The sequence below is a fragment of the Phocoena sinus genome, chromosome 21, assembly GCF_008692025.1.
Source record: "Phocoena sinus isolate mPhoSin1 chromosome 21, mPhoSin1.pri, whole genome shotgun sequence".
Classification (NCBI taxonomy): Eukaryota; Metazoa; Chordata; class Mammalia; order Artiodactyla; family Phocoenidae; genus Phocoena; species Phocoena sinus.
Window position 1 is genome coordinate 11,728,289 of NC_045783.1, and position 249,649 is coordinate 11,977,937.

A 249,649-nucleotide genomic window follows, 5' to 3' on the forward strand; every position below is an offset into this window, starting at 1 on the left:
TTGTGTGTCTTTGGAGACTCATCCATTCAAATGCCTCCCTAATTTTTAATTGGGTTATTTGTCTTATTGTTGAGTTGTCAGAGTTCTTTATATATTTTGGATACCAGTCCCTCATCAGATACATGATTTGCAAAAATCTTCTCCAATTCTGTGAGTCATCTTCTTTCTTTGTTGATGGTGTCATTCACAACAACAAAGGTTTTCATTTTAATGTCATCTAATTTATCTATTTTTTGGTTGCTTGTGCTTTTGGCGTCATATCTAAGAAACCATTGCCACATCCAAGGTCATGTGAATTTACTCCTATGTTTTCTTCTGAGAGTTTTTGGCCCTTACAATTAGGTATGTGGTCCCTTTTTACTCGATTTTGGGTATAATGTGAGGAAGGGATCCAACTTAATTTTTTACATGTGAATATCCACTTGTGCTGGTACCATTTGTTTAAAAGACCATTCTTTCCCCTTTGAATTGTCTTGGCACCCTTGTCAAAAATCAGCTGACCATAAATATAAGGGTCAGGCTGAGGAAGTCTTCTTCTACTCCTGGTTTGGTAAGTGTTCTCTAATTGTCAAAGGATGTTGGATTTTGTCAAATGTTTTTTCTGCATCTATTGAAATGCTCACGGGGTTTTGTCCTTAGTCTATGAATTATATGGTGTATTACATTGATCACTATTAAACCAATCTTGCATTCCTGGGGTAAATCCCATTTAGTCATATTGCATAATCCTCTTTGTATGTTGCTTTAATCTGTTAACTAGTGTTTGGTTAAGGACTTCTGCATCTATACTAATAAGGGACATTAGTCTGTAGTTTTCTTTTCTTGTGGTGTCTTTGCCTGGGTTTGGTATCAGGATAAAACTGTCCTATGGAATGAGTTGGGAAGTGTTCACTCCTCTCCAATGTTTTGGTAGAATTTGTAAAGCATTGGTATTAATACTTCTTTAAATGATTGATAGAATTTTCCAGTGAAGCTCTCTGGTCTAGACTTTGGTGGAAAGTTTGTACATTGTTAATTTAATCATTTTACTTACTTTAAATCTATTCAGATTTTCTATTTCTATTTGAGTCAGTTTTGGTAGTTTGTGTTTTTCTGGGAATTTGACACTTTATTAAATTTCGTTGACATATAATTGTGGATAATGTTCACTTATAATTCTTTTCTATTTTTATAGTATCATTATTTTTATAAGATGTTACCTCTTTCATTTCTGGTTTTGGTAATTTAGTCTTTCTTTTTTATTCCCTTAGTTAGGCTAGCTAAAGGATTGAATTTTTTTTAAATCTTTTCAAAGCAGCAACTTCTAGTTTTGTTGATTTCCCTAATGTTTTTCTACTCTCTATTTCATTTATTTCTGCTCTAATCTAACTTATTTCCTTCCTTCTGCTGTATCTGGGCTTAGTTTGCTCTTCTTTTTCTGTTTTTTTAAGGTGAAAATGTTAGGTTATTAATTTGAGATCTTTTTTAATATAGGCATTTATAGCTATAAAATTTCCGCTGAGCACTGCTTTAGCTGCATTCCATAAATTTTGTGTTTTCATTTTCATTCATTGCAAGGCTTTTTAAATTTCCCTTGTGATTTATTCTTTGTCCCATTGATTATTTTGGATCGTGTTGTTTAATTTCCACATGTTTATGAATTTCCCAAATTTCCTTCTATTATTGATATCTAATTTAATTCCATTGTGCTCAGACAACATATTATGTATTTCAGTCTCTTCAAATGTACTGAAATTTATTTTGTGGTGCATCATATGGTCAATCCTGGAGAATGTTTCATGTATACTTGAGAAGAATGTATATTCTGCCATTTTGGGTGGAGTTCTGTAGGTATCAGTTAAGTCTAGTTGGTTTAAAGTGTTATTCAAGTCTTCCATTTCCTTCTTGACCTTCTGCATATTTGTTCTATTAATTATTGAATGTGGAGTTCTGGATTCTCTAACAATTATTGTTGAATTGTCTGTTTCTCCCTTCAATTCTGTCTGTTTGTTTCATGTATTTTGAGGTTCCACTGTTAAGTGTATATAGGTTGATAATTGTTTTATCTTCCTTATGAATTGACCCTTTTATCGTTACAGAATGTCCCTCCTTATCTCTAGTAACATTTCTGTTTTAAAGTCTATTTTTTTCCCTGATGTTAATATAGTCTCTCCAGCTCTCTCATGGTTTGTTTCCATGGTACATCTTTTTTCACTCTGTTACTTTCAGGCAATTTGTACTTTTTGAATCTATACTGGATCTCCTAGAGATATAGTATATATTTATGTAACCCAGCATACAGTGTAGATTCATATAAATATATGTAAATATGTCTTTATCATATTTTTTGTTTCCCGTCTGATAATATCTGAAAATAAATCTTTTATTATTTTCAAATTGTATTGAGATATTATTGACACTCTGACTCTTGATTGAATTATTCAGTTGATTCACATTTAATGTTATTATTGGTATAAGTGGATTTACATCTGCCATTATGCTCATCGTTTTCTATATGTCTTTTTTGTTCCTTCATTTCTCCTTTACTGCCTTCTTTTGTCTTAAGTAGATATTTCACAGTACAACAGGTTTTTTGTCTGTTTGTTTTGTTTTGTTTTACTATATTTTGGAGTTATTTTCTTGGTGGTTGTTCTACAGCTTATAATACACATCTTAACGTCAAAATCTGCTTCATATTTATACTAACCTAGTACCACTGAAATACAGAAATGTTACCCCAATAACATTATAGCTCCATTCCGTAGACTTCTTTTTTGTGCTATTATTACCTCTATGTCACAAGCCCAACAATATAGTATTAAAATTATTATTTTATATAAACTTAATTTCTTAAAGAAGCTGAGAGAAGAAAAGAAAGCATATATAAATAAATGGAGTGTGTTATATTAAACTTCTTACTCACCATTTCTGATTCTCTTTATTTCCTCCCGTGGTTGTGGGCATGGGTTACCACCTCTGTCACGCCCTTTCTCTGATGCACCTTTGTCCCTACCCACCTGCCGTGTACTGCTGTTTCCAAATATGTTACATTTCTATATGTTAAAATCCAAATAATACAATTCTTCACATACTGTTTTATGCAGTTATTTTCTCAATTAGTTACAAGATGAAAGGGGGAGAACTATGCCATTCTACCATCCTTTATAATTACCTCTACTGGCCTCTTTGTTTCGTCGTGTGGATTGGAACTACTGTCTGGTGTCACCAGCTCTCAGCTTGAAGAACTTCCTCATACACCTCGGAACCTGATTCTGCCAGCAACAAGTTCTCTTACTTTCGTTTATCTGGGAACGTCTCCACTTTGCCTTCATTTTGCTTGCCGCAAAATCCTTGACTGACAGCTTCTGCTCTCTGCATGTTTCATGGGTCATCCCACTGCCTCTGGCCTCCGTTGTTTTTGTAGCTCTGCCATTAATCTTACTGGGGCTCCCTTGTGCGTGATGTCATTGTTCCCTTGCTGCTTTCAGGAGTTTTCTCTTCTTTGGCTTTCGACATTTTAACTGTGATGTGCCCTGGCTCTCAGTCTCTTTGCTTTTATCCTGCTTAGTTTCTTGGATGTGTAGATTAATCTTTTTAATAACATTTGGGAAGTTTTCAGCCATTATTTTTTCAAATGTTTTTTCTGCCCCCTTTTCTCTCTTCTATCCAGGTAGTACAATTACGTGTTTCTTGGGGGGCTTAAATGGTGTCCCACATTTCTCTGAGGCTCTGTTCATTTTCCTCCATCTTTTCTCTCTGCTTCAGCTTGGATGATCTCTCTTGCTCTGTCTTCCACCATCCCACATCTACTGTTGAGCCCATCTAGTGAATTTCCACTTCAATTAATGTACCTTTTAACCCTATAATTTCCATTTTTATGATTTCTGTCCCTTGATTGATATTCTCTATTTGATGAGGTGCTTCCTTTAATTCTTCAGACATGGTCTCCTTCAGTTCATTGAACATACTTATGGCAGCTTCTTTGAAGTCTTTGTGTGCAAAGTCCAACACCTCAGCCCCTTCCAAAGCTTTTTCTGTGGCCTGCTTTCCTGTGTATGGACCGCACTTTTCTGCTTCATCAGATCTTGACATTTTCTTGTTGAAAGCTGGACATTTACATATATATTGTAGCAACTCTCAATACTAAGCCCCGCCCCCTCACCTGCCCTAGTGGTTGTTGTCGGTGTGTTTGTTGATTTATTTGTCTAGTGACTTGGCTGGACTAGCTCTCTGAATTCTATTCCCCTGTGGTGAGCAGCCTCCAATGTCCCTGCTCAGTCTTCTTTTTCTTGTTTTCACCTTTTAGACTGGCTACCTAGGGGTCACCCTGGGCCAGGATAAGTGACTTATCTGTCAAAGGTTATGCTTAAGGCCCTGTGGCCAATGAGATTTTTGTTCTTTACCTTTAGACGTCTGTGCGACATGAAGGCTGCTGTCCCAGTTTACATTTTTTTGCCCCACGTGAGGGAGACCAGTAATGTGAATTCCCTGTCGACCCCCTAGTCTGCACCTTTAGGGAAACAACCGTCAAGTCGTCTGGAAAACCTTAGCTTGGTCATTTGAGAGGATCATTTTCATGAAGGCGCACGTGGAGCCCTGCACCTGCCCACACAGATGCACATGGGTTGCAGTAAGTCTGTGGTCGCGAGAATGGGATGTGCATGTCGACAGGTCCCCGACTGAAGAGAGAAATACCCGCAAACAGGAAACCCCAGCGGGCGGCGATGCTTAGGGAAGATGGGCGTCCGTGCTCCACTTTTCACTTCTGAGAGGCCTGGGCCCGAGTCCCAGCAGACAGCGGACCCTTGAACAACACGGGTTTGAGCTGCCGGGTCCACTTAAATGCGGGTTTTCCTCCCGAGTAAATTCTGCAGGACTGCACGCTCTGCGGATGTGGAACCGCGGATACTGAGGGCCGACTGTAAAGTCACTCGTGAACTTTCGACTGCGGTGGGGAGGGGTGCTAGGTGCCCCAACCCCGCGTTGTCCAAGGGCCACTGGCATCCAGATCCCAGAGTCTGAGCCTCGGGCGTCCCCCCTCGTCCCTCTGGTCAACCGGGAGGCCGTGTGCAGGTCAGGGCATCCGGTCACCACAGGGAAACACAGGATCCCGTCCTCGGGTTTCCAAGTAAGCAGCCTGTTGTTTTCAGGTGACTTGGATGCAGGGATGAACTGGTTTTCAAAATTGACTGCGCAGCCTGGAAAGGTTTCGGTGCTGTCACTTCAGTTACTGTCGTGCTCATTCGGTTCCCTGTGTTAGGGTAACACCGGTGCCACCTGGAAACCCGCTTGAGTCTGTTGGGCTTGATGGTTCTGGAGGGGATGCCCTTCCTCCGAGGATACACCTGCTACCCCCTCATTAGCCTGAACTTCTGCCTTTGACTTAGGCCTGCAGCCCACAGCTGACCCAAAACTAACACCGCAGGGAACCAGGAGCCAGTGAAGGAGACCCAAAATTCTCCTCTGTGATGCGACCCAGAGTAAAAATTCTAAGTTTAACACCTCTAGGTGTTTGAGAACTTGGAGGAGAGATGGCCTCTCTGGGCCTTGTTTCCATCTGCAAATGGAAATGGCAATTCAGTTGTTCTAGATTCCTGGGGAACATAGGAGAAAAATAAACATGGTTTGGCATGTAGGATCGGGCTTTAGTGCATTGGTCATTTAGCCCCCACCATGAGTAACAAGGCTTTGAAAGGGAGCCCTGATTGACTATCTTATCATCAGAGGAAAGGAAGTGAACAAATAAGTGGATTTGGGCATCACAAAATCAAATACCATAAGCATCTTTATAACCAACATTGTGTATGCAGTAATATACTTGATAACTATTTCCCAAAAGAACGAATAACGAATAAATCAACTCAATATAAATAAAAAATTTTTTAAAACAGTTGGGGCTTTAGTCCGCTTTGATGGCCTCTCACAGTTAAAGAAACAAAGGCCCAGAGAAATGAAGGCATTCGAGGATTTTGGAGATATTACTGGCCAAATATTTTATGATTTTTTTATTCATCAGTTTTAACTAGGATTTTATCATTTAACTTTGTATATTTTTTCCTTTTTTATGCATTTCCTAGATTGAGTCTTATGAATGTTTAATTTCTGTTTAAAAAATTTGTTGTATCTACATATATAAAATTCAACAAATTAGGCATTCTTGCAACTTAAACAAATTTTCTCACATAAGAAGACAAATACATTTAAAATACACCTTTGGTGCAACATTTTGGCTTTACCTAATGAAAAATGCTCTATTTCACATTTGGAATATTTTCAGTTTCCTGGATATTTTATCTGTATAATGAAATTCATAATTTGTTCTTTTATAATTAACAGTTTCATTTTGTGCATTCTATAGATTTTATGCAAGCAAACATGCAAACCTTTATTGGTCCACAGATTCCATTCACTGTCATCTCATTTTAAATAAAAATTGGAAATTATATGAATATAAATCTTTTGACTTAGGTGAGTGAACATTAATAAAAGGTACAACAAACTTGCAAAGATTTTAATCATCCATGGAACTAGGCCCTGAATAGCTGGGTCACATCTTTCAAACTCTGCAGTTATTTTGTTAGACAAACAGCTGATTCAAGTTCAAGTACCTTGTACTCTCAGTGCCTCCACCCGCACGTCTTAGGGGTGAGCATTGGATTGTGCTGCTTTGTGCTGTTAAGTCTATATTAAAAGTACCTTTGAAAGTACCTTGGAGCCCTTTTGTTTAGAACAAAAAGCTTGTACTTAACACTGACTGGAAACATCAAACCTGGCTTATCCACATGATCTCCACTGACTTTAATGTTTTCATTCTTCCCTCTTCTGATTGTAAGAAACTGAGTTGAAAGAGAAAAAGTAATGATAAAACAAAAGCATTTTCTTCTGTTTTTTGAGAGTGAATGTCTTTGTGCTGCAGATAAAATTATTCATTTTGTACACCTATTGGGATTAACTATTTAAATGGAGCAGGAAAGTTTCATTCCCATGACTTTCAGTCACAGAATGGAAGTTTGTGGGTGTAGACGGCTTTACTCCTGACCATCCCTGCGGTCAGCTGGAACCCTTCATGCCCTCAACAGCAAACTTCACCCAGGCTGCTTAGAGGAAAAATCTTCCCCCAACTTCTCACCCAGCAAGTGAGTGCCTACCCTACACTCAGCCCCTCGGAGTTCTGTGGGACCACTTGGGTTTTACGGCTGTATCTTAGTCCCTTCTGGCTGCTATGACAAGAATCCCGTGGCCTGGGTGCCTATAAACCACAGGCATCTATGTCCCACAGCTCTGGAGGCTGGATGTCCAGGATCAAGGCACCGGCAGATTCAGTGTCGGGTGAGGCCCCTTCCTGGTTCACAGACGGTGTCTTCTCCCTGTGTCCTCAGTCGGGGAAGGGCTAGGGACACTCTGGGTCTCTGTTTTAAGGGCACTAATTCCATCACAGGAGCCCCACATGACCTACTCACTTCCCAAAGGCCATTGGGGTTAGGTTTTGTCAACTGAAAAAAAAATTGTACAACCTAAAAGTTGAGAGTTATGTTTTATTTGGTGGACAAACTGAGGACTTCAAGCCTAGAAGGCAGCATCTCAAGTGGCCCTGAGAAACTGCTCCAAGGAGGCCAGGGTATATAGGAGTTTTTGCAACAAAAGACAGGTAGTCGGAAAGTCAAAAGATTATTGTTAATTAAAGAAAACCAGGTATTCAAGTTAAGGAATTTAGTGCTTTTCTATGTATGAGAAGAGGCAAGAGTCTGGCTGGGCTCACTGAAGTCATTCCTTTGATGTGTACCTCAGCTATCTGGGGCCAGTGTCCTGTGCTTCTCATCTGGAGTCTCCTCAGGGCTCACTGTCAGGGTGCCTGCAGTCTGATGGCTGCTAGATGGCGGGCATTCCTTGTTTCCATCCTGAGTTCGCTCAGGACTCACCGTCGGGGTGGGAGGGGCTGCATTCGCTGATGACTGCGACATCCTTCATTTTCTGAAAGGGCAGCAACATTCTTAGTTCACAGTTTCAACCTGTGGATTTGGGGGGGACACACACATTCAGTCCCTGGTCCAGGACTGTGGCATGAGGAGGCCGGACGGGGGTCCCTGGTGTGGTGGCCTCGCGGTTACTCTGTCCGTTCAGGAGGAGCAGTGGCCGGGAGCCCTCGGTCTGTGGCTCCAGAGGTTGAGGTCAGTCAGGCAGGAGCTGGACTGCTGTCACCTTCAAAGTTGCCCTATGGGCTGTGGCTGATTTTCCACACTTTGCAGATGAGAAAATTTGTCAGCCGATTTGAATCATCATCATTTTCTTTTCCTTCTTCTTCCTTTTTTAACAAACTGGAAGGAATAAGTAAAGAAGGAAGCTGGTGGGAAATGTGAAAATCTAGAGGCAAAACCACACATTTCCTGATCTCCCCCTGGGTCGTGACTCTCAGGTCATCCAGGGCTGGTGACAGGGTCTTGCTCAAGGCAGCCGTTACTTGGGACCCTTGTGCTGAAAAAATAGAGTCCCTAGAATAACATTTGTGCAGAAAGTCTGAGACTCTCCCCACAGGCTGTCTCCCCCGGGCCCTGCAGTAATTGCCTATGTTTCTCTGGCAATGTGCTTGTCTACCAGAAACTGCATTTTGGAATAAAGGAGGTAGGGTAATTCGTAGCATTATTCTAGTCTCCAAATGGTCATTCTTAGGTCTGAGTTATATAAAAAGAAATTCAAATAAAATAAATAGCAATTGAAACGTAGTCTAGCTGGCCCACAGAAGACAAACAAATCATTTGTCCCTCAGGTTAATGTAAGTCTGTGTCACCCTAGCAGAACTCTATTATTCTCACTTTCTCTATGTCCTCAACTTAAGATTCATTTTCTTGTGACTTTTTGACTCAAACCAAAATGTCTTTTGTAACATTTGTACACAATGTCTAGAATTTTGCAGTTAGCTGGGATCAATCTTCATAAATGAGAGAGTCAAACACACAGACATCCCTCAGTCAGAAGAGAGAATGCCAGTGGCTTTTCAAATTAGGAACAAAAGGGCAGAAAGATAGTATCCAGAGGTTAATGCGTGGAATATAATGACACATTGTTCCCAGGTGAATTAGCATATTAACTTTCTTTTCAAAATTCATTTGAAGGTAAAATAAATGGAATTGGTTTTCAGAACAGTTAATCAACTCCAATCTATTTGGACTCTCAACATGAAAATCTAATCGCAATAGTTGAATATATACTTAATTGCAAGGCCTTTTATTTTAGGAAGTGAAAGCCATGCTTAGCTCTTTGCTATTGAGAAAAAAAGAGACGTTATGATATTTTGGTAGTTGGATAATTTTTGGACAAAGGTTTTACATTATTTTTAAAGCATTTTCCAAAAAGATGCTAATTTTACCCAAAGACAAATCAACCAGGAAGTTAAATAAATTAGATGATCAACTTCTGTTTTGTTGACGGGAACTGACCTCTTAATTTGCCATCTACAGACAGATGTGATTCTGAGTATTTGTTGCATCCCATTAGATATCAAATCATTAGTTAAGCTGAGATGGCACAAATAAATTTCAATACGATTATCTCCTGGTGCAGCCTCTTTCACCTACTCATGGATTTACATGTTCTGGAAACCAGGCCGCTCTACAGTCAAGGAATTCAAAAAACATAACTTGAAAGACGGGCCTTCCCCCTTGACCGCCCGCCACGCTGGACTCTTGGCTCTGTTTAAGGGGCTACAGTGAATCTCCATGAGCACCCGGTGGAGGAGCAGCGCCGTCGCCGCCAGGGACATGGGTGCTGAACGCACGGGTCCGCGTGACATCGAGGGCAGAGGGCGGGTGCACGGCCCAGCCTCTAACCACAGCTCAAGGCTCTGGCCAAACCCACCAGCCTTTGACGCCAACCTGCTTTGGATGCTCAAGTCCCTCCCCTGAGATTTTACCTGAACCACCAGTTTCCATATCTCTAAGGACAGACGATGATGAATCTTTACACGAGCCATTCATACAGCCTCTCCGTGTGACTTTGTGCTGCAGGTTTTCCCCAGCGAGGTGACCCATATTAATATTTTACTGACTTTACAAAGAGCTTGGTTTCCTGCTGCTGTTTCATTGGACAAGCAACAGAAGCCCCTTCTGGCTGATATAAGCGAAAAAAGGACTTAGTGGAAAGATACTGGGAGGATGTGTGTAGCGGCCAGAACCCAAACCACACCGAGGGGGCCACAGGAGGCACTGGTGAGCACTGGAGTCCTGACGCTGGGCGACAGCCAGGGCAGGAGTGTCGCCGTGCCCTCTGCCTCACTGGCCGGGACCCCCCCCAGGCCCTCCATGTCACTCACTGCAGATCAAGCCCCAGAGGGGCCCGGTCACGCCTAAGCCACCTGCACACACCCCACTGGGGGTCAGCGCTGTCGCAGGTGCAGGTGTGTTGGATGTGGGGATTCTGCTGCTCTGAGTTAAAGCACAAGTGAGTGTCGGTGCTCTGTGCCCAAGAGAACCAGGCAACCAGGATGTCTGCAGTCAGTGATTATTTTTATATTGAAAGGCACCAGAAAAAGTGAAGGCTCTAGTACTTATTTTGTATTTGCCGTGTACCAGATGTGATAAACAAGCCACTTCAGAAGATCCTCAGAACAACCACGTAAACAGATCACAGGGAGAGTTGTACAACCAGGTCTGTGGGCCCCCAGAACTTGTGTCCCCATTGGCAAATTTATGGGAATTTGCTCACGTGTGGGAGCTGGAACATGTGTGTTTAAGTCCACGTCTTCAGAAACTCCACTAAAACCAGTCACAGAATTGTCTGCACAGAGGTGTGACGGGGGGAGGGGGTGGGGGAGGACTTACAGTTTCTGGTCCAGCCTATAAGGAGCTCGAAAGTCATTACTCCTGTCCTGAAAACAACACAAGAGCTGAGCAAGCTGAAAATTGGAGAGACAGCAGCGGATAGACTTAAAACGTGCTTGAGAACTGCTGGAAACGCAGCGTGGATAAGTTTGAGAGTTTAAAACTCCAGGGGGGACCAGTCTAGGGGCCCCCATACTCTTTTTCATGAGCTCTACCACCAGGAGCCCTACCAGGTTCTCACAGTAAAGATCAGAGAAAAATCCCCTCCTGCTTCCAGCAGGGGGAAGAGAAAGTAGCCCTGTTGAAATATACCCAGAACATTGTTTCATTTGGGGTTTTTTGTGTTTTGTTTTTAAAGGAAATTATTTTACCAGAACCTAACCAACCTAACCCACTCCAGCCGCTTCTAGCCTTCCACCAAATTCCAACCCCTCTAGCCATTCTGTCTTATCTGAATTGGAGAGGGAACTGAATGCGTTTGTCACAGCCCAAGGCACAGGCTCACTGAAAGACAGACCTAATCACAGGACTAGAGAAGATTCCCATCCCCCCACACACCTTACCTCCACATCAGTAGGGCTCCTGTGTAATAGCAGGAATAAAACTGAAAGAATTAAATGTCTCAGCACTTACATAAGAAGTGTCTAGGGAAACCCAAAGACGACGGGGAGATGAAAACAAGGACACACAGATGAAAACAGAACACAAGGACACAAACAGCTACAGCAAACGGTAAACACAGCCCAGCCCCTGGCAGATAAAAAGAAAACCTCACATGAAAGAGCTATTTACTTCAGTTCCTTTACCCAGTGCATCATGTCTGATGTGCAACAAGAAATTACAAGGCATACTAAAAGTCAAAACAAAACACAGTTTGAAGAGACAGAGCTAGACTCAGATATGGCAGAGATGTTGGAATTATCAGACCAGGAATTTAAGACTATGATGAACATGCTCAGAGCCTGAATGAAGAAAGAGGACAACATGCACAAACAGATGGTAATGTAAGCAGAGAAGGAAACACTAAGAAAGAATGAAAAAGAAATGCTGAAATCAAAATCACCATAGCAAAAATGAAGAGTGCCTTTGATGGGCTCAGCAAGAGACTGGACACAGCTGAGGAAAGAATCAGTGAGCTTGAAGAAATGTCAGTAGAAACTTCCAAAACTAAAGTGCAAAAAACTTACCAAAAAAACCCCTGAAAACTGAAAATCAGTTAATGTAATCCATCACATCAACAGGCTAAAGAAGAAAAATCATATAATCATATCAGTAGATGCAGAAAGAGCGTTAACAAAACCCAACATTCATGCTAAAACCCCTCAGAAAACTAGGAATAGAGGGGAACTTTCTCTACCTACAAAATGTTTACAGCTGCCATCACACTTTTTTTAAAATAAATTTATTTATTTATTTTTGGCTGCATTGGGTCTTCGTTGCTGTGCACGGGCTTTCTCTAGTTGCTGCGAGCTGGGGCTTCTCTTCGTTGCAGTGAGCAGGCTTCTCACTGAGGTGGCTTCTCTTGTTGCAGAGCACAGGCTCTTGGTGCTTGGGCTTCAATAGTTGTGGCACGTGGGCTCAGTAGTTGTGGCTCGTGGGCTCTAGAGCACAGGCTCAGTAGTTGTGGCGCATGGGCTTAGTTGCTCTGCAGCATGTGAGATCTTCACGGACCAGGGCTTGAACCTGTGTCCCCTGCATTGGCAGGTGGATTCTTAACCATTGCGCCACCGGGGAAGTCCCTGCCATCACACTTAATGGTGAGAAACTGGATGTCCTTCAGCTAAGATCAAGAGCAAGGCAAGGATGCCCCATCTTGCCACTGCTTTTCAACATCATGCTGGAAGTCCTAGCCAATGCAATAAGAAAAGAAAAGGAAATAAGCCATATGCAGATAGGGAGGGAAGACATAACACTGTCTGTTCACAGATGAAATGATCATCTATGTAGAAAAATCCCAAAGAATAATTTTTAAAAACTCATGGAACTAATAAATGATTATAGCAAGGTTGCAGGATGCAAAGTTAACATAAAAAACTAAATTGTTTTTCATATATCAGCAATGAGCAAGTAGAATTTGAAATTAAATACACAATACAATTCATGTACATTTTCACCCCCAAAATGAAATGCTTAAGGAATAAATCTAACTAAATATGTGCAAGATGTATATGAGGAAAAGTACAAAATTCTAATGAAAGAAATCAAAGAAAAAATAAATGGAGAGATAATTTATGTACGTGGATAGGAAGATTCAATAGTGTCAAGATGTCAGTTCTTCAGAACTTGATCTATAGATTCAATGCAATCCCAGTCAAAATCCTGTTATTTTGAGGATATTGATGGACTGGTTCTAAAGTTTATAGAGAGAAGCAAACAAACAAAAACCCAGCCAAACAGACAAAAAATAGACAGAATCCAGAACAGCCAACACAACATTGAAGGAGAAGAACAAAATTAAACGACTAACACTCCCCGAATTCAAGACTTCCTATAGCACTACAGTAATCACAACAGAGTAGGCAAATAGATCAATGGGACAGAATAATATCCCAGAAATGCAACCACACAAATACAGTCAAGAGATTTTTGACAAAGAAGAAAAACAATTCAATGGAGAAAGGATAGTCATTTCAACAAATGGTGCTGACACAACTGGACTTCCACATGCATAAAAAGTAATCTGGACACAGACTTTACACCCTTTACAAAAATTAACTCAAAATAGATCAGAGATCTAAATGTAAAGAGCAAAACTGTAAAACTCCTAGAAGATAACATAGGAGATAATCCAGGTGACCCTGGGTTTGGTGGTGACTATTTAGATATACCAAAAGCATGATCCATGAAAGAAGAATTTGACAAGTTTAATTTCATTAAAATTAAAAACTGCTCTATGAAATATACTGTTAAGGGAATGAAAAGACAAGCCACAGACTGGAAGAATATCTTTGCAAAAGACATATCTGATAAAGGGCTTGTATCTAAGATGTACAAAGAACTCTTAAAACTCTACAATAAGAAAACAAGCAAGCCAATTAAAAAAATGAACAAAAGATCTGAACAGACACCTCATCAAAGAAGATATTCAGATGGAAAATGAGCATGTGAAAAGATGTCTACCCATCCTAAATCATTAGGGAATGGCAAATTGAAAAAAAAAGAGCTACCATTACACACCTATCAGCCTGGCTAAAATTGAAAACACTGACAACACCAAATGCTGGTGAGGATGTGGAGCAACAGGAACTCTCATCATCGCTGGTGGGGATGCAAATGGTGCAGCCACTTTGGGAGATAGTTTTGTTTTTTACAAAACTAAACATACTCTTACCCTATCATTCAGTAATCACATTTCCTGGTTTTTACTCAAAAGAATTGAAAACTTATGTCCAACACAAAACCCTGCACACAGATGTTTAAAGCAGCTTTATCCATAATTGCCAAAACTTGGAAGCAACCAAGATGTCCTTCAGTAGATGACTGAATAAATAAACTGTGGTGCAGCCAGACAATGGACTATTATCCGGCTAAAAAGAAATGAGCCTTCAAGCCATGAAAAGACACGGAAGAAACTTAAATGCATATTACTAAGGGAAGGAAGCCAATCTTAAAAGGCTACAGACTGTGTGATTCCAACTATAAGACATTCTGGAAAACGCAAAAGTATGGAGACAGGAAAAAGATCAGTGGCTTCCAGGGGCTGGGGAGAAGGAGGGATGAATAAGTGGAGCACAGAGGATTCTTAGGGCAGTGAAACTACTCTGTATGATATTGTAATTATGGCTACATGTCATTATATGTTTGTCCAGACCCACATAATGTACAACACCAAGAGGGAGCCCTAATGTAAACTATGCGCTTTAGTCAATAATGATGCATCAGTATTGGTTCATCAATAGCAACAAATAACCAACCATACTAATAAAAGATGTCGATTATAGGGAAAACTGGAGGGAGAGAGGGAGTATGTGGGAACTTTCTGGTCCATTTTTCTGTGAACCTGATCTAAAAAATAAAGTCTATTAAAATTTAAACAAACTATTAAACACACTATTTAAACAAAAAACTATTGCATACATACAGTATGACTCCAATTATATGTATAAACGTTGGAAAAATATACCGAAATGTTAATTATGGTTGCCTCTGAATAGTGGCTTATGGATTGTTTTGATTTTCTTCTTTATTTATACTTTATTGAATTTTCTTATTTTTATGCAATGAGAATATGACTCTTTAATCATTAAAAAACAATAAAAGTGGTTCATTATGTTTTATTTAAATAAGATACATAGTTTCACAAGTATAACTGTACTTTGGGGACAATAGAAAGGAATGTTTGAAGTTGTTACTGTCCCAGAAAATCAAGGGACCGTGTTTCCTGTTATTACACAGAATACCAAGACACATGCCCCAAAGAGCTGACACTAAAATGAGAACAGATGTTGGACAGACTCATGTGTGTGTCTCTAGTTCAAGGGAGTCATTACACAGGTAACAGTGTGGTGTTACCTGAGAAAAGGACACAAGAAAGCACCCCGTTGTTTTGACTCCACTGCTGTGGAATAAGCTCCAGGGAACCAGCCATGAGGACACGCTTGACTCTCTTGGATTCTGTGGACCGCGGGGTGTGTTTCCAGGTAGAGAATCGCTGCTCGTCCACCTGCAAGTTCACAGGTTCTCTTGTCTGCACGGAGCAGTGTTCTGTGCACTCACTTCTTCTCAGCACTTTGAGAGGGTTAAGTGGTTGTTTTTTTTCATTGTTTTGAGTGAGGTTGGAGGGTCTTAGGCAATAGTCGTCTTTTGTTTTTTGCTTTGGGGCTTATGTCCTTTGTTTTCCCAAGTCCGTCACATCTGCTTCAGAAGCCTTGACATGAGGGCGAGAGGGGCTGCTGCTCTGAGCCCCCAGGGCTCTGAAATTGCGTGACTGTCACTGCCAGGTGACCATGCTGCGTGGGTGGGGAGCTCTTGTCTTAGGACGGTTGGAGTTCAGGATGACATCGGGTAGCAAGCAGGCCCTCACAGCGATCCAGGTGGACCGATTTTAGGTATACACTGTGTTAGGTGGAGTGAGTGATGGTGGAGCTGGGGTAGGGGGGAATCCACATGGCATCTAAGGTCCAATCATAGCGGGGGCACCGGTACAGGGACAGCTGTGGCACGAGGTTAACCACTTCATCAACTAGTCCTGGCCCCACCAGACCCCTCCCTCTGTGACCTTGAGTAAACCACTTCCCCTTTTGCATTCTCAAGCAAAATGAGGGGTTGGATTAGCTCAGTGGTTTTCAAATTATTTTTGGCCCACAGACCCCTATGTTTAAATGAAACTTAATTATACAGAAACCAGCCTAGAAAGGAGATAAAGGAGGAACAGCTCTGTTCTAAGCAGGAGTAGTGACATGGTCACCCGCAGCCCCTCAAGGGCACACGGAGAACAGAGGTTAAGCTCGTGGGATCACATGATGGCTAATCTCCTTGAAGCCGTAACACAGCATGTGGGAGGATGTCTTGTCATATGTCAGTCTGGTGTCTCCTGAATCTAGCCGACCACACACTACTCTTTTCAAACCCACCAGATACTAAGAGAAGCAGCTAGAATGGAGATGAAATGGTACCTAGGGTCAAAGCAGGTGGGTTAGTCCTACCCCACCCTGACTTGGCCCTGATGTGGGACAGAGCCCCAGCTCTCTGGCTCTGTGAAGAGCACACAGTGTCTTGCTGACCTTACAGAGGGTGGAGGGGTGCAAATCAACGGCCAAATTGGTGGTGTTTGCAAATCAACTCAGCATCAGTGGGGCATCGGTTATGAGAGGTACAGAAGAGAATGCAGAAATAATTAAGAGATGGTCTGACCTGATGTCACCATTACAAAATCTATACAGATGTAAGGTACTGTCTTTATTTACAAATCAAAATGCACAATGAAAGAAACTTTTTTTTATTAACCACTCTTACCATGGTGTACATTACACCCCATGGTTTATTTATTTTATAACTGGAAGTTTGTACTTTTTGACCCCCTTCACCCATCCCCCCAGCCCCCCAACTCCCACCTCTGGCAACTGCCAATCTGTTCTCTGTATACATGAGCTCAGGTTTTTTGTTGTTTGTTTTGTTTGTTTTTTTTTTTTTGCAGCATGCGGGCCTCTCACTGTTGTGGCCTCTCCTGTTGCGGAGCACAGGCTCCAGACATGCAGGCCCAGCGGCCGTGGCTCACGGGCCTAGCCGCTCCGCAGCATGTGGGATCCTCCCGGACCGGGTCACGAACCCCTGTCCCCTGCATCGGCAGGCGAACTCTCAACCACTGCGCCACCAGGGAAGCCCTGTTTGTTTTTATTTTTGTTTTATCATCTTTATTGGGGTATGTTTTGTTTTTAATTTCACATATGAAATCCTACAGTATTTGTCTTTCTCTGTCTGACTTATTTAATTTAGCATGACACCCTCAAGGTCATCCATGTTGTTGCAAATGGCCAGATTTCCCTCTTTATTATGACTGAATAATATTCCATTGTGTATATATACCACATCTTCTTTATCCATTCATCCTCAATGGACGCTTTGGTTATTTCCATATCTTGGCTGTTGTAAAAATGCTGCAATGAACATGGGGGTACAGATATCTGAGTTAGTGTTTTCATTTTCTTTGGATAAAGGCCCAGAAGTGGAATTGATGGATTATATGATAGTTCTAGTTTTAATTTTTTGAGGATAAACCTAATTGTGTGAGTTTAAACTGAAATCTTAGGGAGCATAGAAGAAAAGTTCAGGAACATTTGTAAAGCTGCTTCCTGGAAAAGATCTCGTCCAAGATAAAAATTATAATGCAGGGCTTCCCTAGTGGCACAGTGGTTGAGAGTCCGCCTGCCGATGCAGGGGACACGGGTTCGTGCCCCGGTCCGGGAAGATCCCACATGCCGCGGAGCAGCTAGGCCCGTGAGCCGTGGCCGCTGAGCCTGCGCGTCCGGAGCCTGTGCTCCGCAACGGGAGAGGCCACAACAGTGAGAGGCTGCATACCGCAAAAAAAAAAAAAAAGATTATAATGCAAAAAAACCAAAAATGAAATATTTACCATTCCTGAAAGATTTAACTGTCCTTTATCCTTATTTGTGAATAAGGGGACACAGCTCTAATTTCTTTCCTCAGAAATGATTTACTAGGACTTCTGCTCATGGGAATATGTACTTTTTCCTATTCCTCGCAATAAGTTCAACTAAAAACCCTACACTGTGTATAAAGGAAACAAAAGACAACTCTGAAAGACGGAGAGAAGAGACGGAATAGGGACTCCAGGAGTTGAGGAATGTCAACTAGGTTGTCTCATAGGCCCCAGAAAAAGCCAGAGGCCTGGAGACACCAAGAGTGCAGACTGTAAATGCCCAACAAAGGCTGCTCTCCTAACCGAAGATCCAGGGTGGGGGGCTAGAAAGACAGAGAACTTTAGACAGTGACTCTCAAACACCACAGAAAAAACTGTGGCCACAGCCCCACCCACGCCCACGCCCAGCAAGGCCTGGAAGAGCAGAGACGCCCACCCTTGGAAATCCGCTAGGTGGTGCCGTAACCTCTCCTCAGATGTGATAAAGCTGGTGACCTCTACAAAGAACCAGAGAAAAGACACAAGTGATGAACATTAGGAAGAAACAGGGACATCACTACAGACCCCACAGACATCGAAAGGACAGTAAGGGAACACTGTGAACAACTGCAGACACATGAATTTGACAACTTCGATGAGAGGGACCAATTCTTCTAAAAACGTAAACTACCACAATTCATCCAATATGAAATAAATAATTTGAGTAGCCCTATAACTATTAAGGAAATTGAATTCATAATTTTAAAGCTCCCCTAAAAGAAGTCTCCAGGCCAGATGGTTTCACTGGAGAATTCTACCAAATATTTATAAAAAAATTAACACAGATCCTACAAAATCTCTTTCAGAAAATAGAAGAGGGAATACTTCCTAATTCATTTTATGAAGCTAGTATTACCCTGATGCAAAAATCAGACAGACAGTACACAGAAAGAAAACTACAGGCCAACATCCCTCATGAATATAGATGAAAAATTCTTAACAAAATATTAGCAAATAGAAGTCAGCAATATATTAAAAGAATTATAAACTAATGACCAAGTAAGGTTCATTTCAAGATAAACATACAAAAATCAATTGTAGGGAATTCCCTGGCGGTCTGGTGGTTAGGACTCAGTGCTTCCACTGCTGAGGGCCTGGGTTCGATCCCTGGTCAGGGAACTAAGATCCCACAAGCGGCACGGTGCAGGAAAAAAAAAAAAATCAATTGTATTCCTGTATACTAGCAATGAACACCAAAATTAAAATACAATACCATTTATAATAATTTAAAAATTGTGTGTAAACGTAACACATCATCTATAGGACTTGTATGCTGAAAACTACACAACACTGATAAAAGAAATCAAAGAAGATCTAAATAAACAGAGATGTTATTAATGGATTGGAAGACTGAACTTAGTTAAGATGTCAGTTCTCCCCAAATTGATATACAGTTTTAACAAAATTTCTATCAAAATCCCAACAAGATTTTTTTGAGATATAGACAAGATTATTCTCAAATTTATATGGAAAGGCAAACTAGAATAGCTAAGACAATTTTGAAAAAAAAAAGAGAATAAAGTGAGAGGAATCATTCTATCCAGTCTCAAGAACTTATTCGGTAACTACAGTAATCAGGACTGTGATATTTGCTGAGGGACAGACCCATGGATCAAGGGACCAGGACAGAGAACCCAGAAATAAACCCACACAAATACACCCAATTGATTTTTGACAGGGATGCAAAGATGGCCTTTTCAACAAAAGCTACTGGAACAACTGGACATGTACAGGCAAGAAAATGAACTTCAACCCAAGTGTCCCACCTCATTCAACAATTAACTCAAAGTGGATCATGGACTAAAATGTAAAACATGAAACTATAAAAATTTTGGAAAAAAATACAGGACAAAATCTTTGGGATCTAGGATTAGGCAAAGAGTTCTTACACTTGACACCAAAAGTATAGAGGAAACAATTTACAAATTGGATTTCATCAACGTTTTAAAACTTTTGCTCTGTGAAAGCTCTTTCTAAGAAGATGGAAAAACAAGTTGCAGAATGAGAGAAAATATTCCCAAACCATAGATCCAACAGAAGACTGATACCTAGAATATATAAAAATGCTCAAAGTTCAACAGAAAAAAAAAAAAAAGTCCATAGAAAATGAGCAAAAGATCTGAAGAGACATTTCGCCACAGAGGATCTGCAGATGTCAAGTCAGCCTGTGGGAAGATGTTCACCCTCGTTAGCCAGGAAGGAAATGCAAGGTGGAACCAGAGCAAGAAATCGCTACACACCCCTCAGAGGTGCTAAGTGAGCAGCGACAGCCCTGCACACATGGGCCTGGGGGACCTGGCTCACACTCATGCTGGTGGGGGTGTGACATGCTGCAGCCACTGTGGAATCATCCTGGCAAATCCTTTAAAAACTAAACTTGTGATTACCCTAGATGCAGCGGCCACGGTCCTGGGCACTCATCCCAGAGAAATGGAGGCTGGCGACTTCACAGAGCCTGCACACAGCAGTTTATAGCAGCTTCACTCACAGGGGCCGGGCACTGGGGACAACCCAGGAGCCCTTCAGTGGCTGAAGGGCTAACCAGAGTGTGCCACGTCCTTCCACGGATTCCACGCACAGCAGAGGGGACGGACGTGGTACCCACGACAACCTGGCGCGTCTCCAGGGAGTCCTGCTGTTGGAAAGCGTTAGCCCAAGACGCAGGACTCCACTCCGTCATGTTCTTGAGGTGACGAAACTGTGGAAATGGATGCCGGGGCGGGGGTGAGGGCAGCGCAGAGGTCTGCCCCTCCCGGGGTGGCCGCTCCAGATCCATCGTGGATGGAGGCCCATGTCTGGGTGGACGGTGGGCTGTGGTTTCACGATGTGCCTGCTGGAAGAAGCCAGGCAGAGCGTACCTGGCCTCCCTGCATTCTTATGACCACCTGTGAATGTACTATTACCTCCAAAATCAAAAATTTAATTTAAAAGATAAATTGCTAAATTCCTATCTACGTAGCCTTCTCTCATCTAATTTTGAAAGGTATTAGATACAATGAAAATATTACATATATTTCCTCTAAAGCACATTAAGTGTTTCTTTAATCTGGAGATTCTAAAGTGCTCTCAAGAGTCATCTCTGGAACATCCGCTGTGGTTGCACCAGAAAAAAAAGAAATCCTTTGAGTTTTGTGGAGCCTCAGCTGTGTGTAGGAAGTCCTGTTCCCACTTCCACAGAAGCCAGGAGAGACTGGTTTGTTTTTTCTGTGGTGTCATTTTTGCTGCCGTGAATCATAATGCATTGAAGTCTCATTAAACCCATGACGCGTGATGGCCTAGAATTTGGTGGAAGGCAGATCCATCTCAGAAGGGACATGACTGTCGCAAGTTCCTGGGGGGCTGTCACAGGAAAGAGGGGTGCCTTCCTCGAGCCTCAGAGGGCAGAGCTGGCCTGGGGGTGGTTGTCTTCTTCCCCAAACAAGGAAATTTCCCGAGGCCAGAGCAGCAGGAAGGAGGTCAGCTCACAGGACGTTTGCAATGGGCCAGCCCTGGGGCTGGAAGCTGGGGGCTCTCTGCAGCCCTGACCTCCCTCCATCCTCTGACCTGCACTGAGCCATCGGGTCTGGAGGCTGGGCCGCGTGCCCACTGCCCGCCTGGAGCTGTCACCAGAGCCGTGAGGGGACAAAGCCCCAGCCCCCCAGCCCCACTGACATCTGAGTCGAGTTTCTCAGCTTCAGGACCCCGGTTTCCCAGTCCTTCCGCTGGGCCCTGGGTTCCAAGGATCCTGACTCTGGGGCCTGGGTGATGCCTCAGGGCGGCGGGGACACTGGTCCCCTGATCCTAAGGGACACTTCTTGTCAGAAACCACTGGTCTGTGTGCAGCCTTGAGAGGATGGGGGCGGGAGAGAGATAGGGAGACAGAGACAGAGGCAGAGAGACAGAGACAGACAGAGACAGAGGCAAAGAACACGATGTTTGTGGGTGGCCTAGACTGTCAGCAAAAGCACTCCGGTCTCTTGTGTCCATCTCTGTCTCCCGTCTCCTCTCCCTCCTGCCCTCCCTGCAAGCCTCCTCTAAGATGCCCGTAACTATCTCTGAATCACTAATCATGGGTTTGACTCTGTGTGGAACTTCCCCGCAGCAAATGCTTGCAGTTGCTGCCCTAGAGAAACAGAATGAACAAAGGTGCAGGGACCCCCTCCAGGGCTGAGGTTCATTCCTGGGGCAGAGCTGTCTGGCCGAGGCCGCTTCCCAGCCCTGTGCTGGATGCCTGCGTGTGCTGCTCTGGCCGGGGGGACAGGACAGCAGGGGAGAGGGGAGAGAGTCGGCTTAGGCCCGAGGTGGCGTCCACATGGTTGCCCTGGAAAGAGTTCTGGGAGCTGGACAGTGTCTGCGGTCAATGTGGGAAGGCCCAGGACGTCTGATGATACTGGAGGGTTAGGGGCCATCAGAAGCCCCACTGGGGCCAGACTTGGGAAACGTGGGGCCCCTGTGAGGGACAACTTGGTGCTGGTTGATGCAGGCAGACCCTCCTCTCTGCCCACCCCCCTGCTCCTCCCCTGGCCCCCACCCCCACCCCTGGAACTCCCTGAGTCCCCTCCCCTCCCCCTGTCCCCAGGGCCTCCCTGAGTCCCCTCCCCTCCCCCTGTCCCCAGGGCCTCCCTGAGTCCCCTCCCCTCCCCCTGTCCCCAGAGCCTCCCTGCGTCCCCTCCCTCCCCCTGTCCCCAGGGCCTCCCTGAGTCCCCTCCCCTCCCCCTGTCCCCAGGGCCTCCCTGAGTCCCCTCCCCTCCCCCTGTCCCCAGGCCTCCCTGAGTCTGTTCATCCCCGCTGAGGCTTTGCGGGTCTTGTGCTGTGTGGTGACCTGTGTTCTGGGAAGAGTCTGGATCTAGCAGAGGAGAGTTCGGTGTGAGGACCCACCGTGACCACAGTTTGCTGGGGGCCCAGAATTAATCTCTTTATTTATTTATTTTTGGCTGCATTGGGTCTTTGTTTCTGCGCGTGGGCTTTCTCTAGTTGTGGCGAGCAGGGGCTGCTCTTCATTGCGGTGTGCGGGCTTCTCATCGTGGTGGCTTCTCTTGTTGCGGAGCATGGGCTCTAGGTGTGCGGGCTTCAGTAGTTGTGGCTCGTGGGCTCTAGAGCGCAGGCTCAGTAGTTGTGGCCCGCGGGCTTAGTTGCTCCACGGCATGTGGGATCTTCCCGGACCAGGGCTCAAACCTGTGTCCCCTGCATTGGCAGGCAGATTCTTTTCCACAGGGAAGTCCCAGAATTAATCTTTAAGATGCCCTGAGATTCAGTCTGTTGACCCACAAGGTGGACAAATGCCCATCATGTCATCATGTGAAGATAATATTTATGACAGTACTTTGTGAACTGTGAAAAGTACAAGCTTTAAAAAATTAATATTTAAAACCTTTTTACACAATCCTCGTGAGTCTGTAGCGTCAGCACACTTTTCTAAAGCTCTTGTGTATTTGGCATCTTTTATCACGTCTGTGTTTCCACAAGTTTCTCTGCACCCCTCATATGGACGCAGGAAGTACCAGGGTGAAGAGTGAGCTCCTGGGAATAACGGATTTCATGCCCTGTCCACCCGACGTCGGACGACACCCTGGCACCCTTTGTGCTGGGTTTTCTGGCCGACGCTGGTTGGATGAGATGGAGGTGGTGAGCAAGCTCCCCCCCCGCGGGTCCTGAGCCGGAAGAGACACAGTAATGCTCATCTCATGAGCTGCTGCTTCACCTGAGCACCAGCTTCTCACTCTGAACACAGAGGCTTCACTCTGTTCCTGGAGCATGGTGCTCAGAGCAGGACACAAACCACCCCTCAGCCCCCACGGTCCCTCCTCCGCCTGATCGCACCTGTGCCCCCACTTCTTCCCCTCATCCCCGCCCCCGCCCCCTCCCCATTTCCCTGGATGAACAATGGGGCCTCATTCCCTCTGCTCCCCACCCTCCTGGGGCAGCAGTCACCAGCTCAGGTTATGCCAGGTTGGGCGTTCCGTGTCCACCTGGCCATGGTCGTGGCCGTGGTCCTGCAGGGCTGCATCCGCTGAGCCACAGAGAGCACCGTGCGCCCCTTCATGTGCATCCTGTTGCCCTTTGGAGCTCGTAACTGTTGCATTTTTGTTGTTATTTGCTCAGATTTCTATGAAGCCACCACCACGTTAGCCACACGCTTTCTGACTTGCTGTCAAGTCGAGAGCGTCGGGTGACCCAGCGGTTCTGGCCCGCCCCCCCCAACCCCGACTCCGCTGCGTGGCTGTCACCACCCAGTTCCACCCTTCCTTCCTTCCTTCCTTCGTCTCCTCCTTCCCTGGTGGGTATCCTGGTGTCCCGGCGCCATCTGATTACTACTCTTCTTTCCACATCAGATGTTCTGGCACCCTAACGAGAATCCAGATATACAATTTTAGAGTCTGTAGATAATTTTATCTCCTCCTTCCTGATTTTTATACTGTGTTTTCTTTCTTTTATATCCAATTGCATGGACTGGTACCTCCAGTATAATGTTATACAATAGTGCTAGTACTGGGTATGTTTGCTTTTTCTTGATTTCAGTGGAAGGACTCTCCTATTAAGCATGAGACTGTATTTTATACTTGATATATTTCTTAATGGTAAGGAAATATTCCTCTATTTCATTTTGTTCGTTTTTTTTGTTGTTGTTGTTATACACAGGCCTCGCACTGTCGTGGCCTCTCCCGTTGCGGAGCACAGGCTCCGGACGCGCAGGCTCAGCGGCCATGGCTCACGGGCCCAGCCGCTCCGCCGCATGTGGGATCTTCCCGGACCGGGGCACGAACCCGCGTCCCCTGCATCGGCAGGTGGACCCTCAACCACTGTGCCATCAAGGAAGCCCTATTTGGTGTTATTTTAAAGAATGTTTTTAGAAATACTTTTTTAGCAATTCTGAAGATGGCCATAGAATTTCTTCTTCGGATTATTAATACAATGGATTATATGAATAGATAACTGTTATAGACCCATCCTAGCATTCCTTGATCACCTTGCATTATTACTAATGTGCTATTAACTTTGTTTCTATATTTTATTTACATTTTTATATATTGATGTTTATAGGTGGGTTGTTGAAAACCTGTATTTTCATTTGGTGCAGACTTTAGGTTTTAATCACTAATGTTATACGCACTTTGTAGAAAACGTTGGAAGTTTACATCCCTTCCCAGTGCTCTGGAAACGATTTCAAGTTGTTGGAGACGGGTCTGTTCTGTCACAGGAACAGAGCCATGAAAAGACAGTTTGTCACCTGATTCCAGGATGAAACTTCTCTGTACATTTAAACTGTAATCTAGGGGGAAATTTTACTGATAAGCCAAGGCTACACCAGGATGGGAATTTATGACTTTTTGATTCCCCAAAAAGGTTGAAGTAAAAATGGAAATTCTTCTTGTCCAAACGGGAGTCAAGGTTAAGGATACATGGGAAACACAACTTATGACCCACAGTCATTAGAAATGTGGTTCATTCTCATCCCCCTGTGGTCCCTGCGTCCACCTGTGGCAGCTGCTTCTGTTCGGGCCACCGGCCAGTGGTGCCCGTGGACTTGACAGGCTTCAAGGACCACAGGCAAGTTGTGTGTGAGCTGGGGGCACACCTAGCGTGTATGGTTTACCCATCAGGTCAGTGGGTAACGTTGTGTGGACTCAGGCACCTGGGCTGTGCACATGGGTGTGTCCGCCCAAGGAGGGATTTGGGCTCCTGTGTCCTGAGATCCGGGAGGAGTGTGGTCATGGCTTGAAGCAGACACCAAGGCTGTTTGGTTGTCTGTGGGGACTGGGTCAGCCTGCAGGAGGCCGATGCACATGCACGGTCTGCCATCAGGCCTGGGAAACGCCAGCAGTGCAGGGGCGGGAACCCCTGCTCAGACACCGCCGGAGGGTGGGGTTCCCTCGGGCTCCAGGCTGTGTATTTTCTACCCTCATTTGTTCGTCTAGTCTCCGGAGCAGAGGGCTGCGCACAGCGTTTCTGCCACTGTCCCGGCTTCTCCCTCCCATGTTTCTGGATTCGTCCCCTTCACTCGAGGCCCCTGTCCATCTCCACTCATCACGGCTCTGCCTGCTGTGCGCTTGAAATCCACCCTCAAACGTGCGTGTGGAGTGTGAGCTCCCAGGGGTGGGGATTTCCATCTGCCCCGTCGCTGGTGTCCTGAACACACTGTGCACCCCAGGAAATGTTTGCCGAGTGGCTCTGGGGCGCTCCGTGTGTGTGTGTTAATTTCATTGATGGCCGGAATGGTTGACACCGTTCTTCTTTGACTCGTTTTTTGTCTCCACGTTTTAAACATCTGTCCATGCACTGTGTGAACACCTGGGTTCCCTCCAGTGAGTCCGACCTGCAGGTGATATGTGTCCTTGGACGCGTCCCCTCTTGCACCTGGGCCGGCTGCCCTTGAGTTACCGCTGATGGCTGTGCCAGAACTTCCTCCGCCCCTACTGTTGTCACCAGCATCCGACGGGGTCCCACTTCCCAAGCTTTTCAGAACCACTGGGTGTAGCATGGTGTCTGGTTGGTAGTTAGTGCTGCGTTTCTCTTACCTCCGGGGACTTAGAGGAATTCTGCCCACGGAGCGTCCATGTTCCCGCTTCTGTGCACATGGTAGCAGTTTCCTGTGGCGCCACGACAAGTTCCCACAGGCACAGCACGCTTATTCTGCTGCAGGTCTGAGGGTGGAGCCTAAAAATGGGTTTCCCCTGGGGGTTACGGGGAGAATCAGCTTCTCTGGCTTTTCCAGCTTCTAGAGGCGCCCACGTTCCTGGACGGTGGCCCTGAGCCTCTCTGCCCGTTCCGTCCTCACGGCTCCTTTCTGACCTCCACCCCCCGTTAGAAGGACCCTCATGATTACACTGGACCCACCCAGACGATCCGGGTGAATAACATCTGCAGCGTCCCTCTCACGTGGTGACATACTCGTAGATTCTGGGCGTTGGGACCTGAACTCCTTTGAGTGGGGAGCTGTGCTCATTGTGCCCACCACAACTGCCATTCCAAATCACTTGCACATTTTTCTGTGGAGTTTTTTGTCTTTTTCTGGATGATTTGCGGGAGCTCCTTGTATATTTTAATATAATATTATCCTGGTTGTGTGAAATACGCATGGCATGAGTCTAGGGTAAACTTCACTGAATATAAGTTGCTGAGGCTGACGTAAGTTCTATCTTTCTTTCAACTTTATGGATTGTGTTTTGGGATTCTTGTTTAAAAGGCTTTCCCCACCTGTAAAGACCCTTTCTATGATCGTCCTACTTTCACTTTTCACGTTTGAGAATTAGTCTGTCTGGAGCCTACCTTTGCATCAAGGTTGTAATGAGGCACTCGTGCTACTTTTACCCATGCAGTCATTTTCTTCTCACACAGACTAAATGACCCACTATTCCCCACTTGCTTTGTGATGTCTCCTGGATCGTTTTTCTGGGTCAGTGTTTAAACTCTCCTTGTTCCATTCGTCTGTGAAAATGTTCCTGTGTCAGTACAATACTGAATTTTAAAACAAGAGTTTCATCATTGAAAATTTAAAACAATTACTAGAGGAGAGGGCAGTACAAATACCCCCATAGTCCCTGCCCAGCTTCCACAATGATGGGTCCTTGCTATTTGCATTGTGACTTATCATCTTCCCTCCTTTGTCCCCTTTTAATAGAAATCACATTTACTAACAGGCATTTCTGCTTTCATATTAGTTTAGAATAAATTGTTGAGGTCAACAGAAAATCCAGCCAGAAGAGGAAAATTCATAGCTTCAGACACTTGTAATAATAAAAAAGAATGACTGAGAATAGATTAATTAAGCATGTGACTCAAAAAGCTGGGGAAAGAACAAAAAGTAATCTGAAGGGACGCAGAGGGAAGGAATTACTAAAGATAAAAACAGAGTTTAATGAGAGGGAAAGGGGGTGACAAACATTCTTTGGAAAATAGAGTAGATAAATCATTAGATGGCATCATCCAGGCAACGTGGGGAGGCACAAATACACAAACAGCAAAGGCTGCGGTGAGAGTGACAACACAGACACGAAGTTTAAAGCATCCTAATGGGTCAGGTGCTCCGTGCGGCTCAGATCTGCTTGGAACCCGCGCGGCTGCTCACACACAGAGGCGGGGGCTGGGATTCTGTTCCTGCTGAGGCCTCTTCCTGGCCTGAGGACAGCGCCTGACCTCTGCCTCTTCTTACAAGAGCACTGATCCCACCTCGGGCGCCCCCCTCCTCACTCCCACCCGGGGGTGCCCTTGAAGGACATTAGGTCCAGAGCACCAGGGTTCCTGCGCCCTCCACCTCCTCTCTGGGGTCCTGTCTGCGGAGGGGATGTGAGGGGCCAGCACTGCAGCCGGCAGCCCACTTGGGGACCCCGGAGCCAGGGGACCCGTGAGGGTTTCTGAGCCGCCCACGGCCTCGGGGGAGGATGCTCCCGCACTGTGTGCCGCGTACGCCCCGTCGGGACACGCGGCACTTATGTGATCATCTCTGGGCCAGGGGCTACAGTCCATCCATCTCCCTGCTGACCCTGTTTTGTGGGAAAACGTCTGAGCTTGGGCCGTCTGCCCACCAGACTGGGCGCCGAGGCCCTGCAGGGGCGGGGGCTGCGGCCCCTCAGCGTCTGTCACAGCCGGAGCCTCGCGGGGCTGGGTCCCTGCCGAGGTCGCATGTGGATAAATGCGCTGGCCTGAGGGAGGGCCCGCGTTCCAGCACTGAGGTCTGCACGACACAGCTTTCCCTCGAGAAGAGCGACAGGGAGGGGTGGAACGTTAGTAACCACAAGCCAGACAGTCGGGTTCATCAACTTTCCGGCTGCATGTCACTGTCTTAGCTGCTTGGGGGACACAGGTCCCAGCGGTGCCTGGAAAAGCCTTCTTCTGTGCCTGGACAAAGAAACACCGTTTGAGGAGGCCAGCCGGGACAGAGCATGGCGACAGCCACCTCCCTGTGCCCCGGGTCACCATCTGTCCATCTGCGGGGTGTCCAGGATGGGCTCTGGGCTGGCTGGGCATTTTAGGTGACTTTTGCTGCAGATTATTTTCTACAAACAAGTAAAAGGCTGTCTCTGGCTGGTCCTCAGGGGGAAGCAGAGACAGACTCAGGGCAGCGGTCATTGACAATCCAGTCCTGGCTGCTTGGTCGACTGTCGTGGGCTTGGTGTTGGGCTTCCTGGACTGTTTGCTGAAGACACAGCTTGACCTCAGCAGGGCCCTGGGCAGGTGAGTGCAGAGGACGGGATGGGCCCTGGGCAGGTGAGTGCAGAGGGCGGGCTGGTCTCAGGGCAGGTGAGTGCAGAGGATGGGCTGGGCCCTGGGCAGGTGAGTGCAGAGGATGGGCTGGGCCCTGGGCAGGTGAGTGCAGAGGGCAGGCTGGGCCCTGGGCAGGTGAGTGCAGCGGGTGGGCTGGTCTCAGGGCAGGTGACCACTGGTGAGTGCAGAGTGCAGGCTATGGGTCAGGGTTCCACTTTTGCCCCTGGTCTGGCCGTGTCCATGCGCACGGTCAGTCTCTCGTTCTGAAGTGACGAGAGCTCCCTGTCTCAGACTTGGCTGTAGCACAGACCCCGGACCCACCCTCGGAGCCCAGCTTTGTTTCCGAGCGCCCTTCCTGGGTGATGCACGGGGCTCAGCCCCGCCCAGGAGTGACTGCTGGCCTTTCTGGCTGTTTTGTTCTCCTCTGAGTGACCACTTTATCCGAGGGCTCGGCCCCACCCGGCCAGCACTCCGACGTGGTCTTCATGGGGGGGGGGTGCTTCAAACCTGCAAAAGGAGGGCCGTGTGAGAAGAGGCCCTCTGGTTTCTCCCGCGAGGTTGGCCCCCATCCTCTAACCAGGGGGAACGGGCCTGAGAAGACGCCAGTGCCTTGGAGCTAAAACGCGGAAAGAGAGCAACAGTGTCCTTCCTTGAGAACCTTGAGAACACCCGCCTCCAGGCTTTGTGACAGGAGAGAAACACCCCTGCTCTTTGGGGCAAAGAGAGTCCGAAGGCTCCGCCCTACAGGGACTGCGTGGTCCTCTTAGAAATGTCGGACGCTGGGTACTTACTGATGGGAATTTGTACCGAGTCCATCCTGGGGAAATGTTCAAGCCCAACGCTGGAGCGGAAGATGTTCCAGGGAAGCTTGCTGTCACCACCTGGGGGGTGTGTGGGGGTATCAGGGCCCCAGACGAGGCCCTGACGTTTCAGCCTTTGACTTCAGAGAGCTGAACGCCGGCTGTATTCCCACGTAACTACTGCACTTGGAGGAAAGTAAGAGCAATTGGGTTTGCAGTTTACAGCTGTTATTCTAAACGTTCCCTTTGTGAGTAAAAAATCCACCCATACGTTTGTAAAACAACCACCGTCCTGTTACAGGGCAAACAGCCCTGCTTCCTGTAACCTGAAGGGAAAACACGCCAGGAATTTTCCTTGAGGAGCCGCCGGGGGGAAGGGCCGGGTGGGACCAGAGGGGGACTCAGGGTCCCGAGCGCCTCCGCAGCGGAATGTCCCTCAGGAGTTGATGTTCTGTGTCCTCTGCCCAGAGAAACGTCTCATTCGTTTTGGTTGTAAAGCAGACCATTTGAAAACTTTTTTAAAGCACTAATGTTTCACACTAAGTCAGCAATTCAGATAATTGTTTAAAACTCTTCAAAATGATGCCCATAGATTTTACACTCACTCTGAGGACACAGAAATGTTTTCCAAAGGCTCAGAGCTCACCGTGCTGTGGAGGCCATTCACACAAGGCAACAAAAGTCAGATCAGCGCCAGGGGAGGCGGACGGGGCCTGGCCCGGAGGAGGGGCGCACAGGCCCTCCCGGGGGCCATCCCCAACGGGTGGACCGTCCATGCGGGAGCCTGAGGGGAGGGACAGGCAGGGCAGGGCCGCGGCCGCTCTGCCCAGTGTTCCCCGAGAGTACAAGAGGCGTGGGTCCTCCAAGACCCCTCAGAGGCACGTCCTAGGGAAAAGCTGTCCAAGACACAAAATCAAGGAAAGCTTGTATGCTGCCATTACAAGGACCTTTTCACCTGCGGGCACTCACCCCTAAGAGACTCTGCCATTTCTTCAAGCTGTCACGTGTCACCGGGAGAGATGCGTGAAAGCATCAAATGACAGCAAACCTGTGACAACGTTTGAAATCTCCTGCCTCAGAGGAGGGCAGGCAGCAGCTGGCGAGGTGATTTTGGCCCATCTATGCACAAAAGACCCCTTCCTCATGTTTTGCTACATAATGTATAAAATATTGATTATTGCCACAGACTATCTTTTTTAAAGGAAAAGATCGCCGGTGTGTTTGTATTTGCGTGTTTAGGATTTGCAGTCTAATTAACCCTAAAATGGGTCTGTGAGTTCACACAATTAAAACAACACACAGCAAAACCAAGTGAAGCGAGCAGAGCATCAGATTCCACCCCGGGGCACCTGCCACTGCACACGATGGTCTCCTTCTGAATTAGGTGTGGCTCTCGCCTTGGAAGCTGGGCAGGGACACCGAACGGCCGGCTTCTGGAACTGGGGCAAAGCACCTTAATTTCCGGCGAAAATTATTAAAACCAAGTGTGTTTAGCTGTTTAACTCATTTACGTGAGAGGAACTGAAAGAAGGAGTTCTCAGGAAAAGGTAGAAACTTTCCACATTCACGGGATGCGCCAGGAGCTGCAGGAAGGAAGACGCCTCAGGAGCCTCCGTGTGTGACCATGACGGAGTCTCGGGCTGGAAACGGCTCACGCTGCTCCCAAGCTGGCAACGTTGGACGCCAAGTAGAAAAACAGAGGAATTCCGAGCATTTAGAGGCAAACTGGTAACTGGGGAGAGCGACAGGGACCCCAGGTGCTGGCTCTCCTGTGTCCGGGTGGGTCCTGGGTCTTCCTTCCTCAGGGAATTGGGACGATTCCATTTGGGGAAGGGCCAGGTGGCAAGTTTCCAGTTGAAGGAAATGCAGTTATTACTGAACTCTTTGATGCCTAGAATCCCCAGTCAAAATGCTCTAGAGGAAGGAGACAGAAGGAGAAGGAGAAGGAGAAGAGGAGGAGGGAGAAGACGGTTCACTCTCTGTACACAGAGAATCTTTGCCCGGAAACAGCAACATTCTGAGAGTCCTTGTACTGAGAACCAGAGGGCAGGGGTCCTCTCAGGCCGTCTGTTTCCTCATCTGAGGGCAACTGGGTTCTCCTTACAGGGCTCCATCAGCTCCTACTTCCTGAATGAACACTCCTCTCAGCCCAGGCTGGGTCGCGGGGTCTGTGAAAAACAGCTGAACTCTAGCAACTTGTTTAAAGACAGGAGCAGAGATTTAGGGAAAATTCAGGTACGGCTCAGGAGGCTCAGTCACCTATTCTCTGGAGGAAAAGGGTACTTTTACAGGACAGACAGCAAAGATGAATCTGTTAAAGCTTGATAGTTCGTTGCCCACGTGGTATCCCTGCAAAGACTGATTTATTTTCAAATAGGAACGTCTTCTGCATCACCGCCAGATGTTTCTCTTTTACCTCAATAGGTAACTTTTACCTCCAAAAGGTCAAATATTGTTTCTACTTCCTGTCTTCGTGTAAAAATCAAGAACCCTTTCTAACACGTTTCTAATTATACTTCAGGCTCATCTTCCTCTAATCGTTTCTAATTATACTTCAGGCTCATCTTCCTCTAATCACGTTCAGTATACAATTGTGACAAAAGTGACATTTTTTCCCCTTTTTCTTGGGCCAGGGATGCTGCCACAGAAAAATAATTCCTGCCTATTTTGAACTCTGTGGCGCCAATTTGAAATAATGGCTAATCACTGAGCTCATCACTTGGAACCGCTGGGTAATCCACCCAGCAGTGTGGGAGCAGGGCTACAGCTGCCCCGAGGAAGGTCCTGCAGGATGACCCAGGAAAATGGGGGCAGAGATGAGAGAGAGGAGAGGGAGACAGACAGAGCGCAGGAGCTACTGCCTCTGATTAGAAATTGCTTTAAAATTACATATAAACGGTGACAGCCAAGTGGTCTGCCTGTTCCGTGATGTACTCTCTGAGTCAATTGACTCATTTTCTCCCAGGACATTGATAAGACTTTCTCAAGGCTTTTTTTAAATCTAGGAAATATTAAGTACCTCTTAATGCTCTTTGTAGAACAGAGCCCTTTCTACCAACTTATGTCTCTATAATAGGAAGGGAAAAGTTATGTTCTCATCTTACCCACTAGAGCTGCCTATAGGTAAAGAAATCTCAGAATCTTGTCCCACTGGGGAGATGAGTTTGAATATTATTTTGAAAGAAATTGTACCCAAGTTAGACCCCGTGAATATGGGACTGAAAAGTGGGAATTCGTGTGGTCCCTACTGAAACATGAAGCATGCAGGTCTGCAGCGCCATCAGTTCAAAACCCAGTTTTTAAGGGTTAGGTTCTTAACACATATGATCGTCCCCCGGATCCTCGGGGAAGTGTTCCAGGACCCCCAGTGGATGCCTGAGACCGCAGAGAGCACCGGCCCCTACATACACGATGTGTTTCCTGTCCACACAGCCCTGTGACAGAGTTTAATTTATAAGCTAGACACAGCGTGCTGAGCTCCCAGCATCACTCCTCCTGAGCTTTGGGGTCATTACTAAGTAAAGTAAAGGTCGCTTGAAAACACGCTGTGACACCTCGGCAGTTGATCTGATAACCAAGACGGCTACTGAGTGACTGACAAGCAGGAGGTGCTGGGCGAAGGGGTGATTCATGCCCCGGGCAGGACGGAACAAGATTTCATCACCATGCTCAGACGGTGCACAACTTAAAATTTATGAAGTGTTTTTTCCTTCTGGAATTTTCCATTTAATATTTTCAGGTCACAGTTGACCACAGGTAATTGAAATTGCGGAAAGAGAAACCGTGGATGGGTGAGGGCTACCGTATTTCAACGAACGATGGCCAGAACACACAAAAAGTAGAGCCTGGCCCACACGTGCAGCAGGCAGCCCAGGGCCCAGCCTGCGGAGGTCACATGTGGTCCTGCAGCCAGTCCAGGAAGCCCAACAACAACCCGGTGACAGTCGACCAAGCGGCCAGGACTGGATCGTCACTGACGGCTGCCCTGAGTCTGTCCCCGCTTCCCCCGAGGACCAGCCAGAGACACCAGTCCTGAGGAAGCCCTTCTAGAGGGCACACGGCACCTGCCCCACCTCAGCCTCCATGAGGGCCCCCAAATACCCACCCTTCTCCCCCTGGACAGCTGCCCCATGGCCCTGCCTGCCTTTCAGCCTCTCCCAAAGGCTCCTGACCAAGGCCAGCCTCCCTCCCCAGCAGGCTCTGTGTGAACGGCCTCTGCCCACTCTCATCTGGGCGGTTTTCATTTATTTCCGCAAGATTGATTGGCTTTTCATGGTGTCCTGACATCTGCAGTCCTTAGGCGCTGGTGTAGATCTGTTTGTTTTCCCTTCTCAAAGTATCGTATATTCTTGGTATCAGTAATCTGTAACATCTACGGATGAACTGATCTGACCAGCATATACTACGTGCAGCTTTGAGGAAAGCCCCTTAATCCGTCAACCCATGGAAACACTGACTAGCTTGTAGCATTTCCATTATTTGAGGTGCAGTTTCAAATCCTGCAGCAACATGCCATCAGATTACTCTGTGGGAAAGGATGGAAGGGGTACAATTCTGCCGTTACGTTCTCCTTAACCTCCTTCCCATGTGCTGCGTTTCAGATGGGACGTAGTTTTCTCTGCTCCTAGACCCCACTCATCTTCACCGAAGACGTTCATTCCCTTTGCAGAATGAATAGGACCTGTCTTCCCTAAAGCCCTTCTTATCAGCAAAATTACTGTCTATCTGTGTCAGCCATGCCTTTCTCCTGCAAGGGAACTCCACAGGTGGCGCACCCGTGAATGCCACTTCCTTGATGAGTTCCAGACACTGGATTTTCCAGGAGAATCTCATTTTTAATGAACAAGGATCCTTCAGAAAGATTTAGGCAAGTGACAGGCAGAATTGCTTTGTGGGTCGATTCATTTAAATTTATTCAATCAACCAGTAGTGATTAAGTACCTATTCTGTGCGAGGCTCTGAATGCACGTGAGACGGCGCGCGCTGCCCCCAGGGGTTCTCGGTCCAGCTGGGCACACGGTCACGAGGCCACAGCCGTGGTGAGAGGTGTAGTCAGGCTCTCCCAGCACAGATAAGCACTTACCTCTCTGGACGTTTTATTTCTCGTGGCTCACGTACCGTATTTCATTCTTAGGAAGACAGTGGAAACACTGCGCAAAGCTCACTCACTCCTATTTCTCACATCTCAGCATCTGGTACTTACGCCCAATACATGTTTGTTGAATGAGTGAATGAAGGAATGAATGAAGGCTAGCTTGAGGAGTCCAGCCGTGCCGCCAAGTCCCTCTCTGTCCCTGCGGGGCCAGGACTCAGGCCCAACAGTGGAGGCCGAGCAGACGTGGAGACTGACGCCTCACCGCTTGGCGCCCCGGACGCCCCTGCACCGGCATGTCCGCGAGATGTTATGTTTATGCCGAAGCTACCAGGGCCGACTGGCGCCTTCAGTGGAGCTACTCCCGGTCCACGGGTAACCCGACCCCGCAGAATCCTATCTGGAGATTTTTATTGTGTTTAGAGATTTGGCTGGGAACATTCCCGCAGAGATAGACAGATTCACATTCTTGAGAATTTTTCATGTCATTGGAAAATTCTTACTACATGACATTTAACGAAAAAGGATGGATGAAGAATTTGAATCGAGGGTATAATTTTTTTTAAAGGCAGAGAAAAGATTGAACGGAAAAATGCTTACACACTTAAACAGAAATTCAAAATGGGGCTTCCCCAAACGCAGTGAATGTTTTTTGTGTGTGTCGGTTTCCTATCGCCTCTGTGACAAATTACCACAAGCAGTGTCTTACAAGGACACAGTTATCTTACCGTCTGGAGTCAGGGGTCTGGAGTGGGTCTCCCTGGCCTAAAATCAAGGCATTCGCAGGGCTGTGTTCCTTCAGGAGGCCAGGGTGGGGTCTGTTCCTGCCTTTCCCAGCTTCCAGAGCTGCTGCCCGGTCCGGCCCCGGCCCCTCTGTCTTCAGCCTGTGCTACCCTCTCTCTGGTTTAAGGCCCCTTGTGATCACGCTGGGCCCACCCACATTATCCAGAATAATCGTCTCATTTTAAGGTCAGCTGTTAACAAGTGCAATTTTGGGGACTTCCCTGGTGGTCCAGAGGTAAAGAATCTGCCTTACAATGCAGGGGACGCGGGTTCGATCCCTTGTCAGGGAACGTACTGCGGGGCAACGCCATAACTACTGAGCTTGTGTGCACCCCAACTAGAGAGCCCGTGTGCCGTGCCGCAAACTACAGAGCCCACGTGCTCTGGAACCTGCGCGCCACAACTAGAGAGAAGTCCGAGCGCTGCAATGAAAGATCCTGCATGCCTCAGTGAAGGTCCTGCCTGCCGCAACTAAGAAGCAACGCAGCCAAAAGTAAATAAATTAAATAATAAATACGTCTTAAAAAACAAACAAACAAAAAAACCCCCGCAATTTCAACTGCAACCTGAATTCTTCTTTGACCTAACACATTCGTAGGTTCTGGGGATCAGAATGTGGACATCTTTGGGGGCCATCATTCTGCTGACCACATGGCGAGTGTTGGGACTCAATATTAGTTTTACTCTATTTTGGTTTTTCCCAGTGTTGCTTAGATTCTTCTTTTTTTTAATGAACTTATATAATTTTTAGAATAAAGATGTTTGTTTTACTTTTCTTATAATTTTTGGAGAAAAATCTTTGTATGAACTGGATTTAAATGTCTGCATCACGTTTCAGTGTACAGATGTCCATTTGAGGATTTTATGAATGGTATTCAGGTAGGAAGTGTCGGGGTGTGTATGTGTGTGTGGTGTGTGTGTGTGGTGTGTCTGTATGTGTATTTGGTGTGTATAGTGTGTGATATGTGTAGTGTGGTGTATGTGTGGTGTGTTTGTATATGTGTGTGGTGTGTGTGGTGTGTGTGTATATGTATGTGTAGTGTATAGTGTGTGGTGTGTGTGTGGTGTGTGTATGGTGTGCGGGGTGTGTATGTGTGTGTGGTGTGTGTGTGTATGTGTAGTGTATAGTGTGTGGTGTGTGTAGTATGGTGTGTGTGTGGTGTGTGTATGTGTGTGTGTATGGTGTGCAGGGTGTGTGTGGTGTGTGTGTGTGGTGTGTGTGGTGTGTCTGTATGTGTATTCACGTGTGTAGTTCAGCCTTGTCCCTGCAGTGAGGTTCTGGAGAAGGACGTTGATGTCACTACTCAGCTCTGCACCGGCCCACAAAACAGCACGGTGGATCATGGCCCCTTAGGGGCACCTTGTCACTTCCACACCTGCTGTTGTTAAGAGGGGGGGAGGGGGTCTCGCTAAGTCCCAACTCTCAACTTTCTCATCAAGACACTGAACTGGGTGCCGTGCACCCCGCAAACGTTTGGCCTCTGCCTTGGAGGGGTCCCCGCTGGGGTTGTGACGTGGACTAGATTTAGGGGCTGGGGGTGAGCACAAGCCCGCCCCCCCAGTTGTCTGGCCTCTGGACCGTCCTCAGCCTCTTCAGGCTGCCCTTCGGCCTCGGTGAGCACCGGGCTGGGCCGCCATGTGACACGCCCTGCTCTCCGCTCACGTGCTGGTCTCTGTGGTCCCTGGGTCTCCATGAAGGGTTCAGAACACGCCCCCCCCCCCCGCTCCACCAAACACACCGCGTTGGCATCTTGATTGCTCTGGGCCCAGGCAGCTGAGAAGCAGCAGTCTGGCCTCTCTACCTGAAAACAGGGCATGAACCTCCCCGTGAGGAAGGAGCCCCACCCTGCACCAGGGAGAGCAGAACATTCTTACCACTGGAGAAGGGGTTCGATGCAGAAAGGGGTCTGGGCAAGCCCAGTAACATGACCCTGATCTCCTGTTGGGGCCTGTATGTTTCCTAGTCTCTGTGCCATAGTTTACCTCGTCACAGCGCCAGGACTTATCATGTCTTTGTTTAAGAAGTGTACAAGCTCTGGATCCTAACTGCTTCTTCAGTCTTCATTTTCCTTATGAGGACTCCTCTGTGTACACAAAAATATTAAATAAAATCTATATGTGCTTTTCTCCTGCTAATCTTTCTTATGTTGGTTTAATTCTCAGGCCCCATCACAGAGCCTAAGAGGGTGGAGGGAAGTTTTTCCTCCCTACAAAACCTTGAGACCTAATTTGTGCAATGGAAACTGTGATTGGCTTAGTTAGGATGGGTTATCCTCCTGTCCACTGAGTAAAATCTGCCATGAGCAGGGGCCTGCGGTGCCAGGGACACCCCGTCATCAGCAGTGGAGGTGGATGGAGAGTTCTCGGGGAAGGGGCTGACCCGGAGAGGCCTCGTTGAGGGTGTCTGCCTGGCCTTTGCTGGGAACCCATATACACCAGGCCCTAGGGGGCAGCTGAGTATAAGCTGGGCCGATCCAGTTCACTTCTTGGGAAGGAAGACGGATCACAATTCATCGCACCACAGCACACTGCCAGCTCTGCCATGGTTCCTCCTGGTCTGAGGAGGGACGAGAAAGAAGGGAGTGGAAGGAGGCCGACATTTGGGAGGTGAGAGAGTTCCAGGACTTTGAGGGTCTCGTCAGCTCAGCCTGGTCCAGGACGACTCCTGCGGCCAGTGAGCTGTGTAGCTGGGGGTTGGCCCCAGGGTCACGTTACAGCTTTAAACCCTAAAGCCCTGCGTGAGGACAGCACTGCGTGTTCCATGCGTTTGGTGAAGGCGCCAGGCTGCTTGTCTGGAGGATGAAGTTATTGCAAATTGGATAATTCCTAGTTTCATTCTGCTCGTCATTATTTACCGCGTGGCCCATTGTGAATGTGCATTATCCTTGTAGCAGAGAAACACACAGTGAACATTTGAAAGATATTGACTATTTTAACACCAGCATAAGGGATACGCTGCTATTAACCGGAACGAAAAGGGACAGGCATACTGCATAAGCAAAAGCCTTTTGCATAAGCAAAAAGCCTCACACATCCAATTATTGAACAGAAAGGAGGAGGAGGAAAGAAGAGGGAAAGGTGGCTGCATCCCGGCAGAGCGGAGGGTGCCAACACCGGGATCCTGTGCTGCCTAGGCACTGGGCTCACTGGGCTCACTGGGTCCGCTCCGCTCCTCCAGGTCTGCAGCCCCTGCGTGTGAATGCTGTGCAGTCGTTGACGTGCTGTGTTGCTTTTTTTTCCATTTGGCACCTTAAAAAAGGACTGATTCAATGGTGAGATGGAATTTACTGTGGGTCCGTGAAAGCCTGTGATTCTGCACAGCTGGCGGCCACTGAAGGTCAGTGTGCTGGGCTCTCCCCTGCGGCGCTGGAGTCTGTGCGTGCGTGTGTGTGTGTGGTGTGTATGTGTGTGGTTTGTGTGTATAGGTGTGTTGTGTCATGTGTATATGTGTGTGGTGTGTGTGTGGGGGGGTGAGGGGTATGTTGGGTGTGTGTGTGTGTGGTGTGTGTATAGGTGTGGTGTGTCGTGTATACGTGTGGTGTGTGTGTGTGTGGTGTGTCTGTATGTGTATTTCGTGTGTATAGTGTGTAGTGTGTGTGTATGTGGTGTGTATAGTGTGTGGTGTGTGTAGTATGGTGTGTGTGTATGTGTGTGTGCATGGTGTGCAGGGTGTGTATGTGGTGTGTATGTGGTGTGTATAGTGTGGTGTGTGTGTAGTGTGGTGTGTGTGTAGTGTGTGTGGTGTGTGTGGTGTGTGGTGTGTGTGTGTGTGTGTGGTGTGTATGTGGTTTGTGTAGTGTGTGGTGTGTGTGTGGGTGTATGTGGTGTGTATAGTGTGTGGTGTGTGTAGTGTGGTGTGTGTGGTGTGTGTATGTGGTGTGTGTGTGTATGTGGTGTGTATAGTGTGTGGTGTGTGTAGTATGGTGTGTGTGGTGTGTGTAGTATGGTGTGTGTGGTGTGTGTGTATGTGTGGTGTGTATGTGTGTGTGCATGGTGTGCAGGGTGTGTATGTGGTGTGTGTGTATGTGGTGTGTGTGTAGTGTGGTGTGTGTGTAGTGTGTGTGTGGTGTGTGTGTGGTGTGTATAGTGTGTGGTGTGCGTGGTGTGCGTAATGTGTATGTGTGTGTGGTTTGTGTAGTGTGTGGTGTGTGTAGTGTGGTGTGTGTGGTGTGTGTGTAGTGTGTGGTGTGTATAGTGTGTGGTGTGCGTGGTGTGCGTAGTGTGTATGTGTGTGTGGTTTGTGTAGTGTGTGGTGTGTGTAGTGTGTGTGGTGTATGTGTGCGTGGTGTGTGTGGTTGTGTAGTGTGTGGTGTGTGTGGTGTGTGGTGTGTGTATGTGTGCATGGTGTGCATGTGTGGTGTGTATAGTGTGTAGTGTGTGTGTGTGGTGTGTGTGTATGTGGTGTGTATAGTGTGTGGTGTGTGTGGTGTGTGTAGTGTGTGGTGTATGTGTGCGTGGTGTGTGTGGTTGTGTAGTGTGTGGTGTGTGTAGTGTGTGGTGTGTGTGGTGTGTGTATGTGTGCATGGTGTGTGTGGTGTGTAGTGTGTGGTGTGTGTAGTGTGTGGTGTGTGTGTGGTGTGTGTGTGTGGTGTGGTGTGTGTATGTGTGCATGGTGTGTGTGGTGTGTAGTGTGTAGTGTGTGGTGTGTGTGGTGTGTGTATGTGTGCGTGGTGTGTGTGGTGTGTAGTGTGTGTGGTTGTGTAATGTGTGGTGTGTGTAGTGTGTGTGGTATATGTATGTGTGTGCGTAGTGTGCATGTGTGGTGTGTATAGTGTGTAGTGTGTGTAGTGTGTGTGTGTGGTGTGTGTGTATGTGGTGTGTATAGTATGTGGTGTGTGTGGTGTGTGTAGTGTGTGGTGTGTGTGTGTGTGGTGTATGCAGTGTGTATAGGCGGTATGTGTGTGGCGCATGTGCTGAATGCAGGGCGGGGGTGGGAGGTGTATATGGACACGGGCAGACGGCTCCCCCCTCCCCCGCTCCCCCCCCCCCCCCCCCCCGTAAGTGCAGAGGCCGCGCATCCCGGGGTGCGGGGCGCCCTGCAGGACCAAGGCCCACCAAATCCTGTACACACCCCCCGCAGCGCCTCCCACACATGACCCAGGGCTCGGCGGCTCCGCCCGTGCCCTGGAGGATGGACAGGCTCGCCCAGGGCCTGCCCCATGCGCAGACCCCAGAGTTGGAAAGAAAGTCAAATGGGGAAGCCACGGGGCTCCCCTCCCTCTGGCGGACCCCCCCATCTCCACGCTCCTGGGAAGGAGGGGCCGCCCGCTGAGAAGGCAGGCGGCGCAGCTGTGAGGCTCCTGGCTGGGGGGAGGGTCAGATGCCGAGTGGGTTCTGGGTGGGCTGGGACAAGGTGGCACCTCCGGCGCGCCGCCCGGCCCCATTTAGTCCGACCTGGCTGTCGGGTTGCCCAGCAGATCCACTGGGCTCGGGTCCCCTGACCCTCCTCCCCTCGGGCAAACATCACAGGAGGGGAGGAGCGGGGGAGAAGTCACAGAGCTCGCAGCTGGTGGGGCCTGCGTCCCGGAGGGTGGGGGGGCCTCAGGTCTGCTGAGCGGCCTGTGATCACGACTTACAGGTTTTAAAAATGCACGTTTATTACTTTGCGTTTCCACATTTCTTAAGCATGTAAAATAACTATTTAAATACAGTACAACCTCTTAACATGATTATAATTTTAAAAAGAAATAAACTTGTATACAGAAAATAGATAAGCTACAAGGATTTACTGTAGAGCACAGGGAATTATACCCAACGTCTTGTAGTAACCTCTAGTGGAACATAATCTGCAGAAAACCGAATCACTATGATGTACACCTGCCTGAAACCAACAGTGTTGTAAATCTGCTACACTTCAATACAAAACAAACAAAAAAAAGGGAATAAATATTATGCTTGTTTATTAAGACGTTGGGAATGATTCAGACGCGACAGCAGATACAAAAGTGCTTTAAAAATAAAAGTGCTGGGGGTGGGCAGCAAGTGTATTCATTGTTTCTCTCAGTATTTTATCGTATTACTTACCCTATTATTTCCTTGGAGAAAACAGGTTTCATTAAAAGGCACAGGCCTTTAGTTTGGTGACAAAGAGGATGTCTAGTAACTGGTGACCACCAGCCCTCAGAAACTGAGCGTCCTGGATGGAGATGGCTGAGGGGGGACTCCGGTGGGAGGGTTTTGATTCTTCTGTGCTTTCATCGTTTCAGAGTGTGAGGGGGATGAAGGCTGAGTCCTGATCCCTGGGCGGCCACAGCACCTCTAAGAAAGGTATCGGGACAGTCGCTAAAGATGGTCCGGCTTTACTCCAGCGGGGCTCTCCCTGGGGCGCTGCAGCTGGGCCTGGGCGGGCGGGGCTGCCAGCCCAGGAGCGGGGCGGGGTCATGATGGAAAACATTTGGGGCCAGGGGATTCTTTCTGGAGGCAGGCTACGGGGTCAGGCTCCCCTGGGTGGTCAGCACGAGCTCCGGCTAAGCCGACCCATCAGGGGTCTTGCTGAGACTGGGCGACGCAGGCCAGCTGGACTGATGCTGACGGTCAGACACTGGAGGTCGAGCCTGGTGGCGCTGAGTTTGGGCCCGGAGGGTTTGTACGCCTCACAGAGGGCTTGTTGTGGAAGGGGGAAGGGAGCTTGGACCCAGGTCACGGAAGCAGGTGCTTCACACACGGCGTTTATCCAGAGATGCGGCCTGGCTGTGGTTAGAAGCCGTGCTGGTCCGGCTCTACAAGTGGAAGAGGAATCCCTCTCAGGTTAGACCCGGAACACCGAGGCTCAGAGAGGGCAAGGAACTCTTGCAAAGCTTCACAGTGAATGCACATTTCGTCTTTATGCTGAAGACGAGCCCTACCATCCTCACCTCGTTGTGAAGCCTTCCCATCACTAGCTGACCAGAGAATAATAGCTCAAGATGCTAAAATGACTTTCCAGAGTCACAGAGTTAGTAAGTCAAAGAGCTGAATTATTTATATTCCCCAAGGAACCTTTTAATTAGAAAAATATAGAAGAGTACAAAAACAGAAAACAAAGTTCCCATAAACAGACATGTGATTGTTAGTAACATGCTGTATATTATGTTTAATTGCAGGAATGTGAGCTTTTATGTTTTCACCATCATTATGTAGACATTTGGATATAGTCACTGAGGTTATCATAGGGTTTTAACATGCAAAATAAGATAAATTAGAACAAATCAATCATTTAAGTTTGTTGTAAATTCCCTATCAGTTGCAATGTGTAGATTGTTTATATTTTATAGAGTAGCAACTTTCTTAAAAATTCAAAACAGCAAATACTTTTTGATCATCATGCTTACATACTAGATACATAATATATATGACCTATACATAATTTGTTGTCTGATGTGTCAAAATTCATATATATAACTACATAAACCAAAGTGGAATTTTCTTACTCTGATTCTCAAGCTTACTTCCCACAGGTAACCAGTACTGAAGTTTGGTATAAATCCTTTCAGGCTCTATTTTTTTTTACAAGTAGAGCTAAAATTGTAATCCAGGTCAATGTGCTCCAAATTCTGTGTTCTTTCCATTAAGTGAGATAATGTGTGTAAAGTACCAGCAAATGCCTAGTGTGTAGTAAGCACTCAGTAAGCTGTAGTTTTGTTTCACTTCTGTCAACACTGCTGAATGGAATTAGTGATCAAATCAGTGAATTCTTGGTGCAAGTTTTGCTCTCAGTACCACACTGGGTATAGGATGTACTTGAGAAGGTGTGAAGGGTACAGAATGTCATTTTAATAATACCTACAGGTAAGGGAGTCCAGACAGAAGCCTGGTCGGGAGGATACTAGGTAACCTGGTAACAGAGCAGGGCGTGAAGGCTGACCTTCAAGGCCACAGTGATCTTACCCCTTAATCCTCCAGGTGTTGTCAATGACAGTTCCCTCGCTTTTGATAAAAACGCATTGCAGGCGTATGGCAGTTTCCACGTGGGCCTTCGATGTGGCGAATGGAACTGCAAGCAGATAGGTTAGGGGGTCCCCAGAGAGAGAGAACTAGGAATGGCTTTCTTGACATAAGAGAACCCACTTTGTGATCTAAGCCTGGCCACAGTGCTTGCCCTTGAACGGGTCTCAGTCATTACTCTTAAGGGAACAAAGGAATGCAGGAACAGAGAAGAGGCAGTCAAAAGTAGTATAGTGATGGGCTTCCCTGGTGGCGCAGTGGTTGAGAGTCCGCTTGCCGATGCAGGGGACACGAGTTCGTGCCCCGGTCTGGGAAGATCCCACATGCCGCGGAGCGGCTGGGCCCGTGAGCCATGGCCGCTGAGCCTGCGCGTCTGGAGCCTGTGCTCCGCAACGGGAGAGGCCACGACAGTGAGAGGGCTGTGTACCACAAAAACAATAAAAAATAAAAAAGTAGTGCAGTGATAAGCAGAGTCCTAGCTCCCCTTCGAGGGATAGGCCTAAAAATACATCCTTGGGAACTAAGGCCCCCTCCCCAGTGGAGGTTGGAACAATGAAGGTGACCCTCCTGACTTCAATCAACTAGAGCTTGGACTCTGTTGACCTTTGCCCCAATTCTATGCTGAGTTCTCCTCTGCTCAAACCCCTCATGAATATGCATGTACCCTAGCTTAAAACTTCCTCAGTTTTTCTGTCGGGGAGACACTGCCTTAAGATTCCCGGTGTTCTCCTTACTTGCTGCAAGTAATAGTAAACCCCTCCTTCTCTCCATCTTTGGCTTGGTTGTGTCTATTGGCTCGCCAACCACCAAGAGGCGAGCCCAGTTTTTGGATAACAAAACCACCAGCCTGTGGAGGCTTGAACTCCATCGGATATGCCTGGCTTCATGGCCCACGTAACTTTAATAACATGACTTCAAATCCAGCTGCCTTTGCTGCTCAGATCCGCCTCTGCACCATCCCCTCCCGGGGTGTGGACCCATCTCTGGAGGCCACCTCTGGAGTAAAATCTCACTAAGTTGAGCCTTCAAACAGGGATGGCACACTTGATCTTTGTTAACAGAGTTCCTACACCAGTGAATTTTCAGGACTCTATTAGCCAATAAGAGCAATTCAGGCTAAAATTAGTATCTTCCTCCAAGGAGAGCTCAGTAAATGAAAGGTTCTGTAACCATGTCTTCTTAGATCTAGAAATGGATTCTTATGTGTAAGCGTTGTATTTTTAAAAAATTAATTAATTTTTGGCTGCGTTAGGTCTTTGTTGCTGCGTGTGGGCTTTCTCTAGTTGCAGCGAGCGGGGGTTACTCTTCATTGCGGTGCGCGGGCTTCTCATTGCAGTGGCTTCTCTTGTTGCGAAGCACGGGCTCTAGGCACGCGGGCTTCGGTAGTTGTGGCATGTGGGCTCAGTAGTTGTGGCGCACGGGCTTAGTTGCTCCATGGCATGTGGGATCTTCGCAGACAAGGGCTTGAACCCGTGTCCCCTGCATTGATTGGCAGGTGGATTCTCAATCACTGCGCCACCAGGGAAGCCCCGTAAGCGTTGTATTTTTGTGACACCGAATAGTGTCAAGCACACCTCTTACAGAACTTTAACAATAGCATGACTTAATTTTATAAAACTCATAAATGAGTAAATGAATGACTAGGGCCAAATTCCTAGAACTCCTGAGAAGTGCTCAGAATTCCAGGATGCCTGAAGCTCAGTCACCAGCCCCCTCCTGCTTGCCTCAGGCGCTGTGCTTTGGGTTGCAGGTCTTCCCTCCTGAGCTCTCCTAGAAATAATGCAAAACATTGTTTAAATATACTGGAATTTAGCTTTTTAATTTAGTTAGCCTGGCCTTCTTATTCCAGATCGGACTGGATTTGCAGGAGGTTACAGATTAATTTATAAAGAAAAATTTCAAAGCAGAGAAATGCGGATATGCTAGACAAAGAAAGCCAGTGGTCCGGCCCAGGCCCTGTGCTCTCTTGGTGAGAATAAAGGCATCCGTGTTATTTGTTGAAGTGTTCTGAGTTAGTGTTCTGTTTTGTTTGTAGTGACCTTGAAGGGGCTGTGTTTAGATCCTGGCTTTGTTTTGTAACCTCTACTTTATTGTTTCTGATTTTTATCAATGTTTGTGCTTGCAGTATGTTTATTTTGACAGAACCCTGTGGGCCCCAGGTACAAATTCATCCTGTGTAGGTAGCACATCTTAGAACCATCACCATGTCTACGTTCAGTATTTCCATCCTGAAGTCTTTCCAGTCCAGAAGACCAAGCTTATTTGACCTGGTTTGAAAAGGTGTGTAGATACATAATTTTATCATTCTTATATATTCCCATGAAGAAGGAGTTCTTTAATTTCTACTGGGTAGATTATTCTTCAGTGGGTGTTCTGGGGTTTCACATCAGTTTGTAATATTTGTGCCTGGTGGGCCCGGAGATATTTGTGTGTCTGTGTGTTTATCTCCTGACCCTTGCGACTCACTGAGAAGGGAAGGTGGGGACCACTGGGCTCTTGCCACGGCCTTGCTTTCCAGGTAGCTGGTTGGTATGTAAAAGTCGTCTTTCCCCCTCCATGCCCTAACCACTAACCCTGACAGGGCCCCTGTGCCCTGGGTCTATTCTCGGGGCTCCTGCAGGCCTCTTCCAAAGACAGACTCAGAGCCTCTTTTCATTTTAAAAATTTTGCTGCTAATCATTTCTGGAAAAACCCAACAGGTACAGTTAATTTTTTTTTTCTTTCAGAGTAGTAAAGATACAAAGCTTAAGAAAATGTTTATAGAAGCCTAGAGTTCTGGATTCTTTTTATAAAATGTACTTTTAAATCCCGCAATACACGTTTGGTGTGAAAACATAAGCAATACTGACGTATACCGAGTTTCTCTATGGATGGTAATTTGCTGGGCAGAACGTTTGCACATTAAAATTGTGATAGATACTAACAAATGGATGCCTTCCAAAAGCGTTGTACTGTTTACACGCCACCAGCAGCTTATTTCCCTGCACAGCTACCAGTTTCCCTAGGTGCTTCCCAACACTGGGTACAGCTTTGCAAATGTTTACCACTTTGATAGGCAGGAAAAGGGCATTTCATGTTTATTTGCATTTCCCTCATTACAATGGAGTTGAATATCTTTTTATATTTTATTGTTTGGCTCTTTTGTGAGACATGAAATCAAAGTCATCTTGTACTTGGGAATGTGTGAGGTACCTCTCCTGCTTCTGAGTTTTGGTGAGAGGCCAGAGGACACTTCGGGCCGGTCCTCTTCTGCCCCAGGCTGCGGTTCGGGCGGGGGCCCTGCCACGTTCGCCGTGACTGTAACCTATCTTACCTAGAAAAAGTAACAATTTTCAGCTGTCATAATTAGCTGTCAAAGTCCCTTCAACTGCCTGTGAACTACACCACGTGTGCCACATCTTACTTGCTCGTCAACGTCAGGCTTCCCGAATGCGAGGGACCAGCAAGCACCACGGCGGGTTCCAAGGCGGCCTGGCCAGCGCAGCTGCCCACTTTTCCCTCGGACCCTGGGCTCCTAACGTGGAGACGTTGGAAGCTCGCGTCCCTCCCCCTGCCTATGGCTGAACACTGTCCCTGCACCCGCCCCGCCGAGCCCACCGCCTGCTGCCCATCCTGGGGCTCGGCCGCACCCTCCCCCAGGCAGGTCCACGTGCCCAGCGCCTCCGCCCTCGGGGTTCCCGGCCACCATTCGCGCAGTTTCCCACCCGAACGGCTGGACTGCTGCGCAGCCCCGGGACCACCAGGCGCGGGGGCGGAGCGCCCTGGCGGGAACTGGAACCGCTTCCAGTCCCGCCCACCGCGCCCTCGAGCCACGGACCCAGGGATGTGCGCATGCGCACTATGCCCGCTCCGCGTCCGGCGGCTGTCGCCATGGTGACCGGAGCCCCGGCCGCCCCGCCCCCAGCGCCAATGCCCCGCAGACCTGGCCGCGCCCCCCCCGCAGGGTGAGGGGTTAGGGGGTCAGCTCGGGTTGGGGGGGATCCCGGGCTGAGGGGTGAGGAGGTCCGCCCGGGTTGCGGGGGCCTCGGACTGAGGGGTGAGCGGGGGCGGTCCGAGATGAGTGGGGGCCAGGTTAAGGGGGCCCGGGTGAGAGGTGATCCCGGGTGGAGGGTGAGGGGGTCGGCCGGGGGGTTCGGGGATCATCCCGAGGTGTTGAGGGGCCCGTGGTGGGGGGTGAGGTGTGAGGGGGTCAGCTTGGGGTGGGGACCCGAGGTAAGGACCTCGTGGAGTGATGTGGGGGGCGGGGACCTCGCTGAGAGGAGGAGGAGCCTCGTTGGAGGTGTGGGAGGGTCGGTCGGGGTCAGGGCCTGGCCGGAGGGGCGGTGACTTGGGGTGGGGGGACCGCGAGCCGGGGAAATGGGGGTCCGGGGGGTGTGGCCCGGCCTGGAGGTGGGCCCGGTCCCGGGCGTACGGTGGGTCTCGCTGGGTGCGGGGACCGGGTCCGGTCCGGGAGGGGCCGGGGCGGGGTGGGGGTGGGGAGGGCCCGGTCCTGGAGGTGGGCCCGCCCCACAGCCCGGCCCCGCCCGGCCCCACTGGCCGCGTCCGGTCCTGCAGGAGCCGCAGCCGGTGCGTCCGCGCTGCGGGCCGGCCGAGGAGGGGCGCGCACGGACGCACGGACGCACGGACGCCGGCGCCCGCCCGGGAGCATGTGGAAGCTGGGCCGGAGCCGGGTGCTCCTGGACGAGCCCCCCGAGGAGGAGGATGGCCTGCGGGCGGGGCCGCCGCCCTCCGTCGCCCCTGCCGCCGCCGCCGCCGCCGCCGCCGCCGCGCAGGTGAGGGGGCGCGGGTCGGGGAGGGCGTGGGTCGGGGAGGGCGCAGGTGAGGCCTGCGCTGCGTGGTTGGAGAGGCTCACAGGTGGGGTGCGCAGGTGAGGCCCGCGCCGCGCGGCCCGTTAGGATCCTGAGGTTGGTCCGGGAGCCACCGCGTGGCTCGTGGTGACCCCCCACGTTAGGAGTGACTGAACCCCGCGCCCCGCCACCCCCTTCGCGCGTGTTCGGGACCGCGGGCGCAGTCCCCGGAGGTGGTAGGGCACAGGGCGCGCACCCAGGAACCTCGGGCCGTGGCCTTGCCGCGGACGGGGACCGCGCCACGCCGGGGCGGACTCACGGGCAAGGCCTGGACCGGTGGGGGCCAAAGCAGCGCGCTAAGTGTGCTAAATACTTGTTTGTTTAAGCAACAGACCTTCACCTATGTTTAAACCTCTGGCTGGAGGAAGAAGGCAGATGTCCTTTATACAGAAAGGCACTGGCCTTACAAGTTCAGAGGTGTGCCTGGAATGTTTAGAATTTTTTAATTAAAAAGGATCCCAGGTGGATCCTGTCTGCGCTACAAATGCTTGCCTCCACCTCATCCCCAACGCAGCGTTCCTTTCCATGTGCAGTGAAATTCAGCTCTTTATTTTATTTTTAAAATGACGGTGGTCATACAGTTTCTTGTTTGTTAAATGTTTGGAAACTCTCCTGTTGCTGGTGGCCTGCAACGGAAGTTAATGGGGATTGGTATCTTTCTTCTCAGGACTTGTAAATAGTTCACCAGATTGTTTCTTTCCCAGTTGGTTCTAAATAACTTCCCTTGGAACTGAAGTTGTCTCGTCTTGATAAGACTTTTTTTTATAGGAGTTAAATGCCCTTGATTAAGCATTTAAATATGGTCCCTATCTGAAGTGTCTTTCAGAAATCAAGTTTTGGTGGTATTAGTGCTCACCTTACTCTTTATTTTTTAAATCTCAAAATGTTATGGTTACTTCATTTTTATAAATTTATTTATTTATTTTTGGCTGCGTTGGGTCTTCATTGATGCACGCGGATGTTCTCTAGTTGTGGCGAGCGGGGGCTATTCTTCGTTGCGGTGAGTGGGCTTCTCATCGCGGTGGCCTCTCTTGTTGCGGAGCATGGGCTCTAGGCACGCGGGCTCAGTAGTTGTGGCTCGCGGGCTCTAGGGCGCAGGCTCAGTAGTTGTGGCGCACGGGCTTAGCTGCTCCGTAGCATGTGGGATCTTCCTGGACCAGCACTGCAACCCGTGTCCCCTGCATTGGCAGATGGATTCTTAACCACTGTGCCATCAGGGAAGCCCTTTATGGTTACTTTAAACAGCAGCTCTCTTAAATATAATGTTGAGAATTTATATGCAGTTTAAGTGTTGTTATAGAGTTATTTAATTTTGTAAATAACTATTATTGGTCAAAGATAAGCAATATTTGTTGTTTCTGAACGAACTATTAAAATTTTTAAATTGATTCTTCCTATGTTCTGCTTGTATTTCTCCTAATGAATTCTAAAACACGTTTTTTCCTCTTAAGTTAAATTACTTACAGGGAAAAGTTGGAAGGATAGGAGATTGAACACCCACATAGATACTTTCTAGACTCAACCATTAGTGATACATTTATTAAAACTTTTTTCCCAATCTTCAAGTTTACAGAATTACAATCTATACCTTTTTTTCTCACTGTGTATTTGTGTGTGTGTTTTAATAGTCTTTATTTTTAGGTACCCAGCAATTGAGTGGAAAATGCAGAGTTCCCATATACCCCCTGTCCCCATACAGACACAGCCTCCCCCTGATACTAGCAAAATCCCATTTGTTAAAACCAGTGAACCTCTATGGACACATCATTATCGCCCAGAGTCCACAATTTACATGAGGGTTCTCTCTTGGTGGTGTTCGTTCTGTGGGTCTGAACAAATGTGTAATGACATGAACTCACCATTATAGTGCCATACAGAGGAGGTTCACTGCCCGAAAAACCCTCTGTGCTCTGCCTGGTCACCCCTTCCTACAGCCCCACAACCACTGATCTTTTTAGCCTCCGTAGTTTTGTCTTCTCCAGAATGTCAGAGTTGAATCATAAAATATGCAGCTTTTATAGATTGGTTTCTCTTACTCACTGAGTAGTATATTTAAGGGTCCTCCCTGTCTTTTCACGGCTTGGTAATTCATTTCTTTTTAACGCTGAATAATATTCCATCGTCTGCAGGTACCAGTTTACCTGTTCACCTACAGAAGGGCATCTTGGTTGCTTCCACGTTTTGGCAGTTGTATATAAAGCTGCTGTAAAACATCATGTGCAGGGTTTTGTGTGGACATTAGTTTTTAACTCACTTGGATAAAACCAAGGAGTGTGATTCCTAGATCATAGGCTAAGAGTATGTTTTGTTTTGTAAGAAACCAGACTGTCTCCACAGTCACTGTACGAATCTGCATGCCCACCAGCAATAAATGAGGGTTCCTCTTGCGTCCTGTCCTTGCATTCTAATAGGTGTGTAGTGGCATCTCGTTTAATTTGCATTTCCCTGATGACACGTGATGTGGACCATCTCTTTATGTTGCTCATTTGCCATCTGTATGTCTTCTTTGGTGAGACGTCTGGTCCGATTTTTTTGCCCCATTTTTTGAGCTGCTTCTTCTCCTTATTGTTGAGTTTTAAGAGTTCTTCGTGTATTTTGGACAACAGTCCTTTATCAGATGTCTTTTCCAAATATTTTCTCCCAGTCTGTGGCTTGTCTTTTCATTTTCTTAACATTATGTTTCACAGAGCAGAAGTTTTTAATTTTAATGGAGTCCAGGTTATCAGTTATTTCTTTCATAGATCATGTCTTTGGTGGTGTTTCCCCAAAGCCATCAGCACACCCAAAGTCATCCGGATTTTATCCTGTATTATCTTCTAGGAGTGAGATCTGACTGCAGCATCTGTGTTACTTTATTAAGGGTATCTATAGTTTGATGTGTTGAAAACTTTGCTATAGAAAAGCAGACTTTTTGTGGCAAGTCAGTCATACTCTAAATTGAGTTCATCAGGTAGATTGATCTTTATCCCAAAGCCAGCTTCTCTTAGCATTAAACTTTAAAATTCGTGACAAGTCTACCATAAAACTTCTGCTGGCAAAATTTTATTTTAAAGTTGAAAGAGGTAGGAATTCATACGAGAAGAATTTAATGGATCTGTTAAATTGTGTCTCATTAGAAAGACGATCTCATCTGTTTCATTTTCAGTCTCCGGCGGCCCGCCACCACCCCTCCACCCCTGTCAGCCTGCTCATATTAAACATGTAGGCTCAGAGTACACTTTGTCTTATTCTAGAAAGGCATTTAGTTTGTATTCAAATCTGGTCTGTTCGACCTACTTGAAAATCAGGTCACATGGCTGTAATCTGTGTTGTTTTTTTAAAAAGAAAAAAATAGCTTAATGTTAGGTTCTAATAAGTTTGAAATGTGAGGCATTCAGTTATTACTTGGATTTAAGGAACACTTGACTGTACTAAAATAGCTTTAACATTATAGAAAATAAATTTCTCTGAGCATTTCTTTAGGCAGTTGGCCTTTTTTGTCATGAATACACATCTATTTTGTAACAGTGGGGTTTTTAAGGTGAATCATTTATTGTAATCATTTAAAAAAGAGAGACTTACAAGTTTTAATGAGTCCAATTAAAAAGAAATCTGCTATGCATGTGGTAAAAGATTTCTGGATATTAAATGCCGGGTCTTAACTTCTTCCTCTTTCCAGTGGGAAGTATTGTTACCTTTTTTTATATAGCTATCCATGAAACATTTATGCATATACATAAATGTATGTTTAAAATCGTACATTTGTTTTCCCACTACAAACATTTTTCTGCATTTTGAATTGTTCCCTCGACAAATAATATGTGTACCATGGAACACTTCCTGTCTTAGCACTGCAGCTGAAAAAAATCATCCTTAAGCCTGTGTATTATTAAATCTAATTGGGCTCCTTCTGGTGGATATGGAGTTGCTGAGTCTTCTTTAGGCCCTGCTCCGGGGTCTGTGAGCGGTGAGAAGGAAATGGGGGTCTGCGATGAGATCCGCGTGCTGAGGTTTGGGCCGGCCTTCACTTGCTTTGAGCTGCACTGCACTGGGACTTAGTTAGCTGTACTTTAATGTCCTTAAAAACAAAACTCATGGTGTTTTTGGCATATTTTCATGTTAAAATTTTAAAAGACTTAGACATATTCTGTAGGCATTCCAAAAAAAAAAAATCAGGGAACATTTCAGGTGCTTTTTACTCTGCTCTGAAGATAGGAAGAACCAAGGGGTAGTAAGTCTTAGTTGAGATGATAGCGAATCTTTCTTGCGGGGTACTGTGAGAGCTCTGTTTAAGTTTGCTTTATGGTGATGGGAAGAAAGGAGTGAAGTAGATGCTTGGAGGTTTATGGGAGCGCTTTAGTTGAGAAAGTAAATGCTCTAAGGCCTCACACTCTTTCTTGGGGGTGATATACTGGGAGGAGCATGGGCTTTGAGGATAGACTGGGCTTTAATTAACAACTTTAAGACACTTACCCCTTGCTTTTTCCACTTAGCAATACGTTTTGGATCCGATTGTTATGTGAAGAGCTTCTTTATTCCTTCAGTGTTTGTGTGTGTTTTGGTGTTGTATGGTATTTCCTGGTATGGATATATAGACTTTAAATGCCAGACCTCTATTGGTGACCTTTAGGAGGTTATTTCTAGTCTCTTTCTATTACAAACATGAGCATAAATCATTTCACATATCTGACGACAGATGTCTAGAAGTGGAGCTGCTGAGTCCAAGGAGACCTCCCTTTGTAATTTTTTTTAATCAAACATTTATCATTTATTAGTTTCTTTTTCTTTTTTCTTATTAGTTATCTATTTTATACATATTAGTGTGTACATGTCAATCCCAATCTCCCAATTCATACCCGCCCCCCCCCCCCCCCCACTTTCCCCCCTTGCTGTCCATGCATTTGTTCTCTACATGTATGTCTCTATTTCTGCCTTGCAAACTGGTTCATCTGTACCATTTTTCTAGATTCCACATATATGTGTTAATATACGATATTTGTTTTTCTCTTTCTGACTTATCTGACTCTTTACGACAGCCTCTAGGTCCATCCGTGTCTCTACAAATGACCCAATTTCGTTCCCTTTTATGGCTGAGTAATATTCCATTGTATATATGTACCATATCTTCTTCATCCATTCATCTGTCGATGGGCATTTCTGTTGCTTCCATGACCTGGATATTGTAAATAGTGCTGCAGTGAACATTGGGGTACATGTGTCTTTTATTTTCTTTTAAAGCTTTTTTTTTGTTAATTAATTTTATTTTATTTATTTTTGGCTGTGTTGGGTCTTTGTTGCTGTGCGGGGGCTTTCTCTAGTTGCAGTGAGTGGGGACTACTCTTCATTGCGGTATATGGGCTTCAGTAGTTGTGGCTTGTGGGCTTTAGAGTGCAGGCTCCGTAGTTGTGGCACACAGGCTTAGTTGCTCCGTGGCATGTGGGATCTTCCCGGACCAGGGCTCGAACCCATGTCCCTGCATTGGCAGGCAGATTCTTAACCACTGTGCCACCAGGGAAGCCCCATGTGTCTTTTTGAATTACGGTTTTCTCTGGGTATATGCCCAGTAGTGGGATTGCTGGGTCATACAGTAATTCTATTTTTAGTTTCTTAAGGAACCTCCATACTGTTCTCCATAGTGGCTGTATCAATTTACATTCCCACCAACAGTGCAAGAGGGTTCCCTTTTCTCCACACCATCTCCAGCATTTGTATGGAGACACAAAAGACCCCGAATAGCCAAAGCAGTTTTGAGAAAAAAAAAAAATGGAGCTGGAAGAATCAGACTCCCTGACTTCAGACTATACTACAAAGCTACAGTAATCAAGACAATATGGTACTGGCACAAAAACAGAAATATAGATCAATGGAACAGGATAGAAAGCCCAGAGATAAACCCACACACCTATGGTCACCTAATCTATGACAAAGGAGGCAAGGATATACAATGGAGAAAAGACAGTCTCTTCAATAAGTGGTGCTGGGACAACTGGACAGGTATGTGTAAAAGAATGAAATTAGAACACTCCCTAACACCATACACGAAAATAAACTCAAAATGAGTGAAAGACCTAAATGTAAGACCAATTATAAAACTCTTGGAGGGAAACATAGGAAAAACAGTCTTTGACATAAATCACAACAAGATCTCTTTTGACCTACCTCCTAGAGTAATGGAAATAAAAACAAAAATAATCAAATGGGATCTAATGAAACTTAAGAGCTTTTGTACAGCAAAGGAAACTATAAACAAGACGAAAAGACAACCCTCAGAATGGGAGAAAATATTTGCAAACAAATCAATGGACAAAGGATTAATCTCCAAAATATATAAACAGCTCATACAGCTCAATATCAAAAACACAAACAACCCAATCAAAAAATGGGTGGAAGACCTAAATAGACATTTCTCCAAAGAAGACCTACAGTTGGCCAAGAGGCACATGAAAAGCTACTCAACATCACTAATTACTAGGGAAATGCAAATCAAAACTACAATGAGGTATCACCTCACACTGGTTAGAATAGGCATCATCAGAAAATCTCCCTTTGTAATTTTGATAGATGTCTCGAAACTGCCCTCCCAAAGAGGTTGCATGAATGTATGCGTCAACCAGCCATGTATGCAACTGGCTTTCAGGATGGGCTGGCCAATATGATACAATGCAGTATGTCTGCAGAGTTTTAGATCTGATGGGTGAAAAATACTACCTTAATGTGATTTTAATTTGTGTTTCCCTCGTGGATGATATTAAATAACTTTTCCTATGTTTATAAGCCTAAACGAAGACTTCTAAAGTCTTCCCCATCAGTCCTGTTACCATGTCACTAGATGGATTAAACTGGAGTCAAAATAACTGCATTTATGTGCAGATACAGCCTGGTGGTTCAGATATGGACGTTGTCACTGGTGTCCATATCCATATGCCTTGGTGGAGTCCCACTCCTGCTGCTTGTTAGCCAGATGCCCTTGTGCAGGCCCCCCATCCAGACAAGCTTCCGGTTTGTTTTTCATCTGTGAAATTGGGATAAGGTGAAGCTACTCTACCGTGTATTGTCTGTTGTCCTTAGACGCTGCTAAAAGCCCTTGACTGGGTTAGTGCCACCATTTGCCAGATGTGTAAGCCAGTCACAAAGCAGGAGGGTGACAGCTACTACTAGGTGGTGACAGAGACTCTCTACTTGACCAGAATGGAGTCAGGCTCCCTTGTGCCCTGTTTCTGATCAATGTCAATGAGTCTTGACCCTGAGAATCTTTGTCAGCAGCTCTGGAATCTTCTTGCTGCCCATGTGGCCCAGCCGGGGAAGGGGTGGGGAGGCTACAGATGGACAGGAGCTTTGAGGGTGGCAGTGACAGTGACCCCAGTGTCAGCCCAGCTGCACTCCTACCAGTGACACCGACCTCCTGCATCTCACTGATTTGATAGCATTCAGAGAGCACTTAACTGTCTTCTTAAGAGTCATCTACATTCTAGTCCAAAGGCTCCACAGAGAAGGATTTTATGTCCACTGCCGTGACCCTAATGCCAAGAAAGGGCTGGGGGCGCAGCTGTGCACACCTGTCCGTGCTTGTGGAGTGAAGGGGCTGGGTGCAGGACTGTCGGCACCACCAGATGTGGGAACTGGGGTTGTGTGTAGAGTGCTGAGGGGGGTTAAATGGGTCATCAGGGAAGGAATCGCAGCGTCGGTTTACTTTTCATCGGCCTGGAAGGATGAGTGGGAGTCACCTAGCCTAGAAGATCTGATTTCTTCCTGGATACAGGTTCATTTGGGACTAGGCAGATACTTCTTTGTGAGGCTGGTCTTATGGACATTCCCATGATAAATCTGACGTTTAGTCCGCAAAACTCCTTCCATCAAATAAAAGCAGACGGTTAGCTGAGGGAAGGGGAGGAAGAGGAGGAGAAGATAAAAGACCAGAGGTAAAATACTCCTTCCTTCTAGCTTCACTTAAGGCGTCTCAAAGGAGGCCTGAAGTTTCTCCTGTTTATGAGACAGAGTAGCACAGTCCAATAGAAATACAGTGCAAAAATTTTCTGGTAGCCACGCTAAAAGTGTTTTTTAAAAGTGAAATTAATTTCAATGCAATATTTTAAATATATCCAAAATATTAATTATATCAATATGTAGCCAATATAAAAATTTGTTAAGGAGTCACTTTACTTTCACTTTTTTTCATACTAAGTCTTTGAAATCTAGTGTGTATTTTACATTTACTAGCACATCTCAATTTGTATACTCACTTTTCCTCAGAAATACGTGGTCAATATTTAGATTTTATAAAATTTGCAGTTGAAAAAGTAGATTGTTTTATCCAAGTTGTTCCGAACATACATAAAAGTTTTCTAATAACTGAATTGAGTGTCTTTTTTTGAATTGGTACATAAATAATTTAAAATGCGTTTCCTCAGTCGTGCTTGCCCTGTTCCAGCTCCCTGGCAACTGTGTTTAGCTGCTGGTTAGTGAATTGGATGGCATAGTTCCGGACTTTTCCCCCAGATTCAGATCAGCTCATCTCAGGTTTGTGGATGCTTGTACGTGCCTGGGCCTGTGAACCTCTCTAGGCATGAGCTGGTTGAATCCCAAGGTCCCCCGCCCTGTCCTGTTAGCACAGTGGCCCCTTGAGGATGGAAGTGGTTAAGGCTTGGTGTCTGTCTCAGGCCCCAGGCCCCAGCACGTTACTCTGTGTGATGTTCACCTGTCAATGCTAATATTAAGCATTTAGATTGAAATTGTTATTCCTGTGAGTTTAAAATCCTAGTTCATAAGGTTCACTCTTACTGATTTTACTAGAACTTAAGGTCGTACGACTTAGAATATTCTTTAAAAATTGCTACTCATTAAAAATTTCATCACAGAAGATTGTGATGTACCTTAAGGAGAAGATGCATGTTAGATGAGCTCTGTTCAGGCGTGAGGTCAACGTTAATGGCTGTACAATACATATTAAATAAAGTGTCTTTATACAGAAACACACACAAAACAAGGCTATGTATTGAATGATTGACGAAAATGTGACAGAGGCTCACAGGAACCTGACCCCGTATTTCCTGTAAGAGCAGTGATTCCGTATTTGCTGATTCATTGTCTGTGGCAGCTTTTACAGCGCAGCTGCCTTGAATAAGGAGAATCAACTCTATTTTACATTTGAGGAACTTAAGGAAGCTAAAAAACTTGTGCAGAGTTATGTAGCCACTAATAGGAATTTGAATCCGGGTTTCTCTTGAGGTTTTTTTTTTTTTGCTACCCTCTTTCTCTTACCTTACAGGTTATCATAAATTCGTGATATTTTTCTTCACTTTCCAGACATTCATATTTTATATTCAAAAAATTCTAGGGCTTCAACAATTAGTGCCTTAAAAAGCATTGATAAAATTGTGTCTTGGCTCAAATTTCAACAAAAAAACACCCTAGGATACTTTTACTTTTTGCTATGCTTAAGTATTGTAATAATGAGTGTATTTATCGAAGTCTTACTATGGGAGATAGATGGTTCTCTGGTGAATTAGTAAGTGAAAAGTACTAGAACATTGTGAGAAAAGCAGAGCTGTCACACATACACGCACCCTTTTCTTTATTCACCTCCTTCTCAACTTAATTATTGGAGGAAGCCGGTTCTTGAGGAAAGACAGTGAGAAAGGGGGGAAATGGCGTAGCTTTGGATCCAAAAGAGGTTTGGGGGATAGAGAACAAACCAATTTAACTGGCACGGGAGGTTGGGAAGCCCCATTAAGGGTTTCAGACTTCACCTTTGAGACAAATATTGAGGGCCTTTGAGTCAGGGCTTCATGCTATTTGACGGGAAATACTTGTCTGAGGAGGAGGGATTTAGAGGCAAGGTGCATTTGAAACAGGATTCTGGTGTAGGAGTTGGGACGTGAAATGAGAGCCTGAATTCTAGATGGATCAGTATCAGGACAAGAGGGAAGAAGTGAGCTTGCCAAAGCCAGTGGAAGAGAGCTGTTGCCTTTTGAGGTGAAGGTCAAAGGCTGAAGGGCAGTCGGAGTGATCAGGACGAAGATGTCACCTCTGAGCAACAGGGAAGCCCAGGGCGCTGTGGCTTTGGGAGCAGCTTAACGAGTTGACTGTGGACCTGTGACTTGGGGACGGCGTCGCACATCCTGACGGACGAGCTGCACAGGTGCGGTGCTGGGGGGAGGAGCTGAAGGGCTCATCATTTGTGAAAAACTGCAAGGACCTGGCTCTCCATTTCAGAACTTACACTGCAGCTGATGAATGAACTGGGACCAGGGGAAAGGGAGTAGGTAGCCCGGTGTCAGCAGGCAGACCTGGGCCCACCTGTCACTAATTGTGTGAGTAGGGGCAGATGAGTCAGTTATTCCCTCTCCAGAATCCCTGTTCTCAGTGAGAGGTTTACAGCAGGAATTGGGCTGTGCGCACTGTACAGTCTCCATCACAGCTGCTCAACTTTGCAGCTGTCCTGTGCAAACAGCTAGGACGTGTGTAAGTGAACAGGTGTGGCTGAGTTCCAACAGAACTGTATTTATGCAAACTGGGCTGGGCCATGCTTTGCTGGCCCCTGGTTTAGACTAAAGGATCTTTGAAGTCTCTTCTAATTCTAAGGCATCTTGATTCATTAGAGGTTTGCAGTGTAGAATTTGTTGTGATTTCAGGTACAAGTAGGGAGTCTTTTTTTTTTTTTTTTTGCGGTATGCGGGCCTCTCACTGTTGTGGTCTCTCCCATTGCGGAGCACAGGCTCCGGACGCGCAGGCCCAGCGGCCATGGTTCACGGGCCCAGCCACTCCGTGGCATGCGGGATCCTCCCAGACCGGGGCACGAACCGGTATCCCCTGCATCGGCAGGCGGACTCTCAACCACTGCGCCACCAGGGAAGCCCACAAGTAGGGAGTCTTAATTGCTAAACTTGGAAATAAATGGCAGGGTGCTAGAGCTCATTTATATTCTTCCTGGGCTTACATTTTGTTAATTAACAAGTGTGCATTTGTATAGCTTTCCATGCTTTCACATAAATTAATTGTCTAGTTTGGTCCTTTATCTCATTCCATGATGAGATGAGTCATGCTTTTATGGTCAAGGAGACGACATTAAGAACAGCATGTGATTGTCCGCATCATCTTAACCCAGATGGAGCGTGGAGGCAAAAGGAACTGGGCGGTGTTTTGAGACAGTAAGAACTGTGTGTGTGATGGTGTTCATCTTAGTTCTGCGGAGCCTGGGGCCAGCAGGTGCCCTTCTGGGGAGACTGCTGACTTTCCCCCAGTAGCAAGTGTTCATTGGGTGTACAGTTCCCTAACCAGAGAGCATTGTTTGCACGAGCAGGGGCTCTGTGTCCAGGTTCTGGCCTGTCATGTGAGAGGAAGCCGTGTGTGCACCTGCCTTGCTTCCTCTCTTTCCCTCGTCACATAGGTCAGTGGTGGCGGGCTGTCTTCCACCCCAGAGGTGGTGTTGTGTGGTGGTGTGCTGTGTTACAGCAGCAAATTTTATTACAACCAAGAGGCTTTATTACACAATTCCCTCCAGTGACCTACTGTAAGTCACGTACCAGTTACTTCATTCTCCCTCTTCTGTATCAGTTAAACTTTAAAATAATACCTGATGTGATTTAGTGCTTCCTTGTAACTATTTATGTCTCTTTTTAGATCTTCTTTGCCAGGTATTTGGCTATAGCTAAATACTAAGCTTGTTGACTGAAGACCAATAATACTTTTTAAAAACAAAGTTTTATAGTGATGGTGTTTTAAACAATAAATGGACAAGTTTTGCCCCAAGATGTAATTATAGACATTGATCGATGTGACAAGAAAGTGTGCTAAGAAATTTTACAGAGAAAAGACAGTCTGTAACTATAATTAAGACTGATCATCTCCACACCTTTCCATTTTTATCACAAGGAATATATATATCTCCGTGTTGTTTTTTCCTGATACCAAGCAGTTCTCCAATTTTCTGACACCAAGTGGGTGTTCTGCGATTCATTTCAGTTCTGACACTACCTGAAGTTAGCACAGACCCCACAAGTGAAGGGCTCAGTCCCACAGGACTGCCGCCATGTCAGAAGTCAGCCACAAATGGGGTGCCCAGGCAAGCATAAGAGGAGTGATGCCAGCAGGATGGTGGAAAGGAAGCCCCAAGCCTGTTTCCCCTCGGAGATACTGCCTTAACAATATATGGTCCAAAAAAGCCTTTATGACTCCAGAAACCAGTTAAGAAGTTGCAGTAAACCAGGCAGGCACAAAGCTGAGAACAGCTGCATTGAAATGGGTAAGGAGGTTGCTTCGCTTCACTCACAATAGCCATTCGCACAAGTGTCCCTTAGCACAATTGGCAGTAAACGCCAAACTCAAGACTTCTCCGTCAGGAAGGTAATAGAAGAGTGGAGCATGTGTCCTCCGTTCTGGCTTTTTGAGAAGCTGCCCAAGGGACTAGCTTGTCTCACCTGACTGGCATACTTGGCACACCTGGGGCCACTGAGAACATATGAGAGTTCAGCTGCTTGTTGCAGTGCCAGAGAACCTACAGACAGATGCCAGAGGGAAAAAGAGGTTACAAGCTCTGGAAAGAGAAACTGAGAAAACTCTCTAATTGGGAAATTACATGCACAACCTCAGAGGAGACACATCCCCAGAAAAGATTTAGAGGCTCCCAGAATCTCTAGCCAGCATGCTTGGTGAAGGTCTTTCCCTGTACGAAGCCAGTCCATAAAGACTGGGAGAGGTGGCAGTTTTTTCAAATGCCCAAATCTCAGCAAAAAATAATGAGGCATCTGAAGAAACAGGGAAATATGGCCTAGTCATAGGAACAAAATAAATATCCAGAAACTGACCCTAAAGAAGCTGAGATCTGTGAATTACCTACAAATTCAAATTAATTGTCTTAAACACAGTATGCTACGAGAGAGCATAGAGAACTAACTGCAATTGTGGAAATGATGCATGAATGAAATGTAAATATCAACACAGAGGAAGCATAAAAAAGGACCAAACTGTGGAGCTGAGAATACAATAGCCAAATTGAAAATTTCTCTAGGGGGTTCAACAACAGAATCGACCAAGTAGAAGAAAGCATCAGTGAGTTTGAAGACAAGTCACTTGAAATTACCGAGTCAGGAACAAAAAGAAAAAAGAATGACAAAGAGTGTAGAAGGCCTAAGAGACTTATGGGACACGAATAAGTGGACCAATACATGCAGTGCCAGAGAACTAGGAGAAAAGGGCAGGAAGCTTCCCAAACCTGAGGAAGGAGATACATATCCAAATTCAAGTTGCTCAAAAGAGGACCAAACCAAGACACATTATAATAAAACTGTCACAAGGCAAAGCCAAAGAGAGAATCTTAAAAACAGCAAGAAAAAAGCGAGTTGTCACATACAAGGGAGCACCCATAAGATTCTCAGTGAATATCTTAGCAGTAACGTTACAGGCCAGGAGGAAGTGGGATGATATAGTCAAAGTGCTGAAAGAAAATAAAAATGCCAACCAGGAAAACTATCTGGCAAAACCGTCCTTCAAAAATGAAGGAGAGAAAAAAAAAAAAAAAAATGAAGGAGAAATAAGACCTTCCCAGAGAAATAAAAGCTGAGGGAGTAATTACCTTGTCACTAGAGTTGCTTTAGCAGAAGAACTAAAGGGAGTTCCTTCACATTGAAATGAAAGGATGCTTGATGTAACATAAAAGCACATGAAAACATAATGCTTTTTGTTAAAGGTGAACATATAGACAGGTATAAAGTCTGTAATACTGTGATGGTGTTACGTAGATCACTTTTAATTTGGGTATAGAACTTAAACGATAAAAACATAAATATAGTAACTATAAATAAATGTAAAAAGATGTAATTTGTGATATTGATAACAAGTGGAGGGGAGATATAAAGGAGTAGAGTTTCTGTATGTGATTGAAGTTATTAGTTTAAAAGATTGTTGTAACTATAAAATATATTATGTAGCCCCCACAAAAAAATACCCGTAGAATATACACAAAAGAAAATGAGAAAGGGATCGAAGCATGTCCCTACAGAAAACCAATGCAACAAAGGAAGGAAGCAAGAACAGAAAAGAGGAACAAATAAACTGTAACACATACAAAAAACAATCAACAAAATGGAAATAGTAAGTGCTTCCCTATCAGTAATTACTTTCAGTGTAAATATATTAAACTCCCCAATCAAAAGATACAGAGTAGCTGAATAGATTTTTAAAAATAAGTATGCAAGGGCTTCCCTGGTGGCGCAGTGGTTGAGAGTCCGCCTGCCGATGCAGGGGACATGGGTTCGTGCCCCGGTCCGGGAAGATCCCATATGCCGTGGAGCGGCTGGGCCCATGAGCCATGGCCGCTGAGCCTGTGCGTCCAGAGCCTGTGCTCCGCAACGGGAGAAGCCACAACAGTGAGAGGCCCGCGTACCGCAAAAAAAAAAAAAAAAAAAGTATGCAAGTACATCAGACAAAAAAATAAGTCAAAAATTTGTCACAGGAGACAAGGAGGGTCATCATATAATTATATATGTTACATATATATTATACATATAATACATATATCACCGCTCCCAAATATATGAAACATTGACAGAATTAAGGACAGAAATAGACAACAACATAATAATAGTAGGAAACTTGAATACCCCACTTCCAGTAATGAGTAAAACAACATACAGAAGATCAGTAAGCAAACAGCAGATTTGAACAATACTATAGACCAAATGGACCTAACCAGACTATATAGAACATTCCAAACAACAGCAGAATACATGTTCTTCTCAGATTAACAAAGAACATTCTCCAAGGGAAATCATGTTAGGCCACAAAGCAAGTCTTAATAAATTTAGTAAGATTGAAATCATACTGAGGATCTTTTGAACCACAATGGAATGAAACTAGAAACCAATAGCTAAGGGAAAACTGGAAATTCATAGGTATGTAGAAAGTAAGGCACTCTTGAACAACCAGTGGGCTAAAATCACCAGAGAAATTAGAAAATATCTTGAGGCAAATGAAAACAAAAACGCAAGACACCCAAATTTATGGGATGTAGCAAAGCAGTACCAAGAAGGAGTTTATAGTGGCAGATGCTTACATTAAAAATTAGACCTCTTGGGCTTCCCTGGTGGCTCAGTGGTTGAGGGTCCGCCTGTCGGTGCAGGGGACACGGGTTCTGTGAGCCATGGCGTGGCTGCTGAGCCTGCGCATCCGGAGCCTGTGCTCCGCAATGGGAGAGGCCACAACAGTGAGAGGCCTGTGTACCGCAAAAAAAAAAAAATTAGACCTCAAGTCAATATATTTACACTTTAAGGAACTAGAAAAAGAACAAACTAAACTGAAAGTTAGCAGAAAGAAGGAAATCATAAAGAATAGAGCAGAGAGAAATGATTAGATAGTAGAAGAACAATAGAAAAAAAGTCAGTGAAACTAAAAGTTGGTTTTTTGAAAAGATTAACAAAGTTGACAAACTCTCAGAGGAAAAAAAAGAAAAATCAGAAATGACAGGTGGTATTAAAACTGATGTCACAGAAATAAAAAGGATTACAAGAGATTGCTATGAACAATTATACACTAACAAATTTGATAAACTGGAAGATAGGAATAGATTTCTAGAAGCATACAACCAACCAAGACTGAACATGAAGAAATAAAAATCTGCACAGATACATAACTAGTAAGGAGTTTGAATCAGTAATCAAAAACCTCCCAACAAAGAAAAACTGTGGACCAGATGGCTTCACTGGAAAATTCTTTTGAACACTTAAAGAAAATTAACACCAGTCCTTCTTAAACTCTTCCCAAAAATTGAAGAGGAAGAAACATTTCCAAACTCATTTTATGAGGCCAGCATTACTCTAATAGCAAAACCAGAAAAAGATACTACAAGCAGACTTCCCTGGCGGTCCCGTGGTTGAGACTTCGTGCTCCCACTGCAGGGGGTGTGGGTTTGATCCCTGGTCAGGCAACTAAGATCCCACATGCTGCGTGGCGTGGCCAAAAAAAAGAAAAAATGCTACAAGAAAAGTATAGAACAGTATCTTTGATGAATATTGATACAAAAATCCTCAACAAAATACTAGCAAACCAAATTCAGCAACACATTAAAAGGATGATACACTATGACCAAGTGGGATTTATTCTTGGAACCCAAGGATGGTTCAAGATTTGAAAATCTATGTGTAACATGCCACATTCACATATTGAAGGAGAAAAACCACATAATTATCTCAATTGATACAGAAAAAGCATTTCATAAAATTCAGCACCTTATCATGACAAAGCATTTAACTGATTATAAACAGAGGGAAAATACCACAACATAATTAAGACCATATATGAAAAGCCCACAGCTAACATCCTACTCAGTGGTGAAAATTTGAAAGCTTTTAATCGAAGATCAGTAATAAAGCAAGGATGCCCATTCTTGCCACTTCTGTTCCATGTAGTACTGGAAGTCCTAGCCAGAGCACATTAGGCAAGAAAAAGAAATAGAAGGCATACAAATTGGAAAGAAAGAAGTAAAATTGTCTCTTTTTGCAGATGACATGATCTTATACATAGAAAACTTAGAGATTCCACAAAAAAAGCTTGTTATAACTAATGAGCAAATTTAGAAAAGTTGCTGGATACATAATCAGGTTTGTTTCTATACACTACAGTGAAAATTCCAAAAAGGAGATTAAGAAAAAAATCCCATTTACAGTAGCATCAAAAGAATAAAAAACTTGGAATAAATTTAACCACGGGGACAAAAATGCAATGCACTGAAACTAGAAAACGTTGCTGAAAGAAATTAAAGAAGACACAAATAAGTAGAAAGACATCCTATGTTCATGGAGTGGAAGACTTGATATTCTTAAAATATCCACACTACCCAAAGTGATCTATGGATTCACTGCAATCCCTACCAGATCCAGTGGCAGTTTTTGCAGAAATAGAAAAATCCATCTTAAAATTCATATGGAATCCTAAAGAACTATGAATAGCCAAAATACTTTTTGACTAGCCCCCAGTTTTTTTCTTGAGAAAGAAAAAGCTGGAGACCTCACACTTTCTGACCTCAAAACATATTACAGACTACAGTAACATAAACAGTATGGCACTGGCCTAAAGACAGACATACAGACCTGTGAAACAGACTAGAGAGCCCAGAAATAAACTCTCACTTATGTGGTCAAATGGTCTATGACAAGGGTGACAAGAACACATGATGGGGAAAGAACAGTCTGTCCAGCCGATGAAATGTAGAAAACTAGTTATCCACGTGCAAAAAAATGAAGTTGAACCCTGGCATTATACCATGTACAAAAGATAACTTAAAATGAATTAAAGACCTAAACATAAGATCTGAAACCATAAGACTCCTAGAAGAAAACAGGCAAAAATCTTCTTCGTATTGGTCTTGGCAGTGATTTCTTGGATATGCCACCAGAACACAGCCAATAAAACCAAAAATTGACAAGTGAGGCTACATGAAACTTAAAAACTTCTGTGCAGCGAAGGAAACAACAGTAAAAAGGGCAGCCTGTGGAATGTGAGAAAATATTTGCAAACCTCACACCTGAGGTTTGGGGTTAATATGCAGAATATAGAAATGAACTACAGCTCAACACCAAAAACAAACAAGGAAACAAACCTGATTTTTAAAATGGGCAAAGAACTTGAGTATACATTTTTCTAAAGAACTATGCAAATTTACTATATTCTGTTTGCATGGAAATGCAAATCAAAACCACAATATCAGCTCACACATGTTAGGCCATCCTAGGCCACTATCAAAAAAACCCCAGAAAATAACAAGTGTTGGTAAAGATGAAATTGAAATTGAAGAAATTGCAACCGTGTGCACTGTTGGTGGGAATGTAAAATGGTGCAGCCACTATGGAAAACAGCCTGGAGTTTCCGAAAATGTTTTAAATATAGAGAAGTACCATATGATTCAGTAGTCCCACTCCTTCCTTCCATAAAGAAAATGTGGTCCATGCGCAGAATGGAATAATGCTTAGCCTTTAAAAAGAGGGGAATCCTGTCATGCTCCAACATTGATGAACCTTGGGGATATTATGCTAAGTGAAACAAGGTCACCACGAAAAGATAAATGTGTATGATTCCACTTATATGAGGTCTTGAAATAATCAAAGTCTGAGACACAGGACATAGAATTGGAGTGCCCAGGGCTAGGGAAGGCAGAAAACAGGGAGCTACTGTTTGGTGGTTAGGAGTTTCAGTTTTGCAGGATGAAAAAAAGTCCTAGAGCTCTCTTGCACAGCAATGTGCATATAGTTAATACTGTACTTGCTATAGACCGAATGTTTGTGTCTCCCCGCAAATTCACACGTTGAAACCTAACCCCCAAGGTGATGGTGTTAGGAGGTGGGGCCTTTGGGAGGTCATAGGTCATGAGGATGGAACCCTCATGAATGGGATTAGTGCCCTGAGAAAGGAAACACCAGAGAGCTCCCTTCCCTCTTCTGCCATCTGAGGACATAGGGGAAAAAGTGCCATTGTGAACCAGGAAATGGGCCTCACCATACACTGAATCTGCAGGCCCCTTCATCTTGTATTTTCAGCCTCCAGAACTATAAGACATAAATTTCTGTTGTTTATAAGACACCTAGTCTGTTGTATTGTGTATGGTAATCCCAAACTGACTAAGACAGTACTATATACTTAGAAATGGTTAAAATGGTACATTTTGTGTTATGTGTTTTTTACCATAATAAAAAAGTGGGGTGCCCAGGCTACCCACACTTCTCTCTAGCTGACTACAAGTAAGGGGTTCCATGATCTCCCATTGGTTTCAGTAATTAACTAGGAAAGCTTACAGAAATTCAAGAAAGCACTTTACTTAAAATTAGAGGTATATTGTAAAGGATAAAACGCAGGAACAACCAGATGGAAGAGATGCATGGAGCCAGGTGTGTGGGGAGGGGCCTCCTCGACCTCTGTGGACCTGCTGTCTTCCCCGTGCACGTGCCCTCACCAGCCTGGAGGCTCCTGAACCTGTTATCTGGAGGTTCTGTTTCCTCCTATCAGGCAGGATAGATGAAATCACTGGCATTGGTCACTGAGTCAGTTTTAGCCTTTCCCAAAGGTCAAGGGAGGGGGCGGTGGTGGGATGCAGGACGGACAGACGGAAAGTTCTAACTATAGGAGTTTGCTTTTCTGGTGGCCAGCCCCCATCCTGAAGTTCTCTAGCCCCCCCCCCCCCACCAAGACCCCCATGCGTCATCATATTAGCATACAAAAGACTATAAATTCCAAGTCTTTAGGGGGCTTTGTGCCAGGAAGCAGAGACAAAGACCAAATATTTATCTTTACCAAATCCCCAATATTTGATTTGTTGTAAATGTATGTGGATTTCAAACTAGACCTTTTTATTAAAATACGTAAATGTTTTCTTAAAAAAACTTTTAAAAATGATAAAATCTCTCAGTTTTTCCTCTTGCTTTTATGCTGAGAAAGGCATTTCCTTCCTTGAGATCAGATTCTCCTTAGTTCCTTTATGGCTTCATTTAAAAGGAAAAACTCTTTCATCTGTGTGGAATTTATTTTGCTGTCTGTTGTGAAAATAAGAACTTAAGTTTTTTTCTCTAAAAGTAGATAAACAGTTCTAAATCTTTTTTTTTTGTTTAAATCATTGTTCTTTTACCCTCTTTGACACATCACTCTTATTAAAATTGCTGTGTGTTATGGTTTGTTGGGTTTTTCCATTCTGTTCTCTTGAATTCTGCCTATTCTTGTTACATTTCCACAGTTGCTGAAGTTTTATAATATGTTTAATAACTGTGGCACAAATTGCCTTTTATTAGACTTTTTTAAATGTCTTCCTTTTTGTGAATGAAAAATGTTGCCTGCCACATCCTGAAAAAAGGGTGTTGCTGCCATCAAACCACTACAGCCCCTCCTGATGGTGCGCCCTGAGGGGACTCAGGCTGGAGACAGATGGGCTGACTCAGACACTGCAGCTCCCCCGCTCCCCCCAAACTGTGCACCCTGAGGGAACTTAGGGTGGGAAAGCACAGGATGCTGGCCCCAGAGAGCTGAGGTGCATAGCGAAGGAATGATTTCAGAGTCCAGACTCCTGCATCTCGCCATGCACAGAAAAGCACGAAATTCCTTAACTTGGTTTTCTTTAATTAACAGTACTCTTTGGATGTTCCCACTACCTGGTCTTAGTTGGAAAAACTTCTGTGTATCCTAGCCCCTCCCTTACCTCTTCAGAGCAGTCCCTCAGAGCCATCTAAGAGGCTGCATCCCAGGCTTGAAGTCCGCAGAAAGAAAACAATTGTTGGCTTTTAGGTTGTGCTTTTTTTTTTTTCAGTCGACACTTTCCTGTTTACTTTTTGTATGTATGTGTCTTATTGAGCTAGGTTATTATCTTCTTTTTTTGTTTTTAATACGACTTTATGTTTTAGAGCAGTTTTAGGTTCACAGCAAAATTGAGGGTGGGGCACAGAGATTTCCCATGTACCCCTCCCCCCACCCCTCCCCCAGCCCACTGTCACCATCCCCACCAGATGGGAGATTCGTTACAATCCATGAACCTGCACTGATACATCATCACCACCCAGAGTCCCTGGCTTACATCAGGGCTCACTCTTGGCGTTGAACATTCTGTGGGTTTGACAAATGTATAATGACAGGTATCCACCATGAGAGTGTCATAGAGAGTAGTTTCACTGCCCTAAAAATCCTCTGTGCTCCACCTGTTCCTCCCTCCCCCAAACCCTGATCTTTTTACTGTCCCCACAGTTTTGCCTTTTCCAGAATGTCATAGAGTTGAATCACACAGTCTGTAGCCTTCTCAGATGGGCTTCTTTCACTCAGTTGAATGCATTTAATGTTTTGTCATGTCTTTTCATGACTTGATAGCTCATTTCTTTTTAGCTGAATAATATCCCCATTGTCTGGATGGACCAAGTTTATTTACCCATTCAACTGCTGAAGGACATCTTGGTTGCTTCCAAGATTTGGATATTATGAATGACGCTTCTGTATAAACATCCACATGCAGGTTGATGTGTGATCATAGCTTTTTGACTCCTTTGGGTAAATACTAAGGCATGTGATTGCTGGACCTTCTGGTTAGAGTATGTTTATTTGTATAAGAAACTGCCAACCTGTCCTCCAAAGTGACTTTTCCATTTTGCATTCCTGCCGGTAATGATGAGAGTTCCTGTTGCTCCACATCCTCACCGGCACTTGGTGTTGTCAGTGTTTTGCATTTTGGCCATTTTCATAGTTGCATAGTGGTATCTAACTGTTGTTTTAATTTGCAATTTCCTGATGACATATGTTGTTTGTCACCTTTTCATATGCTTAGTCACTGTCTGTCTATACATGTTTTAGTTAATGCTTAATTGTTTTCCGTGAAATAAATGTGCTGTGGACCCCCTGATATTTAATGGGTTCACTCTGGCTGGGACACCAGTTACAGCTGACATCTTTGATTATTCACTTTTGCATGTGAAAGTGGAAAACAGGTTTGTTTTTGTATGAGAAAATAGGAATTCACCTTTTTGGTTTCACCCTGTATATCTTCTTTGGTGAGGGGTATGTTCAGGTCTTTTGCCCATTTTTATATTGGGTTTTCATTTTCTTGTTGTTGAGGTTTAAGAGTTCTTTGTGTGTTTTGGACAATAGTCAAATACCTGATAGGTATGTCTTTTGCAAATATTTTCTTCAGGTCTGTGGATTTTCTTCTCACTCTCTTGAATTTTCACCTTTTCTTGTTGTATTCCACATTTCTGAGGACCATGATTTGATGCCGATGGGGGCAGCAGCTCACTGTCTGGAGGGACTTGGGAGAAGCAAGGGGCTTAGACCTGCATCTTCTGAGGCCCATAGGACTTAGAGCTGCCACATATTCTACCCCCATCCCAGGTAGAAATCATAACTACCAGACCAGTAATTTGAGAAGAAATTATACTTCCTAATATTTATTCTTGTCATTCAGGTAATGATTTTTTTATCTTCATTTATTCAAGTTATTTTTTAAATGTAATTTGTCAAGGTAACGTGTAACTTTTCTGAACATCTTAAATGTTCTTGTCTTGAATAGCATTTTTTCTATTGTCTTTAACTGCAATAAACCTATTTAGTTTTATACATTTATATTTAGTCATTTCATTAGGTCTAATGGTTCTTCACTTGATGCTTTTCCATTTTCTAGTTATATGGTCTTTGCCTAAATTATAATAATTGTATTTTCCTTTCCAGTTGTTTTAACTCATTTCTGTTTTATGCCTTGTACTGATTAGAACTTATAGAATAATACTGAGTAATAATGTGGGAGGGCTGCCGTATCTTTTTTCTGACTTTATTTTGGGTTATGCCGGCTAGAATATCAGGTATTTTGACAGTACTTGAAGCATGCTCACGTACACAATATTTTGAATGCCTGTATTTGTAGTTGTAATCAGAGAGGGAGATGTCATAGTTTCATAGATATAGCTTTTTTGGCTGGCCAAGAGATTAGTGAGCATTTAAAAATCATAGAAAATGTAGAGCAGAAAATATATTTAAAGTGAGGGTGGAGGAGGAACCTGTCAGATTCAGTCCCATGGCTGTCTCAGTACGCGGAGGCCAGTGTTGTCCAAATTTAACGAAGTTCAGGCTGAGTAGGCACTAGGTCATTTCCACTAGGTTGCAGATGGTAAGTGGGGACCTGACCTGACCTGCATTCCCAGTATACGTGGTATCTTTATTCAGAGATATTAGCTGAAGTGTAATAAAGTCTGAATCGTAAAACTTTTCCTTTTCTAGATTTTTTTTCAGGATAAATTCCATCAATATCCAGTTCCTTCGACATACAAAATGAGAATCTTTATTTTAGGTAGCCCTTCAAGGCCAGAAGCAAATACTCTCCACCTGTTGGTGCCAGCCTCTGGGGGCGAGGGATGGCATGTGAGAGCTGCAGATCGGCTCATTCAGCATGTGTCCCCACGGTCTTTGGGTGGGACTCCTTCCCCGGAGCTGGAAAGCTGATTTTGCCGTTTCCCAGTGTCAGTGGGGACTACCCTTCCCTGTAGCCACATACAGGAAACAGTCCACTGTGCCGATGTGGACCTTCTGGTCACCAAGGGGCTTTGTAACCAAAGGGTTTCTTGTATTTACACGTGTGAGCTAAGGAGCAGCAGGTCGGACCGAGGCATCCTGGACCCTGGATTGTTGCAGAGAATGTTGATCCAGAGAAGCGTGGGGGACGGCGGCCTCCCTGCTCCCGTGTTGTGGTTGTGAATCCATGGCTGTTCCCTGGCAGGTCAGCTCTGGTCCCGTTTTCTGGGGGTCATTCCTGCAGGCTCAGTGTGGAGCCCCATCCTTCAGTCTTTCAGCAGCTGGACGTGCAGCTGTATTTTTCTGTATTACATCTCTGTGTGTGAGTTAAATAGTGGCTGCTGTTAACTGTCTGTACCAAGCTCTGTAGGCCCTGGGTGTGCTGCTCCCAGGACTGGAACATGTGAAGATCAGTCATGGCAGTTGGCATCTGCGCTCAGCCATCTTTACACACAGGAGTGAAAAGGGTAGTGCATACCATGCCTTTGCTATGAACTGTTTCAGCCGTAAAACTACTATTAAGAGGCTACTTTCGTGATGTGACCACATATTTCAGGCATTTTCCTCCACTGCTGGGCCAAGGCTGGTAAGAGGTGGTAGGAATAAGCTCTCTCTGGGCTTCTGAGTGTGATCTGCACCCCTCCCACAGTACTTTCACATACGACCACCTGCCTTTTTCTCTTTAAACAGCTTTACTGAGACGTCATTCATGTAACAGTGAATTCATTCACTGAAATGGTACAATTAAATGCTTTTCAGTGTATTCACAGTTACGTGCAACTGCCGATTTTAGGACATTTTCAGGACCTCAGAAAGAAACGCTGTGCCCTGTAGCTCTCCACCCCCCGTATTTTCCCTCCCCAAGCAACTGCTCGTCTACTTTGTATTACTACAGATTTCACTGTTTTGGACTTTCACAGATCATGTAATGTGTGGACTTTTGTGACTGGCCGCTTTCACTGAGCATAATGTTTTAAAAGGTTCACCTGTGTTATAGCATGTTTCAGTATTTTGTTACTTTTTATGGCTGAATAATATTCCATTTTATCAATTTACCACAAACGTTTGGGTTGTTTCCACTTTTTGGCGATTATGAATGCTGCTATAAACAGTTGTGGCAAAGATTTTGTGTGGACCTGTTTTTCACTTCCGATGGGTATATATCTAGGATTGGAATTTCTAGGTGCCTGAGACTGAATGTTTATGCCCCCCAAATTCATATGTTAAATCCTAACCCCCAGTGTGAATTAGGTCGGGTGCCAGAAACCTAATGAGTGGGATTAGTGCTCTTATAAAAGGGACCCCCGAGAGTTCACTGCCTCTTCCATCACATGGGAGTGCACTGAGCTTAGCCATCAGTGAGCCAAGAAGTGGGCCCTCATCAGACACCCACTCTGCTGGCACCTTGGTCTTGAACTTCCCACCCCCCAGACTGTGAGGAATAAATTTCCATTGTTTATAAACCACCCAGTCCGTGGTGTTCTGTTATAGCAGCTCAAATGGAGAAGACACTGGATCACATGGTTTCTGTATGTGAAATCGTTTTACAAACCTGCTGACTGTTTCCTACAAGTGACATCGTTTTTCATTCCCACCAGTAGTGTTTGAGGGATCTCTACAATTCCGCACATACACGTATTATTACCTGACTTTTTGATTCTAGCCATCCTTGTGGGAGTGAAGTAGTATTTCATTGTGGTTTTGATTTGTATCAATATTTCTCTGATGACTGATGTATTGAGCATCTTTTCGTGTACTTATTGGCTATTTGTATCACTTTCTTGACAGTGTACTTTGAAGCACAAAAGTTTTAAATTTTGATGAAGTTCAGTTGCTTCATGGTTTGATAAGACATCAACTTATCAATGTCTACAAAGAAGTCAGATGGGATTACATTGCATTGAATCTGTAACCATGTTATGTATTCTGATCCATGAACATTGTATGATTTTTTCCATTTATCCAGATATTTTAAAAGTCTATTTCAACAATATTTTGTGGTTTTCAGAGAAGAAGTTTTGAACTTTTGTAAACTGTATCCCTAAGTATTCTTTTTGATGTGTTTGTACGTGGCATTGTTTTCTTTTTTGATTGCTCATTGCTGGTGTATAGGAACTGTTTGTACGTGGCATTGTTTTCTTTTTTGATTGCTCATTGCTGGTGTATAGGAACACAGCTGATTTTTGTATATTGATCATGTATTGTGTCACCACATTGAACTGGTTTATTCCAATAGGCTTTTAGGGGATTCCTTAGGATTTTCTATGTAAAATACGATGTCATCTGCAAATAGAAGTATTGTACTTTTTCCTCTCCAATCTGGATGCTTTTTATTTCTTTTTCTTGTCTGATTGCCTGGCTGGCACCTCAACACAGTGTTGAATGGCGATAGGCATCCTTGACTCATTCCTGATCTTAGGGGGAAAGCTTTCAGTATTTTACCATTTAGTCTGATGTTAGCTGTGAGTTTTTCATAGATGCTCATTATCAGATTGAGGAAGTTCTCTTTTTAAAAAAAAAATAATCATTGATTTTAAAAAATAGTATAACAAGCAAAACAAACATTTAAAACTTATTGCTACCATGCTGAGAACATACAGTGACAGTTCTATTATAACTATACAATATATGTAAATTATACTTGAAACCTGAATGTTGTGTCTTGACTTTAATTCATTTCAAACTATTTCTGATTCCCCTTTTGAGTGCTTGTTTGATTCATTGGTTATTTAGGCATGCTTTGTTTAATTTCCACCTCGTTGTGAGTTTTTCCTGGTATGGATTTTTAATTTCATTCCTCTGTTGTCAGAGGCTCTACTGTGAATCATTTTATCTTTTTCACGTGTTGTTTATTTTCTGTCTAGTTCTGTCCATTATTGATAGTGGCATACTGAAGTCTCTTTTATTGTTGGATTGTCTAGTTCTCTCTTTATTTCTCTACATTCTTGCTTCTTCTTCTTGTATTTTTTTCTGTTATTATGTGCCTATATGTTTTTAATTGTTATATCTTCCTGATGGTGAGCCATTTATCATTATGAAATAATCGTTATCTTTAGTAACTTTAAAATTTTTAATGTTTATTTTATTAATTAATATAGCCACTCCAGCTATTTTTGTGGTTACTGTTTGCACGATTTATCTTTTCCCTTCCTTTTACTTTCAGTCTGTTTTTATCTTTGAATCTAAAGTATGTCTCCTGTAGGCAGCATTTAGTTGGATCACTTTTTAAAATCCAGTATGACAATCTCTGCCTTTGATTGGATTGTTTAATCAGTTTACATTTAATAGTTGAATTTACATCTGCCATTTTTTGTTTTCTTCATGTCTTTTTTGTTCTGCTATTCCTCCTTTACTACTTTCTTTTGTGTTAAGTGTATACTTTCTAATGTAACATCTTAATATCTTATTATTTTACTGTCTGTAATCATCTTCACAGTCCAGTACAGTTTTACCTGCACCTGCCTCTTTTATGCTATTATTGGCAAATGTATTACACTTGTGTTACATAAGCCCAACATTACATTAGATACATGTTATTGTATATGCTTTTTAAGTTAGTTATAAGAAGTAAAAAATTAAGCATTTATACTGTGTTTTATAATTACATAATTACTTCTACCAGTGCTCTTTGTGTTTTCATGTGGATTTGAATTACCATTTGGAGTTACTTTTAGTCCGAAGACCTTCCTTTAGTGTTTCTTGTAAGACAGATCTGCTAGCAACAAATTCTTTCAGATTTGCTTATCTGGGGAAGTCTTTATTTCATCTTTATTTATGAGAGATAGCTTTGTTGGATACAGGTTTTGTGTTTGTCAGTTTTTTCATGGAGTACTTTGAGTATGTTATTCCACTGCTTCTGGCCTTCATTGTTTCTTCTGAGAGCCAGCTCCTAATCTTACTTGGCCGGGGGTGGGGGGGGGGGGGGTCCCTTGGTAAGTGACTGGTTGTTTTTCCCTTCTAGTTTTCAAGAACTTCCTCCTTGTCTTTGTGTGGTGTAATAAAGAAAATGTCTGGTCTTTCCCACCGCCACCCCCCCATTCCTAGCACAGGGGTTCCAAACCCTTGGGATTCCTGAGGGTCAGGAGTCATTGTTATGCTAAGACATGAACTCACAGTGTGCCCCTCCACAGCATCAGGATGGGGCTTGGTTACCAGAAAGACCAGGCATAGGAAGAGAGGTTTGGGATCCCCCAGGGAATGGAGAGGGCTAGAGACTGAGTTCTATCACATGGTCAATGATTTAATCAATGAATCATGCCAACAGAATGAAATTCCAGTAAAGACAGTGGAGCTTCATGGTTGGTAAACACATTGTGTGTGTGTGTGTGTGTGTGTGTGTGTGTGTGTGTGTGTTTGAGAGAGAGAGAGAGAGAAGCTGGTTCTGAATCCACAGGCAGAGGGCAGGGAAGCTCTGCGTTCCCCCCAGCCTCTGAACTTATACCTATTGATTGCCTGGGGCCACTGAAATGAGGCTGGTGTCTTCAGTAAAGACAGTCTTGAGGAGGACTGAGCCGTGAACTTTTTGAGTCTGAGAGTAGCTCCAGGTAGTTAGCCTCAGAATTGTATTACAGTAAAACAGCTGATGTTGACTCTGACTTTGTTTAACTATGATGTATGTGTTTGTGGGTCTCTGTGTTCATCCTACTTCGAGTTTCTAGAGCTTCCTGAATGTATGGATTTTTGTTTTTCAATGAATTTGGGAAACGTTCTGTTATTTCTTTGATTTTTTTTTTTTTTTTTTTTTTTTGCTGTACATGGACCTCTCACTGCTGTGGCCTCTGCCGTTGCGGAGCACAGGCTCCGGACGCGCAGGCTCAGCGGCCATGGCTCACGGGCCCAGCCGCTCCGCGGCATGTGGGATCTTCCCGGACCAGGGCCCGAACCCGTGTCCCCTGCATCGGCAGGCGGACTCTCAACCACTGTGCCACCAGGGAAGCCCTTGTTTTGTTTTTGACTCTACATATAAGTGAGATCATACAGTATTTGTCTTTCTCTGTCTGACTTATTTCACTGAGCATAATGTCCCCAAGGTCCATCCATGTTGTTGCAAACGGCAAGATTTCATTCTTTTTTATGGCTGAATAATAGTCTGGTGTGTGAGTGTGTGTGTGTGTGTGTAGGTTGTTTCTATGTCTTAGCTATTGTGAATAGTGCTGCACTGAACATGGGGTACATATATCTTTTTGAGTTAGTGTTTTCACAGAAGTAGAATTGCTGGATCATATGGTAGTTCTATTTAATTTTTTTGTGGAATCTCTATACTGTTTTCCATAGTGGCTGCGCCAGTTTACATTCCCACCAACCGTGCAACACTTGTTATTGATATTTTTTGTCTTTTGGTAATAGCCATTCTCATAGGTGTGAGGTGATATCTTACTGTGGTTTTAATTTGCGTTTCCCTGATGATAAGTGATGTTGAGTATCTTTTCACATACCTGTTGGCCATCTGTATGTCTTCTTTGAAAAAGTGTTGAGATCCTCTGCCCATTTTTTAATTGGATCGTTTGTTTTTTTCTATTGAGTTGTATGAGTTTTTTATATATTTTGGATATTAGCCCTTTATCAGATATATGATTTGCGAATATTTTCACCCATTCAGTAGATTACCTTTTTGTTTTGTTGATGGTTTCCTTTGCTGTGCAGAAGCTTTTCTGTTTGATTTAGTCTGGCTTGTTTATTTTTGCTTTTGTTGTCTGTGCTTTTGGTAGAAAATCCAATAAGTCATCACTAAGACTGATGTCAAGGTGCTTATTACCCAGCTGTGTTTTCTTCTATGGTTTCCAGTCTCACACTCAAGTCTTTAATCCATTTTTAGTTAATTTTTGTGTACGGTGTAAGGTAGTAGTCCAGTTTCATTCTTTTGCATGTATATGCTGTCCAGTTTTCCTAACACCATTTATGGAAGAGACTGTCCTATCCCCATTGTATATTCTTGGCTCCTTTGTTGTAAATTAACTGATCTTGCATGCATGGATTTATTTTTGCCTTTTCTATTCTGTTCCATTGACCCACCTGTCTGTTTTTATGTCAGTAACAGGCTATTTTAATTACTGTAGCTTTATAACATAGTCTGAAATCAGGGAGCATGTTGCCTTCAGCTTTGTTGTTCTTCTCAAGATTGTTTTGGCTATTTGGGATCTTTTGTGGTTCCATACAAATTTTAGGATTGTTTGTTCTATATGTAAGTAAATCTGGGCACTACCCCCCCCCCCACCATTCCTGTTGCCAACTTCATAACTTACTTATCTCCTCCTTGTTTCGTGTCCCGCTGGGTTATCTTTATGAGGTCTGCCCTGTGCCCCACAATGTTGAGTGTTGGGCTTTGCCCCTCAGGGAAGCCCTCCTCTGGGTGCACCCGCATCGCCTGGGCTGCGGTGGGTTTGGCAGGCCGGCCTTCCTCTTGCCCTGACAGCATCCAGCCGTTAAACTCCACTGACTGCCAGCTGGTTACTCTATTATTTCCAGCAATACTCGGGGGCATAAATTGCTCTGCAGATGCATGCATTCTGACTGGCTCCTTTGAGGGAAGCATTTCTGAGGCCCCTGTTGATCATTGCTCTGACCTCAAGGGGCCCCTTCTGGCTTCTCCTCCCTGCTTCTCTCCTGCAAGCTTGCTGCTCAGCTTAGCTGCACCTCAAGTCTGCTCTTTTTTTTTTTGCGGTACGCGGGCCCCTCACTGTTGTGGCCTCTCCCGTTGCGGAGCACAGGCTCCGGACGCGCAGGCTCAGCGGCCATGGCTCACGGGCCCAGCCGCTCTGCGGCATGTGGGATCCTCCCGGACTGGGGCACGAACCCGTGTCCCCTGCATCGGCAAGCGGACTCTCAACCACTGCACCACCAGGGAAGCCCTCAAGTCTTTTCTTGATTACCTTTCTCCACCTCCCCCTGCTCTTGAGAGCACCCTCCCCTGTGCTGTGTCACAAATGAAGTTGGTGCCTTTGGGAGGAGCCCTTCCATGGCTCCAAAGCTCTTGCTGGCTCACAGCATCTCGTGTCCTGCTTTCCCCTGGCAGGGTCTCTGAGCCAGGGCTCTGGAGCTGGGGTGGAGACCACGACAAGCTTCTCTGAGTGGCACCCCACTCTAGGAGCTGAGTGCTAGTGGGGGTGGGGAGCAGCCTGGGGTCTCCTGGTGTGTAGTAGCTGCCACTGTGTGAGCTGGACCCAGAGACCAGGGTCCAGGGTTTGCAGTGTTCCATACCCAGGGTGAGCCTCTGTCTACTGAGTGGGGGCTGGATGGAAGGAGGGAGCCCTCACCTCGGGAGCCTCGGGATGAGAAATGCAGAAGCCCTGAACCCTGCCTGGGGCCTGGGGGAGAGCAGGCTCAGTGCTGCCGGCTGCAGCTGGGGGCCCAGGGGCCGTGGTCAGGTTCAAATGCCACCAATGCCTGCTTGCCTTTTGTACATTTTCTTAATTTCTGGATTTTCAAATATTCGTCGATTTTCTTGAGTAGATATTTCTTCATTTACTCTTCACCCTAAGGAGCATTTCCAGAGGCTTTTAATGGTTGTGGTTTTGTTTGTTTACACATTTCAGTAGTTTCACTGGGGAGTGGGTCCTGGTCTCTTCAGGCCGTCGTGGTGGAGGCTGATACTTGCTTTAATTTGTAAAGCCCGCCTAAGTGGGTGTTGCTCATGCGGGGGCAGGGGCAGCGTGACCCCCCCCTTGTGTGGGGGCCGGGGCAGCATGCCCCCCCCACCCCCGCGTGCTGGCTCCGTTTCTCGTTTTGCTCATCTCTTGGCGGAAGTCAGATCCTCCACTCTTCTTCCTTCTCATGGGAAGTGTTTGGTACAGAAGTGAATGGAGGGTGGGAGTGCACGAGGTGAAAGTCCTGTGTTACTTTTGCTGTTTCTGGCGTTCTCCAGGCCTGTGCCGAGAGGACACAGCAGCCGCCACGCTACAGCAACGGTGATTGCAGGCGCAGCTCTGCTCCGAGGCTGGACCCGTCGTTTACCGTCAGTTCAGGAGCCACTGTTTAAAATCAGTGTTTAGGATCAGTGCCATTTAGTGAGTTATATGTCTCAAATAATTTTCAAAAGGAATGAGGGATTGAGTTAAGATGAGAGTTTTTTTCTTTTATCTATTGATTCTTATCTCTGGCTCTTACATATACTCGTCTACCTTTAAGTTTATTTTTGCGGTAGTAACTTAGAATACTGCCGTGACTTATAAACACTAGCTACCTTTGGTCTGATATTTACATGTGTTTATTGGCATCTTTATGCAATTTGTAATTACTCTGTTTTGACACTTAGAACAAGTTAGGTTCTTACTGCTGTTTTTAGTAGTATGACTGCAAATACCTAAGATTTTAGAATGCCTGATGATTATGTGATTGTTATATGGTTAATGATGATTAGCTTCTCTTCCCGCTGTGGGAGTGGAGAACTGAATCTAAATTTCTGGTAGGATTATGGGTTGTTCTGTCACTTCTGCCCTGGAAACCATGCATGTAACCCACATGGGAGCCTGGGAGGAAGACGGGAACCGGGCCCTCCATCAGCCTTCCCTTCCTGCCGTGCCCGCTGCTGGTGGCTCACTGGCACCCCTCTCTGGCGGAGAGAGCTGAATGGCCTCGAGGAGGTGGCCAAGCTGGCCTTTCTTAGGACAGAGGCCCGCAGCGGCAGAGCAGGAAGGGCCGGGACAGTGGCGGTGGTGGTGCTATCAGGGGCCGGAGGGAAGTGCAAATAGCCTGGTGCCCGCCTGTGAAGGTGGGGCAGCGGCCTCGCCACACGAGGGTGAAGCGTGGGAACGGCTACCCTCCGGGCCAAGGAGACCTGGAGCTGAGACCACGTGCGTTGGAGCGTGCCCCTCCTCCTGGGACCGTAGGCAGGGGGAGGGGGCTGGCGGGAAGGCCAGCTGCAGAGTGAGCGGGAGGGCAGCATCCCCACTTGGGGCCTGGGATCAGGTTTCTAGCTCTCCTGGCCCCGCTGCTCCCTGGCGAGGCCTCCTTCTTCCAGGCCTCTGCACTGGAGGGTGTGCACACTTCCTTGCATGATTTCTGTGCTGCTATGCAGAAGGCTGGGCTTTGGGAATAATCACTTTTATTTTTTCTCAACCTAAGCCTCGTTGATGTACTGGTCATCTGATGATACTGGATTTTGGCAGCTCTTTATTCCCATTGCTGTGAATGAAGAGGATATTCGAAGGTTGGAAGTGGGTGGGAGTAGATGGAATTTTCCTTTGGCCTCTGGCAACAGGTTAAGTTCATCCGTCTGAAATATTTCTAGCAAAAAAAATCCCCATATTTTGGATCTTGGTTGGCAAAGTGGTGGATTATGTTTCTTCACTGGGATTGCTTTTTCCAGTTTCTTTTAAGCGTCTTTGTCTTAGTGTGATCAGGCTGCTATAACTAGACACCACAGACTAGGTGGCTTAAACAACAGAAATTCGTTTCTCGCAGCTCTGGTGAGGACCCCTTCCTGGCTGTAGGCTTCTTGCTGTGGAGGAAGGGCTGAGGAAGCTCTCGTGGTCTCTTTTCTAAGGGCACTAATCCCAGCACGAGGGCTCCACCCTCAGGACCTGGTCACCTCCCAAAGACCCCCCTCCTAACACCATCACATCAGGGTTTAGGATTCCAACATGTGAATTTTGGGGGGGAAACATACATTTAGACCATGGCCTTCTATGTGCTGACGAATAGCATTTCTCCCTCCTGAAGGCCCTTCGGCCCTGGAGTCTTACCAGAGGGCCTGCATAATGAGCCTGTTATTAAAGCTGATTAGCACTTAGCGCCTGGGGTGCATGGATTTGTATGGAACAGTTAACGCTCCTACTGGATTAGTCCCTTTCAGCACTTGGCAAACCTGTTGCACAGTTTGTACCAAGGAAGGTTGTAGTGGGCAGTGTGTATGGGTTTGAATTTTCCAGTTACATAAGTACTCCACATGTATTAATTAATGTTTGTTTTCATCAGGCCTACAAGATTATATGAAGGTTGTAATTTATATTTGTTACATAAATTGAGTATTTAAGTAATCATTTAAGGTTAAGTTTTATTTTGGGTAAACACTGTTAAAAAATTTGGTGTGGGAAGGAAAAATTCCCTTTTCCCCACTCTCTAAATTCTGCTCTAAATAAGTAATTACCACTATTAATATACAATTAGCCAGTTAGTTTTCAAATAGCTCTTTTAAAAAGGACATAAGGTGGAAGTTTTTCAGAATGGGAAATGATTAAAAATGCAGCTTAAAAGGTCTGAATGCATTTATTACGTTTGGTTCCGAAATGTGCAAAAGCCAAGAGCAGAGTTCTTTTGTCTGAACCATTGTCTGTGTTTGAATAGTTTTTGGTGTGTTAGAATTTAAACATTCCAAGATCTCTGTGTTCACTTCCTGAGATAGTAGAGCACAAAGAAGTCAGTGAACCGGGAGTGTGAACGGGTCGTGTTTGCGGGAGGGCCGAGTACTGAGCTTCTCCTCCTGAGACGCTTGGGTGATAATAAGGTAGTGGCCAAGGGTGTGCAGATCCAGGGCAGGCGCAGAGACCCGGGCCACCTCTGTGGGGACAGCGTCCACAGTCCTGTGCCTCCTGAAGAGATCTCATTTCGCACCTCATTTGGGGACTTGTTTCTAGCTTCAGGACTTCTAATAACACTTCACGGCTGCACCCCAAGGCTAGACGAGCGAAAGAAAACTGAAGGAAAAGAAGGGCATGTTATGCAGAAGACAGCATCTCGGGCATCAGGAAAGGCCAAGGGCTGCTGGCAGGGCGGGGTGGGGACACAGAGCTGCTGGGAGCTGTTTAATGACAGAAGATCCGAGTCATTTCAGGCCACGAGTCCTCCCCTTCTCTCTGGCTGTAGAACAGAAGGCTCGCCTGACCGGGTCCTGTGTCTCCTGAGCTGAAGACCTGGTCACATGACCAAGCTTCTCCCATATACTCGGCCTTCCCTAGTCAGAGAAGATCCTGTTTTCTTTCGTTTTGCCCATTTTCCTACTAGGTTGTTTTGATTTTTTAAAAATTGTTTTATAAAACTCTTTATATTGAAGACTTTGGATTTTTATCATTAAAAATCAAAAAACTTCTGCAATCTTACATAGAAAAATAGCTTGTTTTTTTGTTTTTCAAATTCGGAAAGAACTGTAAAGTTTATAATTAAATAAAAGAAGCAGTACCCATTTCTCCCCTCCTCACCATGAGTTCTGGTCTCAGAAGTTACCCTTCTTAATGTTGAAGCTATCTCTCAAGATACCTGCCTGCAGGTTTCCAAGCTCAGTGCTTATCCTGTGTTGCAGAGAGAGAATCTGTAGAATGCGGCCTCTGTAGAGACTGGCCCCTGTGTGTATAAACTGTTTGCTCTTTGCTTCTGGCTTTCAGAGGGAAGCACTTTTCAGAGCAGTCTTTTCTGCAGCATTAGGGAGACGTTTCCCACGGGCACGGGGTTGAGATGTGTTTTATTTGACCTGTTACCTACGGGGCAGAATCCCACGTGCCCTCAGTGGCCTCTGCTGTGGATCAGACGTTTTCCGACACCTGAGAATGCACTGCTGCACGTGTTCCTTTCCACAGCATCTGGGAGGCATGGTCCCCCCAGCGGGGAGCTCTGTTCTGAACTGGGGGCTGCTGCTGTGGCCACTGCACGTCTGTTTTTGATGCTGGAAAACCCTCAGCCATGCTCTTGCTTTTCCTCATGAAACCCATCTTAGCTGGGTTGCACCCTGACTCTGGCTGAGCTCTGCCCTGCGTCAGTTTCTATCTGGCAACTTGCTCTGTCGCACTGAGGTCTCCTCCTGCCAGAAGACTCAGTATCTGCTTGGTAACACCTCGTACTCTTTCTGTCCACCGTCTGCCTTTTAGTTTCCTGGGGCCTCCTCCCGCCTCGGCCCCTGCCAGCCAGCTCTTCAGGGATGCCCTGTTCCCTGCTCTCTCCGACTAGGACACATGGTCTGCAACTGTAGCTGTACTAAAGGGGACACGTTGAGTCTCGTGTCTGCCTGCCACCCAGTTCTCCAGTTCACAGTTTTTGCTCTTTCCTCTAGAGATCCTGTCTGCATGTAACACATCTAAACACAGAAGGACGTCAGTACATATATGCATGCCCAGATGTCCTAAGTACAAAGAGTGTGTGTGTCCCGAGATCTGTACGGGCAGCTGGTAGCACCGCTGGCATCTTGCTGGGGGGTCGGTGTTAGTCCCTGCGGCCCCTTCTGCCCCCAGGTGTGGATGCACCACATCTGCCTAATGAGGCCTCGGCAGACAGGCGTTCGGGTCGCCCCCTCGGGACTCGGCAGTGTATTTTCCTGCTCATGCTTTCGGCACAAAGATGCACTTTGCTCTGAATCACGAACCTGTCTCTTTTCTTCCATTAGCATGAATAATTTATTTGACTGTCAAATGATTAGGGTATTTAAAAGATTTAAACATTGTTGAACAAGTGACCAAACAAACCAAGTAACCAAAGTTTAATTGGTGGTTGATCGGGAACATTTTTCATATTTTAGAAACTACTACATGTGTTTGTTACTATCGGCGAACGCAGCTGTAACACTGCACACTCCAGAACAAGTGCATGTCCCCACCAAGGAGCATTTCCACGGCGGACCGTTGTACAGAATGTAGTTTCCACAGCAAGCCACGTGAAGCCTTAGCTGTTTCTCTACTTGGTCCAAGGAGTTTATGTACAGTTCTTTGGTGAGTGCCATCCCGACAGATTAAAACTGTCAGCCGGATGGATACAGAGCCCCCGGCTGCGGAATGGCTGCTTCTGGTCGGGTTCAGTCCAGGGAATGGAAGGCCCTCAGCTCACCCCAGCCGTCCCTAAAGCTCAGTGCACCAGTGGAGGAACCGCTGTGTCCCTGCACTGGGCAGAGCGAAAGCACAGGGACACAGTCCAGCCAGCAGGCCTGCCTCACTCTACCCGGGACGGGGACGGGGAGGGCGCCGGTGCCTCTGTTACCCACAGGTCCTTAGCAGGTGTCGTCCTGCCTCAGGTCTGAAGACTGTGCCTGAAGTGTGTGTGTGTCATCTGAAGGGCTTTTTAAATTGAGATACAGGTGATGTACGATATTATATGAGTTACAGGTGTGCACATAGTGATCCAGTTTTTAAAGGTTGTACTCCATGTATAGTCGTCATCAAATACTGGCTACATTCCCTGTGCTACAGTGTCTGATGGGCAGGGCTGAGGGCCGGGTGTCTCCTTGGCCTCACGCCGGCCCCGGTCCCCCTGGTCCCCCTTCACACCTGTGGCTGCTCCCACACCCTCCCTCCCGTTTCTGTCTCTGCCATCAGCGGCGGGACCGCCTTCTTCTCAGACCTCTTCACCTCGTGCGTCTGCGAGCCTGTGAAGGCCCCGTAGCAATTCTCCCGGAGCCGGAGAGCTCTAGTCCCGCGACGGGGCTTTTGGTTTCACAGCTTGACCTAGAGGCCTGGACTGGGTTGTGAAATCAGTTTCCTCCAGGATTACCAGTTTCTCAATGAATTCAGTGTTTAAACATAAAGTGGTTGTGAGTTCTAAAATTTAGAAGGGTTAGGAAATTAGGCTTTTAAAATTACATTTTATTCAGAACCTTGGCCGTCGCTGTCCTTTGGGACACACCAGACTGAGCCCCTTCCCGTGCGGGGTACTGAGGGCAGGGCCTCGGCCCTGGTTTGTGGCTTGGAAGTCATGCCCACAGCACCCACTGCCTCCAGAGTCCCCGGGCAGAGTTGTGGTGCCGAGGGGGGGGCTCTGGGGAGGCTCCCGCCCGGCCCCAAGCCACCCCACGCTGCCCAACCTCAGTACTTTTCACTCCAAAGCAGCTTCCCGACACGGATCCGAGCCCTTCCTGGGGCAGAGTGATGGCCCTTAGCCCGCCGACAGGATGACTCTGGAGTTGGGCTCTGCCCTGACACAGCGCATGGCCTCCGGCTTCAGGCGGCTGGAGCTATGTGTTGACCTCTTTGATCCACGCAAGGAAGCGCACTCCCGGGCGGATGACTGTGGGGTGACAGCACTGCAGTAACGTCACTTGGTGCAGACGACCATGACACTGAAGCTGAACTCCACCCCTGTGGGGTGACAGCAGTGTTTTCCTGCTGAAAGACTGGGATGCCTGACCTAAGGAAGAGTAACATTTTTCTCCTGATGTTTGACCTTAAATAACTTTAAAAAATAATTGCTTTTATTAAAGCATTCATATGCCATGGGATCTGGACTGGACCAGTACCCTCAGGTTATGTGGCATCCACAGAACCCAACAGAGCACTAGGTTGTATTCTTCCTCCTCATCCCTTGCATTTGTTTCTGATTTTCAGAGATATCTTGGCATAATATTTCCTTTGCCCCCGTCACTGAAATGGCGCATCTCATTTATCACCATGCAGTTTTCATGTAATTTTTCTTGCTCGGGTAAAATTTGTGTTTTGATCCTCTTTTGGACCAAGAGTTGCCCTGGCAGCTTGGGGGCAGGTAGCTAATGCTTTCTCACAGTGCACGTATAATCAGATACTTCTAATAACTCGGTTACACACTTTGCCAGAAAAATCTGAGATGAGAAACTTGCATCTGTCACATTTGGATAATTAAAGCACTTAAAGCTCTATATTTGAGGAAAAACAAGAGTAAATGCAAATGGTACTATATTTTGGTCTTTAACTTTGGGACATTTTGTTCAGTTGTTTTGTTTGTGTTTTTTTTTTTTTTTTTTTAGGTAATGAAGTTTTGTACTTGGTTTTTTCTCAGCTTGTGTTTTGGGGAAGTCTTTTTTTGTTTGTTTTTTGCGGTACGCGGTCCTCTCACTGCTGTGGCCTCTCCCATTGCGGAGCACAGGCTCCGGACGCGCAGGCTCAGCGGCCATGGCCCACGGGCCCAGCCGCTCCGCGGCATGTGGGATCCTCCCGGACCGGGGCACGAACCCGCATCCCCTGCATCAGCAGGCGGACTCCCAACCACTGCGCCACCAGCGAAGCCCCTTTTTCAGTATTTTAAGATTACAAACTGTGAGACCGAGTTGGAGGGATGGCAGCTTAGAGTGTTTAACTTGGTCAGATAAGGTTCTATTTTCCAGATCCAAAGAGACGAAGTTCACAGGTCTAGTTAGTTTGCTTTTTTCCAGTTTTAGGAGATATAACTGACACACAGCACTGTTCACTTTCAGATGTACAGCATAGTGACGACTTATATATATTTCGAAAGGGGGACAACAATAAATTTAGCTAACATCCATGGTCTCATAGATACAAAAAAAGGAGACATTATTTTCCTCGTGATGAGCTCTTAACAGCCTTCTCTTAACAGCTTTCGAATGCACATGACAGCATTGCCATCCGTGTCATCACGCACACGGCCATACTTGTTTACCTTATAACTGTAAGTTTGTGCCATTTGACCACCTTCCCCCAATTCCACCCACTCTCCTTTGGTAACCACAAATTAATTTTTTTTCAAGATTCCATTGATAACTGAGATCATATGGCATTTATCTTTCTCTGTCTCACTTATTTTCCATAGCATAATGTCCTCAGGTCCATCCATGCTGTCACAAAAGGCAGGATTTTATTTTATTTTTTTTATGGCTGAGTAATGTTCCATTGTATATATGCTGCATCTTTTTTGTTTGTTTGTTTTTGTGGTATGCGGGCCTCTCACTGCTGTGGCCTCTCCTGTTGAGGAGCACAGGCTCTGGACGTGCAGGCTCAGCAGCCATGGCTCACGGGCCCAGCCGCTCCACGGCATGTGGGATCTTCCTGGACTGGGGCACGAACCCCTGTCCCCTGCATCGGCAGGCGGACTCTCAACCACTGCGCCACCAGGGAAGCCCTATATGCCACATTTTATCTATTCATCTGCCAACGGACACTTAGGTTGTTTCCATATCTTGGCTGTTGTAAATAGTGCTGCTGTGAACATGGGGGTACATATATCTTTTTGAGTTAGTATTTTTGTTTCCTTTAGATCAATATCCAGAAGTGGAACTGCTGGGTCATATGGTAGTTTTTATTTTTAATATTTTTGAGGAACCTCCACGCTGTTCTCCACAGTGGCTACACCAATCTACATTCCCACCAACAGTGCACGAGGGCTCCCTTTTCTCCACACCCTCACCAACACTTGTTACTTCTTGTCTGTCTGATGATGGCTATTCTGACAGGTGTGAGGTGATATCTCCTTATGGTTCTGATTTGCATTTCCCTGATGATTAGAGATGTTGAGGACCTTTTCGTTTACCTGTTGGCGACCTGTATGTCTTCTTTTGAAAATTTTCTAGTCAGATCCTCTGCCTATTTCTACACCATATTGTTTGCTTTTTGTTGTTATTGAGTCCTATGAGTTCTTCAAATATTTTGGATATTATCTGGTATATAGTTTGCAAATATTTTTTCTCATTCTGTAGGTTGTCTTTTCACTTTGTTGATGGTTTCTTTTGTTGTGCAGAAGCTTATTTGTCTGTTGTCATCCCACTTGTTTATTTTTTATTTTGTTGCTTGTGCTTTAGTGGTGATTTTCCCAAAAAATCATTGCCAAGACCTATGTCAAAGAGCTTTATTTTCTTATGTTTTCTTTAGGAGTTTTATGGTTTGCAGTCTTACATTTACGTCTTTAATCCAATTCAAGTTAATTTCTGTGAATGGTGTAAGATAGGGGTCCAATTTCATTCTTCTGCATGTATGTGGCTGTCTGGCTTTCCCATGACCATTTATTGAAGAGAGACTGTCTTTTCTCCATTGAATATTCTTGGCTCCCTTGTCAAGTATTAGTTGACTGTATATGCATGGGTATATTTCTGGGCTCTCAGTTCTGTTCCATTGATCTATGTGTCAGTTTTTATGCCAGTACCATACTGTTTTGATGACTATAGCTTTATAGTATAGCTTGAAATCAAAGACGTGTGATGCCTTTTGCTTTGTTCTTCTTTCTTAGGATTACTTTAGCTATTCAAGGTCTATTATGGTTCCATACACATTTTAGGATTGTTTCTGTTTTTTCCACTTCTGTAAAAAAATGCCATTAGAATCTCAATAGGGATTGCATTGAATCTAGAGATGGCTTTGGGTAGTATGGACATTTTAACAATATTAATTCTTCCAACCCATGAACATGGGATATCTGTATCTTTTTCATCAATGTCTTGTAGTTTTCAGTGTAGAGATCTTTGACTTCCTTGGTTAAATTTATTCTTAAGTATTTTATGTTTTAGATGCCATTGTAAATGGTATCATTTTATTTCTTTTTCACATAATTTATTGTTAGCTTGTAGAAGTGGTACCAATTTTTGAATGTTAATGTTTTAAATTTATTTATTTCTGCTTTGGGCTGTGTTGGGTCTTTGTTGCTGTGCGCAGGTGTTCTCTAGTTGAGGTGAGTGGGGGCTACTCTTTGCTGCGGTGTGTGGGCTTCTCATTGCAGTGGCTTCTCTTGTTGCAGAGCACGGGCTCTAGGCATGTGGGCTTCGGTAGTTGTGGCACAAGGGCTCAGTAGTTATAGCTCGCGGGCTCTAGAGTGCAGGCTCAGTAGTTGTGGCACATGGGCTTAGTTGCTCTGTGGCATGTGGAATCTTCCCGGAACAGGGCTCAAACCCGTGTCCCCTGCACTGGCAGGCGGATTATTAACCACTGCACCACCAGGGAAGTCCTGAATGTTAATTTTGTAACCTGCAGCTTTATTGACTTTATTGATTAGTTCTAACAGTTTTTTTCTGGTGGAGTCATTAGGATTTTCTGTATATAAAATCATGGATTCTGCAAATAGAAACAGTTTTCCTTCTTCCTTTCCAATTCTGATACTCTCTGTTTATTTCTCTGGCCTGACTGCTCTGGCTAGGACTTTCAGTAAGTACTGTGTTGAATAGGAGTGGTGAGAGTGGACATCCTTGTCTTGTTCCTGATCTTAGGGGAGAAGTTTTTGACCTTTCATCATTGAGTATGACGTTAGCTGTGGACTTTTCATCTGTAGTCTTTATTATGCTGAGGTATGTTCCTTCCATACTTAAGAGTTTTTATCATGAATGTTGAAAATTTTGTCAAATGCCTTTTCTGCATCTACTGAGATGGTATTTCTTTTCTTTCGTTCTATTAATGTGATGTATCACACTTACTTGATTTGTGTGTTTCAACCATCTTTGCATCCCAGGGAAACCCCACTCGATCATGGTGAATGATCCTTTTAATGTGCTGCTGAATTTGGTTTGCTAGTATTGAGAATTTTTGCATCTGTGTTCATCAGGAAAATTGGCCTGCCTGTAATTTTTCTTTTCTTGCACTGTTCTTTTCTGACTTTGGTATCGGTAATTCTGGCCTTGAAAAATGAGTTTACAAGTGTTCCTTCCTCTCCGATTTTCTGGAAGAGTTTGAGAAGAATTAATGTTAATTCTTCTTTAAATGTTTGATAAAATTCACCAGTGAAGCTATCTGGTCCAGGACTTCTCTTCATTGGGAGATTTTTTAAATTACTGATTCAATTTCCTTACTAGTAAATGGTCTGTTCAGATTTTATATTTCTTCTTATTCAGTCTCAGTAGGTTATATGTTTCTGAGAATCTTTCCATTTCATCTTGGTAGTCCAGTTTGTTGGCATGTAACTGTTCACAGTATTCTCTTATGGTGGTTTGTTTCTCTGTGATATGAGTTGTAATTTCATAGTAGCTTCTTTTGATCCTTATATTTATGTGGTATTAGTTGTAATGTTTCTTTCATTTATGGTTTTGTTGATTTTGGTTCTGTTTTCCCTGGGGAGTCTAGCTAAAGGTTCGTCAATTTTGTTTATGTTTTTAAAGAACCAACTCTTAGTTTTGTAAATCTGTCATTTTCTTGTTCTGTATTTCATTTATTTCTTCTCTTTATCATTTTCTTTATTCTACTAACTCTGGGCTCAGTTTGTTCTTTTTTTCCTACTTCCCTGAAGCACAGAGTTATGTTATTTGGGATCTTCCTTGTTTCTGTGTGAACTTGTCTCTTAGAACTGCCTTCATTGCATCTGTAAGTTTTAGTATGCTGTGTTTCCATTTTTGTTTGTCTCAAGATAACAGTTTTATTTCCCCTTTAATATCTTCTTTGACCTGTGGGTTGTTCAGGAGAGCCTTGTTTAGTTTCCATGTATTCATGCAGTTTCCAGTTTTCCTCCTCTTACTGATGGTATATGTTATGGTCAGAGAAGATACTTACCATGCTTTCAGCCTTCTTGAATTTGCTCAGACTTGTTTTGTGGCCTAACATATGGTCTGTCATAGAAAACATTCCATGTGTGCTTGAAAGAATGTGTATTTTGCCATCATGCTATACAGAATGTTCTGCATTTGTCTGTTAGGTTCATTTCATCTATAGTGTTGTTCAGACTGTTTCCATACTCATTCTCTGGATGATCTATATCCATTGTTGAGAGTGGGGTATTAAATTCCCCAGCTATTACTGTATTGCAGTTTACTTCTCTTTTTAGCTCTGTTAGTTTTGTTTTGCTTTTTTGGCCACACTGCGTGACTTGTGGGGTCTTAGTTCCCCAACCAGGGATCAGACCCAGGCCCTTAGCAGTGAAAGAGCTGAGTCCTAACCACTGGACTGCCAGGGAATTCCCTTAGATCTGTTAGTTTTTACTTCATACATTTATGCACTCCAGTGTTGGGTACCTAAATATTAATTGTATCTTCTTGATGGATTGACCCCTTTATCATTATATAATGGCCTTCTTTGTCCCTCTTTACCATTTGTAAAGTCTATTTTGTCTTGAAGTATCTTTTCCCATCATCCATTCACTCTCAGCCTATGTGTGTCTTTAAGGCTAAAGTGAGTCTCTTCGTAGGAAGCATATTGTTTTTTTTTAATCCATTCAGTCATTTTGTGTCTTTTGATTGGAAACTTTAGTGCATTTAAATTTAATTATTGATAGGCAAGACATTTCGTTAATTTATTTCTGGCTATGTCATAGATCCATTGTTCCTTGCTTTTTATCCTGCTCTTTTATTGTGGTTTTTGTTTGTTTTTTGGCTTCCTTGGGTCTTTGTTGCTGCGTGCGGGCTTTCTCTAGTTGTGGTGAGTGGGGACTGCTCTTCATTGTGGTACGCGGGCTTCTCATTGCGGTGGCTTCTCTTGTTGCGGAGCATGGGCTCTAGGCACACGGGCTTCAGTAGTTGTGGCACGTAGGCCCTAAAGCGTGCAGCATTCAGTAGTTGTGGCACATGGGCTTCAGCAGTTGTGGCTCGTGGGCTCTAGAGCGCAGTAGTTGTGGCACACGGGCTTAGTTGCTCCGTGCCATGTGGGATCTTCCCAGACCAGGGATCGAACCTATGTCCCCTGCATTGCAAGCGGTATTTAACTTCTATTTCTTCTCCCCCTCACATTTTAGGTACTGATATTATAGTTTACATATGTTTTATGTTGTATATCCAAGGACAGAGTATTGTAGCTATGATTATTTTTTGTACTTTTTTAAACTAGAGTTGTGATTTATGCACCACCATTACTACCATATTACAGACTCTAACTCTGACCATAAATTTACCTGTCCTAGTGAGTTTTGCACTACCTTCATGTCTTTATGATGCTAATTAGAGTCCTTTTATTTTGCTGATGAGCTCCCTCAGCTTTTGTTTGTTTGGCAGAGTCTTTATCTCTCCTTATTTCTGAAGGACGGTTTTGCTGGTATAGAAATCTTAGTTGACAGTTTTTTCTTCTAATATTTTATAATATTGTACGTTAATTATAATTCAATAAATAAAGTAAAAATTTTAATAATTAAAAAAAATTTTTTTTTTTTTTAAAGACACATTTTTCGTTTTCGCCAAGAACTACATTGAACAACGTATTCACCCTTTTCCACTACCTTATGCCTTTTTTTTTTTTTTTTTAAATTTTTTTTATTTTTTGCGGTATGCGGGCCTCTCACTGTTGTGGCCTCTCCCGTTGCGGAGCACAGGCTCCGGACGCGCAGGCTCAGTGGCCATGGCTCACGGGCCCAGCCGCTCCGCGGCACGTGGGATCCTCCCGGACCGGGGCATGAACCCGGGTCCCCTGCATCGGAAGGCGGACTCTCAACCACTGCGCCACCAGGGAAGCCCTAAAAAAATATTTTGAATATATCATCCCATCCTCTCCTGGCCTGAAAAGTTTCTCTTAGAAATCTCTCCATAGTTTTATTGGGGGAGGGTAGCCGGTTCCCTTGTATGTAACTTGTCTCTTTTCTCTTGTTGCTTTCAAAATTGTTTCTTTGTCTTTGACTTTTAACAGTTGTGTGTCTCAATGTAGATGTATTTGGGTTCAACCTATTTGGGGTCCTTTGGGTTTCATAGATCTGGATATCCATTTCTCTCCCCAGGCTTGAGACATTTTCAGCCATTATTGCTTTAAATATACTTTCTGTCCCTTTATCTTCTCCTGGAATTGCTGTAATGTGGATATTGTTGTTTCTGACTATGTTCCCCAAGTCCCTCTGGCTTTCCCCATTCTTTCTTTTTTTTTGCTCCTCTGACTGGATAATTTCAGCTGTCCTGTCTTCCAGGTCAGTGATCGTTTCAATTGTTTCTCTGTATTGTGAAGGCTAGTTTTGAAGCTGTCAATTGAAATTTTTCAGTTCAGTGACTGTGTTTTTCAGTTCCAAGATTTCTGGTGTGTGGTTTTCTTTGTTTTTGTTTTTGATGGTGTCTGCTTCTTTTTTGAACTCCTGTTTTGTTCATGTGTTGTTTTCCTAATTTCATTTAGTTGTGTGTGTTATTGTGGTTCACTAAACTTCTTTAACAGGGTTACTCTGAATTCTTTGATAGTTCATAGATATCACATTTCTTTTGGGTTATTGGAGCTTTATTAGTTCCCTTTGGTGGTGTGACATTTACCCGCCGTCGTGATGCTTGACTCCTTACGTTGTCTTCTGCGCTTTTGAGTGAGTGGGTTCCTCTTCCAGGCCTTATAGATTCTTTGCTAGAGACAGTTCTTGAGCAGCTTAGTTTGGGTTTCTGGACCTGTCAGCTGCTAACGTGCTGAGGCAGATGGGGCTTGCTATGCGTGTTTACTCTGGGGCAAGGCCACTGTCTGAGCCCTGGGCCCTGAGGTCCTGTTGGGTCGGGGGGTTGCTGCTGGCTGACAGTGTTCAGACAGGTTGGCTGGCTTGGTTCTCTGCCCACGTTGAGACTGTAAGAGGGACCGCAGGGGCCTGGGTTCTCTGGTTAGGCTCCACAAACAGCCAGGATGGGATGCTATCCTCAGCAGTAGAGGGGGCTGTGCATTAGCTTCCGTGCCTGGTGGGGCAGCAGCGTGGGCCTCAGGGTCTGCCCAGCTTAATGTCTGGGACCCCAAATCTGGCTGCACTGTGCCTGGATTCCCTGGCTACATGGGGCCACCGGTTTTGCTCTGCAGAAGGGAAAACCTCGGGCTGTGCCCTCCACTCAGCTGCCACCGTAAGCAGGGCTGCTGGATAGACAGCACGGCCTCCTGTGTGCTCTGCTCAGGGCCCCTGGTTAGGCGGGCTGAAGGCTGTACTCAGCCGTGGGCGGGCCGTGGGTTAGTCTCCCCTCCCAGGGGCAGCAGATGGTAAGGCTCTTTGTGGTCTTGACTCAAGCTGACCCGCGCCCCAAGTTCCTGTGTCGGATGGTGCTGCTGGCTTTGCTTTGTGGGTGATCAGCTCTGCCTGTTGGACTCTGGTGGCAAGGTCGGGAGCTTTACTCAGCCGTGGGCGGTGCTGTGAATTCACTTTGCCCAGGCAGAGCGGGAGGCCCGGAGAACCCAGTCGGGCTTTGTGCTCACGCGGGGCAGTAGACGAGGTGTGACAGGACCCTCCTGCTAAACTGCTCCAACAGAACGAGTTTTGGTAAGTTATGGATGACAGCTTTCTTTCTAGGATTCCATAGATTTTCCTCCCATGGGATGTGAAGTACTTTTTTTTTTAACGGAGTTATGGGCACAGGGAAAAGTAATTCTTCCTTGTTCGGAGCTGAAATTCATTTTCTCATCTCTTTTGGACAGCTTCTTGGGTACTGCTCAGTTTCAGAGCGTATCATGTGTGTCTTCATTTTGGGGCCGTCCCTTTCTCCCTGGCTCTCGTCTCACTTATAAAGAATTTTTTTACCCCTGGCCCTTCTGACTGCAAGACGCATTTGAGTTTGTCACCTCTGCCCTCTGAGGATGGAAACTTCCTCACCCCACACCGCGAATGGCACTTGCCCTCCACACAGCCCACCTTTCCAGGTGAGCTCAGGAGCGCTTCCATGTCCACGGGCACCCTTCATATGGTGCTTGTGGAGGGCAGCCTCCCTGAGATCAGGGGCAGAGCCCTTGGGCTGGGACATGCTGGGTGGCTGCAGTCGTGTCTGTGCGTGACATCCCCGTGTCCCTCTCGGGGTGCGGTTCAGGTGTAAACGTGGGCACTGCAGGCAGAGCAGGTCTGTCAGTGAAGGAGCGGTCTGACTTTGACACATTCTTTTGGGATCGTTAAGCCCAGCGTGACGGCCGCACCCCTGTAGGATGTGCCTGGCCCAGGGTGGGCCTCCCTCAGGCTGCCGGCGGGCCGTTTGCCCCACACTGTACGTGAGCGCTTACCACTCAGAACTCCTACTGCTCTGTCTGTAGATGTGCCATCACTTGTCACTTAGTAGTTATCTGCCAGCAGAGAGAGGTTTTCGCATCTGGTCTGATTTCTTCCAGGTGCTGTGTCAGCTGTGACCTGGGACATCTGCTTGTTGGGGACGTGGAGCCTCGCTCTTACGTCACCTGGCAGGTGTTGCCAGCCCTTGAGTGACGTGTGGCAGTGGGAGAGGTGTCCTGAGTCCCCACAACCAGAGGCCTGGATTCACACGCCGGGGACAGATTTGGCATCCAAGGGGGTGGGGTCACCTACAGGTTCTGAGCCTGGCCGGACTAGGGGCACCAAGGCCAGCCCATGGAGGGAGAGGCGGGAAGAAGGCTGCCCTTCTTGAGGGGCAGCAAGGTGGAGGAAAGCCTGGTGGGCAGTGTCCAGTGGGAGGTGTGGGTGAGGTTAGAGCTCAGGGTCTGACATGGGCCCTTATGCTCTCCACAGAAAGGTGGTGGGTGACAACCAGAGAGCTCTTCGCCTCACATACATCCCTGCACCTGCCCAGAGGGCGAGCGCATCTGTGTTTCCCAATTACACGTGAGAAGAAGCTGGGAAGGGAGGATTTAGAGGCAAAGGAGTAGGGAGAAGGGGGAGAATGCCCTAAGCCGGTGACACGTTCCTGCAGTGTGGGCCTCCCGGACTGAACGGCACAGGTGGTTTGTGTTGAGGTTTTTATTATTTTAAACGTTTTTAGACGCTCCTTTCGGTGGTGGTTTTATCTCTAGTTTCCCCCAAGCTCTGGGGCCCACATCTAAGACTTACCATCTCATTTAGATCATCTCAGCGATTTGTAGTAAGTTTCTCCTATAGGCTACAGAGTGGTTGCCCTAGAACTCTTCCCCCCCCCCCCCCGCCCCAGTTTTATTGAGAAGTAACTGACACGCGTCACTGTATAAATTCCACACGTGTTGTATGACGCTGTGACTGACATACGTCAGGAAGTGATGACCACGCTAGGGTTAGTGACCACCCGTCATCTCGTGTAGATACCGGAAAAAGAAGGAAATAGGTTTTTCTCCTTGTGATGACAACATCGGATGTACTCTGTTAACCTTGCTGCACAGGCAGAGAGTGGGTTCCGTCCAGATCACTGCAATAAAGCAAGTCATGCCAAGTTTTTGATTTCCCAGCGTGTATAAAAGTCGTGTTTATGCTAGATTGTAGTCTGTTAAATGTGCAGTAGTGTTATGTCTTTAAAAACGTAGACACCTTAATTAAAAAATGCTTAATTGCTAAAAAGCATGCCAACCATCATCTGAGCCCTCAGTGACACCTAATCAGCCCTGGAGGGGCGAGCGCGGCAGGGTCGCAAGCTGTTTGTTTCCTGTTCTGTGGATAGTCTCACGCCACTGCTCGCTTGTGGCCTCCTGGTTCAGGTTTCAGTGCTGCTGCATTTTTAACATTTCGGAGCATTTAAAGCCAGGTCTGCCCTATGGGAGATGCCCTCCTCCATCCCCTTCAAAGAAAACCAGCTGCAGTTGGTGTGATTTTGGGCTCCAGGGACATGAGAGTGGCTCACGGTAAAGGCAGCTGATACGAGACTTCTGGAGATGTACTTCCTTTTCTCCATTCCTCCCTTATTACTTTATCTCTCTGAATCTGAGATGCCAGGCGTTAATTACATCCTGATTTCAGAAATGAAAAAGTACAAAATCATTTGTCTTAGAATAAACAAAAATGCGTGGTTTCTTCTCAAAGTCCACCTGGAGGTTGGTGCAGCCCCCCACCTCTTGTCAGGGGCCCCACCGTCCCAACCTGGCTTGGCTGCAGTGTGGCCACTGGTGGTCTCTTATTAAGCGTGGGTGGGTTTACCCACTGTGCTCACTGGGGAACGGAGGTTACCTGCAACCGATGGGAAGAGTCGCTGTGCGGATGCGGCAGGGAAGGAAATTGGTACCAGCTTCTGTGCTGAATGGCAGCCCCGCAGTTACTGCATAATACAGCTGTGACCTGTCTATTCACTCTGTCAGATGTGATCTTTTTTTAACCTTTTATTAGGTTCAGGGAGCGAGTTTCCGAGGCTGGAAAGAAGTGACTTCGCTGTTTAACAAGGATGACGAGCAGCACCTGCTGGAAAGATGTAAATCCCCCAAGTCCAGAGGGTGAGTAGCTGCTGTCTGGACAGCAGCCATTCCAGCGGCGGTGGGGAGCAGGGCAGTGCGCAGGGACGCTGAGGGCTTCCTTCCCCGTGTGAGGAGACAGAAATGAGTCGTACTGATTTTGACAGTAAGCACTTAGAAAGATTATGGAAAAGTGGAAAAAAAGCTTCTCTGACCAGCTCTCAAACTTAACAGTAAATAGAACTTATGGGCCTTAAAGCAGCTTGTAGCCATGCTTAAGGTGTGTAGTAGTTTCAGAAAATCAAGAAAAAAACCCAGTTAAAAATGCAAAGATTGGGCTTCCCTGGTGGCGCAGTGGTTGAGAGTCCGCCTGCCGATGCAGGGGACTCGGGTTCGTGCCCCGGTGCGGGAAGATCCCACATGCCGCAGAGCCGCTAGGCCCGTGAGCCATGGCCGCTGGGCCTGCGCGTCCGGAGCCTGTGCTCCGCAACGGGAGAGGCCACAACAGTGAGAGGCCCACGTACAGCAAAAAAAAAAAATGCAAAGATTAATTGTAAACCGTAAAAGATTTTAGAAAATTGGGGCTTCCCTGGTGGCGCAGTGGTTAAGAATCCGCCTGCCAAGGGTAGGGGACATGGGTTCGAGCCCTGGTCCGGGAAGATCCCACATGCTGCAGAGCAACTAAGCCTGTGCGCCACAACTACTGAGCCTGTGCTCTAGAGCCCGCAAGCCACAACTACTGGGCCCATGTGCCCCAACTACCGAAGCCCATGCACCTAGAGCCTGTGCTCTGCAACAAGAGAAGCCACCGTAATGAGAAGCCTGCATGCCACAACAAGAGAAAGCCTGTGGACAGCAACAAAAACCCAACACAGCCAAAAATAAATAAATTTTAAAAACCAGATTTTAGAAAACAATATATTTAAGCTGACAGTGCTGCTAATTTATTATAAATATTTTGAAAGTTTAAAAAATGTATTTAGGGAGTTCCCTGGCAGTCCACTGGTTAGGACTCTGCGCTTTCACTGCCGTGGGCCTGGATTTGATCCCTGGTTGGGGAACTAAGATTCCCACAAGCCATACGGCATGGCCAACAACAAAAAAATGTTTTTAAAGATGAAAATATAAGTTCAGTGACGACCAAGTGGAATTGCCAGTGGCAGGTGACTCCTGGTGAGTCTGACCGTAGAGAGGCCTCTCTTCCGAGGACCGGGTGCCTCGGCAGCACCCATGACCCACCAGCACTGTCTGGCCCTCCCCTGCCTCTGACCCCGTGGTCGTGACCTCATGCGCCCTCTCTGCAGGGACTACACGTGTAAGTCGGTCCTCTTGGATGTCAGGGTGGCAGCTCACAGGGGGCCTGAAAACACGCCTGTGTCCTGGCCCCTCGGTCCAATTAAATGAGACTCTGAAGGGGTCGGGCCTGGACGCCGGCGTTTTTACCCGTGTCCTGAGGATGCTCCCGGCCGCCAGGCTGGGGGATTGCGGCCAGAGCCCTGAGTCGTGTGTGAGCATTCGCCTCCACAGTCGGCCGTATTTTCCTCAGAGCGCACAGCGCTCTGAGCGCTGAACGTCTGAGGCTGCAGCTCTGAATAAACCTGTGGAAAACTGAACCTGTGGTAAATGGAGTAACCCCCCGTTTCTGAATCTGGACCTGGGGCTTCTTTTCTCAGGTTGGTTCAGAGACGAGCTCGGCCTTCCGTGTGGCCTTGAGACAGTCTGCTTTTTTCTCTTCTGTTTGAGAGTGACTTTGCATTTTGCCAAGTGTGGTACCTTAAATACTGCATTCACAAGTTTCCCTAATCATGTGTAGTGACTGCTTTTTCCTTATTAATATTTCAAGTTTTACGTATAAATCTGTGTGAGCTTTCCAAATAAGACTTTTTTAAAAAAGAACCTTCTATTTTATAGAATAAACACAACTTGAGGCTCTGAGATGATTGATCACCAACACTTAACTCTTTCGTCTCCTGTAGAACTAACTTACGATTAAAAGAAGACTTGAAGACGGAGAAGAAGTCTGGATTTTGGGACAATTTGGTTTTGAAACAGAGTACACAGTCTAAGAAACCAGATGAGATCGAAGGTTGGGAGCCACCAAAACTTGTTCTTGAAGACGTGGCAGCCAACTCGGGCGACCCCATGAGTGACCGTCTGTCCGGGCCAGGCTGGGAGGAGGACGCCAGGGGCTCCACCAAGTACACCAGCCTGGCCGGCGCCGGGAACAGCTCGCGCTGGAGCCTCAGGTCAGCGGGGAAGCTGGTCAGCATCCGTCGGCAGAGCAGAGGCCACCTGACGGACGACTGGGAGGAGCTGGAGTGACAGCCCCACTCCTGCGAGTTCACAAACCCAGATCTGCCTGATTTTGCACCTTTGTTCTCATTTCATTCAGATTCCTAGAGTTTGCTGTATCACAGTGTGTTTTTAGTAGAGTATCAAGTTTGGTCTTTCTTTCCCAGATGAAAACTGCAGAGAATCTGCCCTGTGCCGTTTTATTTGGACTCTCCTCTTCAAATGCTTACTTAGGAAATTCCTCAGTGGACACGAACAGGGACCGCACATCGACTGCCTTATGTGGAAACGTCCTCCTGTCGTCCACGTGTTGCTGAGACTGGAGACGTGAGGTTTGCTGCTGTCCGGGAGGAGCGCAGTGGTAATTTGCATTTTGCCACAAAACCGTCTTCCTGTGTCCTCGGTTGCAGTTCTTTGTTCTGTGTCTTGATCCCTTTCTCTGCATGTAGCACATACGTGTAGTCTATGACACAAGAATGTAGCAGCTGCGCACTTCTCTTCTGTTGCCAGAAACCTGCAATCCAGGTGTAAAATGAATCTTCCAAAGGTCGTGTTACATTGTGTTAACTCTTCTTTTGAACTAAATTTTAAAATACGCAAGCAGAATGAGCCCTGGAGAGGCGCACCGCTGAGTGCACTGTCAGCAAGCGCGCCCTCATCCCCAGCCTCCTGTGCGCGCAGTAGATGGTGACAGTGGTTCTAACCTCCTCCTGTACGCGCAGTAGATGGTGACAGTGGTTCTAACCTCCTCCTGTGCGCGCAGTAGATGGTGACAGTGGTTCTTACCTCGAGGTTTTATTTTTATTTCTCCTGAACTTTTAAATATTGATCTTATTTTCTTCTAAAACTTTGTTCTCTGCTTTTGATTGCAGATTAAAGAATGCTATACATAAAGCATGGATCAGTTTTAGTAACTTGACAGTTAATTTTGTTTGGAAAATAATAACTCGCTTGTTGAGTTAAAACTGTATGTAAAATGATGAAAAGTGCCTCTCTTCTCTAACACCCAGGGTTTTGTTTTTCCAAATGAGAGACTGGCTGGTTTGGGCACGTCACTGAGGCATCTCGTGTGTCTCCAGACTTGCTTTCTGCCTCCCTGATAGACTGGCCCCTTGGTCAGGTACCCGTGCACGTGTGTCCTTAGCAGGACAGCTCTGATCCACGGGAGTACGTGTCTATCTCAGGTCACGGTGGCTTCACAGAGAAGGTATAGGGGTTTTTTGGTTAAAAACAAAAACCTCCAGTTACACTGTGCATTCCTCTCTTTAAAAGCCACTGTCCTCAGTGTTCAGTTCTGTGCTGTTCGACATAAAGGAGTGTCATTTAGCATTTCTGTGGACTCCGGGGGGTGACAGTGTCTGCCTGTCATCTGTCATTTCTCAATCAGTCATCTGTCTACACTCTGTCATCTCCAGCCATCTATGTACAATGTATACCTGTCCTCTAACCATCTCTCTCTCTCTGTCTGTGTAGCGTCCATCAGTCATCTATGTCCATCTTTTTCTAAGAGACAAGAAGTTTACTTCACTGAGCCTTGAAAGGGGGACATGTAAGTGGTGGTAAAATCCAGTTTGCATTAGAACCTTGAAATGGTTAATACCGGAACTGAAAACCGCGTTTCCTCGGGTAGACAGTTCAGTACATAGACTGTAGTCCTTCTCCCTAAAGAGACGCTTGCTGTGGCTGCAGACGAGCTTACGCGAGGATTTTAAAGCAGGAGCCGCGGGCTTGTCTTGGGCTAATCCTGTGTTGAGGTGCAGGGAGGCAGACCTCGTGTCCGAGGCTCTAGGCAGGGAGCTCAGCGCGGTGGTGGGGACAGCGTCCTCACTGGGGAGCCTGTGCCCGTGTGCTGCGACGCTCAGTGCCTGTGACACACCCGTGGTGCACAGCCGGCAGAACAGCTCTTCATACCACTGTTCCTTAAAACCAGACCGGGGCTGGAATATGCACAGAAATCACACTTATGTACAAAGGTTAACGTAAAAATGAATTTTTCTTCTGTTGTATCTGATTAAACAAAAATATTTGTGGGTTTTAATATAAATATTTATTGGTATGCTTTGGGGAAAAGATATTTTTTCTTCATAGAATTTACCGAAGCATCTTTGTTTTGTTCACTGGCTGATGAGAGAAGAGGTTTGTTTGAATTCTGTAAAAACATAGCTTCTCTGTGTGAAGAGTGAAGTGTCTGCTCTTTCAGCTGTCGTTTTTAACAGAAAAGTGATTGGCTTCAAAGAAGGTTGAATTCTTAATGCTGAGGTTTTTTAAAATAAAACATGCTTTATGTACTCTGACTGTTAGTTTGCACGGTTACTGGCATCCGCTTCCGGTGACTCAGTCACTCAGAGCTGATGGTACCCGTCTCGACACCTTCAACCTCATTTAAGATGCCGACAAAATGCGTAGACTCATAAATAAACGACCGACTTCAACCTCAGCTGTCAGGATGTATCTTTTGTGTATTTGAATGGACGCTCTTTGGGAACAGCAGGCGCTGCGCCTGCCCTGCCCTGGGCCCCGCTTCCGATTTACTGCAGTGACTTCACGAGTTAGAGCCTGAAGCAAGCCTCCCCTCAGCACCCAGCTGACAGGAGTACGTTCTTCACTTAATCATCTTCATCCTGTAAAAAGTTTCCATCTGTTTTTCCCAAACAGTGGCCTCTTCCGGAGAGAAACCCTGACCTCCCTTAGGGACTGGATGACCACGATGCCGTCTCAAGCCAGGTGACACGTCCGAGTCCCACCACCTTCCTTTCCCGTGGTGTGCGTGTTTCTGCCTTTCCCTCGCTGGTCTCCTGGCCTGTCCCTGCCCTCGTCCCCTCTCCCTCCCCTCCCCACTACCTCACCCACTCCTGCTCCCGTCCTGCTCTACACCTGCCTCTGGGGGCGTGTGGTTCCACTGGTGGTTTCAGACCCTGAACCTCACATACGTCACCAGATATTTTCTGACTGCTGTCACAGGCCAGGGGATTTTCTCTTCTTTCTCCCCATTTACTTCTAGCCATTTATATACTTTCTAGTTTTTATGGTTCTCGGTTGATATTTGAACAAAAGAAGAGCAGAACACTATTTTATAAGCTTTAAAGAAATGAATTGGCTAAAAAGTTTTTAACTTTGTGATAAAATAGTCCAAAGGGGGGTACAGACGGTGCTGAATGACTGACCAAGGGACCTGCTGCTGCCACTGCTTTCATTTGGCGGAAGAGCGGTTCTGGGTGATGGATGCGGGGCAGGAACGCCCTCCGAGGGGGTTTCCCAACGCCTGTGCCCTGAGGACAGGCACCGTCACTTCCTAGTAGTTGCCGCTTCACCACAAGGGTCTGATGGGTCTGTGACCCACACGTGATGCTGTCGTGGTGAGTGCATGTCCTCACGGCTGTGTTCTGTAGTTTGTAATCGTGAATACAGGACCCAGCCTGGTCCAGAACTGTCTGCAGGGCACCTCCTAGGTCGCAGGGTCCCTTGGGGCTCCTTGGGGCAGGGGGGTGGGGTAGGGTGGTGGATGGCCACATCCTGTCCCAGCCTGGTCCACTCGGTGCTGGCCAGCTGTTACGTTCAGCCAGCTGAATGCACCTGCTTTCAGAAAAAGCACTACTTCGTAACCTAAATGGCCTTCGATTCATGTTGTGAAGAGTCACGTTGCAATGAACAATTACCCATCTTCACCAATAGCAGAACAAAGTGATGAACTGTTGATAGATTTTGGCCGCTGTTGAAAAATGTAAAATTTCTACTGAAAGAAAGAAGCCGTCTCAGGATTTGGAAAATATTTGAGCTGTGTCTTTTAGTAACAGGGTGATGAACGCAAAGGTGACCCCCAGGGTGTGAGGTGTCACAGTGGGTCTAGAAGGAAAGCCCCGCATAGCTGGGTAGCACCCCGGATTTGGTGCCCCTGATGAGGTCATTGTGTTACCCTGGAGACAGTGGCCCAGCACCCGACTTTCCTCAAACCCACGGGGAGAATGACGTGGCAGACGAGACCTTTTAACGGTTGCATTCGGATGAGGGATTGCAGGTGACTTTCACCTCTATGTTTTTCACGCCTTCTGGGGTATTTTGAAAAATCAGTTAGACAAGCGTACTGACCACGTTAACAAGCAAACCAGCTCCGCTCTGGGTTTTTCTAACCATGTTGTCTCCCCGCTGTGTTCGCACAAGGACAGGTCAGGGCGTTGCGGCTGGTCCTGAGGTTGTGGGAAGGTGAGGTGTGGCCGGGCCAGCCCCGCAGGGGGCCCTGACCCGCTCCGTTGTTGGGGCTGCGCCCAAGGCTACCATGACCCGGGCACGGCTCCCGAGTCCTCCTGAGAGTGGGGATGTGGCCTGGAGGGACGACCTGCCCGGGCCTGCGGCCCCCGAGTCTCCCCACGTGCACAGATGAGACGGGGACTTGGCAGTGAAGCCATGGGGGGAATAAACCGAAAATTGGCTTCTTCCCTGTGAGGAAGAGGCCGTCTTTTCTGACCGGGTGTCTGTGTTCCAGTTCCCAAGTGGCGACTCTAGCCTTCACGCAGGAATTCTGAATTTAGAAATGGTGCCTTTAAACAGAACAGCAAGGGAGAGATGACACGTGGCTGTGGCACGTGTATCTGCCTCGCGGGGGGAGGGCAGTGAGGAGACCTCAGACTCTGGCGTCGGGCTCCCTGGTGCCGCCCGGACTCCTGCGGGGCACCTGGCCCATCGGGGCTCCCAGAGGCAGTGCCACTGCGCCCGTTTCACAGATGATCAGAGTGTGCTCCGAGGCACTCGTTGGACCAGGAGCTGAGATCCAGGTGGGGAAGCCGGAGGCACCTGCTGTTCTGAGGGGTCTGACGTGTCCCCAGGACTGGTTGGGGGTGCAGGGCCTGGCTTCAGACTCACAGGGACGGGGGTCTAAATGCTGGCTTAGACCCCGGGAGGCCACACAGTTTGTCCCTCGTCCCAGAAGGCGTGGCTGGATAGGGTGTGGCTGGCGTGGAATGCGGTGGTGAGGGCCAGGCGAGGCTGCGGGGCGTCTGGGCAGGTGTCCCCACCTGGCGGTCCCTCCTGGACGGGTGGAGCCCCCTGCCCGTGTGCACCGGGCAAATGTTTTCATGAAGCGGACGGAGCATGGGATTCAGTGGGGTGAGGAGGCCGTGTAGCTGGTGGACGGGAAGCTGAGAGGCTGGCAGAGTTTGGGAGACGTTCCTGGGGCAGCAGGGGTGCCAGGGCCTCGGAGCGGGAAGTTACTCCGGATCTGCAGGCTCTGCGAGGCTGGTTCAAGGAAAGGGGCTCCTCCTGGACTAAGCTTTTCGCACCTGTCAGCCACCCAGGGTCCCGATGGTGAAGCAGCCAGCGCCCAGCTTCTGTGCATTCACAGCTCATCCATCCCCAGTGAAACAGTCATTCTCCTTTTAACAACAGGAAAGGCCACACTCGGCTGTGAACAAGAGTCCCCACACCTCGGTCACTCTGTGGGTCCTGAGGAATTGGGGGCCCCCGGGTCTCAGTGTGTGTGGGAGTGTTAAGAGTTGTGCTTTTTCTGTACAGCGTGTGCCACTCCTGAGCCCGGTAGCAGCAGGCATGTGCAAGGGAGGCCAGATTACACCTAAACCTCTAAGTGGTGGTTATTTTTCATAATTAACCTGGCACATTTCAATTTGGAAGTGACAAGCATTTCAGTTTTTAAAAACTGTATTATGGAAAATATCTATGCAAAGGTGAAAACAGTGCAGTGGGCAACTCAGCCACTGAGATTCCACAGTTGCTGAACGTGTCATATTTGCTTCACGTGTGTGTTTACCTGATAAACGATTTCAAGGCTGAGATATATGTAAGTAAAGTACAGACATCATGACGTTTCACCCCTGAATGCGTACAGCATGCATTTCTAAGAACGAAGCTATTCCCCCAGCATAACTAACTACTACGTCAATGGCACACCTCACAAAATTAACCATTCCCTAACATCATCCAATACCCATAGATACAGTCAGGTTTTCCCAATTGTCTGGAAAATGTCTTTTTAGCTGCTTTTAATTTTGTCCTCAAGACCACGACATGGTGTATGGATTGTGCCTGGCCTGCTGCAGGGGCTCAGCCGATACTAAGGTAGGTGTGAAATGTGGGCATGGGGATGACAAGTTCCCTCCCTCCTCACCTGCCTGCAGTTGCCTCTCTCCGCCTGCAGGAATGTGTGTCTGGGGACTTGCTTCTGTACAAATCCACCGCTTTGTGCTGGGGTCTGATACTCAAGAGTCCTTTCTCTGGGTATCGGCCAAGTTTCTGATTCTGTCCCAGGCCTCTGTCATCTGTCTTCTGGTCGCCAGTCTCCCTCCAGGGTCTTTGGCCTCAGTGAAGTGGTGGACAAGTTTATATAATTAGAAGTTAATGTCTCAGCATGACTTTTCAGAATTGCAGAATTTAGTGATAAAGGCAGGGTAGAATTTTAGCTTTCAAGAGTTGAATAAATCTGGAAGGGGGTGGTGATGGGAAAAATATCATTTGCTTTGAGTTTTCTTTTTGAGAAGTATTTTTTTCTTTAGAGGCTAGGGTTTCAAAATTCTCTTCTCCCTAGAAACTTAGAACTGGCTGAGTAAGCTAGCAGGAGGATGCCAAGAATTTTTGTTCTGTAAGAAATCTCCAAAGCTCAACATGCAGAAGCGCCTGGAAGACCAGTTTCCCTTGGGAACCAGTGAGCAGGACCCAGATGAGGGCGTTGCTCTCCCCCAGGAGATACGCAGCTCTATTCTAGTACTTCGCTGTTTCTCTCACTTTATAATTTTGGGTGCTTACAGGTCTTCAAAAGGCAATGTGAGATAAAATACTGGAAAGATATCAAAATTTAAGTAATTACCTTGAAGTAGAATTATGGGTAGCATTTTGTTTTTTGTATATTGGCTTTTTAACAAAACTTTTTACAGTGAATATACATTACTTTTGTGATAAAAAAACAGGGCGACGAATGTTGAAAAAGTAACACCTCAGTTTTTAAATGGAAAATAGCAAACATATCCAAAAGAAGAAACAAAATTATATAAATCATGGGTTGGCACACTACAGCCTAGTGGACAAATGTGGCCGTCCCCCCTGTACTTACTTATGTGGCATACAAGTTAAGAATGTTTACATTTTCAAATGGTAGAACAACTTAAAAGAATAATATACTGTGACACATGAAATCCCACAGAGTTTAACTGGAACACTTGCTATCAGTGTCCCCCCCACGCAGTCCAAGTCTGAGTTACGGTATAGATTGTCTATGGCTGCAAGAGAGAATGTGGGCCCTGAAAAGCCAAAAATACTTAACACCTGCCTCCTCACAGAAAATCTGCTGAACCCTGGTGAAAACTCCTTCATGTACACATCCTTCCCCTCTACAGTTTTCAGCTCCTGGCCAATCTTGTTTTTGTCTTTAGTCACCCCCTAGCCTCAACCAAGAGAATTAATTATGTTAAAGTAAATCCCATAATCCTGTAATTTCATCATCTTCATGTTGTTTAAATTTAAAAGTTGAGAATTTACCAAGAAGATGTAATAATCATAAACGTACATGAACAAACATTAGAGCTTCTAAACATACGAAGCAAACACTGAGGAAAGAAGAGCCAGCTCTATATTACAGTAGGAGACCCCAATACCCCACTTCAAGAAGAGACAATATCCACCATTAGGTCAATCAATTTAATACACGTTATTATACACAGAACAAAGGAAAAACATGACCATTTCAATTGATGCAGAAAAAGCAGTTGACAAAATTCAACACCCTTTCACGATGGAAATACTCAACTAATTCTGAATAGAAGGAAACTGCCCCAACATTATACAGCCATATAAAAAGTCCCAGCTGACATCCTCTCAATGCTGAAAGACTGAAAGCTTTTCCTCTAAGATCAGGAACAAGACAAAATGCCCACTCTCACTACTTCTGTTCCACACAGATTGGAAGTCTGCACCAGACAGAGCCATCTGGGCAAGAAAAAGAAAGAAAGCATCCAAATTGGAAAGGAAGTATTAAAATTTTCTGTTTGCAGGTGGCATGATCTTACATGTAGAAAATCCTAAAGACGACAACAAAAAATCAACATACAAACATCAGTTGCATTTCTATACAATAACAATGAAAAATCCAAAGAGGAAATTAAGAAAATTCCATTTTTAATGGCAACAAAAAGAATAAAACACTTAGGAATGCACTGAGTGAAAAAGGCTGAAAGAAAAAGACACAAATAAGTGGAAGACATCCCATGTTCATGGATTGGAAAACTTCCACCCAAAGCAATCTATAGAGTCAATACAATCCCCACCCAAGTCATAATGGCATATTTGGTCAAATGATTTTCAGCAAGGGTGCCAAAACCATTCAGTAGGGAAAGGACAGTCAACACACTTTGCTGGGAAAACCACATATCCACATGCAAACGAATGAAGTTGGATCCTTACCTTATTATGCCTCGTGCAAGAATTAAAACTATAAAACTCTTAGAAGAAAACATAGGGAGAAAGCTTCATGACACTGGATTTGGCAAATGAAATCCTGGATATGACACAAAATGTGCAGGCACCAAAAAAAAGAATAGAGAAAGTGGACATCAAAATTAAAAACCTCTGTGCATCCAAGGACACAATCAACAGAGTGAAAAGGCAACCTAGGGAATCGGAGAGAACATTTTCAAGTTGTCTAGATGGTAAGGACTTAGTGTCCAGAGTTGTAGTAGTTCTTTCTATATTCAACAACAAAGCCACATACAACTCAATTAAAAAGAGGGCAAAGGACCTGAATAGACATTTCCCCAAGAAAGACACATAAACAGCCAACAAGCACAGAAGATGCTCAACATCACTTCTCATCAGGGAAATGAAAATCAAAGCCATAATGAGATATCACCTCCCAACCATGTGGACAACTACTATAAAAAACAAGCAAAAAAAGCCCAACCCCACAAGATAGCAAGTGTTGGTGAGGATGTAGAGAAATTGGAGCCCCTGGGCACTGTTAGAGGCTGCACCATTTTACACTCCCACCATGGAAAATAGTATGGTGGTTCCTCAAAATACTAACTATATAATTAGCACATGATCCAGCAATTCCACTTCTGGGTATACATTCAAAAGGAAACGAAACCTTTATCTAGAAGAGAGATGTGTACACCAGGTTGACAGCAGCCCAAAGGTGGAAGCAACCCAAGTGCCCATCAACAGACAAACAGAATGTGGTCCAACCACACAATGGAACACTATTCAGCTCACAAGTGAAGGAAATCCTGAGTGATGCTACAACACGGGTGAAAAGACAACTACTTTATGATTCCAGTTACATGGTGTGTCTACAGCAGTCAGATCCACGGAGACAAAGTAGATGGTGGGGGCCAGGGGCTGGTGGATGGGGAAGGGGAATCAGTGTTTAATGGGGACAGTTTCTGTTTGCAGAGATAAAAAGTGTTCTGCAGATGACGGTGGTGGTGTTTGCACAACAGTGTGAATGTACCTAATGCCACTGGACTGTACACTGAAAAACGGTTAAGATGGCCAATTTTATGTGTATTTTACTGCAATTAAAAATTTTTAATGACATTTGAATTCTCTATGTAGATTAAATAGTAAAAAGCTACTTGCATTTGTCTGTGCAAATTTCTCAAATGACTGTCAAAGAAAAGTGAAAATTTTATCCAAATAAAAACAACATAGTTGAGGTGTCTCTCCTGTCTGACACAGAAGAACAAACACTGTGTGTGAAGAATCTCGCCATCCTGAGCGAGAGGCACGTGAAAAGCCCTCTTGCGTCCTCAGGTGGCTGTGCTCTGAGCACCTCTGTTCTCCATGTGGGCCTGAGTCGGTGCTGGGGGCGGGGAGGGCAGCAGGACCCCCAGGAATACGCCTGAGAGATGCATGTGCCGATGACACCGAGAAGGTGCTGGCGAAGGGGCGCTGCAGTCACACCTGTGCGGTGGGAAGGAGCAGGCCACACCAGCCATAGCAGGGGTCGGGAAGGTGCACGTGGCATGTCCCTGCTGGGATTCTGGGGGGGCGCCCAGGGGACACTGTTCTCCAAAAGTGAGGGTCTGCTTCCTCTGCAAAAAGGGACAGAAAGCAGAGCTCGTCTGGAGTGAGGTCAGAAGACGCGACCACACCCAGGTAGGAGCAGGGGAGTGCGAGCTGAGAAGCAAGTGGGTGTCGGGCCTTTCAGCCGAGCAGGTGTCGGCAGCAGGAAATCACTGGGTCCTCCCAGGTTTGCAGATCCTTGGGTATCTCACCGGGTGGGGGTGATGCTGCGTTTGGTGGGGAATACAGGAAAGGGAGAGGAGTGAAGCATATGCATTTTCTCACACCGTTAATGAAAGAAAGAAATGTCATAAGCCAAGACAGCTTCTGCCTTTTCATCTATGGTTTTCAGCACACTTCCTTCTGTAACTATGGAGGAAAGCAGCAGATGAAGTTTACAGCCCGTTTATTGCTAGGTTAGGGCCCATGATGAAGAAAATGAGCTCTAACCAAGATACGTCTCAACTAAGACAAAACTACTCTATCCCGTTAAAGGCAAAGGATTTTCCAAAAGGGAGGATGTCACTAAACTGAAAACAGACGCTTCTCCTCAGTAACTTCAGTTTCCAAGGAATTATCCTAATGCTTAAAGGAGGACACACACCAATTCTTCACAAACCCTTCCCAGAAAATGGGAGGGAACGCTCCCGAGGCAAGCTCCTTCTAGGAGGCTGTTTTCACCCTGATACCAAAACCAGACAAAGACTCACCAGAAAAGCACAGCTAATCTCTCTTGTGAAAATGCTCAGTAAAACCAGCAAACTAAACTCACCAACTGTGTATGGAAACCACATGGGACGTGGGCCTGAAAATGCAAGGTGGGTTCAACATACAAAAGTCAACACACGACCACCTCTGTAGATGTAGAAAGAGCACTCGACAAAATCTAACATCCTTTCATGGTTAAAAAAAAAAAAAAACACGTCAACAAAGCGAGGCTGGATGGGAGCACCTCACCCTGATACAGGCGTCCACAGAGGCCCAGCATGCACCACACCCACAGGCGAAGGGCAGGGAGCCTCCCAGGAACATGCTAGGATGTGTGTGCACTGCCATCCACGTGCATGGGGGTCTGGCCGGAAAGCTGGGAAGGAGAGGAGAGAGGGAAGGAGGGAGGGAGGGAGGGAAGAAAGAAGGAAAGGTGAAAAGCCACCTCTATTTGCAGAGGACACGATGTATATCCACGTCCTAAGGAATCTACAAAAATTACCGCTAGGTTTAATTAGTGATTTCAGCAAAGTTACAGGATACAAAATCAGTATACAAACACCTTACATGAGCATTTTGTTTGATTCTGTATGTTTGTTAGAATCTATATGATTCTTAAAGCAGCATTTACAGCAGAAATAACATCAAATCCTTCAATACTGTCCCTAAAGGAGACATGGTTCTCCATGGACAGCCCTGAGCAAACGCACAACAGATGCCATGAAACTCCCAGACTAGCACCGGGACCTGCTGCAGAACCTAATGTGGCTCCTCCTGGCCCATGAGTCACAACCCGGGGGAGAAAATGTACCTCAAGGCAAAGGAAGACGCCACAGACTTCCAGATGCCACTTCCTGAGGGTGGCAGTTCCCGCAGGGGCAGCTCTGGGCCCGCTCCTGGCCGTGCTGAGAGGGTAGAGGGCGTGCAGATGACGCATCGTGGGGAGTGACACCGTGCAGCCCGAGTCTGGTGAGCCCGCTGAGGGAACCACACTCAGAAATGACACATGAACCTGCAGCTCAGGACGATCCCTCTCTTCCTGTTCACGTCATCTGATCTTCCGTAAATGAGTGATCAGGACCCAGGAACTGTGTGCCTGGAACTCTCTGCCTGCCCCCAAATGTATCCTGCTCACGCCCCCTCCCAGTGCTGCGGGCCTCAGGCACACCTGCTATAGGTTTTGCCAATGCCTGTGTGTGGTTTTGGGTCCAAGCACATCTGCTGCCTCTGGAAACGGGCTAATTAACAGGGGGAACAGCTGGACTCTTCTCCCAAGACTTTTAATGTTATCTGGGGAAAAAACTCACTTCAAGAGGTTAACGTCCTCCTAAGAAGAAACTTATACAAAAAAGACTAACACCCAAAAAGTAAAACAGGCAAAGAACCCAATTAGGTAATTTGCCAAAGCAAAACAAAATACAGGGCTTCCCTAGTGGTGCAGTGGTTAAGAACCCGCCTGCCAACGCAGGGGGCACGGGTTCGAGCTCTGGTTGGGGAAGATCCCACATTCCGCAGAGCAGCTAAGCCCATGTGCCACAACTACGGAGCCTGCGTGCTGCAAACACTGAAGCCTACGTGCCTAGAGCCCGTGCTCTGCAACAAGAGAAGCCACCAGAATGAGAAGCACGTGCACCGCAACGAAGAGTAGCCCCCGCTCGCCGCAACTAGAGAAAGCCCGCGCGCAGCAACGAAGACCCAGCTCAGCCAAAAATAAATAAATTTATATATTAAAAAAAATACAGAAACAACTCGCCAATAAGCTTTCAGAAGACATGTCCTACCTCACAGCCTCTTCACGTCCATCTTCGGGGGAGAAAGATGCCGCCTTCCATCCTCGCCAGTGCTCTGGAAACATCCTTACAAACAACTGACTCGTTTCCCTGGTTCTGCTTCTCGTTTATCGTAAGATCATCAGATGCACAAAGGTGCACATGTGGTGATGCTGATCACAAAGTGATCTGTTCCAGCTGTGTGGTACCAGGTCGCCAGTAAAAACCATTATTTTCACAAACACTTTTGAAAAAAAGGCTGGTTATAAAATGAAAACAGTATATATGATGTTTACGGTTTTATGAAAAGCTTTCACCCAATACACACAGAGGGAAACTATCATTTGACAATTAAGCATAGTCTTGGCTGTGTCAGTTCAGCACAATGTAGTGAAAATACACTCTTTATTTACAAATATGCAAAACAGCAAATTTCCATGTGCTAAGAAGGAAGTAGAAATGACTTTGCTTGGGTCCTTGACCCTGTTCAGTCTCCCCTACACCTGCCGGGGCCATTCCTGCATTCCTTCTGGTAAGCACAGCTATCTCTGGGTGGCAGGGTTATATGCAAGTTTTATTCTTTTATAAACCTTTATTTTCAAAATCTTCTAAAACGTACATGCAGTATTTTTAAAAATAAAACAATGTTTGAAAGGTTTCAATAAATGATATCAAAATCATTGATACTACTTCCTTCCGTAAGATGCAAAACTGATGAAGTTAAAATCGGTAGATAAACGAGACTTATTACTTCGCCTGCAAACGGGGATTCAGAGCACTACAGTGCAGGTCACACTGGGCTGGCCCCCAGGTCAGGGCCCCTGCCTGCCAGCATCGGGCCATGAGCCCAGGATCACAGCCCCAGACTCACGCCTTTGTGGGTCTCGGATGTCTGCACAATTCACAACCCCACGCTGAGCACCCAGAAGACATGCACATACTTCCCTGGGTTCCTTCTGTACCCAAGAGTATTCATATGGACACGACCAATACAGTCAAAATACATCTCAAGAAAAATAAATATTCTGCACAATGTCCTTACAAGGATCAATGATCTATCCCCGCCCCCGATCACTACAAAATCAGGAAACTATCATTTGACAATTAAGAAGCGTATGCTTGGCTGTTAGTGTCAGTTCAGCACAGGATGCGGTGCTGAAAATACAGACTCTTTCTGAACCACATTCACAAACATGCAAAGTTGCACATTTTAATGCGCTTAGAAGAAAAGCATTTTTTAAAGAAGGAAGTAGAAATGATTTTCCTTGGGCTCCCTGGCCCCACTTCATGGGTGGAAACAACAGATGCTCCCGCCCGCAGGTGCCAGGGCACTTTTCCACGTCCCTCCACGCCCTCCAGCCTGGGCACCAGGTCACGGCTCGGTCACGGAGGACGCGTCCTACCACGCTGCCCAGACCACGGCACGGTTGGGCCCTTAGAACTTGAAGAGGTCGATGAAGTGCTGCGGGGACACAGGCGTGAAGCAGCTGTCAGGGTCAGCAGCCGTGCAGGGGTGGCCCGAGTCCTGCGGGAGGAGTGGGTCGTTACCACACGGGGCGTGTTTCTGGAGGGAACGCAGCTCAGAAGTCGCCAGCTGCTTGTTTAAACACGCCCCGGACCCCACCACAAAGGTGCGTGGACAGCAAGCGATGAGAACTACGAAAATGAAGGCAGCCACACGGCTCCCCGGGGGAGAGACTTCCCGAAGGAATTCCTGCTCCAGTGGACGGGGAGACGGGCCGCCCTGAGTTAGGGCCCCAGAGGGAGCCCTGGGCTCTGCGCCCCCGTCCTGGCCGCGCTCCTCCCCTCCCGCCGTGGGTCAGGGTCCACCCCGGGACCTGCTCTCGGCACCGCCCACCCCACTCACCAGAGGGCCCAGCCCTGCATCCCGCAGCAGAAACGGGGCTCAGGTCAGGAGACAGAGCAGCCTCAGGACTGGGGGCCAGTAAGGCCGGGGACCCGGCGGCAAAGTCTACACCCTCCCTCTGGTCTACAGGGCAGCTCATGGGACCCCCGGTCATGGCGAAGCAAGCAGGCCAGTCGCACATCAGCAGAGGGTGCGGCCTGAGGGGCACCAGCCTCCTGGGGACGCGCGCAGACGCGGGCAGAGCAGGAGGTACCTCGAGTAATAAAGCAAGGCGGCAGTCCTTGGAGACGGCGGAGAAAGGGTCAGGAAGGAGTGCAGAGAAGGGAGGAAAAAAGGGAAAACAGGGTTATTAGGAAGAGCCAGACTGTACTTAGCATTTAGGCTGGATGTGTGTTATTTACGAAAATGGCTAAAGTCATCGGACAGCTGAATCCGAGGCAGCGTCCAGCACCTGGAGGGCCACCTGGGACACTGCCAGTTTCCACTTCCTTGAGTCTCGGACTGACACCTGATGAGGCTGCGGAGCTAAATAACCGTCGGAACTGTTCACTGGAAGTGCACAGAGCGACACTGACACATACGGTTTACACTGCAAATATTCATGGCAGGTTTCTCGGAAGCTCCCTCATTCCCTCTTTGCTGTCTGAGAGTCAACTCCTTGGAATGCGGAGCACGAACCAGACTCCAGCAAGCCCAGTGACCCCAGAGCCCGGATCCCGCGCGGACCCCTGCGCATCCACGGTTTTCAGCTCGAGGTCAGCACCAACCTGCCGCTCTCGCCTCTTGCCGGCCCGGCCACCTGGCCCGGCTTCCCCACCCTCGCTGGAGATGGGGGCTGGCCATCAGCGCAGGCTGGGGCCAGCAGCCTCCCTGCTCCGGCCACAGACCCACGGTGTGGACCTGGCAGTGGACACGCCGAGACAAAAAAGGACACGGGGTCCTGATTCCCAGCCTTTAACTGGACTCATTCTGTCCGGCTTCCAACTCACCCAACCCCCAGTGTTGACCGAAGTTCAATGAAGTCGAGAAACTCAGCTGGAGGACCGTCAGGCGGAAGGAACATGGCGGTCTCGCGTCACTACTCAGCAACCCGGGAGGGCCGGCCCACGGAAGCCAGACAGACCCCGAGCAGGCACCTGCGCTTGCCTGAGTGACTCGGCTCAGTGACTCCAAGACCATGGTGCACAGTTCTTAAGCCCAGTATTTCCCCTTCTTTCACTTTGGAGGAGTTACCACAAAGGCAGGTAGAAAACTAACCCCCAGACTCCAGAGAGTGAAGCCAGAACAGACAGGACGGCTGGGGCAGCTGAGAGGTCAGAGCCCAGGCCCACGTGGGCGCAAGAGGACGAGTCTGGCAGCGTGCGGGAGCCGGACCATGGCGGGTCCCCACCAGCACCCGGCGGCATCCGATGGTGTCACGCTGCTGTCTCCCCATCGGCAGGAAGTGCTGGCGAAGGTGAGTCAAAGCGCAGGGGCCACTTCTGAGCACCAGCCCCGCGCAGGGCAGGGCACTGCTTAACCTTCACGACTCCACGCGGCAGGTCTGCCCCGACAGGAGGCTTCACGAGGCTGGGAACTAGGGTGGGGCCATGGGATGGTGTGGCATGAGCCGGTGGGGGGAAAGCGCGGTCAGCTGAGGCAACGCAGGGGGCCTTCCTCGGGAGCTGACACTGCAAGCAGTTTCCACCAGAAATTCCAGAGACTCATCTTTTTTTTTTTTTTTTTTTTTTTAAATTTCCACCCACAGATTCAGAATAAAGTTGGAATGGCCTCTAGGAGAAAAAGCTACAGTGTGACCCCACGGGTGGACCGAGCCAGGCCCTGAGGCCTGAGGCTGCATGGACATCGAGGTGCTCAGCTTTCAAGGCAAGACTGAACATTTCAGAGCCAAAAGACCAGCAGGAGACACTTGTTCTGAATTTTCATAAACAAAAGAATCCGCAGGCCAATTCTTCTGGAAATCTAAAAAATCACATCTCAATTTAAAAAATCCAGAACTTCCGTGCTTCTCGATGCCTCAGCATCACATTCTTACACCAACAGCAGGGAGACTAAGGAGGGCGCCTCTCTGTTCACGACTTCAGAGACAGGGCTCCCACACTCTCCACACTCTGCAACGACATTCTTAGAGAAACGCCCATCACATCCGCCCCAGGAAGAAACACCACTGCTCCCAGTCTCTCTCTGGAATAAAGTGATCTGCTCAGGAGAACAGAAAACCCTGGGGAGGAGCGTCAGTTCAGAGCAGCAACCAGACGGTCTCATCTGCTCTGACTCAGCCGTGAAGATGCCTCCTCACGTGTTTTCCACGGGCACCTGCCCGGGTATGCGTTTTCTATCCCTGTGATTGGGACCAAGGGCGCACAGTAAGGGCTCCGCTCCATGTACTGTAATCCCGCTGACTGATTTGCCTGCGTCCCCACGCAACGCGGCCGGCACACCGGCGAGAATGAGCGCGAGGTGCCCCTGCCCCAGAGGAACAAGGTTCCACAGAACAGCCACTGCAGCCGTGTAACACATTTCTTCTTTTTAATTGTGTGGGAAAAGCCACACTAGAATACAAAACAACCAATTACCAATGACGTGACCTCCTGTTGGTCATGAGTGGGGACAGCAGGACCTGCTCGCCTGCAGCCCAGGAGGTAAAGCTCTGTTGACACAGGGGCTCTCACCCCACAACCACGGGTTATAGTTAAAAAAGAGCCACATTACCACGGATATAATCTGAAATGAAAACAATTTAAAGTAGTCATTTCTCTTCCAACAGTTTAGAGTCTGCCATGTAATCCATGCAACAAATTACAGATAAATGAAGAGCAAAAGAAATACACAAACAGCCAAGGCGCTGACCAGGCGGAAGGCCTGCGGCCTTACAGCCACGCCCGAGGACACGGAGGGGCAGGCGCAGACCGCCTGCCAGTTTCGCCACTTTTCTCCCTAGTGAAATTTCACCACGTTAACAAGCAACTTCAAACTCAAGGCAAACTATGGAAATGATTTCACTGAGAGGAGGTGATGGAAGCACCCCACTCCCCCGCCCTGGAAACTTGTTTTTATCAGAGTCTGGACAGGAGAGGAAGGGAGCCAGAGAGGGAGGGGATGGGCCCAGACAACTGCGGACGTGGCTCAGTCTCCACCAAGGACCAGACTTGCTAAGTGTGGCTCAAACACATGAGAAGCCTGGGCACCTTCATGGGCCTCGCCTCTGCTCCAGGCACAGGGCTGTGAGGAGAAGCCCCCTGGAAGTGCCATCTTCGGGCGTCCCGACGGTGGAGGCTGAGGCCGAGTGTGGAGGGCAGCTGAGGGGCCCCCTCGGCTTCCAGAAGAGGGTGGGGGATCCTGAGCCTCGACAACAGCAGAAAGCAGCCCCGCCAGGACTCGGGCCGAGGCGCCAGCCAGCGCGCTCACCACCCTCGGGGACAGCCCCCCCCCCCCACCTGCTACCACAGTGCAAGGGGACGGGGTGAGTGGCCCGACGTTCAGGTCCAACTGCAAGTTGTTCTACGTTTGTGAACCTGTTCCCCTGCCCCAGTCCTTGGTGATACATCATTATCTTATCACAAATACAACTTGCCTTTTTTTTTTTTTTTACCATTACCGTTAGGTGAATAGTTTGTTTCTCCAAATTTTAATCCTCAAACTCCAAGACTACATCTGAAATTTTTACCTTCCAAAAGAGGATGCTGCAGTGCCGACAAAAGTGCAGTGTGTCTCCGTACTGTTCCTTAGTGGGGTAATGTTTCTGAAGTGCAAAATACATCAACTTCCATTCGATATGACCTTTTTCTGAAAGGATCAAGTGTCTACAAAACTAGACAGACAAAATTCTGTTCAGAATCAGATGGTTTTCATAGCATAACAATTTTTTAAAAGCAGTATACTGCATGAAACATTCAATTATTAGAAATTAAATTTCAAATATAATTCAGCCTATACACTGGAATACCATGCAGCTGTTAAAGAGACTTAAAGGTTCCGATCTGGAATGATATCCATGACATACTATTAAGCTAAAAGTAAGTTACTACATCATGTGTCTGCCAGGGACTTGTAACTAGAACACAAAAAGAACACAACTCAGTAACAGAAAGACAATCCAAACACAAAATGGGCAACAAGCACATGAAAAGATCTCAGCGCCTCGGGCATCAGGGATGGGAGGAGGCAGCCCCTCACGCCCCCCGTGAGGCTGTGACCAAACACTCAGAGTAACAGGTGGGGATGGGGGCGTGGAGCAGTCGGGGGCTGCCCGATGGGGCGGCGACTTTGAGCAACAGCTTCTCGGTTCCTTGGAATATTAGACTCCACTCCGGGGCGCCCCCCCCCGCCCCGCCCCGAGAAGGGGGACCATGGCGGCCCCGTGGCCTGGCCGCACCCAGCCTCACCCCCTCCAGCACGCACGTCTCAGTTTCAGGGCCTGAACCTGCTCACCTCCAGGACGCCCCTGCCCGCCATGCCCCCCAGAGTGGCCGTGTCCACCTAGGGGACGAGCACGTGACCCCACACATCCCCCAAGCCCATGTCTGAAGAGGCACGTGACACCTGTCCCTTCGGCAAGGAGCCCCTGGGGCAGGATCGCATCCTGCCTCATCCGAGACTGTTCCCTGCCCTTCACGCTGCCGTGCGTGTGGTGGATGCCCAGCTGTCGGTGCTTCACTCCAGAAACAACACGGGGCGGGGGGCGAGGAGGGGGGCAACGATGAGGGGGACACACAGGAGTCCGCCGGTCCCCGTGGCTAGTCCCGGTCCTGGGAGGGCAGGGGTGCGGGGAGCGGGTGGCCACCCATGATCCCAGAGGTGACACACCACCCGGAGAGGGGCCTCGAGTTATGGGAAAGACGAGGGGCACGTCCTCGACAGGAAGAACCTGCTCTTGTTCTGCTTCTCTGTTCTGGGCTGTGCTTAGAATCACAGCTCTTTCTCAACATGAAGAACGAGCTTTCCCGTAAGTGATTCTAGTCCATTCCCCGAAGTGGCCAGGCCTGGCCGCTGGGGCCGGAGCCCACGCTCACCTGCTTCTCACCGAAGTGGTACTGGCAGAGCTTCTTCCACAGCCGCCGGTCCTCGCTAAGCGCGGACAGTGTCGGGGTCACCTGACCCAGAGTGACGATGTCCCACCCATCCGAGAACCTGTACAGGATGTTGCTGAGCATGTGCACGGGAAGGTCGCTGAGCGTCAGGCCGCTGTCCACCTGCTGGGAGGAGCCGCGCACTTACTCCAGCGAGAAGGCGCAGGAGCGTGGCACTCACACTGACGTCTGAGGCCCAGGCGACGGGAAGGCCGCCCGCCCCTCTTTCCTCCCCACTTCTCTCCAGATAACGCCCAGCAGCGGCCCTGCCTGGACCTGCGCGACAAGCATTCCCTTCCCTGGGGATCCCGACCACTGACACCCACACTCCCCGAGTTCGCCAGCTGACGAGGCGTCACCACGCGTCAGCTACTAGGGGACAGTGGCACCTGGCCACGTCTATCAAGGCCTGGATAGCAGACACGCCCCAGGTGCATGTGTCTTCAGGCAGGTGGCCCTCACAGCACAAGCCTCTGCCCGTGGGAACGAGGTGGGGTCTGTGCGGCGCTCACACCAAGGCCGCCTGGACACTGGATGTTAGATCGTCCCTTGTAACTGCAGGGCCTTAATTAGGGAATCACTGCTCTTTGTAAATCCCACATTTAGGTAGCAAATAAATGGCCCAAAGTTACAGTGTTCCAACGCCACCTTTGAAAGCAACCAGAGATAAATAAAACACAACCTAAAACACTTACTTTAGTCAATAGGGTCAACATTTTTCTTGATGAAACCAGTTACCAGAATAAACGAAAAGCATCAGAACCACTGGAGTGATCTGCATGGTCCTTTTGAACTACAAACACACGTACACACACCATGCAGCGTACAACACATCAACCCAGAGAAGCAACAGCGGATGAACCAGAGTCACTACTATACAATTTAGCCTTAATTCATTGAACGTTATTTTAGCCTGAAATACCTAATCTATAAAGGTAAATCAATTCACCACCTCATCACCCACAGGATCAGCTCTTTTTAATAATTACCATCCCCACCGTCTTTCCAATGACACCTATAACCCATTAAAGGGTCTTCTGGTCTTAATCCATCTTAAAACAGTTTAACATTTATGAAATGTAAAGGAGAAAAACCTTTGGAAAAGCTGTAATAGTCTTTCACATACGCTTAGAAGTAACAACAGTGTTTGTAAGAGAAAAACAGAGCGTACTCACTTGTAGGCCAAGAAATGCATACCTCAGTCATCTGAAGATTCTGTAGCTGCTGTTGCCAGTTGAGAATAGTTTCTAATCGGCAAACCCAAATGTTGATATTTCCCACCAGAACAGACTTCCCCACTCCTCTAATTAGAATGCAAAGGGTAGAGCTTAGGTCTTGGAGAAGATCTTTGATTAGGCGAGGGTTTTGGTGGTCATCGAGAACTGGAACAAACAAAAACAAAAACAATGCACTGATACAGTCAACCCCCGCTGTTAAGAATGACCTGCTTTCACAGCCCAAGGGCCCATTAACAGATAACACAGATATACAGAGTGTGATACATACACACGATGGAATATTACTCAGCCTTAAACAGGAAGGGAATTCTGACACATGCTACGACGTAGATGAAACTTGAAGCCCTTATGATAAGAACCAGCCACACATGAACAAGTATTGTGTGATTCTCCTTATATGAGGTCCTTAGAATAGTCAAATTCATAGAGACAGAAAGTAGATGGTGGGCGCCAGGGGCTGGGCAGTGGGGGGAGGGTCGTGCTGGTTGGTGTTTATGGGGACAGAGTGTCAGCTCTGCAAGGTGAGCTCTGCTGAGGATGGTGGCCATCGTTGCACAATGATGTGAATGTACTTAACGCCACTGAGCTGTGCACTTAAGAGTGGTTAAGATGGTAAATTTTATGTATATTTAATCACAATAAAAAATTATAATCTCATTTCACTGCAACTCCAAAGTGGCATCATTTCTGAGATATCACAAGTAGGATGAGATTTTAAAACTTCAAAATATTGTCTGATAGTGTATTTTTGGTTGAGTCTACAGTTTTGCCTTTAAACCTGTCAGTCTCTGTTTTCTTTTATACTTAATCGTGAGAATGGATATTTTAAATGGCATATATATGCATAAACTCAAAGTTCCGTTTATTACTGGCCACTAATCAGGACAAACATTAAATTAAAATGACAGGCTTAGCTGATGCCTAAGAACGAAGTCACAACCTTGCTAATTATAGAAACACGATACAGCTAAGGTGAGCTGTGGCTAGTTACCCATGAAACAGTGAGTGTCTTTTTAAAACTCAGGGATTCATTACCTTTCTCTGGGACTTCCCTGGTGGTCCAGCGGTTAAGACGCCGCACTTCCACTGCAGGGGGCACGGGTCTGATCCCTAATTGGGGAACTAAGATCCCACATGCCACGCAGTGTGGCCCCAAAACAAAACAAATTGTCTTTCTCATTACAATATGTTCTTCTGTATGCAAAAGCACCTTTTAAAGAACAACAATGACAACATCAAGAACTGAGCAGCCGACCCGAGCCCTTGCCCTGACACCATCACATTATTTGACACCATTAATACTGGGGGAAATCAAAGAAAAATTCAGTCTCCTTGCACCGAATTTCTAATTAAGATTTAGATTATTAAAAATATCAGTCATCACCTTACCTTTTTGAACGATTTTATCCAGAACGTTGAAGTAGTTCTTCTGGGCGACACCGCTCAGCGAGGTCAGCTGGGACTTTGCGATCAGCTGCAACAGCTGTGGGGGGGAGGGTGGGGGGGAGTTACAGATGAGCATCACCTCTGAAGGGAAACGCCCCCAAGTGACAGGGAAGGAGAGCGCAGGCCGCAGGCCGTGACACCCTCCCCACGACGGCACATCTTTGGGGGTCCACCCAGCATCCTGCCGTGCCCTTTCCTCTGAATGTCCCAGCCTCACACGAGCTGAGCCGGACCTTCCCCAACGGCCTCACATCACATCTGTCCCTCCGGCCTCCCGCCTGACACGCACGGCACTGCCCCTCCCTCCCGCAGCTGCTGCCTGGCGTGCCTCCCAGGCTTCTGCACGCGATGCTGGCATGGCGGGCAGAGGGGAAGGCCTGGGAAGGACGGGACACCCTTCCCGCTTCTCTGGCCCAGTGCTGTCCCCTCCCCTCAGCTGCTCCGGGGAGAGCTGGTTGTCACAAACATGGCTCATCCGTATCAGTCTTCGGTGAACCCACAGCCCACCTCTCTGTACAAACTGGGCCTCAGGAGTCCTGTGTCAGCCGCTTCCCCGCGTCCCCTCACGTCCTGTAATTTCCGCCTCCCACGCGGGGCCTCGCCCTGGGCCACACGTGTCTCTGGTGTGGTCCAGGGCTGCCTCTGCCAAGTCCTCCCCACCTGGACACATCCATTCACTTCTTCCCATACTGTTTCTGCCCCATCTGAGCCACTGTGGGTAAGCCTTAAACAGATTTTAGAATCTGTGAATTATATCTGCCTATTTCTCTGAAAAAGGAATTTTTCATCCCTCCTTTCCAATCCTCCTAGCTGCCTCTGTGAGTTTCCAGAGGGAGAAAAGAAAATGCTAACTCATACTCACATTGCCACGTTGACCGTGGAAGTTTAAAAAAAATTACAAATATGACAATCATATGATGATTGTTGGGGAAAAAATCATTCTGCAACTTCCAGTATATTTACATAAAAGTGTCCTATGCTGCAGTGAACACAGAAACAACACTCCAGGGCCCTGGCCAGAGAACACCTGAGAAGCCCAAGGCTACAAGGTCAGTCCGGCTCCTCAATCTTTTTTTTTTTTTTAACATCTTCATTGGAGTATAATTGCTTTACAATGGTGTGCCAGTTTCTGCTGTATAACAAAGTGAATCAGCTATACGTGTACATATGTCCCCATATCTCCTCCCTCTTGCGTCTCCCTCCCACCCTCCCTGTCCCGCCCCTCTAGGTGGTCACAAAGCAAAATGTTAGCGTCTTCCGTCTTCCTTGTTCGACCAGCATCACAATCAGCACCACTTTAACACTGACTCAGACCCTTTCCCCGTCTGCGTTTACAACCAACTTAGAGACCTGAGGCCAGCTTCACTGCTAACGACAGCCGGAAGGGATGGGGCTCCCAGCGCTGACCCGACAGACCGAGCCACCGGCCCTGGGCAGTGAGTAACCACCAACCTTCCCTGACAGGCTCCCTGTTCTCAAGACAGACCCTCAGGATCTGAGAGAAACAGACCAGAATATGCAAATACATGCCTCTCCTGCTCCGCAAAGAAAAATGAGAGTGCGGAGCCCGTGGGCCACGGCCCTCAGAGAGCCGTCCAGGGAGCCCCCGGGACCCCAGATCTAAGCTACTTCCCTGGTACCACTGCCGCCTCGCTTGTGTGCAGTGCAGGGTCCCGGTGCCCACGAGGATGCTGCACACGCTGAATCCAGCCCTGAGAACGCACCATCTTCCACCATCGCAGACGCTGCGAAGATGGGCACAGGAGGACACAGGAACTCTTTATTTTTAAATAGAGAAATTTTTTTACAACTTATTTTAACTTCCATATGGTAAATATTAATAGACAAAACCCACATAAGCAAATTTCTTATGTGAGGAGGAGGAGGACCCCTGACACCAGGTCTTAGTCTGAGAATGGATATTCTGTCACAAAAGGAAGTAAGTATTCCAACCACCCCCTCCTATCATCAACAAAAACTACAGTTTTCTAATATCACGTAAAAAAATCCTTTAGAAAAAGGCTGAACTTGAGGCCAAACTGTCCAGTTAGTGTCCAGTAGTGCTTCCTTTGACTGGACGCAGGCATCCCTGGGAGGTCCCACGTGGTCTCTTCTCCTTCATGAATCTTGTTCTTAGGAGTTACATATTTTGCTAGCTTACTTTAATCCAACACTTTTTAAAGGGAAAAATTAGAGAAACTCCTGGAGTAAGTAGCCTATACCAATTCTTGAATCAACAAGAAGGACGTTTTTAAAAAAATAAAATGTAAACATATCTTTTTGTGCTAAGGAACTCAGAGGGCATTCCTTTTGTGAAGAATTTGTTTTCTAATAAGGAACTTCCTCCATTTCTAAATACCAGTTTTCTTGAAAAGAGGAGGTGCCTGTAGGTTCAGTAAAACGACTGGCAAATTAATTATTTTAGTCTCTTATGAGCCAGTTTATATTCAGGTAGAATTTGTGCAGAATGTTTACCATGGAAAAAGTCACCAGAACATCTCACAGGACAACCTGCTCATCCGTCCCCTCATCGCAAGTGGAGCAGCTCCAGGTCTGTTCCAGGTGCTGGGGGTATGTGTGTGTGGGGGTGCCCAGGGAGTGGGCACGTGACAGGGGCCAAGCTGGGCTGTGACCCAAGACACTGCAACGTGGCACACAAAGGCTCAGGTCAGAGATTCTACGGATGGTCCCTCTCAACAGTCGCCCTGAACTCAAAAGGCCACTGTTTTAAAACGTCTCCACGCGTGTCAGGAAGTCACTGCTTTCCACGAGAGGAGAACGCTATAGTATCAAGACAAAGAAGACCTTTAATACACGCATCTCTGCTGTCAGGACCGCCTGTGACCTGAGGCACATCTTGCCCGCTTCTCCTCCCTGAATCTGGGGACAGAGCTGGACCTGCGTGGCTGCTGTCCCTCCATCTAAGCCACCCTCAAAAGGTCAGCCAAGCGTAGCCAGCGCTCCTGAGCTGAGCACGTTCAAGAGCTTGTTATGATCCCACCACGAGCTCGTCACGGCAGCCTCGGGGCAGATACAAACCCCGTTAGGTGTCGTGGAAGAAGAGATCCCTGGTCAGTAAACTGAGAAAACCAGACACAACCCAACACAGAGGTCTGGCCCCTCCACCCCCTGGCCCTGCTGCTGCCTCGCGGGTCCCTGGAAGCTCGTCCACGACCATGGTCTCCCCGCTCCTGTCCCCTCGTGAACTGTTCATGCCACGTGGTCCTTGGCAGAGATCAGGAAGAAGCTAAACATCTTCACATAACCAGAACGGTCCAGCCTGAGACGTCCTTTCCCTTGTTTCATGATTCCACTATTTAAAGGACCCAGGAAGCACTTGGGAAACAGGAGTTCACGTCCAAAGATTGAGGAGTGTTGGGAAACAAACTCCTGGGGCCGAAGTCCCAGGACCTAAGGAGGCGTGTAAAGATGAGCAGACCAGCTCCCCAGCTCAAGGGCAGAGGTCACGTGAATACCCGAGTGGCCCCGGCCCTGCACACACTGCACCTGGTGCCCCGCGGTGAGGAGGCCCAACCTGTCCCTACCTGACGGACAGGCAAGGGGCCCAAATGACACCCCCCCACACCAATCCCTTACCTCGAACAGAAGGAAAAGGGTGTCACTAACACGGAGGAGGTGCATGAGGTACATTTTCACACCAGAGTCCGCTATGACGGGCACCTCCTGGGGGACCTCAGTGGCACAGGGGACAGCCCTCGCCGTGGAGCCTTCCGACGCGGCCCGGGTTCCGGGTGTGCGGGCCAGTGGCAAGTCTGCAGGAGACCCACGTGCGCGACAACCGTCTGCTCTTTTCACCATCGGTCGGTTCACGATTCATCAGCGAAATGTGTTCTCATACGCACTCAGGTGGCAGCAGGGCCTCCTTCCAACCTGTGCCAGAAAATGGAGGGCCTCCCGGGCTCTGCTCTTTGTAAGTTTTTCACTGACTAGTTTGCAATCATGTCGTCTAACCCACCGTTAGCACAGGCTCATTTTCCACATGTTCAAAGTGAGATGGTGTGAGAATATCTGACTATCGTGTAAAGAAGTATGCTTGATCCTTCGCAGAAGACAAAACATGAACAAGCATGACCTCTCCTCTCACGGAGAAAAGCACACAGGCGCCCCAGGGGAGAAGTAACGGCCCTTCTGCAACGGTTTCCGCGGCACGCCGCGTGGGTACGTCAGCGGCCACCACTCTCAGGGTTCTGAGGTCGCAGGTCCAGACCCCAGTGTCGGCAGGGCCCTGTTATGTTGCGGCCCAGAGAGGGGACCTCCTTGCCTCACTCAGCTCCTAGTGTTGTGGAGCCCCTGGGCCAATCTCTTCACATGGCTTCTCCCTGTGACTGTGGCTCTGTTTCCTCTTCTCTTAAGGACACAGTCATCGGTTTAGGGCCCTCCCCACTCCAGCAGGACCTCATCCTAACTGATTACATGTGCGAAGACCCCACTTCCAAATAAGGTCACGTTCTGAGGCTCCAGGTGGACATGAACCTTGGGGGACACCGTCAGGCCCGCAGACTCGCTATTTAGAAGTAATTCCTCAAAAACATGGTAGTTCCTCTAATATAGGAATGTGGAACAGTGAAAAGACTTAAGCAAAACTCTAACCACCAAACTTTTCACGCAGGCAACCCACGCGCAAGACGTCAACCCCTTTGTGGCTCAGGTCGGCATCTGCCGCACACGGTGACCCCAGCCCATCGGGCTGGCAGAGGATCAGAAGTGAAGAAGCAGGGAGGGTGCTCTGTGAGCCGTCAAGTCTCCCGGGATGGCCTGTGTACGCCTGGAGCAGGGCCGGGCCCACCACTCAGCTGCCCGACTCCCGGGCCGGAGGCTGGACCCCGTTCTGACCACCACCTCCCGCAGTTAATCCTGACACAGGACAAAACTGGAAAGAAGGTGATGAGAGGTGTGCCATCTCGAAGGACAGTGAGACTCAGGGTCTGTCCACTGAGATCAAGTGGCGCATCCGCACGTCGTCCCCTCCGCCTCCTGTCACCAGACCTTTTCGCTGCCCTCTTCCCGCTCACACCGACACCCTCGTCTCTGGCTCTTCGGGGTGGGATCCTGCACGTACACGTCTATGACAAAACGCGGGCAGTCCCTGGGGGCCGGGCTTAGCTGCAGAGGGGCTGCACTCGCTGTGGCCTTTCAGAGCTCCCCTGGGGTCCCTGGCGCCCTTCACTTCAAGAGCCACAGCGCAAAACCAGGAAATCGGCCCTGCTGCATCCTCCTGGCCAGTCACTCAACAATCCTTTATGTTTACTCATTTGTCTAAGTTTCAGGTGCACAACACGGTGCCTGGCGATTGTAAAGCTTATACTCCACTTACAGTTATTACAAACTATGGCTGCATTCCCTGTGCTGCACAATATATCCCTGTAGCCCGTTTATTTTATACCCAGTAGTTTGTTCCTCTTAATCCCCTACCCCTACCCAACAATCCCTCTTAGAAATCCGGTTTCCACTGCCAAACTTCCTTCTAAGTCAGAAAGTTGTTGAAATATCCTTTCAGAATATCGTATGCGCTTCTGGAAAGTCCTACCCCTTTAGTGAAATGTTCTGAATGGAGAAATACTATTCTGCGTGATCCCACCTTGTATAAACATGAATCTTCCATGACCGACTTCTCGTAAGCACCCTCATAAGTGCATCTGTTACACCCTAAGCACACCCTGTATTTATTAATATTTCCTGATCCCCTACTGTGACTAGAGGGTTAGTAGTTTCTTTCTGTATGACCCCGAGTACAAGAAGGGACTTAAATACGTCACAGACGACAGGTTCACCAGCACCGCTGGAAAGGCCTGATCAATTATTAAACCTCACAGACCCTGCCCTGCCAGCCAGCACCTATTCTCTAAACAGGCCGTGAATGCTAGCAGTGAGTATTAACGTCTGTTAAAATGTTTCTCAACAAATATTTTAATAATTAAGCTACAGAGTTCAACTCTCCTGACGCTACAAATACGACGGTGCAGCACACACAGCCAGCACCCGACACCTCACGCTGCTCCCTGGGCGACGCGCAGGACGGCCCGCCGCCAGGTGCGGCTTCCCCGAGCTCAGGGAGGAGCCTTGGGCAAGCTGGAAGGGCCGTCAAGAGGCTGAGTTACCGTCACAGATAAAACCTGATGCTCCTGTGACCAGGCCTCAAACAAAGCTCAGAGAAACCAAACTGTCAGTGAGTAACACATTCCAGTTACAGGGAAGTTAACGTGAGGAAGTTAAGGTAACCAAGGTAAAAAAAAGTCACTATTTACAAGCCAAATAAAGTGAACAATGTGTCACAGACGGCAGCAAAGCTCACTGACCACAGGCAGGGAATGAAGTATAAACTCATTTTCCAAATAACCCAAATAAAGGTACATAAACGTAATGATTCTGAGAGTTTTTCCCCGATGAGGAACCTACTTTAGGAAGCACAGCACACCTGGCATGTTTATACATTTCAACTGCTACCCTGTGCTGCTCTCAGGGAGTTTCCTGACAGCCTCTTTGGCCATCGCCCCCAGATGCCGACCCTTCCAGTCCATGCTCTCCTTGAGCCCGCCCCGTCCCTCCCAGAGGACCCGCAGCTGCTGTCCCCGCGGTACTGGGGGGCCTCAGATCCAGGGAGCCACCATGCATGACCTACAACGCCCCACAGAGAGAGACAACCCAACTCTCCCCCGGGAAGGGCTGGCACTGAGGGGCTGCCCAGTTTCCGGGTGTGCAATGACACTACGGACAGCACGCCACCTCTCCACTGCTGAAACTTCAGGTGTGTATCGCTGACAGATGGTGACGAGGTCTATGGCTGGAATGTGAATTAGACGATTCCCTGACACTGTTAGTTTGGAAAGACCAAGTCAACCTCACAGGATGGGACTGTGCACCTCTCCTAAGGGTGCTCAGCAATGTGGGCACCAACATTCTCATCCCTCCCACCTCAGACCAGGGGACACCAACTACTAGACAGGGGGTAAAGATGCTGACATTCAGTCTCCAATCATGACACGGAGCTAAAAGCCCACTTCAAAGGCCTTTTAAAATACCAACTCTGCTATAATCTCCCCCTTTGCGGCGAAATAACTACATATGTGCTAATAATTCCAAGTCTTTGGTTAATTTTTCTACTTAAAATTTTCAAAATTCCACCAAGTTTAAGTCTTTGATTTATCTTAATGAAAGTAAGGTCCTAAAACTGACCAAAAATGCTTTTAATTTACTTATACATTACATATAAATGGTATGAATGAGAAGTAAGCTCAATTACGGACCAGATATTAAGAACTGTCCACTCACCAGGGCCAAATCTAAACTGCATCTTGACTGTCATTTTTTTCCCCCAATAAGCAAGTTTCTCAGCACATATTATAAAATAATAACTGCAAATAATCAGTTAAGAAGAGAAAAATTACTAGTGAGTAAAGACCAGTTTTTATTGATTTTCTAGAAATAAACTTAATAGTTCAATAAATTATGCGAAGGGCTTTTCAGTAGCCGGCCAAGACAACATTCTCAATCTATAAATAAGCATTTTTTCAAAACTACAATGAGATATCATCTCACACCAGTCAGAATGGCCATCATCAAAAAATCTAGAAACCATAAATGCTGGAGAGGGTGTGGAGAAAAGGGGACACTCTTGCACTGCTGGTGGGAATGTGAATTGGTTCAGCCACTATGGAGAACAGTATGGAGGTTCCTTAAAAAACTACAAATAGAATTACCATATGACCCAGCAATCCCACTACTGGGCATATACCCTGAGAAAACCAAAATTCAAAAAGAGTCATGTACCAAAATGTTCATTGCAGCTCTATTTACAATAGCCCGGAGATGGAAACAACCTAAGCGCCCATCATCGGATGAATGGATAAAGAAGATGTGGCACATATATACAATGGAATATTATTACTCAGCCTTAAAAAGAAATGAAATTGAGCTATTTGTAATGAGATGGACAGACCTAGAGTCTGTCATACAGAGTGAAGTAAGTCAGAAAGAAAAAGACAAATACCGTATGCTAACACATATATATGGAATTTAAGGGAAAAAAATGTCATGAAGAACCTAGGGGTAAGACAGGAATAAAGACGCAGACCTACTGGAGAACGGACTTGAGGATATGGGGAGGGGGAAGGGTGAGTTTTGACAGGGCGAGAGAGAGTCATGGACATATACACACTAACAAACATAGTAAGGTAGATAGCTAGGGGGAAGCAGCCGCAAGGCACAGGGATATTAGCTCGGTGCTTTGTGACAGCCTGGAGGGGTGGGATGGGGAGAGTGGGAGGGAGGGAGACGCAAGAGGGAAGACATATGGGAACATATGTGTATGTATAGCTGATTCACTTTGTTATAAAGCAGAAACTAACACACCATTGTAAAGCAATTATACCCCAATAAAGATGTTTAAAAAAAAAAAACATTTTTTTGTGAATTACAAGAGAGTTTTAACAGCAGTTTAACATAATAGCCATATCGCTGACTACCAACTAGTCTGAAACTAAACATACAGCATTACATTTGTAACACAAATTCTGCTGAATGGTGGTGAAGAACACGACTGTTTACAAGCGTGCGGACGAAGCTCAGCGGCGGAGGCGGTGTGTGTGTTTACGCACGTGTTAGCCCAGAGCAAGAAGTGGTGTTTGGATTCATCTGTGGCCAGATGGACAAAATGTAACGTGAATGAGGTTTAAGAACAGGCCGAATGCACGAGGAGTGTGTGAAAGACCACGGACTCATCCATCCCACCACAGTGCTGAGGGGGCAGCTCACAACCCCATGTTTACAGGTTTCCTTATGATTCCCACCAGCGCCAGCAGGCACTGCCTATGTGATTCAACAGTGACCCTAAATTAGGTGCCATGTTCTGAGGAACATGGCACATGAAATTAGTTCTCTATTCTCCTTTAAAAAGTTGAGTGAGGGGCTTCCCAGGTGGCGCAGTGGTTGAGAGTCCGCCTGCTGACGCAGGGGACGCGGGTTCGTGCCCCGGTCCGGGAGGATCCCACATGCCACGGAGCGGCTGGGCCCGAGAGCCATGGTTGCTGAGCCTGCGCGTCTGGAGCCTGTGCTCCGCAACAGGAGAGGCCACAGCAGTGAGAGGCCCGCGTACCGCAAAAAAAAAAAAAAAAAAAAGTTGAGTGAATGCAGCTTGGAAAAACAGTGTTTATTCCTCAAAATTAGACTAAAATTTTGAAAAATTGCAAAAGTAACCTAGGTATGAAGATGTTTCAAATATTTTTAAACAGACAACACCAAAAGTGGCTTATTTCATATACAGGATGTGGAAGAGACAATTTAATTTGGATTTGTGTAATTAGAAGACGTCAAATTTCCATTCCTGCCAAAGTATAGGAGAATAAAGACTAAACTTCCATTCCAAACTACTTATTTTTATTTTGACAACTAAAACAATTTATACTGAACACTAAACTCTAATACTAATTTTTATTCTGAAACTATGTAGTAATTATAGATTAGCCTCAGTTTAAAATGCTAATTTTAGATAAAGGAATTTCATATAAAATATTAATACTAATGCTTTTCATATAAATTCTTAGAGGAAATATTACTGCATGCCATCCGAAATGTAAGGAAACTCTTTCATCAGTCATTTCAAAACCACTGCTTGTACATCTACAGCTCTTCTAATATTAAGGAGTGGCCATCTGGACAACACAGCACAAGTTATGGGAAACTGTCTTGTTGAGAAGAACTGCAAGAGACCCTCACTGTCCTGGTAAGTGTGGTATAAACATGAAAGCAGCAGAGAGGTGCCAAGGACACCACTCCAGCCACTGAGGCCAACTACGATTCAGTGCGATTCAGGGGTACTGACCGCACGATGATGCACTAACAGACCCGCAAAGCAGTGTTTCCACCCCAGTGGCGGGGTGCTGAGCGAGAGGGGATGCCACCCCCACAGACAAGGTGGCAGCAAGTGCAGGGGGACATGTCACCCAGAGGTGAGGCACAGAGCACGATCAAAAGAAAGCAAGTGGGGGCATCAGGCCTGCTGGGGAGGCAACAGGAGGAAAGGGAAGGGAGAAGAGACAGTACAGTATGTGGACCCGATCACAGAGAGTCACTAGGGCGAGGGGACAGCACACCATGGCCATGGCATGTGGACCCGATCACAGAGAGTCACTAGGGCAGGGGACAGTGCGCCATGGCTCGTGGACCCGATCACAGAGTCACTAGGGCCAGGGGACAGCACGCCATGGCCACGGCACGTGGACCCGATCACAGAGTCACTAGGGCCAGGGGACAGCGCGCCATGGCCACGGCACGTGGACCTGATCACAGAGAGTCACTAGGGCCAGGGGACAGCGCACCATGGCCACGGCAAGTGGACCCGATCAGAGAGAGTCACTAGGGCCAGGGGACTGCAGGTCATGGCCACGGCATGTGGACCCGATCACAGAGTCACTGACAGCTGGCTTCATTTGTCTTTGTCTTTCGGAGAAGGCAGACATAAGCAGAGCAGTTTAGGAAGGTAACTGGCCTCGGGAAGGGTTTGAAGGAGCAGGAAGCAGGGGCAGGAGGAGGGTGAGGAGGCAAGGACCCCTGATGGGGAGGCCCCACCTGGCGGGAGTGCTCGGCCATCACGGAAGTGCCACAGAGAGAGGCCAGCCGTGTGGGAGGGCCCAGTGGTGCTGGCGGGCCTCGCATAGCGGCCTCAGCAGCTGCCAAAGCCACCAGCCCCGGCGGCCGTTTCTAGAGGCGATGCAGAGAAACGCCACTTCACGCGTTAGCATGTGGACACACCACATATTTTACTTTTTAGTTACGTATTTTTTTACACATACTACAAAAGAACCAGCAGAGAAAGTCTACGATCTGCCAGCTACTACTGTCTAGGATGAGGACAACGTCTGAAGAAAGGCTCCTCAGTGAAAAAGAGACCAGCATGTGGACAAAACAAAGATCCCAAGGCTGTTCAGCTGACCAGGTTCAGTAGGACACAGAGCACAGAACGCTCAGACCTTCTCTGGTCAGCAAACCAAGGGCCTGGACCAGCAAGATGAGCAGAAAAGCCCGGCACTGAAACCAGGAGGCTCGGTCGTCCTCCCTCCCACGTCTCCGTCCTGCCCCAGAGTCTCTCTCACGCCCCCACGAGTAAAATCCCTTGTGTGGATTGCGGTCCAGAGTGGCTAGTATTAGACAACTAAGCATGATCTGAAGTATCAAAAAGCACGTGGGTCAACGCTTACTGTGTAACAGACCTCTCTGCTGACACACGTTTTCCTGGATACTCAAATCTTGGCATTTCTACAAAGTGGAGTCAAATTCCAGTTCGGTCTCCTGGAGGGAAGAGGTAGCTGGTGGAGGCCCCTGTCTGGTGTGCAGGCACCTGGGAGAACTCGAACCCTCGGAGGGACTACGGCCTCCACACAGCCCCCACCTGGCGAGGCTGCAGGGAGCACATGGCTAGGAACCCCAGGTGCTGGTCACATGGATGCCCGGCAAACTCTGACTGGAACCAAACCAAACACTCGGGCTTAAAATCATTTAACCACCCAGTTTTCTGTCCTTCCGGTAGCACTTCCAAATGCCTAGCAGGCATTACAAGGAATATCTTTCCAGAGTCTCACAGCACCATTAAAAATCCAAAATCAACAGCTTCGTGACCCATCACTTACTCTTTGCCTATAATAGTAAGAAGGTGAATAAGTTGGTTAGGCAAATAAAAGCAGACAGTAAATGGAATATATGGCAAGATCCTTTCTTTTCTGAATGTAGGCCAAGACAAAAATTTCCTCTAAAAACATGTTATTAACACAATAAGGCTTCTGTGGAGTTCCATTCGGTATAAATTTCCTTCTTTCTGTTAGCCCACAGTCCCTCTATTAAGCAGGGATCATACTCCGTGAAAAACACAAAGTAGAAAATGCATGTGAAAGGATTCCCAGGATACCTTCTGCCTCCTCTTTGCATCTCCGACAGCGCAACGGGCAGGGAGTGTGCCCCTGCCCCTGCGGGAGCCTGCAGAAGCCGCAGCGCCAGCCCGGAGCCTCGCCCGACTGCCCGGCCCCGGGGGTTCTCTACCAGCGAACAAGCACAACTGTGCGCAGCTGTCAAAAGCATCTGAAATGTTTCACATGAAAATCCTCAAAACGCAGGCGCCCCAAAGTGTCATCAAGTGACTCTGAAATAAAATACTCACTCTGGCCACGTAAGTGAACCTCCGGGCGTCCTGGACCGCACTGAAGAAGTCTAAGCGGTTAAAAGCTTCTCCCAAAGTGCAGTAGCCGTGTCTCTGGAAAAAGAGACACAAGTGAAAATCTGTCAAATGAGTCATAAGTCAAAACGAGCAAACAGTTAACGTGAATTAGTCTGCGCAATTTCTTTTTTAATTTTGGCAAAGGATATTCGTTTTTATTATGATCTATTCCATATTCAGCTGAAAATAGAGTAAAATTAAAACAATGCTAAATTTAAGTCATTTATGTATAATCAAGACACTACGCATTGACATTTCTACACCACTTAATGACAAGGATAAATATTGATTAAATATTTGTCAATTTCCTTTGTTGGCATGCATTTGGGGGAGGACAAAATTAAGCCTAAAATCATAAAATAACTGGATGTATTCTAGGCTGTGCAACTACAAATACATAAATCATGCTTGGCCACTACGAAGAAGCATCTGCTATAAACTACACGTTGGAGTTCGATTCCGACGCGGGGAGTCCTGTGTGCCTGCAGGCCTGGACACACGCCCAGCCGCTCAGGATCAAGGCCGAGAGGCACCTGAGTGGGGTGGGGTTCTGAATACCAGCGTGTGGGTGCAAAGGGCTAGAGGTGACGGGACGTGACCGTGGGCAGTGATATGCCCTATATTCCATACTGGTTTGTACAGATCTCTACCCCAGGTTTCAGAAGACATTTTAAACTCGATCTTCTGTATTGGAATACTTAGAACATAAAGAGATCTTCAATGCAGAGTTGTGAGTATAGATAAAGTGGGGAATAATCACAGAAAACATGAGGTGACAAACACGCCTCACATTTCAAACAGAGGACAGGAGAGGGGCCAGAGGGGGAGCTGGAGGGGAAATCCTTAGTCTCTGACAGAAGACGCACCGTGAGGGCTGATTTGGTTTTACATCCAAATCCCAACAACACTCTCAATGTGTGCACAAGCCAACAAGATACACTTATTTAAAACATTCATTATGTATTTTTACTGAATATCCACTAAGTACAAAATATTTTCCTGGGAGCTGTGGAGGAAGCCAAGATTAACTGGTTATCAATCACAACCTGAAATCAATCACAGCTGGTAACTATTCTCTTTCTCAGTGAACAGAATTCCAAACACTGGTGTTCCTTCCAGGCAGTCACCCATCTCACAACAGCCTCTTCTTTGGGGGGAAATAAAATCACACGTTTGAAGCACACAAGCAGCAAACACCTGGTGGGCCCCAGGTGAGAAGACCAAAGCCGTGATGTGATGCGGAGAGAGATGGGACCAGCTCCAAGTCCTGGCCCCTGCCTGTGCCGGTTCCCAGGATCCACGCAACACTCCGCAGACTCACCGCAAGTTCCCCCTCTGCCGCGTGTGCAGCCGAAGCTGGACCTCTGTTCTGTAATCAGTGTCGTGACACCCAGCAAATGAAATGTCTAACAGTCTTTCTTTCTTTTTTTTTAAATAAATTTATTTATTTTTGGCTGCATTGGGTCTTCATTGCTGCGCGCGGGCTCTCTCTAGTTGCGGCGAGCAGGGGCTACTCTTTGTTGCAGTGCAAGGGCTTCTCATTGCGGTGGCTTCTCTTGATGCAGAGCACAGGCTCTAGGCGCACAGGCTTCAGTAGTTGTGGCATGCAGACTCAGTAGTTGTGGCTCGCGGTCTAGAGTACAGGCTCAGTAATTGTAGTGCACGGGCTTAGTTGCTCTGCAGCATGTGGGATTTTCCCGGACCAGGGCTAGAACCCGTGTCCCCTGAGTTGGCAGGTGGATTCTTAACCACTGCACCACCAGGGAAGTCCAAATGTCTAACAGTCTTTCATAAGCTCAAACTAGGTCAGATTCGCCAAACACCTTCCAATGGTGTACTGGAGTGTATGTTATGGGTTAGAGTGGTTTCATACCCATTTAACAATGTTAACCATCGCCAAATAGGTTGGATAAATTTTCTATCTCAGAATCTAATCCTTAAGCTTCTAGGAAGCTGGGCTGGTTTCAGAACACCCACTGTTAACACTTCTGGAACCCTTAACTTACGCTAACATAATACACGCTAAAAAACCGCTCCCTGAATATTTTCCCCCATTGTTGCAAAATAAGGCCAATGCAGAGTTTCTCAGACAACAGATGGAAGCAAGCTTCTCCAGATACCAAGAGAAAAAAGAAACATGCAGAGTTGAGGTGAACAGACCTTTTGCAAAAGAAAGGCGGGCAGGGCTCAACTGCTCTTTGCAGATTCCAGCTTAACTACCATCACCTTAGCTACTACTCTACAAAATAAATGAGGGGTTTACAAACTGTTCTCACCAACCCAAAACACAGGAGAGCCAAGACACAGCCCTACTAGTACCAGAGGCTCACTATGAACAGCTTTTGGGGAGGGCAGGGAAGGAAACATCAAAGTACCTGGGGGTCCATACTTCTTCTGAAACAGCCCTCCGCTGATTCAGATTCGTACGGCGCACTGACATACACCACACACACAAAACACTGTCTCAAGACCCTCTTATGCTTTCACCTCTTAGAATGTGGACACAGGTGTGATATTGCAAAAGAAACAATTTAATGTAACATCACATATTCAACAGTAACAATACAAAACATACTCTTATTTATAATAGAATACTTACTTCTCTTGTGCTTTCTTTATGGACATAGATCCATTTTTCACGATAAAAACCTAGAATAAAAATTAACTTTGTTTTTAAAAGCTGGTGAATCATTACAAAATGAAGATTTTAAGGAACTTCAACAGTGGCACATGCTAACAAAATTATCTGACATCATATAGATAAGAGATGCTTTGACTTGGCTAAATGCAACCAGAATTGCTTCGTTTCCTAATATCAGTTTAAGAGGTACTGAAACATCTTTACGTGAAAGATGATTTATGACAGTACCACGTCTAGGTAACTTGGAAGAAAAAAGTGTCACCAAGTGACTGCAGTCATATCCAAATACAAATGGTTATAAAAGTGCATTTGGTATACACCCTAATAAAAGTTCTCTTCCTCTTTCATGGCCCCGTATGGTGTTCCATTTAAATACACTTTCCAAGTAACTCATCCCAGAGCTTTGAGGATCACGAGTACATTGTCCACGGCGGCCTCCAGAGGGCGCACGACTGAATTCACTAACAGGGTCTCAGGGACTCAAGTCTGGGCATCTGCACAGGGGCCCTTTCAGAGCCTCCCCATCCCCGTCCCGCCTGAATGGCTCCAGTTTTGACCATGTCTACCTTCTGCTCCGAACCAGCAGCGTCTCCTGCACCAAAGCCCAATGTCAAGGTCCCTAAGGTTCGGCCTCACTGCTTGGGAGTGAATGGACCTGAATTCAGGACTGCTATTCAACATTCAGACACAGAGGCTGTTTTGTAGGTTTTCCTGTCTTTGGTTTCGTTGTAGCAAATCTTACTAATGACTTGCTCAGCTAAATGGTTGAGCTGCAGATATCTGACCACTAAGTCAGTGGGCAACTGCGGGTACAGTGCTGCCACGTGTATAACCGTATCACCATTTACGTCATAAGACAGCACTGTCAATGCCATTCAACTTATCAACATATTCAACAAGCAAATATGAAATTATTAATGAAAATGTTCTTACACTGAGTATTTTTGTCATTTCTAAAATGGTCCTTTTTCCTTTTTTTGGATGCATATTCATGCTCTTCATTATTGAATATTTCTTCATCTTCACTATTTAAGATACTGAAATAAAGATACATTTTATTAAAATATTTTTACAGGGGTTTCTTCATCTGGATTTTCTTTTGTTAAAAAGAAATATTTCATTTGCAATTCAGGAGCCCAGAATAAAAATCATGTTAAATTCTGAAAGCAATCCTTAATTTTCAAAGCAACAAATCACAGGTTTGAAATTACAAGGCTAATGTCTACTTTTTCGTTGTTGTTGTTTGTTTTTTGCGGTACGCGGGCTTCTCACTGTTGTGGCCTCTCCCGTCGCGGAGCACAGGCTCCGGATGCGCAGGCTCTGCGGCATGTGGGATCTTCCCAGACCGGGGCACGATCCCGTGCCCCCTGCATCGGCAGGCGGACTCTCAACCACTGCGCCACCAGGGAAGCCCCATGTCTACGTTTTTTGCTTGTTTTGAGAAACCTGAGATTTATCCTGGTTCTTATCAGAATCCTGTATCAGGAAGTGATGCACAAGTTTTAGAATCGCCTAAGGATTTTGAAATGCTCAACCAAGGTAGTTTCAGACTTTAAAACCTATAGTTTTATAGTTTATACTCTGGAAAAAAGTTAATGTGACAATGTGATACCTAATACTAATGATTTGCTATATCCCTGACCCAGCGCTGACCCAGTGCTGAGTAAACTCACATTTCTCTTTGTCCCCATACTTCCAAAGACTTAACTGGAACTACTACTGTATTTCCTCACTAAGCATCAAACAACTAACGCTACCTGTTAAGGTGCTTAACTGAAGCCAGATGAACTAAAACATTTCTTTTTTCCACTTAAATACATCTAATTCAAAGCTTTCCCATTTTTTTCTTTTGGATAAAATAAAATCATAAGGTGATAACTAAACAACTTGAACACATTTTTTAAAAAAAATTTCTTCCTTGTAGTAAAAAATAAATAAGACTATGCAAAAAGCAGTCCACCCCCTCAAAACTGAAGATGCACACAATTTTTATTTTCAGCACACTCACAGCTGGATTGTTTTCAGTCTGACAGCAAGCAGGGGCTCTGTGGAGATGAGCTGGCTAGCGGAGGGCCAGGGACTGATACTCAAAGCCGAGGGAGTAACCCTGCTGGCTGCCTCGTCGCCACTCTTTGACGAGAAAATTGTACGCAAGCTCCTTCCACTAACCTGTATTCACTTTTTTTTTTTTTTTTTTTTGCTGTATGTGGTCCTCTCACTGTTGTGGCCTCTCCCGTTGCGGAGTATAGGCTCCAGACACGCAGGCTCAGCGGCCATGGCTCACAGGCCCAGCCGCTCCGCGGCATGTGGGATCTTCCCGGAGCAGGGCACGAACCCGTGTCCCCTGCATCGGCAGGCGGACTCTCAACCACTGCGCCACCAGGGAAGCCCTGTATTCACTTTTAATCAAAACAGCTGATCTTCCCAAATGAATCCATTTATCACCATCAGAATAGACTTAAAGAACATTGGCAATAGTCGTAAATGATGAAGACAAGCAAAAGTGCATTTAGAAAAAACAGACAACTTAACATTCAGTGGCAGGCGTTAAATAATACCAATTCATAGAAATGGGTTGATCCCGGCTGTATCTCACATTGGTTTGATGTCATTGATTCAAACACTGAAGGTAGAAGATTTCAAATGTGAACAGCTTTTCCAACTACAATCACAAAGGCATCAAGGGAAAGCAGAAGTACACTGCTCTCCAGAAACAGCATCACAGAAAGGAAACCAGGCACCAGGAGAGGAGGGAGCTGCCCGGTATCTCCTGGGAGAGGGAGCTGTGTCCGGCTAGGCCCAGGCAAGCGAGGGGCACTGGGCAAGCGCCCACGTGTGCTCTGCCCTGACTCTGTCCTGGGAAGGCTGGGCCGTCTGAAGGGAGGCAACAGGCCCGGGGACAGACGTACAGGAAGGAAGCACAGACATCTATACATTTCAACCGTGTTGACTTACGAAGGCGACACTCTCAGCCCTCCACGCCCACCGCTCGGCACTCCACCAGCACCCCGTCACCCTCTCTCTCAGGAATGTTTTTCTGATAAACCCACCAAAGGTGCATGGCTTCCCCACACCCCACGTCCATGTCCAACCAAGACAAGGATACGTATGGAGAAGAACCATCAAAAACATCTCCTGACATACAGGTAAACAGCAAGGACCTACTGTATAGCATAGGGAACTGTATTCACTATCTTGTAATAACATATAGTGGAAAATAATTAGAAAAAGGATACGTACGGATACATGTGTAACTGAGTCACTCTGCTGTACACCTGAAGCTAACACAATATTGTAAATCAACTATACTTCAATTAAAAAAAAAAAGTCTCCTGACAGGAATAACCAAGGGCCGAGGAAAGAAGTTACTCTCTTCTCCTAACTCACGCCTTGAAGTCAGCCTGCGGCTTTTAACACTGTCCAAGGGTGACCTCACCTTTTCCCACCTTAGGATCCTCACCCTAGTGACGACCCATTAGACAACTGGTGACATTTTTCTCAAGAGTCACATAACGTGGTCTTAAGCTTCAACCCCAGACCTTTCTCGGGCCAGCACAATACTCTGTGATGGGCTATCACCTTCCAATCATTTCCACCCAATTCTAGGAAATAAGACAAGGGAGGGTAAACCTCCGGGTTTGAACATGGTTAATCGGCAGTTCGTAACTGTTATGTTGTAAGACAAGTCACAGAAGTTTTGTAATTAGTAAGAAAAATTACCAACATTTGTGAATGATTTACATTTTAATATTTATAAAGGTAATTTGTGCTAATAAAAAAAAACCAAGTATAAAATGAAAAGTCTCCCTTGCCAATCTCACGCCTGAGAATTGGGTAAATTTTCATTATTTCTATCTTCACTTGTTCTGGTTGCTAATTTTATAATTCAAACCAAAACAAAACAAAAAACCCAGGCACATACCTCTGTTTTGAGCTGCCTGTAAGAGACAACGAATTAACCTCATTACTACCCTCCCTTCCATTCTGGGTGGCAATTCATCATTCAACGATCATCAACTCATGACCCATCTAACCTCATCTCTCTCTCCACCCATTGCTTGGCAGGGGACTCACTTCAATTATTTTGACATAAATCCCAGACCGGCTATCATTTCAGGTGTAAATGTCTCAGGATGACACTTAGTCCTGCTGTGATCTGTGTAATTAGTGTTTCTTCATGGATGAGCTCTCCAGGGCGTTCCCATCAGCATCCAATGTCTCTTAAAGGTGCCCAGAGGGCAGGGACTCCTGCTGGACTAACCCCTGGCTGGGGGATGGGCAGGCACTGCTGCCTGGGTGCCCCTGCCTGGCCCTCAGGGAGAGATGGGGAATAGGTGGGCTGTGCTGTTGGCCCGTGTGTATCCCAGGTCTGGAACTGCGGGCACCCCGGCCACCTATGGTGCTGCCCCGACCACATCACTGCTCAGTGCTGGCGTCAGATACCTCCACGGCCTGGGGGAGGGAGGGATGCCCAGCACGTGTTCTGTCGGTAGTTCTGTTGGTGGCTCCTACTGCATTTCTCAAGTAAATACCCCGAGGCTGTCCCTGGGAGGAGCCCCCTGCTGCAGCCACCTCCTTGGCAATACCATCCCACACTATCCCCACCCCGCACTCTCCCCACAGGGAAGCCCTTCGGCTACAGACCATGCAAGCGTGTCTCACAGACTCCTTACCCTTTCGGGTGCACCAAGACACTGAGAGTTGCGCCCCCCATTTTCTCTCAAGTACAATGTATATTTACAGTATTTAAGATAATATATACCTTTTTTTAAATCATTTCTAGGATTTTGCATAGGAGGGGAAACTGCAGCATCCATCCCCACCCAATTGCTTGAAATCAGAATCTTAAAAACTGTACTAAACCAGAAATATTTATTACTGCCTTGGGTTAAATAGTGGCCCCCTCAAATATGTCTAAGTCCTAACCCCTGGAACTTGTGAATATGAGGGTCTTTGCAGATATAATTACATGAAGGATCTCAAGACAAAATCATCCTGGATTAACCAGATGGGCCCTAAATCTTATATGGGGAGAGGCCACACAGGAGAGACACAGGGGGATGGCGGGTGACAGCAGCCAAGGGATAACAGCCGAGTGACAGCAGAGGCAGAGACTGGAGCTGAAGGACAGCGAGCATTGCTGGCAACCCCAGAAGCTAGAAATTCTCCCAAAAAGCCTCCAGAAGGGACCACCCCTGCTGACACCTGCATTTCGGACTTCTGGTCTCCACACTGCAAGGAAAAAATTTCTGTTGTCTTATACCACTGGATTTTCAGTATGGCAACCCTAGAAAACTAATACAATTCTCTATCTTCTTAAATTACTTCAGTTGGTATTGCTCTTGAAAGCACATATGGGCTATCAATTCTACCATACAAATAGAGGAGACTCTGGGAAGAAAAACGCAGCGAAATGAAATATTTAACATACCAAAGTAAACATGACAAACAAAATGTGATCATTTTACCAAAAAACAAAACAGAGGAACCCCTCAGACACAGTCACCAGTAACTGACTGCCAAGCTGACTTCCACGGGCGTTTCTCTCAGTGAAAGGAACTTCTCTCCCAGCAGGGCCACAGTCTCTGCTCTAACAGTCCCAGGTTACTGTTTTCAGTTGTATGTCGGTCACCTATTAAACTTAGCTTTTTATCCTCACATTACCCACAAAGGGTCAGGGTTATATTACTTTCTCCTGCTGGCCAAATGTTCACGTTTGTTTTCCTGATATAAAGTCACTTTTGCATCAGTGTATTATTAGCCTCTCTCGCAAAAAAGATGTTAAAAAAAGGTCCAATTTTTTTAAGTTAAAAAAAAATGCAAAACCTGTCTGGTTTTAGCATTAGCACTTCCGTCCTACACATCTCATGTGACATGCTTAAGGAATCTGATGCAGACGTGATACATGAAGGGAGCAGCAGGCAGGTGGCGGGACGGGATACTGAAGACCAAGGTGGACAGCGGCCCAGGCAGGCCCACGGCTCTGCCAGCGGGAGAAGCAGTGGACACCCCCATGCAACTTGACGAGGGGAACACCGTCTTTCAGAGGCTCCAGAGGGAGCCCTCTTGGAGAAGGGCCATGTAAGAAGTCCAACCACAGCAGCTGCAGACTCCATGAGAGAGCGCCAGGAAGGCACGAGGGCATAGCGGCCACCCTCTGCATTCCACCGATGCCCCGCAGGCGTGCTCTGACGGCTTGCCTCCAACCTGCTCCCTTGCCTGAATGACAGACCCACCGAGCACCTCATGACGGTCACACTCCCGCTTACTCTAGGAGTGCACGTCCATAACGTGAGAAAGACACAAAGACCTGACAGCAGTTCTGCAGGAGGAATCACAGGCCAGGAATGGAATGAGTTCAGGTGACATAGTTAACATACTCAAGTGAGTCAAGGATTTATCATTTAGATAAACTCAGTCTTAAAGGTAAAGGTCGCAGCAAACGTTAGGAATGTGCATATGAACAGAGAAGTACGGCAACCAGGAAATTAGTGGAGAATCCACTACAGAATGAGCTCGGGAGGCCGCCAGGACTAGAGAGGCAGAGGCAAGAAGTCTGGTGTTAAACAAGTAACATGTATGTACTTGTAGAATTACATGTTTCTACACGTACACGAAGGGTCCATGATGACAGAAAAGACACAGCAAGTGATGGCTATAAGACACATAGCAGAGAACAATGACTAACAAGGTAGGGGAGGGCAGGGGAGACAGGTCAGCAGCTAACTGCAGTATTACACACTGTACGGAGCCAACAGTCAGTGGTCAAAAAGAAACCAAGGATACCACACAAAGGTATTAGCATAAAGGTGAAAATAAGAGGTAAAAAACTTCCTAAATATCAAAAGAGTAAAAGCAAATAAAACACAAGGGGCCAGACTCTCTGTTGTGTGTATGAGAGAGGTGAACATAAATAAAGACAGACAGATACAGATGCAAACGTGTACTGTACATCCAAAACATTAATTTCAGGGAACTGAGGCCAAATGGAGCAGTAAGCGTGAAGGGGATTGGCTCACTTTTAAAGGAAAAGTGTTTGGGGTTGGCTCACAAAGCAAAACAAACACCATACCGAATACGCACACATATAAAAGGATGGGGAAGTACACATCAGCATGTACAGACCCAAGAAAGACAAGTGTGGCAGGAAACTTTATAGCATTAAATACATATATCGATAAAAAAGTAAATAATATAAACATACAGCTTGAAAGCTAGAAAAAGAGTAAGTGAACAAAAAGAACTGTTAAAGATAAAAACAGGTGGGGCCTTCCCTGGTGGTCCAGTGTCTAAGGCTCCACGCTCCCAGTGCAGGGGGCCTGGGTTCAATCTCTGCTCGGGGAACTAGATCCCACATGCCGTAACTGAAAGATCCTGTGTGCCGTAACTAAAAGACCCTGTGTGCTGTAACTGAAAGATCCTGTGTGCCGTAACTAAAAGATCCTGTATGCTGCAACTAAGACCCAGCACAGCCAAATAAATTAAAAAAAAAAAAAAAGATAAAACAGGTATTAATAAATAGTAAAAGAGTAGAACTGAAAAATAAGCCCCAAAGCTGGTTCACTGTACAAAACAAACCAGCAAGATAAACCACTAGATATCTTATCAGACAAAACAGAGAAAGTACGCTATATAAAATTAATGACAAGAAGAAAATTACAAACACAGGAAATTTTAAAAATTGTAAAAGGCTACTTTGTACAACTCTTTGTAAATAAATGAGAAGAAATGAAACAAGTTTCTTAAAAATATAAATTTAACAAATAAAAAAATATCAGATTTTTCCCTTAGAGCTAGTTAAATACAAAGTTCATTTAAGAAGAAAGCGAGGAAGAATTAGGAGACAATTCAGAACAAGAACAGCAGTGGGAGAAGTCTAGTCCTACCTGATATTAAAACAAATTATAAAGCCTCATGAAAACTGCTTCTGGTCCAGTTCAAGATGGTGACAAAGGAGGACCCCAAGCTCACCTCCTCACAGACACACAGAATTGACAGCTACATATGGAACAATTTTCTCTGAGGAAAACCCCCAAACCAGCAGAGCACCCCTACACTTCAGCTGAACAAGAAAACAACACATTTAAGTGGGTAGGAGAGGCCCTGACACATCTCACCACAAACCTCAGCCCCGAGGGGCTGTCCAGAGTCGGGAGGGAACTCCCAGCCTGGAGCTTCTCTCTGAGGAGTGAGGGACGTGAACTCACATCAGCACCCCAACTTTTAAGACCTGCACCTGAGAGACAAGCCCCCAGACATCCAGTGAGAGCTCTCCACCAGCTGCCTCCAGAACACAGTACAGAGACCTCAGCCCAAAATGCACCAGCTTCCCTGTGAAAGAGGCCTGTCAGTTTACCTTCAGCTATGGCCGAAGGGGCAGGGTGCTAATGAAATACTCATCTGGGAGCTGACTGCAACCCTCTCTAGAGACAGGAGCCTGGCAGGCACCACATTCATACTCTCTCCCTGCCCCACTGTGGGTCATCAGCATCTCTGAGTGAGGAACAATGCACACATCTGGTACGCAGACTGTCATGGCTGCTGCCCAGAGAACCCAACCCTTGATAGCCTGGCTCTAGTGGCCAGTGGCGCTGTGCTCGTGGGTTCAACAGGACAATAGCAGAGAAGGAAACCATTCTTAACTGGCTACCCCAGGGCTCAACTCAGAGGAAACCGACAGAAAAGCCTACCTCCCAGTCTTCCCCTGAGAGGTATATGTGCATACTTCAAAAGCTGCTGCCTCAGGGTCTGGCTTCCAATCAGCTTGAATCTACGTAACAACTGATATATACTCCCCTTTGCGACACTGACAGGTCTTGGCACACCCTCAACTACTGAGAGAGACTAAAAATAAAGTAGGCTGATTGGACAATCACAGAGGTTTGAGAGACAACCAAGAGCTGGGGCAGGGTTGAACAGTAAGGTTCATCTCCTACACCAGGCCACTCCTTCAAGACTGGAGGAGGTGGCTGTTTTATCTAATGCACAGAAACCAACACAGAGGGTCAAGGAAAATGAAGAAACAGAGGACTATGTTCCAAATCAAAGAACGAGATAAAACCTCAGGGAAAAAAACCTTAATAAAATGGAAATAAGTAATTTACCTGATAAAGGTTCAAAATAATGGTCATGAAGATGCTCACTGAGCTCTGGAGAAGGATAAATGATGAACAAAATAAGAATTTCAACAAAGAGAAAATATAAGAGTACCTAATAGATGTCACAAAGCAGAAGAATACAATAACTGAACTGAAAAATACAACAGAGGGGTTTCAAAGCAGACTAAATGAAGCAAAAGAAAATATCAGTGACTCAAAGACAGGGAGTGGAACTTACCCAATCAGAGCAGCCAAAAGAAAAAAGAATGAAAAAGAATGAAGATACCTTAAGGCATTCTGGGACAACATAAAGCAGACCAACATTCACATTACAGGGGTCCCAGAGGAGAAGAGAGAAAGAGGCAGAAAACTTACTTGAAGAAATAATGGCTGAAAACTTCCCTAACCTGGAGAAAGAAACACACATTCAGATCCAGGAAGCTCAGAGAGTTCCATATAAGATGAACCCAAAGAAAGTCACACCAAGATACATTATGATTAAAGTGTCAAAAGTTAAAAACAAGAGAAGAGTCTTAAAAGCAGCAAGAGAAAAACAATTCCTTACATACAAGGGAATCTCCATAAGAATATCAGCAGATTTTTCAGTAGCAACTCTGTAGGCCAGAAGGGAGTGGAACAATATATTCAAAGTGCTGGAAAACAAAAAACAAAAAAAACCCTACCAACCAAGAATACTCAGTAAATTGTCCTTCAGAATTGAGAAGAAATAAAGAATTTTCCAGAGAAGCAAAAGTTAAAGGAGTTCATCATGACTAGAACAGCCCTACAAGAAATATTAAAGGGATGCCTTTAAGCCAAAATGAAAGGGTGCTAAATACAAAGAGGGAAACATGAAAGTATAAATCTCACTTGTAAAGGTAAAAATACAGTAAAATTAAGAATAATCTAATGTAAAGGCAGTGGGTTAATCACTCATAAAGACAGTATGCAGGTTAAAAAACAAAAATATTAGTAGTAAAAATAACTATGACTACAATAATTTGTTAATGGATACACAACATAGAAAGATGTAAATCGACACCAAAAATATAAAACGTGGAGGGAGAGTAAAAATGTAGCTTTAGAATGCATTCAAAACATAAGATGTTATCAACTTAAAACAGACTATTACAAATACAAGTTGTTTTATGTAAGGCTTGTGGTAACCACGAAGCAAAAATCTATAGTAGATACACAAAAGATAAAGACACAGGGAACTAAGCATACCACTAAAGAAAGTCATCAAACCACAAAGGAAGTAAACAAGAGAAGAAGAAAGGAACAAAGGAATTACAAAACAGCCAGAAATTAACAAAATGGCAATAAGTACATACCAATCAATATTTACATTAAATGTAAACGGACTAAATTCTCCAATTGAAAGACACAGAGTGGCTGCATGGATTTAAAAAACAAGACAAATATATATGCTGCCTACAAGACACTCACTTCAGATGCAAGGACACACTAAGACTGAAAGTGAAGGAGTGGAAAAAGATAGTCCAGGCAAATGAAAACCAAAAGAAAACTGGGGTAGCTAAACTTACATCAGAAATAGACAAAATAGACTTTAAGACAAAGACTCTAATAAGAGACAAAGGAGGTCATTATATAATGATAAGCAGATCAACCCAACAAGAGGATGTAACATTTGTAAACACAGGAGCACCTAAATAAAGCAAATATTAACAGACCTAAAAGGAGAAATAGACAGCAGTACAACAATAGGAGGTGACTTAAATGACATATTAGACCACATGGACTTAACAGACATATATAGAACATTCCATCCAAAAACAAGAGAATACACATTCTTCTCAAGAGCACAGGAAACATTCTCCAGGATGGATCATATTATAAGGCCACAAAACAAGTCTCAATAAATTTAAAAAAGACTGAAATCATATCAAGCACATTTCTGACCCTGATGATATGAAACAAGAAAGCAATTACAAGACAAAGACTGGAAAATGCACAAATATGTGTAGATTAAACACGTTAATGAACAACCAATGGGCCAAAGAAGAATTCAAAGGAGAAATGAAAAAAATACCTTGAGACAAATGAAAATGGAAATACAACATACCAAAACTTAGGGTATACAGCAAAAGCAATTCTCAGAGGAAAGTTCATAGTGATGAGTGCCTACACCAAGAAACAAGAGAAACCTTAAATAATGTAACTTTATATTTCAAGGAACTAGAAAAGAAGAACAAAGCATAAAAACAATGGAAAAGGGCTTCCCTGGTGGCACAGTGGTTGAGAGTCTGGCTACCGATGCAGGGGACACGGGTTCGTGCCCCGGTCCGGGAAGATCCCACATGCCACGGAGCGGCTGGGCCGGTGAGCCATGGCCGCTGAGCCTGCGCATCTGGAGCCTGTGCTCTGCAACAGGAGAGGCCACAACAGTGAGAGGCCCAGGTACCGCAAAAAAAAAAAAAAAACCACAATGGAAAAAATAGTAGGAAGACAATGGAAAAGATCAATGAAACTAAGAGCTGGTTCTCTGAAAAGATAAACAAAATTGACAAACATTTAGCAAGACTCACCAAGGAGAAAAGAGAGGGGACTCAGAGTCAGAAATGAAAGAGGAGACATCACAGCTCACACCACTGAAATAAAGGATCTTAAGAGACTACTATGAACAATTATATGCCAACACATTGGACAACCCTGAAGAAATGGTTAAGTTCCCAGAAACTCACAACCTACCAAGACTAAATAATGAGGAAAGAGAAAATCTGAACAGACTGATTAAGAGTAAGGAGATTGAATCAGTAACCAAAAACCTCCCAACAAACAAAAAGTCCAGGACCAGAGAGCTTCACTAGTGAATTCTAACAAACATTTAAAGAATAATTAATACCAATCCTTTTCAAAGTCTCCCAAAAAAATCAAAGAGGAGGGAACACTTTCCAAAGTCATTTTGTGAGGCCAGCATTACCCTGATACCAAAACCACACAAGCAAACCACAAGAAAATTACAGGCCAATATCAATGATGAACACAGATGCAAAAATCCTCAACAAAACACTAGCAAACTGAATTCAACAATACATTAAAAGGGTCATATACCATAACCAAGTGAGATTTATTCTAGGGATGCAAGGACGGTTCAACATCTGCAAATTAAACAATGTAAGACACCACATTAACAAAATGAAGTAAAAAAAAAAAAACATATGATCGCTCAATAGAAGCAAAAAAAGCATTTGTCAAAATTCAACATCCATTTACAATAAAACTCTCAATAAAGAGGGTATAGAGGGAACGTACCTTACCATAATAAAGGCCATATATGATAAGCCCACAGCTATCATCATGCTCAGTGGTGAAAAGCTGAAAAGGGGAGTTCCGTTTGCTCCACATCTGCATCACCATTTATTGTCAGCCTTTTTTTTTTTTTTTTTTTTTTTTTTTTTCGGTACGCGGGCCTCTCACTGTTGTGGCCTCTCCCGTTGTGGAGCACAGGCTCCGGACGCGCAGGCTCAGCGGCCATGGCTCACGGTCCCAGCCGCTCCACGGCATGTGGGATCTTCCCAGACCGGGGCACGAACCCATGTCCCCTGCATTGGCAGGCGGACTCCCAACCACTGCGCCACCAGGGAAGCCCTGTCAGCCTTTTTAATTCCAGCTATTCTGGTGGGTGGATAGTTCTACCTCACTGTGGCTTTTTTAAAAGCCTTTATTTTTTAGAGCAGTTTTAGGTTTACAACAAAACCAAGAAGAAGGTGCACATCACTGGGGTTTTAATTTAGTTTCCTTGATAACTAAAGATTTGAACTTTTATCTTACTGGCCATTTGCATGTTTGTCCAAGTCATTCTCCCAGCTGCTAATTGAGTTGCTTGTCTCTACTAAGTTGCCAAAATCCTGGAAGAAAAGCTGTCAGTGTAACAGCTGAGTTCAATCAGGACACAGACGCCACATCAATTATTTTAACTGAGAAACTTAAAATGAAAATGTACAAATATATACAAAACATTGTTAACTAGGTAACCTAAAAGCCGAAAAGAACACTGAAGCATTCTAGAGGTAGTGACTGCAAACAGCTGTCACCACACTGCACTGGGAGAGCGAAGGGCACAGGCTGGAACCAGCAGGAGGAAGCACTGTTGGCTGGTGCTGGAGTCTGAGCTCAGATGAGAAGCCTCGAGGGCCTGGGATCCACCTGCGGGGTGGGGTGCGGGCACCAGCATCTGGTGTTGAAGGGACACGATGAGCCAGGTCTGCAAATGTCAGAAATGCTGGGAGGGACAGTCCAGTGCTGCCGACCTGGGGGGACAGGTAGAGAAAGGCCCCGGCAGCAGCTGCCCCAGTCCCACCCCACAGGCCCTGTGGCACCCTCCCCAGGCAGGGCCTAGCAGGGTCCACCGGCTGCAGCGTCACAGGGAGGTGTGAGCAGGTAGAACGGAGCCGAGAAAACAGCTTAGTGACAGCTTACAAAACACGATACTTTCTCCCAGTCACTGGCTTGCCTGTTGATGTTCTCAATGGTGACTTTTTAAAGCAACTTTCAAAGATCGGTTTAGACTTCAAGAAGAGTTGCAAAAATAGTACAAAGTCCCCACCCCCAGCTTCCCCACCATCTCACAAGAATGCAGGACGGCAACCAAAGCCAGGAGTGGATGCTGGCACAGTACCGCTGACTCGCCCACAGACCTGTGTCTCGCCAGTCTCCCGCTGGTGCCCTTCACTGTTCCAGGACCCCATCCGGACCTATGCGATCAGGGTACACGCTGCCCCTGTGTCTTGCTCCTGGTCATGTCACCTGGATCACTCGGTTAAGGTGGGATCTGCCAGGGTTCTCAACTGTAAAGCTACTGTTTTCCCTTTGTGAATTCATAGATATTTTGGAGGACGCTTTGCAAATATTGTTCTTCCTTAACATCTCACCCACTAATCTCAGCATCTATCAGTGGACTCGGCCTGCAGCCATCATTACTGTGGTGTCCTAATGGTGACACTCTACTTCCCTATTCCTTCCACATTCACTAACTGGAATTATTCTGTCAGGAAGAGCTGTCCCTTCTTCCCCACTTATTCATGTGTTATATCCCCATAAACTCAGGGGTATTTATCTTCTCCTTTGAGTTATAATCCAAGACCACCATTATTTGCTTTTTGCTCAAATGGCTCCAGCTTTGGCCACTGGACTGCTTTCAGGTTGGCCTCTGCCCTTTTGACATCTGACGTATTCCCATCCGCACCCCCCCTTTTTTTAAGTATTTCCTTACTTTTGGACACCACAAAATGCTCTAGGCTCAGCTTATTATTTCCGTAACCCAGCTCTGGAATCAACCACTTCCCCAGGAACCCTTCAAAACAAAGATCCTGGTGTTCAGTCTGCTCATTGCTACTGGGGCACCACCGCTCTTGGCCTCCCAGAAGACAGAACTGGGGAACATGTTATATTAATTCACCTACACACCGATCCCTATCTACCCACCCACCCACCCACAAGAGCAACAACCGCATGAGTAACACTGACACCACCACCACCAATCCAGCACCACAAGGTACAGTCTAGCATGATTTTGTGACTTCCTTCTCCAAAGTGAGAGATCTGGCTGTCATTATCTGCATTTATTTACTCACTCTGCTTAATCCTAGTATACATGATAAAGTAGTTTCAGAATTGCTAACCCACACCCTGGGGCATGAGAAGCACATTTACCACCTAGAGTGTCTGTCTATAGCCTGACAATATCCCGTCAACATGGTTTTCCCAAGTTCCCAGGTCAGCTCCTTTCTTCCACACCCACCTCAGTGTGGTTATGGGGCTCGTCTGTAACACAATCCATCCATCTGTCGCAGTTTACATCATTTGGGTGACCAGCTCCCCGTCACACACATCCTGGTGGCTTTTTTTTAAGATTTACACAGAGCAAAATTTGCTTTTCGTGCTGCACAACTCCAGGGGTTGTGACGAATGCAGAGTCGTAAAGGGACCGGCGCCTTCCCTACAGGGCAGCTCTACGACTCCCCAGAAAGCCTCCTGCCGTCTGTGCAATCAACTCCTTCCCCTACCTCTAGACCCCTCGCATCCACTGGTCTGTTTTTCACCTCTTTTTACAGAAGGCCATATAAATGGAATCACACAATATGAAGCCTCTTGGGTTTCGTTTTTCTCACGAAGCAAGATGAAACTAAGATTCATCACGTTGTGTCAATCAATGGTTCGTTCCTTTCGCTCCTGAGTGGCCCTCCCCTGGAGAGCTGAAGAGCATGGGTGATGTCCAAGCTTTGGCAATTACTGGAAAAAAGCTGCTATTAACGTTCACATACAGGTATTGTGTAAACATAAACTTCCATTTTCCTTGGGTAAATACCTAGGACTGAGATGCTGGGTCATACGGCAGCTATATGTTTAACTTAATAAAAAAGTACCGAACTAGTCAGCAAAGTGGCTGTGCCATTCTACACTCCCATCAAGCTTACGAGAGGACATTCTTGCCAGCACTCGGCACTGCCCTCACCAGCACCTGTAACGTTCTGTTGTTAACTTAGCCGCTGTGGTAGGTGTGTCATGGCACCTTATCTGGAAGGTGAACACTCTCCACACTTCTGTCTAGGCCACGTCGGCTGTCTCACTCCCCTGGAACTTCCGGTACGTTTCTAGCTGGTCTGCTGCTGACCCCTCATTGCACTGTGATCTCAGGCTCGCCGCGACGTGTGTCTTCCCAGATTGCCTGCACTTCCCTGCTGACTAATGACGTTGAGCTTATTCTTCTCTGCCCAGATTTACTTCCAAGAAATAAAAAATGGGAAAAAAGGATGAGCAGTGTGGTCAGATGAACACGCACTGACAGCAGGAGCAGAAATAGATACCACCTCGTTGGAAAATGGAAGGTGGGCCTGCCCGTGACCCAGCAGCTCCACTCCCAGGCACGAGCCCTGAGGATCTCGCGCATGCACAGGAAGGTACACGGTCAGACTCCACTGTCATCAGACGAACGGCCACACCCCAGCTGCGCAGGCTGAACACCTGCCTGCCTTTGCCGACACCCCCCTCACTGCCCACCCACTCCACCTCTCAGCAACCTACCAGCTCCACTTGCAAAACAACTGAATCTGAGTACTTCTCATCACCCGCCACCTCCATCCTTTCTGAGCCACAGTCATTTCTCACTTGGGTCATTACACAGGCTCTTAGGAATGCGTCTATCTGCTCTGCCTCACGTCTCTGCAGCCCACTTCCAACAAAAAAGCCAGAAGGAGCCTGTTAAAACACAAACCGGAACAAAAGCCCCCTCTCTCTGCTCCAAACCACTGACCCGTCTAGCTCTGAGAAAACCCTGCTGGCCCTTCATGACCGGCCATGGCCACGCTGGCATCTGGTCCCCTGCTGCCCCTCATCCCACCCACCTTGCTGTCCCCGCTGCTCCCGAGTTCATGACACCTGCCTCGGGGTCTCTGCTCTCCCTTCCCCACCTGGGCTGCCCTCTCGGTGCCCAAGGTGTCATTCAGCTGACCCTGCTCAGAGAGGCCCCCCCCGCGACACTTCCATGTACCACCCCCACCCCAACGGTCTCCCCTCCCACCCCAGGTTTTTTTCCTTCACAGCACTTAAGACACGGAACAGACCACACGGAGCTCCTTTTGTCCTTCATCTGACTGTCCCACTAGAATGCAAGCTCCTCCAGGCATGGGTTTTGCCTCTTTCTGTTTACTGCTGGATCCCAGCACTGGGAATACACAGTAAATGCCTGACATACGGTATAGACTGAGCACATACAACAGCATGTGTAATCACAAAACCAGAGGCATCTCAGGTCTGGCTCATGGAGGGGTTTATCTACACACCAAAGGAGCACAGGCAGGACTCAGGCTCCTTCTGTTTCCAAGGAGCCTCCTCTGGAGAGGAGGGGACAGTCACATCCTTTCTGTGGACAAGCAAAGCAAAGTCACCTTCTCCTGGTCCCTCACTGTGAAGGGTCTGGAGTAAGCACTGGGCTGGGAAGACCAACACTCTCTCCGTTCACAGAAGGTAATTAATAAAAACATCTCTGATCCACACATCTTTGTGTGTTCTGGATGAAGCTGATAAAGATTCAGGATGAACTTAACAGAGATGAAAACTAAAAGTCCAACTGCAAGGGTCTGAGAACAATTCATTTACAACGGTCCACCATGTTCTCTGGCAGGGAGTGAGTAAGTTGCCCACGGTCCCATCCTGTTTGTAAAGTTTATGTAAGGTTGGTAATTACATATACCATTTGTATAAAGAGGAGGCACCCAGACTTGCGAGGCACCTGGATGGGAGCAAGGTGTCTTCACTCCACCTGTGGTGGAGAGTCCACGGCTGCTGTGACACAGCCTCTGTCCCTGTGAGGACACCCACACAGAGGGGCCTCTGCCAGCACCACTTATATTTCAAAGGATTTTCAAATAAGTGTGAATAGGAGTGGGTGAGTGGGAGTGTCTGTGGGGAAGGGGGGAAGGGAGACAGGAGAACATGGAGTTTATCATGCAAAGAAAACAGGTCTTGATTGTATGCCTCTAATTCTATGCATATACGAGAAAAAAGTATTCTTCGATATTCACAACATGTTTGGAATGAGGGGAAATAAAGAATACATGAGGAAAAAAACACACGCAAATTCCTTAGTGTAGAAGTAGCAGTAACATTCTATTTCATGCATTACAGCTTTTTTTAAACTGACATTTTAGAATTCAGAATGGCAGAGAAATGCCACAATATAAATTCAACGAACACTGTGTGTTATCCTTCCTATAATCTTAAATATAAAATTAATTTCTGCTTTAAATACCGCAAACCCCAATCTCCAGTCTAAAGGTACCAAATTCCTAACAGAAAAACAGATGACCTGTCAGTTCGAAATACACAATTGATAGTTACGCAAATGTGAGATAAACACATGCAGTAAAATGGATGACTAGACCCGTGACACTTTGGAGGAAGAGGTCTGCAGACCTCCCCAATCCTCCAAATGCTCAAATATACTTGTGATGGGGATTGCGGGTGAGCACACCATGGCCACGCGGGCCTGCTCCTGCATCCATGCAATCTCTCACTTTCATCTGCAGAAAGACCACAACCCCCAGCCTGTCCTGCAGCTCCCACTCCAGCCCGTGAGGTTTGGCACAGGTACCCTCCTCCTCTACCTTGCCAAGCGCAACGCGGAGGTGGGGGCAGAACTCCACCCTGAACCCCGCCGACGAGGCTACCCTCTGGGGATGGCAGAGCTAAAGGCCACCTCACCAACTCAGGCCTCTGACAGAGAAGACTATACTCCTGTCTCGCGCAAGCCACGGTCACCACGGGCCTCTGACGCAGGCCGCCAAAACTACATCTTTTAATTCCTTCAGGTTCCTCAGCTGTAATGGGAGGTTAATAAGAATAATACCTATCTCTCGGACTACTGTAAGGGTTAAACGTCTCAAATTAAAAAGAAGACGGCAGCATCTGTGCATGGGCGCTAGGCGATCTACCAGGCTCAGACTTTGGCTAGTAACTTGTTTCCTTACACCAGCCTTGTGCAGGTGCGGGGGGGGACTCTCAGCCAAGCAGTAAGTCATGGGCTCCAACAGGTGAAGCCGTAAGAGTCAGGCGGGGACGGTGTGGCTCTGCTGAGCTGCGACTCACGTGCCGTGGCTGGCGCCACACCGGTCATTCTCTCCTTCAAGTCCCTCACTCCAGGGTTCACATCTTTTCCAGCCGTCTTCTGTTTTAATCCAGCTCCATCCAGGAGATCTCCAGTCCTGGCCCAAAAATGGCATAGCTCTCCTATAATTTAAGTTAAAAATGTATGTGTAATTGATGTAAGTTTCTTTTCATTTAGAACATTTATTCGTTAACTTTAATGAATACAATTCTTAATATTTAAATGTCTGCACGTGCCTTACATGCCAGCTAGACACTGAGGTGAAACACTGAAGGTAACACAGGACTTCAGTTGTACTAAAATAAGACGGATGGGGACTGGTGGATTTATTAGCCCAACCCTGCACGTGTCATGAAAGATTTCCCAGAGGTGACGTCTCAGCTCATGCCTGAAGAACAAGCAGTCAGGGAGTGAGAAAGAAAAGGAATATGACACCGAAGAGAAAACTCATGCCAGAAATTAGAAGCAACAGAACATGAAACACTGATGCTCAGCCCTGTACACAGTCCAGTCTGCCTGAGGCTGACCATGTAAGGGGGGAGTGGGGAGTGGCTGGAAGTGAGAATGGAGAGGCCGCTGGGGGCAAACAAAGTCAAAGGAGCTGGACTGCACTCTGAGGACACCAAGCGGCCGAGAAAGGAAGCTCCACTCTGCAGGGAGACAGTTCAACCAGACCTGAGCTTCACAAAGACCTCAGGGCTACTCGGTCTCTGCCAGCGCCTAGTGCCTTCCTAGTAATAAATGCTGTCTGAAATTACTTACATGGCTACAGTTTGCCTTCCTCAAGAAAACGCGATGTCTTGTTCAACTCTGTATCCCAACGCTTGGAACGATGCCCGGCGCACAAGGGTAGCTCAACAATCACTGAATGAATGGCTCAGAGGGGAGGGTAAGGCTGGAGAGCAAGGCAGGAAAACCGCCAGCATCTAGACTGTACAGACAGAGACCAGACAGCATGGGGACAGAAGAAAGCCAATGGGCCAGCTTCAAGGGTCGCTGACATTGAAGGGACAAGCAGGTGAAGACGAGCCGCGAGAAAGGACACCGAACAGGAAGAGCCACGGACGTAGGGGAAGTGGGAAGGCAAGAGAAGAATGGGTTTAAGAAAGAAATGATCAACAGAGAGGAAAGTGTTATAAAGAAGCCAGTACGGTAAGAATTCAAAAGTATACATTGTGTTTAGCTACAAAAAGGTAGTTAATGACTCAACAAAAAGTTTCCATAGAGTAATGTGTTATATTAATCTCATGTCCGACAACATAGATTTGGGATATTTCACTAATGTGGAAGTATCATATCACATCATATCATAGAGTACACAAGAGATGAAAGTGTTCAAATACCATCTCCCAAATATATTTAATGTAACTAACAAAAAATAGGCCATTAAATAGGCATTTATACTGGCTTAGAAGAGACAAAAAAATTTCAGAGGGAAATTATAACTCTTCAACAATATTCCTGTGTCAACTACAAGTGCTCAACATGAAACGTATGATGAAGTAATTTTCCTTTGTACCGAGAGGATCTCAAAACCTTGCTAAACTAAGTAATAATCAGAACACATCGTTTTCAGTCATATATTGTTTAACTGAAATTCTTTCTTTAGAAGATAATTAAAAATAATTCCTTAAATTTCAAAAGTATTTTGATAAGCCTCATCTCACACACTTGTTTCACAACTACTGACCACCCTAAAATGCAAAAGCCACCACCCATGTCTAGTCCATCCAGATTATTTAAGGTTGTCTCCAATAGCAGGTGTCTGATACTTTTTCATGAAGCTTCAGACAGAAGCCAGAGAATACTTTTACGAAAGAAGGCAAGTACCATGATGTAGTAGATGATGCTTAAATGACAAATTTAGTCTCATAAAACACAAACAGAAGAATGTCTTTGAGGACCACCTCTGACGACTGCCAAAGTATCTCTCAATATCATATTTAAACTGCGTTTAAAAAAAATCAAGTGGCGGGCTTCCCTGGTGGCGCAGGGGTTGAGAATCCGCCTGCCGATGCAGGGGACACGGGTTCGTGCCCCGGTCTGGGAGGATCCCGCATGCCGCGGAGCGGCTGGGCCGGTGAGCCATGGCCGCCGAGCCTGTGCTCCGCAACGGGAGAGACCACAACAGTGAGAGGCCCGCGTACCGCAAAAAAAAAAAAAAAAAAAAAATCAAGTGGCAACTGTGCAGAATATTGCTAATAGGTCAAATACAGTATTACTTCAATGACAAACATATAAACACAGACTAAATGTGTCATTACCTTATGTGTCCCTTCCCTAAGGGTATACCAGTAAACCCTTGAGGAACTAAAAAAACAAATGAAAACCCCCTCCACACACAATATATGTTAAGTATATTTAAAATATATTAAAATATATGCGTATGCGCAGTCAAAATGTACAAACCAACAGTCATAAAATAAATAAGCACTAAGGACGTAATGTACAAAACGATAATTAACACTGCTGCACATTACATTTGAAAGTTATTAAAACAGTAAATCTTAAGTTTACTAAGAGTTCTCATCATGAGGAAAAATATTTTTTCTTTTTCTTTAATGTTGTATCTATAGAAGATGATAGATGTTCACTAAACCTACTGTGGTAATCATTTCATGATGTATGCAAGTCAAATCATCAAGATGTACACCTTAAACTTACATAGTGCTATATGTCAGTTATATCTCAATAAAACCGGGGCAGGGGGGATGTTACGTAGAAAACTGTCCCTTGAAGAATTCTCTGTAACAGGAACAAACTGTAACAACTATAAACAATTAAAATATCTAAAAGAGGTTTTGTTAAATATATTTGTTATTACACTGGGATTGTAAATGGCTATTAACAATAATTGTGCAAATATATGTTAACATGAAAAGATATTCACAGTATATTAAGTGAAAGCAAAGCAAGTTTTAGGAAAATATATGTGATACTTCTGCGTATTTCTACATGCAGGCACAAATTTATATATGTGTGTATAGAAAAAAATCTGAAAGCAGATATAGCAAAATGTAAACAGTGAATATCTCTGCATGTTTGAATTTCAAGTGATTTTACATTATTTTTTATTTGAGGCATTTTTATTTTTAATATTTCTTTTATTAGATGAAAATGTATTACCCACGTGACAATTTTTATAGAACACGACTTGCTGATCTGAAAGGCAGAAATGGTGACATTATTAACCTATATTATTTGATTCCTGATGCAGCTGAAGAATTGTCCCCAGTATGTCTCCTTTTTTCTTTTGTGATCTGTATGCTCACAGATTTTACAAATTTATTATTTTAGTTTTTTCCTTTCTTGCAGAATTTAGAAGTCTTCATATATTTAAATTAATAAAATTGGTTTCTCATTAAATATATACATATATATAAATGTGCATACATGCAATCTTTTTTTTTTTTTTTTTTTGCGGTACACGGGCCTCTCACTGCTGTGGCCTCTCCCGTTGCGGAGCACAGGCTCCGGATGTGCAGGCTCAGCGGCCATGGCTCACGGGGCCAGTCGCTCCGCGGCATGTGGGATCCTCCCGGACCAGGGCACGAACCTGTGTCCCCTGCATCGGCAGGCGGACTCCCAGTCACTGCGCCACCAGGGAAGCCCCCCATACATGCAATCTTGTAATATGAGTACTAAATGAGTGGTAAAGAGAGAATAACTAAAAGAAACTCAGAGTAAAAAGCAAACCACCTGGGAAACCTCTGAAGAGAAACTAGGACATGAGCTTGGCCTTAAAGCATGGTTAGATCTTAAGTGAATGAAGAAAGGAAAAAAATACCAATCACAGAAATGGTGGGTGAAAAAAATGAAGACAGGAATACATGTGACATGTTTGAGAATAAGCGGAATAGGCTGGCTGAAATAGAGAACAGATTGGAAAGGGGACTAGGAGAACGCAGAATATCAAAATTGTTTGGACTTTATTCTCTAAATAATTTAAAGTTTTTGAGCAATCCAGCAATGTGAGCAGTGCTATTTTCACAATAATTTGCCAGGGTGTGAAGGACAGACTGAAGGGGAGAACAGAGGCAGAAAGAACAACTACTTAACAGAAACTTCTTACCAACACCTCCGATAACAAGATATTTTAAGACTTGATGACACACATTGTACTTGCCTATTTAGACACCATGCCCACTCACCACTTAATGCACTTATATTCAGGCCTCACAAGCAATCCCTATAACATTTACACTAAGTTTCTGCAGTAAAGTTAAGAGTCAGCTAGGGGTTTCCTGTAAGATAATTGATTCCTTTACAACTACCAAAACTCTACAGATCATTCATATTGACTTTAACAACTCTGTGAGAAACAAATATAGTTAGCCTGAATTTTTCAGCTGCTAAGTGTTTATATTTCCATGGGTTGGAAGGAGTGAAATGCAGCTAACTGGACCATAGAAATAAAAATAGTACATTTCCAAGAGTTTTATTTTCAACACAGAGGAAAAGATTTGTTTCAAAATAAATGTGTGTATTCCATTCCATATAGGTGTATAATCTTTATACTTATGCTTTACACTTGCATATAACTTTTTTTAAATTGCAGTATAGTTGATTTACAGTGTTGTGTGAGCTTCAGGTGTACAGCAAAGTGATTCAATTATGTCCATTTTTTTTCATATTCTTTCCCATCATAGGTTATTATAATATATAACCTTATATAGTACTTATATGTAATCTTTATACTTTATGCTTTAGTTCATGAACTAAAGCAGAGATTCTGGAAGCACAGATATTACAAACAATAACAAAAAAGCCATCAGGGAAAAGAAAAAAAACAGAAAGAAAAAACACACGAGTTGCAATGTGAAAGGCTTGAGTCTCAAATTTTCAAAAATAGTCCCAGTCTGAAGCATCTAACAAGTCTGCAAATTGAAAAATACTGTTAAACTTCTGGAATGATGACAACCCATCATTTTTTATGGAAATGTATTTATCTGTTCTGCTAAAAGATCTGAATTGCTATCATGTTATAAATTTAATTAAAATCACCTTTGTTTTGATAATTTCCAAATACAAAAATAAGAACTAGAAATTACTCCTGAAAATTATTAAATGTGTAAGAGCAACTACTCAAAAGTGGCTACTCTTGTAAAATAGCTGGTACAATCTGCAATTTTGCGCACATTTCATGCCAACTAATGTCAGAGAACATATGGGGCCATCTGCTGTAGATCTTCCCTCAATCTCTATTTTATATGGCAGGACATGGGGGTGAAGCACTGCAGGAGAACAGGGCTTCATGAAGTTCATTTGCCAGTGGAAACTCCTGCACAAGACAAGAAATGTCTTTCCTTCAACAAGCACACTTTCCGTTAACTAATGATAACAGCAGCAAACATTTACTACATCTCAGTATGGGTTAGGCATCACCCTAGACAATTTACCTCTATTATCTCATTGAGTCCTCACACTACCGTATAAGGTAGGAAATGCTGCAATCCGCATTTAAAAGTTTTAAATCTCTATTTTATAGATGAAGAAACTGAGGCAAAAAGTTTGGTGGAGCTGGGATTTACAGTCATGGAATCTCAATTCACAATCCATGCTCTACCACTATATTTTTAAAACAGCAATTCCTGAACACCCTATTAGAAACAGATGTCATAAAACTGCTGGGGTTTTTTTCTTACATTTTTTAGCTTATATGTCATACATCATCAGATATGATCTAAAGTAATGATTGATCTAAATATAAAAACACTAAGACAAGGAAAACATGACAGGAAACAGCTCTAAAAAATCTGAAAAGGTTACATGTATAACAGTACTTACTCTCCTCAATTACTAAACTGATTTTCAGAACAATAAAGCCTATACCTGTAGAGCAAGAGCTATGGCTATACACATTACAAACAGATAAGAAACAAACAAGTTACAGTGAAAATAAAAGGCACTTTCATATTCAGAGAAAAAAGCTGGCAAAGGAGTTTCTCTTCCAGTATTTCTTATACTGGAAATTTCATCATAAATTTTGAGAAAATAATTTGCATTGTTCTGAGATAAGAATGACTGATCCTCAATTTGATAAGCATTTGGCTTTTTCTATTGCTTTCTCTTCCTTACAAGATTTCCAAATAATTGAGGGTCAAACATGAATAAGGCTTATAAATGTGGAAGAATCTGATCCAGAAAGACCATCAAGAAATGGTAAACCGAGGGCTGAGAATCAGAAATGGGGTTTACTGCAAGAAGGCCTGAGAGATAATCACAGATGCCTCACGGAAATGGAAAACCTTCCCGTAAGAGGGGAAAGTGGAACACGAAAGAATAAGGTATAACGTGTCTTCTGTGATTAGGGCTGGAGGTAAGGATTTGGAAGAGGTAAGAAAGGAGGGCTCCGCAGGAAAAGGCACGATTCCCCACACTCCTTCAAGATGAGTCTGAGCAGGGCCAGGGCTGGGAGAAGGGTCCAAACGGAGCTTACCGCGAAGAGAAGGACGCAAAATTGAAACGCGTCCACTCAAGAAAAATAAGAAAGGCAACCGAAGAGGGGCCGGAGCAGGACGGGGGCAGAGGACGGACGCCGGGAGGACTAGGGCAGGCCCGGGCAGGTGCCCGCGCGGGAGGGGCTGGGGAGGACGAGGCCGGAGGGCAGACGCCGGAGACGCCGGGCCGGGGAAGGGTGGTCCGGGAGGCCCCGGGCCGGGGGAGGAGGGGGCCGACCCGGTGGGAGCGGGTTTAGGCGGGGGCGGGAGGGGAGCTGGGCTGCGGGACGCGGAGGGTGGGCGTGGGGTTGAAGACGGGTGGGCCGCGCGGTGTGGCGGGCAGACTGCCTCCGTGCCCACCTGATGCGCAGACGCCCATAGTCCCCACCTAGCGCGCGCGGCGTCCCAGTCCTTACCTGGCGCGCCGACGGTCCGGGCCCCACCTGGCGCACTGACAACCCCCAGCCGGCACCTGACGGCGGCCCGTCCGGATTTATTGCCGGAAATCGCCCACCGCCTACCCGGGAGCGCCGCGGGGAAGCCCCGCCCCCGGCCGCGCTGATTGGCCAGCGCGGCTCCGCGCGGCCGTGTTGCTACCCAGATCCCTGAGTCGGCGGCGCGCGCGTGCGCAGTGGGCGTCGCCCTCCCGGCCCCCCGTGCCGCTGCCCGCGCGTGCGCAGTGGGTGCGGCCCGTGGGGCTGGTGGGGGAGGTGGGGGCGTCGTCCGGGCGCTGAGAAGCCCCAGGTGCTGAGGGAGCAGAGAAGGCGTAGGTCACCTAGGTCGTGACTAGCGGGCCGACTGCAGACAGACACTCCAATCCGCTCACTCCAGCCTGCTCAGTTTCCAACTCAACCTGAATTTCGGGAATGCAGCTTCGATTTGCCCCCAATCCCCCTGTGCACCTCATTACCTTGTATACTGAGTTTTAAGGCCCAAGTACTTTGTATTTATAAACGATTTATTGGGGTTTTCCCAGTTAGGAGACAAGAATGCGGGGTTCCGGAGGGCAGGGTAGGAGCAGGGCCCCCGGTTCTGGCCAGTGCGAGCCCTCGGCCGGGTCGGAACAGGACCGAGAGGCGTGGGCATTAACTAAGGCCTGAACCTCTGTGTCTCACTTTCCCCGCAAGTAAAATGGTGCCGGCAGCAGGGCTTACCTCACAGGATCCTTATGAAAATTGAATTAACATGGTCAAACATTCAAAACAGTACCTGGGGTATGGTGAGCAGGACATAAGTATTTGATCTTAGTATTTTTCTTTTTGTAAAATGTGTAAAATATAGTAGGTATTCATATTTTAGAAAAATAATTTTGTAAATTATTCCTCATGTGCTTATTACAATGGTGTTCTTTGACTACATGCTTTTAAAATAATGGGAAAGTGATTATGGACAGAGGTCAGCAGTGTTGCTTGCATATCCTCAATGTAAGAGCCGCCCCCTTCTTTTCCTAGTTTTAGGTATCGTCCATGGATGAGCGTTCGGTTCTTTCCAATATTTTGCCGTTAAAAATAAATGAGAAATAAATAAATGAGTAGCTGTATGCGTGAGTGGTTTTCGTTTATTTTTTAAATTTGTGGGGTGGTGTGTTTGCGGGTAAGTTACTATCATTGGAATTGTTGGGCCAAAGACAAGTGCAAGTGGAGTTGTGGTCGACATTGCCAGGGCGAGAGCCCCGCCGGCACCCCCCGGGGCTTAAACGAGTATGAAGTCTAGACTAATTGGCCAACGTCCACATAGCTCCTTGTGAAGGGGTTCCACTGGCTGGATTGAGAGGAAGCAAAGTGACAGCCATCCGCAGAGAAACGCAGGGGCCCCCCAAGTGGTTCAGGTCAATTCCGTCCAGCAAGTATCTCTGAGAGCGCACTTAGCTTTCTGCTTGTAAGAGGAGCCTGTTCACGGCCCTCTAGAAACTTCACCAGTGGAGGAGGAGAAAGCAGCAGAGGGGCAGGAAGATGCTCCGCAAAGACAGGGTGTGGCTGGGCGCTGTGGAGCCCCGGGAGTGAGGGGAGAGCCCCTGGGAGGGAGCCTGGAGGTGAGGGGGGAGTTGCCGTGGGGCGGGCGCAGCTTCAGGAGCAGTGACCCAGAAGGAGGGGCCTACCTACCAGACTGTGCCAGCGTCCCTTCATCTAACAAGTCTATCAACTGGGATGACTGAGAATTTCGAGTTCCTTATTTTCCTAAAAATAATCCAATTGTGATTCGATCCAAGGATTTAGGGACACTTAAACACATTGTTGCAGCCCCTCCCCAAAGTTGGGGTCCGCTGTAGCGGTGAGTTGGGGCAGTCACTGGTCACAGGCGTGCTGGTGCCTCCATGCCTCACCGGGGGCTTGGGGTGCGGCCAGCACGGGGCCCCCATGCGTCCTGAAGGCTGCTACACCGCTGGGGAGTGTGTCCCTGATCCTCTGGAGACAAGCTCAGCTTTGCTCCATCCAGGCTCAGAGAATTGTCTCTTTTTCCATGCTCCACCCTGTCTGGAACACATAAGATGTTTAATGGCATCTTTATACAACACATGAAGACTATTTCTATTTTCTATGTAATGATAATACTGGGGTGCAAAATAAAAACCAAACCAAACCACCCAAACAAAACCCTGTCACCTTGGTGCAGACTTGGTAGAGCAGTAGGTACATTAGGGTGACCACACAGACCACATGCTGGGTACCGTGGCAGGCGGTGAGGATGTGAAGTTGAAATCCCTGATTTTCAGGAGCTCACTGTTTGAGGCAGATATAGGATGGCAAATACACAATGAGAAAATGGGGTGATGGCTATAAAGACGTACAAAATATGGAGAGGCCTGGGGCAAAAGCACCTCTCTGACAGATGTCTCCAGGCCAGCAGGCATCTATGGCCAGGGCAGAAGAGGAGATAGCTTGTGTTTGCTGGCTTGTTTCAGATCTCCTCTCGGTCTTAGGCCTCCTTATCTTTCAAATAGGAATCGGAATAGAATCTTAGGATCCTGAACTAAGAGGTGGCCAGGAGCACGTGGTAAGCTTGGGACGGAGGGATGGGAAGGCTGACTGCACAGCCACCTGCAGGCACCTCATCCCTCCACTTCTGAAACTCTGTACTTGCCTGACAAGACATGTCGTCATCAGGCTTCATCCTGAGAGCAGCCAGTTTGCAAGCCCACAACGCCTCATCCGGCTCCAAACCCTCTCTGTTCACCTGGCGCAGAGCTGAAGCCAAATCCGGCCTCTGTGGGCAGCATGCCATTAACCATTAACTTCTCCCACCTGGTGGGGGATCTCAGTACCTGCGAAACAACTCAAAGACGTTGTTCTGTGTATCCCTTGATGGGGAACCAGGACCCTGCCCCAAGGCTGCTCTATTGTTTCTCTTGAGTTCCCCTCCCTTCCCTAATTAACAACTGCTTGAATCTGCCCCATGGAACTCATGGAAGGTCACGGAGGCTGACTGAAGCCTGTTTCCTATAATCAAAGAAATGGGGACACAGGAAGGATTTTGTACCCAGGAACCCCACTGGGCCCTGCTCGGTATCAAGGCTGTCTCTACCTCCACTCATGGACATGTTTACATTAATACAGATGCCCCAGCACATTCCACCCTAAATATTTATCAAAGATAAATGAAAACATGGCCACGAGGAGAGTGTACAATAATGTTCGTAGCAGTTTATTCCTTGGAACAACCTAGATATCTGTTTGCAAGGAAGTGGACTAACAGACTGGAATATTCAAGCCGTGGAAAGAGAATGAGCCGCTGATACGTGCGACAACGTGGACGCTTGTCAAGAATAGTATCTTAGTGAAGGAACGCAGACACGGAAGTATATGCCGTGTGACTCCATTCGTCTGAAATGCGATAGAATCACGCCCGTGGTGGCTTTACGGGGCCAGGGTAGGGACAGGGCAGCCTTCTGGGGTGATGAGAGTGTCTGGTGTAGTTTGGGATGAGACTATGCCTGTGTTAAATATCACTGAGGATTTCACTGCAAGTACGTTAAACCTCGATAAGCCAATACATATTTTTTCTTTGGGAGGAACATTTGTATCTGACATATTCCTGGCCAAATTTTATGCAACATATTGAATTAAAAAAATCAAACAACCAGCAAATATGTTGAGGGCTTACCCCACACCCAGAATCATATTAAGAGTTGTGGGAACTGCAGAAATGTAGAAACCTTCCCTGTCCGCTAGGAGCTTGTGCTCTGTGATTGAGGCAGGAAATACATGTAAGAAGTGTTAGCAATCGAACATTTAAATGAAAATTCAAAAGACCCCAAGGAAGGGCCAGGTCATTCGCACACGTGAACTTTGATGGGGGGTCACAGGTGCAGGGAAATCACTTTAGCCTGAGCAGTCATAAGAAGATACTAAAATTCACTTTGGCAGGTGAGGGGGAAAAACATAGTTTCATAACTTAATATGGACTCTAACAGGGCAGACGTTTTCGGTAACATCTCTTAGAGCCATGCTCCCTTTCCTCTAAAGTAAATCTCAGAAAGCAGGCACTTCAATCTAGAAACAAAAATGGTAAATCTCTAAGTCTCTCCCAGTTCTGGTGTCTTGAAATTCCATCCACGAATTCAAGGGAGCATCTCCATGAAGTCCCAAGTTATTCTCAGCCTGCCCACATGACCCCACTCCTCAAGGCTCAGACCAACCCTCTCTTTATATGCTGATAACAATGACAGCTTTGATAATGACAGTGATGGTGTAAATGGCTAAACTTTACTTACTGTTCACTGCACACCAGGCTGTGCTCAAGCACTCTGCTTGCCTTATGCTCCAAATAACCCTAAAAGGTCAATCCTGTTATTACTGTGTCTTGAAGATGAGGCCCCGAGGCTTCGAGACAGCTCAGTAACCTTGCTGGGACCCCACAAGTAGGCAGACATGGATCCAGGGTGTGACTTGGCTTGTCTGACGCCATCACTGTGTGTCCACCTCCCTGGGAGGCACCCCCCTGAGAGGCCTGTTTTAGGTGATCCTCTTTCCCCCAGCCCTCCAGTGCTTGAGTCTTTACCAGTCACTAGACAACCACAGTTTCCTGTAACTTCTTTCAGTTACTTACATACCAGCTCGCCCTGCCCTCGACTTACAGAAACATCTCAGCTTTGCGTGAAGACCATGAGCTCTCTGAAGGCAGGGACTAGGGTCTGACACTTTACAGAGCCCTGAAAGTAGAGTTCTCGGTGGAGAGGGGAGGGAGAGGCTGGCTGCCCGTCCAGCCAACATCGTTTGATCTACACAACACGACCACGGCTGGAACACTGGGAACAAGTCCCCTTCAGAGTCACCTCAGATGTGGTATTGAAGTTGGCTCGTCCTCTGCATGGTTATTTCCAAGCTGGCATGTGCTTCTCTTGGTTCTATATCGCTTTCTGTGAGATCCAAGCAATGGCATAAACTTCGATAGATTGTTAGAACCAAGAGAGAACTCTGTGTGGAGCCTAATCTGTCCTTGTAGATAAGGCCACACCTTCAAGACTCAGCTGGGGGAGGAACGGCAGAGCTGGGGCCGAGCCTCCCATGCCAAACATGGTTTTCTTCCCCTAACATAGCAGATGGTCTCTGTGTCTGCTGTCCTCTGAGCCTGGGAGTCCCAGATCCCTCTCCCCACGTCCACCAAATGCAAGACCACCATGGGCTGGGCGTGGTCGCTAAGGCGTCTGTAGCCTTTTATCAACAGCATTGCTGGGCTGCTCTCTGACTGACCCAGACTTCCAGTCACCTTAGGTCACCCTGGTCTCCTGCCCATCATGACTCTGTCCCTCTGCTGAATGGGGGACGACTGACCATACCCTCCTGGGAGGAAGCAGCCTCTGGGTGAGATGAGCAAAATCTATTAAGGGGACCCTTCTTCAAAAGGAGAGGCATGAGAAGATCCTCTCATGTCCAGCCATGAGAATTTTCCGTGTTTCTGCTTAGGGTCACTAGTCGTACAAATGAAGGCAATGTGCCACAGATGCCCCATCACCAGGGCTACAGTAAAAACCTAATAAATGGAAAACAGCAACATTGCCTGATGAACAACTGGGTTTTTCCAAGCAATTTTGTCAGCAGAAGTTTACTGCTTTTTGATAGAATTGAAAATAAACAGGGGCTTCCCTGGAGGCGCAGTGGTTAAGAGTCTGCCTGCCAATGCAGGCGACACGGGTTCCAGCCCTGGTCCGGGAAGATCCCACATGCCACAGAGCAGCTGGGCCCGTGCGCCACAACTACTGAGCCCGCATGCCATAACTACTGAAGCCCATGTACCTCGAGCCGCAGCAAGAGAGGCCGCCACGATGAGAGGCCCACGCACAGCAACAAAGAGTAGCCCCTGCTGGCCGCAACTGGAGAAAGCCCACATGCAGCAACAAAGACCCAACGCAGCCAAAATAAATAAATAAATAAAATGAAATAAAAAATTTTAAAAAAGAAAAGAAACAGAAACAATAGAAAGGCAGTATTTTAAATACACCTGGATTTTAGTAAATCATTATGGTAATGTGCTACATAATTTTGGAAAATTAATTCTGGTTTGGCTATCAGCAATAAAATGATGAAATGGTTAATGGGCTCCATAATCATTCTTCCAATAATGTCTGGGAGAAAATGAAGTTAAAGCAAATCTAATTTAGAAAAGCAAGTGGAATTGAATGGTTGAAAATGTCAACAGAAATGATTCTCATCTGTTGGAAAATAGTGTCTAATGCACACGTGGAACTATATAACCAGAACACAGAAATTTAGCTTCTCTGTTCACATGAAAACCTCAGCTTCGTCTGAAATGCTGAGGATGGCAGGACAGAAAGAGGATGAATTCGCGCCGTTAGGGAGTCTGCATCTGCGGGACCGAGTTGATAAAGGCAGCCACAGCCAGGAGAGTAGGTGTGTACGAGGGCCAGAATTTGTTTCTGTGCACACCAGGACCCACACTCACAGAGATGTCTAAACAGAGGAGGCACTTCCTGGCCCCATGACGGCTCACCTTCTTTTCTATCTGCTGGCCCACAGAGCCTCATTCCAGGTGTCTCAATCCACCTCCACGGATAGGGGAAGCAAAGAACAGCAAAATTTCCAATTTCCAGCAAAAATACCAACAATTTTGCTCAGTCTTTCTACAAATGCTCTTTGCTTTTACTGCAACATTAAACCCAGAGCAACGTAAGTGATGTGAGCCACCGGTGGGTGTAGCATCACTGAAAGCCTAACATTTGAGGAGTACCTAAGGAATGGTACATAACCGCCTGCAACTTCTCTGCTGAAGTCATTCTTCCGAGAAGAACTTCTCTACTATGTCTTAGTGGGCAGAAGTAAAGAAAAGCAAATGCCAAAGCTAGGACCATGCTTAGGCAGAGAGCCCAATCCCAGGTGCATATTTTAGAGATACAGTGGGGAAACCTCGAGTCACAACCAAACCGAGGAGGGAACTTACACGTGTCCAGAGCTGTGGAGGGCAGTGGAGGGTCCCCAGTGTAGCTACTTGGCTGGGACTTGGTGAGGTTTCGTGCGCAGCTGGGCTCTCTCGTCTCTGTGACCAGGGGTCTGATGTGCAGGCAGCTGCCGATGGAAATCCCAAAGATTACCGTGCTGCTTAAGTGACCCTGTCAGGTTGCGCCGGTGATGCAGCAAAGTCTAGAGACAGGAGCTGACTTTCTGTTTCTTGGTTCCACTGCCTCATGTTGACTTGTTGCAGCAAAATACATCAAACATTTACCCTTTCTTCTGCTTCTCATTCCAGCTCTAAAACTCCTACTTCTTTTCAAGGCAACGTGGATGTTCTAACTAGCGCAAAGTCACATACAAGGGAGTAGATAAACGGAAGTCAGGGAGATTCATGTTTCAAGATATTATCCTTCCCTACCGGGAGGAAAAGTGTACTGTTGGAAAATATTCAGCCAGCGTTCTAAGCCAGAGAGCCTCATAGGTCCATGGAAATTGCATGTATTTTAAAGAAAAATCTTGAGAGGAAAATAAATAAGCTACTTTATATAGATGTTTCTCCTTTGACTGAAGGACAGTTGTGCTGTCTACAATAGTTGTTAGAGCTATAAAACCTTAAAAGGGCATTTATAAGAAGGAAACACAGACTTGCTGTGATTCCTGCTGTTACAAGTGAAATGCCCCCTTGCTCTGCCTTGTCTTATCCTGGGATGGAAGGAAAATTGCCCGGTAGACAGTGTCTGCACAAGATCTTGCGAAAGCTGGGCCTTCAGGTGACTTGCAAGTATCATACGTTTACATAGGATGGCTTCCTAACTTATCAAGCCTCCGCTCACAGGTTGCCTTCTCATTAGACCTACCTTTAATATTTCAGTTAAAATTGCAACGTTCCCCAGACACTCAGAAACCCCCTCACACTGGTCTATTTTTCACCCTTATTAATGTATTAATAAATTTATTAATTTATTAATTACCCCAGGATGTAAGCTTCACCAGGGCAGAATTTTCTTTTTTCTCTTTTGTTCACCAATGCATCCTGGCTCCCAGGACAGTGCCTGGTACATACTAGACACTTAGATACTTGCTGAATAAATAAATGAATGAACAAATCAATGAAACACATCCTTCATATAAAAAAATGTTAAATATGCATGTTTATGTTCTAGACCAGAAGATTCTATTGATCTCACAACAGAATTGAAGGAATATACCAGGAGGGTTGGTAAATGGAGATATTTCCAGATTATGTTGCTTATTTACTTGATAAAGTTTGATGTTACTATGGCCTGAAAGTTTGTCCCCTCAAAATCCACAAGTTGAAATCCTAATGCCTGATGAGATGGCATTAGGAGGTGGGGCCTTTGGGAGGTGCTTGAACCCCGAAGGCCGAGCTCTCATGAATGGGATTAGTGCCTTGTAAAGCTACCATTGTCTGTGCTTTGCCTGAAGCTTTTCCTGTATTAACTAGAGATTCAAGGTGGGGATGGCGGGAGAGGATGAGGAATGAGGGAAATACGAGCACAAACAATAAGAGGCAGAAGAAAATCAAAAGACAATAGAAGACAAAAAGGTGGAGCAGGACAACACAGCTCGCGGTTTATTTATTCATTTATTTATTTTTGGCTGTGTTGGGTCTTCGTTTCTGTGTGAGGGCTTTCTCTAGTTGTGGCAAGCGGGGGCCACTCTTCATCGCGGTGCGCGGGCCTCTCACTGTCGCGGCCTCTCTTGCTGCGGAGCACAGGCTCCAGACGCGCAGAGCTCAGTATTTATAGCTCACGGGCCCAGCTGCTCCGTGGCACGTGGGATCTTCCCAGACCAGGGCTTGAACCTGTGTCCCCTGCCTTGGCAGGCAGACTCTCAACCACTGCGCCACCAGGGAAGCCCCCAGCTCGCGGTTTATAAAGCAGACACAGCACACGTTTAAAGATCAAACACCCGTGTCAGCCGCTGTTGGTTAAATAGGCTGTAATGAGCTACCTTGGGAAATCTATGTCACACACATGACATGAGTACTATGGAAAAGGAGACCAAGAACCAAACTCTAAAAAATGGGCAAGAATGTCTTTCTAAACTTGTTGCTTAGAAAGGAGACAGATTATTCAGTTGTATTCCTCTTTATCATATTTTAAAATTATTGATCACTATTATTTTATTACTGAAACAATACAGTAGATGGAATATACTATACGCTTAACGAAAAATAGAAAATACAGACAAGCGTAAAGAATAAATATCTACAAACCATCCATAATTCCACCACTCGGAAACAACCACTGTTGTTTTTAAAAGAAGCCCTGTTTTGAAGCCTCAGATAGCTATGCAGGAAACGTTCACCTTTGGAAGAGGGAAGGTCCACCATGGGGCACACGTGCGGTTAATTGTGTTCACGTGTTTCTCTGCGCGCAGCCCTCAAACCACTTACATTAGAATCGTCTGGTGCGTTTATTTAGCTGCAGCATCCCAGGCACACCTGTGGCTTCTCAGTCAGAATTTCTGGGGCTGAGGTCTGGGCAGCGGCTAATCTACGAGCTACTCAGGAGGTTCTAAGGCCCAGTACGGTTTCAACTGCTGGTCCAAACGAACGTTTCCCAAGCTCGCCACGATGTGTGCGCAAGGATCACCCAACGAGCTTGTGAAAGCTGCCGTTCCACCCCCATGAGATTCTCTTCGCTTTGATCATGGTAAAACCCGCATACTTCTGTTACCCAAAGTCTTTCCGGTTGATTCTCTGCGGCCAGATTTGGAAGCCCCTGCTTTAGATCAGTTGTTTCCTATTTTTGTTAAGCCCTCAAACTCTTTGTTCCAATGACCAGGCTTTCAATTAATGTGTAAAACAAGCGAAAGCAATTACTGTTTGAATCAGAGAAATCTGGGCAAAACTTGTGCCCCCCGCGGTGCCCAGAGGTCTCCCCATCCTGCAGCCTAAACACCGCTGCTGGGTGGGGGAGACCCGGCGGGTGACGGCGCACAGGGCCCGACCTCTGTGGTCTGCAGTTGTCATGTGTTTGACGCTCCACAGGGGACACAGCAGAGAGGTTGGCATCTCATAACCAACCCACGAACTTTCACAGAACAGCTGAGGTCTAAGAGGGGCAAGGCCCAGTTCACACAGACGTCCACTGTGTCTGGAACTCAGTCCAGTGTCAGCGCCAAATGTGACACAAGAGGACAGAATCAAAACGCAATTGCTCCGGCTCTGTAAACACTGTGTGCGCGTGGAAAACATTTGCTCGACGTCCTATACAATGCTGGTCTCTGAGCGCAAACAAGGGCTTTTCCAGGGAATGGCGTCAAGAGAACAGGACCGCAATTTCTAAAACAAAACTAAATGTCAAATTACCCTTGCCCGCTTGACCCGGTGTCAGTTCCCCAACAGTGCTTTTCACAGTGGCAACAGGAAAATGGTAAAAGTATTTCAGATGGTATTATGGTTAAGAGAAGGGCAAAAATAAAAAGAAAATAGCATTCTACAGCAGGGCCTTGTCAAAAGTGCAGCAAATCAGAATTCTCCGGCTCTTCCGGCTTCCTGGGGTTTAATTTAACCTGTGCTTTGGCATTCCTTCTGCCCACCAGTCTCCCCAGAAGAGGTGAGATGGCTCAATCAAATTTCACGCATTCATACCATCCGGGTTAAGGTACAGAAAACCACATGCTTTTTCTAGCAACTACAGGCATTTATCTTGGCAAAGCCAGTGGAAAGAGGTCTGTATTACACGCTAGATCCCTCTCTACCTCCTCAGATGTGGCGGGATCCCCATAGGGAAGGATGGAACGTTCAAACTGGGGTAGTTGAAGGAGTATTTAATAAAGGGACTATGTACACCGGTGTGGACAGGGTTTAGGAAACCCAGGAGGGACGGCGTAGTCCCTGGGGCTGGGGAATGCGAGCGCCAGTCCTGTGTTCACCCTGGGTGAGGAGAGTCAATGCCAGGGAATAAGGCCGCAGAGGTGGGACCACCTGAGCTACGCATCCATTCCTGGTGACAGGGAAGACCTCCTGATAACCCAGGAAAAGCGGTTTATGGTTATGGAAACATAGTAATGTTTCGTTATTGCTGATGAGTAGATGCCACGATGCTGTTTATGGTGGATTTGCATGTGAACTTCCATTCTTTTTACGGCTCTCACAGGGTGGTTTGTTAAATGTATAACTTAAACAATTTACCGTTTAGAAGTGAGGCATAGGAGAGGCAGTTCCCCTTAAACAAGGTCTCAGACGTGCAGTGTTTTCCGCTGGAATCCCCTGTTCGACGGAGCCCTGTTGATAGGACGTGGGTGTGGGGCAAGCTGGTGAGGCAGGAGTTAGATGGCCCCAGGCTGAGCAGCTGGAGTCTGTCCCCCTGGACAGATACTCCAAGGCGAAGACAGCAGCAGGAGGGAGGAGGACCTGAGCCCAGCCCAGATAAGAGATAACGAGACCTCATATTCCTTCCCGATTACACACGTGCAGAAAGGCTCCTGGGGGTCAACAGGAGGGGGCGCCACCCCATAGTAGGTGATGTCAACCTACCCATAGGCCTCTGTGCTAGAATCCATCTTGGTTAAGAGATGCACGCACACACAGGGTAGGACCTTGTGATAAACCAAATACAGACTCAGAGCCAGACAGAGCAAGATGATTGGCCAGAGGAAACCTGGAAGAACTGCCGAATATAAGTGATTCAAACTACCACGAGGGCGCCACTCTCTGAGTCCATCCATGTGTCTATCCACATGTACTCTTTTTCCTCCTAATAAATACTTTACTTGTTTCACTGCTTTCCGTCTCTGTGGAAATTCATTTCTACAAAGCCGAAGGGCCAGGGCCTTGTCACTGGCTGCTGGTCTAGTGGCCAGGATTCAGCGCCCTCACTGCCGCGGCCCGACTTCAATCTCTGGCCGGGAGCCGAAATCCTGCCTCAGGCTGCTTCAGACCGAGGCCACCTGAGATCAAGACGTGCAATGTTTTCCACTGGAATCCCCTGTGCCTAGGAGCCCAGTCCAAGGGACGAGGGTGCATGGGGGCAGGCACGTGGGTTTGGTGGGCAGAGGCCTGGGGAGCAGCGATGCAGGTGTGGAGGACAGGGGGCGGGGATGTGGGCGTCGGGAGGAGTGTGATTACATCTCAGGTTTGAGGGTGCCAGCGACTGGGACCGTGACCTTCACAAGAGCCTCTCAGTTCTGTTTTCTTCCCACCTCAGGTGAGACCTTGGGTTTGCCCTGTGATCTCAGTTCTCTGAGGGGTATAAGAAGCACTGTTGATTTTCAATTTGTTCGCTTTTTACTTGTAAAACCACAGGGGTAGCACCATCCAGGCTGCTTACCTGCTAGCCCGGACCCTGGAGACTGGCAGGCCACGCCCTGAGCTCAGGCGTGACTCAGCTCCGGGCCTGGCGACTCTGGAAGCCTGTAGATGTGTGTCCTCCTTCCGGCCGCAGGTCCGGCCCTGCACAGCCCTGGGGCCCCACCCTGCTCCCCCTACTGGCCGCCTGCTGTGGGTCCTGCCTGTTGGGCACGCAGACAGCCTCTAGAGCTAGAAAAAACAAAGACGTGGATTCTCCTCTGGGCGCCAGAAGGAACCCTCCCCTGCCAACACCTAGTAGGACCCTGACGTCCGGAGCTGTAAGATAAAGGAGGTTGATGATGGGGTGGGGGGGGACCGGGTGGGAGAGGAGGAAGCTGGGCAAATGCTCTCCCTGCGGGCAGCTCCCACCTGCAGCCAGCCCACCCGCGGCCCCTGGGGCTCGTGGCTTCCTGGGCTCTGGGTTGGGCCGTCGGCCCCCTTCTGAGGGAGCAGACTTCTCAGCAGAGGCCCTTGGCCGCCCAAGCCCTCGGTATCAGCCAGACCTTCCGTCAGGGACAGAGCCCCTCCTGGGCCACCTGCTCGCACGCCCGCCAGCATGCTGTGTGCCTCTCTGTTCACCCAGGTAATTATTCACCCTCCCCTATGGGCCATTGCTGCAAGGTCTCCTAGAGAAGAAAAACAAATCCAGTGGAAACAAAGCAAAAGCAGATTTTTTAAAAAGAAAAAAGACCACCCTGAGGGCTGTCAGCAGCAGCTTCATAGGTCGGTTCACCGGACTCCAGAGGCAGCTTTTGGGCTTTGAACAATCCCCCTCGGCCCTGAGATGAGGTTAAGACACCCCCGCAGAGAGCACAAGGTTGGGGCAACAGTTCTTTCAGTTCTTTCCTGCTAGTCTTCCTTCCAGTCTCCAGTGGGAAGAGGGGGATAAAACCTAAAAGTGTGAGGTAGGCATTCCATCCTTTAAAATATGCGGATACATAAAAATCCAGGCTTCACAGGAGTTTGGAGCACTAAACCCACCTTGCAAAGGATTCTTAACAATTCTTCAAGCAAATGGAGTTAAATCTAATTAGGCACAGCTTTAAATATTACTGAAAGCAAAGGCCCACGGACGTGACTACAATAAAAGACAGTGAGGCATCCTCTCTATTTAAAACACAGTAAGCGATTGTATTTAGCAGCACCATGGCCGAGGGCGTGGGTAGGGGCTGGGGTGGAGTTCAGGCTGGAATGCTCGGGAGGCCGCAGGGTGGCTTTAAATACAGCTCTTGTGGTTGGGATTAACAGATACACACTACTACATATAAAATAGATAACCAACAAGGACCTACTGTGTAGCACAGGGAACTACTCAATATTCTGTAATAACCTATAAGGGAAAATGTGGTGCTCCAAGGACAATGGTGCTTCAAGGACAAAGGACAGCCCAGCCTGAAAAAGCTGTGTTACGGACCCCACCAGACTCTCTTGCCCGCCGCGCCATGTTGCCATGGGAACGAAATTCCTGAGCCCACCTGGTCAACGGGACTGTTCCTCTTTCGTCCCAAATAAGGAAAGGCATCTGCCTTGTCCCACTCCCACCCTATGGAAGGAAGGTATATATATGTGCCTCGACCAATTGAGAAAAGAAAATTTCACCTCGGACCATTCTTTTGTTCTCTGGCTATAAAAACCGACTGATAGCACATGTTCAGGGTCAGCTATCCCAGACTACTAGGAAGTCGGCCCGCTGTTCTGGCAGCAACCATTCCCACTAATAAATTCCATCCTCTGCATTCTGCCTTGTGTCTGGAAATTCTTTTCCAACCTGCGTTTGGACCACGACAGAAAAGAATCTAAAAGGAATATATATTCAGTTATATACATGTAACTGAATCACTGTGCTGTACAACTGGAACTAACATGGTATTATAAATCAACTATACTTAAATAAAAAATACATAAATAAAGTTCTCGTTCTGAAGGGCGCTCGAAGCTGAGAGCTTGCACACCAGGCTCAGCCGTAAACCACATTTTGGAGGCATGTGTCGTAAGGACACTCTACTCAGCATGGTCCAAAAATCAAATGTCTTTCACGTGTGGCCCCTCGTCTACGCACGTACCTAGATGTATTTGTGATAATAAAACACACATTTCTGAAATGTTACTGAATAGTACCTTTTTGTCGTTATGCCCTTTCCCAATACACAAAAATTCTGAGTACAAGGGTGGTCCTCGGCCTTTCTTAACTAGCCACAGTTTATTCCCCTACAACACTGATCTTATTATTCTTCAGAAACTAGGTGAAAGCCCTTTTGTACTTTTATAAAACTAGTAATTTGTATAAGCACAACTTCATTAAAGAAAAATTGGAGGGGGAAAAGAACGATAAGCCACAGTAAAGAAGTGATTATAAACTGTCATTCTTTTTTTTTTTTTTTTTTTTTTTGCAGTACATGGGCCTCTCACCGCCGCGGCCTCTCCCGCCGCGGAGCACAGGCTCCGGACGTGCAGGCCGAGCGGCCATGGCTCACAGGCCCAGCCTCTCCGCTGCACGTGGGATCCTCCCGGACCGGGGCACGAACCCATGTCCCCTGCATCGGCAGGCAGACTCCCAACCACTGCGCCACCAGGGAAGCCCTAAACTGTCATTCTTAGATCATATAATCTGACAACATCCAAACCAGTACCGACCCAGTGTTGGTCCTGGGTCTCCAGTTTTTATACTAACACAGGTGCCAGGAGTTCTGCCCGCCCCACGACCTGGAAACAGCAAACACTGAACATGTCTGTGTCATTTTGACATTTCTGGGAATATTTCATCTTGAATAAAAAGGAGAAACATGAAATAAGAGATGCTAAATCCTACATATCTTTATCCAAAACGCAAGAGAAAAGCAAAAATACATTTTTTAATATTTCTATTATAATCACTTTTTTAAACTGGAGGGTGTAAACACCAAGTTGGGCATTATTCAGAAACGTGCTTGGGCTGGACTGGCTGAAGGTTAGGTCAATCTTAGCTGCATTTTCACAGTCAAACCTATTGTTTCACACTCAAGTCAGTGTGGTAAACGAGATGTTCAGGAAGAAAAGTCATAGTATTAGTATTAGTTTCCTACTGCTGCTAGAACAAATTACCACAAACTTAATGGTTTAAAACATGCAAATTTATCACTTTGTGGTTCTGGAGCTCAGAAATGGAAAGGGGTCTCTCTGAGCTAAAATCAAGGTGTTGGCAGAGCCGTGTCCCACGGAAAACCCATTTCTTGCCTTTTCCTGCTTCTGGAGGTTGCTCACCTACCTCGGCTCCCGGGACCCTTCCCCTTCAAAGCCAGCCCTGACCACCAAGACTTTCCCGCCCCCCTCTCCCTGGATCCTCCACTCAATCATAAGGACCCTGATGACACTGGGCCCACCTGGGTGATCCCGGCTGACCACCCACCTCACGGTCAGCTGATAAGCAACATTTACCGCTTAGCCTAAGGTAGTCATTGTTTCTGGGGATTACGATTTGGACATCTTTGGGGCCTTACCCTGCTGCCCACAGATGGGTTACTGGTCTTCACAGAACAATGGTCCTGAACAGGCAGATGATCCTGTGTCTTCATCCAGTATGGGGACAAAGGCACGTTGCCACTGAGCCACCAACGCCTCCCACTGGAAGCAGGACTGTCCCGACTTGCGCCACCTGTGAATTCCACCCCACTGGTGCTCAAAGCTCCCACCAAGAGGACCCCTGCATCCCCACTGCCTGTCCACCATCTACTCAGCTCGCACAGGCATTTCCTGCTTGTGCCCCTCGACCCTCGGAACTCTCAGTCCAGCCCCTCTGTCCCTCTGAGCCACTGTCGCAGTTACAACCTTTAATTTATTACCAAGTGACTTCAGGTGCGCCTCTCCGAGTCGGACTGTAATCTCCGTGGGGGACTGCAGTTCTGTTCCGTTCCCCATTGGAGCTGTGACACAGATCTAAGAACCCGCACTTAGATGGTGCTCTGGGAATGTCTGCTGAAGGAACGAGCCTCCCACTGAATGAAAACGAGATGGGAGGAGGTTTACCGAGGACGGTGAACAGCTGGTGACACGGGTTTGATGACTGAAGCTGACGGGTTGTCAGGACGCAGGATCTACCCAACAGTGCCTCTGTTTTCATCAGTGGAAACTGTTCATGAGACGGTGGTGAAGGGGCCAGACCGACAGGCTCAGCCCCAGCTCGCCCGCCCGCGGCAGACCCTTAAACCCTGTGCCTCCTTGTTTTCTCTTTTGCAAAACACGGTAGTGGTACCTGCCCCACCCTCCCCTCCCCCCCAGCAGTGTAGTGACGGCTGAGTGCACGGTGATCAGTCTTCGTCGGACTTGGGCAGAGCCCGGTGCACTGTGCGTGTCCCCGAGAGCCACACACTGTCCTCGTCAGCACAGCTGTCAGAAGTCCCCACGCCAAAGCCACAGCACAGCCGTCACCCGTGGATCGGCCAGGAACTGGAGTTCACTCGGAAAAGAGGGATGGAAATGTTTTTTAAAGCACGTCAAGGTGGTTTATATAATGTCATTTAATTAACCCTTCAAATAAAGGACCTAACATCAAGAGTCTCTAAACTGATCTCTAAGGGTCACCAGTGAGCAAAACGAAGGTGTGAGGACATCGTACCTAACATGTCCTCACTCCTTAACCTTCGTTTTGCTCACTAGTGACCATTAGAGGTTTAGGGATCCCTGACCCTAATTTTTTGTTGTTGTTTGTTTGTTTGTTTGTTTTTTGCGGTACGTGGGCCTCTCACTGTTGTTGCCTCTCCCATTGCGGAGCACAGGCTCCGGACGCGCAGGCCCAGCGGCCACGGCCCACGGGCCCAGCCGCTCCGCAGCATGTGGGCTCCTCCCGGACTGGGGCGCGAACGCGCGTCCTCCGCATCGGCAGGCGGACTCTCAACCACTGCGCCACCAGGGAAGCCCCCTGACCCTAATTTAAGGTCCATTTCAATAATAATAACAAGTCGTCAAGAGTGAACAATCTATTACTTCAAGAGAGGTGTTAGTAAATTTGCTGAGTGGAAATGAACTTACTAAATCATCAGCCCTGGGGACGGAATGAACTGCCCGGGGGGCAGGGGAGCCACAGTGGCAGGACTGACCGCTCCTCGTGGCAGATCACAGGGGCCTTGGGAGGGAGCAGCAAAGAACTCCCAACAGTTTCTCCATTTTATTGGAGAAGCATGAGGAGAGATGATTCTAATTAGAAAAGAACAAAATGCTGAAGGTCCCATACGATACAAGATACTGCATGTAGGGCTAATTAGCGCTTTAAAGAGGAAGTCACCTGTCTAAGCAGTAGACAGTGAGGGCTAACTCCACAATAATCATCTCTGACTCTAATTGGAGAGCTACCCTTTGGAAGCAGAGCTCAGAGAAACAATTTGCAGATAACATCAAAAGAGATTTAATCATACGCCTTCCTATTTGAAAATGTTAGCTGCCGCTGTGCAGACATATAATCACTTATCTACCATACGAAAGATGAAAACTCAGCCCACCCACTATTTCTCCTTCTCCGCAAAAAATATTTTTTCTCTGATGGCTCGTTTTCTAACCAAGAAACTTACTGCTTATGTGGTGGCTTATCTTTGCTGCTAAAGTATTAACTGTTCAAATGTCTTGAGGTGAGAATATGGAAAAGCGGACTCCTGGGCCCTCTCAACATCACTGTACAGGAAGCTGGGAAATGGAACCCAGTTTTACAACTTTGGGAATCAGGGGCAGGAGGGGAAGGAGCTAAGGAAGCATGAACGCCCAGGGTCTCCCGCACCCCAGGGTCGCCTGCCCCTCACCCCATCTGAGCGTCCTGTCCCTGCCACACACCGAAGGCAAAGAGCAGGGCAGGGGAGAGAAAGCGGTGGTGTCTCGGGGACCCGTCATGCATCAGGGACGAGGACCTGGGCAAATCCATGCATTGCTCGGCTGGGGATGCCTACCCCTGTTTGAACTGGTTGTGGACCCTGGCTCTGTCCCAGAGGTAGGGGTGCAGGGGGCTTCCCTGGGCTGATGGGCCTGAGCAGGGGGAGCTGAGACCCCTCTCACATGGCGGGAGGTAAAACTGAAGGCCAGTCTGCGTCCTAGTTCTTTGGCCTATGATCCAACCTTTTAGCTAAGAGTCGGCCAAGGGGAGGTGGGCGGGGAGGGTGTGGCCACCATCACCCTGTGTGAGTTAGGGGATCCTGCAGGGGACGACAGCAAACTCAGGTGGTGTCGTGGTCTCTCTGCAGCTCAGCCCTGTCCCTGCCCCCACGGGCCTTCAGGACCAGCCTGGCTCTGCAGACCCGCTTCCCTCAAAGATGAATGCTGACTGCCCGGAGTCAGCTCGGGGCCAGGTGGAGACATGCTGCCCAGCTGGGCGGGGAGAAGATGTTAGGCAGATGGGGAACGTACAAGAGCCATGAACGTGAGGGACAAGCGCGACAGCCAGTTATCACTACTCTTCTCAACAGTGCACTGGAGAACAAGCTTTTGCAGTAAAATAAAAAATAAAAACCATGAGTTATAAGGGATGAGAGAAAGCAAAGCTATCATCTTCTTGCAGATGATACGATTGTCTACCTATAAAATCCAAGAGAATCTATGAATAAACTACTCAGATTAATAAAAGTTTAGGGCTTCCCTAGTGGTGTAGTGGTTAAGAATCTGCCTGCCAATGCAGGGGACACGGCTTCGAGCCCTGGTCCAGGAAGATCCCACGTGTCGCGGAGCAACTAAGCCTGTGCGCCACAGCTACTGAGCCTGCACTCTAGAGCCCATGAGCCACAACTACTGAGCCCGTGTGCCACAACTACTGAAGCCCGCGTGCCTAGAGCCTGTGCTCTGCAACAAGAGAAGCCACCGCAATGAGAAGCCCGTGCACCGCAACAAAGAGTAGCCCCCGCTTGCCGCAACTAGAGAAAGCTCGTGTGCAGCAACGAAGACCCAACGCAGCCAAAAATAAATAAATTTATTAAAAAAAAAATAAATAAAAGTTTAGCAAGATTTGCAGAGGACAAGAGCAATGCACAAAATTCATATCATTTCTTTACAGTAGCAATAACCAAGTGGGAATTATAATTTAAACTGCATCATTCATAGCCACAGCAAAATCTATGACATTCATAGTTGCGGCAAAATCTAACAAACGTGCAAGATCTTCACAGAGAAAACAACAAACGTGTTATTAAAAAATATAAAGGAAGAATTTAATAAATGGGGAAAAATTTCATGGTTAGAAATTTTACCCAATTTCGTGGATAGAAAGATTCAATTTTGTAAGTGAATTCTCCAAAATCTTTAAATTCAATGAAAATTCAATCAAAACTCCATCAAAATATATGGGGAACTTAAAAAACTGATTTTAGAGAATATGTGTAAAGAAATAGCTTAAGAAATGCTTGGGGGCTTCCCTGGGGGTTTCCCTGGTGGTGTAGTGGTTAAGGATCCGCCTGCCAATGCAGGGGACACGGGTTCGAGCCCTGGTCCGGGAAGATCCCACATGCCGTGGAGCAGCTAAGCCTGCGAGCCACAACTACTGAGCCCGAGAGCCACAGCTACTGAGCCTGCATGCCACAACTACTGAAGCCTGCACGCCTAGAGTCCATGCTCTGCAACAAGAGAAGGCACTGCAATGAGAAGCCTGCACACCACAACAAAGACCCAATGCATCCAAAAATAAATTAATTAATTAAATTTAAAAAAAAGAGAAAGAAATGCTTGGAATGATACACTACCTGTAATTGGCTTCAAAAGAATATGGGGCAGGGGTGGGGGGACCAAGGGGGAGGCGTAGATGAAAACAGATCAGGCATGAATTGATTATCACTGCAGCTGGAATTGGGCTATCCTATTGGTCTACTTTTGTATGTTTAAAATTTTCTATAATATAAGGTTAAAAAAATTTGAGAAGGAAAAATACCAAAACTCTTTTTTTGAGAAAAAGCCAAATTGGGAGAATTTACAAGAAAGTGAATATATCAAAGGTACAGTCATAAAGACTGTGACAACAGTACAGCAGTAGAAAAATAGACCAAGGGAAAAGAAGAGCTCAGAAGCAGTCTTGTGTGTATTTGGGAATTTGGTAATCTGATGATGGTGATGTCACAGGTCAGTAGGAAACACGGACATTCAATATATAATGTGGGGAGACTGGGTCTCTTTATCGGGAAAACCTGTTAAACAAGATTCCTGCTTTATGAATACGACAAATTAAAGCCTAAATGTGACCAACCAAAAACTAGTAGGATGAAATATAGGTAATATAGGATTTTGTGATCATGAACATAGTGTGAAAAGAGAAAGGGGCAGAATAATTAATACAGCATGGTGCCACTTAATGTAAAGTAACACTTTCAAAAATATGTTTGTGTAATGGACACATGTACATATGTAAATTTTTAAAAAAGGAATATAAAAATACAAACCACCAAACTGTTTACCACTGGGTGAGTGAGGACAGGCCTCTGTGTTGTTCGTAAAGGATTCCTAAGCTACATCTATTATGTATTTTTTCTTTTAAAAGGATTAGAAACAAGTATGACAAAATATATAGTTAAATTTGGGTTATGGAAACAATGTGTTTTGTAAAAGTTCTTTATACTTTTCCTGTATCTTTAATTTTTTTTCAAAAATGCAAGAAGACAAAGAAATAAGAAATCATTCAAAGAAATAACATCACTTAGAGTCAAGACAAGCTCTCCTAGGAAAAAAACAGAAGGAAGAGCTGTAAGGGCTCCAAGGAGAGACTGCAGGACAAGGACAGAGGATCAGGAGTGGATGGAGGAGGAAGAAGCCAGGAGGTGAAAAGCTCCTACAGACGCCATCAGAAGTAGGAGAAGCAGGTGGGAAACGCTGTCCTGGACACAGGGAGCAAACCTGAAGTCACTCAGGGTGCTGGGCACGCACAGTGCAAAGCGGTTAAGTGACTCGGGGGCCAGGGAATGATGTGGAGATGATGGGAAAATAACGTGTGTATAACTGGTGCTCCTAAAGAAAGAAACCAGAAGAGAAAAAAATTAAAGATATGAGTGCATAAAGTTAACTTTAAAAAATGAAAAATTTTTATCTTTTGGCCTTATGTTCCAGGAAACAAAAGTGATACAAGAAGATGGATATAGGGGCTTCCCTGGTGGCGCAGTGGTTGAGAGTCCGCCTGCCGATGCGGGGGACACGGGTTCGTGCCCTGGTCCGGGAAGATTCCACATGCCGCGGAGCGGCTGGGCCCGTGAGCCACGGCCGCTGAGCCTGCGCGTCCGGAGCCTGTGCTCCGCAACGGGAGAGACCACAACAGTGAGAGGCCCATGTACCGCCAAAAAAAAAAAAAAAGAAAAAAAAGAAAATGGATATAAAATACCTTGATGAAGTAACTCAACTTCAAGGAGAAAGAAAGACCCCTGGTTTCTAGAAGGGAAAGTATCAAAGGCAGGAAGAGGTCCAGAAGCCAGAGCCAGGGGAGGGGCCTGGGGGTGCCAGGCAGAGGGAGGGGGTCTGTCATAGCTGCTGGCTGGCTCACACAAGAGGGAGGGGTCCTTGTGGGCCTTGGGCAGGGACAAAGGTGATCCACACCCAAGGAACCAGCCGAAGGCAGCTTCTCGAATGCTTAATCATGGGTCTGAATGCCCTGCATTGGATCAAACTCCGTAGGAAAGCTCAGGAAGGGCCCCTAAGGGGCACCAGCTAATCTTTCAATTACTGACAAGACCGGATCAGGGAGCTTAACTGATTTTTCCAATACTCCACAGCTGATTAAAGAGAGCCAGAACTCCTTCTAGCTTTTATTGGATTCTTAATCTGCTGCTCTTTGTTGGAAAGATCAAATGTATAATATTTGTAGTTTTCTCCATTTATTTTTTAAAATAATGTATTTTAAAAACATTTTATATTCATATATTTACACATAGATTATATATCATAGAAAATATTTATATAATATATAATATAGAACTATATAGAATACTATATATAGTATAGCTATATATTATGGTTATAACATATGTAACTATAATACTATATACTATTATACTATATATACTAAATATTTTATATACAATATAGTATAATTATATTGTATATATAGTATTCTACATATATAGAATATATGGAATATTTAATACATTCTATATGTCATATACCATATGTAATATATAATTACATACTAAATACTAGATAATACAAATTGTTACGTAATCTGCTACAGAAGTATACATACATACATAACTATACATATATATACATATACATACATAACTATACATATGATAACTTAAAATATATAACGCATGTCATACGCATGCATAACTGAGAACAGTGTCAGCGGCTCACCTGGCGGTGCCCTCCTTGCTGACTCGGCCAGAGGGCATTTCTGCGTCTGTATCTTCTTCCTTCTATTCTTCAGCCGTCTCAGTACCTCCGACCCCTCCCCAGGAGGCTCTTCCGCAGCCTCCTGTCTCCCAGGGTTACACTAGCTCCATCCGTGACAAGACCGCGTTTGTATTTTCTCATTTGTGGCACTTCTTTCTCTTTCCTACAACGTTACAGTACATCAAGCTTGGAGCACCGTTTCCCCAAGGGTCACTCCCCCGTGGCCTCTGCGGGACATTCTGTGGCACTTGGCACTCGACCACATTGTGCAGATGAGGTGCAGACATTGCTTCTCCTCTGTGCCTTCGGAATTGTGCTTCACGGGTTGAGAAAAATCTTACTTAAATAAACTCTGTGAGGCTGGGATTCAAAGCAGGAAGCAGCTGCGACTGAAACTTCCTACTGGACAATCATCTGTTTAAACAGCAAGAAGCAGCCTGTGAAATCAAAAGTAAACGCAAAGATGCCTTTGGACAATGTATCAAAGGGACTGAAAACCAATCCTGCTTAATCCTTCTAAACGCTGCATCTCCCCAGCAGGAACGCAACCTGCCAATTAGGGAAACAAGACAAACACAATCTCTTGGGGCTGCGCGGTGTATTTAATGAGACCTTTGAAGGGGAAGCCAGTTGCAGGCCTAACATCTCCGTGGGCAGAACAGGGAGAAGTCAGCACCCCAAGGGGAGAGAATGCCAGGAAGTGCCAGAATTATGCAAACGGTACGGGGGAAGCTAAAAACAGACCTTCACGGGTAACATCCTGTAAGGAAGCCCATGGATCTCCTAACAGAATCAACACAGTTGCCCTGCCAGGCACCTGAGAGCATCTGGTCTGAGGTGGGAGCAGCCAGCCTCAGTCGGGTGCCGGGCTCCCCCCTCCAGTGTTGTCGACTCCGGGCACCATGTACGGTTCGGCTCCTGCATCTCTGACTAACGTCCCTCCCCCTCCCCAGCCCTGACACCCACCGTTCCAGTCCCTGATCCCATGAATGTGACACTTTCAGATGCCCCATGTGAGTAGGATCATGTGTGCTTGTCCTGTGATGCCTCATTTCCCTGGGCGTATGTCCTCCAGGTTCATCCATTCCACTGCATATTAAGAATTCCCTTCTTTTCCAGCAGCCTCGGCGTGTGCTGTAACCTCCCCCACTCCCCCCTTATCACCAGTGTCAGTTCTTGTTTGGTCATATCGGATATGTCTTTGGCTCTGTTACCTACATGGTGTTCTAGAACGTGGACTTGAGTTGGAGCAGTGGACATCGGACTCCAAAGGAGGTGCTGGGTCCAGGAGGATAAGGTGCAGGGAGAGTCAGCTCATCATAGGCAAGGAGACGTGAGGAGGCAGCCTCAGCCCTCCTCACCTTCACTCAGTGGAGCTCCTGGGCTGACAGTCTGGTGGCTGCTCCGCCTTTCAGACCCCAGTGTGACGACCAGCTGGAAGCTGCTGGGAGATTAATTTTCCGATTATGTAATGTTGCGGAAACGCAGAAGACCCTGGAAAGTCACTTGAAGTGAACATACGGGCTGTGACATCTCATCTATGAATTTCGTCAGCAGAAAACACATGGCTTGGGAGCTTCAAGATGGCGGAAGAGTAAGATGCGGAGATCACCTTCCTCCCCACAAATACATCAGAAATACATCTACACGTGGAACAACTCCTACAGAACACCTACTGAACGCTGGCAGAAGACCTCAGACCTCCCAAAAGGCAAGAAGCTCCCCACGTACCTGGGTAGGGCAAAAGAAAAAAGAATAAACAGAGACAAAAGGATAGGGACAGGACCTGCACCAGTGGGAGGGAGCCGTGAAGGAGGAAAGGTGTCCACACACTAGGAAGCCCCTTCGTGGGGGGAGACTGCGGGTGGCGGAGGTGGGGGAGCTTCGGAGCCGCGGAGGAGAGCACAGCAACAGGGGTGCGGAGGGGAAAGCAGGGGGATTCCCGCACAGAGGATCGGTGCCAACTGGCACTCACCAGCCCGAGAGGCTTGTCTGCTCACCCGCTGGGGCGGGCGGGTCTGGGAGCTGAGGCTCGGGCTTCGGTCAGATCCTAGGGAGAGAACTGGGGTTGGCAGCGTGAACACAGCCTACAGGGGGTTAGTGCGCCACGGCTGGCCGGCAGGGAGTCCAGGGAAAAGCCTGGACCTGCCGAAGAGGCAAGAGACTTTTTCTTCCCTCTTTGTTTCCTGGTGCGCGAGGAGAGGGGATTCAGAGCGCCGCTTAAAGGAGCTCCAGACACGCGGGCGAGCTGCGCCTATCAGCGCGGATCCCAGAGACGGGCATGAGACGCTAAAGCTGCTGCTGCCGCCACCAAGAAGCCTGTGTGTGAGCACAGGTCACTCTCCACGCCGCCCCTCCCGGGAGCCTGTGTAGCCCGCCACTGCCAGGGTCCCGCGATCTAGGGACAACTTCCCCGGGAGAACGCACGGCGCGCCTCAGGTTGGTGCAACGTCATGGTGGCCTCTGCCGCCGCAGGCTCGCCCTGTACTCCGTGCCCCTCCCTCCCCCCCGGCCTGAGTGAGCCAGAGCCCCCGAAGCAGCTGCTCTTTTAACCCCGTCCTGTCTGAGCGAAGCACAGACGCCCTCAGGCGACCTACACGCAGAGGCGGGGCCATATCCAAAGCTGAACCCCAGGAGCTGTGTGAATAAAGAAGAGAAAGGGAAATCTCTCCCAGCAGCCTCGGGAGCAGTGGATTAAATCTCCACCATCAACTTGATGTGCCTGCATCTGTGGAATACCTGAAAAGACAACGAATCACCCCAAATTGAGGAGGTGTACATTGGGAGCAATGATACATATATATATATCCCTTTTTCTCTTTTTGTGAGTGTGTATGTGTATGCTTCTGTGTGTGATTTTTTCTGTATAGCTTTGCTTTTACCATTTGTTCCAGGGTTCTGTCTGTCCTTTTTTTTCTATTACTTAAAAAATTTTTTTTTCATAATAATTTTTTTATTTTAATAACTTTATTTTATTTTACTTTATTTTATCTTCTTCTTTCTTTCCTTCTTTTTTTTCCTCCCTTTTATTCTGAGCCATGTGGAGGACAGGCTCTTGGTGCTCCAGCCAGGTGTCAGGGCTGGGCCACTGAGGTGGGAGAACCAAGTTCAGGACACTGGTCCACAAGAGACCTCCCAGCACCACGTAATATCAAATGGTGAAAATCTCCCAGAGATCTCCATCTCAACGCCAAGACCCAGCTCCACTCAATGACCAGCAAGCTACAGTACTGGACACCCTATGCCAAACAACTAGCAAGACAGGAACACAACCCCATCCATTAGCACAGAGGCTGCCTAAAATCATAATAAGACCACAGAAACCCCAAAACACACCACCAGATGTGGACCTGCCCACAAGAAAGACAAGATCCAGCCTCATCCACCAGAACACAGGCACTAGTCCCCTCCACCAGGAAGCCTACACAACCCACTGAACCAACCTTAGCCACTGGGGACAGACACCAAAAACAACGGAAACTACAAACGTGCAGCCTACGAAAAGGAGACCCCAAACACAGTAAGTTAAACAGAATGAGAAGACAGAGAAACACACAGCAGATGAAGGAGCAAGGTAAAAACCCACCAGACCTAACAAATGAGGAGGAAATAGGCAGTCTATCTGAAAAAGAATTCAGAATAATGATAGTAAAGATGATACAAAATCTTGGAAATAGAATGGAGAAAATACAAGAAACGTTTAACAAGGACCTAGAAGAACTAAAGGGCAAACAAACAGAGATGAACAACACAAAAAATGAAATTTAAAATTCTCTAGAAGGGATCAGTAGCAGAATAACCGAGGCAGAAGAACAGATAAGTGACCTGGACGATAAAATAGTGGAAATAACTACTGCAGAGCAGAATAAAGAAAAAAGAATGAAAAGAACTGAGGACAGTCTCAGAGACCTCTGGGACAACATTAAACACACCAACATTTGAACTATAGGGGTCCCAGAAGAAGAAGAGAAAAAGAAAAGGACTGAGAAAATATTTGAAGAGATTATAGTTGAAAACTTCCCTAATATGGGAAAGGAAATAGTTAATCAAGTCCAGGAAGCACAGAGAGTCCCATACAGGATAAATCCAAGGAGAAACACGCCAAGACACATATTAATCAAACTATCAAAAATTAAATACAAAGAACAAATATTAAAAGCAGAAAGGGAAAAACAACAAGTAACACATAAGGGAACCCCCATAAGGTTAACAGCTGATCTTTCAGCAGAAACTCTGCAAACCAGAAGGGAGTGGCAGGACATATTTAAAGTGATGAAAGAGAAAAACCTACAACCAAGATTATGCTGCCCAGCAAGGATCTCATTCAGATTTGATGGAGAAATTAAAAGCTTTACAGACAAGCAAAAGCTAAGAGAATTCAGCACCACCAAACTACCTTTATAACAAATGCTAAAGGAACTTCTCTAGGCAGGAAACACAAGAGAAGGAAAAGACCTCCAATAATAAACCCAAAACAATCAAGAAAATGGGAATAGGAACATACATATCAATAATTACCTTAAATGTAAATGGATTAAATGCCCCAACCAAAAGACATAGACTGGCTGAATGGATACAAAAACAAGATCGTATATATGCTGTCTACAAGAGACCCACTTCAGACCGAGGGACACATACAGACTGAAAGTGAGGGGATGGAAAAAGATATTCCATGCAAATGTAAATCAAAAGAAAGCTGGAGTAGCAATTCTCATATCAGACAGAGTAGACTTTAAAACAAAGACTATTACAAGAGACTATGAAGGACACTAGATAATGATCAAGGGATCAATCCAAGAAGAAGATATAACAATTGTAAATATTTATGCACACAACATAGGAGCACCTCAATACATAAGGCATATACTAACAGCCATAAAAGGGGAAATCGACAGTAACAAAATCATAGTAGGGGACTTTTAACACCCCACTTTCACCAATGGACAGATCATCCAAAATGAAAATAAATAAGGAAACACAAGCTTTAAATGATACATTAAACAAGATGGACTTAATTGATATTTATAGGACATTCCATCCAAAAACAACACAATACACATTCTTCTCAAGTGCTCATGGAACATTCTCCAGGATAGATCATATCTTGGGTCACAAATCAAGCTTTGGTAAATTTAAGTAAATTGAAATTGTATCAGTATCTTTTCTGACCACAACGCTATGAGACTAGGTATCAATTACAGGAAAGAATCTGTAAGAAATACAAACACATAGAGGTTAAACAACACCCTACTTAATAACCAAGAGATCACTGAAGAAATCAAAGAGGAAATCAAAAAATACCTAGAAACAGATGACAATGAAAACACAACTACCCAAAACCTATGGGATGCAGCAAAAGCAGTTCTAAGAGGGAAGTTTATAGCTATACAAGCCTACCTTAAGAAACAATAAACATCTCAAATAAACAACCTAACCTTACACCTGAAGCAATTAGAGAAAGAAGAACAAAAAAACCCAAAGTTAGCAGAAGGAAAGAAATCATAAAGATCAGATCAGAAATAAATGAAAAAGAAATGACGGAAACGATAGCAAAGATCAACAAAACTAAAAGCTGCTTCTTTGAGAAGATAAACAAAATTGATAAACCATTAGCCAGACTTATCAAGAAAAAAAGGGAGAAGACTCAAATCAATAGAATTAGAAATGAAAGAGGAGAAGTAACAACTGACACTGCAGAAATACAAAGGATCATGAGAGATTACTACAAGCAACTCTATGCCAATAAAATCAACAACCTGGAAGAAATGGACAAATTCTTGGAAACGCACAACCTTCCAAGACTGAACCAGGAAGAAATAGAAAATATGAACAGACCAATCACAAGCACTGAAATTGAAACTGTTATTAAAAACCTTCCAACAAACAAAAGCCCAGGACCAGATGGCTTCACAGGCGAATTCTATGAAATTCTAAATTCTACTTAGAGAAGAGCTAACACCTATCCTTCTCAAACTCTTCCAAACTATAGCAGAGGGAGGAACACTCCCAAATTCATTCTACGAGGCCACCATCACTCTGATACCAAAACCAGACAAAGATGTCACAAAGAAAGAAAACTACAGGCCAATATCACTGATGAACATAAATACAAAATCCTCAACAAAATACTAGCAAACAAAATCCAACAGCACATTAAACGGATCATACACTATGATCAAGTGGGGTTTATCCCAGGAATGCAGGGATTCTTCAATATATGCAAATCAATCAACGTGATACACCATATTAACAAACTGAAGGAGAAAAACCATATGATCATCTCAATCGATGCAGAAAAAGCTTTCAACAAAATTCAACACCCATTTATGATAAAAACCCTCCAGAAAGTAGGCATAGAGGGAACTTTCCTCAACATAATAAAGGCCATATATGACAAACCCACAGCCAACATCATCCTCAATGGTGAAAAACTGAAACCATTTCCACTAAGATCAGGAACAAGACAAGGTTGCCCACTCTCACCACTATTAGTCAAAATAGTTTTGGAAGTTTTAGCCACAGCAATCAGAGAAGAAAAAGAAGTAAAAGGAATCCAAATCCGAAAAGAAGAAGTAAAGCTGTCACTGTTTGCAGATGACGTGATACTATACATAGAGAATCCTAAGGATGCTACCAGAAAACTACTAGAACTAATCAATGAATTTGGTAAAGTAGCAGGATACAAAATTAATGCAGAGAAATCTCTTGCATTCCTATACACTAATGATGAAAAATCTGAAAGGGAAATTAAGAAAACAGTCCCATTTACCACTGCAACAAAAAGAATAAAATACCTAGGAATAAACCTACCTAAGGAGACAAAAGACCTGTATGCAGAAAATTATAAGACACTGATGAGAGAAATTAGAGATGATACAAATAGAGAAGAGATATACCATGTTCTTGGATTGGAAACATCAACATTGTGAAAATGACTGTACTACCCAAAGCAATCTACACATTCAATGCAATCCCTATCAAACTACCACTGGCATTTTTCACAGAACTAGAACAAAAAATTTCACAATTTGTATGGAGACAAAAAAGACCCCAAATAGCAAAAGCAATCTTGAGAAAGAAAAACGGAGCTGGAGGAATCAGGCTCCCTGACTTCAGACTATACTACAAAGCTACAGTAATCAAGACAGTATGGTACTGGCACAAAAACAGAAATATAGATCAATGGAACAGGATAGAAAGCCCAGAGATAAACCCACGCACATATGGTCACCTTATGTTTGATAAAGGAGGCAAGAATATACAATGGAGAAAAGACAGCCTCTTCAATAAGTGGTGCTTGGAAAACTGGACAGCTACGTATAAGGGAATGAAATTAGAACACTCCCTAACACCATACACAAAAATAAACTCAAAATAGATTAAAACCTAAATGTAAGGCCAGACACCATCAAACTCTTAGACGAAAACATATGCAGAACACTCTATGACATAAATCACAGCAAGATCCTTTTTGACCCACCTCCTAGAGAAACGGAAATAAAAACAAAAATAAACAAATGGGACCTAATGAAACTTAAAAGCTTTTGCACAGCAAAGGAAACCATAAACAAGACGAAAAGATGACCCTCAGAATGGGAGAAAATATTTGCAAATGAAGCAACTGACAAAGGATTAATCTCCAAAACATACAGGCAACTCATGCAGCTCAATATCAAGAAAAACAAACAACCAAATCCAAAAATGTGCAGAAGACCTAAAAAGAGATTTCTCCAAAGAAGGTATAGAGATTGCCAACAAACACATGAAAGAATGCTCAACATCATTAATCATTAGAGAAATGCAAATCAAAACTACAATGAGATATCATCTCACACTGGTCAGTATGGCCATCATCAAAAAACCTACAAACAATAAATGCTGGAGAGGGTGTGGAGAAAACGGAACCTTCTTGCACTGTTGGTGGGAGTGTAAATTGATACAACCACTATGAAGAACAGTATGGAGGTTCCTTAAAAAACTGAAAATAGAACTACCATATGACCCAGCAACCCCACTCCTGGGCATATACCCTGAGAAAACCATGATTCAAAAAGAGTCATGTACCAAAATGTTCATTGCCGCTCAATTTACAATAGTGAGGACATGGAAGCAACCTAAGTGTCCCTCAACAGATGAATGGATAAAGAAGATATGGCACATATATACAATGGAATATTACTCAGCCATAACAAGGAACGAAACTGAGTTATTTGTAGTGAGGTGGATGGACCTAGAGACTGTCATACAGAGTGATGTAAGTCAGAAAGAGAAAAACAAATACCATATGCTAACACATATATATGGAATATTAAAAAAAAAAGAAAGAAAATCATCAGAAGAACCTACGGGCAAGATGGGAATAAACTTGCAGACCTACTAGAGAATGGACTTGAGGATATGGGGAGGGGGAAGAGTAAGCTGGGACAAAGTGAGAGAGTGGCATGGACATATATACACTACCAAACGTAAAATGGATAGCTAGTGGGAAGCAGCCACATAGCACAGGGAGATCAGCTCCGTGCTTTGTGACCACCTAGAGGGGTGGGATAGGGAGGGTGGGAGGAAGGGAGGGAGACGCAAGAGGGAAGAGATATGGGGACATATGTATATGCATGACTGATTTACTTTGTTATAAAGCAGAAACTGACACACCATTGTAAAGCAATTATACTGTAATAAAGATGTTAAAAAAAAGACTAAAAAATAAAACTAAAAAAAAAAAGAAAACACATGGCTTCATCAATGATATGGCATTTGATTACATTTAATCATGTAAAGTTATTATCACAATTAGGCCATATAAAGTCACCAGTAAGTGCTTTATTGAATTCATTAGCAGGTGTGAAAGGTCGCTGGGGAACATGTAATCTCGAAAGGCTCAGGAAATTGGCAAATAAAATGACAGAGAATCTCACACACGGGTTGCTCTTTATAAACCAAAACACACTATGTCCTCTGGGACAGACCCCAGGTTTCCCTACGGCTCCCCTGGAGACCTGACATCCCACTGTCCCGTGGGCAGCTGGTGGATCTGGACTCCTGCCTGGGTGTGTGGGTCCAGCTCTGCAAACCACTGAGACCCCTGGTAGTCCGGAGTCCCAGCCCCTCACTGGCCCTCAGTGGAGCTCTGCAGTTCAAACAAGACGAGGCTGTGGGGAGACTAGGAAAGTGATTCCTCTTTCCAGCCAGCTTAGTCTAGCCTGTCTTGACTCATGCCCCCATCTCTCATTCCAAGAATTAACACCGATTTCTTGTGAAATTTGCCTGTTTGCCCTCTGTATGCATTTCAGCAGCTCGTGAGAACCCGTGAGCATCTTGGGCTGCGGTCACTTGCACTCCAGGGGCTGCTTCCCAAGCCTCCGGCGCCAAGGCCCAGGCTGACCGTTACTCACCCCTCCTAGCCAGGCGTGTTTTGGGGGTTTGCACAGTTTAGAAAGTGGGGTGAGGGCGCCTTAGTCTTGGTAATGATACTCCAGGTGGTGAGGTTCAGACAGCTGGGAAGCTGGCAGCGCCCCAGGATCTCAGAGCATCTGAGGGTTAGAGTCCGTTTCCAGAAGAAACTAAAACCTGGGTTCTGCGTTGCCAAGATCTAGGGTCAGGCCCGCTCCGCTTGCACTCACGCTCTTTCCTTTCTCACTCATCCTGAGCCGAGCCGTGCTTCTCTCCCTCCCGGAAGCGATGCATCGAGGGTGCAAGCTCCCCAGGCCTGGAAGACCCACGACCAGGAAGCGACCCTGGAGACGAGAACCTGCACTTGTCTCAGGAAAGCAGAGAGGTCCCAGGAGGCGGTGGGTGAGCCCAGCGGGGTGAGCCTGCCGGCAACCCGAACCTCGGCATCGGTAAACTGTCTGCAGCCGGGCGGGACTTGCTGGCACCGGGGCCTCCTTCCTCTCCTGGCACTTGGACCATCCAGATGTTTCTGTTCGTCCTCTGCGATCTTCTGCTCCCTTTCGAATCATCCCCTTTTCGCCAGCTCTCCAGTCGAGGCTGAGATTTGAAGCTTCCTTCCTCCTGGACCATCCAGCTCGAATTCCGTGATGCAAAGAGCAGGTGCCGTTCTCTGGTGTTTCCCACTTCCTGGGGGTGCAGCTGGTGACCTTGTTCAGCCAGAAGATATGCTTTGTGAGGGCTCAAACTGAGGCTGAGTATTTTCTGTGTATTAATATAAGGACCTGTCTGGTCTGGACTGTACTTCTTGTGACTCAGTGATAATGGGCAATTACAAAGCCCGTAATTACACTTTGAAACTGGATGCCATTCCTTAGAGTTTTCAAAGCTTGGCCCCTGATTGGTTCCAGGTCAGGAAGACATGTTAAATGTTTGTAATATGCTTAGTTTCAAGCAAAATTAACCTGCAAAATTGACCTTGCAGCAGTAAACTGCTAACCTTGAAAAGCACTCTTTTTTTTTCCCTCTCAGAATGGGGAGCTCCGACAGTACATTTTTCCAATAGATATTTCTCAGCTTTGAGAAGGTACATAAAGTGTGTAAGTCAGTATGTACATTTTGGGCTGCTGATTCCCATTCACTGACATATAGTAAATTACAATTTCTATAATTAAGACATTGAAGAATGGCTTAGCATGGCCTGTTTTTGTTGTAAAAATCCAGTTTCATGAAATTTGTGTGAGGAAAAGTAACAAGAGAATTTAGTGTGTTCTTCAAGCTTTAGTTCCTGGCGCGACTGACCTTACATGGATGGAGTGGGCAGGGGTTTGTGGATGTTTCCCTTTGTGGGCCACACAGCTGTGCCCATGACTCAGCTCAATTGTTACAGCAGGAGAGCGGGTAATTCTTAGATGAGCGGCTGTGGCTGCATTTCATTAAAACTTTATTTACAAAAGCAGATGATCACTGAATTTGGCCTGTGGAAATTTATAATTTGCTAATTATAAATTATAATTTGCTAATTCCTGACCTAGAGATTTTAAATATTTACTTAATTCCATTCAACAGAACAGGCCCTGGGCTAAGTAATAATGAGGGAAAAATGAGAAAGACAATTCGGAGTTTATCAGGAGATGATAGTTCTAATTCAATTTCCTTCCTTCCTTCCTTCCTTCCCTCCTTTCTTTCTTTTCTTTCTTTCTTTCTTTTTTGTTTTTTAGGTCACTATGTGTGGCATGCAGGGTCTTAGTTCCCTGACCGGGGATCAGACCCATGCCCACTGCATTGAGAGTGCAGAGTCTTAACCACTAGACTGCCAGGGAAGTCCCTCCAATTCAATTTCTTAACTGGAACTATTTAAAACAAAATATTTTCTTGGATCAGTCTCCTAAGGCAAAAGGAATAAAAGCAAAAATGAACAAATGGAACCAAATTAAACTGAAAAGCTTTTGCATAGCAAAGGAAACCATTGACAAAACGAGAAAACAACCTACAGAGTGGGAGAACATATTTGCTAATGATGTGACCGACAAGGGGTTAATCTCCAAAATATACAAACAGCTCATACAACTCAATGTTGAAAAGACAAACAACTCATTCAAAAAAATGGGCAGAAGGGCTTCCCTGGTGGCGCATTGGTTGAGAGTCCGCCTGCCGATGCAGAGGACATGGGTTCGTGCCCCAGTCCGGGAGGATCCCACATGCCGCAGAGCGGCTGGGCCCGTGAGCCATGGCCGCGGAGCCTGTGCGTCTGGAGCCTGTGCTCCACAATGGGAGAGGCCACAACAGTGAGAGGCCTGCATACAGCAAAAAAAAAAAAAAAAAAAAAAAAATGGGCAGAAGACCTGAATAGACATCTCTACAAAGAAGACATACAGGTGACCAACTGGCCCATGAAAAGATGCTCAACATTGTTAATTATTAGAGAAAAGCAAATCAAAACTGCAATGAGATATCACCTCACACCAGTCAGAATGGCGATCATCAAAAAGTCTACAAATAACCAATGCTGGTAAGGATGTGGAGAAAAGGGAACCTTCCTACACTGTTGGTGGGAATGTAAATTGGTGCAGCCACTATGGAAAACAATGGGGGTTCCTCAAAAAGCTAAAAATAGAGCTACCATATGATCCAGCAATTCTACTCCTGGGTATGTATCTGGAAAAAAATGAAAACACTAATTCAAAAAGATACATGCACCCCAATGTTCATAGCACCACTATTTATAATAGCTAAGACATTGAAGCAACCCAAGTGCCCATCAACAGATGATTGGATTAAGATACACACACACACACACACATATACACACAGTGGAATATTACTCAGCCATAAAAAAGAATGAAATAATGTCATCTGCGGTGACGTGGATGGAGAATATTATATTTAGTGAAGTAAGTCAGAGAAAGATAAATATTGTATGATATCATTTATATGTGGAATCTAAAAAATAATACGAATAAATCTATTTACAAAACAGCAATAGACTTCCACATAGAAAACAAACCTGTGGTTACCAAAGGGGAGAGGGAAAGGGGGAGGGACAAATTAGGGGTATGGGATCAACAGATACAAACTACTATACATACAACAGATAAGCAACAAGGATTTACTGTACAGCACAGGGACTTATAAATATTATCTTGTAATAGCCTATAATGGAGTATAATCTGCAAAAATACTGAATCATCATGCTGTACACCTGAAACTAACATAATATTGTAAATCGACTACACTACTAAGAGCCGGTGCAACGTCCCAGCCTCTTTCCCTCTGCCATGAGGCTGGCAACGCTGCAGATGTGGGAGATTCTTTCTCCGTGGGACTGAGGGTGAAACTGATTGAGCTGGTGAATTGACGAAGCAGCGCCTCTGTTAGCTTGTGAGGGATGACCCTGGGCAAGTAGTGAAGCTTTGCTTTTTTAACCCACAGAGGTTTTCTGAGCTTGTCTGTTACCATGGCAGGGCTTGGTCCGTCCTGATTAATATGGTCAAGAGGGGCTTGAGGCAGAGCTGTCCAGGTGAGGATACAGGGTACCCACTGATTCATCGTTCACACATTTGCCAACTGCTCTGAGACACCTGTGGGGACAAGATGAGTAAAACACGATTCCTGCCTTCAAGGAAATCAGGGCATCACAGGGCAACAGCGGTGGAGCAAAGTGCTGCACAGGATTACCAAGGACAGACACTGTTACATCCCTGGGAAAGCCTGGAATAAACCGTAGGGTACTGAAACTTTCCTAAGAGATTGTAGGGAGTTACATATTCAAGAATCTTATTAAGTGGTTGCTTCTAAAGGGTAGAATTACGGAAGGTTTCAGAAAAGCAAACCCCTGGTGAAAGGCAGCGTCGGTTCTGTCTGAGGAAGGGCAGCCTAACCAATCCAGGATTTCCAAAAGGTGCGCCTGGATAAAAGATACTGTTGTTGTAACCTACATAAGATTTAAAAAAGGAGAGCAAAATGCTGACTTACTGGTACCTTTCTGGAAGGAAACGGGCAACTCTGTTTCTCAGGGGTAAGTGCAGGACCTTATTTGAAGTTCCTCTAAGTGCTCTTCAGAAAACAAGATGTGAGGTGGTTGAGAATCTGCCTGCCAATGCAGGGGACATGGGTTCGAGCCCTGGTCTGGGAAGATCCCACATGCCGTGGAGCAACTAGGCCCGTGAGCCACAGCTACTGAGCCTGCGCGTCTGGAGCCTGTGCTCTGCAACGAGAGAGGCCGCGATAAAGAGAGGCCCGCGCACCGCGATGAAGAGTGGCCCCCGCTCGCCACAACTAGAGAAAGCCCTAGCACAGAAATGAAGACCCAACACAGCCATAAATAAATTAATAAAGCAAACTGTCAACAAGTAAAAATAAATAAACACTAAAAAAAAAAAAAGAGTCCTGCTCTGTCTAAAAGTACTGGTCATCATTGGAGATGATTTTGGAATTTGGTACATTTAACGGAAGCAAATGACTGAAGACTGAAGCCAAGAATGGAAGGCCTGCACTCAGCTGGACACCGTTTGTCTCCGAGGTAGAAGAACCCCCCACAGAGCCGGGGCGTTGTTGGCATCAACAACCTCAGTGGGAGGATTCCCCCAAAGGCAGTTCTCACTCGGCTGCCTTCCCTCCTTCGCCTGGGCAATACCCGCCCTCACCCCCGCAGCAGGCCAGGCGCCTCCTGCCGGGACCGCGCTATGGCAGGTTGGGTGTTCTGGCTCCACTACCCAGACTGCTATTTTCATTTCCCAGCCTCTCTGCCTGAAACAGACTGGAACAGACCGGACTTTGATTCAGAAACTTGTTAAAACAGACCTTCAAGCAAACCCCAAATCAAGGAGTCAACAAGAGCAAAAATTCTTTTTGAGGAGCATTGGGTTCAACACTCTGGAAACTCCCATTAAAACCAGGATCTGGCCAAGGAAGGGAAAAAGGGTGATGGGGAAAATTAATCCCTTTATTTTGGTTATCACATTTTTTTTTTTTTTTGCAGTACGTGGGCCTCTCACTGTTGCAGCCTCTCCTGTTGCGGAGCACAGGCTCCAGACGCGCAGGCTCCGGGTGCGCAGGCTCAGCGGCCATGGCCCATGGGCCCAGCCGCTCTGCGGCATGTAGGATCTTCCCGGACCGGGGCATGAACCTGCGTCCCCTGCATCGGCAGGTGGACTCCCAACCACTGCGCCACCAGGGAAGCCCATGGTTATCACATTTTTAAAGATTAAATCTGGTTGAAAAACCACAGAGACAGTCCCAGACGGAAAACGGCAGGTTTCTCCCCACTTGGAGAGCCTGTGGAAGGAGGGCTGCTGTGGCTTGGTGACCAGTGCTGCGCTGCTCTTCTGAGGTTCACTTGAACAGCCCGGAGATCTGCCTTTTTCTTTGTCACCCGCCCCTCACAGCCCACCCCCTTCCCAAGTCTCTCTCCAAAGGCTCTGCTTCCCTCCCAGAAGCTCAGGATCTGGACAGTCGCAGCACAGGCGCCTCTGACAGCTGACCCAGCGTGGAAGCTGCCTGTGGCCACCGGGTCCTAGTGGAGTCTCAGGAGCTTTAGAAAAAGACCTATCCACTGTCTTGAAAATCAGAAGAAGGACAGTGATTTCATCCTTGTTCTCCTTGTCCTGTGGATATTTCAAAATGGCACCCAGTACACAAAAGTTAACTCAAAATGGATTGAAGACTTGAACATAAAACCTAAAACCATAAAATTCCTAGAAGAAAACATAGGCAGTAAGTTCTGCGAATGGGTCCTGGTGATGATTTTTTTGGATGTGACACCAAAAACAAAGGCAACAAAAGCATAAACAACAAACAAGAGGGACTACATCAAACTAAGACGCTTCTGCACAGCAAAGGAATCCATCAACAAAATGAGAAGGCAACCTACCAAATAGGAGAAAACATCTAACAAGGGGTTAATATCCAAAATATAATAAACTCAAACAACTCAATAGGAAAAAAAAACCCCAATCTTATTTTAAAAATGAGCAGAAGATCTGAAGAGATGTTTCTCTAAAGAAGACATACAAATGCCAACAGGTACATGAAAAGATGCTCAACATCACTCATCACCAGGAAAATACAAATCAAAGCCACAATGAGATATCACCTGACACTGTCAGAATGGCCATCATTAAAAAGACAAGAAATAACAAATGTTGGCAAAGATGTGAAGAAAAGGGAACCCTTGTGCATTGTTGGTGGGAATGTAAATTGGTACAGCCACTATGGAGAACAGTCTGGAGGTTCCTCAAAAAGTTAAAAATAAGGGGGCTTCCCTGGTGGTGCAGTGGTTGAGAATCTGCCTGCCAATGCAGCGGACACGGGTTCGAGCCCTGGTCTGGGAAGATCCCACATGCCACAGAGCAACTGGGCCTGTGAGCCATGGCCACTGAGCCTGCGCGTCTGGAGCCTGTGCTCCGCAACAAAAGAGGCCGCGATAGTGAGAGGCCCGCGCACTGCGATGAAGAGTGGCCCCTGCTCGCCGCAACTAGAGAAAGCCCTCGCACAGAAACGAAGACCCAACACAGCCAAAAATAAATAAATAAATAAATAAAAGGGAAAAAAAAGTTAAAAATTAGGGACTTCCTGGGAGGTCAGTGGTTAAGACTCTGTGCTCCCAATGCAGGGGGCCTGGGTTCCATTCCTGGTCGGGGAACTATATTCTGCATGCCGCAACTAAAGATCCCACGTGCCACAACTAAGACCTGGTGCAGCCAAATAAATAAATAAATATTAAAAAAGTTAAACTATGATATGATCCAGCAATTCCACTTCTGAAGAAAATGAAAACACTAACATGGAAAGATATATGCACCCCCATGTTTACAGCAGCATTTAAATAGCCAAGATATGGAAGCAAACTGAGTGTCCATTGATGGATGAATCAATAAAGAAAAATGTAACACACACGCACACACACACACACACACACACACACACACACACACACGAATACTAGTCAGCCATAGAAAAGGAAATCTTGCCATTTGTGACAACATGGATGGACCTAGAGGGTATTATGCCAAGTAAAATAAGTCAGAGAAAGACAAACACCGTATGATCTCATATGCGGAATTAAAAAAAAAAACAACACATGACAAAAACTGACCTCACGGTTACAGAAAACAGATTGGTGGTTACCAGAGGAAGGATTAGGGGTGGGTGAAATGGGTGCGGGTCCAAAGCTACAAATTTCCAGTTATAAGTCCTGGGACACACTATACTGCACGGTGAGCGTGGTCTCATTCCGAAGCAAAGGTGTCCAGTGATTTTGGTGAATCTCACCCAGCTCTGCAGGTCAGTGGTGGTTCAACACAAATGGGATGAGAGGGGAGATCATGCTTGTAACGCTAGCATTGCAAAGGGAGCCTCTGAACAGAAGGGTCAGCTGGTAAATGTGTAGTACAGGTTTTCTCTATTTAATAGGTCATTTTAAGAGGGATGTGTTGATTCCATGACATGCTAGTTTAAAGCCATCCAGAACTATGTATTCCTTTATTTAAGACGTGCATTTTCCCACTTGGGGCGTGAGAAAAAGTACGGTGTTCACTCATCGTACTTTCCCTCTGGTTTCTATTTCCCTTGTTTTTAAAGACTCTTTATCAGCTCCAAAAGATGAAACATCCTCAAATACGAAAGGTCTGCTCTCTATTTGAAAAGACTAGCCCCAAGAAACACACCCACATTTCCACAGACTTCAAAACTGTTCATTAAAATGCATTGAAAGAGAAGAATGTTGAGGAGGGCTGGTGGGGGTCTTGGGGTGCCCACTCTGGGGGACACACACTGGAGAAGGGCTGTGGGGTCTTGTAAAGTATCCAACAAGATTGTCTACGGAGAGATTTCTTAGAAACAGAAGGTGTAATCAGGAGATGTGGATAACCAAGGGCAGTTAACTGTAAGTTTTAACCAGGTGATCACAGGAGTCAGGTCGTCACATGTCTATGGTTAAGCACTTGTTTAATTTTTTCAACTGGCAACCAATTTAAAAAATAGTTCTGTTCCCTGCTAATCAATCATGCATTAACAAGCAATAAATATTTGAACCCTCTGCTAGGTACTATAGGTGTTTAAAGAGACAGAAGGTGATTTTAACCTAGTCTGGAAATCAAGATGTGTGCACAGGATGACCTGACTGGAACCAGGAATATATTGAGAATCAACAGCACAGAGAAAAGCACAGGAACTGGGAAATGAGGTGGCAGAGGAAACGGGCTGTAACCTGGAAAATAAAACATGGGTGGTGGTCAATTCCCCGTTTGCTCGGCCAGAGCTCACTGATCCTTGAAACCCGACTTTCACGTAATTCAGTGGTTTGGTGCATGCTGCCCTCCCCAGCATTCTTGAAAATGTTTAATGTGTGGGACCAGCCAGCTTATTGAAAAGTTACAATTTAATGAACCAAAAATATTGTGTAAGGCCCATATTCAACACTAAGCGGGCAGACTGCATAGAAAGACAGGATTTCACCTTCATCTACAAAACCCATTCACAGTCTGCACATGTGCAAAGCCCGGGGGTGTGTGATTTGGCCCTGCAGCTCCATGCTTCGACCTCGAAGCTTCCTGCACACGCAGGCCCCCAGCCTCCTGGGCTGTGCTGTCAGAACCAAGACGGGGCAGTGCCAGCCGGCACCGCGGGTCAGCATGGGCCGTGGGCGTGGTGGCTGCCGTGGAGCTCAGCAAGCCTTGTTGAGGTAAGTGGGCTGTGGACTCATTGTCTCGGGCAGCACTCTCCATCCCCTTAGCTGTGCCAACCCTCAGGGGAATTTGGTGGGTGAGGACGTGTCGGACTAGAGGCCAACTCCAGCACCTGTGTGCGTGCGTTTGTGTGTGTGTATGTTTCCGTATGTGTATGTGCATAGTGTGGGTGCATGTGTGTGCACACGTGTAGTGTGTATGTGTATTTAAGTATGTGGGGGTGTATGTTGTGTATATACGTATGCACGTGTGTACTGTGTGCCTGTGTGTGTTTCCTCTGTGGGTGTTGCTTTGTGTGCACACGTGTCCTCTGCATGGACGTACACACATGCGTATATATTTTGCACATGTGTGTGTGATTGTGCGCACGTTATGCATGTGTACGTGTGTTGTGTGCAAGCGATGGTATTATGAGGGGAGGTGGAGGCCGCTGAGCAGCCGCAGGGACAGATATCGCGAGAGAACCAGGATCCAGACGGAACAGTGAGCGCAGGGGAGGCTCCAGCCTCGGGGCAGACGTGCCAGGCTCCTCCCAGCACCTGGTGGAGCCGCTCGCTGGATTCCTGCCGTGGGCTTCTCCCATCCTGTTCCAGTCTGTTCCGGTCCTGCCCCTCTGAGGGGCGTCTACGCAGGGATACAACAGCTGACAGCGTTTCCCAATCCTCCTGGGTGGACTCAAGCTTTTACTGGCGGTACTGGTCAAAGGTCAAGGGTGCAACCCGTCGCCGAGGCGGGTGGTGGGGGCTCCTGACCCCCGTGTTGAGGAGGAACAAGCGGGCTGCGTGCACGCGTCCTGAGCGCAGAGACTCCACTCCTGTTCTTCCCGCAGGCCCTTCCTCCTCCTCCAGCCACTGCCCTGGAGTCTGATCCGGAGCTCTGCGCTCCAAAAGCGTTACAGCCCAGGGGCGGTTCCTTCCTCAGGGCCTCATTTCTGCTGAGTGAGAGGTTTCTTTGAACTGACCAAAGTCATACTTGCTTGATTCAGGTTCAACAGATTTCATGTCTGTCAATACAACTTAAAAATACCCCCGAACATACATGCCCTATTACAGACTTTCTTCCAGGTACATCTCCCTCACATATGAGTTAGCCTAGTAATTTCTTCTCACTTCTGCAACAATAAACTTCTTTCCTGATCAGCTCTATCCAACAGTCACAATATCCCAAGTAGGCACGTGTAACGTAAAAGCTGATTACAGGAGGTGCCGAAGTTATGAGGCTCAGAAAATACGACCTATTCAATGAAAATCAGGAACCAGGGCTTAGAACTCTGCATACTTTCCTCAGACGCAAAGGAAATCCTAGGAGCCCAGGGGCCGCAGCTGTGGTCTCTCATTACAAGGAAGATGGAGCAAAAGGGGAACAAACCTTAAAGAACAGGGAGGTAATAAATAGAATCATTTGTGGGCTGATGAGAATAACTACCAGGATAAGAGCCATGAAGCAAAGATTAATCGGCACGTCAGCGGTTTGCAAGTTTCGAGGAGTTTAACCACAGGAGGACGGCGCTCTAGTACACAGTCCTGCTGGGACCTGCGCGCAGACGGGGTGGGACGGCTGGCGCTTTTGAAGCCCTATCTCCCTCCGCCTCATGCCACCCGATTTTAGTTGTGACTGTGAGTGCCAGACTTGTGCCAAACTATGCATAAAAACGAAGGCAAGTTTAATTTTAAAACCCCAGCTGTTTTTCGAAACTTGTGTATCAAGGATAAGATATATGGTAAGATATATGTAACTTAGATATATATATAGTTGGTGTTTTGATAGATTCTTTTCTGATTTTTTTCCTCTATGCAATATTCATGTACATCTACAGAAAGCAACTACTCTCATTTGCAATAGCTAAAATATTTTATGGGGAGTCCCATATTCCCCTTTCACTTAAAAGTCCTTTACAGGGGGCTTCCCTGGTGGTGCAGTGGTTAAGGATCTGCCTGCTGATGCAGGGAACACGGGTTCGAGCCCTGGTCTGGGAAGATCTCACATGCCATGGAGCAACTGGGCCCGTGAGCCACAACTACTGAGCCTGTGCTCTAGAACCCGCGAACCACAACTACTGAAGCCCATGCACCTAGAGTCCGTGCTCCACAACAAGAGAAGCCACTGCAATGAGAAGCCCGCACACCACAACGAAGAGTAGCCCCCACTCGCTCCAGGTAGAGAAAGCCCGCGCACAGCAACGAAGACCCAACGAAGCCACAAATAAGTAAAATTAAAAAAAAAAAAAAAAAAGTTCTTTACAGGACTTCCCTGGTGGTCCAGTGGTTAAGAATCCACCTTCCAAAGCAGGGGACATGGGTTCAATCCCTGGTCAGGGGACTAAGATCCTACATGCCTCGGGGCAACTAAGCCCATGCGCCTCAACTAGAGAGCCCGCGCACCGCAACTAAGACCCGATGCAGCCAAAAATAAATAAATAAATATGTATTTTTAAAGTTCTTTACAAACATTTCACCATAGATTAAAAAAATTCAGAAAAATTTTAATGACTAATAACATTTCATTGCATTTATATTTAACCAGTTCTTCATTTTGAACTCAGATACCTTCAATAATTTTTCTATTTAGTAACACAGTTATGAACATCTTCAGATGTGAATATTTGTATTTCTAATTATTTTCTTAGCCTAGTTTCCTAAAAACTAAGATTTCTAGGTCAAAAAGTCAACACACATCTTGACTGACAAGTTGATCTCCACAAAGTGGCTATCAGTCACCTCCCACTGCGTAGTATCTGCAATACCCTGTGGTCCACAGCTTCCACACATGTCTGTGTTCTCCCGTGAAACTGCATCCTTGGTTTATTGGACATGCCTCCTCAAGTCTTTGAAACTACCTAGCAATTGCCTTAGTTTTCTACTCAGTTCTGATTTCTAGGATTACAGGGCTTTGGAGAGAAACATGGAGCTAGTTAGTCGTCCATGACAATCAGAAAGGCTCCTTCACGTGGAGAAGAGCTGTGCTCCTCTGAGCCTTCTGAAATCTTTTGTCATTATAATGACTTGGGCTCTGACTCCCTCCAGCTCAGGCTGATTTCCTGGGCATTGTTTACTAAGGAGGATTCAGAGTCTGGGAAGATGCATTCCTGCCTACAGCATCCCCCATGAGGCTAGAACCAGGAATCTGAAGGCGCTGGGGAAGCGTGCTCAGAGCCCTCATCATCTTTTCACTGGATGCTGAGTCAGGAAAAGGGCAGTGGGCCCTGAGGACGTGCCCACCTGCCCTGTCCCAGCCCGGGCCGCCTACCTAACTCTCCCCCAACTCCCTAATTCCCCTCCCACCATCTCTCCACTCACCCAGCCAGAGGCCCTTCCTGCTGACACTTCATGGTGACATATGCACTTCAGATGTAGTGCCTACTTCTCACTTCCCTGAGCCCAGATTTCCACCGACATCTGTCCCCACTTTGTTGTGTTTGTGGTCAGTTCCCTCCCCTCAGCAGTGCTGACTATACAGTCTAGTTGGAAGGAACTGGTGCCCTTGCCCGTGTGGGATGCACCAAACCCTAAACACGCAACCAGAAACCATCTCTGCAGCATAAGCTCACTTCCATATTCTTTAGAACACTCTTGAACTTGGATTTTTAAAGTCTTTTTTCTCATCCCTCTATAAGGGCTTCTAATCTTTCTCTAGCATGAAATTTAATTATTTCCACTTGGGATATCAGCCCTGGATGCTTTGATTTTAAAGTAATCTCTCATTTGCCAAGGAAAATTCATTAGAGCAAACAGCGGTTTTCTCTCTGTCACATCCCATTAAAACGTGGCAAGAATCAGGCAGAGGGGCCAGCAGACGTGTGTTGAGGTCGCCAAGCAGCCACGTGGGCAGCCGAGCCCCTAGCCAGGAGGAGATCCTGAGACAGGAAATTGCCTTTTGAGAGGCAGAGTCAGAGACGCAGGCTATGTATTACAATGTACACAAACATGTGTACATGTACACATACGCATGTGTGCGATCCAGCTCTCAGCAATATTGTAACCTGGCGGCAGAAGACAAACACGCTGGCCTGGGAGTGGTCGCTGTTCTGGAAACTGCACCTTCCAGCAAGTTCAAGTTGAAGAGCCAGTCAGTCTGTGAGGCAAAAGCAGAAAAGGAGCAGCACCCTGGGGCCCGGGGTCCTCTGCCCGGCATGGGTGCAGGCAGGGGCTCGGCAAGTGTTCTCCTGTGTCTGATACTGGGTGTTCTCCCAGCCGTGGCTGGCCTGGAACGCTCTGACCACTGCTGCGTGCGGACATGCCCCTGCCTGGGTTATAGGACCACAGCCTTCGGGAAGCTTACAATGACCCTCGGCAGGAACTCCCCCTTCTCCTCCCTGCATAGCATCTGCCATCACTACATTGCCACTGAGTCGGTTCTTCTCTGACAGGGAGATTCATCAGGGAATGGCCAGGACATCGTATACTGTAATGGACTGAAGCCCAATTCAAAATGGCTTAGGGTATGTAGCCCAAGGCCCAGGTGTGATCATCAGGCATAGCTGGATCCAGGTGGTCATATTGGAAATTTGTCCTCATCTTTGGTCGCTCTTTCTGAGTAGGCTTCATTGCTGGCTTGGTTTCTCCATGTGGCAGCAACAACGACTCCCAAAGCTTGGGGCTTTCATGTGCTTTGCGTCTAGTCATCAGAAAAAGGGGGGCTTTCCGTCAATAATCCCAGCAGACATGGGTATAATATGTATTGGTCTTGCTAGAGTCAGGTGCCCACCTTGAACCCATCTCAGCAGTCGGGGATGGAAGACCCTCCCAGGAGAGGCCTAGCTTGTGGGCCTCCCCTAGAGACACAAGGTGGGGCAGCCCCACCCAGTCACACTCTCAAGAGTGTCACCCAAGTTACATGCCTTGGAGAGGAGTGAGTCCCCAAAGGAAAACAGGGTGCCCTTATGAAGAAGAGAAAGAGGGTGCTGGACAGACAAGCAGAGCAGGTGCCCCTACAGTTGTCAATTCTAATTAGGAAGCAGGGCAGGGGACCATCAGCCAGTTCACCGGAACAGTTGTGCTGGCTTTTACTAAAACATGACCTACTAAGAACATGGCACTCATTAGCGCTGTGCCTCCCTCATCCTTCTTTCCTTGGACAAAGAAGAGCATATTTAGTAACCCCACTTTGTGCTAGCACTGTGATATGCAACACCCAGGCATATCATAGCTAGTCCCTCTACTGAGGTGCTCACTACATAATGTTGAAGGCAAAGATGTTAACAAAAACGCCTAAAGTTATACACAAATATAATCAGTTCTACAGCAAAAGGCTGTGGAGCAACAACTCTGGTTCGGGGTGGAGTGGTTGAAGGTTTCAGAGCTGACAACATTTGAACTGGGCTTTGAAGTATGAATAGGAGCTCACCAGACAGTAATGAGGTATTCAGACGTTGTATGCAGAGGGAAACAAAATATGAGAGGGTGCACAGTTGTAAGTGACTCTGTCACAGAAACAAAACCTTCTGCAAACAAGAATACTGTAAGCATAGGCTTTGCTGTTAGTATTTTTTAACTTATTCACAAAGATTGCTCTGCACTAACTTAGAACATAGGAAGTGTTTGGCAGGGATGTGGGGAGAGGAGAGAGCTGAAGGTGGGAAAACAGGACCAGATGATGGATGATGTGAAAGAGTCTCGGCCTCATCCCACAGGAAGTGAGGAACCATACATGGGAATCAGCCCACAAACACAGGTTCCTGTGAAGCACTATTAAGGCAAAGTCACTCCCTCTCTTTGCAGCGTGTGCTGCATTTTCGGTGGGTATGCGGCTGGACTTTGGCACAGCACCCAAAGCTTATGGCATTAAAAGCCACACTGACTTAGACGTAGCTGGTCTGTCAGGGAAGATGGACAGAAGCCAATTCCTCTGAACACAGTCCCTTTTCAGACACTTTACGCAGATTGAAAGTCCAGGAGCAGCAGGCTCTCCCTGCGGTAGGGACGGGGACGCCAGGTCATGTCCACGGTCCTGTAAAGTGGGCTGGCCAATGTGTCACATGGGGGCGAGCAGGACCCCCCTCTTCTACTCGTGCCCAGGGCACACGTGGCTCACAGCGGCCAGAAACCAAGGACAGGCCTCCCTCGGCCAAGGTTGTCGAAGTGGGAGGATAGTTCTGCAAGCTGAAGGGTTGGTGCATTGTACCCAGGTGAGATACCCGTCTCCTAGATGCTCATTCTGGGATCTCAAGATCAGTTTCCCCGTTGACTGCACAATACAGGGAGCCCACTGATCCAGCTGAAAACATAAGAACACCTCACTTTTCTAGAACACTTCCCTCCTGCGTGGTCTGGGTCTCAGACACAAACACCTTGGACCAAAGAAATGTTGAGGCTGTGTGTGCCTTTCTGTTTCCTTTAAGCTTTAAGAAAAAAGGTATGAGGTGGCTGATTGCACCAAAAATACAGCCTATTTCTGGCATTCATTCTGAATGCCACCTGACACGGCCAATTTTGGGATCATACATTTTCCTCTGAAGGACTCTTCGGTCTGGGTTCACAACCATGCAGCCCTGTGCTAGCAAAGTGCCCCACACATGGGGTGGCTGCCCCTATAGCACAGCTCCTGTGTCCCGCATTTGGACCAAGCAGAGAGGCACAGAGCCCCATCTGAGAAAAACAAACCATAGACGATGGTTCGCACAACAGATCAAACGAGGAGTGAACCAGACAGGAAGACCCGAGTGAAGGTGGGGCCTGCCCATTCCCATGAGAATCTCCACGCACATCCAGGCGGCCCTTCGTACCTGGGGCTTGTTTTTTTCTTTCCCTCCTTGAGTTAACTCATCAATATGCAAACATGCTGGTCTTCATCTAAAAGCAAAACAAAAATCAAGCAGAACCCCCCTCTGACGAGCACACGTCAGCCTCCAGATTCCACTTCACTTCTCTGTCTTCCGTTACTGCATGGCTTCCCCCGCCCCCGCTCTGCTGACCAGGCTTCCAGCCCAGGGGTGGCGGCAGCGCCTCTGAAATGCTCTTGACAAAGTCCCTGTCAACTTCCTGTTGGCAGATGTCAGCCTCATCTGCCTGGTCCTTGCAACAGTATTTGGTCACTTTTGCTGACCTTTCAGAAACCAGGTTTTGAAGTGATTTTTCTGGGAACTTGCAGTTTTTCTGCTGTGCCCTTGGCCACAAGGCTGGATCTTCTTCTCTTCCTAGAAATAATGGAAATCCTTTTGTCTGTCTCCGTACTCAGGATGTCGCACCCTATCCCAAGAGTTTAAGCACGACCACAATGCTGACAGGTTCCCACATTTAGATGCTCAGCCCTGCTCTCCGGGCTCACATACCCAGCCTCTGCCTGGACGTCTCACCTGGATCTCTGGCTGGCAGCTCACACGGAAAGGTTCAGCGCAGGACCCCTGCCTGCCCTGCCCTGCTCTGCTCAGCGTGGCAGAGACCAGCACCGGCTCGGGCTCCAGGCTCAGGAACTTTCTATAAACCCGGTCTCCTTACGTCGCAAGCCCAGTCCGTTAGCAAGTCCCGAGTCTGGCCAATTCCCAGGGTCCGAGCCTCCACGTGCCTCTGGGAGCCTGGAGTCCCGTTCCCTGCGCCCGGCCCCGCACAGCTGCCAGCGTTCACCCTCCAGTAACCCGCGTGGCCGAGCTCAGAGCCCCCACTGTGCCCAACAGGCCCAACTCCGTCCTTCCTGCCTTCTCCTGGCGCCGTTTGCCCAGTCGTCAGCCTTTCCCCCCGGGACGAATATTCCAAGCTGGCGTACGCTCTTCTCCAGGCTCACTTCAGTCATCCACTCGAAGGCCGTGGATACTGGAGCTTTGGTGACCCTGAGCCCACCCTGTTACTTCATCCCCTTGCCCTCCTGGGAGTCCTCACGGCCTGAGGGGCCGCGTGTCTGATCCAACTCCGTCTTCTGACCAAAGGAGCTGCAGGTGCCGTGAGCTCGGGGCCTCGGCTGGTGCCGACTTCTTGCCCTTCATCTAGGCATCTGAGGCAGCAGTGGGTGCTAAGGACATTCTGTGCGTGAATTATGGTAAATTGAAGCTGGGATGGGTTAAGTAATGTAAGCAGTTTTAGTAAGTGGTCTGATGACAAAGCAGTGTAGAAGCTGTGCGCACATCGGGCAGGTAACCTTGTAGCGACCTTGAGGCACAGGCCCCATTTTAATTGTTGGAGAGAAAGAGGCTGGCATTCATGGAGCAGCAAAAACAGATGTGCAGAGGCAGAAATAGACAAAATGTGTTGATGGAATTTAAAAGAGAGGAGTTTTATAGCATCAGAGAAGTTGGAAGAGAAATCGTGCGAAGTAAGTTGAGACTAATAAATAGAGGGCACCCAGCAATGGGCCACAGAGCCTGGGCTGCAGGGGGCGCGGCAGAGGCTGTGAAGGCATACGGGTGCTGAGGTCCTAGGACTCACCGTGTGTCCAGTCCGTAGGCTTAGTGGGGATTCAACAGAAACAATGGGTCTGCTCTATAAAATCTGTTGACTGGGAAAAGAAAAAAACCCATGTTTTTGTGTCCATTAGCAAGAAAATATACTTCATTTCACATTTTAAATTGAAATGTGTGACATTTACCTTCTTTCTCTATAAAAAAAATCTGCTTTCAAAAAAGTGATCATATTAAGAAGAAATGAGAAATTCTTACTGACTCAACATTCAATCAGCCTGGATCATTAGACCATAGATTACACATGTCACCAAAAATCCTTCTAAACCAGCATTTGACACAAGAATTGAAACGCAGCATTGCACCAGCTTGAACAAATCTGGAGCAGTGGTGTCTGTGCTTTATATATATATATATATATATACACACACACACACACACACACACACATAGATATTTTATATATAGATATAGATATTTATAATTTAAATATCTATATATATTTCTACTTGTCAAGAGATGATCGGTTAAAGAGAACATTTTATTCAGTACTCCAGGTCCGTTGTGGACAGATCTTAGAGAAAGTCTCCTTTTGCATGAGGTTAAAACAACTGTACTCTATTCCTTTACACTAAAGGAGCCTCTCACTGTCAGCCGAAGTCAGAATACTTGAAGCTTAACGTGCTGCGTCTCCTTATGGAAACTCCTTCTGCAGACGTTTGTGGAGTTTTTGTATCAGTGTTTCAGAGGTAAAACCGCTTGCCATATGTGTTACTTCGTCCATTTGCCAGAAAACTTTAACCAAAATCACCTTTTTTTCCCTCTATGAATTTTAGAAATTATATTAAAATTCATCAAGATGGCAGATGAGCATATGAAAAGATGCTCCACGTCGTATGTCATTAGGGAAATAAAAATTAAAACAATGAGATCCCACCACACACATATTAGAACGGCCACAATCCAGAGCACTGACACCAAATGCCGACAAGGACGTGGAGCAACAGGAACTCTCGTCACTGCCGGTGGGAACGCAAAAGGGTACAGACACTTTGGAAGACAGTCTGGTGATTACTTGTAAAACTAAACATACCCTTACAATGTGATCCGGCAATCATGCTCCTTGGTATTTACTCAAAGGGATTGAAAACTTATGCCCACACAAATGTCTATAGCAGCTTTATCCATAACTGCCAAAACCTGGAAGCAAACGAGACGTCCTTCAGGTGAGTGGATAAATAAACTTGGCCTGTCCAGACAGTGGGATATTAGAATGTCAAGTCCCAACAATTTCTGAGGCAATGCAAAAGGGCAGCTGAAGAGAAAATCCTGCAGTCCTGGAAGGAAGCTCTTTGTTCAAGGAACAATCTTTCCAAGCCGCTCTGTTTCTAGGGGCATCTAAACTCTGCCCTTCTGAATGGGGCAGAGTATCAGGAATTTTCCAATTTTCTAATCTCCAGCTCATCTCCAGAATTCACAGTGGAAAACAGTCTGCAGAGTTGCCTCCGTGGGTTCAATTCTTGGGGTCAAACCCAACATAAGACCCAATTTCTAATCAGCCCAGCCCAGAAGCTGGTGGCTTCCTGCTAAGGGCAGCCCACAGGCTGGTTCTTCTGTTCCCTTGGCCACCGCCAGGGAGCTGGGTCATGTCTCTTGTAGAACAACAAACCAGCCAAGGGCTACCTGTGAATCTCTACAAGCGGGAGATTCTGGAAAGTTAAAGTTAATGCATCATTGCACATATGGTCTGGAGTCGTGGGGGTGGATTTACCCGATAGACCAACATTTTCTTTTTTAAAAAAAATTAATTAATTTATTTTGGCTGCATTGGGTCTTCGTTGCTGCACGCGGGCTTTCTCTAGTTGCGGCGAGCGGGTCCCACTCTTTGTTTGGTGCGTGGGCTTCTCATTGCGGTGGCTTCTCTTGTTGCAGAGCATGGGCTCTAGCACACAGGCTTCAGTAGTTGCGGCACGCGGGCTCAGTAGTTGTGGCGCACGAGCTTAGGTGCTCCGCGGCATGTGGGATCTTCCCGGACCAGGGCTCGAACCCGTGTCCCCGGCACTGGCAGGCGGATTCTTAACCACTGTGCCACCAGGGAAGCCCCAGACCAACATTTTCTGTAAAACTTTTCGACAAGTGGAAGACAGTGTGGTTGAAACGTAACAAGCAGGATTACCCAGAAATGACCCCAGGGGCAACTTCCATTCTGAGGGCCATGGCGCTCAGACCACCCCTCAGCAGGAGGACCCCAGGGACCAGGTGCTGGGAGCTGCTGGCCCCACGTCCCGAACAGGAGCTTGCCACCCAGAGCCCTCTCCTGAACACTCAGCCCATGGGAGGGGCTCAGAGGGACGCTCACCCCTCGCAGAGCGACCCCAGCACGCCACGGCCCCACCAGGAACGGGCGCCCCTCGTCCCCCCAGGCTAAGTCTGCCCCCACCTGAGTGTGAACACACCTCAGCTGCCAGTGCTTCGATGGAAACAGTGGTTTCATTCTCTGTCTCTCAGTGATGGATCTTTCAAATGTCACACTCAGGTCCTGGGCCCTAGACTCAGAACTCACTGGAGGAGTGCGAGTGGCCGACGCAGGGGTGCGGGCTCGGGAGCAGCTGGCATGTGCTGACCCCTGGGCTCCTTTTCCCCACCCTCCTCCTGCACCAGAGCCCCCGCCGTGGCCAGAAGCTCTAGACCTCCTTCCTCTGCCCAGGCCCTTTCTTCAGGTCTGAATTTCACCCATAAACTCCCTGCTGGTGGCTGAGGAGAAGGCAGGAGGGTCAGAGTCAGAGGAAGAAGATATGAGAAGAAGTTGCCCGGAGGCCTTGAAGGTGGAGGAGGGGGCAGGAGCCTCGAGGAGCTGGAAGAAGACAGGGAAGGGGTTCCCCCAGAAGCCTCCAGAAGGAACTGCCTGTGCATTCACTTCAGGCTTCTGTCTCTACAACTGTAAGATCATAAATATGTGCTGTTCTAAGCCAGTGAATTTTTGGAAATGTTCTACAGCAGCAATGGGAACCCTAATTCATCACCATTTCCTTGTTTTCACTCTCCAGTTTTCTTACTGACTTCATGGTGTGTGATCAGAACTGCATATACTACTCTGTGAGAGGGTAGGGGAATATCGGCCAGATTTGTTTGGTGGCCAGGAAAATTATTTCGTAACCTCAAGAGAAGAGTACAGACCAGAACCTTTGGAGACAGCCTTCTAGAGAATCCTGGGTACCAGGAAGCACACTGACTTTGAATTTTAGTGAATGATTATATTGTCCACAATAACAGTGATGTGCTGTATTCTTTTCTACAGTTGACCCTGTTCTAAGTCTCATTAGAAAGTTGAAAGCCCATTTAAGGAGTCTGGGAAGATGGTGGAAATTTAGTGTTTTTGTATTTTCCCCAAATTCTCCCAGAAACAGACATACTAGATCTGAAAGCAAAACTAAGAACCCAATACCCATGGATCCCACAGTTCTGGAACAGTCTGAACCCTATCAACTCAAAACTAACAGAGCTCCCCCAGCACCCAGATTCCTTCCCTCAGGAGAAACTCCTGAGGACTGAATCTGGCCAAACTGATCAGGACCCACAGTAGGGGCAGAGGAGAAGACACCTCGCAGGTGGTCGGGGAGGGGAGACAAGCGGGTTGATTTCTGAACCGCCCAGGCTAAATTGCTCATCGCTTTGTGAAAACAACAAAAGAGGAAGCACCAGGGCTTCAAAGTTAAAAAGCTATGCCAGCCCATTGCTATCTCCTGGCGATTCAGGAAAAGTCTTTGTTTTGTTTTATTTTTAAAAATAAGCAGCATGAACAATCACAGGAAAGTCTACCCGAGCATTGTCAATTCCCTGCCAACAATAAAGGGTGCCAGGAAAATACAGGGCTTCCTGCATACTGAAACACACCCACAACCGCAACAACTGTAACAATGACAGAAGGAAACCACTAAGTTAAAAGCAGAAGCGGGCATGGCCATTGTTATTCTGAGACTAACGTTTTTACGTTGAGGTCAGATTGAGTCATTACTTTGATATCATTGAGAATCAAAATAGTGTGAGTGAAAGGAGACGGTCATGCAATGGATGAGGTTAAGTAACAACACTGTATTCCTAAATTCGAATGGGAATCATGGATATGAAATGACTAGCTTTGTACAGAAAAGGACTGAAAACAGTGACCAAACCCGATCAATAGTCACCCCCAGTGAGTACATTTCTCACTAAAACCATCCGTGGCTTCCGGGAGAAATGGAAGATTTCATGTCTGAGTCGGGAAATGCACCATCTAAAACATCGTGTCCACCAGAAAACAAGAAAGCCACCAAAGGTCTCCAGGTCCACGTCAAAAGGATTCACTGAAGAGGCCCCCACCGACTGAAGATGTGAGAATTACCGCACTGAAACACATCTAATGTTTAAATCCACGAGTTAACAGACATTAAAACAAACTAAAACAAAAAGCGCAAAATCTAAATTGAACCTCAGGGTACAAGTCGTTGATGAGGGAAAGTGTTTTTTGTTTTTTTAAAATAGAAGCTTGGAATTAAAATGTCATTGTTTCACAACTCAGCATACCTGAGTAAATCTAGGCAACCATTTTCAAAGGCTGGTAACATCACCAAGAGAGACAGCCAGGCACCGGGGTTCCCATCATGATGGGATCTGCTTTGGTGCCCGGAGGCCTCCAGCCGGCCCCAAAACACTCACCCTTCCACAGCTCTGCATTCTCCCAGCTAAATGAGGCCACAGATTAACAGATACCATGCTGGGTGTTTTGTTTTGCTAAGCAATTATTGTCAACTTTTTGCTTAATGATAGAAATGCAATTACCTCCCATCTTTCAGAGATCCTTAGGGTGGATGCAACAGTACCACATCTGGAATTGCCCCAACGCCCCTGGGGGAGAGTGGTAGGCAGGGCAAAGATGGAACCGGATCGCTCAGCTGTATAACCTTTTCTCTCTACTGACAAATTTCCACAATAAGAAAAAAAACAAGACAAACACGCACAAAGCCACACATACTCATTCAGATGAGAACCTGAATGGATTTGGTCCTACAGGGCTTGTGGAGCCACTGAGGGTGGAAATTAGAACCGGGAGATGTTTTTGTTCTATGGCAGCATTAAGAGCATTTTAAGTTGTACCCAAACTCTCACCAAAGAGATCTCCCTGATCCATTCTTACTCAAGGAGCTGTGATGTCAGCTTTGTTGATTTAAATTTTAAGCAAAGGGTAGATGGGGGTGACCAGGCGCCGGGAGGTGGGGGAGGTGGGCAGGAACTGGTCACAGAGACAAAGCTGCAGGGACGCAGGGTGAGCAGTCCCGAGACTACTGTCCAGCACGGTGACTGCAGGTGGTAACGCTGGGTCAGGTCCTGGAAATTCGCTCAGGGAGTAGACCTCAGGTGCTCTGACCACACACAGTGGTCACTACGTGAGCCAGACGTGCTAATTAGCTTGACTGTAGTAACCGTTTCACTGTGTGTAAGTGTTTCAAACCAGCATGCTGGACACCCTAAAAATTTTAAATTCTTATTTAAATTTTAAAAATTTAAATGCTGAAGAGCTGTGAAAGTGCACTTCTGCTAAGTGCCACCTTCCCGTTGCTTCTGGTGTGAGTGGCACCCTCGAAGGCCGCGGCTGTTCCTTGTTCTCCTCTGCAGTCCTAGAAGTAGGTGGTACCGTAACCAAACTGGAGTTGAGGTGCACAGGTCACACGGCCCTGGGAGCAGGTGCCCCAGAGGGCTGCCCTAACGTTCTTGCCCAGGCCTTCCTCTTCCCTCTGAGCTTCATGTTTACCCCAAGGGAGCCTCGCACCCTCCTCACAGCCCCACCTGCTCCTGGTAAGTGCACTGCAGGCCTCTGCCCACATCGGCCCCTGGAGCCCCGCACAGAGGGGAGGGCTGGCAGGCGCTGTGCTCCTCCCACAAAGCTGGCTCCACTCGTCTCTGCAACTTCCTTTTTCTCTTTCCCGAATCTCGTCCCGGAGCATGTCCCGTGGTTAGTGGGCACCTGTGCTGTCTGCCAGGGCCTCCTGATGGGGCTCCCCAGCTGCCCGCCACTCGACACCCTCCGTGTGAAGACAGGCTGGTCCTCTGGGGGTGAATCATGTGGTTACATCCATGCTCAAAAAACTCCAAACTTGTTCTCAGCCTGTGAGGCTCTGCAAATCCAGCCCTGCCTTTTCTCTCCAAACTCAGGTCCCGAGCCGACCCCTCGATCTTGTGGCTCCAGCCCCTGTGGGCTTCTCTCTGAGCTGCAAGGGGAGAGTTCCATTCCCCTCGTAGGACCCTCACTCTCACTGTCCCGTGTGCTGATCTTCACATCTGTCTGTGCAGCTGTGATTCAGATCTGGTGAACTGACATGGCTTCCAGGGGATCTTTATCCCGCTGATTTGATCACGGACCTAAGCCTCTGTGTTTTCTTGACTGTGTTTTAGTGAAGCCTCTTGCTCCCCGGCGGGTGCACGTTACCTGGGAACAGCCCCGTCTTGCTGGCCCTGCTCACCCTCCACCTCTGGGTCTTGCCTCAGTGCTGGGCCCAGACTGAGTGCTCAGTGAAGGAATTTCTGCCCCTTGGTCTCCACTCCACTCCTGCTGTCTCCCCAGAGCAAGTTTTGTTAGTTCCCCTCCCAATGCGTTTTTCCATTTTCTTGGAAGGAAAAGGGTGCAGATCCTCCCTAAGCCAAGGTCAGCTCCCTTGCAGGGACTTCCTGCAGATGCTGCCGTTGGAGCTACACCTGGGGCCAGGCACCTTCCCTGAGCACTGGGTCCTCTGTCTGGAAGGGGCAGGGTGGGCCGTGGGGGACGAAGTCAGACCAGAGATGAGGCCCCATGGCTCTGAGGAGCAGAGGCCCAGATTCCCAGGGGTCATTTCATTCCCATCTCTGCCCCCGACCCTGCTGTCCCCTCAGGAATCATGAGCGGTCCCGACTCCTGTCTCTCCTAGATCCTTGGATGCTGGACCCCAAGGGAGCCTCACTCGGGAACGTGTTTGTCGTTGATGGGTTTCCGTTTGTTGACCAGGCTCAGCAGCTGCAGGAATCAAGCTCTCCTCCTACAGAAACACCAAACCCCCAAAGGGGCCTTCAGTTACCCCTTCCAGTTGCTCCAAGTTAATTAAAAAAAAAAGTGCTCACTGGTTCAGGTGTCTGCTATTTGTTTTGACAAGGGCTGGCTGTCTCTCTGGGAAGAGGCAGCTATGGACCAGCTCCCTGGCACGGCCAGCTGCGTCTCAGCTCAGATTGGGACTGAGGCCACTGGCAGAAACTTTGTTCTCCTGACCTTGAGAGGATGACAGCCAGGAGCCCCTTTGGACTGAATAATCCTATAAAGTGCTCAGTGGCCTGGAAAAAATGATTTTTTCAGCTTTAATCCGTTATGATATGTTATTTGAAAATGTAATCTTCCATGCAAACAAGCAGCACACTGGCCTCCTTTGCTGGCCTGACGTCCCCGTCTGGGCTGACAGTGTCTCTTCAAAGCCGTCCTCTGGTCGTGTCTGCAGGCTGTGAACTACTTGCATATTGGGGAACCTCGAGCCGGCGTGAAAAGTGAATTCAGTCCTTAGTAACCAGGTGGCCTTGTCTCTGGGACCCCGGCTAACAGATAGGAAGCACCAGGCTCTGCAAGGGAACTGAACACAAACGTCCACGTCCTCCAGGGACTGAGTACATCTAAACCCTCTAATCCTTCCTGAGAGCCCGTCTCGCTTGTTTGGATTACACCAGTTCAAGGGGGGCTTCGGGGTCATGCACCTAACTGGACTTGGGAGCACCTGGGGGCTGCCACGGCCGCCCCATGCCCCCTCTTCTCTGCCCAGCAGGGTCCTGCCCTCAGCCCCTGGACACAGGCCCAACCATGGGGAGGGAGTGTAAGGACGAACCCCTGGACACATGCTCTGGGGAACGCCAGGCACAGCCCAAGGGGACGTGTCTGATCAAGGGACCCCCACCGCATCTTCAGGATCCAGTCCCTGGGCTCCGTGGGGCAGCGTAAAGGGATGTCAGGGTTGTGGAAGGAACATAGGTTTGGGTGAAAGAGGGTCTGGGTTTGATCCTGCCTCTGTCACTCAGGGCCTTTGGGAAGACATACTCAGTCCCACACAGAGGTGCAGGATGATGCTGGCTTCCTCCCTCGGACAAGGAGGTGAGGGTACACCCAGCCTGGCCGGACAGCAGCTGCTCACATTGGCACTTCCACTCTCTGCCTTATTTGTGCATTATACACTGATCTGTGCTGTGGAGGAAAGGCCCTCCTCCCTCCTGGGAGGGCATCAGGCACGGCACTCGTGAGAGAGGTGGGGTGCTGGGACCCTGCCTCACGGCCTGCCCCCACCATCTGCAGGAAGGACTGTGGTGCCCAGTCACATACGGACACACAGCAGGAGCGAGGGCACCCACCCCCGCAAGCTCCCTTCCCACCACACAGGGCTCCGCCCCACATCCTGCCCCGCAAACAAGACACGCAGGCTGGCCTGTCCTCAGGAGCAAGGATGGCCCACGCCCTTCGGGGCAGGAAGAGGCGGCAGCAAGCTTACCTGCAGCATATGGACAGATGGGGTTACTCCAAGCCCTTGGGGACTCTGGCAAAGTCGTGTTGGAGAGAGGGGAGCTACTGCCATCTGGTGGACGACACTGGAGATGCTGCCCAAGGTCTCGCGGGCAGGACACCCCACACGGAGGACTCTCTGCTCCCAAAGCATGAACTGACTCGGCTCTGGACTCACGCTGTCCAACAGAATCACGTGAAATGTTAAGTGTGCTGGTAGCTACGGGAAAAAGTAAAAAGAAATTAATTTTCATACCATTTTATTTAACCCAACAGATCCAAAATATGATTCTTTAACCATGTACTCAATCTAAACATTACTAGTGAGGTTATTTTACACTTTTCTTCCTCCCCAGCACGTCTCGGTTCCAGTGTGAATTTCACACCGACCGCACCTCTTGGCGCAGACCGGCCAATTTCCAGGTCCAGGAGCCTCTGTCATTTTGGACCAGTGGTGGCCTGCCAGAGTCTGGTGTCCCCTTTCTGAAAAGTGGAAGAGTCTCAACTACCCTGTAAATTGAGCCTCCAGTACTCACTGGCTGGTATTGTTCCCACCAAGGTCAAAGGTTTTCTAAGACAGGGTTTTGCACTTCATTTGTATCTGTGAAGCTCCTCAGCCACCTGGCAGAGTAGATGCTTAATTAACTTCTGAGTCCCTTTGGCTGAAGTACTGCAGATGAGCGTGAAACCAGACGTCTGTTCCTCAAGGTTGGAGGCTGGAGTCCAAGGTCAAGGTGCTGGGGACCTGGGGTTGGGTGAGGACCCGCTTCCTGGTCTGCAGATCCTGTTTTCCTTGAGTCCCCATGAGCACCTAGAAGCTGTTTAAAGCTTCGAGGATGCTGTAGTCACAGGCCTCAGGGGCTGGGGGAGGGAGCAGACCTGTGAGCCTGGGCAGGAGGGCCAAGTCCACTGCCCTAACCTTTATATGTGTTGACCCCAGTCAAGGCATTGAAGAAGGGACATCCTGCACCAGATCCTCAGTCTTTAGTCTGCCTGGGGGTGGGGGAAGAATTCTCTCTCTCTGCCTCTTGACCTACCTACCATAAGGGACTTGGGTAGTCACCCAAAAAACAATAAAGCAGACTGAATTGTAATTAAGATGAAGGAAGAAAAAAAGATGGGCACTAATTAACCAGGGAAAGGAATGACGCTTCAATGGAGACGATGACACAGATGAATGAGTTTGCTGCAAATTTGGTTCCCACCTTCCTAGAATGATCTGCCAAAAGGGAGGCATCCTCAGCCATGGTTTAGTCAACGTGCAGGAGGTAAAACTAACCATTATCCAGGGAATCTGTTGCTCTTCCTGGTATGAAGTCAGTGGGAAGGGATTTCTCCTGGGAGGTCTATGAAGGTCACCATCTCCAACTTTCTGTCCTTGGATGACATGAGAGAACTCACCCTGGAGGAAGACCATATGGATGCCATCTGTGCAGGGTCGCCTCTGTCAAAGCTCTCACTCTGGATGATATATGAATGCTCGAATTATAAATGCGACAAGTGTGGAAGAGTCTTCACCACAGCTCTAACCTAACATACCAGAGAGCGCACACAGGGTGAAAAATCAACGTCTCTGTAACCCCTAAGTTTTCTTTTTTAAAAATTTTATTTATTTATTTTTGGCTGTGTTGGGTCTTCCTTGCTCTGCGCGGGCTTTCTCTAGTTGCGGCGAGCGGGGACTACTCTTTTGTTGTGGTGCGTGGGCTTCTCACTGCGGTGGCTTCTCTTGTTGCGGAGCACGGGCTCTAGGCACGTGGGCTGCAGTAATTGTGGCACACGGGCTCAGTAGTTGTAGCGCACGGACTTAGTTGCTCCGCTGCATGTGGGATCTTACTGGACCAGGGCTCGAATCCATGTATTGGCAGGTGGATTCGTAACCACTGCGCCACCAGGGAAGCCCCCGTAACTTATCCTTAAACAACACGAGTGACCTCCATTTGGGAGGAAGCCTCTCTCTGTTCCCACTGCAGCAGGGACTTCATCTAAGCTTCAGCGTTAATGTGCACAAGAAAATTCAGGGTAGGAAGAACTATAAAAACAGGAAAATCTTTAGAAACGTAGACAAGTCTTTACCAGGAGAAGCAAGCTGGAAGTGAAAAAACACATAACTCATGCTGGAGAAGTTATTAAATGAAAGAAATGTAAAAAGCCCTTTACTTGTAGAATATGTGAGACTGCACACTGTATAAAACACTCAGTGTAATGAATGAAGGAAAGCCTTCAGTGACTTCCAACCCCTTAGGTAATAGTAAAGTTCCCATACTGAGGAGATACCAATCCTAAAATCAAAGTGAAAAAGCCTTCAGCGGAAATTCATGTTAGAAGTCTCAGAATTGGAAAAACCTCCATCATAAATGTTTTACAACACAATTCATCCATAAATTCAAACTTCTGCCTAATGACTTATTATTGAATATAAAATAAAATAAAATGTAGGAACATGGAACAATTTGGGAATGTTGAGTGCAGAATTTTGTGAAAATTATTACATTACATTTTAAAATGTAATATATAAATATATAGATTAAAAGTTGCAGCTGAAAAGCTATTATGTTGGTCACTTCCCAGTTTTTTTACATAGCTCTAAATATAATTAAGATGACTGGGGTCAATTAGAAAATAAATTTCTGTGTTAATGGAAATATGTAGAATATGAGTGTTAACTATACTCTGCATAGCTATAGTCCAGCTTTCTTTGCTTATTTTTAACAAATGTACCTTCTCCATCTTTTTACTTCTAATATATCTGTATCTTTATATTTAATGTGGGTTTCTTGTACATAACGTATAGTTGAGTCTTTTTTTCTTTTTTTTAAAATCCCCTCTGACAGCCTTTTTTTTTGGCTGTGCCCCACAGGCTTGTGAGATCTTAGCTCCCTGACCAGGGATTGCACCAGGCCCTCAGCAGTGAGAGCGCACAGTCCTAACCACTGGACTGCCAGGGAATTCCCAGTCTTTCTTTTAATTGATGTATTTAAACGTCTGATGTTTAAAGTGGTTACTGTTACTATTGGATTGGTATCTATCCTATTTGTAACTGTTTTCTATTCATTGCCCTTGTTCTTTATTATTTTTTTTGTCTTCCAATTTTTTCTCCCTTACCTGGTTTTAACTGAGCATTTTATATAATTTATATAATGCCATTCTTTGTTCTTACTGTATCAATTAATCAATCATACTTCTAGAAAATGTTTGTCACTGTCCTTGAGTTTGCAATATGCATTTACAACTAATCTAAGTCTACTTTAAAGTGACACCATGCCACTTGCAAGTACCTTACAACAGACTACAGGCTTCCCTGCTATCCACTTTCTTATATGTTAGCAATGAACAACTGGAATTTGAAATAAATTATTTATATTAGCACCCAAAAAATGAAATCCTTAGGCATAAATCTAATAAAAGATATATAAGACTTATATGAAGAAAAGTACAAAACTCAGTGAAATCAATAAATATGTAAATAAAAGTAAAGCTAGTCCATGTACATGGTGAGGAAGACACAATTCTGTCACGGTATCAGATCTTCCTGATTTTGACCTGCACATTCAATAGAATGCCAGTCAAAACCCCAGCAAATTATTTTGGGGGTATCAGCAAATTGATTTTAAAGTTTATATGAAAAGACAGAAGACCAAAAACTAACCTAACATTGAAGGAGAAAAACAAAGTTGGAACACTGACACCACCCAACTTTAATACTTAAAGTTACCATAAAGCTACAGTGATCAAGACACTGTGGTATTAACAAAAGAATAGACAAACAGTTTAATAGAACAGAATAGAAAGCACAGAAAGAGAGTCATACAAATATACTGGACTGATCTCTGACAAAGGCACACAGTCAATTCAATGAGGAAACAACAGTCTTTTGAACAAATGGTGTTGGAACAACTGGACAGCCACAAGCAAAATAATGAATTTAGAGGCAGATATTACACCCTTCATAAAAATCAACTGAAAGTGCATCATAGACTTAAATGTAAAATATAAAACTCCTAGAAGAAAACATAAGAGAAAGTCTAGATGACTCTGGGTTTGGAGATGACATTTTAGGTGCAGTGCCAAAGCCATGATTCATGTCAGAAAAAAATTGATAAATTGGACTTCATTAAAATTTAAGGTACTTCCCTGGTGGTCCAGTGGTAAAGAATCCACCTTACAATGCAGGGGACTCAGGTTCGATCCCTGGTCAGGGAACTAAGATCCCACATGCCACAACTAAGCCCCTCGGGCCACAACTACTGAGCTTGCGTGCCTCAACTAGCGAGCCTGTGTGCTGTAAACTACACAGCCCACAGGCCCTGGAGCTTGCACGCCACAACTAGAGAAGAGAAAACCTGCACGCCACAACTAGAGAGAAGCCCATGCACCACAACGAAGAGCCCGCACGCCGCAACAAAAGATCCTGCACGCCTCAACAAAGATCCCGCATGCCGCAACTAAGACCTGACGCAGCCAAAAATAAATAATAATAAATCTTAAAAGAAATTTTAAAAGTTCAACCCAATTAAAAATGCACAAACTATCTGAGCAGACAGCTGACGAAAGACATACAGATGGCAAAGATCCAACATGTCATAAGGGAACTGCAAATTAAAAGACCTGTTAGCATGGCTAAAACAGAACGCTGACAACACCAAACGTAAACAAGGATATGGGACAACAGGTGCTCTCGCTCACTCCTGCTGGGAATGTAAAATGATACAGCCAGTTTGAGACACTGAAGCTACTTTTCTCCACTGGGGAGATGAGGCTCAGTTCATTATCTTTCCAAAACGCAAACCTGCTCAGGCACCCACAGCTGGTGCTGAAGTCCACTGGGGTCTCACTCTAGCAGAAAAACCATCACAATCACCACAGACACCATAACCTGCATGATGGGTTTGCTTCTGTGGCAACAGTGCTTACTCCTTCAGAGAAACTTGTCTGACTTAAAAGAGACTTTATGGGACTCTGGAATATAGGGACCGCCTGCTACATGAATGCAGCACTGCAAAATCTGACGTATACGCCATCTCTTGGCACCTCTACACCGACTCAGGGGTACTCTCAGATTTGTCGGCATTAAGGATTCTGCATCCTATGTACTAGGCAAGCCATCATCATTGTGATGTTATCAAGCCATCACACCCGTGAGTTGCTGGCTTCCATACACACAAGCAGGAAGATGTCCATGAATTTCTGATGTTCACTGTCAAAGCCATGCAGAAGGCACGTTTGCAAGGAGACAAGTAGTTACAGTGTCACTTCAAGGGCACCACCCTAACACGACCAATATTTGGAGGGTGCTGGAGACCTTAAATCAAGTGTCTCCATTGCAAGGGCATTTTAAACACCTTTGACCCTTACCTGAACATTAAGCTGGATATCAAGGTAGCTCAGAGTGAGAGCCAAGCTTTCGGATAGTCGATGAAGCCCAAAGAGCTGGAGCACGAAAACTCCTGTCATTGTAGTGTTTGTCTAAAGAAGGTGCCTACTGCCAATATGTTTACCTTGCACACTCCCTCTAAGGTCCTCATCCTTGTACTGAAACAGTTCACAGGTGACAAAATTGCTGAGTAACCATACCCCCAGTGTCTTGACGTGCAAATCTTCCTGTCTCAACAGAACGCAGGACAACTAGTCTATTTACTCTTGGCTGTGCTGGTCTATGCCGCTTTGAGTTGTCTCAATGGACATTACTTCTGATATGTAAAAACTGGGAGAAAAAAAGAGTGGGATGATGGATGATCTAAGGTAGTCACCTGTGACATGACTTTCTTTCCTGAGCCAAACTGCCTATGTCCTCTTTAACACTCAGAAGAGCGAACTGGAAAGAAAGAGTGGGAGTCTGGCAATAGGTAGGGAATCAACAGCCCTTGGGCTGATGACACAGCCATGAGAGCAGATTTAGGAAGCCCTGAAGGAGATGCCTACCTCCAAGTTCCTGAGTCACAGGAGAATTTGGAAGAAACACCAAGCAAAGGAGTCACCTTAGACCAGGGGAAATTTCTCCAAGAACAAAACTGACCGAAGCCTGAATTCAACCTCAGGAAAACAGAATTCACCCTGGGGCGCTGCAGTGCAGTTGTGATTCAGCAGTCAAAATAAAGAGGTGGGATGAGAAGAATCTCCAGAACAGGAAAAACTACCTGCTGAACGTTTCATTCAGGGACATCCCAGCTCAGGCGGAGAACAGTAGCAAACCCCCTTGTCTGGGGCAGAGTGCCAGAGGTACCAAGAGAAAAAACAAGAAGGGTGAGGAACCTGTGCATGTATTCCAGTTATCTTGGTACAAGTGTTGAGGGCACACATGTGCAATGAGCACATACACAGTCACTCTGGGGTGAAGAAACAAAGGTGAGGTTCAGTGACGTGTACACTGGTGCCACTGTGTAACAGTGACGGATCCAGAGCTGAGGCCTTAGAAGGGAAACTGTGCCTCGATGCCCTGAAACATGTGTGGGATACGTGTGAATCGTCTTAACAACTTTGCATATTTGATTTCAGGGGTTTTCTAGTGGGATTGGGTGTTGTACATATGCTGATAGGTTGTCAAAAGAGGTCTCAGGGTGAGTTCTCAGGGAATACCGGGCTGAGCAATTAAGTATTTGGAGGGATTCTTAGTATAGCTTTTGTGGTTTGTGGGTGGCATAGATGGGATAAGTGTATGAGAGCTAAGTATGAGAACAGAGGTATTTTTTGCATATCACCTTGCCTTGGTCAGATATGGGATTTTGTATTTGAGCTTATGTTTTGTAAAATTCAGAGATATGGGGAATGTGTGTTGGCGTTCTATGTGTGAAGATTCATAAACTTTTGGGGTTATAGAGACAGCAGGGAAAGTTTTATTTGAAAACGGGGGTAGAAGGCACTTTGCCTTAATGGTGGAGCTTTTTATGGAGACATGTAAATGCTCTAGGAATAGTTTTTTTTCCTGTATTTTGGCTGCATAGTATTAATATCTTACAGAGTTCTCCTGGTTGCCACCTCTATCTTTAAAAGTTATGTATCCTCGGGCTTCCCTGGTGGTGCAGTGGTTGAGAGTCCGCCTGCTGATGCAGGGGACACGGGTTCATGCCCTGGTCCGGGAAGATCCCACATGCTGCGGAGCGGCTGGGCCCGTGAGCCATGGCCGCTGAGCCTGCGCCTCTGGAGCCTGTGCTCCGTCCGCAACGGAAGAGGCCACAACAGTGAGAGGTTCGCGTACCGCAAAAAAAAAAAAAAAGTTATGTATCCTCTTTCCCTAAAACAATGATCTTTCCACGCAATAAACAGAAAGCTCGTATGAAACTGAAACTAAATTATAAATAGCAAATGTCCAAATCCATAAAGATATAAATACAGGGAAAACTAACTAAATGCTATATGCTATGTTTACTTGCTTCAGTTCATTAAAATAGAAGTTATATAAGAACTTCCTGAAAACTCAATTAATTTTTTTATATATAGTGGGGCACAGAGGAATTCAGAAACATTTACAGCACAAAATGACAATGTCACCAGTTTTCAACATTTCCTAACAGATACACTTACATGTTAGAACATGTTGGCTTGGGAAAACTGAGTATTTAAAACAATGGGGTATTGGAAAAACAGCGACAAACATCCAAAAGAGCAAAAGGGAACAGTAAAAATTACAAGCATACAAGCGATATATATAGAACAAAAAAAGAGGATGTCACAGAAGCTGTTCTTGAAAAGATTTATAACCTGAATTCACATGGGGCACATCATGTAAAAGAGTAATACTAGAAACAAAACACAGACGAAAAAAGGGGCAAATAATTATGGACAAAGCAGATATGGGAATTACTTTCAATTATATGAATAATTCCAAGACAATGACACTAAAAAACACAAATTCTGAGCCTGTTCCCCAGTGTTTGTGGGAACTGACTTTATAAAGATAAGCCCGCAGTCACTGAAAGGCAGCATCTTCCCAAAGAAACCCTCCTAAACACACAGGCCCGGCCGTGTGCGTTAGTGTGCATGTGGGATGGGAGCCAAGGGTCAGATAGTAAACTTCCACATGGGGACCGTATTTGTTGGATGTACAGTGGCTTTTTTCTTATGGTTCATACTTGTACGCATTACTTGCATCTTATCTGAGAGTATCAAATAAACAATAAAAGTGATGTGATTTTGAAAAAATAGAAGATGTCACAAAGGACACTATATTAGTTTCCTAGGGTTCCCATAACAAATTACCACAAACTTGGGAGCTTAAAACAAGAGTAATTTATTCTCTCAAAGCCCCCAAAAATGTGCTGGCAGGGCCACATTCCCTCCACAGACTCTGGGGACCCCCCCCGCCCCCCGCCCTCCAGCTTCTGGCAGCTCCTGGCCTCTGCTGGCTCATCTCAGCCTCCGTCACCACGTGGCCTCTTTCCCTGCGGCTCACACTCCCTCTCATCTCTGACAAAGATACCACTCACTGGACTTAGGGTCCACAATAAATTAAGGAAACAACTTGAGATCTTTTTTTAACACCTTTATTGGAGTATAATTGCTTTACAAGGTTGTCTTAGTTTCTGCTGTATAACAAAGTGAATCAGCTATATGTATACACATATCCCCATATCCCCTCTCTCTTGCATCTCCCTCCCACCCTCCCTATCCTACCCCTCTAGGTGGTCACAAAGCACCAGGCTGATCTCCCTGTGCTATGTGGCTGCTTCCCACTAGCCATCTATTTTACATTTGGTAGTGTGTATATGTCCATGCCACTCTCTCACTTTGTCCCAGCTTACCCTTCCCCCTCCCCGTGTCCTCAAGTCCATTCTCTACATCTGCATCTTTATTCCTGTCCTGCCCCTAGGTTCTTCATAACCTTTTTTTTTTTTTTTAGATTCCATATATATGTGTTAGCATACGGTTTTTTTTTTTCTCTACAAATAACTCAATTTCATTTCTTTTTATGGCTGAGTAATATTCCATTGTATATATGTGCCACATCTTCTTTATCCATTCATCTGTTGATGGACACTTAGGTTGCTTCCATGTCCTGGCTATTGCAAACAGAGCTGCAATGAACATTGTGGTACATGACTCTTTTTGAATTATGGTGTTCTCAGGGTATATGCCCAGTAGTGGGATTGCTGGGTCATATGGTAATTCTATTTTTAGTTTTTAAGGAACGTCCATACTGTTCTCCATAGTGGCTGTATCAATTTACATTCCCACTAACAGTGCAAAAGGGTTCCCTTCTGTCCACACCCTCTCCAGCATCTATTGCTTGTAGATTTTTTGATGATGGCCATTCTGACTGGTGTGAGGTGATACCGCATTGTTCAACTTGAGATCTTTAACTGTATCTGCAGACACTCTATTTCCAAATAAGTTCACATTCACAGATCCCTGGAGTTATGACTTGGGCTTATCTTTTTGGGGTCACAGATTCAACCCATGACAGACGTCATTTCAGCCTCCGTTGCAGGTGAATGGTGAAATGGCTCAGAAGCACAGTCAGTGACTAAGGCATGGAGAATGTGAATGTATTTTTTGGCCTCTGTGTGTTCAGCACGATGGACAGAGATTTTAAGTTTCTCCTTCCTAAACTTTATGTGCTTCCAGGAAACTTATTCACTACAAATTGCAGTGCTACCAACATGCCTCTTTCTCTAATATGGAATAAAAATCACATCAAGTATAAAATAATTTCCAGCTTCCTTCAAAAATGTTACTTCAGAGCCTGCCTGTTTTGAAACTTGGTCTCTGAATACTGGCCCCTTAAGCCATGAACAGGATTTCAGGTTAAATGTGGATTTCCACAATCCAGGCTAGTGCTGTGCATAAATGGCATGCTTGTGAAGAAAACACTCCCTGAAGCAAGAGAAACTGAATGTTCGTCTATATTGTGGCATAATTTAGTCATCTCTTACCTGGGTGGGATCTTAAGAAAAAAAAAGTTTTACAAAGAAACGTGAGACCTCCCACATTTACATGGTTTACAATGTAAATTGTGCAGTTTAAACTGTTACAGTGTATGAACCACATTTTGGTAGATGTACACACATCTAATTAACACCTCCACATGGATTCAGAAAATTACAGAGGCTCTGGGGTTCAGGGGCTACCCCTCCAGCCTTTCTTGCCAGGCACGAGCAGTTGCTGTTCCTCACTTAGGACATGTTCAGGGTCTCAGGCAGAACGAGCATGTCCTCCCACTGCCATCCCTGCTCACGGGGACTGTTTCCAGCCTCTGACAATTCCCACATGCTCTTCCCTAGAAGTTATGGGAGGTACTGTGGGGACCCTCTGTCAGCCTCTTTAGTAAATCAGAAGCTCTCTGGGGGCAGAGAATTTCATGCAATGTTTTATAACAAGAATGATAAATAATAACAGTGGTAATACCTTCAATACTGATTAACAAGAACAATGACAATGAGGTTGAGGATGATAATAAGCCCAAGGAGATGGTAGGAAAGATAAAGACTTCTAAGAGTTGCTGACCACGTGACCATATCAGCACTCATGGGGTGGACTGGAGCCACACCAAGGTCTGTACGGTGAGGCATGTTCCCTGAGGACAAGAACAAGTAGGAGGATGGAAAAGAAAACTACCGGGAAGAGGTCCTAGATACACACGGGGCTCCCGCGTGCTGACTGGGACTGGAGGACTCTGGGGTGGAGGGAAGGAGACCTAGCTCCTTCTGTGGGCCTCACAGCCTCCTCTCCTCTGAGCCTGGACATGTACGCCACTCACTCAACATACCATCCACCTTCCGGTACTCCTAGAAGCCTAGACAGGGAAATTCCAAGCCTGTACCTTGTAGCTTGCATTTCCAAACCTTAATCTCTCCAGGCTTTTATGGGGATCTGGAGCTGATGACAGTCAAGCAGCCCCTATTCCCACCATACAGTGTACCCCAGAATTCACTGAGGTGAAACACACTTCTCTTCAGCCAGGACACTGGTTACGGGATTCTCCGACTGCTAAACAGAGGAAACCAAGGGGTGGCTTGGAGAGGGCTTCATGGCCATCTTTATGCCCAATGCACAGCACACTAAGAAAGCACAGCGTGCCTGCTCCGCACAGAGTCAACGCACCCTCCCGCACCCCGCCGACTACATGCCACAGCGCAGCCCCTTCTCCATTCCTCGTCCCTATTCCTGTTCATCTCTCAATTGTGAGCAATTCTGAACCTCTTCTGGGGTATAGGGACCAGAGGGTCAAGGAACAGTTATCCTTCAGGAACGACATCTGAGGCGCAGGCCCTCTCTCTCCGTCGCTCCAGATTGTGCTGGGCCTGGGACGTCCAGAAGAGCTCACATGACCAGGCACCACTTCCCCAGGCTTGGAAATGATTTCATCTGAAACATGCCTGCCTGAGCTGTCTCATAACAAGTGCTCAACCAGTGTCGGCAGTTGTTCTTCCTACTGGATCCACACAACCTCCGTGGGCATCTTCATCATTCATGTGACCACCACCATCCTGGAGGGCAGGGGCCCCCAAGGCCAGAAGAATACTGAACCCAGATGGCTCAGGAGTCAAGGGCCCAGAGTCTGGACTCAGCCTGCTTGGATTCCAGCCAGGATCCCCACATGCTGGGCGATGCACAAACGGAGATGGCCCTTGTCCTCACAGGGTTGTTAAGGGGTGGAAATGGTTTCGTGAGTGTAAAGTGCTGAAACCTGGAAGATTATGAGTCATGGCTGTTCTTATTTACATATGGGGTGACAAGGGCAGTTTGCAGGTGATAAGTGAGCAGAAGGGCAAGAGTTCAAGGTGAACCCATCTCCACAGATCCCTAAGACCATTTTGTTACCCCTGTTGCCTTCTGTGGGGGTGGGTCTCTCCATTTGAACCTGTCTTAAGTTGCCTGACTAGATGTATCACCTAGAGAAGCTGTGTCAGAAAATAACACCAAACTGTTAAGAAAGCAAAGCAAATAAAAAATTGCCTTACATTTTACAAAAAATGTGCTGAGAATTCCATGCTACAATCTCTTGGGCACAATTAAAACAGCCAGAACACAATCGAAAGGGAGACAAGAAGATCCCAACAATAGCCCCAGACTTCGGGGCTCTTGACTCACACCAACCATAATCCCCACAGGTTAGGAATCCTTGGGAAATGTGGAAATGAGAAATATCACCCAGCAGTCACTCCCCTCTGGTCTGGGGTGGATACCAGCAGTCTGCATATTTTCAAGAAGTTGCTTTAGGCCAAAACTGCCCCCAGGATACCACCTCTCATGTTACTCTCATGATTATGGTATGTTACAAGGCAAAAGAGATCTGGCAGAAGTGATTAAGGTCACTATCGGTTGAACTTGAAAGATTATGCAGTTAGATCTAATCTAATTACAAGAACCCTTAAAAGCAGCTTTCTCTGGGCTTCCCTGGTGGTGCAGTGGTTAAGAATCCGCCTGCCAATGCAGGGGACATGGGTTCGAGCCCTGGTCCGGGAAGAACCCACATGCCGCGGACCAACCAAGCCTGTGCGCCACAACTACTGAGCCTGTGCTCTAGAGCCTGCGAGCCACAACTACTGAAGCCTGTGCGCCTAGAGCCCGTGCTCCGCAACAAGAGAAGCCACCGCAATGAGAAGCCCGTGCACTGCAACTAGAGAAAGCCCACGTGCAGCAACAAAGATCCAACACAGCCATAAATAAAATTAATTTAAAAAAAAGCAGCTTTCTCTGGATGGAAGTAGAAGGGGAAGAAAGGGAGATTCCAAGTGAGAGATGGACATGTCCTTAGAGGGAATGTTAAACCAAGACATACCCAGGTGAAAAGTCTGGGCAAGTAAAAGCAACTTTCTCAGCTTGGAATGGTCAAGGAAGACCCTTGTAAGGGTATATTTTTTATTATAACATGATGGAAGGAGTAAAGGAAGTTAGGAACACAAAGGTTTTTTGGTTTTTGTTCTTTTTGCAACAATTAGTGTATTTTACTGTATTTAAATTATACCTCAATAAAGTGCTACTAGCATAAAACCAAAAACCTGTACTTATTTATAATTTTTATTTAAAAAAATTTTACTGGAGCATAGTTGATTTACAATGTTGTGTTAGTTTCAGGTGTACAGCAAAGTGAATCAGTTATACAGATACATACATCCACTCTTTTTTAGACTCTTTTTCCATATAAGCCATTACAGAGTATTGAGTTCCCTGTGCTATATAGTAGGGCCTTATTAGTTACCTATTTTATATATAGTAGTGTGTATATGTCAATCCCAGTCTCCCAATTTATCCCTCCCTCCCCTTACCCGCTGGTAACCAGAAGTTTGTTTTCTCTATCTGTGACTCTATTTCTGTTTTGTAGATAAATTCATTTGTACCATTTTTAGATTCCACATATAGGCAATATCATATGGTATTTGTCTTTCTCTGTCTGACTTACTTCACTCAGTGTGACAATCTCTAGGTCCATCCATGTTGCTGCAAATGATATTATTTCATTCTTTTTATGGCTGAGTAAATATTCCATTGAATAGATGTACCACAAGGGATTTTTTTTTTTTTTAAGATTTGGTGAAGAAAACTTCCAAAGAGACGGACTTTAATTTCTTTATGAAGTGAGGTCCAGCACATCTATTGAGTGAGTTGGTGAAGTGGAGAATATTTGAAATAACGTTGTTAGGGATGAAAGAGTTGGATATGCAAACAATGATGCAAGTCAGGGATCCTAGAACTACAGACCATGGGCAAATCTTACTTGCTGCACCGTAACAGTTCTAGGTTAAGAGGTGTCTTCAGGTTCTTCAATTTTGAAAAATACCAAAAGAAGAACATTCATGATGTGTAAAAATTATATATGAAATTCTAATCCTTTTCCAATGTCCTTGTCCACTGGAATACAACCACACTCATTTGTTTATGTTTGGTTGATGGCTGCTTTTGTACAGCTATGGAAAAACCGAGAACTTGTCACAAAGATACCTGCAAAGCATAAAATATTTAATATCTGACCACTTATAGAAAAAGTTTGACTACAGAAAAGATCTGGGTGTTAGCTCCAAAAAGCAAGGAACTCTATTTTTCACACTGATGTATTCTAACAGTACAAAGAAGACACTTAGGGCTTCCCTGGTGGCAGAGTGGTTAAGAATCCGCCTGCCAATGCAGGGGACACGGGTTTGAGCCCTGGTCCAGGAAGATCCCACGTGCCACAGAGCAACTAAGCCCGCATGCCACAACTACTGAGCCTGTGCTCTAGAGCCCACAAGCCACAACTACTGAGCCCACATGCCACAACTACTGAAGCCCACGTGCCTAGAGCCCGTGCTCCACAACAAAGAGAAGCCTGCACACCACAATGAACAGTAGCCCCCGCTCACTGCAACTAGAGAAAGCCTGCGCACAGCAACGAAGACCCAATGCAGCCAAATAAAATAAATAAATTAAACAAACAAACAAAAAACAAAGAAGACACTTAGCATGTTTATGTGGAATTAGTGAATGATTTCTATGCAGTTTGGGGGATGACCATTAGTAGCAGTTACGTTACTAGTTTCAAGCTTATGGTATCATAATACAATATGTGGTGTTATTTTATCCAGTAGAGCTCACTTACTAGAAAGGTCTCAGAGACAGAAAGTAACGATTTCTCCAGGAAGAGCTGATGAAAGGTGAATGGGGTACAGATATATGAGGGTGGTTAAGTGATGGCGTAGGAACACATGAAGTCCAGAGTTTGCTAACAGACAAAGACCAGCCCATGTCTCACCTGCTGGCTTTGGATCACCGAGATCAAAGCCCTCCAATGGCCCAGGGCTTGGGGATTTGCACACGGAGATGTCTGGACCTCCTAGGCCTAGCAAGAGCAGAGGGCAGAGGGCAGTGTGGTGGTGAGGATCACATGCTGCTGGGGGCTGAATGCTCACGTAGGCAGGGCTGCTACGCTGCAGGAATGTGGGCGCGGCTCAGGAGTCCTGCCTTCCTGGCAGGGAGCTGCGCCCCATCAGCTAGCTGGCTGCTCTCCAGAAAGCAGGTGGGTTTAGGGCAGTGGGTGAGTGCCTATCACCCCCCCTAGAGTCCCCCAGGAATCCCCCAATTACACCTCTGCCTGACTTCTGGTTTGCTTTTCCCTTCTGGCGTGGTCTTCCACCTTCAAGGAACACGTTTCAAGGTACAGAACTGCGTAAGACTGTGACTCAAACCACCCCATAAGTACTGATTTGGGGGCTCTGTCACTCATTCAGGGTAGTCTATACTCTATTCTCCCATTTCCTGACATTATTATTTATCATTGTTGCTGTTGTTGTTATAAGACATTAAATAACATTTCTCTATCCAGTCACGGTCTGATTTACCGGCTAGGATGACTATTTCCAACATATACACACACACACAGGTTTCCTGCTCTACCACAGTACCTCCTGATGGCATTTTCCCCGACGAGTGCCTGGAAATTTTCAAGTCCCCTTCCAGGTGCTCAGACCTGCCATTTCTACAGGGGAAGCTTGAAAAGGGCATCCTGTCCTGCCTGAGCCCCTAGAAAATATTCTAAGTTATCTGGGGTCCAGCAAGGGCCCATGGCTGCCCGAAGTTACTTGGAGGCCATCTTTGGGTCACAAGAGTCACTTCAAATTTCCCGAGACCTCTCAGGGCCAACAAACCACCAAGGCAAGTTCAGAAGTCTTGAAAGAAGTCCTCACCTGTGCAGAAATTTCTAAGTACACCCTAGAACCAGGGAACCATTAATGCCACACCAGGTCACAGCCTCACAGCCAGGAAACTCTGAGGATGCTGAGGGAACAATCTGATGGCCCATGAACGCTCTAAACAAAAAGTACAAGCCCAAATGTCTGACCTGAAGGTGGCCAGCAGAAAGTGCAGCAAGGCGGTCAGCAATGAGAGAGTGCTGCGGCCTTAATATTTGGTGTAGGTGGAGCTTTGGAGGGAAGTAAAGATGGATCCTGAGTCCAGCTTCCCTGGAGGAAACATACACACAAACATATTTAAATGAACGAAAAATAAGAGTTGTCTCTGAATGACAAATTGTTTTCCAAATGAATTTTCATGCCCTATAATTTCTGTTAATTTCTATTTCAGCATTTTTTTTAAAAGAAAGAAGAAAAATGAGTATTGCTCCTATGAGTTGGATTACACAAAAAAATCAATATGACCATCTATTCTAGAACATCCTTCATATAAGCAAAACTTATAATAAATATATAACGTACCATTTGGAAACCATATCGCAATTAAATAAAATCCATACAAGTAGTTTTCTACATTTAATTTGATAGTTTCCATGTATCACTTGGCCTAGTTGACAGAAACCATGAGTTCTATGAAAGTGAGTTCCTGCTGCCCCTAAATGCGTCTCTTTCTAAGGCTGCTGCCAAATAAGGTATGACTACTGTCTAACAAGGTGTGCAGGACTCCTTACACAGTATGAACTTAGATTCTTTAGGCCAACTGTTGCTCTTTTGTAATTTCAAACAAAATATTACACAATTCATAGATACCATTTCTTGAAGAGAAGTCTTATAAATTTCAAATTTTAATTTTCATTCTAAAAATATTGAAACAAGCTCAGTGAAACTGTACCATATGAAAAACATCTGAAGAGGAAAAATGGACACTGCATATCTCTAGCAAAAATTAAACACCAAACTATGGCATTTACTCACTCTCTTTCACTCTGTCTTTCCAAGTGCATCAGACCACCTCCCTCCTCTACTTAAACCTCTTTTTCCGGTGGGACACAGGAAAAGTAAAAACACCAGGCAGGGCATTTTGGCCCATAAGAGCCACCGGAAAAAAAAAAAGTTTGTCAAGCCAGGAACTGCTTTTGTTAACATGGAACATCAGTGAACTTCATCTATCTCCTGCCTGGCACTCTTAAGATTTTCTAAGTGGCCCTGAGGACCCAAGAGCCACTAGTGTCTGCCTGGAAAGAATGGAGAGGGTGCCTATGCCAGTTAACCTTGCTGCAGAATTTTCTAGGTCAGTTCAGGAGCCTGGGAAATGCCACTACCCAAATGCAGTCCCATGGAAAGCATTCTAGGCCTGCTTGGAAATGTTCTAAGTCCCCTCAGATACCCAGGAAAGGCTGGTGCTGGACTGGAAGGCACTAAGAGGGGCACACACTGAGAAATGACAAATTCTTTAAGTTCTCAGGGGACCCAGGGAAAGACTTGTACCTGTCCCCATTGGTGGCTAGGAGCGGCAAGGATGCCTGGATCCTTGAACATTTGTAGAGGAAAGACAAAAGGAACTTGAAGAGAACATTCACTTAGTTGGAAACCTTAGCTCAAGACCAACTAAGTCAAAAGATCATATAAGCAAAGAAAGGAAGCTGTTATATACTAGAATGATTAACTAGGTTTGACTGTTAATAAAAACATTACCAACATCCTTACCAAGAACAGGTTAAAATAGTGTAAAGTACCAAATAATATTTTCAATATGTAATAAAGACTGGAAAAGCATTGAGGGCGCTAACCAAACCTGATGCCATACATTTCAAAAGGAAAATAATGTGGAAACTAGAAAGCCATCTAATGAATGGGATGGGATCCACCCTCCTGTTGCCCCTACTGTTGCTATTGATCAGGGCCCTCTCCTCCTACTCTGCCCTCCTCCATCTCTCTGATTCCACTGTTGTCTATTTTCATTGATCGCACTGCTTCTTGCTTAGCTCACTCTCTCCCACTCTTACTGTTTTGCCAACTCCACAGGATCCACCCACTCTCCATCCTCTACTTTGCAGTCTTTTTCCTCACTGTCCCTTGCTAGCTGTCTCCCTGGCTCTCCCTCTTTGCCCCTTTTTCCTCAACCCCCCGCACACTCGACATCCACAGGGGTGGAACTAAGATGCTCTGCCCAGAAAAGCACACTTTCCCGTGAGACATCGGGAACGTGGACACACGTTGGTCGGTATCGCCAGCGGATAGGATTTGGGACAGAAGGACACGGGGTGTCACTTCACAGGACTGATCCCCTGCCCCCAGCCCGGGGCTCTAGGGCCTTTCTGAGGCGGTGACCGCCAAGGGCAGAGAGCGGCACGGCCAGGCCGCAGGAGGCCCAGGATGGGCAGGTGGTCTCAGGAGAACACTGGGGTCTGTGGAGTCCCAGGGCCGCGGGAGGGCGCGGCGTCCCGGGCTGCCCCGAGGGGCCGATGCGGGGCGCGAAGGGCGAGAGTCCACGTCGCGAGTGGGGACCTGACACGGCGCGGGTCGGGCCGGGAGAAGGTGAAGAGACCGAAGGCAGAAAGGCCTGACGGGGACGGCCTCGGAGCGATTTTGACCGGAAACGGACGCGGACTCGGACCCGGCAGCCGAGCGCCCGGCATCCCGAGTCTCAGGGCGACGCGGGCCGGAGGGGCGAGAACGGGGACCCCCAGAACCTGCGTGTGAAGGATGCGGTCGGGAGGGGGCTGTGGAGCGCGGCTCTGATTCTCAGAGCCGAGGGACTCACTCACCCGACGGGACCTTCGCTCCCGAAATCCGCTTCCGCGTCGGCAGGAAATTACGCAAGCGGGGCGGGGCCTTAGTCAGGGAGAGGCGGGGCGGAGCAGCGTGGGCGTGGGCGAGGCCTGAGCCTTCCCGCCCAGCTCCCGGCCGTTTCCGGGTCAGCCCCACCCCGGCCGGACACACCTCCAGCCTCAGCGTTTGTGTGCGTTTGATTCGGCTGGTGTCCGGGGAGCCGGGCTGCTTCCTCGGGGCTTCAAGTTAAGTGTTTCGGACAACTCTAGGTACGAGCTTAGAGCTGTGAGCCCTTTCGTGGTAAATGCTGGGATGTTTCCCTGTTAGCATGTTGAAAACGGTTTAGGTCGAAATCCCCTTTCGCGCCTGGAGACTCGTGTCCTGCGAGTGCTCGGGGCGCGACTCGGCCTCGGGCGGGGACCTCGCTGGGTCCAAGTGGTCCGTGGTGGGATCCCGAACAACGTCTGTGGTTCCTGCGCTTGGGTTGGGTTATTCAGTTTAGCAAGGGCTGGAATTGTCTGTGCTGGCGATGGAAACCAGAGCGACCATGATTTCCATTTCTGCTCCCGGTTCACGAGAGACGCCGCCCTGGGCTCAGTATCGGGGACTTCATGGGGCTAGGACCTGGGCTGCGAGGCTGAGGGGCTGAGGCATTGCTTTACAAGAATAAAATGTACTGCGTGTGTAGATGTAAATTCTTTTCTCCTTACATTTCACTTGTTCAGTTACACTCATCTTGAGGTGATTTATGAATGCAAGACCTTTGGGACAAGCGTGGATGCTTATCATTAATTTCTAAATATATTGTAATTTCACATTTTTCTTTTTCTATATCACAGAGCTATGTGAAAGTTTTTAATTTAAAAAAATGTGAGATATTTTAATCTCTTTGTTTTCTGTTTCTCAATGTTTTATGTCGTTAGGATGAGGCTTACAAAAGAGTCAAGTGATATATATCTGCATGTGTAACTCATCCAGCCTCCCAATCACCTTCTCCACCAAGTCTTCTGCATTTAGGTTTATACATAATATGTGCTTGGGAGTCTCCATATCGACTGTAGTGATTCCTCTTGGGTCCATATGGGATACATATCTCCCTAGGAGAAGCTGAGTCCATGAGATGGGTACCTTATGAGTAAACCAGTCTTTACACCGCATATCTGAGTCTCTGTTTCCTTGGCTGGGGATTAGATCTAATGAAAGCTGAGAAGTTAAAAGAAGTGACATTGCACTGAAGAATAATTTCTTCAGTTTGTTTTCATTGTCATTATTACTATTTAAAGAAGAGTTTCCAGGGATTCCTTAGAAAAACTACCTCACTAAAGAACTAGTCCCTTTTTTCAGGAGGAAATATAGTCCTATGTAAGCAGTGTTAATTTTAATGGAGATTATTCCTAAACTACTCTCCTCGAGTTTATACACTATTTCAACATGTGAATTTTTATTTGTACATGGGCTGTTTTTGTGGGTGAATCTTTGAACATCACCTAAAAGATTGTATGAGTGATACATTATTTTTGCCCACCACCTCCAATGGTCCTCAAACTTTGCTGCACATTATCTGGAGAGTGTTAAGCCTTATGCCAACCTCACCAAAATATGTTTCTATGGGGGTAGGACTCAGGCATCAGAAAAGCAGCCTTGGAGCATGCATGGCACAGACTTCTTCCTCTCCCCCTGATAATCATCAGTCTAACCAACTTATCAATAAGGGTTGTTCCTTCTATGGAGAACGTTCTCTGTCTCCCTCCTCTATTACCCAGCACCTGTTTCCAGGCTAATTCCTACTCTTCATCAGTCTGGTAATTTTTAGATAATTCTTCCTCAGACAGGGTTTTCTATGCCGTCCTCACCAAAATATAAAGTATCATCTAGTAACTTATACTTTAAGGTATATTTCATATACTAACGTAGTTTATAATTTAATAGTAATTTATTTAGGCTTTAAATATAATTTTCCAAAACAATTATGTCTATTGGAATTTCTACTACATTTGTTAATCAACACACCAATCCAGGTGACTCCAAATTCCTCACTACTCAGTGGCTGCATCTGACAAACACATGACTAGGATATTGATACTGGTTTAAATACAGCCAACTCCCAGAAACTTTCATATATATCTGGAAATCCTGCCAACAAAAGTATCCTTCCAGCTCCATAAGCACTTCAAACCTTATTCATCACACACACTCAGACGCACACGCACACACACACACACACACCACACACACACACACACACCACACACACACACAGTTTTACTAGTCTCCACAGAAGGGATTGCCCTCTACTACACTGATAAATTAGATCGTTTGAGAAACTGTAAGTCATACCTCAGATGACTGCCTGGAAGTCTACAGTTATCCCTGCGTTCATACCCATCCATTACTACTGCTCTCCTGTAAACTGAAGTGTCCTCTCTACCCTGGGACATTCCAATTTCTCCAATTAAGTCCTTGTCTTTCTTGCTGTCTTAGGAACTTTATGCTATTGCTTCTATATTAAATCTACTTTACCAGACATATGTCCTATTCTCCTTGATCTCTCTACTCAATATTAAACTATTAAGAGTCTTCCACTTTGGAACAAAATCTTCATCTGAACCTATCTTGTCTCTAGTTTCTGCTCTGCTGTTCCTTCCCAATCAAACTGAAAGCTGAAAGTGTTGTTACCATTTCCTTACATTTCCTCATGCTTTGACTTACTAAAATCACCAACGATAACCCAATAAATTTATTGCTGGCAACCATGCATGTTATTCCCATCTAACAGATGTGTCTCGAGCTTTCTGAAACCATGTTCATGTCATTTGTTAGATAGGTAAATGTCTTGGTCATCCCAGGCTGCTATAACAAAATACCACAGACTTGATAGCTTAAACAACACACATTTATTTCTCATAGTTCTGGAGGCTGAAAAGTACAAGGTCAAGGTGTCAGCAGATTTGGTTCCTGGTGATGGACCTGTTCTTGGTTTGCAGAAGGCTGCCTTCTCACTGTGTCTTGACATGGTAGAAAGAGCGAGCTGTGGTCCATTACGGAAAATCCCAAACAAACTTTTTGGCCAACCCAATATTGGAAAGTATTGGTGAACTTGAAATTTTCACCAAAATTAAATGTGTTTCATGGAAAAATGATATATCACAAAAAAGTAGATTTAACACACCTCCTTGTACCTAAAGTTCAGAAAATAAGGAAAACAGAAATTGTATTAAACATTACTTTCTGCTTAAGAGATTTAAACATATTCGCTTAATTAATCCTCATAAAAACCCTGCTGATTTTGGTTTATTTACTATTATCGACTGAACATCTGTGTCCCCCCCTACCCTCCCCCAAGCAAATTCATATGTTGAAGCCCTAATCCCCCATATAATGGTATTTGGAGGTGGGGCCTATAGGAGGTAATTAGGTTTAGATGAGGTCATGAGAGTGGGTCTCCCACGAAGGGATTGGTGTCATTGTAAGAAAAAAGGAACAATGAAGTTTTCACTCACAGATGCACACTGACCCAAGATGTCTTAATTCATGCTGAAGAGAAACCTTTTAAATGTAACGAATGTGGGAAACACTTTAGCCAAAACTCTCATCTTCATTTCCACAAAATAACTCACACAGGAGAGAATCCATATGTCTGTAATCAGTGTGGAAGGGCCTTCAGTCATTCTTCATCTTTAAATAGATATAGGAGAATTCATACTGTAGAGAAGCCATATGAATATCATCTATGTGGGAAAGCCTCTGTTCAGAGCACTTGCCTTAGGCGACATGAGAGAACTCACTCTAGAGAGAAGCCATTTGGATGCCATCTCTGTGGGAAAGTCTTTATTCAAAGCTGTTGTCTTAGAGAATATAAGAGAACTCATACTGGAGAAAAATCATTTGGATGTCATTTGTATGAGAAAGCCTTTGTTACAAGCTCTTGCTTTAGAAGACATGAGAGAACTCACTCTGTAAATGTTATGAACGTTGAAGAGTCTTCAGCCACAGCTCTAAACTGAAACAAATCAGAACACTACATGGGAGAAATTCTAAGACTATATTCATTATGGAAATACCTTCATTTATAATTTATCCTTAAACAACATGAGTGAAATCCACTTGGAGGAGCCCTATATTTATAATCAAGGTGGAAGAGACTTAAGCTGATTTCTAGTTGTGGGGTGCACAAAACTCACTATGAATAATATTCTAATTTCCCTAATATGGGAAATTAGACAGGAAACTCTTTACCTGGAGGAGTGCATGCTAGGGTAATAACAGAAAATTAGTGCTGGAGAGCATATTCAGTGTAATATGCCTGGAAGAAACTTTTACTTGAAGAGATACTATTGTAGATGTAAGATTCCACACTATGTACAAAACACTTTCACTGTAATGAATTAAAGGATGTCTTCAATGATTTTTAATTCCTTAGTTGACATTCAATTTCAAACACTGTATATACCAGTGCTAAAAATCAAATGAAAGATTGGAGTTTGCATCAGAAATCCCTGACTGGGAAAAACACCTATTAATATTTTTGCCATACAATTTAGACATTAATTTATAATATTGCCCAATGGCTTATTATTACAAAAATGTAGGATAAATATCCAGGATTGTGACATCATCTGGGAATTCCGAATGCAGAATTTTGTAACAATAAGCAATAATTTTTTTAATGAATCAAAGTTGTTGCTGAAAAAACTACCATGTTGGTCAGTTTCAACTTTTCATGCAGCAATAATCATAATCATGATGAATAAATTCAACCAGAAAGTAACTTTGAATATTAACTGGAAAATGTAGAACACAGGATGATGTGTTATTACTATACTGTTAATATATACATACATCACAATGATGAATTAAAGGTCAATAAATAGATAATTTGTGAATGAAGTCTGCTGGTGCATAACATTTCTTTTAAAAATACCATTATTGAGACAAAGAAAGGCATAACATTATGATAAAGGGGTCAATTCAGAAAGAGGATAGAATGGCTGTACATATTTATGCACCCAACACAGGAGCACCTCAGTAAAATAAAGCAAATATTAAGAGACCTAAAGAGTGAAATACACATCAATATAATTACAGTAGCCGACTTTAATGCCCCACTTTCATCAATGGGTAAAACATGTAGACAGAGTCAAAAAGAAAATCGTGGCCTTAAATGAAACAGTAGGCCAGGTGGATTTGATAGATTTGTACAGAACATTTCATCCAAATGCAACAGAATACACATTCTTCTAAAGGGCATGTGGAACTTTCTCAAGAATAAACCATATTTTGGTACACAAGTTTCAATAAATTTAAGAAGACTGGAAAAGATGCTTGTTATAATTTCAATCACAATGGTATGAAACTAGAAATAAACTACCAGAAGAAAGCTGGAAAAGTCACAAATGTGTGGAAACTGAACAATATGATACTGAACAGCTACTGGGTCAATGAAGAAACCAAAGGAGAAATCAAAAATTACTGGAAGACAAAAATGAAAATATGACATATTAAAATCTATGCAATGCAGCAAAAGCTATAGTAAGAGGGAAGTTTATAGCAATACAAACTAGAAAGGAATTAGGAAAAGAACAAATGAAACCCAAGGTTAGTAGAAGAAAAGAGATAAACATCAGTGGGAAAATAAATGAAATAGAGACTAAAAAGACAATAGAAAAGATCAATGAAACCAAGAGCTGGTTCTTTGAATAATATAAATAGTATAATAATGTAAATAGTATTGACAAACCTGTAGCTAGATTCACCAAGAAAAAACGAGGTCTCAGTTGATACCACAGAAAAGACCATGAGATTGCTTTGAACAATTATACTCCATCAAATTGGACACCCTAGAAGAAATGGACAAATTTCTAGCAACATACAACCTACCATCACTGACTCAAAGAAACAAAATCTGAACAGATTGATTACTAGTAAGGAGATTGAATCAGTAATCAAAAAACTCCCAACAAACAAAAGTCCAGGACCAGAAGGTCCTAATGAAGTCTACAACACATTTAAAGGAGAATTAATACCAATCCTCAAACTCTACAAAAAATAGAAGAGGAGGGAACACTTCTAAACTCATTTTACCAGCTAGCGCTACCCTGATAGCAAAAACCAGACAAGTACTGATTAATATAGATGCAAAAATCTTCAACAAAATATTAGCAAGTCAATTTCATCAATACATTAAAAAGACATACACCATGATCAAGTGGGATTTATTCCAGGGATGCAAGGATGTTTCAACCTCCACAAAATCAATGTGATAGGCCACATTAACAAACTGAAGAACAAAACCCATATGATTAGTAGATGCAGAAAAGCATTTAAAAAGATTGAACACCAATTTATGATAAAAACTCGATATGGGTACAGAAAGAACACACCTCAACATAATAAAGGCCATATATAACAAGCCCACAGTTAATATCATACTCAATGGTGAAAAGCTGAAAGCTTTTAAGATCAGGAACAGACAAGAGTGCCCACTCTCACCACTTTTATTCAGTGTAGTATTGGAAGTCCTAGCCAGAGCAATTAAGCAAGAAAAAAGGCATCCAACATGGAAAAGAAGTCAAATGTGACTATTTGCAGATGACATATTATATATAGAAAACCCTGAGGACTCAAAAAAACTGTTAGAATAAATATATTCAGTAAAGTTGCAGGATACAAAAATCCATATACAAATATCTGTTCCATTTCTACACATGAACAAACAATAAAAAATAATCTCATTTACAACTGAATCAAAAAGAATGTCTAGAAATAAATTTAACCAAGGTGGTAAAGGACCTAGACAGTGAAAAACTAAGACATTGATGAAAGAAATTGAAAACAAATAAATGGAAATTATTCTGTGCTCAGGGATTGAGAGAATATTTTTCAAAAATGTCCATACAACCCAAAGTAATATGCAAATTCAATTGATTCCTATCAAAACCCCAATGGCTTTCTTTATAAAAACAGAAACAGAACAAACAATCCTAAAATTTGTATGGCACCACAGAAGATCCTGAATAGCCATAGTAATCTTAAGCTGGAGGCTTGGAACTTGGAGCTAGAAGTTTGTACCTTTTCTCCATTTTCCCACCCCATCCCCCGGCAACCACCATTCTATCTCTGCTTCTGTGAATTTGTCGTTTTCCGTTTAGAACACTATATGAAGGTTAAATTGTGCAACTAGTAGCAGGCCACGAAGAGGAAAAGGCCATAAAATGCAGACTTAGTTGAGCCACAAGCACTTTCCAGTAGGAAGTCTGTGTCTGGAGGCGGCTGTGCATGCCTGTCTCACAGGCCTTCATCACAACGGACGGTCTGCAGGTGACTTGGAGGAGTGCTGACAACTGCCCAGGACAACAGGACTACTTCCACCCTTCCATCCCTCACGATGCCCTGCAGTGCCCAAGGACATCTTACCTTGCACAGGACTCACTCCTCAGGCACCTGGAACAGGGGTTGAGGAGCTGATTCTTCCCTCAGCCTCCTCCCATCTTCCTCTCCTGTTTCTCCCTGGTCTCCTGGTTCTGCCCAGCAGTATTTCAGGCCCAGAAAGGCTGCCCTGGTGTGGGTGTCCACGTGGACATGGGCCCAAGTGGACCCAATGCCACCCAGTCCTTTTCAGCTCATGGTAAATTTAGAGCCATGTGTTTACACACTATCTCGTCAGCAACATATATTATTTTATGTTTCCAATTTATTTTAGGGGACACTATGGGTCAAAATACAAAGAGAGTTAAGTCCTACCTATTATGATCGTTTCATTAAGGGAAAAAGTCAAACATTTTTGGAGCCAATTCAAATAAGCAACACGGTAAAAATGTTCTGCGTTTCCTGACCAACTGTTTCCTTGCTTTAATTCAGCCATAAGAAAGAAGGAAGCCTCACCATTTGTGACCACATGGATGGTTCTTTAGTGCATTATTCTAAGTGAAATAAGTCAGACAGAGAAAGTTCTCACTTATATGAGGAATCTTTTAAAAATTTAGCTCATAGGGACTTCCCTGGTGGTGCAGTGGTTGGGAATCTGCCTGCCCTTGCAGGGGAGGTGGGTTCAAGCCCTGTTCCAGGAGGATCCCACATGCCACGGAGCAACTAAGCCCGTGCGCCACAACTAATGAGCCTGTGCTCTACAGCCCTCGAGCCACAACTACTGAGCCCGAGTGCCACAACTACTGAAGCCTGTGCACCTAGAGCCCGTGCTCTGCAACAAGAGAAGCCACCGCAATGTGAAGCCCGCGTACCGCAAGGAAGAGTAGCCCCCGCTCGCCGCAACTAGAGAAAGCCTGCGTGCAGCAACGAAGACCCAACGCAGCCAAAAATAAATAAATGAATTTAGCTCACAGATAACCAAGAATAGCTGCAGTTGCCAGAGGTGGGGAGTGTGAGGTGCACAAAATGGGTGAAGGGGTTCAAAAGCTACAAACTGTCTGTTACAAAGTAAATAAGTCACGGGGATGTCATGCACAGCATGGTGACTATAGTTATTAAAACTGTGCTGCATCTTTGAAAGTTGCTAAGAGAGTAAGTCTTACAAGTTCTCATCACAAGAAATAAATCTGTGTAACTATGTGTGGTGATGGATGTTAACTAGATTTATAGTGATCAGTTCACAAAATATACAAACACTGAACCATTATGTTGTACACCTGAAACTAATATCGTGTTCTATGTTAGTTATACCTCAACGAAAAACAAAAAGAAAAGTTGTGGCAGCATCCTCTGAAGTCTGCTCCTTAGTTTTAACTCTAGGGAGATGTGAGGCCTGCATATGCTAAGGGCCCCGCAGGGGGCCTGACACCCCCAGTCACCTAAGGTAGCTAGCTAGTGGGAAGCAGCCGCATAGCACAGGGAGATCAGCTCGGTGCTTTGTGACCACCTAGACGGGTGGGATAGGGAGGGTGGGAGGGAGGGAGATGCAAGAGGGAGGGGATATGGGGACATATGTATATATATAACTGATTCATTTTGTTGTAAAGCAGAAACTAACACACCATTGTAAAGCAATTATACTCCAATAAAGATGTTAAAAAAAAAAGATCTAGTAAGGAAGAAAAAAAAAGTGCCATTATTGCTCTCAAAACTTAAAATCAAATTAAAGTTCACTGTATCTTAATATTAAAATGATGTGGTCAGTCCTGAAGGTTCTGGTTACCTGGAGATTAAACAACCCCAGAATCGTGGGTCAGGCAAAGGGTCATATTAAAAATCTTCTCCCACTGGCCTTTGCCACAAAATGCAGAGCTCCCTCAGAGAATGAGGTGGAAGATCACCGCAGATGTGAAGAGGGCCCAACTTTCAGAAAGCCTTGAATCATACGAGAGGGGTATGCGTATTCTAATTCTCGCTGTCACAAAGCACTACCCCTTTCTGATCCATTTTAAAAGATTTCTCCCGAAATTTCCACTCTTTGTATTAAATTACGTCATCTCATAAAGACCTGGGAGAAAGACAGCTGACAGTAGTCTCATTTCAAAGTGTGATAAGTTATGGTTTTGGTATAAATAATGTATGGACTTAAAACAACGTGAGCGTTAGAAGACACACTCTGCAACCGTCTGATATTGTTCAAGTACGTTACAGTTGTGGGGGAACTAACCACTGAAAATTAACAGAAGCCCGGGGGTGGACGCCCCACTTCCCTTTCTCTCACGGCCAGACCCGCACTGCCCGCACTCTCGTCCCCCCAGAAGGGCCCGACAGTTCGCGTATTCCCGTCACGAGTGTCCACGTGTTTCCCTCTCTCCGAATCTGTGTAGGGGTTCCTCCCTCAAAACAAGCCTGAATCCATAGCAAACACCACAGCATTCTATGATCATCCATCCAAACTCTCAACGACGGTTGTTCTTGGGTTTTGTTTTTGAAGAGTCAGTCCTGCTTAAATACTACCTGGGAAAGTAGAGAATAAACCACGCGGGACCGTCCAGGAAATCAAGGGGCTCTGCTGCAGTTTAAGGAAGTCGTCGGGGAGACGCGACCACAGCCCCTTTAGCCCTTGGCGTGGACAGGGAGCGTTCTCCTCAGGGCGACGCGGTCCCATGTCGTCCGGAAGTTGGCGGCGCGCTCTGGTGAGTCATCGGAGAAGGAAAAGCTTTCCTCACCGAGGACGCCGTGACGTCAGCAGGCGGAATGCGCACGCGCGCCAGGAGGGTCCCCGCAGGAGGATTCGCGCCGCCTGCAGTCTGAGGGGCCGCGGGGCAGTAGAAGACGCGCGGAGCTCGCTGTTCGGTGCTTCCTGGCGCCCTCTCCTAGTCTCTGTCTGAGTAACTGAAATCCAGCGTTGGATTATTCAAGGCCACGATTTTGAAAGTTAACACCAAATGGAGCCTACCACACCGTGCTTTGATTGGAATGGACGGGGATAACAAGAAGCAAAGTATGTCAATCGCATTCCCATACACTAACACTTAATGATTGGAATTGGAAAGAAAAACAATGCAATTTTCAATGCATCCCACCAAATAATCCTCAAGTATAACTCCAACAAAATACGTACAAGTCTGTGTGTAGAAAAAAAAACGTTGAAAAAAAACACAAAGAAAATGTAAATCAGGGGAGAGGTATCCCTTGATCATGATTGAAGACACAATATTGTTATGATGTTAATTATTCCCAACTTGATCTATAAATTCGGTGCAATCCCGGTACAAATCAAGCTATTTTGAAGCTATCAGCTAACTCTATTAAAACTTGGAGTAGACTAGGTAATATTGAAGAACAAAGTTGATGAACCATACTTCCTAATCCAAACTTTATTATAAATCTTCAGTAAACAAGAGTGCCTGACATTGGAGAAATAATAGACAGATAGATAAAAAGAACAGAGCAGAGAGTGTACAAACAGACCCAGGAAAATACAGTCAAATGATCATAGTAAAAGAAGAAAAGGCAACTCAATGGGAAATACAGTCTCTCAACAAAAGATGATGGCACAAATGGATGACCATATGCAATGAAATGAACAAAGACACAAAACTTATATGTATGTTCACTCAAAATAGTTCATATACTTAAATGTAAAATTTAAAACAAAAAGTGACATAAGAAAACAGAAAATATACATGAATTTTAATACACATTAATTAGCTTAATGTACAAAATCAAAACAATCTATGAGAAAAAAATTGATAATATGGACCTTATTAAGTTAAAATTTTTCATTCTACAAAAGAAACAATTCAAGCAATTAAAACACAAGTCCCAGACTGGGAGAAAATATTTGCAAAACATAAATGTTTAGGACTTGTACCCAAAATATACAAGGAACTTGTAAAACTCAACATAGAGAAAACAAACTACCCAATTAAAAAATGGTTGAGTATCTGAACAGAAAGGTCATCATGGAAGATATACAGATAGGAAACAAACATACAAAATCATGCTCAATATTACTTGTCGTTAGGAAACAGCCAATTAAAAGAGCAACAAGATACCCTCCACACTTACTACAGTAGCTAACACTGAAAAAACTGATAATGTGAGTCACAAAGGAGGACGGGGAGCACCAGGAAATTTGATTCATTGCTGGTGGGAATGCATAATGTACAGCCACTTTGGAAGACATTTTGGTAGGTTCCTAGAAACGTAAGCATGGTCTCAGCATACGATGCATCATTTGTGTCCCTGTATATTTGCCCAACTGGTTTGAAAATTTGTGTCCACAGAATAAACAGCATGCAATATATTCAGCAGCTTCATGCACAATGACCAAAATCTATGAGGAGCCAAGATGCCCTTCAGTAGGCAAACTTATAACCAAACTACGGCACAGTGGGTAGAGATACTTGAGGACAGACATGGAAAGCAAGCAGAG

General features: G+C 46.1%; 3 protein-coding genes and 1 long non-coding RNA gene across 8 annotated transcripts; 1 reads left to right on the forward strand and 3 right to left on the reverse strand.

Moving 5' to 3' along the window:
- The first annotated feature begins 42,025 nt into the window (after window positions 1-42,025).
- On the forward strand, window positions 42,026-110,102 carry TDRP (testis development related protein). Its single transcript, XM_032618186.1, has 5 exons — window positions 42,026-42,054; window positions 48,265-48,482; window positions 97,017-97,120; window positions 99,055-102,094; window positions 105,378-110,102. The coding sequence occupies exons 2-4, from the start codon at window positions 48,357-48,359 to the stop codon at window positions 99,398-99,400; spliced, it is 576 nt and encodes a 191-aa protein (XP_032474077.1). The 5' UTR covers window positions 42,026-42,054; window positions 48,265-48,356; the 3' UTR covers window positions 99,401-102,094; window positions 105,378-110,102.
- FBXO25 (F-box protein 25) lies at window positions 106,990-162,031 on the reverse strand. Of its 5 annotated transcripts, XM_032618183.1 has the most exons (11): window positions 161,913-162,031; window positions 155,038-155,178; window positions 137,264-137,367; window positions 136,289-136,338; window positions 133,633-133,725; window positions 121,410-121,503; window positions 119,980-120,164; window positions 118,726-118,908; window positions 117,381-117,524; window positions 113,967-113,993; window positions 106,990-113,371 (listed from the first exon to the last, which is right to left on the reverse strand). In XM_032618183.1, exons 2-11 carry the CDS (start codon window positions 155,169-155,171, stop codon window positions 113,282-113,284), a joined length of 1,104 nt encoding a protein of 367 aa, XP_032474074.1. In that variant the 5' UTR covers window positions 155,172-155,178; window positions 161,913-162,031; the 3' UTR covers window positions 106,990-113,281. The 5 variants fall into 5 exon arrangements, with proteins under 5 accessions (XP_032474074.1, XP_032474076.1, XP_032474072.1 ...); XM_032618185.1 differs by lacking the exon at window positions 113,967-113,993 and having other exon boundaries at window positions 118,726-118,905; XM_032618181.1 differs by having other exon boundaries at window positions 106,990-113,993; window positions 118,726-118,905.
- Window positions 162,032-164,583: 2,552 nt separating this feature from the next.
- LOC116746898 lies at window positions 164,584-235,181 on the reverse strand. Its single transcript, XM_032618665.1, has 5 exons — window positions 235,136-235,181; window positions 234,135-234,329; window positions 219,462-219,692; window positions 168,892-169,016; window positions 164,584-164,758 (listed from the first exon to the last, which is right to left on the reverse strand). Exons 1-5 carry the CDS (start codon window positions 235,179-235,181, stop codon window positions 164,642-164,644), a joined length of 714 nt encoding a protein of 237 aa, XP_032474556.1. The 3' UTR covers window positions 164,584-164,641.
- On the reverse strand, window positions 178,480-215,872 carry LOC116746657. Its single transcript, XR_004347824.1, has 5 exons — window positions 215,752-215,872; window positions 210,962-211,031; window positions 185,752-185,974; window positions 184,495-184,970; window positions 178,480-178,654 (listed from the first exon to the last, which is right to left on the reverse strand). It is a non-coding gene; the product is annotated as an uncharacterized LOC116746657 (long non-coding RNA).
- Window positions 235,182-249,649: the final 14,468 nt, after the last annotated feature.

Bases quoted from the DNA above. Each gene is read 5' to 3' on its own strand.
- TDRP (XM_032618186.1), top strand. From the start codon at position 48,357: ATGTGGAAGCTGGGCCGGAGCCGGGTGCTCCTGGACGAGCCCCCCGAG. The intron at 48,483-97,016 runs GTGAGGGGGCGC...ACCTTTTATTAG, and splicing joins CCGCCGCCGCCGCCGCGCAG to GTTCAGGGAGCGAGTTTCCG. The intron at 97,121-99,054 runs GTGAGTAGCTGC...CGTCTCCTGTAG, and splicing joins AAATCCCCCAAGTCCAGAGG to AACTAACTTACGATTAAAAG.
- FBXO25 (XM_032618180.1), bottom strand. From the start codon at position 155,171: ATGCCATTTTTGGGCCAGGACTGGAGATCTCCTGGATGGAGCTGGATT. The intron at 137,368-155,037 runs GTGAGTCGCAGC...TCTTTATTTCAG, and splicing joins TGTGGCGCCAGCCACGGCAC to TATCTTAAATAGTGAAGATG. The intron at 118,909-119,979 runs GTATGCATTTCT...GGCTCCTCCCAG, and splicing joins AGAATCTTCAGATGACTGAG to CAGGTGGACAGCGGCCTGAC.
- LOC116746898 (XM_032618665.1), bottom strand. From the start codon at position 235,181: ATGGGCCATCAGATTGTTCCCTCAGCATCCTCAGAGTTTCCTGGCT. The intron at 219,693-234,134 runs GTGAGACATGGG...TTTTTCCCGTAG, and splicing joins CGGTGATCCAAAGCCAGCAG to CTACCAGCACACTTAACATT. The intron at 164,759-168,891 runs GTAAGTTCCCTC...GTTGTTTCGCAG, and splicing joins CTCCACAGCTCTGGACACGT to GTACTGAGATCCCCCACCAG.